At 49.3% G+C, this 286474-nt stretch overlaps 2 protein-coding genes across 9 annotated transcripts; both read right to left on the reverse strand.

Annotated features, from left to right (window-relative positions):
• Positions 1-8542: 8542 nt before the first annotated feature.
• Positions 8543-172253, reverse strand: PTPRS (protein tyrosine phosphatase receptor type S). 8 transcript variants are annotated; one of them, XM_049807601.1, is made up of 34 exons: positions 172139-172253; positions 108001-108168; positions 88813-88958; positions 87716-87857; positions 79499-79687; positions 69685-69795; positions 56534-56803; positions 53773-54354; positions 52710-52843; positions 52395-52539; positions 46054-46359; positions 44413-44606; positions 43946-43972; positions 42012-42129; positions 37844-38434; positions 37083-37180; positions 36367-36620; positions 35842-35935; positions 35396-35611; positions 33443-33600; positions 30525-30637; positions 28116-28163; positions 23801-23898; positions 20911-21034; positions 17940-18115; positions 17241-17360; positions 16953-17107; positions 14650-14935; positions 13945-14123; positions 12885-13011; positions 12680-12805; positions 11495-11649; positions 10643-10778; positions 8543-10083 (listed from the first exon to the last, which is right to left on the reverse strand). In XM_049807601.1, exons 2-34 carry the CDS (start codon positions 108086-108088, stop codon positions 10015-10017), a joined length of 5775 nt encoding a protein of 1924 aa, XP_049663558.1. In that variant the 5' UTR covers positions 108089-108168; positions 172139-172253; the 3' UTR covers positions 8543-10014. The 8 variants fall into 8 exon arrangements, with proteins under 8 accessions (XP_049663558.1, XP_049663561.1, XP_049663559.1 ...); XM_049807604.1 differs by lacking the exon at positions 172139-172253 and adding an exon at positions 168309-168327; XM_049807602.1 differs by lacking the exon at positions 172139-172253 and adding an exon at positions 145499-145607.
• Positions 172254-228591: 56338 nt separating this feature from the next.
• LOC126041951 (E3 ubiquitin-protein ligase RNF13-like) lies at positions 228592-235882 on the reverse strand. Its single transcript, XM_049808385.1, has 4 exons — positions 234900-235882; positions 230848-230984; positions 228934-228995; positions 228592-228789 (listed from the first exon to the last, which is right to left on the reverse strand). Exons 1-4 carry the CDS (start codon positions 235880-235882, stop codon positions 228592-228594), a joined length of 1380 nt encoding a protein of 459 aa, XP_049664342.1.
• Between the last annotated feature and the right edge of the window lie 50592 nt (positions 235883-286474).

Consider the following 286474-nt stretch of genomic DNA (forward strand, 5'->3'; position numbering starts at 1 on the left):
ATTTGCACCTCACCCCCAAGGCAAATGCTCCGCGAGCTTCATTTCATTGTAGTGTTTTGGAGGAAGTGAAGATGGATGCATATTATACTGAAATCTCACCATCTCTTCCTCCCCCACATTTTAGGAGAATATGTATGAATCTCTGCTGTGTCCTCTTCTGTCTGTTAAATGTAGCAGTACGGAAAATGTTATTTCAGTTTTATCTATTTAAAAGTGATTGTATGGTTTAACAAACCAAGCAGAAGGTCTCTGCTGCTGTTTAACTTGGTGTCACTGTGTCCTTTTGGAAGACTCGTGGCTGCAGGTCACTGGCGAGCACTCAAGTGCTTTGCTTATATTTCTGCTTCCCTAGATGTTGACAGTAATGCTGGAGGTGCCAGTCGTGTCCTGTTTGAAATAACAGCTTGGTGGCGTTTGGAACGTAGTGGAGATGCCTTCAAAAAAGTCTGGCCTTGTTGAAGCGTCTTGATAAGATTGTGCCGTGGTGAGTTGTGTTAGAAAGCCATGGTCAAGTTTTATTAAGAAAAGCCCCTTCGGTGTCTGGCAGAAATGAATTAGGTTGCTGTAAGGGACTGAATTAAAAATAGGAACCTCAAATGCACTTTTCCACGGGATTGCTTTTGTCTGTCCCTTGTTGTTGCCTGGGTTTGGCCAAGGAAAGTGAAGGAAGTTTCTCTGGTCTAGTCCTGGTGTTGTCATGAGGGTGAGGAACAAAACCAGGAGCTCGTCAGCAAAACCAAACCCAAAGCATTTGAGAGGGGTTAAATAAACTGCGCAGTAAAGGTCTCACAATTCCCCTTTACTCACCCCTGCCTTTAAAAGCTGGACATCTACTTATTTTAATGGTGAATCCTGGAAATGCAGGACCTCAAGTGGAGCCTGGGGGCTCTGCGGTCCCCAGGCTGCGCAGCTGGGAGCCGTCAGCGTTGATCCCCTCGCAGCTGCCTCCTCCAGGCACCTCCGCAGACCAGGGGAAGGCACCAGAACCCCCCCCGCCCTCCTCCTCCTGAGGCTTAGCACGTAGGTAGACACCTTCTGAGCCTTAAGCGGAGCATTTATTGCCCTGAAAAGAAATATATATAAATATACATATCTATAGAATGAGTCTGGGTTGTTTGTTGTTCACAGAAATACCAGTGTGCTGTCCCCATCCATGCCGTGGGGCTGTTGGTTATTTTGCTGGGAATTGTTTAGCTCTCCCAGCCAGAAAGAGATGGGAGGAAGGTCCAGTGGAAGCGGAACCTGAATTAGTAATGTTTGGCCATTTCCTGAACAACACCTTACATGCAGCTCAGGCAGAATGTTATGTATTTAAAGAAAAGAGATTTTTTTTTTTTTTAATCATTTGGACACAATATTTTTTTTTAGAGGGGTTTATTATCCTCAGTAAGCCTGGGATAAAACCCTTGTGTAACCTATTAATCTAGGATGGCCATCTGCATGTATGTGTGTGCTTGTATGTATGCATCGCCGTATACATACACAGATGGATGGAGCCCCACACTCTCTTAATCGGGCATCTTTCTCTTTAATGACTGGAAGGGAATTGTGCGTGTCGGTCTTCCGAGAGATAAAGGCATGATGAGATAGCAACATCAGGGGTTGATCTCTGTACAAATTGCAAAGGGATCTAGAGTTATCGCTCTAGCGTATAGATGGATGGATAGATAAGTAGACAATAGAAAAATAGGCAGATTAAAGATGGACTGGGATGAATATGTTAAATGGCTGGAAAGAGCGCACTGTTAATAAATAGAAATATAGCGCTGCTGTTCAGGCTTCAGCCATCTTACTTGGTTTGAAACAATCTAGGAATTTGATTTTATTGTAAATAGTTAATGCAAGTGCAAGAAGCAGACACAGCGCCATGCATGGTGAGGTTTAAAGCAATCACCTTCTTGTTTGTGGCTGTGTGGTTATGCCCTGCTTAGTCACCAGGACGGTGTTTTCTTCAACTTCTTCATAATTCTCTATTCTTTATCTGCTGTATCCGAAATGTGGCTTTAAAATATACACTCCCCCTTCCACCCTAGAGATGTTTCAAAGAACGGTAAAAGCAGAGGGGCTGTGTCTTACCCCTCCTCCCTGGCCTTTCTCACGCGCTGATCAGGAGGTGAAGCTGTCTCCTTTCCGAGGCTGTTTAATGCCTCCTGTATCATCTCGAATGAGAAATCACAGGTCAAGCAAAAGCAACTCTTGGGATTCAAACTTAGATTTGTCTTTTGGATCTCAGCTGCTGGCAGAGCTGAGTCCCAGTCCTGCCGTTAGCCGAGAGGTCAGTGTGTGCAGACTGAGCCAAACGTTACCGTCTCTGCTTCCCTGGGATAGATGGATTTGGTGATGGGGACATGGGGATGTGCAGTGGCTCCATCCCTACTGAACTCAGCCCGATTCAGCCAGCACAGCACTATCGATGCCTGTCAGCCCAAGAGGGGAACGCCCAGGGCATCTCACTTCTGCACCCTTGGGGTGGCAAGCCAGGGTCCCAGGACCATCCGTGGAGTCAAAGGTGTCGGGGTCGTGCTTTCAGCGTGCCGATATAAAGGTTTTCACCAGTGAACAAGGCTTCGCTCGAGGCTGGTGGGGTGTTTGGCTTTATAGGAGGAGCAACAGCTGCCACGTGGATCTGGGATGGCTCTGGTTGTGCCGAGAGTTGGTGTTGGACGAGCTGAGGCTGGTGCCGAGAGCGGGAGGGTGGTGAGCAGTTGGTGGCAAGAAAGCGGTAGCCAGGGGTGGGCTTTTCCTTCAGCCCCTGCAGAAGTGACTGAAGCTCGGATGCGAGGAGGGAAAGCTCTGACGGTTCTTGGCCTGCAGCTTCTGTCGTGCTCCGACATGGGATTTGCTCCTGAAAGGGGAGAGAGGGTTTCTGTGCAGCTGTGGGCGCAGGGAGGGAGCGCTGGCATGTCTGTTCAGGTGCCTGTTGTGACACTGCAATAAAAGTGACTGAACTTGTTGTGGTTTCCTTCTTAGGAAATTTGGGAGCAGTCTCCCTGTATCCCTTTCCCAGTGGATGAACTTGTTGAGATAGTAAGACGATTTTCTCCGTGCCTGTGAGGGTATTTACTTTTTCCATTTCAGTTCTACATCTGTTCAGTTACTGACTTGGAATTTGCAACCATCTTATTTAGGAGAAAGAATTGATTTCTCATTCTCTTACTGCTTCTCTTGGTATAATTAAAGCATATTGCAACATGAAGAATTTCTCCTGGCCTGGGAACTGGTTTGCCACTTGGGTAATTCTGTAAACCAAGAAAGGCTTTTCCTTTTCCTCTGGAATGTAAATTACAGTTACATCTACTTTAAAGTCTTTGTTCTGCTGCAGGGGACTGAAGGGGCTCTTGGTTTAGGTTTCTGCAGAGGCGTAGGGGCTTTTGCAAATCAATCCCTTAGTGATTTGGCATCCAGGCCATTGCAAATTAAGACTGATGCGTGAGCTGGTTTTGCCCAGCGTGGCGTAGATGAGAACTGGGACGAGCCTGCTCCCTCCGAGCCCCCGAGAAGGGCTCTCTTCTGCCGAGCACCGTTTCTGCCGCTCTGAGCTGACCCGCCGGCCCGTCGCAACGGGGAGCTCCAGCTTCTTGTGGCAGCACCAGGGTGGCCGTGGGGGTCCGGGTGCCCCTCACGGCCCTGGCAGGACGTCCCACGGCAGACGGAGGGACAGACGTGCAGGGTCTGTGCTGCCTGGGGCTGGGGCTGGACCGAGCAGGTTGGGGTTGCCACGTGCCCGTGGTCTGGGGTCTGCAGGTGGCCCTGGCAAGGGGGGCTCAGGGCTTGGTGGCCTTGCAGCAGCTGCGCTTGAGGAGAGAAAGAGTAATTCGGGACTGACCTTTGGATCTAGCATAAATAGTTATGGTAGAGGGAGAGGAGGGCTTGAGGAGACATTCCTTAAGCTGTGAAAAGAGTCGGTTCAGGGTTTACATGTAAATGATGTCAGAAATGCCTTGAGATCCATTGCTGCTGGCGAGGGCAGCGCAGGGCTGGGTGCTGGCTGCAAGGTTACAGCGAGGGGCTGGTGGGGAGCGGGGGGAGCATCGTCTCAGGCAAATTGGGCGTTTGCCCTGGGGGGTGACAGGACCCGCTTTGGCCAGGGCCGGGGTCGGCTCTGAATCCTGCCGGGGCTGCTCCTGGCTGAATCTCCTGCTGTGGGATACCGTTCCTCGGAGCAAACTCTGAGCTATGCCCTGGACGCTCTCTCCATGATGAAAATCTGCGCTGTAGCCTGTTCTGGAGGGGTGGATTAGGCTCTGTTCTCAATGTTTATCTCACCTTTAATAAGAGAGGGCTCTGCAGCTGAGATTCCCTTGTAAAACCACCATCTGTGCTTTAACCCTGATCCTCTGTAAGGAATCGTATTGGTGTAGATCCAGAGCCCTGCTGACAGTCCTTTTCTGTAAAAATATTACCTGCAATGATTTACTCCTTCCACCATGTGCTAGCATCACTAATAAACTTGCTGTCAAAGCTGTCTGTTGCAGCTCATGTTAAAGAAAGAGTGTGACAGATTAAAAAAAGACCCTTGGATCAATAAGAAACAAGAGCCTTCCCTATTTCCTTGCTGAAAATGGGCATTAATGGACCATCACTTAGTGTGCAATTAAAATAAAAGGAAAGTCAGCTGTGTGCCAGGTTTCAGGCTGGTGCTATCTGGCAGAGCAAGCCCTGAAAGACCGAGCTTGTAGCAAGAACTCCGATTTCATTTGCTCTTTGCAGGGAGGACTGGCACCGTGGCACAGGCAAGGTGTACCACGCTCATCCTGGAGCCCGGAATCATTTATGCTTAATCACACCACTAGCAATCGGTCTATCGCATTCAGAAACCGCAAGTTAGAATGTAATTTCAGCAGTTTATGAGCATCAGTGAAAGGCTGCGTCAATGGGACTATTACGTGCAGGTTTTTTCAATGTCTTCGTGGTGCCTCTGCTGAGGCTGAGGGTGTCCTGGTCTAAAGCAGAGATGGAGAGCATAAAAACCTGCTGGTTATCTTCTGTCATAAAACGAATCTGTGAAAAGCTTTGCAGTACGAATTATACTGAGCCAAGTCAAAGTAGCAAGTGTTCCAGCTAGGAGGTTTTTGTGGAGCCGAGATCAGGTCTCTGCAGGTCCTCTGTTATCCCTCTTTGTCCTTAGGAGCTTGTACGTGGTACCTGCTCTTTGCTTATGGTCCTTTATGGCTTTTCTGCCATGATCTTTACGTATCTAAAAGCGCAGTTTGGCTCCGATGGTCTGAGTCAGCCCTTGCCTGGCCCTGAGCAATGTGGTGTTTTCCTCCCAGGCCACCGAGCATCTTGTTTTAGTTACCTGTGATATATCTAAACCAGATGTCCCCGACCTGTTCTGGCTGCAGGGAACCACAGAGGTATTTATTGGCCGTGGACATCTTGGCTCTCTTCCTTGTCAGCGGGGGTTTCTCTGGATGGCCAAATCAGGACGCCTCCGATGGGTTTTTCTGTGCCAGAATCATTGTCCGGAGCATCCCGCTGTGTCCATCGGCTAAGGAGGGAGGGCTCTGCTGCCTCTTCCCCCCACGTGCTCTTCCTGATCTTGTGGTATGAGGAGCAGGAAGGAGCCGAGTTTGTTACTGCTGCTACAGACTTGGCTTAAATATCTTCTAAGTTTTGTGTGGAGTGATGCAATGGAAATCAGAAGGCAAAGATGGTAATGGGGTTTTCCTAGCAATGCTGCTTGTGTTTCTTGACCTTCCACTAGGAGCTGTTGTAGGACCATCACGACTGCTGTAGTGTGAAGGCGGACTCAGTGTCATTGTAAGTCTTTGCAGTTTTTGTAAGCTTTAATCTCATGCCGCGAAGACTTCATTTTGTGTTTGCTTCTCTAACTGGCTTCCTACTGTATTGGTTGGGGTTTTTTTTTTGAAAGATTTACTTAGTTCCCAGCTGTTGTTCCAATTCTCTTTGTCACTCACCTTCCTGTAGTCCATGTGGAATTTATTTCTGTTCTGTAAGGGTTTTGCATCTCAACATGGGGGCTGGTCACACCAGCTCAAAAAAGAATAGAACAAAAATAAGAGAGCGGAGAGCGGCGATGAGAGTGATTAGCATCACAGAGAGAGACGGGAATAGCATTGCTGAGAATGCAGGAGACCAGGTGGGCACAGGGTGGAGGTAGGGAGGAGGCTGATCAACAGAGCTTAGAAGAAAAATCAGTTTTTCCTTTCTAATCTTCAATGATAAAATAAAGGGATCATCAAAATCAACACATTGATTGATGCAAGGTTGATGAAAAGTGTCTGTCCTGTGTTGTACTGCTGATCTGTAGAGTTCAGTACTACAAATTATGAATCCAGGAGATTATGAAAGTCAAAAGTCATTACTATTCATGTAACTGCCTGGAGGTACTCACATACATAATTATAAACCAGGAGATTTTTTTTCCTTCTCCTTTTTCCTGTGCCATCAGGGTTGTTGCTGTTCGATGTTTGTTTGGCTCCCTACCTGCTCCATCATGTGGAGTAGCAACATTTTGAAGGTGATGTAACTCCCTGGGTTTGTAGCTCACCTGATGTTTGATCACAGTTCTATGCTAACTTGCTCATTTTTTATCCCCCCCTCCCCGCCTTAAGCTTAAGCCACAAAGCTGGTGGTGGCACAGCCCATCTGTAAGTCGGAGGGAAAAAATACCTGATACAGAATATTCCCATCATCCTCCTGCTGCTGCTTCCAAAAACCTGCGTCCTCACTAGCCTTTCCCTGCTCAGCTCTTGTTTGTCTTAATGCGGATGGAGTGGGAACCTCAGTCTGGATTGAACCTACCTGTGAGTAGGAGCCACTGTTAGCACAGACCTGCTGAAGAAAGACTACGGTTTGGCTTATTAGGCTCTGGTTCAAAGTGGGTAAGATTTTTAAGCAGCTTATGTTGGCATTGAGAAGGCAGCTAAGTTTTCTGCTTTCAGCATCGCCACCCCATTGCGCCATAGGTTATGGCAGCACGAGGCACGGGCTTTTCCAGGCAGCGGAGGAGCTGAGCTGCCCTCTTTTCCTGGACTATTCCCCTCAACGCAGACGTGGGAACCTCCGGCAGCGTAACAAGGCAGCCCTCCATCTGCCGTGGCCATGAGCTTCAAATGGGACTTTTGGCTTTAGCTGCCTTCTGCTTTAAGTCTGTTTCTTCACTGAGTTTGTTGTTTTTTTGTTTTTTTTTTTTACTGCTTGCCTGCAGACTTGGAGCTGTCATCCAGAGCCAGGACAGCACCTGGACTCCAGACTGAGCAGGGAAGGGGATGAGATCTGCTCCTTTCAAAGCTACTGCCCCACATACGGGAAACACAGACAAATCAGCAGAAATGGAGGTCGCCAAAGGTTTTAAACCTCAAGGTAGGCATAACCCACACACCCGTGGCTTCTTGGTTGAGCCATGGTCCTGGCTACGCTCGTGCCAAAGTCCACACTGCTCTAGCTGAAGTAGAGGCAGCAAGTTTATGCCTGTGTCAGCTGCAGCTATTTGGCCAAAAGCTCTCCAAATGAGCTTGTTTCTTTGCAACCACATGTTTGGCTTGTAAAGGTGGCCTATTTTTAGAAGGAGCATAAGCACGGCAGAGGGAGAGCAACCTGCTACCTGGCCCTGGGCACCAGCGAAAAAGGTTTTTGCAGTCGCTGTGTTACACAGAGCAACTGCTTCGGTCGTTGCCCGCTCCTACCAACAAACAGGTTTGCAGTCAGGCCTTTCAGACAATCTTCCTTTAATACAAAGTCAATATATCTACATACACAGTGGTATGAAAACCACTTACTGTTTCAGTTTGAAATAACAGTGTGAAAGCAACAGCACTTTGCTCTCATACAAAGAAAAAAACCTCCCCCCTCCCCCCAACTTGTCCAGTAAGATTTTGCTGCAACATACTTAGAAATTTGGGCAACTTTCACACAAATAAGAAGTAAAATCTCGAAGAAGCCTTTTGTTTCTTTGTTGGTTTTTTTTTTTTTTTTTTCAGTTAAAGACAGGAAATAGATTGTTGTGGGGGTCTTCTGGGTAGCACTTGATGGCCATGATTACCCCTTCTAGAAAAATAAAAAAAGGAAAAGTCACAGGCAAGCAGTGTTCAGGGCAGTGCGTCTTTTCCAAGACATGCTGTCCTCTGTGCACTTCTGCAAGAAAACTCCTTGTCACGTACACTTGCAAGAGCGTTATATCTACAACCCAGCACATGGACAGACTTGGGCCGTTACCTACAATACACCTTTGATGTTAGAAAACCTGTGCACGTGCTGATGTGCGTCATGGCTCCAAAATCTGCTGTCTTTCTGTCTTCAATCATCGTAAGACACTGGTATTGTTTAATCTCCCAGTTCACCCCTGGCCCTGTTAAGACTGGGCAACATGGCCACAGCTGAAGGGGAGTGGGTTGGCACTGCCACCGTGTCTAGGCCTGCCTGCAAATCTCACACCCTTCCAGAGACATGTGATATGTCTGCGATTTAAAACAAAAGAACCCAAAAAAAAAAAAAAAAAAAATCCAGAAAGGACATTTTGTTCTTACATGAGCAAGTTAAACCTTTTAAATGGTAGAAAAGCAATATGTAGAAGTAGCAATTTGCACTGCATTTTTATATATCACAGCCATTACACGTAACATTTCTACAGTGAAAAAATAGACTGTCTTTGAACATAATATGAACAAATAAGCAAATTTTTCTTTTAAATTCATTGACTGATATTCTTTGTCTTTTTTTTTTAAAAAAAGGAAAAAATACACTATTTAAAAAAAAGGTAATGTCACTTGTTACAGTTACATCGATACTTTAAAGAAAGCCACTCACAGTATATGCCATTGAATGCATCTTACTTGATCTTTCCCCGTTATTTATACAGCTAGGGCATGTTCATAGCTGTGCCAACGAGCTTCGTGGAACGTGGTACCGGGGCAGTCCTGAGAGTATCTCTGCATCGCTCCCGGAGAGCCGCTGTGTTCAGAGGTGAGGGGTTGGCAGCAAGAAGCAGTTGGCTATTGGAAATAAATTTCTTAAGGGTGCTTCTCGGGCTCCTTTCAGAGAGATGCTCCTGGCCTTCTGCGGCAGGAACTGGTGGGGCGGCACCCCACCAGTTGCAGCAGAAGTGGGGTTGTGTGAATGTGCAAAGAGAATGGGAAAGGGACTGCCTTTTTTTTTTTTTTTTTTTTTTTTGAGGGTGTCCCACCATTGCTCAAATTAATGCCTTTGTGTTAGCTGGATGTGCTGAAAAGGCGGAACAGAACCAGCAGTCAGCAAACCCAGCCCACGGGAGCTGCCACCTCTGCCTGTCCCACTGGTGTGCGAGGGGAGGGGGCCACACCGCCCAGCCAGGTCTGGGTTTTGTATCTCTCTTTCTCTATAACTTTAAATATCCTAAAAAATAAAATTTTGGAATTAGAAGAAATGAGGAATGTTCCAAGTATTCAAAGTGTGAGCTATAAAACCTCTCGCGTGGCAGGGGCATTCAGTGAATGCTGTTTGCAAGGTGCCTGTAAGCCCAGAATCATCCCAATGTTGATACTGAGGTTATTAAGACTCCAGCTAGAAGAACTCCTGACCCTAAGTTTGCCTAAGTGTTGAGATTTAGTTCCTTTTCTTATCTTTTACAGAACACCTTCAATTCTGCAAGTGACTTCCTTTAAAGACTGCCAACTATATTAGTAAATAAACTGAACTCTAATGATGTAACCAAAGTCGGTTTCCTTCCCTTCTCCAGCAGTAACATTTCGCAAGGTGTGTTTTTAGCTTTTGGATCTGTTTCATGATGTCCATACATCCTCCACAGCGAACACCACTTGAGGTAACAAGAGCAGTTCACCACTTAAAGCAGTCCTTCAGCAATCTCCTGAGCTGCCTCTTCACGGTCCAGGTTACAACACGGAGTTCCTGAAGGGGTGTTCCTTTCAATCCTTCCCCCTGCTCCCCAATGCATTGTCCAGATGAAAAGGTACTTCTTCTGATTCAGTTTTGTAAGTTCAAGCACTCCTCCTGGGTCAAAAGAGGCCTTCCAGGACTTAAGTGGTTGGTAGAGTCTGCACAACGGATGGCTTTTTATGTTGCATAGTGATCAAAACTTCCCAGATACTCCAGAGCTGCCTGGTAACAGAACTGGTATTCATCCTGCAAACAGTAAAGAGAACCAGCTTCAGAGGTTTGAAATAGCTCTTCAGGAGCCCTGCCCTGCTTTCCAGCTAGCACGTACTTGGGCAGGAACCATGCGCAGACTCTTTTATTCTCAAAGAGCTGCAAACTACTGAGAAAGGAAATCCCCTTCCCTTTATTGTTTGTGCATCTCATTGATACCAGTCATCCCACCACTAACTCTTCTGGGTCTGCAGCCAGCCTGTTTAGAGGCAGGTGAGCGAGTCCCCCTTACCTCAGACAACAATGAGATAAGAATCGAGGCTAACAGACCAGGATGAAATCTTTAAGCGACTTTATAACAATGTTTTTGTTCAGGTTTGTTTTGGTTTTTTTTTTTAAATGACTGACTTAGGTAAAATCAGCAGTGAATCCTGGGCTTGCTGAGTAATCTGCAGGTAAGGTTTTGCTAGTGGTTAGAAAGGCAAAAAGCATGCTGCGCTCAGCCAGGGCAGCTGAGGGATTGGTTGTAGCCGTGGTGCTTTGCTACTCAGCCCTCTAAACTGTGACAGAAGATGGGTTCCCCGTTCCACCTTACCTCTGTTTGCACCATAGCAGGTCGTTGCGTTCGCAGCATCTTTACTGTCTGGAAAATATCTACAACACCCTCATAACGCATTCTTTCCAGGACGATACTCAATGTGATAAACACTCCAGTCCTGCCCACGCCAGCACTGCAGGAATGGGAGAAAAAAAAGGAAATTGTATGTTACAATGTTCAAATGCTTCTCTAAATGCTTGAGGTTAAGGTATGGTAGAGCTATGTGTTATGAACACGTTACAACTGGAGAACTTCTGTCAGTCCTGCAGGAGGTAGGGAAACAGTAAAACTGTCAGAGTGTGTGACCTAAACAAATATCTGAACAAGTGAAAAAAAAAAAAAAAAAAAAAAGGCTTTGGGTAGTGGTAAACAGCATTCAGTGTGAAAATTATTACCAATATGCAACATTAGGTGCTTTTAAAACTAAATCATTTTAAGAACACATTATCCTCTCCTGCCCAGGGTTAGGGAGGTACAATTCTTACTACCAGCAAACACAAACCAGCAGTGTTTGAGGTGTGGAACTGGGCTAAGACTGGTAAAAAATACTCCTAATTCTGCAGGTCAAATATTAACACTGTGGTTCCCATCTCCTTCAGAGTAGCAGCATTTCGTACCTCTCCCCTAGATATAAAGGGTCAGGGGCCTCGTGGGCAGCACCCAGGGCTGAAGGGAGGTAAGTGTCATTGGCAGAAGCAACGGTGTTTAGCAAACCCCCCCTCCAGACACCCCCAAGAAATCTGCCTGCAAAGAAAGGGTGGGAAGGAGGGAGATAGCTGTAGGATTTTAATTCCTTCTGCTCTTTTGCATCCTCAGCTGAATTAGGTGTTTCCATTTGCACGTGCCTACCTGCAGTGGACAGAGATGGGGCCATCCTGGCCAAACTGTTCCTTGGTCTTATGTACCTGTCCAATGAAATCGATAAACCCTTCTCCTGATTTTGGCACACCTTGTTCTGGCCAGTCAGTGAACTGGAACTGACGAACAGTTCGTGACTGACCATCCTGGGGGAGAAAATAAATAGTAATACTGAAAAAAACAGCCTGTATTTGTGGTACTGAATACAAAAGGCAACCCCCCCCCACCGCCCTTATTTTGTTGCTAGTTCATTAAGGAGCACAAAAAGTTGAACCAACTTGTTATAATCAAGTGAAAATAGGTATAATTTATATATATAATGATGAAGCTGCTCATGTTGCAGTTGACATTTCTGGAGTCAGCTTGTCAGTACCCATTTATACTCCTGGCAGGTGTGCTGAAAGCCCTGACCACTGCAAAGACTGCACAGATGGAGTCTTCAGCAAAGGAACACTGAAGGTGAGGTTATGGCCTCTCTATCAATCTTGAAAAAGAGTTGCTGTAGTGTCAGAATTACAGCTGACAGGAAGATAAATCTTGTTCTACCAGGACTGATGAGGCAATCCTCCTTCTCAACCTTGCAAATAGAATTACCAGGTTCTATAATACTGGCAACCTCAAAAGCAGGAGAGACTACTTTGAGAGTGAGGGTTACATTTGCTAAACAAATTTCAGAAGGTACTGAAATGTTCCTTCAGATGAGAAATCTGACACTGAATCTAGGATTATTTGAGTGAATGTGCCCCTTTGACTATGAGTAACAGTGGCTCCTCCTAAAGCCAGAGGAGAAGTGTACATTTTCTGTAGGGTGCAGAGTATCCTTTGCAAGACTGTATTTTTATTAGCTGTGGGGAAATACTATTTTCTCCTTTCATCTCAAATAAGCTGCAAGTAAAACCAAACAAAGTAACTCACTACTGTGATTAGGGAGCAGAAGTTAGAAAACTACTTTCAATTTGTAAGATATATTCAAGTACAATCTGTGTTTGTGTGTTCTGTTCCTCATCACAAGTAAGCTCTCCTCCACTGATGCTAATCCCAGACTTTGACAGAGAAAGTGTTTGTTTACACCTCAGTCTTTCTTAGGGAGCCAAAACACACCAAACTCCCTTGTTTTTGGTAAGCCACCCAGCTATAACCCTCGCAAGCACACACTGCACATTGTGCAGCACTTACCCTGGCATCGGTGACCTTGAATTCTCGCAGGATGTATTGAGGCATGTTGTATTCAGCCATGGGATCTACTACAAAGTACTGGTACCGGGCAGAGCGCTCTGCTGGCCAGTACTGATGGCACTTTTCCTGCCAAGGGGAAAGAAAGGTCTCTGTTAGCCCTTGTGCTGCAGCCTTCTCCTCATGCTTCTCCTTAGCACAGACTTACCCGACCCATCTCGCGAAGCTTAGTCAACATCACGACAATGGTGGAGTTGTTCTCCCATAGCATCCGCCAGAAATCTTCAGTGGTCTCTGCCAGTGGCCCTTGAGTAGCAATGTACGCCTTCTGTTGTCTGAAAGAGAACCCAAGTGCAAGGGGTGGGTCAAGGCGGGGTGGAGAATTCCTTGAGCAGAAGCTTTGGGAAATGCATACAAAGGCTAGAGCGTAGGAGAATGAACAGAAATGCTGGGGAAGAACTAGAACAGTACAAGGTCTAAAGGGGCAGGAGGTGACTTTGGTGCTAATGACAAAAAAACAAAAGCGCCACTGGTGAAGCTTTCTGTAAATACTGTTTCCAAGGGGCAAATCTAGGTTACTCTAGCATGATGCCCTATATGGAAAGGTGTAACATGCTGCATGCTGGATTCCTGGAACTAGAATCCATCTTTTCTGGGCCTGAGTAGCACCAAGAATTCAACTGCCAGATATGGAGACGCCCTAACCCCAGTGCCAGGACTGCTGCACACAGCTGGAGGTGAGGAAATGTGCACATGGGGTTGCTTTGTTCCCTCAGTTAGGGCTCAGATTTAGCTGGTGGGCTCAGAGCACACCAGTGGAGGGCTGCAACTCCTAGGGCTGGAGCACATGGCATGTATTGCCTGTGGGAAGCTGTCAGAATTGCAACATCCCCAAATCACAAAAGTAATAAAAAGGCTAATCTGTTTTTAGAAACCTCCCACCAGCAAAATCCACCCCTCACTGACACCCTATGTTTAGGACCTGCAGCTGGCTAAGGGTTTGGTTTGCTTTAGGGAATAAGTAATTTTAAGACCACAGAGAATAAAGCTTATCAGAAGGGCCATATTTGAGTCTATGTGGGTTGCTGGCCATCAGTAAGAGGGAATTTACCTCCAGCACTGCAGCACTGCGTGTGGGTATACCTAGGTGTTGGGACAGAACAAGACTACTCATGTTAAGACTTAGTCCAGCCCTTAGTACTTCTGCATCCTTAGGCTCATACACAGAAAACTCCCTGACCATGGCAGGACAGCAAGGTGCCATTTACCTGTAGCCATCAATAAAGCTGGCATTGATGTAGTCTGACCCTTCCACTCCTCTGATGGGCTGAAGGCAGACCCGCGTGGTCTCGTATGGCATGATGTTGACAAGGCGATTCTTGAATTTGTTGCATGGGAGGTTGGCGCTGATGAACCTGGAGGTGTGGGCTTTGGAGTTGGCGAGTCGCTGAAGGCAAAAGCAGAGTCACAACCATTTGTTCAGCTTTTTTTTTGTTTGGCTTTTTTTTGTTTGAGCCCTATGCCAGCCCACTTAACTTGCCCTCATGTGCCACTGTTCCACCACATTGTTCTGGCTGGTGAGCCCTCCTTTTTTTTTTTTTTTTTTTTTTTTTTTTTTTTTTTTTTTTTTTTTTTTGGGGTGGGGACAAGATCTGAGACCCTTCCCTAAGCAAAACTTTTTTGGGGGGGTGGGGGTGGAAGTGTTTAAAAACCCAATCTAAGGAGGGAGCAAATTCAATCTCTATTTGAAATGACCAGACAAGCCTCCTGCAGTGAAGGTAGGTCTCCCCTGGGAACGGCAGCAGCCTAAGTCAGAAAAGTAATTACTTCTCTAACATGGAACCAAAAAGTTCCCATCAGCCTTATAAAGGCTCTCTGTCTGCTATGCATGAGTGCCAGCAGAACAAAGCTCCTGTGAGGAATACAGAGCCTTCCCCAGTGACTACTGTCCCCATTCAAGCATCTAGCATTACCTTGAACTCCAGCTCCATGCCTGTAACGTGCTCTCCGACTTCAATCTGTGCCAGTTTCTGGATGTAGGTGTAGAGGTTCCTAGCTGGGACCTCCGTGTTGCCGCAAGCAACAGCCTCAAGCAAGGCATCGTGTATAAAGCTGTACTGGTCTTCTGTCTGTACCATGTAGTTGCGCTGTGACCTCATGAGGGTGACGTGCCCATAAATGTCCACTGTCTTCTCATGTTTTATCCTCTCTAGCATGGCGTCGATCACAATGAAGCAGCCGGTCCGTCCAACGCCCGCACTGGAAAGAAAAGGGAAAAAATGAAGCGATGGACTATTCTGCCACTGAAGAAAGACATTCCAGAAGGCCACCCACGAGTGAGGATCTTTCCACTGCCACAAACAGCAGTGAACACTAGGTAGAAACAGATGCACAAGGCAGAGAGAGAACAACAAATGCACTCAGGGAAGGAACCGTGGCCTTGTGAACACAGCTTTTGGACTGAGGCAAAGGAAACCCTGGCAAACCAGCCAAATGTGTGGGTCCAGCCGTTCCATGAATTTTGTTGTATTAAAGGAACTTGCCTAATGGAACTGGTGCTGGTGATTGCTACTGCCCACTCACCTCAGTGTGTTGCTCTTGACATAGTTTAAGAATACTGTGTTGGAGGGTTTGGACAGTTGTACAGCATGTAGTGGAGGACAGCGGTGACACCAAAGTCACAGCTGCTCCGAGTCACTCTAGTGCACAAGCACAGTGCTGCACTGGGGCCATTAAAGCCTGCACCGGAACCTAAAAAAAACCTGTTTATCTGAACCCCACCTGGGCCAGTGCTGCCGCAACAGCAGGGAAAGGCTGCCAGATCAGAGCCAGCAGAGGGAAAGGTCCTCTCACCTTTTGTGCCGGTCCGTACAGGGAAGTACTCAGGCTTAGCCCCAAAGAGTTTCCAACGTGCAGAGGTTTGCTTTGTTCAGCTCAGTTTAACAAAAACTTCCCAAACACAAGTTTGGTCTTTTGTCGCCTGAGGACAGCATGGAAGATGAAAACTTGCCTCTGGTGACGTGCCTATTGCCCCTCCATACCGATCTGCCCCATTTCTCCTGCCTCTTCATCTGTGACGTCCCCAGGACGGGAGCTCTCCTGGCAGACACGCAATTATGACTATTGTAGGTAGGGGGGTCTAGGCTTGAACAAAAGGCTGGCACGATCTAAGGGCTTAAAAAGCATGTTTAATCGCTCAGATCTTTCAGCAGCTGAGAAACTACTGATGTTGTAATGAGTAACATGCGTCACCTCTTTTCCTAAATGTTTTTGTGCGTTGAGGTAACATCAAACTTGTGTGTAATGGCATTTGTGAATCAGCAGGGCTCTGTGGATCTATGCATTTGCCACTGCTAATAAAGGTTTCCTTTTACTATTCCAATGTAGCCCCTTTTTTCATAAAGCCCCCTTGATCTCTGCTAATTAGACTGCCTAACACCTGAACCAAGCAGGTGACTGGAGCTTTGGCAAGAATTGAGCAGCTGATCTGGGAGCCAGTTCCTGCACATTGTGAGCTGACAGCTCTCTTTATTCATTTTCTGAGAGGTGCACAACAATTGCCATCTGCAAGGTTAGCGATAAGTTGCCTGCTTACAAAGACTGTTTAAATGGCATCCTCTACGAGAGGCAGGAGTAGCTTCCCCCAGCAGCCTGTAAAATTCAGATTCTTTCCTCAGTGCCGAGTAACCTGCAGGCTCCTCCACTCCCTCCTGAGGAACACAGGGATTTACCCAAGTTGAGGCTGTGAGCGTTCCTCCTTGGGTTGTAAATTGAATTAGGGAACACTACCTGCCTATAGGGGCCTTCAGTTTGTCATTATCAGAATGGCTGCAGCACTCAAAAAAACCCTCCCCTTTCAATCACTGTCAGCTCTCCCTTTGACAGCTGAGGCAGCTCTGCCTCCCAAACACCCGATGCAGCAACACCAAGCGGCTTCCTAGGTCGCACTCGATCTTCCTCCTTTCCCACTGTGACAAGAAACAACCTCTACACACAGAACCAGACACCAGTACAGCACGGGGCACTTCCCGTCACTAACAAGATCTGAGTGATTTGGAGCAAACTAAACCACTCGCCTCAGGAAATTCTGCGCTTAATGAAAACCCCAAGTATCCTCCTCAGATGCTGTCTGGGAATCCACTTCACAGGACAGCTTTCCCCTGCTACGTACTCGCTAGGGGACTGTACATGTCTCCTAGGTGCAAATCAACATCCTTCTGAACTTCTGCCTCCCTTACAGATGGCCCCATGCAAGTTAGGTGAAGCAGACCAGTACCTGCAGTGCACCACAATCGGACCAGCATCAGGGGGGTTGCAGGTTTTCACCCTTCTCAGAAAAGCCAGGAATGGGGTGGGGTACTCGGGTACACCGTGGTCAGGCCACGCTGTGAACTGGAACTGGCGGACCTCTCGCTTCTCACTGGAGCCATTCTGCAAAGACAAAAGAGCACCAAGAGTAATAATGTAAGGTACCAGCACACCGCCGTACCCTGACGGTGCTGTGTACGGAGACTGTGCCGTAGCCCATCTCCGGGAGAAAAACAGGAGTGGGAAAAAAGCTTACCTTATGAAGGGAGAACGTTCGAACGCAGAATGTGGCCAATTCAATTGTATCGAGTAATGTCACTTGAATCATTCCATAGGTGTCTGTACCGCGACCTGGCCAGTACTGGTCACACTTTATCTAGAAGACAGGAGGTATTGCTCAATGCTGGAACAAGCCCTACGCTGCAGGGGAAGCTCATTCCAGAACTGCCGTGATGTTGTTACAGGTGAAGCTGGCCAGGTCGCAAAGGGGAGGGAAAGTGCAAGAAACATCCTTCCAGAGCACCACAACAGGGATGGACCGGCCTGAAAAGCTCCTACTGACTAAGCACAGGCTTTGATGCACTGCATCAATCATGTAGACAATAGACTGGAATGATCCTGAAGATTAGAGTGAATGTACTGGGGCTTGTTAAACAAGAGAACTGAATGTGAAACTTGCCACATGATTAACTCTGAGACAGACCTACAAAGCATGGAATGGGATTGAGTGTCCTCTTCTCTTGGAGCTGCAAAGGAGGCTCCAGCTTTCCAGGGTGAGTGGTTTGTTTTTTTAAAAGCAATGAATCACTGAACTTTCAGGGTGCTGGCAAAGCAGGCAGAAATCCCCCACTGACATAAATGTGGGCTGCAGATCAAAGGGATTTGCTGTTCCCCAACCCTACCCTCCAATCCCCCAGGATTATGACTAACTAGTCATCCTTCTCATGCATCTTACCCGTGATTTCTCCTCCAGCTTAGTCATCATAACAATAGTAGCTGAACGCTGCTCCCACACCATCCTCCAAAAGTCTCCAAAGGTCTCTGGCAGAGGCCCCTGCGTGGCAATGTAAGCATTCTGCTTCCGATAGCCATCAATGTAGTTGGCATTAATGTAATCACTGCCCACAATTCCTGTATTAAATCAGCAAAAGCAAGTTAGTGAATTGTGCAGGACTTTATATAGTTGGAAGCATGAGGACATCTTTGCAGGAATGATGTTAGAAATAATTCCCCTGAAAAACACCAGAGCCTTCATGTCTTGGTGGGTTAGAATCACAGCTGGGAGTAACAGGCTCTTTGCAAGTTTTTCCCAGCTGAAGTTCCTGCCTTGAAGGTCTGCATTGCAGGGAGACAAATGACTTCTTGCAAAAGATATTAAAGAGACCGAATATCAAGCCTTGAAACTATGGTCTTTCTACTGGTGTTGGTACCAGAAGCAAAAGTCCTGGCCTAGGGTTCTTGCTTTGCTGGTCTCAAATAGGACAAAACCAAGTCCTTGTCCCGGAACACCCAGAGTCTGGGCAGCAAATGCACCTGGTCGATGCACTGCACAGTCCATAGTCTAATCCCAGGCAGTGAGCTACAGCTGGACAAAGTAAGGAATAAAACCAGGCTCAATTCAGCCAGTAAAGGCTTTGAAATTACAGGCTTTGACTTGCTTTAAATTGTCCGCTGTCATTTTTAGGAGTGGGTTTTTTTTCTGTTCGCATGAGTTACAGGCTATTGAGTTACAGCTGCTCGCCTGTATCTTTGCTTGAGGGGTTTCGTATGAGTGGCAGGACGTACTGCCAGATAGAAGAGGGTGACTGGGACATGGCAGGAGAAAACTGCTCTGAAGTTAAAATGGACATTGGCAAGCACTGATGTTCAGGTTCAGCTTTAGAGAGCCTCAGATTGGCACGGAGGATCCGCACTGTTTGGCGATTTGGCCCTTTCCTAATTACAGCAGAGCGGCTGGCAAGGTTGGCAGGTTTCTGCTAACCTATGATTAACTCTGTACAGAACGCTTAACTCCTGTCTCGAGGGGGAGCCAAGGGTGGGGAGAAGTACCAATATGAAATTGGGTTGCTAGTCCTCATCCTGCTGTAGCAATAGACATTGCTTCTTCTGTTGGCGAGGTGCAATCCACGCTGAATTGCCTGCCAGTCCTCAAGGGTACTTGGTAATTTCAGCTGCTGGTAGAAATGCCTTTTGATTAAATTTCTGGAGGGTTCCCTGCCCCCATTCCTTCCCAATCTGAAATTTCAGGAGGGAAGGCGGCTGTGCAGCAGCAGCAGGAACATGATCAAGGCTGAGCTTCCGGAATTAATCTCCTCTCCAGCCCCCTCGGGTCCACTCTGTAATTTAAAATGGTGGCCATGAGCTCCTGCAATGTTTCGCTGTGTGACAGGCCCAGTTACAGAGAAGTCACGGAATTAAAGCCACTACTTCTTCCTGACCAAGCAGACGATGACAATTTGCAGCCTTGACAAATCCAGATTTAAAACAAAGAGAAAGCAACAACTAATTCCTCCAACTCCTTTCATCTTCCAGCCCTCAGCATAAAATACAGCCTGGTAAGAAGGAACACGCCAGCCAAGACATGTCAGAACCTCTTGGGTGCTTGAAAATTAAACCTCTGCCTGTCGTACTTACACCATCGGTCCCTCACGATGCCACCCGGGCAGAGTTAGGACTGCTGCCGGCATCCAGCCCCGTGATTCTGTTTTCCTGAAAGCCGAGACCAACCCAAAGTGTCCTGCATTTCTACACTTGTGCTCTGCTCTTTTCCCTTGAATGACAAAGCAACTTCTTAAAGACTTTGCTTTCCTTGGCTCATACAATATTAATCCCAGAAGAAAAACAAGCCAGGACACAGTCATCTTTACAATGAGAAATGTTTAAAATCCTCTAATGGCAGACAAGACCAATCCAGATTTGTGCAGCTTTTGGCAAATCACCGTGATCTGTTGTTACCTCAGGAACAGCTCTTCCACTTCCCCATGTCCCTCAGAGTTACCTCAGCAGAGGGAGATTATTCTAGCAATTGCCCTGTCACGAGGGCTTCTGAGGTAACCTTTACGTTCACCTGCGGGTTACCAGGACATCCCGTATCCTCTCTGTCCAGATGAACAGTTCTTGGCAATGCAAGAACTGGCCTTAAATGCTTTATCCATACAGCACGGCCACACACAACCCGAGACAACAAAACTCGAGTATTATCTCGGCAGCAGCAACCGAAGCAAGTGCCCTGCTAAACTCCATCTCCTCTCCACTAAAAGCTTCTCTTATCCTAGCGTGCACCAGAGCAACTCTGTCAAGAGCCCCGAGTTGTGAAATTTAATGTAAATTTTCTGACTGTACCATCACTCACGTAAGAAGCTCAGGGAACAATTTATGACCTACCAGGCTAACACTAACCCCTTCTCATTCTTAGCCTTTTAGGGGCCAGGACTGCAGCAGGAGCTGCATATCAAGTGATCTTTACATCTGTACAACTCGGCAGCCACATCTTTGCTATGTGGCTGACACTCACATTTGTACAATTAGCCCCATGCTTACTTCTCATTCATCTGCCGTACAGATATACTCCACATCCACTGCCACCCACTGCCCCGTTCCTGATCTCTCTAAAGCACTATGTGGTCTGAATTCTTCCTGTTAGTCAAAAACATATCAAGTAGGGATCTCCAAGTAAAGGGAAGACAGTTTCTCGATAAACCAGCCCTTGAAATGAGAGATTGCAGCTCCAGGGAATATGTCAGTCACCAGAATTTAACAAATGCCTGGTTTACAGAGGTATCTCCTGCTTGCTAAACTCCCAGGGAGAAGCTAAGAGAAGAACGTAAATAGAGGGTGACAGGGAAGGGAGAAGAGCATGTGCAACATGTTTCCCTGCAGCAACTTCAGCCTAGCACTAATGTGTAGGAGTAGAGATGCTACAGTACCTTCAATGGGCAGCAGGATGACACGCGAGTGGTCATAGGCAATCACGTTCGCGTAACGGTTTTTGGGCTTGTTCACTTCGAGGTTGGAGTGCTCCCAGGTGAACTGCTGGCCAGGGTCAATGGACTGGAGGAATTGGCAAAGAAAATGGAAGAGTCAGAGAGGAGAAAACCAGCAAATCAAGATCTGAATACCTTGTTCCGTGTGGGACAGATCATGGCTCTGAAGATCTAGCTGAGGAACGCAGCATTCACCGTTTGCTTCCCTCAAGAACTGATCTTTGCTGTGGAATAGCCCCAGCCCGGTGGCACAGCGTGCTCACGTCCCACCTCCCGTGGCCCCAAGCACACCCAGAGCGATACCTGAGATAATTCCCCCTCTGGCATGATGCAGTGCAACCCGGTGGCAAAAGCATCAGTGCAATTTCAGGCTGCAATACAGAGGCCTTGGATCGTACTTCTGCCGAGGCTGCACTGGATTAGTTACAGCCCTGCGTTACCGACACTGATAAATGGCCGGCAATTGGGAGAGAACAACAGGAACAATCACATCAGGATGTATTTATGAAATGATGAAGAGGCTAAATCTGTGCATGCTTAAACTAAACAACAAATAAGAGGGCATAAATATACCAGTGTCTTGGTGAGTACTAATACCTGGGGAAGAAGATATTTAAGCTAGGACAAGGTTTATAGCCACGTGTGCAAGCAGGATATGAAACATCAGGGAAAAAACTTGCTGTCGTGGGCAGCGGAAAGGGATAGAGCTGCTTTATATAGAGCAGAGACAGCATTACTTGGGACCACAAAGACCGAGTGCCGAAGGTCTCCCAGGTGCAGAGAGGGGAGAAAGCACCACGGGAGTCTGGCAGGGGCAGGTACCTGCCTGCTCAGCGGGGTGGAAGGAGTGCATCTCCCCAGACAGAGAAGGGGTAAGGACCCTGGCCCTAAGAACCTGAATCAACATGGCTTTTTCCTAGAAGGGATGAAGGCGTAAACAATGCAATGCACTGGAGAGAAAAATTCTCTCTGCCTGTCCCGGTGATTTATGCCAGGTTTGGTGGTTGTTTTTTTTTCTGAAGTCCAGCTGTCCCAGATATGGAAATTAGGTTAATTACGTTTACCTCTAAATCCTCAGCCAGAGAATTAAATAAAACAAGGGCTTAATTCCTTCATCATTTTGCAGAGCCCTAGGGGTTTGCCTCAATTGGAGGCTTGGCAGGAGCGTGCCGAGTCATGTTTCCTGCTGTTCGCTTTCCCTCTCCCTGCCTGCCATTCCCGGCTGGTGGGGACAGGGTCCCGCACACACCTGCCTGGATTCGTCCCTTTGAGCTCCCAGAGGTCGGTCCTTGCCAGGCACCCACTCCCGCTGCCCTCCCCTGCCTGTGCCGACCCCAGAGCCCCCCAGGCACAGCTCGGGCTCCAGTGGTTGTGGCAACGTTGGTGCAAAACCACCCAACACAAACATCCTCTTGCACTCTCGCTGCGGAGCATTTCTAACTAATGGGTATTTATACTGTTGTAATGTGTCTGTTTGCTCTCTCTCCCTCTAATCTCGCCTCACATTCATTTCATTAGCGATGTTTGTTTAGCTCTGGCTCTCCCACTAGAGGAGGTTGTGCTGGAACAAAGCCAGGGCACTTGGGATATTGCATTATGCAAATCAGCCTTTGAAATCTGGATAGAGCATATTAACAGGCTGCTGCTCCCCCTGCACCCCAATGTGGGGTGCAAGACCCCAGCAGAGCAAACGTGCCTTCTCCAACGCACAACCCCCTCCGCGGGTGTGGAGCTGCGAGTACAGAGCTGCTTCACGCATGCCGATGTTTGCAAGCCAGACCAGGGAGAAAGCATCCCAGAACCAGTCCTTTGTTCAGAAAATATCCCTTCGCTCTCTCCCTGCAAACAGAACTAGGCAGTCTAGACTAGTTATTAGTCTAAAAATATCGGGGAGTTTTAAGTCTTTGAACAACGACAAAAAAAATTCAGTCATATGTTCAATGTGCAATGAAAGCAACCCGCATACCGATGGCCCCGACAGCGCCGGGCATTCGCACTGGGATTTAACCAGTGCTGATGCAGCCACAATACCGCGAGCAGACGGGAGCAGGTTTGTGCAAGCACACAGCCCTTCTACGTCTGGCGACAAGGGTGCCGTGCTAATGTAGTGGCAGTGGTAACGTGGGGGCTACGACGCTCTTCGCCTCCCCCCCCTCAGTCTGCCTTGGGACTGGCTCGACCCATCAGCCCCGGCAAGGTGGGAATTTTACAGCCCAGGATAGTCATTTGAAATGCAAGTCCAGCAGCAACTGCTCTGCCTGGCTGGTTGCCTGCAGGAGCCCATCTGAGTAACCAAACATTAGCAGGAAGGAGAAGAAAGAGCACAAAACCCCCAGACAAGATGAGAGAGGCACAAATCACCCTGTTTTCTCAGCTTTAGCTCTGTGGCTGCTGATCATGCCAGCTGCGGAGGACTCACTGTTCATTTCATCTAACATCAGCTATCTAAAACTGGGTATCAAGATTCCTTGGCTTGGTCCTCTTCATGTTCAGCAGCAAGAAACAGGGACCCCCAAAGACAACTCCCCATCCCATCTGTCTGGCAGTCATCTTCCAGAAATGCATTCCCTTTCATGAAGGGAGCTCAGACCCTGCCCAAGATGCCCACTCTTTGGACAGAAATGGCTCACGAACCAAGCCTCTATTTTATGATCTGGAACTGAACCTAGCAGAGCACTGAGCAAGTACTTAATTTTCAATACATAAGTAGCTTTTTTATTTCAACTAACCAGATCCTTAAAATGAAGCTATGTTTATTTGGATGAGGGCCTGTCCGAATTTCCTAATTCCCTGGCTCTGCAAACCCATGCACAGCACTCACTCTTGCTCATACCTCATACTCTTGGGACAATTTCAGGTTATCATTAGCTTTGAGATGCTCTGTGTGTTCAGCCAGCTCGGAAACGGGGATTGGTGGGTGGCTGAGCATACCTAAAAGACAAGACAGCAGGAAAAGAATCTCATTTAATAATAACTAAAATTTACAACTGTTGCAACATTTTATAAGAAAGAAGAAACAAGGAAAGAAAAAAAATTACAATGTAAGATCTGCAATGAAAGTAGGGAGGTTAGAAGAGAAGAATTCAGGGCTCGAAATTGTGTCCTTGGAAGTAAAAAATAAAAATCAAGGAAATAAAAAAAAAAAAACCAGTAAAATGAGAGTGTTTCCATGATGGCCCCATTTTCAATGTATAAATCAGAGCAAAACCAAAAGGAAAATCCAAAGAGCAGATGCATGTTAGCGATTCCAATAGTGGACTTAAAATGAGCAAAATGCTGCCAGAGGAACCTACGCAGCAAACGTTACAGCACCCGCAATGATCATAAACAAACTCCAACACAAAAGAAGGGAAGGGGCAGGGATCCAGCCAACCATGGTGATGTGGGGCAGGGGGAGGGAATGCAGATGGGGGGAAGCAGGGGAGGCTTTTCAGGAATTGTCCTTTGCACAACACTGGCTCTGTAAGCTTCTTGGTGAGCTCATGGACGCAGCGGTCTAGCCTTCACCGCTCCAAGAGTGCAACCAGGTATGGAAACATCAAGCACTGGCTCCTCGTCCTGCTCATGGCTGGTGGATGACGTTCCTTCTACAGCACAGCCCGCACACGGCCAGCGCTGCTCGGTCCTCGTCCTCCCTTTCCCACCTATGGGGCAGGCTGTACCGACCTCGTCGCAGTCTCTGCTGGGGAGGTCATTACCTCTTGTGATGGAGAGGCGAAAGATCCTCTTGCACCCTCTCAGTCTGGGGAACGGGAAACAATTTGCTGAGGAGACCGATGCCTCATGACCCTGGTTTACCTGCCGCCCGTGCAATTCTCACCAACACTTAGTTGTGCTCATATTAAGGCAGACAGAACTGCTAGGGAACAGACTCGATCTTCTCCGAGATGTACTGGTAGCGGGAGGGCCATGTTGCATCAGACTGAAGGCACATCTCAGCCACGAACGGGGCTGAGCAGTGAAGGCAGACTGGGTTTTCAGTCTGAAGTGCGATTTGCACATCCTGCTCCGATAGGGGCAGCTGGAGCTCTGGAAAAAGCAGGGATCCCTCCTGTCCCATCATCTCAAATAGCTAGGCTACAAATCAAGGTGGAAAAGCGCTCCGTGCTTTGCTCATCTGCATTGGATCATGTTTTTCCAAAGGCTTCCCATGCTGTCTGCCAGCCAATCCCGCTACGAATGACAGCGGAGAGGCAAGGACAGCAGCATGCTGAGAAGCCCTGGGCAGTGCCCCCAATGAGGATAGGAGTGGAGAAGAGATGGAAGCCAGGGAGAATTTCGAGCCCCGTGGGTGTTGGTGTGTGACAAAGCAGCGGCGGTGGCAGCAGCATGGTCAGATACTCTGAAAACTCAGCACAGAGATGGCAAAGCAAGCATGACATCCTCAGTTTTACAGTGACTTCTGGAGAGATGCTGCCTCCCCCAGGCCTGGGGACGGGACGAGTCTGCCACAGAGTGGGGACTTGAGCCACCACTCAAACAGGTTTCTCCTAAACTAACTAGACATCTATTTTCAGCACAAGTAAGTGTGGCTGAAAATAGAAGTGGGGGTGCGAATAGACCAGAATAGATCACAAAAATAACCCCCAAGTATTCTGGAGGCTGCGCTGGCTCCATTCTACTCCGTGAAGTATCAGGGCAGAAAGTCTCTCCCAGCTTATGGAGGAGAAGCTCCTACTTAATCTTTTGCTGTCCTGTAGCCCATTGCACCTGAAGAAGGATTTTTCCTTTGCTTCCCACCCTGGACTGGGAGGCAGCTGCTGTCCACCCCAGTACCACAACAACAAATGCAGACTGGGGGCATTTGGAGGAACTAGTCCCCTCTGCCCGCTTGGAATGGGAAGGCCACACTGGCTGAGATGCCATAGATCAGAGACCAAACCAAGTTAATATTATAAACACTCTTCTCAGTGTCTGTCCTTCTGCCTCTGAAAGTAAGGGCTGAAGAGAGCAGCAAACATACCTTGAGCTGCAGCATTAGAGCAAAGCCAAACCCTACTCAGAACAACTTCTGGCAACTCAATAAACCATCTCCAGATCTCTGTAGGTCACCTCCTCACTGACTTCTTCCCCCCTGGGCTGGGAGGCAGCCGGGCAGCTTTCAGCCCAGCTGCCACCACCTGACTCTGCTGCAAAAAACTAGAGATTATTTACTGAAGCGTGCTTAGAAACACAGTGCCGTAAATGAAATCCCAAATGATGAACACATAGGTTAAAAGGGGGAAAAAAAAGCCACAATCAGAAACCCTGGTAATAATGAGCAAGCAAGAAAAAAAACCCAAAAAAAACAGATTCTCTTTGGCTTAGAAGTCACAGAGCACTACGTGTCATTCCCTCTGAGCAAGTGGGCTGCGTGGGAAAGGCCCACTGTGCCAATCTGGAATGAGAAGTCACATTCCCCTTGAAGGCATTTCACAAGTTTCCTTCACAAAAGCTCCGAGAAAAAATCCTCAGTGTGACTGCCTCCTGAAAACCAGCTCTGTCTCTTTGCTGGGGAACATCCTGCCCCCACCTCCAACCCACTGTAAACAGACACTGGCTGAGAGCACATGGGAACTTGCCTTGTTTTGCTGCTGTTAAAGACAGGAATCTCCTTGTCGGATCAATTTCTAGGGCTCTTTATAATAAAAGAAGACCGGAAACCTCTGCAGCGATAAACACTTTCCTGGTCAAAATGCCAAGTGCATCAGGGTTCCCATTAAGATCCAGGAGGAGTTTGATATTAAACGAGCCAGGAGCAGTACTTCCCGGCGGTACCAGCCAGCACTGCTGCGTCAGCTGCAGCAGCTTCTCTTTCGTCTGCTTTAATTCAATAACTTATTTAGACACGAAGGGAAAAGGCTCGCAGGTTCCTCTGCTCAGCGGCCTCCTGGCTACCTGCGGGGCTGCCACCAGGGAGACCTCCCGCAGCGGTGAGGGTGGCAGAGGGAGCGCTGCCACGAGCTGAGGTTCAGCCAGGGATCAGTGTGACTTGGAAAAACACACAAAACCCCTCTGTTACAATAAGGGGGGGTGAGGGAAGGTGGCAGGTGGACTGGGACAGTATTGACACGAGTATTCAATACCAAAGAGACCAATATTTGGATTAAACTATTCAGAAAAACGTCCCAGCCCTCACATATCTGAGCACAAGCAGCATCTGTGATTTTCCACATCAGCTGAAACCTCACATCTACTTCCCTGCCCAGCCTTTTTAAAAAAAAAAAGAAAAAAAAAATAAAAAAAAAAATCAAACCCACCCAGCAAAGCTGGGATCTTGGCTTCTAATGGGGATGAAGTCTTTTAGAGCCAGTCTCATCTAACATTTCAATCACTTGAATCTCTCTAATCTTATCACAAAAGACTTGATTCTCTGTGCACCAGCCAACTCGCCAGAAACGTCACCCTAACATCTGTTACATGGGCCAGAGCCCATTTATCCTTGCAAAATCACCACGGCTGGATGGCACTCTGCATGAAACGCAGGGGGTGTGGAGGACCGTGGAGAGGCCTCTGGTCTTTGTGCTTCTGGAACAAGTTGATGCCAAGGAACAGACACCTGCCACAGATGGGAAACGGCCCTTTTCCTCGTCTGACATGAAAAGGTGCCTGTGCAGCTCTTTCCAAAGAGAGGGGATCGTCAGCTGCAGCTCCGGTTTTCTCTTCCCCCACGTTACGAAGCAATGAACACAAAAACACAGGCACGCACACATACAATGCTCACACACCGGTGCACAAAAGATTGCTTTCTGCCCACGAATAAGTATGAGGGACACATAGCCAAGCTTCAGAAATGAAACATCTTCGACAATGGGGAGAAAAAGAAGCCTTGAAACCCAGGTCTTTCTCCTGGGACAGCAAAAGAGACACAGAAGGACGGACAGTGTCCCACGCTGCTACCAGGGGCTCTATTCTGCTGCTGCTACTACCCTCGTCTTGCAAAAGGCCTGTTATTTGATACTGTAAAACTGGAAGCGCAGTTCAGACAAACAGATGGCACAGAAAAGGGATGAGATGGGCAAACACCGCAGGAATACAGAGAATTCGGCAAAAAGAAATAATAATAACAGGAACGAAACAGAATTGGAAAGGAAAGCGACAGAAGAGAAAAAAATTATAATGGGGGGGAAAAATGAAACCAACAGGAACAAAAACACACAGGAACTAACTTTCAAAGTCAAACTCAGGGTCACTGAGAGGGCTGCTCAGACCAGAATCTGCAGAAAACAGTAAAAAATAAATAAATAAAATATACACTTTTTTAAAAATTTCATGCTAATAAAAAAACCAAAAACCAACAAAAATCTAAAGAGGAAAAGAAAGTTATTTTTGTGCTGATTAGGCTAGGACAGGATATCTAAGATGTGCTATGCTTTCCCCTCTCCGAGCTGCACAGATGCTCACGTACTCCCATTCCCACATCCTCCCTCGGTTTTGCTGCTGGGGACAGGACAGAGACTCTCTGCTTGCTAGACCCCAGGTCATCTGGCTGGAGAAGAGCCTACAGGCCCCCTTCTAAACCACAATATATTTAATTCAAATGGCTTTAATTCAGACAACACCTATGGAGTCTTCCCCTGCAAATTGCACCACAATCTCTCCATCATCACCAACACACTCCAAGCTCTGATTTTCCATCCATTTCCATTTTCACCCAACTGTCTGCAAAATTCTGTGGGAGGCAGGTGACCGACTCTCCCAAATCCTTTAAAACCTTTTACTGCTCTACAAACTACAGAGAATAAAGTAGCTAGCTAAACACTTTGGCTAGATAAACTTAAAAAGAAAAGGTGACAGCATTTTTCTAGACCGGACAAAGCCAGGCAGTCTTTTGAGATCTGCAGACCTTTGCCTAGTAGAGCCTTAATGGCAGGTTTGCATGTCTTAGCTACCTTTTACAAGCTTCTTAGACCAAGAATTCAGAGGTACAGCATGACCAGAACAGCAGCGTTATCAGAAGACAGACTCACTCATCTATTGATCACGTTAACTGAAGCTCAGAAGTGCCCTTAGCTGACTCTGCTGTCCTGTGGGGACAGGGAGAAATACCCAGTAAGGGAACCACATGAAACAGAGCTTCCAGCTGCTTCTTAGCACCCAGGCTAAGCTGGATGGCCACAACCTTTTATCTTTATTTTTATCTCAGCATAGGTTTCACATGGGGGAGTGCAACTCTTTCTCTTGGGTCTCACACCACCACGTGGACCACCCAGAAGCCAACCTGAACACTCCCAAAGGGAGCTCCTGTTTGCAGCCAGTATATAACACTGAGCCCAGACAAATGCAAAGTGCTGCTGAGCTGCAGCTGGGGACACTCAAAAGATCTCAAACACCTTCAGACTCTCCTGCAAGAGCACCACTAAGAGCTGATTTAGGGACCCAACTGCTGCTGAACTGCTCTACATTCAGTCCCTGCATGCTGGATTGAACCCACTGCCATTCCTCAGCTGAGGCTCAAATGTTCCTAAGCGTGAGCTGATACTAACAGGTTGTTCCTAACTCTTTTTGACATGAAACCCTCAGCTAAATGCTGCCTTTGTGCTTCCCCAAAGATCCCTGCCCTCTGGGTACCTACTGACTTGCCAACCTCACCCTAAGAAAACTCAGACAACGCTAAGGACAGGACTGGGATGGGAAGGGGAAACAGGAGCTGCAGAAACATTACTAACAAGCACAAAACAGCAAAAAAATACAAACAAACTGAAAACAACAGCCAGCCCCCCAAAAGCACAATAAATTCCCTTCCAAATCCTCAAGCACCAGGAACTCGGAGGCAGAGGTGCCTACCAGTGCGCAGGCACTGTTCAGCATCGCCAAGTGTCTGTCTGTGTGAGGACATGCCTGAGCCGGGCCGTGTCAGTGGTGGCTTGCAGAGGTGCCATGCAGGCAGCTTAGACATGCATGTGCATGGGGACACACGTGTACAGAAAAGAGGGTGCATCGAGCCTCTCTGCCCAGGAGTTAAGTGCAGTTACACGCTAGCTCAGTGGCTGTTTGCAGCGATGGCGTCTGCACTAAGCGAGGAGACGCTGCCTCGTCTGCACGAAGCAACCAGCTGCCTTTCTCTCTCCGCACAACCCACGGGGCAGGCCTGGCTCCTAACTGGAGTGTTTTGGCATGTACGCAGAAAATGCCAGCTACAGATGTGGCTAGAGCACCGCGTGCTGGGAAGCCTGCCACGCTTCATCTCCACCGCCCCGGGGATCTCCCAGCGCGAGGCATGGTGCTGCGCAGCAGCACTGGTGGTCTGGCAAGCTCAGCATGGCCATGGCACTTGCAGCTGTGTACTTAGCCCAGAATGCACCAATTTAGCTGGGTATCCAGGAAAGCCATTCTTCCTGCCTTGCTAGCGCTGGGTAGAGCCTGTGCAAGGTCCTTGAGGTTTCCCAACAAAGGTTTCTTTCAGCAGTCTTGCTTAGCATAGACAAGGCTTGAGGTTCCTTGCTGCATCCTAGGTTAGCACTCGGTCTCAAAGGCAGCACTGCAGCAGCCTTCACGCAGGCAGGAAGGGGCTAAGGGAAGGGCAGTTGCTCCACTCCTGCCTTCCCAGTGAGAAAGGCTGGTTAGCAGCCGGTTACCTGGAGTCTGGAAGTTGATGCGCCTCATTTCCACAGGGTCCTTAGGGTGGTGAGGGGTGATTTCAGCATTGTTCAGGAGGCATTTTGTCCGTGGCTCTGAATCTTTCCGTTTGCTTTAAAAAAAAAACAAAACAAAAAACCAAAAAGACAAAGCAGCTTAACTTATAGGCCTTTTAGTCTTTTCATCTACTCAGGCCACGTTCAGATCAGAACATAGCTACCACCAAAATCAGGGTCAGATGCAGCCAAGGATGTAAGTTACATAAAATGCACTGGAAAAGGGATGAGGTTTAGAAGGTTTTGTCAGTGCTATATTTGATAGGTTTACAACAGCCCAGCAGCTGGAAGTTCCCCCGTTGCACAGCAGAAGTACAGACAGGCAGCAAGGAGCAGCTGAGGTGCTGTGAACTTACACCTCAGCCTCCCTGCACAGACAAGCCTCCCCTGAACTCTGCAGAGCTCTGTAAGCAGAAACCTTCCAATTCTGGCCAAGCCATTTCAGCCTGAAAAAACCAGAGCCAACATAATCATTTGGAAAAGTACAGAATCTCTTGGCCGTGACCTTGGATGTAAAGTACTGATATTGTTCTGTTGGCTTGTTTAGGAGCTCTCAGTGCCTTGCTGCAGACAGGGAAGTCAGAGCAATGGTTTTCAACCTTTTTTGAACTGCAGAACCCTAAAAATCTGGGTTCAAAAAACAGCGTAGACACATCCTCTCCCATCACAGCTGTGCCTGCTGAGATCTGTCTCACCTTCTTGCCAGAAGCCGAAGCCCGCTCCAACCTGCCAGCTGAGCTGCACATGTAAGTGCTTCCTAATATACTTTGCTCAAAATGGGTTAGGTTAGCTGAGGCAGTTGAAAAGTCTTTGCTGACCTGGCTCATTCTCATTGAAAAGAATTTGGAAGCAAAGCCCAGTGCTGATCTGAAGATGTGATAACCTCTGGCGAGGGAACAGTGACAAGCTGGTGGGAGCAGAACTTCTCCAGCAGGCAGAGAACATGTACCCACACCCTGAGGCTTGCAAATATTGCCCTAGCCCTTCTAGCAAGATGGCAGTAGAACTCCTCACCTCTCCTGCTTGGGTTGCACAGAAGCCTCCACTAATATGCTTGCAGCAATAATGGCAATTACTTAGGCAGAGAGGAGGTTATTCAGTACATTTTTAGCTGTCTCTTAATGTCATTAATAGCTAGAAGAAGTGGCATGAGCCCTGCCAGCACCGCATGGGGCAATATTTTGGAATTACACCACTTTGCAATTTGGGAGTAGTTTATTTTTGCTGCAGTTCTGAAACTGCTGTTAATAGTTCATTGCCTAAACCCATCAGTTACTTCCAGTGAAAGCTCTCCCAGCCTTGGAAATGGCTTGAAATAAGTCTGATTTTTGCAGTCATAAACAAACTCTGTTAGAAGTCCCTGGCTGATGGGGCAAGAACAGCTTTTGCAATGGGGCGAGGACAGCTCAGCTGGTGAGATTCTGCTTCCAGTATGCCAGTGGCTCAGGGACAGCCTGTATGGAGCAGTCAGACATGGAGAAAACCCGCTTTTACCTCTGACTGCAACACAAATGGGTGTTTCTCTGCTCCATTAACCCAACATTTTATGAGCCGTTTACTGTCACTGCTGCTCAGCTTGAGAAAGGGCCATTATATTTAGGAATGGACAATCAGGAGAAAGCTGGGCTTTCTTTGCTTCTTCTACCCCAGCTCAAACATGGTCCCATGCTAATCTGACACAGGGTTTCCGTTAGGACAGATCTAACGGTAGGAACTGTACCAACAAAGCCCCATCACCACAGACAGTAAACACTGCCTAACACACAGCAAGAAAGAACCTAAGTAAATGGCAAATCTGGTGCTCTTACCTGTCTGGCTTGCTGTCCCGGAAAGCAGTAAGTGGAGAGAAGACAAGACAAATGTCCAGGTTAGAAAGGACTTGCAGAGAAAAGGGGAAGCATTTGCTCAGCTCTAACCCTGGTAACACAGGTGGGAGGTAGGACCAGCAAAGATTACCCATTTAGATCAGTACTAATGAAGACCAACAAGGACCACCTGAGTCCCTGACCCCAGAGCACCTGTGTGTCTAGCAGCTTCGCACATGCTGGGATGCAACAGACATGCCCATGTGCATAAGCAAACACACCTGTGCAGATGAAAGATGGAGCAGGGTTAAGAGAGCTCCCTCCATCCTGGGTACTAGATGTCCCAGCTAAGGACACCCCTGTGCTGAGCCATAGTTGCCATCCTGCCCCTTTTCTTGATCTATTTTGCTCAGCATCTGCTTCCCCTCCCGTCCTCTTTCACTGCACAGTGTGGCCTGTGTGTGCTTAAAGGGCCCCCATTCCCATGCATGTGCCATGAGCTGCTCAGAAAGCCAAGTAAAAGGGAGAGATTTCCAGGGGTTGTTCCCTCCTCTCTCCTGCAGACTCACATTACACCCTTACTGCTGCTGCTCTTGTGCCCCAACTCCAGCTGAAAACTAGTTTGGGATCTCTGCTGATCCACAGCACAAAGGTGCTTTCTCTCCATCACCCCTGCTGTGCACAGACACACACACAGAGAACACAGGAAGGCGAGCCCAAGGCTGCGAGCAGCTCTTCTGGGGGAGACAAGCAAGAGACCTGACAAACTCATTGCACACATGCCACAACAGACTGTCTACAGACAAGCACAGCTTTACTGAGAGTGCTATGGGGTAGACTCGGAAGCAGCAAGTCCCTGCAACCCACTGCTAATCTCTCCTGTGCCAGTCAGACCCTTCCACTTCAGCATTTGTGCCTTGGGGCTCCTCTCTGTGGTGCTGGTGAAAGGATTTGCCCTTAGCTGACAACTATAGGACCAAGGAGGAAATTCCCTTTAGGGGCTAGAGCTGGGGTCATTCAGAATGGTCACAGATCTGGGCAAGAAGCATCTCTTACTTTTTGTAGAGTAGAATGGCAATGACAATGCAGATGATGAACACCACGGCCAGGACGGGACCGATGACCCAGATCAGCCCTTCCTCTCCATCAATGATAGGCTGTGGATCAGGGTTGTCCAGCTGGATGGGGTCGGAGAACGGGCTAGCAGCAAAAGTCTGGAAGACATGAAAGATTGTGGAACACAGTTCAGAGATGGAACGGGGACTGAAAACAATGGGCAAGCACACAGTATTCCACAAGAGAAATTGCTAGAGACAATGTGAGCTCTCCGCAGCACAAACCAAACAGTAACAGAGAAAATGCCGTCTTCAACCTATAAAAAAATTCTTGTCTGTGAGCATCCACGTGACAGGTATCTTCGTCCTCCCATGCTCCAGGCAAGACAGACCATTGAAAGATCACATTCACATGAAGTTGTAGACTGCCTTGTGCCTATGGTTCACCTAATCTTGGAGCCAGGAAGGTGCTTTTAGAAAACCAGTTGACTATGCCTCTGTTCCACCACATCCCTCAGCCCTCTCCACTGCCACAAACACACTAACACTTTCCAAGCTCTCATATAAGTATCTGGATTTTGACAGTCAGATGGGATTACAGAGAAAGAGGGAAGGGATTGAAACAAGAATTAACGCTTAGAAACAGTCTGGTCTGGTGACTGAAAAAACCCAACCCTTACAATTAAATATAAATTAATAAAATGCAGTATGTCTCCTATGCTCCCTCTGCAGTGAGCTGGGCTCTTGAGGAGAATCAGAAGCACATTCAAACCCATCAGAGTCCTAACTAATGGGCTTTGCCTGCTTGTTCTCATGAGTGCTACAACCTACCCACCCCAGGAAGGATGCATTCCCATCTTATGCAGAAACAACAGAAACTAAAATACACAGAGGAGAACTGGCGTGCCATGGTTCGAGTGAAAAGTCTGGGACAGAACAAGAACAGGAGATCCGGGCTCTGGTCCTTGAACTCTACCAGCTCTCAGCAAGACTGAAATACCGCTACATACTTGGGAGCTGCTGTGAATCCAGGCTGTTGTGAGCGAGTATGCAGTACCTTGTTCTAAAGCAGAAATTACCCCAAGCTGCAGTAATCCGATTGAGAAACCCATTCAGAAGCGTGTCAGCCTAATCCTTTAATATCAAATACACAACTAAATATTTATTTGGGAAAAAAACCTCTGAAAACCCTTAATTTCAAATAGCTCCCTGCTACAACTCCATAGGGGGATTTAAAAACAACAAAGTATTAGACTGCTTCCTATTGTGCATGAGGGAGGAGGCAGGTAAATATTAAAACAGTTGTTTTCATAAAGCCAAACACAGCACCACTGAAATCAGCAGAGGTGCTGAAGTGGTAGAAAGCACATGTAGTCTTCCATAAAAATATGCTCCCCTCTCTGCTTGATGGGGAACTTAGTAATGACCAGGGTGTGTGACATGCTGCTCTCAAAGCAGGATGTCTAGGGTCATTGCTCTAAGAAATAAAAGGACAGCCTTTACAAGAAATTACTCTTTGTAAAGGGGTTTGACCTAAGGAACTCTGAACTCGAGTGTAGTCCTGAGCGGATAGTTCAGTACTCCCTATTCTAGACTCAAATCTGGAGCCACAAGTGTATCAAGTCCTGCCTAGGAAGACTAGCAAAATGCAGAAGCAGCGCACAAATGCTTGCGTCATTAGCCTGTCTGCTTGGAAGAGCACATTTGCTGCATGCAGACACAAGCACAAACAGCTCCAATAGCCACATGCAAAAGTTCCACAGCTGGACTGGAAGGTCTTTACAAATTAAAAACCTCAAGCTCTGGCATCTGGTGGGAGAGAGTTACGGAGAATGCCAGGAGGGCACCAGGACTGCTGGCAGCTCACGAAGGAGCGGTTGCTGTCTCTGGTCTGTAATGGGGACAGAGGGGCACAAGCATCTGAAGAAGGCAAGAGAAAGCAGGCAGCACTTACAGCCTCGGGTTCCTGGAGCACTGCCAGGATGAAGATGACGTATTTCTGCCCTGGCTCTAGGGCTCTGTTCTCGAAGTTGTCGTAGTGCTTCATGTCCCCCAAGATGAAGTGGGAGGGGAGGGAGCGAAAACGGGCAGCAATGTAGGGCTTGGGGAAATCCAGCTGTCGAGAGTGACGCAGACTTCGGCGTCGGAGCCTGGCAATGTCCTGAACGAGCTGGAGGAAGCAAAGGAACACTTTGGAGCCCTGATGCCTTCAGCACCATCAAGGAAGCAGGAAGGAAGGAGAGCCAAACCATTCCACTCAGACTGGCCACACCTTAGCTACTCAGAACGTGGAGCACAGATATCCCAAACCCACCCTTCCCAGGCTCTCACATCACCGTCCCATCCATTACAGCTGTTTGCTCTCTCCCTACAGCTGGCTTCAGTTTCACCCAGACTCACCTCCTCCAGGTCCATCTCCTCGGGGCTGCCCAAGGGGTTGAGGAACTGTCCTCCTCGGGACTTCCTCAGAGGCACCACCACAATGTAGTAAGCCCTAAGAGTTGGGAATAATCAGAATAAATAGAAGGAATTAATCTCCTTCTACAAGCCTGTCCTGGTTTCAGCTGGGATAGAGAGTGCACAAACTGATGCAGAAGGCTAGGTTTGCCCAAACAGCCCCACTGGCCCAACCCAGCAAACCCCTTACTTTTAATTTAGCACAGTGTTATTGCTGCTCCTGGAGCAAGCTTGGATTCAGTGGCAACCCCGTATGACATGTTTCTTTATTTACTCCTTTTGCACTTTGGCATCCCCTGTTAGCTCTGGGAAGTGGCTCCAAAAGACAACAGTCAGCAAGACTGAAAATGCAGGGAACACACCCCCTGCCACTGCCCCTGCAGGTTTCTACTGTGGACTCCAGCCATCAGGGCTGACCCCTGCAACATAAACTGAGCACCCCACATCTGCAGTTTAACAGAAACCTACTGGACAGGCACAGAGCTCTTCACATCTGGGAGAATCACCACCACGTTGCCATCAGCATCAGGCTTATGGGTCACCTCTGGCTTCTTTGATAACATGTCAGCAGCGGTCCAGGCAGCGACGTTCTGCTGCAAGCCACCCATGCTATTGCCCCGGTTCATAAGAACAAAATTGTAGAACGTGCGGGGCTTCAGGTTGGTGATGAGTTTCTTGGTGGTGCGGCCGTCCACATCGACATTCAGCCCGTTGTACTGGATCTGTGGGAGGCGAAGAGGCAGCAAAGTTGGAGAGAACACGGGGCACTCAGCTCTGCCATGCTCCGCCCAGCTCTGCCAGAGCTGGAGCAAACACAGGAATAGGAGGCTTTTGAGTGGGAAGCTGTCTGTATCCCGTGCTCACTGCACAAGAGGGTTCCCGAGCATAAGGCAAATGCAAGACAAAGCCTTGAGACTTCTCTGGGAAGAGAAATTTTTATCTGTAAATGGGAAAACTGTAGTAACTTGCCTAGGGAGGCAGTGATTTGGTAACAGAGGTGGGAATGCAACCGAACAGCCCTGATTTTCAGCCCACCTCCTTGATGTAGTGATTAATCATTAGCTGCCCGTATCTGAGGAAAGAATCCAGAATTCCTGCCTCTTACAACCTCTTATTCAAACCAACAGACAAGACTCCCAGGAAACCAGGAAGAAACACAGTTCTGACTCCTCCATTCCACTTGCCTTGTATGGGGTGGGAGAGTTGTAATTCTCAGGAAACTCCCAGCTCAAAAGGACAGATGTCTTTGTCACCATCTTCACCTTGAAGTTTTTGGGTAAAACTGCTGAGAGAAAAGCGAGGAGGAAGGGGAGAAAGGAGAAGAAAAGGCAGCAGAGGGAAGGAAGAGCAAGAAAGAGAAGGAAGAGAACGTCAGGCACTGGGAAAAGGGCCTGCCAGTCTGGGTCTGGCTGCCGCTGCAGGAATGTTCCCTCCTCCACACTTTGCTTGAGTTTTGCCAAGGTCCATCTCCCAGTGCTCCCTGTCCCCAAGCCTAACCCCAGGAAGGGGTGAAGGAGGGTGCGTGGCTTTGCCCACACACTTATGGGTCTGGGTGGCTGCTGCAGGAACGAGGTGCTGGCTTTCTGAGCATGCTCAGGTGAGGAAACCCATCCCAGGTCACGTTTTGAGGTTTTTTTCATTTTTCTGTTTTCTTTTGGCTGTTTGCAAAAGCTGAAGAAAATGCTCTTCCCACCTGTATAGCGACTGGCCCCCCACTTCAGGTGCCAGTGAAAGAAGGGTGTCCGGACTTAACTTAGAAGAAAGTGGTAAAAGGGACTTACCTGGCACAAGGCAGAGAGGAGCTGAGGGACTGAGTGTGAAACCAGAGTGCTTTGCATTTACTCACGAGCCTGGCTGAGCCTGGCTTGACCTCTCCAGCTCTCTGCCTCCTGGCACCAGCCCCGGTTACAAGGAGAGAGAGGGAGGAGAAACCGGTAAGTCCTACCTTGATCCAGCTGGAACGTCCGATACTGGACGGTTGGGCTGTACGGCCCGGGGCCTTTACTGGTGTGAGCACGGATTTTAACATCATAGGCGGTGTTGGGTTTGAGGCCGTTGAGGGTGTAAGAGTTCTCTGGGGAGGGGGGCAGGTCTTTTTCCAGTGGGTTGCCGGGAGAACCGGCTTCCCGGTAGGCCACGGTGTATTTGACGATGGCTCCATTCCTCTCAGCCAGCACGGGGGGGAGCCAGCCAAACTGGACCGACATGGAAGTGATGTTGCTCGCCTCGAGGATTTGGGGGTAACCCTTGGGGATGTCTTCAGGGGTGGTGAGTTCCTGCACAGCTTCCTCCCCAAAGCCAGCCCGGCTTTTCACGGCCAGCTTGAAAACATACGTGGCGCCCTTGTGGATGCTGGGAGCGGTGTACTTATCCTCCAGGGCCGTGAACTCCAAGGTAGCCAGGGGGTCGACATCCTTGCGGCCAAACTGGAGCCGGTAGCCCATCACCTGGCCTTCCGCATCCAATGGAGGCTCCCATTTCACCAGAAGAGTGTTCTCCTCTGTCTGGTGCACAGACAGGATGGGCTTCCCTGGGACTGGGAGAGAAGACAGACACCTTCAGTCAAATGTAGGACAGGGTGGCTGGTGAGGAGATGCAGAGACTCTAAAGCTGCAACAACAGGTTCCTCAAAGCAGCGGCAAGGTTTCAGCTCAACTCTGTGTACTTTAGCGTATCCCCTTGTAAACCAAGCTGCTGCTACCCACCCGCAGTGCAAGTGGATGGTCTCTATCAAGTTTAGGAAATGAAGTGCATTGCCAACATGCCAGCTGCGAGGTACTGACACGTTTCTGGATTTCTTTTTTTCCCTTTCCTCAGGATGGAAAGGTGTGCACAGCTCCTCCCTTATCACTGGACCACAAACCCTCCCACAGCTGGGAAGAACAAACTCAGGAGTCCTGACTCCCAGCCTCCTGTCCTAATCACCTGAGCAGACTGCTTCCCAGGGCAGGGAAGAACAAATGCTGGAGTCCCCCAAACTCCCGTCCCCTCTCTCTCTCCATTACACAGCACAACTCATGCAGAAAGAGACTGGAACAGATTGGCTCAGGCTGGGAAGTCCAGAGCAGCTGAGGGTGAAGTAATGAAGGATGGGAAAGGAAGCCTGGGCAGCCCGAGGTCCTGAGCAGCAGGCACAAGGCCAGCTAAGCGAGTCTGGCAGGCATCTGATCACCCAGTTGGGTACAGAAAGAAGGAAGCACACAGAGAGTGGAAACAGAGCCCAAAATCTGTGCGAGGCAGAGGGTAGGGAGAATTGCTGCTTACTCTGTGCAGTTTCTCTCCTCTGGAGGAAGGGAAAAGACAGCTGAATGTCGGTGTGTTTCCAGTTAGCTCCTTCCTTAACACGTCAGTTAGTTCCTCCACATTTGGGGGGATATTGCAGAAGCTCAGCAATGCTGTGCCTCTGTCTAATGAGCCCTGGCACTGCCCGACTGCTAAGCAAGCCCACAGCCACAGTTAAATGACACATGTAGGCCCAGAGGTTCCTGAAGCTGAAGAAACCAGAGCATTAATTCCAGCAGCTCACGCGTCATTTACACTCAACTCCACTATTACAGATCTAATTTCCTTCTCTCCGCCTTGGTATTTCTTCTGGTTGAACAGGAGGAGGAGAGAGAATGGAGTTCAGAGAGATCCTGGCCCACTCTCGCAGCATGAGTCTGACCAAGGGTCGGCAAGTTGGAAAGCTGTAGCGCAGCTAACGAAGCGAGCAGGAGGGAGCCTGCAAGGAAGGATGCTGCCTGTGTCAGGGACCCTGGCAGAGCCAAATTGGGGAAACCACTCTGCCTGCTGCATCGACTGACATCTGAACATGGGGATGAGGGGCTGTCTCTGAAACAAATGCTTTATTCATCTCAAACTGCCAAAGAATTGCTAGGGAACATTGCTGGGAAAGCCTCCCTTGGAAATGCCTAAGAAACACATTAAAGACAAAAACAATGCCATTACCTTTATGTTTTGTTTTTTGTCACAAATGTTGCTATAATCAGCTGAGCTTGAAAATATTACATTTGCACAACAAATATTGTTTAGAAGAAAGGTGAGAAGAAAGTGTGGGGTGGGGGGAAGTGTTTTATTTTGCAATTGGTTTGGACAGTAAAGGAGAAAATTGGATGTATTACCGTATTTAAATTCAGCCCCTAGCCCTGAATGATAAAGAAAGAAATCTCTCCTCTCAGAAGGTATATTGACTCAACACTGCAAGGAAGATAAGAATGTTACAGAGCCATTTGAAAGATTTTTTTTTTAAAAATAGCTATTTCAAGTTGGGAGAAATTGAGTTTTGGGTAATAGCTGCTGTGCTGGAGAAAACATCCCTCTGTGACTGATCACCTGCACTGCAAATCCTAATGGGGAGAGATGAGGGAGGGTGACAAGAGAGAGTGACAAGGGAGGGAGGCAGAGAGAAAGGCTCCAGGAGAGAGAAATCAAAAGGGTAGAGAGCCTCGGGAAGAAGGAAATGAGAGGAGAGAACCAGGGAGCTAGTGAGAAGAAACATGGGCAAAGCCGGAGGGTGAAGGAGAAGAGGGCGAGTGAAGGAAAAGGCTTCTGACAGCTCACTGACACTACAAGGTGTGAGGACAGCAGCCTGGATGCTGACATCCAAATGTACCCTGCTGTAACATCTGCAAGAGTTGATGTCCTGGAAAGCAACCTTGTTCTCTTGTGTACCATTCTCTTAACTAGGCAGGAGAAGCAAGAGAGGAGAGAAAGGCTCAAATCCCATTCACTTGTCTGAACACAAGAACATAAAATGAGATGAAGATGTGAGTTAGGGCAGGGAAAAGGCAAGGGCATGGAGGTCAGCTGCAGCTCCAGCCCTATGTGTTCCAGGCCAGGGCTCCTGAGCCCTCTCTGTCCTGTACACTCAGTTGAGTGTCTGTGCTGCCTCCAGAGCCCGAGCAGAGGTTTCCAGGTTAATTACGCAGTGCTGACCGAAGGCCTTCGATCCCTGCAGAAGCAGAGAGCAATGTCCTTCCAGAAACAAGGGATGATGTCAGTTTATGCAGCTGCTACAAGCAGAGTGAAGATGACTGCCTCAAAACTAAGAAGAAAATAAACAGCCAGGGTTGGGAGGTTAGTAGACAAAGAAAAGAAATGAAAAGGGGAGAAAGCCATCATCTGACAGCAGGAACAAAAGAAAGAGCATGAGCAAAATGGGGTGAGAGAAGGTAATCACAGTCCAACAAGAGATGGGCTGGATGAGGGACAACTCCAGGTCTAGGCACCGTAGTCTCCCCCCACTGCACAAACCCCTTCCCATACTGCACAGCAGAGGTTTAGCCGTGAGAGCAGAAACCACAGGAATGCACATGCTGAGAGGACAGGTGGAGTGTGTACCTCTCCTTTCTGCCTGCAGCACAACTGTTTGGAGGAGCAAAGGATACCCTGTTGCCCTTTGTCATCCCCCTGTTTAGGCCCTGCCATCCTAGCTTGGCACCACATCCTCTGTTCTGAGGCTGACAGATACTTTGCCATAAAGAATAGGTCAAAGGGAGGAATGAATCTGGGTGGTGTGTGCAGACAGAGCCCAGGTCCCAGAAATGTTAGCGAGGAAAGGTCAATACTGTCAGTACTTTTCCCTCTGCTACTCCTAAGCAAAGAGGGGTCGTACATTCAGAGACGATACTGGAAGAAGAGTAGGCAGTACAAGCCACCAGTCTTCCTGCTGCTTTTCAGAACTTTGCAAGTCAACACCATGACAGCAGACCTCTGGCTCTCCCATTCCCAAGGGTACCTGTGTGCGCCAACCACCAAAGCTACACAGTCTCTCCAGAGTGTCAGACCAGGCAGAGATTCTCTTTACTTCTGGTGCACTGCAGTTTATAGCACAAGAGATTACAAGCAGTGAACTCATCCTCTGTTGCATTTCTGGGTGTGTCTGGGCTTTCTGCAGCACTGGACAGAAAAATATGTCATTCAGTGAGAGGTACACGTGAGGAATGAAGGGGTTTCTGCCTCCCTAGAAATAATTTTGTCTTCAGGGCAGCATGGTATTTGTTGCGAGTCTGTCCTTCATGAAGGGAGTGGGATGAAAGAAGCTGCATCTGGAGAAAACGCTTCTTGGCTTTAGGAAACTGGTGAATCCCAACAGTTCAGGAGAAGACTCTTACCTGCACCCTTCGTGGTGACCACTTTCGGTTTGCTGCGAGCACCATCTCCCTTCATGGTGTAGGCGGCTACGGTAATAGAATATGCAGTCTCAGGCTGGAGCCCAGCAATGATCATTTCCTGTTTGCGAGATTCCAAAGGAAAATCATGTAAGTATTCAGGTACATATACACGGGTAGATCTCTCCTCCTTGCAGGAGTCTCAGCCCTTTTCTAGCATGCAGGAACATTCACTGAATCTGAAATCACAAGACATTCTGGGGCAACTGGGTAGATGTGGCAATTGGCAGGAGGATGAGAGCCACGTTCCCTTAGCGAGACGCACGCACACTCCAGCTACAAACAGTCTCTCTGTAAACATACCATGTCTCTGCAGGGCCCTGGTTCAGTGCATTCTCTTCCAGATCTACCTCTCACACATTCCCTATCTCAACACAAACTGCTTCAGCTATCAAAATGCTGTTGCGCTCTTCAAAGTGTTCCTCTTCACTATGCAGTCTCAGAGGAGGTCTCAGCGGTTTCAGGGAGATTACATTTTTTTCACCGTTACCCCCCTTCCTTCTCTCCTCAGAGATATTTTTTAATGCCTTCATAATATTAAAGGGATTGCTTTAACGCAAAGTGCAAGACGACATTTTCTGCTTGCACGCTAAAGCTCTCTGCTAAATCCCCAACACCTTCCTTCCTCCATCCTCTATCAGCCTCACCACACCTGGCTCCCAAGAGCTTTTGTTAGAAGACTGGCCTCAAGGATAGCCCTTCCCCATGAAGTATTCAGCCCTTCGGAGGGCTGTGTTGTAAAAGGAATACCCGTGCTAAATCAAAAAGGATGAGAGCATATGCAGCAGGGTTTTCTCCAAGGCCCTGAAAAGGAGGGAGATGTGAATGTTGTGCATGTTTTATGGCCTTCCTTTCCCCTCACCCCCACTGCCCTTTTGTGCTTTCAATATTAAATCTCAGGGCAGCACTTGGGAAGAATTTGCTGGTCCTGAAAACACCTGTATTGCCCCCAGAGCCGAGCAGGGAGTGGAACAGCCGAACTTCAAAACAGTGGGATTTTGATCAACAAGTTTGGAAGCCACTAGCTACAGAGACAGGTCTGTCTTCTAGAAGTCAAAAAACCTGTTCTGCTTTCACACTTGCCACTGAGTTTTATTAAGATTTTAGGCAAGAGACTTTACCTTTTACGTGACTCAGTTTCTCCATCTGTAAAAGAGAGGCCCCTCACTTTTGTAGGGCACTTGGCAATCTCTAGGAGACATGAATACATTCAATTTAGTAGTGCATTATCTTGGGACCCTGCCATTCCAAGAAGGAAATGTTTTCTCCTACTGCTTTGTAGCAGTAAGATCATGGAAAACATTTAGCATTTTAGCAGAAGTAGCAAATGCGAAACAGCCAAGCTGATTTTAAGGTCTACTTAAAAGGTAAAAGCGCCAGTAGCGATTCAGTGCTTTGTATCAACGAGTATCTAAGGATCTTGGCCCTTTAAGGGCACAAAGCATTTGTTCATGTGCTGATAGCTTAGGAGTTATGGGGCTTTGATTACCCAATGCTTTTCAGCCTAACCATGTTTTTCAGACACAAGCCAGAGGTGCTTGCAGACCAGCCCATCTTTAAGCATATGTTCAAGGTAGTCCCAAATTCAACGTCCCATCTGCTTCCCCATGGAGGAGCAGCAGACTCATCCTTCCTTCAAAGCCGAGGGAAAAACCCTGCAGCGTTGCTGCGTGCTGACAAGCTACACAATCACACAGGGTTGCAGAGCAAAGTGAACAGGGTGGGGACAGTGCATGGGAACACCAACAACAGGCTTTAGAACAGGCACACTGGCACTGCAAAAAAATAAAGGAAAAGGAAAGTATCACACCACAACAGGAAGTGGGAGAAGGGAAGGGACAGAACCAGGATGGGAGGATTTTTACTTTTTTACTTACGTATTCAGCAGTGTCATCTGTTTCCCACTGGGCAGAGAACAAGAGAGGTTTTGCACGTGAGAATACAAGAGGGGAAAGAAGGGAAAGACAGAGACACAGCATGAGGAAGGAGTCCCTGAGCAAGCAGCCACACAAGGTCAGAAGTTACCAGGCCAGCATGAAGGAAGAAGTAGAGTGGGAGAAATTAGTAGATTCCACTGTGGCCTTTGCCTGTCTTAAAAGACTTCCCAGACACAGGGAGGATGGATGGTATTTAGTTCAGTGCTGGGACAGCAGTTCATACTCTTCCACAATAGCTACTGTCTGGGAGTGCAAATGAACTGCAGAAAGACAACATATACCTTGTCATAGAGATACTCATCTACTTTCTCCAGCATTATGTTGCTTGGGATGAGACAAGGAGGCTGGAGCACCCACCCCCCAAAACCTTCCACAAGAGGAGACTGGAGCAGGAGGTGAGTCCTTACCTGGGCATCAGCCAGCATGATATCCTTGATCTGGGGCAGCCCCCTGGCCTCTCCGTTCTCCATGCGTACATAGTGGACCTGGTAGCCGCGAATCTGGCCATGCTGGCGGTTCTGGACTGGAGAGCGCCAGAACACTTGGATTGCAGTGGAGTTCAGGACCTCCACCTCCACTTTCCGAGGCGGAGCACTGGGCACTGCGAGGAAGGGAAAAAAGGCATTAAGAGTCACTTGGGAATTTCTGTCTGGAGCCTGTCCACCTATGGGATATACTCACTTCACCTATGGGACATACGTACACTGAATCTACAGCCCTGAAAGGTAGCGGAGACTTAACAGTCAAACTAGACATCCCATCATCTGCCATTGCTCTTACTCAGTGAAGCAGGGAAGCAGTTCTGGGGCATCTAATCTGCACGGCTCAGAGATATGCATGGAAATAGGTCCATCTCATAGCCCAGCCAATATTCCATAGGCTCCTTTGTCCCCAGTTAGCTCAGATGGAAGAAACCATAGAGTTCTCCATCACATTCTGAGGGCAATGCCAATTTCTAATGAGCCAGAAAAGCTCTGGTCCTGCCTGCGGGGTGTTAGGGTGAAGAGGATACGGAGGGGGACTTTCCCTTAGAGTTCCCTTGTCTCTCAGGCAGGGCAGGTGGGTTGGTGGTTACCGCCGCTGCATAATCTCAGGGCAGGAAACAAGAGATGTCTTGGAATCTGGGCTGAATTTTTGGAAATAATAATAACAACAACAACAATAATGCAGTGCATGACAGCTTCATCTGCAAGAAAACCATACTTTCTCTGAGCAAGGTATTCCATCCATTTGGATGTGGGCAGATACTCAGGGAAACAGAACCCACACTGGGGACAAACCTGTTGCTTTTTTAAAAATGCTTTTTATTTGGGATGGCGGAAGAAAGTCTGAGAAGTTTGGAATTTATGTATATTATTTACTTGACCTATATAATTTGTGGGTCTTACCCTCACAGTGAGGGTGCTCTCCCTTCATGCACACATGCACATTTTTTCCCGGTTTTATTTTACTGTAGAGATACCAGGGAAGTTCAGGTCTCGTTATCTGTGTTTGTGCTAAAAGTCTCTGAGCTGGGCCACTGAACTGGAGTTTAAACTGCTCACTGCTGAAGGTTTTTTCTTCCTTTCTACCACTAACCAAAACTTTGACTTAGAGAGGAGCTAGTAACAAGTAACGTGTGGGAAGAACCCTTAATATTTTAAAACAGTTTCTGGCAGCAATCGTCTCCTCTCCTCTGATTTCATTTCCTTGCTGCCTCGGCTGCTTCCCTGCTCAGTAAGAGCATCTCTTCAGGAAAAGCGGTGCAGTCAGGGCTCAGAGACTTGATATTAAAAAACCCCCAGAAATCAAAAAAACCCCCGATGCTAAAGCAGGGAAGGACAACCCTACAAACTCCAATTCTCAAGAGGGGCTTGGGGAGATGGCAGCAAAGGACGCTGCACGTCTCGGACCAGAGGCTGTGTTGAGGCCCCATTCAGGCTTTGGTCTTGCACCACACAAGCCATAAGAAGGGACACGACGTGTCCTCCCCCGTGGGGGAAAAAGCCCACTCCAGGGACACGTATTCATCAGGGGACTCGGGAGAAAACCAGAAAAAGTGCAATTACCATCTTCATCTGTCCGGACGATAACCGGCGAGCTCTCCGGGCCCGGCCCCACCTCCGTATGAGCCACGACAGTGATGCGATACTCTGTCCACTTCTCCAGGGACTCCAGTAGGATCTGACTGGTGGTTGGGGGGATATCATTCACCTCCTTAAGCTCCGTGTCCTCAGAGTCCAGCGCTCGATAGTAGACGCTGTATCCAGCCAGGACGCCATTTTGGCTTTCAGCCGGAGGCGGCCGCCAACTTACCAGAATGGCGGTGGATCTGGTGCTGACGCATTTTACGTCTTGAGGGGGGGCAGACGGTTCTACGAGGGGGGAAAATTCAGGAGGGAAAGGGAAGAAGGGGGAAAAAACAAAAGATGGGAAAGATAAAAGAAAAAAAAAAGGAAAATGATAACAAAAAAATCTAAAATAAAACGTACAAAAATTTGGTTTAGGAAGATAAAATTAAAAAAGAAGAGAGCTTTTTGTTGTTGTCTTTTTTTTTTTTTTTAAATGAAAAGAAAAAAAAGCCAACGGAAATGACATGGGGCATTGAAACTGAAATGTTATAAAGCAAAGGACTAAAACAGCAAGCGGGCTAGCCAAGTGGGGTCCTGCTGCCTCTACTAAGTGTGGCTGGCACAAAACTAAGCACCCAGCTTTACCCTACAGAAGTCCTTTCCTTTAGCTCCCTGTTTTACGGCAGTCTGGCAAACCCTGCCCTGGCTGGTAAGGCACTTGTTTCCAAACTGCAGTCTCTGGGATCTTTAATTTCTTTGAAGGGATCTGTGAAAAGTAAGAAAAGCAACTCTTTTGCCAGGAGGTTTAAATTTAAGTCTGTACCTCCAGATGGGAGTTATTAGCTGTCCACAGACTGAAGGAGGTGAAAAACCATGGGGGTCATGCCCAGGATATTCCCAAGCAATCAGCCCACAATATATGTTTAGATAGGAGGGTTTTAGAGAAAAAAGCCTTGCAAAGGAGCGAGGCAGCATGTTTGACAAGGTATTCAGGTACCCAGTGTGGCTTTCAGAAGTGGCAGCTCATCTAAGTCCCATTGCACTCTCTGCCTAAACTACATCAAGGTATTTCTGGAAGTCCCAGGAGGAAACCTTTGGAAGTGAGGTGCTACACAGCCACATGTGCTCACGGTAGCAGCAGTCAACTGTCTCAGGGCTGATTTTCAGGAGATGAGGAAGGTGTAAACCACAGCCTTCTAGTGCAGGCCTGCTCACTTTGGTGTTTACTGAACTGCAGTAGGTAATTTTTAGCATGGTCTGCTCAGTAGGAAGCAAGACGCTGACACCAGCTCTGTCAGACACTACGTGCCGCGGTGCATGGTGCTATGCCACAGCCGTGCCTTGAGATACACAGAAAACTGCAAGAAATACAGGTTTGCTGAGGGAGGTGCCATGGGTCTGAGACCTTGGCGAAGTCCGGACAAAGAGTCTGCCACTTCTGTATCCCAACTGTAACCTGGTCACTTTGGGAAATCTTAGACCAGACTTCTTTCAATCACTAATTACAATCAATCAGACCAGGTAAGCAGAGAGAGTGATACATTTTCAAGGCAACTCTGCAAATCTAATCTCACCAGATACAGTCAAAGTGCAATAAATAGCTCTTAAGTCTCTACAGCCACTGCCAGAAACTGGGCTGTCCTTATAAGCCCCCAAAGCATCACCTGCAAGAAGCACAGGAGTAGATAAATGCTGGTCACCATTTCTCATTTCTCTGTTGCTTTTTAATCAACAAAAAGCTCTTTTACCGAGGAATGATTTTTTCAAACCTCTTACTCCCATCCCTGAGTCACAAACAGATGTTTAGGCCCAGCTTGCCTTGAGGACTCTGCTAAATCAAGTCACGCTTTGCCTAGTTTGCACTGGAGTGAAAGCCACATGTTTTGCATGTGCCTCCATTAAACAGAAGTAAGTGGGTTTTGCAGAAAGGGTAAAGATAGTCCTTATGCTGCAGTGCTGAGCACTCTGTCCAGTAGGACATTTTGGGTGTTGTCCTCCTACTTTCAAGCCTTACTGCTACAATTTGGCTGTATTTAAAATGGCAGAATGAAACCCTTATCCTCAGAAATCCCACTGCAGAGGGTGACGATCCCTGGCCATGGCTAGCCACGCAAAACAATACAAAATATGTCAAACAAACAAAACCAAAAGGAACAAACTGGAAAATAAAACATAAATCAAGCCAGTAATTTGAAACAAAAAAACATCAGAAAGGAAATCATAATAATAAAATAATACTGATATAAAAAGTGACTCCTTCCAGAACATTCCCAGTCTGTTTACCTACCTTCCACGCTTCAACTGCTAACTTATAAGACTTTCTTACGAGAGAACAAGAGAATCTGAGCTACGAGGCCAGACCAAGCTCCTGGTGGGTTTCTGCACATGACTGGCTTTTAAAATGCCACCCTGCCCCACTGCTAGCTCCCCCCGACTGAGTTACTCCCCCCGCTGCCAGCAGAACCCTAGCTATGGGAGTAATGGCAATTTTGGAGCCCAATCTATTCTCTTTTGCTAAGCTACCTGTACAGAGACCAGAGAGCAGGGCGGCAGATTCCCGCTGATGGATTTCCTTCCCCCTATAGCTCTCTCCATCTGCCGTGATTGACGCAGCACCAACATCTCCAGAATGGAGGTGCACTGCTCCTTCCCACACCCCAGAAGCAACTCAAGTCCCTTTCAGGGTACGGAGGAAAAGACTCGACCCTTTTCCAGTGCCTGCCATGATGCTGTTTGCTTCTTTTGTTCTCCCTATCAGGGGCCGGTAGTATTAAAAGCCACCTTGCCTGCTTAGCAGTCCAGCCAAAGCCACCACGGCTGAGAAACCCACTGCAGAGAGGGTCTGACCTGACCTACCCTTTCCATCCTGAAACTCATTATGAAAGCCCCAGTAAGCAGAGCGGGAGCTCCAGCTGGCACTTGGGTTCACTGTTTGCACTGGCAGCTGCTGCGCGTGGTCACACTCGCTTGCTCACTCACCCTCTACGCTCCAGCACAGGGACCTACCGAGAGGCCCTGGAGCGAGGCCTCCTTTTGGGATGGTTTGCGCTTTCTCTGGTCAAAAAGGCTGGGTGGGTGGGTGATGGGGGAGAAGGCCCAGATCCCACCCAGACCCCCTCCCCGTCACTCTCATCGACTACAGCACCTGGATGAAAACAGCCACCAAGTGCTGGCTGGCCATACTGGAGACGCATCTGGGGAGTTCATGGCACTGTGAGTTTCCTTCACAATCCAGCCCAACCTGTGTGACCCTGGAGACGTGCATGCGTGCGTGGGGACAGCATCGAGAAGGCGGGAGCTGCGTGCGGGAGGCAAAGGACCGCAGCCCAAACCGGAGGCTGCGAGCTCACCTCTGCAACAAGCCCCTTTGCTGGAAAGGGAGCCACGGCACAGGCAAGAGCCCTCCAGCCAAGAGATCGTCACCTTTTGTCTGCTGGCCTCTGGTTTTACCAGGCAGACAGCTCTTTGGGAACCCCTCCCCGCCCTCCCATGGGCTCCAGGACATACAGGAGTGTGTGCAGATCCACACACGGGTGTGTGAGCCTGCGGCGACAGGGTGGACTGTATTTGTGAATCCGCTTGAGACCAGCCAGTACTCACCTGAACTGCATCTTTTACATGCTTTAAAGTTGACTGTCCAAGCCACAAGAATGACCCTTACTGACCTTGTACAATACAATGTTTTTTAACCCTTTAGGTACCATAGACTTTGTGTAAGTTTCGTTCACTTCATATACTGTGAGGAAGGGGGAAGGGAAGGAGAGCAGAGCTAATGGGTGGGGGAAACATCCTTTCTTAGGAAGGAACAGAGGGTAAGAAAGCCCCATCGTTCCTCTACACCTGCACATGCAGCCTCACAGCACCCACCCTGCCACCCCTGTCTGTTGACGTATGCTTTGCGCTCTGAAATTTCTGAGTAGGAGAGTTGCCAAGGAGCCCTGGGAAGGTCATGGCTAGTTAGAAAGGGCAAACCAGCTTCCTCCAACCACGAGATTCTGTTATTTTTACCATCTACGTCTCTGGTACTTGAAGAGTTAAAACCCAGCTACTTCAAGAAGAAAAAGATACTTTACCTTTAGTTTAATGGATTTTACTTTGGTTATGATGCTCAGGAGGAGCCACCCTGACAGGGAGGTGGAGGGTGTTGTGCAGAAAGGTGTGCAATGCAGGGAGGGCTGCGGCATGCAGGCACATGCTTGCCAGCTGAGCTAGGAGGGGAAGAGCACCGAACGCCTCGGCAGGCTGCGGGAGGACGAAGGAGGCTTTGCCGTTGCAGAGACAAGATGCCATCGTGGTGTGAAACCGCCCAGCGAGAGACAGACAGACAGAGAGCAGGGAGCTGGTTTCATCAGGCTGCTAGAGCATGCAGGCAGGCAAGCAGACAGCAGAAGAGAAAAGAAAGAAGAGCCATGGAGCGGGCCAAGGAGGAGCTGAACGGAAAAGGAGCTGCAGAGGGAAGACACAAAAGCCTGTCCCGAGCCAGAAGGTCTGTGAGCCGAAGGATGTCACCCGGACCAGGGAGAATTGACTCGTTCCTCCAACAGCCAGCCAGGAAAAAATGTTTCACCGTGTTACAGGACACTGACAGTTCCCAGCTGATGTTCTTAAGAGTGTTAAATTAATGAAACTATCCCTATGAAAGCTGAGCTACACAGAAATAAACCAGGCCTCATTCTGGGCAGGTGCCAAGTTAGAAAAAGCCCCAAAGCCTTCCCCTTTCCCAGATCCCCTTCTCTTCACCCTTTAGGGAAAAATTTTCAGCATCGCTAAGCCCTACTGCCGTCAGCTCCCACGCCCCTCTTTCAGCCTGTTTTTATTGAACCAGAAAGCACAAATCCCAGACCCTCTTTTCCTCCCATCCCCATGAATCTCAAGGAGGGAAACCCCTTGGAAAACAGAAGCAGAGTGTGAGTAAGTTTGACACTTATTTTTCAGTTCCTTTCAGTTCATTTTCCCCCACCCCACAGTGATGCTCCCTCTGACAGTACCATACTGGGATCAGAACCAGCAGATTTGCAGCAGAGTCAGGAAAGGATTTTCTTTCGATACATGGAGAGAATAAGAAAAAAAATACAAGGAAAAAAAGGGAAAAACATTTGAAGGAAAGAAGAAAACAAAATATCTTTGAACAGACTGGAGGCCTGAGAAAGCCCCAGTAAGGAATTCTGCCTATGCAGAAAGAGACTCCCCTTTTCTCCCACTCCTGGGGGGGGAGAGAAAGAGAAGGAGAGAGACAGGAGAAGAGACAGAGAGACAGCAGGATGTGACAATTAAAACGAAAAGATGGGGCAGGTGCCCAGCCGAGAGCCCACTGCTCTCCCTTGTTAAGGACTCTGAGAGATGGGAGCAGGCGCTCTCTCTCCTCACACTGGTGACCAGAGCCATTTCTGAGTTAGTTCTGCTCCCAGCTACTCCAAACTGCAGCGGAGTGATTTAGTAGAGATGAGAGGAGACAGAAAACACAAAGAACAGCTGCCACAGCCACTCATGCAGTGAAAAAACACCTCATTTAAAAGCAAAGATCTGTGAAAAGCCCAGGTTGAAATATTGCCATCCAGGGTTATTGTCCCCAGGGCAACAGCGAAGGGAGACAATCCATTAAACTAAAACCAGCACATTTTGGTTGCGTACGCTCCATCCTGGTGTCATTAATATCCCCCCCACAGCCTCCACATGACTCCTCTCTCTCCCGCTCTGCCGGAGCCCAAACGGGACTCTTCCCAGCGCTCGCTGGGCCAGCAAGCCTTCCTCCCCGAGGCTACGAAGTCGCTCATGGAAAAGAGCATGAGGACCGCTTTCCCAAAGGCTGGTGAAAACGTTGGACTTTTGATTAATCACCTTCCCTTCTCCTCTTCCTCCCAATTCCCCCACTGTCTCCCTGCTCCATTGCTTGTGCCCCCCTTCCGGACAGCTGCCGCTCAGTTTCTGCTGGTGGACAGGCGAGCTGCTGCACGACGGTGGGGTGCTGTCCTCCCTGAGCATGCTCAGCACCAAGGGCCAGCGTGGCCCATCAACAAGCTCTTCACTGTTCCCCACCCCATCAAGTGGATGGTGCTAACTGGCCTCCCATCACCGCCGCTGCCCCCCCAACTCCAAAAGCATGCACCAGACCCACTCTTCGTTCACGTCTCAGCTATCTGGGGCAGCAAAGGGAGAAGGCAGCAGGTCCCAGAGGTGCCCCCCGCCACCGCCCACCTCCCTGGAGAGGAACCCCGGATGTGAGATAAGCCGCAGCACCGAGAACGTCCGCCCCACAGCTCCATACCCCTGTGCCCACCATCTCTGGCTCCCTGACTGTCTTCCCCTCAGAGAAGGGTGGGAAAAGGAGAGACACCTACTAGACTGCAAGGTGCGCTCTCTGACCTCCGGGGTGAAGGCCCCCAGGCCCAGAGCCGAGCGGGCAGCCAGTCGGAAGACATACTCAGTGTTGGGCTTCAGGCCTTCCACAGTGAAGGAGGTCGTTGGCTCGAAGTTCTTCGGCACCTGAGATAGGCGAGGGGGGAAGAAAAAAATAAAAACAAACAAAAAGGAGCAGAGGCGAGCCCTGCCTGGAGACACCTGCCCTACACCCCTCTCTCAGCCACCTCGGGGACCGGAAGGCCGGGATGCTCCTCAGGGCCCCAACCCTTTGTGCTGCTCCTCTCCGGACTCACCTCCCTGCCGTGGTCTCCTTCCTTATAGAGGAGCTCATACTTCACTATGATCTCCTGGCGGGGAGGGCTCCACGACAAAACGATGCTCGTCTCTGTCTTGGCTTCTGCTCGGAAGTTCATCGGCTGCCCAGGAACTGACACAGACAAGGAGCCGACGGGGCAGAGAAGGCAAGATGAGAGACAGGAGAAACCACATTAAGTTGGCTAATTGGAAGACTCCTATCCTGTTTTCTTCAAAGCCTGTGTGTGAAGAGCATGTCAGCAGCAAAACGCCATGCTGTAGACTGGGCAGGCCCTTCTTCTAAAGCGGGGCAGGGTTAAATCCCACTGCAGAACTCAAGCATGTCCAGAGCTGCTGGAGACGGAAGAGTCCTACTGGATCACATGCCTCTTTCTTAGTGCAGGATACAGCCCTGCCCACTAATCCCCAGTATTAAAGGATTCTGGAAGTGGGAAGCCCATGAACAGCCCATTGAGGATGCAGAGTTTCCTCACCAGCACCCCATGCCATAAGCAGAGCATCCAAAAGCATGCTGGGTGACAACCTGTGATAAAACATCTTTTGTTCTCAGCTCAACACATCTGCTGTGACAATTAAGGCTTTGGTTTTTTCCCCTTTTAGAAAAAGGCAAAATAAGGCTCATTCCCCACACATCTCTGAGAAGGTAGTTTCTGGGTCCTTTAAGAAGAGTTAAGCTTCACCATTGCCTGGGCAGTGAGTGCTTTTAGGTCTATTATAGACATTTAGAAACTGGAAGCAATAAGATACCTCACTTTGAAACAGGGCACAGCAGAAATGGATTCTCTTTGCATAATTGCTTGCCACACCCATTTAAGCAACCACCTTCCAGAGAAAAAAACAGATCAGGAATCATGCACCAGGCTCCCTTGCTCCAGTCACTGGACCGAGCTTCCTCACAGAAGATTTCTATTTTAACCAAACTGAACCAATAAAGAAATAAATGCTCTGGTGACATGGCAGCCACAGCTGGATAATTCTATAAACCAACACCTCTCCCTCCTGCAGCCCAGTGCATCCAAGGTTAGTAACACAGGTGCTCACCTCCTTGCTGCGTCTTAACCTGGATGGGGTCGGAAAGAGGCCCGTCTCCCACGGAGGTGAAGGCCAGGACCCGGACTGTATAGGTTTCGTCCTCGAGAAGGCTGCCCACCGTGGTCAGGAGGCTGTCGTCCACGTTGTGCTTCTGCCAGTTGCTGACAGGTTGATCAGGCTCCATGGTATAATATACACGATAGCCACGGATCTGCCCGTTGGGCTCCACCGGTTCCTCCCACTGGATGATCATGGTGGTGCTGCTCAGCATTCGTCCCTGCACATTACGGGGGGCACTGGCAGGAGCTTGTTCCCCCGTGCGAGTGACCACAGACTCACTGGGAGGCCCCTGCCCGATGCTGTTGACTGCAGAGACCCAGATCTCGTACTCAGAGTTGGGGCTGAGCCCCCCAATACTGTAGCGTGTGGTGGTGATGTCCTCTTTGATCTGATAGGGTCCATCCTGGCTTTTAGACTTGTATTCAATGACATAGTAGGACACAGGGTCTGGATTTCCAGAGTCCCAGGTGATGGTGATACTTGTCGCTGTCGTCTCTGTCACCACTGGCGTCCCAGGAGCCTTGGGGAGTGCTGAGAATCAGGAAGAACAGACATTAAAAAAAAACCCATATGCTGAAATGGTGCCTAATTGGGCTAGTTAGGGCTATAGGAGCCAGAGGCACAGTACCAATCACAGTGCGGCAGTTCAGTAAAGTGCTGCTGAAATATTATGAACCTAGTTATGCACTCTATTATCCTCCTTAAACTGCTCCATCAAAAGGAAAGCGTTCAGCTAAACATCTGGAATCATTAGCACAGACTTCAGCTGCACATCCGCCGGCTCACATGGCAGTAAGGAAAAGCAGTTTCGCAGGAGCTCCTTCCGAGCATGTAATCAGATCTTCCGAAACAGCGCTGGCAGCCCGGCTCTGGCACTGCTGAATCTCTCCATGTTTAGTGTGCAGGTAACAGTATAGTGTGGGCTGCACTCTCCAGAACTAGAAAACTATAAAAACTTGGAGTGCTTCCTCTCGAGCCACAAACATGTGTTAATACTCATCTCCCCTGTCCCTCATCCAGAAGACTACCTTTGGAGCTTGCTAGACACTGCACGCTAAATGTCAGACACCTTTAACAGCAAGCTTTACGTGTTTTCCTCACTACATGCTTTAGACTCTTTCCAACCTCATCTTCTCTAGACTTGAGCACCTCAAAGCTCTAACTTCTCCTTTCATCTTCGGACTGGCAAAGACTGCAGATGCTTACACGCAGGAACATAAAGGGGAACAGAATACAAGTGAAATGACAAAAGGCAGAAGGTACCAGCAGGGCAAGATTCCCCATCTGAGGAGACAGGATAGATGGAAGCAGAAGCAATGTTATCTTACACAGCAGCTTTTCAAATTGATAGTGTAAGACAGGGAAAGAGGGGAAGGAAGAAAATACTCAGGAAAATAAAGAGCACCTCAGTCCAGCCCCAGGCATCCTTCTGCTAGCACGAGCCCACTCCCTGTGCAAAAGCTCAGGATGAGTGTCATGTCAAGATTCACTAGTCCCTACTCATTTCTACTGTCAGACCTTCCTTAGTCAGATGCGCTGATACAACAGGCTTGTTTTTCTTTAGCCGTCCCCTTCTCCAAAGTATTTTTCCTCCTCTCCCCCACCCGCCCGCATTCTTTCCCACCCATTCTCTCCCCAGATCCCTCATGGGCAATGCCATCACTCAGAGCAGACACCAGCTCATACAAAGAGCTCTACACTCACCCAACCGCAGGGGCATCCCGCTTGGGTTTTAATACACCCCTGCCGAGGACAAAATAGATTGAAGATTGCACCCGTGCTCCTCTTGGGAATTGCTAGCTGGAAGCTGGGGTTATTCCCCCTCTTGCTGAGGCAACAAAGGCCACTAAGATGCTGGAACTAGGCTCTACTGCAAGGGCATACATGCCAGAGATCCTCAGGGCCTTGGCTGAATCTCTAACCTTGGAACAGGATGGCATGCAGGCTTCAAGCCATCCAAGGCTCCTTGCAAACAGCCCAGCCAGCCTCATACCCCAGGACAGAAACAAGCATGCAGGGGTTTGAATCACAGTTTTCTTCATAACAAACAGCTCAGTTGTCCTAAAGCAAGGAAAGATCTCAAGCCACCAGCATCCCCTTCGCTGTGGATTTCTTTGTGTGCGGGATCCCCAAAGATGCATGCATGGATCGCGGCACATGGCACTCGTGGTGCACGAGTTTGTCTTCCTGCTCATGCTCAAATACCTACGCAGGTACCTACAGGCTTGTAACAACACGGACTTACACACATGCGGTCAGGCGCCCACATGCCCATACAGCCACGTTGCTCCTTCTCCCGTGCACACACGCTCACACTCATGCACAACTACCTTTTTACATGCATAATTGTGTCCCCACACTCCTCATGTACAGATCAGGCAGTCACAGGCTCACCCCATGCAGACAGACAAAGACACAAGCAGAACAGGGTACCCACACAGTCACACAGTGACATTCCCACTCATGCACCGGTGAAGGCTGACAGGCACGACCACGTATCTACAAATGCTCACATGCATGAACGTGACACGTGCCCACATTTGCTTTGCACACATGCTCAGACACTCTGTTACGACCGTGAACCCAACACGTGCCTTGCACATATATACACCCATGCAGCAGCTTGCACGCTTGTGCATGCACGCTCCTACAAACATGCAGTCAGGGAACCCACGCACTCGCTCACGCAGGCGTGCTCACACTCTCTTACATTTCACCGTGATCTGAGCAACGGCTTCTATGACTCCCAGACTGGACATGGCCACACACGTGTAGTTGGCTGAGTCCTTGACATCCGTGAGCTCCAAGACATTACGGCCCACAGGCATGTCATCTTCGGGCGTCAGGTCCTCTGCTCCCTGCATCCACTTGACGTATGGCATGGGCGAACCCACGGCCACGCAGGTGATGTTGACGTTGCCACCGGGCATGATTTCATGGCTGACGGGTAAGATGGAGAAGCGAGGGGCCACACGGCGAACTGTGGATGAGACGCACAGAGGTAACAAAAAACAAAACAAAACAAAACAAAAAAAAAAACCAAACAAAAAAAGAAAGAAAGAAAAGAAAAAGAAGAAAAGGGAGAAAAAGAAAAAAGAGCAAAAGATAATTTAAATATAGATGGGGTTTGTCATCATTTATTTTCTTCCTTCATTAAAAACAAAACAAAAAACAAATAAATTAAAAAATCAAAAACCAAAAACCAAAAAAATTAAACTTCAAATAAATTTTTACTTCACAAACAATATATAGAATATAGACATAAAAGCGGTATTTCATAGCAACAGGGTTCCATTGATCAAGATTAGACCCATCACAGCACAGATAAATACACAAAAATTTATTAGTAATTTCTCATCTTTACTGGCAAGAGCTGGCATGGCGAGCGTCGAAAAATCTCCTCCACAGCCGCTGGGGCCCCCAGCTCCCCGCTCCGCACCCCGGGAAACCTGCTCCTCCCCTTTTCCAGTGGAGTCTGACTCCCATATCACCTTCTCCCACATCAAAACAAAACAACCCCTCCACCACCACGGCCTGAACTGGTCCAGGTGCCTCCTCCATCTCTGGAGAGGGGCCCTCTCCCACCGGTCGCTCCGTGCCCGAAGGATGCTGCAGAGGTGGGCTGGTGGCAAGGAGAAGGCTGGGATGGAGATGGAAACTTCTCAAGATTTTGCCTTGTTGGACCCAGAGAATTCAACAAAGAGAGAAGTATCACATCCCCAAATGCCAGAGAGACACCACTTGAAAAGTAAAGAGGCAAAAATATAAAAACTGGGAGGAGAGGGAGTCCCCGGAGCGGGACAGAATTTAGTTAGTGTCTGTGTGTGAGAACCGTCCAGGGGGAGGCAGTCCCTCTGGAGCGAGAAAGAGTGTGGAAAAGATGAGAAACTCTAATGAAATTTTTGTGGTTTTCGGGTATAGAAACCCTAACGAAGCCTCTTTAAGATCTGACACGGTTCCATCGATAGATGCAGCTCTCAGAGTCACAAACATCATGCAAAATAGGTAAAAAAGAGAGAGAGAAAAAGATAGAAAGAGAAAGAGAGAGGAAATGCAGAGAAATATAATTTATGGGCGGCTAGCAAATGCCCACATGGATACTGAATAGAAAGTGAGCGACAGAGAAAGAAAGGAAGACAAGGAGAAGGAGAACAAGGAAGGGAAGGGAGAAAGAAGAGAGAGAAAGAGAGGGAGGGGAGGGGGAAACCCACTTTAATGCTGCATACTTTTTCTAGCTGATGTGACCCAATGTGGTGGCTCACATTGTCACATCTCAGCCCTGGCGGAATAATAAATAGAATAGAATTAATAAGAAAAACAAGGTAATGAAACTTTAACGTTGAGAAAACAGTGACATGTTCTGTGCATCTCCTTAGCAGAGAGGTGGATGCAGCTTCCAGACCTTACACAATAAGAACATGGACGCAAAGGGGAGGGTGCGGTTTCCTTGGCTCCATTTTCTGAACTAACTGGGCTGGCTGGGTGGCCGAGGTGGGTGCTCTTCCTTAGGGGTGAAAGCAGGAGAACAGACAAAGGAGAAACGTTAAGTGGATCAGGGGGGCCTTAGGGAGAGAGCTGAGGGCAAGGTCCCATCCCGCAAGCAAAGACAAAAGGATACAGACCCCGAGAAGATGCAGGCACAGCAGCAGACTAAGGAGAAAAGGAGTGCAGGATTCCTCCAGCTTCAGAGACAGCCATGCAGTCAAGTCCCCTCAGGTAGGGTGAGCGAGGGGGCAGGAGAGTTAGGAGTGCTGGGGGCCTGAAAAATATCTGTCCCTGCTGTCCTATTCCCAGATAACCCCTCTGAACAACCTCTCTAACAAATCAGTGGCAACCGCATCCATGCAAAAGCAATGCAAAGGACATCAGAGCTTAGCCTGCCATTGCTCTTCCCAAGTCCTAGTGCCTTCAGGTGTCCCCTGGAACTGAGGTCTTGGGTTTTTCCAGTATTTATCTTCCAGCCCACTTCCCTGGCTGCTGCTCAACATTATGATCTTTTCAGATGGGAAGGGCGCTGCCAGGAGAGGTAGTAGCTGTTTTCCATTTAGTGGGGCTTTGTTAAACAAAAGCCAAATATAGCCCCTGCCTCTTCCTGCAAGCTGGCAAGGAGGTGTCTTCATAGAAGGGTGTGCTCTTCCCATCGTGCTATCAGATCCTTTCCTGCACGGTTACCAGAACCCAGGAACCAGTACTGAGAGGCAAGGAAGAGAAGACTTCCAGATTTGCGGCATTAGGAGCTCAGAGATGTCAAAGGAGAATTCCTGCATGCATGGATTTGCAAAGAGAATGGATAGCATGCTCTCACCTCCAATGTAGCTGGGGAGGGGACTGGACTGGGGAGGGAGAGACTGCAAACTCACCTGGACACTAAGACTAGAAGATGACTTTCTGCTTAGAGAAAGGTGTAAGGAGAGTACCATGGTATTCGCACAACCTCAGACACCAGCACTGGCTCAAGAGACCAAGCAACATGCTCCTTTCTCCCTCCTGTCACACTGCTATGGAAGACTTTTAGTCCTAGACATGAGGGTACGTCCCTGTTGCCTGCTCCATCTTTCTGTCCACTGTCTGCTTCAGGAGGTACCGCATTTCAGAAAATGGAGCCATGTGAAGACCACACCAGTCACAATCTGAGACAACATGGAGAGAACTCGAAAAGAAACAAGTGGGGTCAACATGCAGACAGATCTGGGGTGGGGATGACTCTTTTGAGGAGGGGCTGATATGTAACCTTCTGGAGAGGGGAGGCAAGGTGGGAAGAGGTGAGGAGAAATGGGGAGACATATGCCGGACAAGATCCGGTCAGCAAACAGCATCAACAGCAACAAACAACGGCAGGTGGGATGCAAACACTGAGTTGTCATGGAAACAGAACAAGACAATTAATTCAAACCGAGGCTAATCACAAAGAAATAAAACCGAACTAAAAGAGAAAGTAAAAAAAAAAAAAAAAAAAAAAAAAAAGAGAAAGGAAGAACAAACCAGAATTTAATAACTGAAAAGCATCATTTGATGTATGTGGAGTGCTGAGAATCGGAGTCTGAAGGGAACAGACTGCTGCTGTCTGTGTGGTTTTGGGCAGGGAAGGGAAGAGATCCACTCACAAAACACAAGCTCAGGGCCAGGGAGCCGGAGCCGTGCAGAGCACGCTCATGAACAACTGTGAAGCAATTCTCCCCACCCTCCTTGCAGTACCCCGGGGTTTAGGTCAGCTTTGTGGGGTCTCAGGGCAGCATTACTTTTTGGCTCTTTTAACGGCATTTGTCACACTTAACTAATGGGAAGCAATCAGCATATCTGGATGCCAGCCCAAAACAATGCACATTCTGCGAAGAGGGAGAATTTGGATCAGGGTTAGCAGCAGGCTAATGCAAGACCAAAACAGGCAGTAGCACTTCTGTTGTGCATCCTGGTTTAAAAAAAGCTACACACTCCTGTGTGCACAAATATACAAACATCCACACACCAGTCTAGGATGTGAAAATAACTCCAACGTTAAATGGTGGAGACCTCAGAGAGTCCCTAGATACATCCCTGCTATGGCTCAGGGCTGTGACAACCTCATTTACTGTAACAGGAAATACTTATAGGGCTCATCTCTGGATACCAAGAACCATCATGCTGCTGTTCATTTTAATTGCAGTACCACTCTGATTTGGCTCTTGACATGAGATTTGTCAAGCTGAGAATCTCTGGGTCAGCGTTTAGGTCAGGGCCTAGGAGGAGGAAAGCGGTGGTGGGAAGAAAGCTTGAAGTGCCGCTAGAGATTGAATCAAGAACAATTTCACCTCTGGATCCAGCTGGGTTTCACACACAGCAGCTGTAAGAGTGAAATTTTACATGTAAAAAATGCAGTGAAGAGATTCCTTCCATTTTGCTATCCAGCACATTCAAAGGACCAGAAAGAAAAGAACCACAACCCTCTCTGGAAAGGAAAAGCTGGGATGGGGCAGTCAGAGCTCTACTTTAGACACTTATCTAATACTTTTGCCAATTTCTGGTTTCAAGAAGCACCCTCCCTGAGCTTCAGGGATGTTTGGTTTCCATGACAGCTTTGTCAGACCTGTTTTACGAAGCCAACCTTGCATGCATACACATATGTGCATGCTCCATGTGCATGTGCAACATCTCCCAATATACACACACAAGCAGGCACACACAAACACACATTTTCAATGGCCAAAAAATTCTCAGGAGCTTTTTTTCAAACAAGGATACAGCTTGTTACTGATAGAACCAGATTTTAGAACTGGAGCTGGACATTTGTGATGCAAGTCAAACTATTTCAATGCAGAGAAGCCATTTCTGAGACACAGAAAGATTTCTTAAGTGCAGTTAGTTATGAGTCTGTTTAATATTGTCTGTTGGATAAGTATTTCACACAGGCAAACCTGCACCCCAAATTCTGCATAACATAACCTTCATTAGAAACAGAACAGATCCGTAACTTTTCACACCCTTGTAAAGCCAATTGGTTTTGTTGCTGCTCACGGATGCAGAGAGGTTAACCCAGTTTGTGTTCTGTGAGTGGCGTTTTTGGTGCATTATTCTTTCCAACAAGAAGGTACCAATCAACATCGCTAAGGTTCCCCACCACCACCACTCAGATAAAAAGAGAGCTGGGGTCCACAAGGTGAGAGATGTTTTTGAAAGGGACAGATTTACAGACCTGATCGGAAGAGACACTGGGAGATCCAGGGTTGACTTTTGCAACACCAGAATCCATCCTTAAAATGAGTTCCCAGGACGCTGCTAGTGAGAAAAATCTGAGGACCAACCAACCAGTTTGTGCTGAGGAAACCCACCGGTTCCACTTTTTAAACCCCTTCCAGATTAGCTCAGGGAGAAAAACGTTGGAGGAGGAGCGAGGTGGGGAAAGGAGAACGTACTGGACAAGAACCCGTCACTTCAAACCCCGATTCACATTAAACCAACTAAAAGATAAACAGATTTTATATTTTAAAGAAGAAATTAATTGAAAAAGGAAACAAAAGAAAGTGAAGTGACTGGTTGAAAGCACCAAACAAAACCAAATGGTATTAAACATTTTGACACTCAGCAAGCTGCTGCTCCAAATGAGGTGAGAAGGCGGACATTATTGGCCATTTTGGTGAGACAGGAGTCATTCCGTCTTGCTCCAAAATGAGGAGGGGGTAGGGGAAAGGGTGCCAAAATAATGTGCAGCCTCTACATTATTAGTGAAGCTTAGATTACACCTGTCCTCCCCTCCCAAAAGGTGGTCCGTCCCTGCCCCTGTGCTGTCCGTGCAGCCGCCTCTGCCTTCTCCCTCTCCCATTCCAATTGCAAGTTCATTCCGCTGGGGCGAGACGCTGTTCGGGTTTGGATTTCCGACCTCCGTCCCTCCAGAGGACGAGATACTTCCCTCCTCATGCCCATCTCCTTCCTAATTTCCTTCACGGTAAATAAAAATAAATAAGTAAATAGGTAGGTAAATAAAGAATGAGACCAAGGCTTGGATTTGGTCTGGAGGAAATCCATTACTTTCCCAATCATCGTTACTTTTCCACTTAAAAAAACACATTAGTTGAGTGACAGGCTGGCTGAACATCTCTGGTCTTTTGTAATTCTTTTTTTTTTTTTCTGTTGCTTTTTACAGGATTGAGTATAAAATAATCTGAACCCAATTGTTTTTCAAGCAGCTCTAACATTAAACACAGACTTTACTATTTTATTTTTGTTATTTTAATTTGACAAGGTGTAATCTAATTTTTTCCCCTAAAACAAAGAGAACAGCGATGCAAAAGGTGTAAGAGACACAGGCAGGCAGAGATTTCGAGATCAGTACAGCACAGTGTTCCTGCAAAGTGCCCTCTATAGAGAGATATCCATATATATCCATATATATACAGTTTTGATTTTTTCGTTTTGGTTTTTTTTTTTTTTTGGGGGGGTGGCTTTTTGTATCCATTTCCATTTCCTGATACCCTTGAGAAATCCTTCTGCAGAAACACAGCAAAGTTGTTTGTTTGCTTTGTTTGCTTTTGAACTAGAATTTCAGAGCTGAGGACACCCCAAACACGGACAGGGCGCTCCCCCACCCATGGAGAAGTGCTAACATAATGCTTAAAAATTGTCACAGAACTCTCCCTCCCTAAACTCCAGCGCCTGGAATATGGCACTACAGGGGCAGCTGTACAAAGTAGCGGTAGTTCTGCCTCCCTCCTTTTCCATTAAAGAATTTACCAATGCTCGTCTAAAAAGTTATTAAAATCCCTATATTTTAAAATATCATTGTTTTGACCTCGTGGCTATTTGTTAAATCTACAGTGCAAATGAAATTATTTGCTTCTAACCTCTAAACAGCATTGACAGTGAAAAGCTTACAACCATTCCACTTGTCTATTGAAGGACGGGCTGAGCAACGAGCAGCTCTGGTTTGATGGTCAAATTACATATGAGCCAAACTTAATCCAGGCTAAATTATTTGTTAAATTAGTCACATTTTAGTATATTTTGAAGCTTTATTTCCTGAGGTCCTAGGCACACTATTTCTGCATTTTCTAAGGTTTTTATTTTAATGGATTTCAACTAGTTTTGCTATTACACGTTTAGCCCTGGCCTGTTTTCATCTGCGGTCTCTCAATGAGTTGAGGTTTTCCAGGGAGCCTTGAAAAATATTTGAAATGTTCTCAGCAGGACCTGGGCTGCAGAACCTGATTCTGGGTGACTAAGCACTGTACTTGACTCCCGCAGCAGAAGAGGCAAGGCCTAAGCAGGCACAGCGAGCGCACTGTGCTGTTTTAAATGCCTGCTGAACCATTTAAAACTCCCTGGGCTTGAAAAGAGCAGAGCAACAAGAAGCTCAAGCGAAGGGGAAAAAGGATTATCCCTGCAGCACCACAACTGCTGCCTTTTGTAACTCCTGACAGGGCACCACTGTGTGAAAGAGGGGAAAATTTTTAATTCTGGTAAATTCAACCATGACAATTTGTCCTGTACCAACAGCAGCAGCTCTGCATACTCAGAAGTTGCTAAAGCACAGCCCACACAGCTCTACGGTGCATTGTTCATTCTTCCTTTCCCTTTGTAATATGGAAGAGCACGCAGAGACGCTCCGTCCTTACATACAGGGCTCTACCTTGAGCCAGGCAGCTGGCTATTTGGATCAAAACAGAGCAATCGAGGTGGAAGTCTGAAACTTTCAAAATTAGGAGGAGGGCTACAAACTGCTCCGTTTCAAGGGGGTGAAACAGCTGTGGCTGTAGATCCTGGACAAGCAGACGTATGCCCTCTCTGGGGCAAAGCCTGGACCCTGCACGTGTTGACTCACTGATGCTTGGGGAGAAAAATACCATCAGGTATGAACGATTCAACCTGTTTTTATCCACCAAAGTGGAGTAAGCATCTCAGCCCTTTTGGGCAAGATTCAAAGCCTCTTAAAAAGGCCAAAAATGTTTCCCTTCCATCCCAGCTGAAAGGCGGCCATGCAGCTCTCTGCATGGAAGCTACACACAGACATTTGCCTTCTGATTAGCTATGAGAACTGCCAGGCTCTCAAACCAGCCTCCCCTGTGCTACGCAAGTCCCTGTCGCTGTGCAAGGAGAGGCGTGAAGCTCTCAAACGCCAGCAGTGAGACAGCCATCTCTTGATATACAGGACTTTGAATCTGTCCTTTCCTGCAATGAATACGGGCCAGAAGTGTGATAGCATTTGTGGCCCTAGGGACACAGAGAAGCATCCAGTGAGACTTTTGAAAGCCAGGTGAGTTGTATAGCTCCCATAAACATCAGCATCCCCGTCTTAAGGTGTGCTGACTTGCCCGCTAGAACAGTGTCTTTCTTTTCACTGACTATAGGTGAAATCTGGACAACTGGCTCAGACTAGAAACTTTCATACACCCTAGGCTGGTGGCACAATTCATCTTGCCTACTTTTGATTTGCTTTTGTGGGTCTCCACAAAGATGCTTCTGCATTTGACCTTGGAAATTCCCTGTTAGCAGACTCTTTGTTATTTTGGACCATGGCATGATCTGATCTGTAATAATACACAAGGCAAACCCTTAACCAATAATTTCAAGACCATGCCCAGAACTTCTAACAAACCATACGAGCTCTTTCAGCCAGGTATCAAGTCTCTGTTTCCTCGCCCAGTGTCATTCCAGTCTATCATGACTATATCCAATTTAGCTTTAGTTTATTGTTGTTGATGTTATTATTATTTTTATTGGCTCTTAAGGAAGAATTTAATCTTAAAACCTTCTCAGATCACAAGAGATTCTAGCAGCAGCAGCGCAGTTTGGACATGTTAGAAATACTTTATAAAAGATAAAAGAAACAAATAAAAAACAATGGTGTATAAATCCCTTTTTAATTGCACCTAAATCCTGAAACTCAAACTCCTATTCATGAAGGAAAATCCTGTAATTAGTAGTGATTATCACCTTTTAGTCCCTAGGCAGGAGGGAGGTGGGATGGGAACACCTCATTTCAAATACTATTCCTTCTCTCTTGCTCTTTTTAAATAGAACAAGCCTTTTTTTCTTCTTGTTTTGTTTGTTTGTTTTTTTCTTCCCTCTTTTTCTTTCAATAGAGCATTGGGGCTGGGGGATATCTTTTGGCTATTGTCGGCATCAAAGTAAGAAGAGCCACAGCTGGCCACTTCAGAAAGACATTATCAACAGTGCAGCATTTCGGAGTGGTACCCTTGTATCTAAGGGGAGAGGGGGAGAGACTTGAAAGGGGGAGGGGAGAATACCAGCACTGAGGGTCCGAGCACTGAAATCTCAGCATTTTAAGAAAAAGAGAAGGACAGACAGAGAGAAAGAGAGAGATAGAGAAAGAGAGAGACAGATACTGTGTCAATACTGCACTGGATTTCTCAAAAATCACACAGCTTTAATACCTGTACACTAGGAAAGCCACTCCTTTGGTAGATTATTGAGTAGTGAGGACTGATGGGCAGAGGGAAATGCATAAACAGGGAAAGGAAGGGCATTCAATTCTGCAAAGGGCAAAAGCACCAAGCATCAATGGTACAACTAACACACTGCAAAAAACCCACCTGTTTACTGTCCCATGTGGCTCACCCACTCAGGATGCACACATGGGAAGCAACAGAAGCTTAATGGGGATAAACAGGGAGATGAGAAGAGGGAAAAGAGGCATTTTCAGCTAGAATGTAACTTGTCAGATTTCTTGTTGCTGTTTACAATAGAGATGCAGCTGCCAGATGCGTCCCGGCAGCCTCTTTGTATCTACCACTGCTGCATTTCTCTTCCCAGGCTCCTTGAGAAAGGAGGGCTCTACCTTCTCTGGACCTGGCTGGTTTTCAAGGTGCCTGTAGCCAGGCAACAATGGTTAAATGGCAGGGAAGAAAGAAGGTAAATGGGGAGAGGCAGAGCCAGGAGATCCAGCTACCCTTCCGCAGAAGGCGGCTGGCTGGCTGCCCTTCGTTTCCAACACTGCAAGGACGAGGCATCACCCTCCTACAAGGGAATCTGCCAAGCTCTGCTGGTGAGACAAGGCGCTGCCTGACGATGGGGCTCTCCACGCACACGTGGGTGCTAAAGGAAGGACAACTGCGTGTGATGGAGTAACACAGCAGGAAGCTTTCTGTCTCTACCCATCCAGGGCTGACAGCAAATGAGCTCCCGTCCGCAGTGTCTTAGGTCTTACTGGAGGGAAATGGCCAGTTCTGCATCGCTGGGGTAGCCCTTCAGAGCAGGGATCAGGGTTTTTCTTTGTGTGCAGGATGTGGAACAAGAGCCACACCTCCAAGAAATATGTAAGTAATAACGTGACCCAGGGTCTGCTCTAACTCTTGGAACGACACCCTGGCTTCTTACCATCTTTTCCGCTTCCCAGATCCCTCCCTCCCCCCAAAACAAAGGCTCGTCCCAAACAGCAGGGCTTCCATGGACAGGCGTTAGAGCTGTGTGACTCCTTTCCTCCTGGAGGGATTGAGGAGTTCAGTTACCACCGGGTGGGCAGGAACACTGGCTTCTCACAATGCGTTTGGAATAAACTACAGCACAGCATAACCAATCAAAACTGAAACAGGAAATCAAGAGAAAGCAAAAAACCCAACAGAACAAAAAATTTAGAAAGGAAGAGTAAATCCACTTCAAATAAACCAGAATTGTAAAAAAAAAACTATACATATTTATATATAGAAAAAATAATTCATAATTAATTTAAAAAGTGGCATGCAAAGAAGATTGTTACATTCTCCTATCATGCATCAGGCCCAATGTCCAAACGGCAAGGTAACCATGACGACAAAAAAGTGCAAGAACTCAGCAACATTACCAAAGGATGCATAGAGAGGCCCACAATGCAACTCAACTCATCTCTGCGAGACCCGGGAACGGGCGGGTCTCGCTCATCTTAAAGATTTCTTGCTTTTTCTCTTTTTTTTTTTTTTTTATTTTATTTTTTTATTTTTTTCTCTTAAGAATGTAAAAATGTGGGTAAAGAAAGTAAAAAAGAAAAAAACCACACCAACCTTCTCGTAGCTCTGAGGGATGTTAAGGGGGTTTGATGCGGAACACAATGACATGAGGAGAAGAGAAAAATAGGGGAAACACAGAGAGAGTAAAAAAAGGCCTTCTCAAGGCTGTCAGCTGCAAATTGATTGTTTTTTTCTCTTAACCAAAATAAAAAGAAAGGAAAAAAAATGAAGATAGTAACGACCCTCTTTCCTGCCTTCCTAACTTTCCCCCTCCCATCCAGCTAGGCACCTTCTGTTTAAGAACCACCAAGCTCTGTACAGAGGTCAGACTGTGAGCAATCCTAATTCAGAATCAGCACCCGGCAGAGGTGCCAACCCCAGAAAGGAGTTCTCAGTTCTTTAAGTCCGTCTGCTCTTTAGCGAAGGGGGAGCGGAACCTGTACCAGGCAGAGAAGACCCGGTACAAAGGAGATCCCAAGCTGGAAATCCGCTCCCCCAGCCCGTGCTCCCACCAGCCCCCACACCCGGCCCTGCTTGCACTAACTCCACAATGGGACTGAATAAGGAAAAAGAAATAATTAGAAGAAGAAAAGAAAAGCAAAACAAAACCAAAACATTTCCTTGCAATGTTAAAACTTACAACTCCTATCCCAGGTGTTCTATAGAGACAAGCATGTTATGGGAGAAACAAGTCAATTGGAAACACAAGAGTGTTCAAGACTCTTTTAAAACAAAAAACGGGAAGAAAAATGTGCATGAACTTTCCCTCCCACCAAAGCAAATCCATTTCAGAAATTTGTTACCTTTCCACGATATTAACACACAAGAAACAAGGAATTAAACAGCATGAAAAACACCCAAACCACAGGCCGAGCTTGCTTACACGGTGTTTTCTGCACTCTCTCGGCCGGCTAATGCTGGCTTTGTTTTTCAGGCAGGCCTCAGGTACACACAGGCTAACTTGGATAGAAAGAGGGCTATCCACCTGGAGCAGACTCTTATCCAGGTGCGGAGACAAGCAACTCCATGGTTACAACCTTTGTCTCCTGGGTAGTTTCCGAGTGGCCAGAAAGATAGCAGATATTTATAAATAAAAGAATAGTGAAAAATCCCCACATTTTTTCCTGTTGTTTTGTTTTTTGTTTTTTGGTTTTTTTTAAAAAAAAGAACCCAAAACATTCCAGCTAAGCTGTCTGCAAAGGCTTTAGCCCTGAATTAGTGCCAGATCCAGATTTACACTCCCAAAAGAAGAATTTTGGGGCCCAGGCAACAGGGCAAATTTCAAACGCAATTTTCCAGCTGGCCACAAAAGGCTATTTAAAAATTTAGCTTGGAAACATTAAATTATTAAAAGCCTTCTCTCCATGTGCATGTGATTTAGTGAGCGTGAGACACGAGAGAGAGAGAAAGAGAGAGAGAAAGGAGTGCACACAGGAGCATGGCTCTGCATTTGACTGCAGAGTTAACGTGAGTGTAGGTGGGAGGCGCTTCCTCTGTCGATGGGATGGAAATGGGAACAGTTTGCTGGGATGTAACTTTTCTTTTTCCTCCCAATGGTATTTTTCTTTTTTTAAAAAAGTGAGAAGGACCAGCCCTGCTCTCTCATTACCAAAAGGGTTTTGCTGTGGAAAGATATTAAACCAAAGCTACACACAAAATATTACAGGTCAGAGATTAAAATAAAATAACAAAGAAAGGCAGAAAGGCTATTGCCCCGCTGGGTGTGAGAACATCGAGGGGGCATCAAGCAGAAGCCAATCCCCCTGTCATCTGTTCCCCATGCTACATGGGTGAAGGAATCTGTCACTGCAGCAGAGACGTCTGCTGGCCGTCTCCAGCTTTCTGTGAGTCTGTGCCCATGGCCAGCGTTTGTGCCCGAGGAACCAGTGACAAATTACTGCTAGTGAAGGGAAAACCAGCTGGGACTTAGGTGAGAAGTGAGAATGCACCCTCCTGTTGCAATCTGGTGAGATCTGGGGAACAGAGAGCTCAATGGAGGGGGCTGAGAGGGTCCTCCCCTCCTCTCATACCCACACCAGTAGAACTGAAACCTTCCCACTGCCAGAGAGCAGGGATCCTTTGGGAGAAAAGGGCATTATGGCCTCTTTGCAGCCAAAGCTGTTCACTTCCCTTCTGGGCTCTGCAGGCTGATGCTGGCAGATTCCTGGGCACACTATTTTGAGTCACACTTGACTTCGCTGTGGGTAACACAGCCTTGTATTGCTGCTCTGCAACTCTGCCGTGGTAGCTGGAGCCACCAGCAATGGTGAGGAAGTCGGGGTGCACCAGGATCCCCCTGCAAGCTGAGCAGTGCACGGTAAGGATCCAACCGATTAACACCAGTGCTTCCCCTGTGCTCAGGGACAGGATCGAATCAAACAGCTGGGGACAAAAGAAGGCCACGGGGAGGGAGATATTTGCCAGTGTTGTGAGCCGATGCGCTCCCTACCTCTCACGTAAAGGTTAGCAGGGGAGGAGTAGCGCACTCCGGCGCTGTTGCTGGCGACGCATTCATACTTCCCCTGGTCTGTCTCCTCGCTGCTTTCAATCTGCAGGCCACCTGGGAGGAGAGAAGAAGACCGCAGCAAAGACACGATCATCACCATTTTGTTTTGTTTTTAAGAGAGAGCAATAGCGTCAATGTTGTGCTTTTTCCTCCCCTTGAGCTAGCAGATACTGGGACACTGCCTCGGGGGGCTTGGGCGAAGAGCTCTGGGAGCACCGAGCCCTCTGCCGACATCAGCTAACGCCTGTGCTCAGCGTTACGGCTTGACACGTACGCAAGACATACCCAAGAGAAAATTTAATACCCCCCTCTATACTAAGCGTTACTCTCTGTACTGAAATGATCAGCAAAAGTACCAACTTTTGTGGCTTCTGCAATGCAGGCATTCTGCACCAGAACTCATGAAATCAACTTCAATAATCCATATTACTGTCATCCCCAGAAATCTATCAGAAGGCAGTTGACTTTCCTTTGCTTGATTTGAAGCAGTGACCATAAAAGCGAAAGGCTTTGTCACCCACTGCCTAGGATCCCTGGAGCATTTTTATCACTGCTGCCTTTGTTTTGTACCTAAATGCCCGATTCACAGGAAGCCTACAGGAGATAAGAGTCAGTATGAAAAGCACCTTACTGATAGTGAATATTCCCAAGGGAAAACCCTGTAAATACTGCATTGGAACTTCAAAATTGTCTGTGTGGTTTACACCAACTGGGTCAAAAGGATTAAGGGTTTTTTTTTAAACCTGTACATTATTGCAGCCTACAAGAATATACCCAGAGCCCATACTAAACACTCCTGTAAGCAAACATGCAGAGATATGCAGCATGTAACTACATGGAAGAAAACTGCCTCATTTACCTCAGAAGGCTTCATCCCTGCAAAACTCCAGTTAAAATACATACTACATAAATAATTCAACAGGCTATCAAATGTTTTATGTATTAGGAGTACATGATTATACTACAGATATGGACAGAGCTCACATGTGATAAGACTCTTAACTCCCATCTCTGGAAAAAAACCTAAATATGAAAACCAAACAATTCCAGCTCAGCATAACATTACTGATAAAATCTTAAGTAAGAAAAGTGCAAATGATATCATTGTTAGTTGCAGATACAGCCTCTTCAGGAAGGAAAAACCAATGTGTTCAAATGAGAAGGACACGGAGCTCATGTTCCTCTGTGTGTGCATGGGTGAAAAAGGATGCTGCGTGGGAAGACGTGAGGCTGTGAGAGTATTTATGACAGGGATGGGGTGTGATAGTGTGACTCCCGCCAGCATCCACTGTGCCTGGTAGCTCCCAAAGGCAGAACAGATAGGATTAAAAAAACAAAAACCCCCACCCAAACCACTAAACCAAAGTAAATGCATTTCAAAAGAATCTGTAGGTATTTCAGCATAACAGGAGTTAGAAACCAAACAGACTGAAGCTTCACACTGAGACACCAGCTGAGCATATTTCATACTGAATTACAGCTTGAGCATGCTCTGTTATCGGAAAGTTCCACTTTGGTGGAGAGCTGGTCAGTGAGTTTTCCTTGAAATTTCTGTTAATTTGGACAAATCTGTGGGTTGCTTCCACTGGTTCCAGACAATTTTTTTGTGTGGCTCATAAGCGTTGCTTGTCTGAGCGTACACAAGGGGAGACGAAGCCACATTGCAGAGCAGGAACAGAACCATGAACTGCAGGCAGGCAGCTTCGTCAGGGGAATACGGACTCACCCCTTTCATCTTGACCACTGCAGCTTTGCTGGTGAATGCAGTGGTGGAAATTATGCTGAGAGAGGTCAGTCAGTTTTCAGCACTTGTCAGGAGCCAATAGAGATGATGTGTGAAAAAGTAAATCTCACCTACGGCACCTCCTGTTGCTTTTACCAGCAGAGAATTATGGACTTTTAAATTTGCCAGCGTAGATAAAACCAAAGCAGGGTCTTCCAAGGGTTGCACACCCAATTCCTGCTGACTTTCTATGACAGCTTGAGGTCTAGTATCTTTTTGGCTCCATTAAAGAGACAGTGCAGAAGCTACTTACCACTGGTATCTTTCCCAGAGAAACCTAAAGGTAAGAGAGTGAGGAGGAAGGGGAAAGAAGGCTCTGAAGCCAAACAAATGAGTATGCTGAGATGGTAAGTGCTGAAGTTCTGACTGAGCAAGGATTGGAAAACTTTCACCACCATCAGTGGCTCAGAAGCACTTTGCACCAATCAAGAGAAGGTCCTAAGTATTTACCAAGCTTTGATAGCATTTAATGCTCAAGATAAACTTCAGTCCTTCACAGTCCTGGAGAGATTAGCTCTTAAAACTCCACCATAAATCTGAGGCAGTGCAGCCTTATTAGAGTAACAGTATCAGTATTACTAAGTGCACCCAGCAAACAAAAAAGGACATTGTAACCATACATAAAATAAAGACAGGTATAAAAAAGAAATATCCAGAGGTAAAGCAGGACAAGAAAACATAACAACAACAACAATCTGTATTGAGCACAGGTCAATGAAACAGGAACTGAGTGAAGAGAAGTGTTTGGAGAGTGGGTGAGTGAGTGAGTTGGGGGTGTCTTACCTCGGATCGGTGTACCTTCTGCAAAGAAAACAAAGAAAATAAGTGAAAAGACTGTAAAACCCCAAACACCTGGACTGCCCGTGGGAAAAGGACCTGAGTCAAGGAAGACAGTTCCCAGTAGGAAACTTCTTGTTCTACCTCATCTTAAATTATAGGGACAGACTGAAGATGGCTCGGGGTACTTAAGGTGGGGATGCCCTTTTTAAAGCAGTCCAATTCAGCTGGCTGTTTACAGAGCCTCCGTGGCACTTGGCTTGAAAAGTCTTGAGACTGGCTCCATTTTGTTGCTAAGAATGCCAAGAAAATCTTCAAGCTCTCAGCTAACATTACTGTTTGCTACCTGCAGAACATATGATGAACCTGCATTTATCTTCATCATTCCTGGGGAAAAGGGTTGGCATTATGGCCGTGTTAGCCAAGGACATCCTGGTACCCTGCGTCACATTAAGTTGCAGGTTTGAGCCCACCTTTGCTAGCAAATTCCTAGTTCCAAACTTTAGTTATTAGCACAGACGTGCAAGGAATTCAATGCATGTCCTTATCAGGACCTTCAGTTATCCTTCAGTGGCCCTGCACAGAGACTGAAGCCAGATGCTCCGCGCTAAAGAAGGCCATGCTACTGTACAAGTGAAAGGGCTACCTCATGCAACTGCTCTGGAAACCTCGCTAATGCCAGCGCAAGAGGGAGTTGTATGGAGAGAGAAGAGTCCTGCTACACTTGCCTGTTGACTGCATCTCCCTTGAGTTATTTTTACTCAACCCCCCTCCAGTTGTCCCTAAGTGCCTAACGTAAGCCTTCTGCCTAGGCAGGTCTCACAGACGAGAGGAAGGGACATTGTGGCTGGTGAACCATGCCACTGGCAATGGTAAAATCACTGTCCCCCCGTCTGACCTCCTGAGGTTGCAACCATCTTCCTTTGAAAACACGGCAGGTCCTTTTGCTCACAGAGGCATTCAAACTTGTCACACAGCTTATCAAAGAAGGGGTTTTAGTTGGTTGGTTTTTACCCCAATCCTGAGAACAGGGCAGATTCCGCAATTACAAGTATTGCCTCTTACTAGGGAGAAATGCAAGAGCTTCTCTGCAATGGTAACAATGCTGTCATTCTGCAGCACCTCCCAGCCAGGGCTCGTATAGCACGCTGCATGATAAGTAGCAGCCTTACACTCTCTCCTCTCCCCCAGTGAGGTACAGCAGCATTATCACCCCCGCTTTACAGATGGGGAAACCGAGGTAGAGGTGAAGCAACTTGCCCAAGGTCACAGAGGGAAGACTGTGGCAGAGGCAAGAACAGGAGTCAAAGCCTCCTGTGTGCCAATCTTCTGCCTTAACCACCAGAAAAACCCCTTCCCTCCTTATCCTTCAGCCCTGCTCATTCTTGTGCTGCGGTTCAATCCTCCATTTTCAGGATAGAAGGTAAAAATATATAGATACTGATTACAGGTCACCTTTATTTTTCAAAGGAGATGAGGGAAGAGAGGTATTATAGTGTTAGGATATTAGATTCTAGTTATACTCAGCTTCTAGTTAAAAGGTTAGGTTATTTGCTAGAGAAAAGTTAGCATCTAGTTAGGGTTAGGAACTAGCTAAGGTTAATAAAGCAGGTGGTTAGCTATCAGGACAAAGGTTGGAGAGACAGCACTTGAAAGAGAAAGAGGTGGGGGGAGCGTGTACTTGGGCAGATCTCCACACAGGAGACAGCAGGAAGGGTTTAAAAAGCGAGCGAGAGAGAGAGACTAAGCAGCAGAGGGTTATAGTTCAATTCAGTGGAAATAAAAACAGCCTCTGATACATCCTTCTGTCTCGAAAGTGGAGTGAAAATCTGCCATCTGTGGCACAAATCTGGAACAAGGCTAATGGGAAGAGGGTAGAGGAGGGGAAGAGACCCCAACATCACCCACTGCTATAAAGCTTCTTTGGCCTTGGCTAAGCCTGGCAATTTCCTGCAAAGGTTCCCTCTAATTGACAGGAGAAACATGCTGGAAGTTAGAGCTATGTAAGTATACATCCAACAGCAGACGCTACCTTCTTGGGCCACTGTAGGTTAGTTATTCCCCGTTCCCTCTAAGCATCAGCGCTGCCCCTGGAAATAGGTTGTCAGCAGCTCTCGGAGACAGACTGTCTTGGAGGCAGTGCTCTTGGAGAGCAAGATAAGCCAAGCAATGCCACCTTCGTCTTTCCAGTTCTAACTGTGGCACACAGAACACAGAGGTGAAGAGCAAAACATGTTTTGCAAGATGCCCCACACCAGGGATGGAGGGGGCAGAATTTGAATCAGAATGAGATCAGGTAACTTGCGAGGACAGAACAGCAGTCTGAATGGCGGCAGAGACACAGATGGTAGATTTTCACTATTGGAGTTTCACATCTAACCAGCTTCATATTCAATACGGGGGCAGCAGGATGGTGCTAGAAGAGGATATGAAATAGATTAATTATTCTGAAGCACTCTGACAGGTCCTGTAAGATTTGATATAGGGTCGTGGTGGTGGAAGGGAGGCACCTGTGTTCAATAGCTGGCTTGCCTGGTGTCCTACACAGTGCATGAACAAGTGCACAAGGCTAACAGCTGCTCAGGGCAGAATAAGGGCACCAGCTCTGCAGGAAAACTAAAGGAGGAAGAACTCACACTGGATGCTGACTTTCTGAGTGAAAAGCTGGTTTGGAGATGCCACGTGCAGACTATTCATATGGCCTTCCACAGCCTCCTAGGATCTGGAGATCTGCCTATTTAGGGCAAATTTTGAGGCTGCATGAGCCCAGATGGCCAGCCTAGTGTTTAGTAGCAGAGGCAAAAGGCAGCTTAAAGGACTTGCCTCTGGATTAGAAAGGACCAAGATGGTGCCAGGCAGAATACCACGTGCGGGTGTCCCCCTCTGTCACAGGGGATGGGATCTGCTCTTCCACCACCCCTTCCTCTGACTTCCCACATACCAAAGCTGCCTACGGATTCTCCAAGCCTTGAAAACAGGGAGAGGAGGACAGTCACCATTGCCATAGTAATGACAGAAAACACATCCCCACCTTCTGTCAGGCCACGTGTAAGAACATGTGTGTGCTATGCTCTTCTCCCGAGGGCTGGAGGGAGCTTTCTATTCTAAACAAGCAAGCAATCATCAAGGGTCTTCTGCAATTTTAAAATGCCGGATCCTGGCTGACAGCTGCAATTGCTACATCTCTATAACAAAAGGGGACTTGGCACACGGAGGAAATGTGACGTGAGTTCTGCAGACAGGCTCCTGGCTTCTCAAGGGACAGAGATGATCTGGAGCAGGGGGAGGGCTTTTCCTTTGCTCAACCCTTTCCCATAGCTGATGACCTGTGATTTACAGCTTCAATTTGAAAATGCTGCACCCCCACCTCTCCCTTCTGAAAATGCCAATAACCCTGTTAGATGTGAAACTCCAAGACCTCCTGCAGGTGTGAACACAATTATCACAGTTCCAGGGTACAAGCTATTGTGTAATTGGGGAATTCCAGGACAACTGTTGCTAAGATACAAAAATCTATCCAATGGTAGGAGGTTAATATTTAGGTGTTATCTTTTTATACAGATATATTAATTATTATTATTATTATTATTCTTTTTGTAGCCTGCAATACCCCTGCAGAAATTTATTAAGAGGGCAGAATATCCCTACTTGAAAGAGTTAGTAGAAGAAATGCATAGCATGCCTCTTAAGAAGCTGTTACAAAGGAATTAGTTTAAAGGGCAAGGGTTACAGTCTGGACATTAGCAGGTTTGGGATTTTTTGGTTTGATTTTTTTTTTTTTTTAAATTGAACAAACTTACCAAAGGTCTCTGAATGTTAAAAAAAGTGGGAAAAAAAAGAAAAAAGAAGTTTGTTATAGCCAGTTATTTACAAAACAAAAGACACACACAAGACACAAAAGGTTTTAGAGTTTCTATGATGTAAGAAGGTGGCTGCAGGCTGCCTCCCGTTATCCCCCCTAGGTGGCACGGCTGAGCAAAGGACATTGGCTTCTTCTTTAAATGTCCTGAGACTGTTTGCATCGGGGTTAAGCAGAAATATCTGTTTCTTTTCCACCACCAAGACCACTTAAACTCTTAGACAACCTGGGTCTCTAAGGCTGAGATGTTCATGTATGCCTAAGGGAAGCAGGAGCCTAGACAGAGGTTCTTCCCATTTGCTTTTGACTGACAATTCAGCTTTTCATTCAGTCAAAACCCCCAAGCATTATAAGATTTCCAATGGCTTGGAAAGTTTATCTGGAGATGGAAAGGGGAAGAAGAAATACTGGATAGAGAAAAGCCACTATGGTTAATGACATATCACCTGTTTCTCAATTATATTGAAGACCCGTAACATAAATCAGTCCCCGGGATCATGTGAATATAATGACCGTGGTCTCGGAGGTCCATTTATATTGCCAGCAAAACATTCAGTTTTAATATAAATGAGAACCAAATCTGGACAGGGCTACCCAGTTTTGCAAAGCTCTGTGTATGACATTTCACTTGTACCTTTTAATGAGCTAATTTGCATGTTTGCCACTAACTCATCCATTCATATAAATTCAGTTCTTAACAGCCTCTGTAATAAAGCAGCACGGCTGACATCCTGACACCTTCGCCTCCAGGGCAGAATCTGGGCGACTGTCCTGTCCTGCTGCTCTCCCAGCCTCTCCCATTCTCCATCAGGGAGCAACGCACAGATAAATCTTCAGAGGCAACACAGTCTCCGGCTTCTGCGCTAAACCTGTTAGCACAATGCGCAGCAATGAAGCTGTGACTTACTACCAGGGTCACTCCTCCTCCCTGCACTCCTATTCACAGAGGGCTTGTCAAACACCCGTTAGTTGGGTGTAACTGTTAATCCCCAAGAAGCTGGGCTGGAGTCATACTGATGACCTGTGGGTGAAAGACACTGAAGCTCATCAGCAGTGTCCTGAAGCATCCAATGCCCTAATGTGTGCTAGTGCCGCACTTCTGGCAGCAAAGTTTGTTTTCTGGAAAGCTAAATGTATTAAATTAAGTTCTGACTTTAGCAGCACTCACATCGTCAGCGCTCAAACAGGCATTGCCTTGCACATCACACTCAGGTTACAAATACAGGCTTGAATCTGCTCTGCCTTGGTCTTAAAACAACTCCTTTCCATTGACCAAAATATTAACACAGTACAGACGACCCTAGTGTTAGTATGTTTTGCACTTTCACAGGCCTTTGCATCACAGAACATGCAAGTTTTGAAAGGCCATAAAAGTAGATGAAATAGGAGAACTCGGACGTCCTGACAGTCCAGGATTCTGCACTCCCTTTCACACAACCTACAGGTTTCTGCCCCTAAGGACAACAGGGATGCTTCAGGGTTTCACCAGCTTACTAATTCAAAGCAGCTGTAAATGAGATTAATTCTCAGCAGGTATCCTCTGATTTATCAGAAAGGCCAAGGGTTCACTCTGAGGCTAACCAATTCACTGGAATAAAAATGAAGCACTCAGGTGGTTTTAAGGAAAACACCAGATCAAACTCAGTTAAAGAGTGTAAAGGCATTCTAGCAAGATGATAAATGTATTAAAAATAATCTGCCTGTGCATTACTCACACTTCAGATCATGGTCACAGAGCATGATATAATTCTAGTTTACCTCTCATTATTTATGCTGAGTGATTTTTTTCATTTGCATTTGCCTCAGCTGTTATGATAAAACAGGGAGGTCAATCTCATCTGTGTTTGTGGGATTCAACAATCCATTCTAATTCAGCAAAGCAGTTTAAGTATCTGCTTGTAAGTTTGCTTCACTGAATAAGGATGCATTTATGGAGGTGTAGAAAAACTACACTGAGTTGGAACTATATGGAATCTTTTCCACTGGTGGCCCACAGAACTAAAAATCTTTATGTAGAATCTTTACCGAACAGGGCAAGAGGAAAAACATTCTCTGATGTTCAGATCCAGCATTACAGTAGTCAGAACTGATTCTTCAGAGCCAGCAGAGGTCTGGGCAGAAGTAGGCAGGTATCACTTGACTGGCTGACTTGTAAAACATCTAATACGAACACAGCAACCTCACTTGCTTCACTGAAGCTTCTGCTTTTCCTTTACCTACAACAATGCCATTCTTTTGCCAAAAAAGACTCTTCAAAATGCTCCATCTCGCTTGGCCAGAGGAACGTTCTGAGTAGCTGAAGTGACACTAGTGCTTGCTAGGTCCAACCACACAGATATCTTTTCTCTAGGCTGGGTCAAAGCAGTCAGTCCAAGAAAAAGATTATTTCTCAGGTTAGTTTTTGTCAAAAGGTAAAACTTCCAAAACTTATTTCATTTTTGCAGCTATCAATGGAAGTGCTTTATCAGTAGCATTCAAAAATAAATACACCTGTGCCCTCCTTGTGCACATACACACATTCTCACGCAGTGAACTGGCAGATTTAACAAGTATAAAAACAGCTCCTGAAATGTGAATATTAAGAGATGTCACCTTAACACACACACAAAACAACAAACATAAAAGAAACAAAAGAGACAGATGGACAAGCAGATGGGGAAAGACAGAAAACTGACAAGAGCCACAGAGCTGGGGTACATCTGTTCATGGAGATCCACTCCATGGGCAGTGCCACTGAGCACCAAGGGGTCACTCCAGAATGCTCACAACTGCTCTCCAGCGATGACTGCAGGGACTTCATGCCAGAGAGATCCTGCAAGAGCTGTTCTTCAACGCCAGCTTTCAGAGGCTCCATTTACACAAACACGATCATGTTTCGACAGTAAGAGGTTGCCTGAGCTGTGGACCCTATACCAGGTGTGTGTGGCCTAAAAAGCCATGTCTGCTGTAGCGTTTTTTTCTTCTTTACCCAGTTCTTGGTCTGAGGAGGAAACCCTCAGCTCCCATCCAGTCCCCAGTTTCCCCTCAGCCACAAGAGCACTGTTATCCAGTGAACTAGTTGCAGTGTCCCCTGGACGGGAACCACCTTCCCTGCTGGGATTCCCTTTATGTCAACTAGGCAGTAAGGAAGGCCAGGAGGATGGGTTGGAGAGGAAAATACTCCAACCACTCCCTGGTTAAGAACTTCAAGTCCCAAAACCAAAGAAAAGCTAATGCCCCAATCCACACCAGCAGTGCCCATGTCTATCAGCTCTCTCTTCTGCTTCAGAAACCCCTGAGCAGTCTCTTCACGTCTCTATCTAGGTGTCAATTCCTCTAGTCTCACACAGAGACCTTACCTGATCTCAGTTGTTTTATCCTCCCATTGCTTGCGCTGGGGTCGACAGGCAGGAAATCTTTAAACCAAGTGATCTCTGGGTCTGGGTTCCCACTGGCTGCACAGAGCATTGTGGCTGTTCGTGTCCGCTCCACCACTTTCAGCTGGGGCCCCATATCAATATTTGGGAAGCCAGGAGGTAATTGGTCCTCTGGTGGTAGAGAACAAAGGAAGAGTGGTTAAACACGTATGAGGAACCGGGGCAGCTGGTGGAGCTGTTCAATGGAATACACCAAAGAAAGCATCAGGCAGACTTGCTGCCCAGTACTCTGTGTAATGCAATTTAAAACAAGGCTATGGTAAATGGTCCAATAGATGGTTTGTGAAAACACATTATACAGTAAAATTTACCAGCTTGTCCACTTCATGTGACTATTCTTATGTCCCACAAGAAGATTCTACATTTAAATGCAATCTATTAAAACCCTTTGGGGCATGGGAGTAGTAATTTCAAAATTTCTCCAGGTCTTGCACCGAATCCCTCTGTCAGGTAAGTGACTCGCACTTATTTGTTTTTACAGCAGAAGCTGTGCACACATATGGCAAAGATCCCTGCACTGCCGAGTACAGTCTATACACTCACATTTAAAAGGAGCGGTTCATCTTCCCCCTCCAAACCCCACAGTATGAAACAAACTGCACAAGAGAAATAATGAAAGCGACTATGTGAAAAGGCCTGTCAAAGACACAGTGGAAACTAGGAGAGAAAGGAGAGGGAAATATCATCCAGCTGTAGTTACCAGAGGGGACATACATAACAACAGTAAGCCAAGTGCTGTCAGACAGGGTGTGATTTTTAGATTTATTAATTCAGAGTGCTGCTGCCCTAGAAGAAGAGGGACGTGGCACCAGCACCTAAAAGACAGGCTCAGCTGAGCTTCCTGCTTCCTCTCAATCTTGCCTTTGCTTTCACTAATGAGGGTGAGGAGGAGGGCAATCCTAACCAATGCTGACTAATTTGCGATAACTAATACAAAACCCCAGTGCTTCCCCCATAATCTTTGTCACGACCTCCTAACTCATGTGGAAGAGAGCTGTCTTGTGCTGGCTGATACAGCTCAGGAACATGCCATTTTTCCCCCTGTGAGAATCAGTCTCTGGGGGAGGGCAGCCTGGAAGGAGGATGCAGGCACCAGGGTGAGACTTCATAGGGATTCTCCATCATTTCAAATTAGGCATGTTGAGGAATCACAGCCTCGGGAATCTATGGCATTGAATCCATCCCAAAAGCAGGTGAGGGAACAGAAGGAAAATAACAAAGGATTTTAGAAAGGTGGGATTTTTAAAAAAGTAATATACATCACAATCAGCCCCCCACTGAAACCAATGGGAGCTCCCACAGCAGCAGCAGAGATGGGCTGGAAACCCTCGCCTTGGTTGGGAAACATTCCTGCCAACTGCAAACACAACAAGAGCTCATTTCCTACTGCTGGCACATTATGTACCAGAAGGAATGGAGCCAAACTACGTATGGCTGAACCCAGAGACGGTGGAACAAGAGAGAAACCCAGTGGCCTTGCTATGGTGGGTGCCTTTTCCTGTACGAGCAAAGCAGAATTGCCAGATCCCAGTACTGCTCTACACAAGCTCCAAACACACGCGATTTGGGTAAGAGCTATTCCACACTGCTGTGCCTCACACTCTATGAAATCTATGAAATCATGAAGGCAGAGCTAAAGGTTTGTGCAATGCTCTGATACCCAAGGCCAAGAAACTTGTCTAATACTGTCATTAGCAGTGCACAGCTACTGCAGAGAAGAAAAGGGTTTAAATGCCTCAATTGCGTGTTTAAAAATGCATTGTTTCCTTCCTCTGACCATTGTTGGAGAGTTATAAAGGATCTATTGTGACTCACTGGAGAGTGAAAAGTATTAACCACACCTCTCCTCACATATCAAAGGAATGTGACCACAAACAAAAACACATACCATTTTATAACTGCTGAAGTAATACAGATCTCCTAGTATGGACAAACTTACAGTTGTATAAAGGCGTAGTCATTTCGGTGCACCTGAAGCACCTCTAAACCAGGATATTGCCTTCTAAATTAGAAACATAAACATCTTTAACTAGGGACTGAACCAAACCTTGGAGTTCTCGGTTCACCCGGCTGTGCTTGGGCATTGTAGGAGTCTCCAAACAGTGTGCACTCTTGCAGATCACATGTGCTGCAAAACCCCAGCCCCCCAAGAGTGAGCTCAGGACAGAGGGGCCCTGGGAATTGCTTCGCCTTTGCACAGCTTTCAGCCAGGCTTTTACTGTCTTCTCTTCCCTTCTGCTATTTAACCAGGCGGTGGTGTGTTGTTAAGGAGCCGCCGAGCTGCTGCCGCATTGGCTGCAGATGACATCATTATTGATTACTGCTTTTATCCTGCTCCCTGGTGATGCTACTCCACCTGGCTCAAACCCGTGTCCGTTAATTTCATGAGCCAATTCATCCACAGAGATAATAACCCTCTTGACTGGCAGGGGGGGTATGTGAGTGTGTGTGCGTTTGCACGTGTGTGTGTGTGTGTGTGTGTTGGGGGAGGCCCGGTACAACTATTATTACTGAGTGTTTCTAATTAAACAAAAATGTTAATCTTGCAGCACAATGTGCAGAATTCCTCTGAGTTTAATTAAAACAACTGCGACTAGAGGCGTGATCAGATTTGAGGATCAGATCAGCGGAGGAAGCATCTCTGAACATCACATATTGCACCGATTCAAGTGCTCAGATTTCCTTCCTGCCAGGAGAATGAAACTGCCTTCATCCCCTAACAATTGGATTCCCTGTAATAATGCAATTACAACCTCAACTCAATCCCCACAAGACATGCACACACCCTCCCCATCAATCCCCAAACATCACTCCAAACCTGTTACCAAATAAATAAAAAAGGAATGGTTTGGATTGTGAATTCTCTTTCTAAAAGCAGCCCAGGCAACTGCAAGAACAAAAGAACCAAGACGCAAGCTGAAGATGCTTCAAGGGCACATCTGGGCAGCTGCCTGCTGCTGGAAATCATACCAGCTTACGTAGGCAAATGTTTTCACGTGTTGCACTTGCCACATTAACAGAGCATCCCGAACACCTTGTTCATACTTGCTCTTAGACTGAGTTGTTTAAAGGCCCCCTGATGAAAATCTGGTGAATTATCTCAAGACCACTGAACAAAGTAGGGTGAGAAAGAATAGGGGAGGAGGGACAGAGGGAGGCAGGGAGAGAAGAGCACTTCAATGTTCATTTATAATAAATCCGACCAGAGGACTTGCTCTATGCTGGGGGACATGCCTTGAACCAACCTGGGCGCATGCGCCGACACACACACACGGTCATACTGAAAAAGCAAGGGTCACCAGCTACAGCGAAGGGAGACACCGGTGCTCACTGTCTCCTTGTCGCACTAGAAGGTGGCAGCTCTCTGTTTAGATAATTAGCTGTGCTGGAAATGAAGATGATAAAGAAAGATAAAGCGGGTGTTGCTGCTGCTCTTTTCCCCGCAGGGTGTGCACAGTTGTTTAATAATTTAGAGGAGAAGGAGGGTGTGAGCATGTACAGACGCGCTATGGATTGAATGCAGAAAGCCACAAGGAGGATGCTGCTGAAGTGAAGAAGAGGAGTAATTTTTCACTCTTCTCTGGAGATATGTGGCTCAGCTCAAGGATGCTGGCTGGTCTCTAAGCAGTCAACCATCCTCACTTCAGGGTGGAAGAACCAAGAACACAGAGATGAAGCAGCTTGAGTGACACCAGTTTTAAGCAGAATCAGGATCAAAATCCAGCACTCCTGAAACTTATCCCTGTTCTTTTCATCAAGTTTATGAACACTTACAGCTGTCCCCTCCCCAACAGGTATCCTGGCATTATTCCCCTTGTGAAATTACATCAAGTTATTTCCATCAATGTGTATGGACCTGTGTCTTAGTTAACTGTTATTTCACAGCCAAAGACAATTTTAATACATGGAGGAGTCTCAGTAACATGCTCTGTCTGTTGCTTCCATTTATTTTGATCTGAAAGCTTTACTATGAAAATAGGAATAGCCTAACAATGTTACTAAAAATTTGCAGGCTTATAGACAATAAATACACACCTAGATATGTGTGTTGGACCCTGTAACAGTGCAGATAATAATGCTGTCTTCCCTACACTAATGTATCCTTATGTACCCTCCTCATAAAGGCATCTGAGTTAAAATCTCTCTGACATTGTTCACAAGCTACAGAACTAATCTGTTTTCAATGTTGCCTGATTTTCAGGTCACTACAAGAAAAGCAAAACAAGTCGAGTTTGAAGAAAGACTGCCAAGAAGTTTTCAAGTGGCAAGGTTAACATTTCAGAGGGGCCAGCTTCTCTTTAAGATATGCTCCTGGGGGACTCAATGCTGAGCATCTAGAACTGATTTTTGTTTACCTTTTGCTGATCGAAAGCCAACAATTACAAAAAACAACAAAACAGCAGGGATCTTGCTAGAACTTTACACATGCCCACACCAGATGTCCTCTTGGAGTAGGAAATGTGTGAGGAAAATTTCAGGCCAGAATTGTTCGAAAAACGTATGAACACTTCATAAAAAGAAATCAACAGGGAATCACCACAAAAAGAATTTCTAAAAGTCTGTCCATATCAGCCTGAATCATACTCTGATAGTAAGTACCACAGACCTTACATGTCTAATAGCCAGTTCTCCTCAATTTTCCAGAGTGCAGTAATCATCAGGAAAAGATAGCATTGGCCACTATGCAGCGAGCAATGTATCAGGGCACCGTAAATTCTGTTCCATTACATTTAACTGGACCAAGCACTGTTTTTTATGGGATCATGTTGCATTTACTAACAACTCACAAAGGGTAACCTCCACAGAACTCTATCAGCTTCAACAGAGCAAAGAACTACACCAGACTGGCCCCTGCTTGAAATCCAGCTTGTGCCTCCCAGCAGCAGACAGCACGCAGCTGCGGACAATCCTTCGCAGCATGAGAATCTCTGTCTCAGGCTGTTGAAGAAGTGGAGGGAAAGTATAACCTGTATACAAGAAGCAATAATAATAATAATAAAAATAAAAAAATATGTTTATCTTTCCTGGGATTGTGGAGTTTAGAGAAACTATACCAACTGGGAGCTGGGGTGCCTGTACGAACTAGCTTCCTTTCTGCCTAAGTTATAATGAAAAATGACAGCAGCTGGAGTCAACAATAACTGGAAAATGCTTCCCAAACCCACTTTTTCCTTTTCTTCAGGCTCTGCAGGAATCAGGTTTGCAGGCAGTATGTCTAGCCAGCTGTGGAAAGAACAACAAATCTCCACAGCCCTATCAAAACTCACATCCCTTGAGAAGAAGAGCAGGAAGGACAAACAAGCCAGCAGAGCTGGTGTTAAGAGACTTGTGTAAGTTGAATGGTGTCCATCACAAGCTCTGCTTCTCAGAAGCTCCCGAACGCTTCCTCTCCTGCAGCTTCCTGTTTTTAAGTGAATGCATGTGGATTTCTATCAGGATCTGATCCAGGAGTAGTCATGTGCATAAGCAAAAAGGGGTTTACTCTCAATCCCTTCAGCAGCTGCATCTAGTAGGGAAGAATGTATTTTTTTTCCCCTTCTGTTCATGAGACCGTCTGCACTGCTGTTGAGGAAATCCTGTAACTGTTCATGCATGTGTATAGCATGAAGGTACACACATATATGTCTCACTGTGATTACAACAGCAGAGCCAACAGGCTGCAGAATGACTACAAAGCCCATCCTGCAGAGTTTGTAACAGCTGGGGCCCAGGTTTCCACACTCCACAGTATGCCAAGGTAACAGCTTCTGCAAATGACAGCTCACATTCATCTCCAAGCTGTGGAACAGCCTCCATCTTTATGCTAAGCATTAGTTCTGAAAGTGAGAGAAGAAGATGGAAAGGAGGAGGAGGAGGCCTTGCAAGGAAAGATAGAGAAAAGACGAAGAGGAGAGTGGGTGAATGCAGAAGCAGGGAGGAAAAAGAGACAAATAGATGTCAGCATGCTAACTTTGTCACTGTGGAGATTAGTGGATTTGTACTTGGTCCTTTTAACTTTCCCAGCACTTAAAAATGCGGATAAAGAGGAGACAATCTTTGCTGCATGAAACCTAAGGAAAGATTAAGGATGGAATAACTCCAACTGAGCAGGGAAGGGGAGGGTATGCTATCAAAACTGCTTCCTTGATGCTCTTCAACAATGTCTTGGCCCAGGCCTGCAGCTAATCACTGCTCCCCCAAATTTCATGAACTGAGTACCCCAGCTGCTCTTGCATAGTCAGTTAACAAAGCTACTGAACAAGGTCCTATTAGGCAAACAGAATAGGAGCGCTTGTGAAAGCAGCACAACACAGGAGCAAAGCACACAGTAATAATGTTCTGGTGGGATCAGCAAAGTGCGTAATTAGTCAGGCAGCGGGGAGATGTAGCTCCTGCTCTGTCATCTGTCTCTCTAGCGGACGTGTATGATGTCGATACTGGAAGGAAGAGCTGCAAAAAGACATGTACAAAGAACTTTGGTCCCTAAGGACAGTCACTGAGCTCAGCTTGTCATTTCCCATACACTGCAGCTTTCTTTTGGTGAAGAGTGCCTTAAAAATGCTGTGAGAATCCAGGGGATTTGTGAGGGCAGCAGCTGGAGGACAGCCTTCTCTCTTGCCACTGCTTGTAGCTAAATTCAAGGGGTAGAAACTTTGAATATGATTGCAAGGGCAATCTCCTGACAGGTGCATCCCACCACGTACCACTAACATAAGGTTAAATGCCATGCCAGGCAAAGGAGCTACACAAAGATTTAAGTGCACCTAAACAAATCTGTCAGGCGTGACTGGACCATGGGCCTGCATGCTCCAAGGCAGCCAGCATCTTGACAAGACAGAGCTGCCAGGTGGGAAGCAGAAGGGATATTCCCTGCTACAAGGGGCGGTCAAGGGCTTTGCCATGTGCCCTTTATCTGGTTTTTATTTACTGCTTTATGTTGGGGATTTGCACACAAATTTCACTCTGCACTATTCAGGATGCACTCACTGTCTGTTTAAACAACAGGGTTTAAGATGCTCTTGGAAAGAACACTGAAGTTGCTGAAGAAAAAGCAACGGGCATACAGGCAGAGCTACCACTTGGCCTTACGAAGATCACACACTGCCTGGAGCACCTAAAACTGTTAGCCATGCTCACTGCAGAAATAATGGCTCTCACTGCAAGTATCCCTATTCAAAAGCCCATGGCTTTCCTATAGCACCTCCTGCAGATGGCTTCATCAATAGCCAATGTTCCCAAGCTGAACTCCCTTCAGGAGCTCTCAGGCAGCTATCCACCATACCCTTTCTGCCAGGATCACTTGCATTGCCCTGTGGTTTGAACAGAGAACACCATGTATCTTTTCCCATAAAATCGGTCAGTATTAGTGAGCCGCCTAGCTTAGTGTTTCGCACAGTGATTTTACAGATCTCCAGGGCAGTAACAGTAACCATCCAGAGGCACCCATAGCAATGGCATATTGGTCCCTCCCCCACACCAAGTTTACGGAGCATATTTCAAACAGATGACATGAAGGAGGCATCCATGTAAACATCCTCTACAGGAGGGACAAATGAAAAAAAGAACAAGAACAAAATGGAGAGGGGAACTGTTTTCTAGGAGAGTGCATGGAGCAAAGGACCTCTGGAAAGAGGGAAGATGCCCAGAAGGGCAAAATAGATATCTTGCACAAGGTAAGAGACTCGCATTGCTGCCAACTGTGTGAAAGCCAATGCAGATGCATAATCATCTTAACCTCAGTCCCTTAAGTGATTCCTCAATGAAGAAGGTTTTCTTGGGTGTCTGGATGAATGGTGCTACATTTCTGAGAAGAATGATGAGTTTCTGGTGCTGCTCATAAACCTGGGGAAGGAATTTTTATTGGAGGGGAGGGAAGATTATAGAGTCATAGGATAATTCAGGTTGGAAGGAACCTCAGCACATTATCCCATCAAACTTCCTAAAGTGGTCCAGTTTTAGCCTTGTTTCTTCTTACATCACAATTTTGTGACTCTCTGGGGTAGTAACAGAGGAGCAAACAGATCTGACAGGTCAGAACAAACCAAAAAAAGGAGGACTTTGTGCCTTGGCTATGCATTTTTTAACAGCCTTCCCACTCATCTGAAGGAAGGGAGAAGCTGAAGGGTCCCTTCTCCCCTTAGACACTGGCATGCTCTTTACCTCGGAGGACAGTGAGCTTGGCATGGACGGTGACCTCCCCATGAGGGTTTTGAGCAACACACTCGTAAATGTTCTCATCCCGGGGAGTCCGGAGGGGCTGGATCCTCAAAACAGCGCCTGCACTTTCATCAAATTCAATTGTCTGGGGGATAAAGGAAAAGAGAGACACATACACATAGTAAGCCTCCTTGGGTTGCAAGAAGAAGGTTCATTCCTGCTTCTAAAGGAGGCACCAGCATGTATACAAGCACGCACACTCACAAACACACTTCAGCAGCTGCCCTACAATCCCCTACACATAACCGACATGGTCAACTTGTGTCTCCACTGACCTCAAGGTGACAGAACTGTTGCATGCCAAACCCCGTCTCTGACCACTGACCCACCAAAATTGCGAAGTACACCTCAAACGCTCTGAAAGAATGAGCCATGGTGACGGGTGTGGGGTGGGTTCGGAGTACAACTGTGATGAAGGAGGAGGAAATAGACCAAGTGAAAACAAAATAAAAATGAACCCCTGCCTTGTTCCTCCATCTGCATGGGCAGCTGACACCACAAAGCTCCTCTCAGCACGCAGCTGCCTGGCAGGGCTGAGTCCCACAGCAAATTCCACAGGATGACCTCCTAGTCCTTGTTCCTCCACTCTCATTTCTATCTAAACAATGCCAATTGTTTGGGTCTGGTTGCCAGCAACTGTAATGTTTACTCCAGGCTGTCTCAGGGTTAAAATAATGAGCCATGGATGGGTATGAAAGGTGCATTTACAGAGCTGAAGAAGTACCAGCTTAGTTGGGGTTTCTTAGCGAAGGAAGAAGGCAGCTTTATATTATATCCCAGGAGGGGGAAAAAACCAACAGAACAAAAGAAACAACTCCAATAACCTAAGCGAGCCAAGTTCTCTCTTGCTTTGGAACAAACCCAGCTGTTGACATGGCCAAGAGCTTGCATTTCACTCCTTCTGCTGTTAAAACTCCTCCCCTTCCAAACCTCCCTTTATTACTGGGTCTAAGAATGGCCAAAGAAGAGCACTAGCTGCTTTGTGTCAGTCTCTCTCTCTTTATACATACACAGACACAGATTTCAAGGACATCTCTTACCTCAAACCTCTGAGAGTTCACTTTCTTCCCTTTCTTGTTCCAGGTGACCCGTGGCTTTGGGTCTCCAGTTGCTTGGCATACGAAGGAGGCCACCCCTCCCGACACACCAATTTGGTCCACAGGTTTTTTAATGAACACAGGGGGACCTTTAAGAAAAAAAGAAATATCATCATTGGCACACAGAAAGACAAACTCTAACAAACACTGCTTGTAATTAATGGTAGCATTATCACTGCTATTCTCTAATGATCCCAGATGACATTAAACCTCTTGGCCTCTTAGGAACAAACAGTCTTTACCTTCATTTTACATATGGAGAAGCTACAGCACAAAATGATTAAGAGCCTGATCCTACAAAGAGATTGCAATGCGATGATGTTGCAAGGCCTCTTTTACTTTTGAAAAGAGGACTTTTAAACTGTTTTGCACAGGGAAAATTGCCCTTGCAAAGTCCATCTAATTACCAAAAGCTGGTAGAGCTGAAAACAACATCTAGAAACCCTGAACTGCACTCCCTAGATCCTAGCAGATGATCACCAAGGAATGCGGGAGATTTATAGGAACATACCCAAGGCAGGGATAAAAGGTGGGAGACGGACCCTGAAACAAATGGAGCAGGAACTTGGCACACAAGAGATCTTGAGGATGATGGTGTGAAACAGGCTGATGCCAGTGGCTTTAGGATGTGAAACCTCCTCGGCTTGTAGTACCTCTGTTTTCATCTGCGAATCTTTCCTCTGGCCCTCACTGGTACATTTACACAGCACCAGGCATGCCATCCTTTAGAACAGGCAAGTTGATAGGATACAGCCCAACAAACTAAAGTTGTGATCATTTCAAAACAACCCAGTTGTCAAGACCAAGAACATGGCCAGCCAAGTCTGCAGTCTGCTCCTGCAGCTCCCCTTCTCCTCTTCTCCCCCTTCTCATCATGAGACATCTGAGAAAACCAAGGAATTCACACTGCTGAAGGAAGAAGCCAAAAGCTCCTCAAACTCCTCTCATAACCAGATGCTCAAAGGTGCAGTGATGCCTGAACAAACACACTCACAGAGCCTGCGGCTGCATTTTAGCCTGACTGGACCTGAAGGAACAACGCTTGAGGTCGCAGCACCTCTCCCTCACCCCTGTCACTGATTTCCATCCATGTCTGACTGCCTTCAAGAGCACCTCTGCAAGGAGGGGAGAGGATGCTGGGATGGGCTTTCTGACCAAAGAAGGTGTCAAGGGCCTTCTTATGAGAGGAAGACGAGGCCAGGAGTGTTCGTGCAAAGCCCATATTGCCTCTACCCTCAGGGAATCCTCCTTCGTGCTCTAACCTGTTTTCCCTGCACAGTTTCCTTTCATCTAGTTAGTTTAAAATTTATTGAAATATTTAAATCACAAGGCCACAGCTGTGTTCAAATAAAATCACTCAGATCATAAAGTTCCCGTCTGTTATTCTTGAGAAAAGCAGACCACATGACTCTGAAATGTGTATATTTATATGTACATACTCAGAGTCTATAAAATAAGATGTAAACAGCCTACCAAAGAGCTTAAGAAGAGGGCAAATGGTAGCTAGAGAGAAGTCTCCAGGGTCTTTTAGGGGTCGAAAGACAAAAGGAAGCATTCTCCCCTTCCCTGCCTGGTGTGGCCAGCAGTATATAAATAAAAGCCACTCAGCAAGCTCATGTGATGCAATCAAGCATTTGTTTCCATGCTGGAGGTAAATACAATTTGCTGGAGCTGTTTACGTCCCACCGAATGCTGTGTGTACAAAGCATCGGATTTATAAATATCCAAATCTATATTTAGAGGTCAGAGTCGTCTTTGCAATGTTACAGCTAAAGGTTATCAAGCAAGTGCCACTGGAGGTACTGGCACTGGGGAATCTTTCTTCCATCTGAGAAAGGCAAAACCAAAACTTTGCTTCAGGCTAAAATATACATGCTCACTCTGCCCGCAACCTGACTTCCTTCCTCTCTTCTCCTCAGTTCAATATCTGAAGAGTTTGCAGAAGTCAATTCAGAAGGTACAGCCAAAACCATCCAGGGCTTTTAAGAACACCGTATTGATGCAAGTTCATTTCCTAAAATAAAACCCCCTAATAATCCTTAATGTCACATATACATTTAAATGGGCACAAGCAGTACAGTGAGAGCACAGATGAGGAGAAAAATAAGGTTCTATTTCTGTCCTGAAGAAAGGGACGGTGCTCCAAAAAATAGTGAACTTGGAGTGATAGCTCAGCATCCCTTTTTGGGGACCTCTGTTGACTCAGTGTGTGGTATTGTGTGGTAATAGGGAAGCTGAGCTGCTTTGTGAATGCTGCTTTCCTGAGCTCACTGCAATGCTTAACTGCCTACGATAAACTCACTCGTAGACAGCGAGAGACAAAAGAAAAGAAACCAAACTAAAATCCCTATCAAACAATCTATTGGATTTTGCTACTCACTTGGAAAATCGGTGAAAATCAAAGCTAAATTGTTGATTTAAAAATTGCCCGGGCCTCTGAGCTCCAGACTTTGATTCTTCCCCCCCTGCCAGATCACCCATTGTGCTCTCCACCTATGCACCCCTAGTCACTGCAGCACTTGTCACTTCAGCCCACGCCAATCACAGAACAACCCTCTCCCCTCTGGGAAAGAGAAAGCCAGCACTATCGCAGGCAAGGTGGTGATGACACAAAGCTGAAACAAATTCCTACGTGCTGCGTAGGACTGCCACAGCTCTGCCGTGCCAGGTCTAGCTTGCAGTGAAACATGCAGTTAGAATTCAGTTTTCAGCTCTGCAAATTGCTTTGAAAGCCTCCAAAAGCAGGAACAAGGTGCCATGTGAAAGTGAAACACTGTCAGCCCACTCAGAGGGGCTTATGTGTTTCCCCTCATTTGCCAAGATTTCAGGACCTCCGTTTTAAAGAAATAAATAAAAAACAGAGACAGGCATTTTCCAGATGACATACTTGCAATCCAGGAGATTTTATATCTCTTCACCAATGTTCCCTCACGGAGAGTTGAGAACAAGTTTTGGAAAGACAGTTTGAGTTCCCCCTAGGTCCAGTGGTTTCTTTTTCCCCTTTCTCTGCTTGCAAAATAGCAGAACCTGGTTTTTTGCAGTATCAAAACTGGAATGGAAAAACCTGGAGCTTAAAAGAATTTTCCTACTATGAGAGGCTTCCTGCGGAGTCTGGGTCTCTGGAGAGAAGGTTGAAAAGACCGGATGGCTGCTGTGTACCTGTGATTCTTCTCTACAGCTTAATGGAAAGCCATCAAGTCAAACTGAACCCTTCACTCCTGCCCACCACCTACGCACTTCCCAAAAGCAACAGCCAGGGCAAGTGACACGCTGGATAGTTGCCACAGACTGCAAGGAAGAGACACATATTCACCATCCATCCCGTGCTCTGTAATTGCATCCGCAAAGACGATCAGCACGCACATTGTGTGCCCTCCGACCTAACCTCTGCCACCCCTTCCAGATAGCTCTGCTCCTGCCCTGCGTCCCTGATTGCTGTCGAGGGCAGCTGATGGGACCAACGTGCTCAGCCTCCCCGTCACCCCTATGCAGACAACCTCCAGTTGGCTTCACTTTCCAAAGCACAGGCCTAGAGAAACATAGGCGGTGCCGGCATCTGTTCAGAAGGGACATGACGCACATTTGCTGCTAGGATTTTGTGAATTCTAACGCAGACTTTGAGAAGAAGCTGCGAGGTGATAAGGGTGGGGTCTCCTACTCATCCCCGAGGCACACGCACTAGAGGAGCACAGTACGACATCAACCCACGTACAAGGGCTGCACACCAAGGCAGCTTTCCTCATCGAAGAGGAAAATGCTGCTGCCTCACCTCTCCTTCCTTCCTTCTTTCACATGACACCAAAGCAGAAAAAGTTCTTCAAATGCAGTCATGTAAAAAAAACACCCCAATGTCTCCCTGTTAATGATACACAGATGACAAAACAGCCTGAGAAGCTTTACAGCAAGGAAGCTTGAAAGATGTAGGAGTGGGGAAAAGGAAGGGACATCTCACCCTTTAAACCCAAATGTCCCTCAGGAACTGCTGCCACGGTGAATAGTGGGTGATGGACAAGAAGCGAGGGAGACAGGCTGGCCACCATATGCCTGTCTGAAACATCAAAAGCCAAAGACAGAGAAAGGGATGGAGAACCCAGAGGTGGTTTGAGGGGTGGGAGAGGCAGGAGCACAAATGGGCTTAACATATCTGAGCTGACAGCTGGAGGGGAGCAGAACGCAGGAGGGGGGTGAAAAAAAAAAAGCACAGTTATGAACTTGCACAACAGATCCTTCTCCCTTGCCTCGTCTCCAGACTAAGCTGGCTGCCCCTCCTGCCAGCACTGCAGGTGGGTTTATGGAGGGACAAGGAGGTCGGGGATGCATTTAGCCTCGCAGACCACACCACATGGTGGAAGCAGCTTTCTCCACACTACCCCAGTATGCTCCAGCCACAAAATGGGAGAGGCAGCTGAAAAGCTGAGGGGAAAACTCCCACAGGCTCAGCTAAGGCAGTCGAATGAAACCCTGGTGATGCAGAGGGCTGTGTAAAACCAGTATGGCAGCTGCCAGCCCATTTCCCAGCTCTCTCAGTAGTTTCAGGGCAGGCCAACCAGAGTTAGCCTGAACCGGGGGAAGGAGAGAGGCAGCTCCCAGTGGGGAAATACTGACTTCCCTGGGCCTTTCTGAGACAAAATGGATTCTCAAAACGTTTTTTTGTGCCAGCCTGCCAGACCAGTACCCTGACATCCTCCCAGCTATGCTCAGCCAAAATGGCTTAGTGCTGGCTTGGGAATACAGGACAATTTGAGAAATGTGGGGTTGGCCAACAGGAGCAGACTGAAGACAGTCCGTTGCCCCTCCAGCCTGGGCTGCACGAGCGCACGCATATGGCCAGAACCTGCCCTACACCGTGAAGCTCTTGAGGAAAAAACCCTCAGTCCCGACAGGCACGGGACCAGCCGACGGCACACTGCCCTACACCTCTCAGCCATGGGGGAAGAGAAGACCCCACACACTTTGCTGCCAAAATGGCCGGGAGACCCAATGGTGACCTGAATTGCTCCTCCCTCCTGAGCTACAGCCCACCACCAGCTGTAGGGCAGGTCTGAGGCAGAAAGCTGCTCCCACGGGGTGAGAGACAACATGTCCACCATGTCCCCTTCCACCCGCTCCCCACAGGGGAGGCCTGGAGGCACCACCGCCATAGTAACAGGCCTGTCTCACCCCACAGGCACCAAGGAAAAGGCCAGAGGATGGTCCCTGACCGCATTACTGTATTATTTGCCCTTGCTCTGGGAGGGAACGGGCAGTGTGTGTGTAAGCTGTCCCTCTGCCCAGCAGGCTCTCCCTGAGGGGGTTGCAGAGAGTCATCTCCACATCTCCCCCAGCCCTCTCCCCTCATCTCCAGCCCCACAGCAGGGACCTGGTGCTGGTTTTAGATGGCAAAATTCACCTCCGTGCTTAAGATCCCTCCCTTCCGCAGCCCCCTCCCGCCACCCCCAGGAAAGCACCTTGACAATGGACCACAAATAAAGACAAACCACTTATTCTTTCATCTGGCCCCAGCACAGAGAGCAGCATGAGCGTGGCTGAAAGGGCCCCTCGCCCACAGCGGCAGCAATCCATGGAGACAAAAGAAAGCCAGTGACAAAATGCATATTTTAAAAGGTTTTGCTTCCATTTTTGGTGGCCCTGGTCCCCGCTGTCAGTGCTCTGGTGGAGGCCCACACACTGGTCCCACTGACCCACGGTACCGACACACGAAGCGCTGGCTTTCAGCTCCTCCTTCTCTGGTGAATAAACACTCATTATCTCCAGCCTGGGAAATGGAGAGGGCTCACTGCTGTACCCGAGACCCACCACAGAAACTAAAGTAAAAGAAAGAGCACAGCAGGCAGGCCATTTTCTTGCCATTCGGCTGGCTTATCATAGCCTTCCTAAACGCTTACAGCAGCCATCCTTTTGCCCACCATTCCCAGTCGACCTTCAACAAACAGCCCTGTGGTGCTGAGCCACACATTTCCCTGCGGAATTGCCCACCGTGAGAGCGTGCCCACGCTACAAGAGAGATTCAGGGCACGTTAGCCAATGACAACCTTTATCCTACCTCAAAAAATACCGAACAGATCAAAATTCACCCTTTTTTATGCATATATATACACCTCTACCTTTCAAGAACAAAGGTAATAAGACCATTAAGCCATTCATGGTCAATGTTATTTTGTTGTTAGCGTTAGCACACCCCAGTCTGCTCTTCCAGGCTCCAGATGATTCCCATAATCGGGATTCGGATCTCTGGCTCTGACGCAAATTCGGCTGACCTTGGGCACTCACCCTTCCCCGTACCTCAGTCTGCCACACGTAGCGCAGAGGTGACAATCCTCATTTCTCACACCTGCCTGCCTGCCTGCCTTGGTCTAGACACTACAAGTAATTTGGAGCAAAGGATGGTCTCCAAACAGATCTGTTCAGCACTCAACACCCTAGGTGGTATTGCACACAGCTACAGCCTCTAAATACTGTAATACAAAGGAAAATGACCACCGGAAAAAATCACTAGAGACAGAACTCAGAGACCTTCTTCCACATGTACTTCTTGGTGGGAGAAGAAGATAAAAAACAAAAGCCAGACAAAAGCTTTGCAATCTCCCAACAACCAGGTCATGTTAGCTCGAACAGGGACAGGGACATCTCCCTTATTTCTCACCCCTTGCTAACTTTGAGAGCAACCAGGAAGGAATTCAAAGGCGTTCTCACTGGCATGCAAAGGGTTAAACCCCCCTCTTCTCCTCTTCCTCCTCCCCCTTCCCTTTGGTTATTGGGCTGAAACTTTCTGCTGATCTAGTGAAACCCCATCTCCGTCTTCCACAACTGCTGACGGGCTCACAATTGGAAAAGGAGCACAAGGTACTCCCCCAACTACAGCCCTGAGCAGTAGCGCTTTCACGTCCCCTCCTAAAAACCTCTCCAGGAACGTGAGATCTGGGTCCAGCCATGCATCGAGTGTTTGTTTGCTGGTTTATTTAGGAAACGTGTTTTACACATGCATGCTGCTGCAGTCTGCTTGCATGCAGCAGATGCATGCCCTGCATTTGAGGGATCGGGATGGGAGTGCTGAGCAGCTGGGGACAGCCTGGGAGGGATGGCCAGAGGAGCAAAGGAACAGCTTCATCACACCAACAAACGGGGTAGCTAAAGAGGGGAGCAAAGGGTAGAAAGGGTAGGAAAATCAGGGGCGATATGGAGAGATGAACAGGGAAAATGCAAGAGAACTGGAGCAAGATGGAGAGGAGGGAGGTGAGGTGTTCAGAGCCAGAGCAAGGAAGTGAAGATTAGATAGAGGAGACAAACCACGGAGCAGATGAAAACAGGAGAGAGCAGCCAAATTTGAGACAGATGGAGAGTGGGGAGCAAGAATGCGATGTTTGGAATGGGTACGTATTTCAAAGCAGCAGCATTAGGGAGCGGGGGAGCTTGCAAGAGGGGTAGAGGCAAGAAAGATGGCTCCATAATTTACATTTTTCTTCATGAGAGGAGCAAGAGCTGCAAACTGGGAGCAGGACTGATGCAGGCTGTGGGGAGGGTCTCTGTGGAGACACTCAATAAGGTTGAAAACACCCCTTGGAGAGGTCCTGCAGAGACTCTGGTCCCCTTGAAATCCAGGGGTTTACTGACAGATTTTGCACTTTTTTTCCCAAGGGCTGTTTCTCAGTGCCTTACAAATAAAATTAAAATGAGGGTTTTCTGACAGAACAAACAAACAGGGAGTGAATTATATTCCATTTCCCCGTCAATAACTTCTCCCCAACCCAGTCGTCTTATCATCATAAAAAGTCCATTAAGCAGTAATTGGGGAGGCAGTAGAACGCAGGGCTGGTCCATGAAACAGAAGCACGCTCGCTCCCCAACTGGCCTTTTCTGGGAAGGCAGACAGGATAATTATAGGCTTCAGACAGAGACTTCCTCTTACTGTCAGCAGCTCTTGGCTCCCTTCAGGGAGATGGGACTGGCAAGGTTGGGGAAAGGAGGGTAAAAAAAGATCCGAGGACGTTTTCTTAGAAGTGAAATACTTCCACCTTGCTACTCCCCTGCTGCTGATCTACCAAAGCCCTTACCTGACTCAGAAAAGCTGGGCTATACACAGGTGCACGCAGGCTTTTCCCCTGTTGGACACTGGGGAATATCACTTGAAAGATTACCCCCTCTCCTTTCTTGCAAGGCTCCAGAGAAGGAAGGACAGCAGTGAAGGACAAGACCCAGCACAGGATTCAACATAAGCAGAAAATGGCTGAGAAGGATCAAGAATTCATTTCGTACACCTTTACTACACTGGCTGTCCAACAACCCCAACACCCGCTCCTTTCTGAACGCCTGCCTGTGCTGCCAGCTCCCACCTTTCCCTTCAGCCAGGATGAGGCAGCAGACCCTTCATAGCTAGCACCATGCAAAGCTGTTCTTGCCATGAGGCTTGTAATTTTGGGGATCTGGCACATCCATACAGCCTTCAGGCTCCTATTTGCAATACACTCAGATACAGACCCTTTGGAAGAGGAGGTACGAGCTTGCAGCAGTGGAGGCAGGATGAGACTGAGGCTACCAAAGATCTATTCCTAGTTCTGACACCCAAGGTGAGAAAAACCACATTATCCTGCCTGCTGGAGGGGAAGCATAATCCTTCCTTCTGGTCTATTTAAACTGCTAGTTTTCAGGGATGGGATGGAGCCTTATCACATGGGAACAGCAGCTAGTATGAAGTCATCCAGTTTCAGTAGGACTTCTCCAGGCTACCATCGTACATCTGTATGTATGGAAAGGATCCACCTCTCTCCATAGCACAAAGGATATTTGTCACTGTCACAGATCAGTCCCAGCCCCAGTGACTGGCACCCTAATACAGCCAAGGAAAACATTCTTCTAACTGTGACTTATGAAAGTGTATAGGGCACACTGCAGTGATACAGGATGCAAACTGCTCTACAGGACAGGACAGAGAGCTGTCCCTGTTCTACAGGGAGTGGGATGGTATTCTAGACCTTCTTCTTCCCTCCCTCTCCCTCCCTCCCACTGGAAAACTGGTATCTGATACCTCATACCACGTAGCCTGCACACACTCGAGATTACCCATCCTGTGAGAGCTGTGGCATGGTGGAAGCCTGGAGCACCATGTGGGTTTCAGTTTTATGAATGAGAAATAGAGGATTAACACTGGGGGTGAAGAGATCTGTATTTGGCAGTAAAGGACAGCAAACGTGTCAGGCAGCTGGTGCCCAGCATCAGAACAGGACTCTGTACATAACGCAAGAAAGGATGGAAAAGAGGCAGCACTTAGCAGCATATGGAGTATGCGCATGAGGGAACGTGTCTAGAAGATACAAGACTGAGTTTGCTTTTCAACGCATTCTGTGGCCTCACCGCACAAATATCCTCCCCCCGTGCTTCAGTTTCCCAATCTCCCTTCTGTAACCAATTCAGATGGAGAGCGCTTCAGGTATACTAACCGCTTCTCTCTCCACTTACTGCCTGCACCCAACACAGGGTGCTTCCACCCTCCCGCCCTGGTACTAATCAAACTGAGGGGCAAAGGAACAAGAAGGTGGTAATGCAGATGGACCTCTGGCCAGGATTCTCATTCACCTTTTGGCACTACAGCACGCTGCCAGAAAGGAAGTTCCTCCTTATGACCAGCAAGAGCTGAAGCAGACAAGCAATGCTGTCGTGTAAGATGGCAGCCCTGGGATCAGTCACTGAAGGGCCAGCAAGCACAGGAGCACATGCAGCCTCAGCAACATGGCAGGCCAGGACCCTGGGGGTACACAAGTGCTTTCAATCAACTGTAACAACATCTCATTCCGTATTTGTCCACGAGTCCTGTAACAAGGCATAATAACCCAGAGCAGAGCGAGAGCAAGAAACCCAAGGAGCTATCCTGGCAACTTAATGAGGGCCCCTTGTCCATCAATGTCATGACAGCAATCCCAGACTGTTTGCAATCAGAGGCTTAAGGCAGGGAGCTCTCCCTTCCCTAGCCATGTTGCTAGGACAGCTTCTACTCCAGCCATGTCATTGATATTGGCATCCTGGAGAAGCTCGATTCACCCCCTACCTAGAAAAGACACAGCTAGAAAGGACTTGGCTCTTTACTCAACTTCCGCTGCTCTGTTTGAGTCACTAAAGAATCAGAGTCTGTGGGGGATAGCAGAATATGAAAAACCACTCCTATGGGACAAGCCTGAAAGAAGAAAAAGCTTAATGAGCAAGGAACCTAACTCCCAGGGGGCCATGCCATCTTAATATAGCCCAGCAGAGGTCCTGAGCCACTGAAAAGTGACAGTAGAGTCAGCAGCAATGGGGAAAACAAACTGCTACAAGCTTCTGCATCTCATGGCCTTTCAGAGAAAGCACAGTGCTAGAGGCCCCAAGGATGTGATCAGGGAGATCAGTTCTGATCCTTGGTTTAGTGATACGACAAAGACTTTTGCAAAATATAAACGCGTAGCTAGGTCCCCTGCCTTGCACTGCCAGCTCAGAAGGGGCTGCAGCGCTACAGTAGATGAATGATCCCAATCAAGATTTGCTAGCTAATACATGCATGTAGGGATCATTTGGGGATGAAAGGCACACCAGATAAATAAAATATTGTCTGATAAAACTCTGCTCTTTTACTCCTGTAAATAAAAGCTCTATTACTTCCACTTACTAGCTATTGTCTATTTCTTTCCTTCAGGCAAGAAAGGAAGTCTCCTGGTCTACAGGAAAAGAGCAAGGTAGAATTCCTAGCGCATAGAATTTTGGGTATTTTCAAAAGCTTGTAACATCATTCCTATCTGACCTCTGGTAAAGAGACTTCAGCCCACATTTTCCATGGAACAAAAGGAGATTCTGGTTGTAAAAGCTTGCAACGTCTTACCCTGAGTCTTAACAATATATTGTGAGCTTGTAGTGCTTAACAGTATTGGGACTGGGATGTCAAGAGAGATCAGGATGGGAGATTTTGAAAACAAGAAACCAAAACCTAATAAAGCCATGACTAGTGCATGAACGTAACCTTTAACAATCATGAACTTCGACTCCTATCACACAAGTCATTACAATTTCTGTCTCTGAACCACAATACTCATCATTCAGATCTGCAGTGGGCACATCAACATAAAAGAAGAAAAAAAGGGAGAATCCAACAACTGTGCTGAGAACTGACAGCAGTGGGAACCTAACAAATTCAGCTTTGGGGTAACTAGAAATTCAGTGAGGCAGAAAAACGGTGCAACACATGGGCGAGAGAGAAACGGAAACATGGAAAAGCAGCAGCAAGGACCCCTTAAGTTCTTCTATCAAAGACAGTAATTAAGGAAGGTGAGCTTTTTTTTTTAGTAGGACAGGTTTCTCTTCGTGTTTGACTCCTGCCAAGAGATGCAAGGGATAGCTTCTTATTAGAAGGCTGTAATGGAGGCCCTCCAGGCACCAGGGCAGAAGATGCCTTCCCCTTTCAGGTGAAGGCAGTCCCTCAAGTGGCAGCTACTGGAATTAACCACAATTAGCAGATGTTATAAGGAAAGGAGAGTATCATAGCATTCATAAAGAAAAAAACCCACCCTACACATAGAAAGCCCTCAAAGCCAAACAGATCCTACTCGCGCAGAGAGTCATAGAAAAATGAGAGCTGAAGGATCTTCCTGGCTCACCGGGTGATCACATGAGAGCCAGTCTCACGGTGATCTCTAATAGCTGAACTGAAAAAAACATACATCATCTTTTCAGAAATTCATTCAAACAAATCAAAGTCCAGGCTAAAGATTTGTAAGTGTCGGCACTCTTAACAGCAAGCTCAGACTAATTTATGAATAAATCCACGAATTCTAACGGAGGTGAGAGAGGAAGAGGACATAGCCAGATTAATTTGACTTTATTAATTAAAAAAACCACCAAGTTTCATCACCCCACCACTCTTCAGAGGTTGTGTGAGAGTGGGGGGGAGTTATGCTCATTAATTATGCAGAAAATGCAAAACTATCATCCTCTGAATGAGTTTAAAATAAGGAGAAACCCTTTCAGAATGGGGAGAAATTACTCCCCAAGGCAGCTGAAATTTCTCTTGCAACTTCAAAGGACAATAAATTATTCAAATCGCTCGCGCCACTCTGCACACTCTCTCCCCTTCTCAATTTTATGCTCCTGAGTCAATTAGAGGTTTGGAGGACTCAGAGAAACTTTGTAGAATGCTAAACCAGTTGCAGCTCCTTCTATTTATTTTTTTCTTTTTTAAAGCTTTGTTTTTCCTCTTGGCCTCAAAAGGAAACAGAAATGATTCTGCGCATTACAGATGAAACTAGCAGCATTGGTTTTAACCAAGCTCATATGAAACAGCAGTGTTTCATGTCTGCAACAAGCAAGATGGGGCACGCTAACTCTATGCAACGATACTGTGAAAACAGGTCAATCCATATTCCTTCATGTCAACTGTTTAAATCATTCATTGCAATATCCCCTTTCAAAGTCTTAGCAGTAGACATCCAAATTATATTTATAATGCTCTCTCCTGGCAATCTTCAGGCCTAGGTTAGCTGTGATCTCTTCCATAGTCACGCTGTTATCTGCTGTGCCCTTGGACGGAACAGGCAGCTCCTCTGCCAAACCCTAACATGACTATTTAGTGTTTGCCGTATGAGAACCCCAAACCAGGACTGAGACTAATTACACCGGACAACAACATGGCAAGAGAAGTCCTTGCTCAAAAAAGCAAATCTAGACAAGCAAAAGGAGGGAAGGAGGGTTGAGAAGGTGCAGTCACAGAGCCAGGATGCTCCTGACTCCTGTTTCAGGACCCAGCCCACAGCCCATACAATGGTTAACTCCACCACATGCAGCAGATGGCATAAAACGTGACTATTTTCATGAACTTTAACAATCCCCCAAAATTAAAGGCAGCTGCAGTGCATGGAACATCACAGCTTTCTAAGGTGGGAACTGGGACCAATTATGTTGCAAGAGAACATCCTTGACTGGAGGGGAAGAGTGGCACAGAGTAAATAAAACTGTTTCTTCAGAGACTGTGTCTCACAGGCCAATTTAAGCCCAGATTCCATCCCACGCACACTGAAGAACGACATTCCTCTGGTCAGGCGTCCTTGAAAACCACTCTGCTTGCCTTCTAAGAATAATATTGGGCTTGCCAGGCCACAAAACGGGTGGGAATACCCTCACAGATTCCCTTCAGTAATCCAGGAGATTCATATCTAGTTGGTCTTGAAAAGACACAACCACATAGACCTTGCCAGACAGATGAAAAGCTGATGAAAAGCTATCTCACCAGGGTCTTGGTAAGATATCAGGAGGATCCTATCCTGTCCTTCCTGGCAGCATGTGCGAGAACTGTCTGGGTGAAAAGGACACCCAAAGGGGAAAGTCACAAAGAAGTAAGTACTGGCTTTCTGGTAAAGTCTGACAATATAAAAGCCCTAGTCTTGGCATCCAGGTATGGTGAGGACATGCATTTTCTCTATCACAAATACTGTGTAGATGACATTTTCACACAAGTCGCTTGTTTACACAACAAACAGATGCTCTTTTCCCCTAACTTAGCCATCTAATGAAGCTGAGCAGCAAGAACCTCTGGCTGGGAAAAGATCCTTTACCAGGAGACACCCATGACTGGGTCCCAAACACCCATGGCTGCTGCTGTCCCCAGGTGCTCCTCAGCAGAGATTAATCTAATAAGCATTCCCAGTATGGGGCACAGCTGAGACCTGAGAGGTGACAGCCCACCCTGCCCCCAAGGAAGTCCCTTCAAAAGATGATTTATTTCATCTCCAGTCCTACAGAAGACAAAAACTTTCCAATCTGAGTTATCTTTAAAAAAAAAAAAAAAAAAGAGAGAGAGAGAAAAAGAAAAAAACCACAGAGATACATCACTTGATCCAGGCAGGCAAGGTTTAATTTAATCAGGCACTTAAACAAGGTGACACAGAAGCTTAATTCGGTGTCCTTGAGCGAGACAACAACTAGTCCAGAACCCTCAGCAACCACAGGCTGGATCACAGCTGGCAAACAGAGAAGGCAGTAAAGGAAAGGACAATTCAGAAACAAGGACAGCAAGGTGTCTCCTTGCCCACAAAGGCAACTGGTGCATGGGAAACACAAGCAGCAAGTGGATCTGGGGGAGGGAAGCAGGGATCTCTGCCTCCTGGGAGGATGCAATTCAGATCCTGCCTCCTCTTGCACAGTTAGACTCTACTCACTGAAGGAACAATGTGCAACACCAAGTAGAAACTCCACCACCCACCAACCGACCAACCAACCTCCTCTACGTCCCCACCTTTAACATCTGCTACCCCTCCAGCCCACAACCACCAAGGGGAAAAAGCCTTTCTCCAGCACCCCCCCGGCTCCTCAGCCCCCAGCAGGTACACTGTCATGTACCTGAATTGCTTGTGGGGGAATTCAGCCTCACCACATTTCAACATCTACCTTCTCTCAGGACAGCGTTGTTGCACTGTCACAAATAAGTCTCAAACACTTATAAATGGAGCAGCTTTCTCCCACAGTGGAGAAAGATTCACTTCCCACTGATGTCGTCTTAACATGTCTATCAAGTCCTAAGATGGAGCCTCCTTGATTTTTACTACCATCTTATCTGACAACTGCTGTCTTGGCCAACAACAGATCAAAGCTAGGACCTCCAGAGCTAAAAGCTGTAAGCTCTGCTGCAGAGGCTAATCCTCCGTGGATAACAGCACAGGAGGGACCATTCCAAGGAGAGGAGTCAGATACACCTGTAAGTCGCTGTGATCTGGATCTCGGTGAGACAAGCTGGGCAGCCAGCCACCAGCTCCTACATCTCGCAGCATGGAGCCCACAAATTCCACACCCCTTTTTTCATTGCGCTAGCTCCTGAAACGCAGGGCCGCCTTGTCAGCCTGAACTTGGACCTACACGAGCTCCTCTCCCAGCCCACATCTTTTCCATTCTCTCCACAAGCCCTGCACGCCTGGTGCAACTCTTGCTGCCATCTGCTGCCAGCCTCCACGGATGCACCGCAGCTCACGGAGTGTGAGAGCCCCCCGCACGCATGCACCCAGCATGAATTACTGTGTTCTGCAAATTAACGATGGAGCAAGGGCAATTAAAAGGGAAGAAAGCCAGGATAATGCATCATAAAAGGGGCTTTATTCTTTTATTTTGTCAATTGCAATTTAGATTTAATTATTTATGGTAATACTTCAGAGTGTGCTAGTAAGCATTCCATAACGTGATTTATAGAAGGAAGGAAACCTAAGTAATAAGTAATGTTCGCTATTGCATCTGCTATTAAATCTTTGCTGGGGCGGAGAGCGCCACACACCAGCCTTCTGTGTATGCAAAGTACCAATTAGCAAAGCACTATTGTAAAACGCAAAGGTTTAATCAATGGGAAAAATCCACTTGAAAACAGTGAGCATGCTGATTTCAGTTATAAAAATTACCACATTTCTATACAGTAAATGGCTTTTTATCTGCAACTGAGGAGCACTTAAAAGTGGGCACGTTGTTCCTTCGGGTAGCACAGGAGGGCAGGAGTACCTGACCACTGCCCTAAGCCCCAGTCAAACAAAGCTGCACTCTGCACAGCGCGGGCAGGAAAACATCCTGTCCGGCTACTGCCAGCGAGACGAGACTGATTTTGCGTATGCACAAAATGAAATGGTTTAAGGTGCTTGCTGCAGAGGTTTTATGACTCGGGCTCGGTGCACGACCAGGAAACAGCAAGGCTTGGTTCTGTGCCCAGGTTCGTCAGCAATTTGGGAAACTATTCCCCTCCCCGGACCCATATCCAGCCCTCATCTGTCTGCGCTGTCTGGTTTTCTATGAGCTTTAAGAGGCACGAGACCTGCCTCTTTGGCTGTGCAACCCAACAGGGCACAGCCCTTGGGGAAGGCCTCCCCTAACTCACTGCAGTAATGCCAATTAATGTTACTCATACAACCAGCTATATCCTTAACAAAATGGTAATACGTTCCATTTAATGACACGCCATTGAAAATAATCATGGAGTTAGCAATTTCCAGTTCTATGGCTGCCCTTGACCATACAGAAGAAACAAAGAAAGTGTCCATACACAACCAAAGAAAAAGAGAAGAAACAGGTCTGCTTTATACCTTTCAATTATTATCCTCTTCAGCTTCACAAGGAAGAACAGCAGGCAGAAAGCAGTGTGGTGCTTTGGTGTTTTAATTTAAATAGCAGTTTCCTTTAAATAGAACGTTCCTGCCATAGAAAGATTTAAATCACTGACTAAGATCAATTAGCCTAGGAAACAAGGGAAGTATTTTAATGGTCCTTTGATTGCAGAGGCCGCAGCTCCTCCAGCGCTGCACTGGAAGAGGAGGCAAGTTCAAGCTTTCAGCCCCACGCTTTGCTGCAAGGGGAGCCATTGCCCCGCGACGCTGGGAAGGTGGTGCCTCCAAGAGCCGTCATCGTCATCCCAGGGGTTTCCTACCTGCGATGTGGGCTTCCCACCCCAGCATAGCCTGGCATCGCTCGCCCTGGGGGCTGCAAGGCCTTGGCAGCCCCTCTGGTGAATTAGGGCAGGAAATCGGGTCAGCGTCGTGGCAAGCGCCAGCCAAATGGAAGCCGGCCAAGGGATTACGCGAGAGGCAGTGTGACAGAGCCCAGGGCCATCTGATGGGAGAGGACATTGTCAGAACAGAGTGACAGCTCCTCACACAGTCTCTGCAGTTGTGACAGACAAAGCTGTTTGCTGTTTGCATGCCTCAGCAGGGAGCACTGTGGACCAGCTGGGATGCTACTGACTGGCCTGGCATGGGCCAGGCCTCTCCAGGCAGAATTCAGCAGCCCCTCCAAAAGCAGGAGCTATCCACTCATCATCACCAGGCAGACAGGAACAGCCGCAGAGCGATTCAAACAACTGGCATGTAACAGGGAGCGTCCCCAAGGGCAGACAGGTCGGGGAGATGCCGGCATGCTCTACAGGTTAGGAGAAGAGACAACACCTGGCCCAACTTCATCTGTACATCGAGCAGGTAAGAGCAGCCGTGGCCCGGACACCGAGTCCTGCAACCTGCTAAGTTCCCGTATGTGCATTTGCGAGCAGCAAGAGGAAAAAAAGCACAAAACCTCACAGTTCAGGATCCAAGGACATTGCAGAACTACAGGAGAGAGAAACTTGGCTGCTAGCAGCAAGGTGTCTGCTGAGCAGTGACAGATTTCAGCAGGGCTTGGGCCACACAACTGGTGCCTTCTGTGTCTCATCAGCATCAGCCCTTCCTGAGGGCACATTTCCACCAGAAGTGCTTTGTAGCAGTCAGACGCATGGGGGATCTCCCAGCTCTGCTGGAATCTCTGAGCAAATCTTGCCCCACAGAAGACAGGGACAGACAAGATGCTCGTTCCTTCCCAGGAAAACCAAAACCACTGGAAAACTCAAGTCACACAGCCATGATTTTGAGAAGCCTTGGTTCTGCAGAGTGCCCACTCCCAGCAGTGAGCACACAGGGTTTGGTGTACACTTAAAAGAAAAAAGGACCCCAGTTTTCACAGGCACTCAGACATCACAGTAGATGAATCAGGGCTCTACTTATACAGAGAAGCACTTGCACACACATGAATTCTCCATCTGCACCTGCAAAGCTGAATTGCTGTCTTTGAAAAGAAGAGGACAAAGTCATTTGGCCAGGAGTGTTACAGCAAACCAGTGGCAAGAAAGGGACCATGGAGCCCTGACACTGGATTTTCCACTGTAAACATCCCCTCCCCTCCTGACTCTACTGCAAAAAGAGCCAGGAATGGAGATTTCTGCTTGCAGTCTCCTGCTTTCGCAGGAGCCAATGCAGGGGGCAGCTCACCTACCACCAGTGCCCACTTTCACAAGCCAACAAGGCCACCCTGAGCCCAGGTGGAACACAGCAGCTAGCTTTAACCATCCATCCTGGGTGCTCATAAAGAACCTACAAGAGCATTGGCTGCAACATCCAAGTGGGACCCTGGATAAATACTTGGGCAAAAGGCTCGTGCCAGGTTCCTTGCTACCAAACACCTCACTGTTGCTGCTACTCAAGACAGGCAGCTCAAACTGAAGTTTGGGGTATGTCTTTATGAATACTAGTGGCACTGTCTGAGGCACAGACTGACCCACAGCTACACACCAAAAAAGTGGCCCTGTAGTGAACCTCCAGCTCACTTCCCGGGCTTATTAAATGAAAAAGAACAAAATGAAACATCACCTTTCTGCACATGAACGTTTCTCCCTGCAAAGAGGGGCTAAATATGAACTGAACAAAACGTAGGAGTGAGACAAGGGCAAATATATCCCCACTTGCCTACTGCAGAGAAGAGAGAAAGCACTGTTCAAAAAAAATCTCCCAGCAACAAAAGGTCGAGGATCCATTCAATCCCCTGTGACCACATCATCTTAATAAACCCTGATAACGAAGTGATTACGTTAAAAGCTGTCAAGGGCTACGCTGACCAGAGCAGCCCTCTCACCAGCTTCAAGCAGCTTTGCTGGGGAGGAAAAAAAAAAAAGTCATAATTCAATAAGCTTGGAAGACTCTATTCCCCACTGATCCGAAGTGATCAGCCTTCATGTCGAAGGAACATTACATTCAAGTCGCTGAAGATTTTCACTTTTTTTTTTCCTTCCCCTTTTCATTTTTTAGAGCAGAAATTGAAAGGCAGCAAAGATAAAAACTCTGTTAAACTGGAACTGGTTCACTCAGGGGAAGAAGAAACATAATACTCTTTCTTCGGATGCTGTTTTGAATCCAGCCCCGGCAAGTAACATGACAATGGTCACTAGTGTCTGACAGATGCCTGAAAGGCAAGAGCAGGAGAGGACAATATGGGCAAACTGGGTGGAGATGGGGCCAGGAGAAGGGGGAGGAAGGCTCCGGCAAGAGCTGTCAGGCAGTTCCCTCCCCCTCTCTCCAGCTCTTTGGCAGTCTTAAGGGCAATCTGAGATTCAAAGCAGGCTGCGAGGACCTACCTGCCTTATGTCCCTCTAAAGTGGGACTGGGAACAACAGGAAGGCACTGGTGGAATGCTAAAGATGTTGGAAAATAAGGTACTGAGCACTTCTTTAATGCTAGAAAGGAGAGGGGGATACTTTGCTGGCTCTAAGCACTAAAGCCTGCTCCTGCTGGCCTTCTCCAGGGGAGGTGAAGCACGGGTGGAAAAAAGGAGCAGGGGAACAGCAGAGTCACTTACTTTCAGCTACGCAGCCTATCAGCAGCACAGAGAGGAGGTTCACGAGGGAGACCAGCGAAGACATCCCAGGGCTGGGAAGGATCCTCATCCTCTGCAATGGCCTTCAGCCCCAGCCAGGAAGGCTCCGGGTCAGCAGGACTCACAGCGTCTCCCCAGCGTTGTCAGCACCTGTGGACGCACAAAGGTAAAGGGGAGAGCACTTAGAGAGAGGAAGGAGGGCAGCCAACATTGCAGAGGGAGGGGGGCAGCCGAACAGAGTCCGGAGAGGCAGCGGAGTCCCAAGAAAGCAATTACTGCGCACGGTCCCTGCGGGGAGGCCAGGCAGCCCTTCGCCTTGATGCCACAAAAGACTGGGCCAGCTCCATCGCCAAGCAGACTGGTGGGGGCAAGAGGCCAGCCTGCTCCAGTCTCGGCAAGTAATGGCAAATTTTCGTGCACGCACTCACGCAAAGGGAGGGAACAGTGCAAGAAAGAGAAGCGCGATCGGGAGGTACCAACTGCACAGAGCCCATGTTTAAAGTTTAACACCCGTCGGCTTCTCTCCCTCCCCAACACTGGAGAAAGGCAGCACTGGCCGAGCAGCACACGAGCAATGAGGTGTGAAGGGATCTGACCAGACAGGGCCCAGGGACCCTCTTAAAGGGCAATTTTTCCACAAAAGCACAGGACAGGCAAAGAAAAAATGAAACGTCACACATGAAAAACCTGGGAAGGAAGAAAAAAATACCCCACGAGGGAAGATGAAGCAGGAGATGTCTCCTCTGTGTCTCCTTTTGTTTGCTGAGGATCCATGCAATCAGGGGAGGGATTTCTTTCCTGCCCAGGCAGGCTCTCTGCTGTGCAGAACTCACCCCAACACCGCAAGCCTGAACCTCAGCACTGGAATCAGCATAGGTGTCCCAGAGCCCCTCTTGCAAGGCAAATGCACACGGGTGAGTCTCCCAGGCTTCTTACCATGGCTGGGATTACAGCAGCTATTCTGCACGTCTGAGAGTCCCTACCCTGCTCGGTGCCTCAGTTTCCCCACCTGCAACACACAGAGGAACCGCGTTACTGAGCTAACACAAAACTGAAGAAACAAAACCTGGAGCAGGGGGTACCACAGTCGATCCTGACAGACCAAAAGGCACAGCAAGCAAACACAACCTCCAAAGGATGCGGGAGAGATTTTCTCTTGACCGCTTCTTCCCTGGATGTGGCAGAATGTGGCTGCAGGACAGCACCAGCATGTTAGCATGGCTGCAACAGGGGAGAGCAAGCCCAGCACCAGTCTGCTGCCCTTGCCCTGCCGGCACATTTCCATGGAGACAACTCCTGGCTCCAAATGGAGCTGCCTGCTTACAGCTTTATCCTGATCCCTTTTTGCAAAGCTGGAATGGCATTAAGGGAGCTGTATTCTTAGCAACTACCCCAGTCCTATGTGTCAACACTGGTAAATGCTTCCTTCAGTGACAGAGGCAAGCTTTGCCCCAGAAGGGCTGAAAATAGAGTGAAAACTGCAGCCACAACCTCCTTGTAAGGTCAGCAGCTAAGAGGTTCCTCCATCAGACAGACTCTGAGCACCAGAATAATGGGCCAGAGTTGTGTGAAGGATGTTCTCAGATCTGTACAGATTCCTTCCCGCTATCAGTTACCCCAATTAAAAATCAAAACCCGGGTTTATCACCTTTTGGAGAAAAGCCAGGTAGGAGATACTGTACAGTGATCAAAGGCTTTAAAAGGACTAAGGGGATAGTGAGGTTGCTTAAGCCTTCTGATACACATCAGGGTATGAGACCATCAGGACAGGCAGTGTGAAGGGGCATTTTAATCTTTTTCTGTCCCATTAACTCTCCAAGGCTGAACTGTACAATTAAAAGAAAAGCCAGGATAAACAAGAAGTCCCCATATGTACTCAGTCCTAAAGAGCAACTTTTCAGAGAGAAGCTTTGGACTTGCACTTTGAGGATTACAAAGCCTCTGCTGTGTGCTCTGTGCTAGTCTAGATCCATGGCACTTCAGTGCTGGCTTGTGAAAACCAAGCATAAATACCGATCCTCTCACAAAAAAAGAGAAAAAATCTGGATTATACCACTGGGAATCTCTTCAAATGTTTGTTCTAGACACACTTAGAGAAACACACAGAGGCTCCAGCCAGACTTAACGCGGGGTTCACAGGATTCCAGGGTGCAGAACAACGCGTTGGGGTTTCTTTTGTTGTTGTCAGAGGCGAGCAGAGACCGGGAACATTATGAATAGCTGCGATAGTAACTGTTAATTAAACTGGGGATGCGGTATCAATGCCAGCACAACAAATGGAACCGAGTTGCTGTTCGCTGGCTCTCCCTTCTCCCTGCTTCAGTCATGCAGCTCCTAGTTCCCACCAGCGAGGCTGGAGGGGGAGAGGGCAGGAGTCAGAGAGAGCAAGCATCCTCCCAACCATTTTAGTTCTCTGCATTAAAAAAAAAACCACCAGGGCTAGCTCAGCCAGCATTTTAGAAACCCTTGTTTTTCTTCATCAGAGCAATATCCCCCCACCGCAGTCCCAGTAAATGCCACCAAACATCTCCTTGAGCCTCGTCTGCTCTCCAGATGTGGCACCAGTGACCTTCCACAGCTCAGAGCAGTCAAGAGGCTCCCCGATGATGGAGCTGAATGCAGGCATGTCAGGGAAATGTTCCACCTCCTCCGAAGAGGAGCCTGGCAGCTCCACTCTCCCACATCTAGCACGGCTTTCCATGCCACATAATGAGCTCTGATAGAGAAGGTCTTGTCCCACATCTAGCGTGGCTTTTCATGCCATATAATGGGCTCCGATAGAGAAGATCTGGTAAAGGGGATATAGCAACAGCTCCAAGATTAGAGAAGGAGATGCCAGAGGGTGACACTTCCGCTCCAGTGCTAATGTGCTTCCCGAGCCCTTGACGGAGACAGAAAGTGCTGGCAGAGATATTAGGACATGTCAACTTCAATCCAGCAACTCATCCTTCAGAGCAGGTACGTCACTGGCTGTCTCCCCCTGGATACGGGATTTTCAGGACAGCAAGATGTGCACCCACCTGGTTCCCCTGCGGATATCAAGGAGGGACTGGGACAGGAGTTTGCTCTGCTTTCTTGATAGCACCCTGGCAATAGGGAGACTGGAAACAAACTCTTATCCACTGCACGATTCCTGCCTACAATGCAGAACACGCAACATTTGGAAACCCAGCTACCATGCAACAAGGCGCTCCTGCCCTCCCAGCGGTGCTGAATTCAAGTGGGAATTGCTTTGATGAATGCTCAAATCACAAGGGTTTCATCACCCATCCTCTCCCCTTCTCTGCACGTGCACAGCTTACCTTGTCTACGCTCTTTGAAGCAGGTTTTGCATCACTCCTCCTGCCTGTCTGCTGAGCACCCAGCCAAGCTCCTGGCACCATAAAAGTAAACATAATGGCAGCTTTCCTGCACTGCTCCACGGACCTGCAAACCCTCACTAAATTCTCTGGCACAGCATCTCCTGCAGCACAAGTAAACCACCTAATAGACCTCAATCCTTGCTAAAGAATGCAATTAAGTGAAGCCATGGCCCCCAATGGGGTCACATTTGTGCTAGATACGGTCACATTTCAGGAATAAGATTAATTCTTACAGTAAAAGAGCTCCTGTAAGGCATTCATTCTTGTGCACTGCCTGATCTCTAGCTCTAAGTATGTACATGTGTGCATCTTGTAAGCACTGAACACAGGATCTTGAAGAGTATTATAAAAAAGAATAAAACTGAGAAGCGTTTCCAAGAAGCAGCTTCCCATTGTGGCTCCTCCAGCTAGTACCAAGAGCAAGGGATCTCCAGGGACCCAAGGGTGCTAGGCACAAAGGGTAAAATGCTCAGAAGCACCTACATTTCTTAAGAGCTTAAGTTCCATTGAGAGTCAAAGGGACTTAACCTAAGCCGCTAAGATGCTTTTGAAGATTTTCCTCCCAGCAACTCCCATTTCAGAGGGTGCTGGACACCTAACTCCCTTAAGCTACTTTGGGTATCAGAGGGGATATAGGAGGAGGGGGCTTTATCTACAGACCAGTTGGCTATCTTGGTCCCCGCTGCTTAAAGAGGGAGCCTGTGGGAAATGCTGCTAAAAACAAGTGTCTGCACAGTTACAGACATTGGGATGGGTCAGAGCTACTCAGGTATTTTGCCTTATGTTACTTTTTCTTAGCCCCCACGGAGCCAGTGATGGAAAAGTTTGCTCTGCATTTAAAAAAAAGTCCAAGAGGGAGGGATCATGCCTTCATTTCAGATTCATTAGAATGTAACAACTTGGAAAAAACTTCACAAAAAAGCATTTGGGCTTCTCTTCTGTGCTTTCACCTGCATGTGAAAAGGAGAAGGGCAATTTTAAAGAAATTCTCTGCAAAAAGTTCCACACAGATCGAGCGGATGATTAAACATCTTCATTTTCAGTAGCTGCTGCGGGAGAATTACTCCCATTAGACGTATCAATCGAAGCAAACACCTTGCAGGCAGAGGGCTGCACTGAGGTCTCTTTTCCTTCCAGCAGCACCGGCTTAGTTTGTGCTGCATATTAACAAAGGTCAGTGGGTCACTTCATTTCCTCCCAGCAACCTCTTTAAAGAAAGAAAGAAGAGCTTTTAGCACAACCACTAGCTCATTTGTCACCTCCCCTGGGGAGGGGAGAGATGAAATTTAAATTCGCCACCCCACATTTCTATCTTGCTCCTATCCAACACCCTGCCCTCGGCAAACTCAATCCCACCAGAGCTGGGACAGGGATACCAGCGCTGGTGGCTCGTGCAATGCGGGCAGCTGCCTGCTTGGACCTGGCCCAGGACCCCACCGTGGGACCTTCCCCGTGGGTGCTGGGGAGCAAGGAGATGCCAACGTGCAATGCTGTCCCTGGAAGCTCGCATGGCCCATGCCTCCATACTCAGGTTGCTTTGGTGGCAAGTATTAGCCTCTTTTTCTGAGGAAACAGAGCATGAAGACATGAGCTTCAAAGTATGAGTTTCTGACACTCGTTTCCCCCTCCCCACCCACTAACGTGCTGACCAGCTAGGCCCTATTTAATAGGGAGGGAGAGACCGCAGCCATCATAGTTCCCTATCAGGCACTTGAAAGCCAGCATTGGGGCAGAAAGGGAGATGCTGCCGATGCCTCTGCTCAAAAAGCAGCCACTTGACCTCAAATCTTGGTTAGACAGGAGAGCCCCCAAAAAAGCTCACCCAGACAGCCAGGTCTGCATGTAACAGCATTGTTGCTGCTGCTCACAGGGCTAGCTCAGGGGAGAGAAAAAACAAAACAAATCTGCCAGCCACAAAAGCAAAATGCTGTAAGTCCCAGTGAGACCCAGTGCCAGAACTGTGCACATCCTTCCCCCACAACAGGGAGACTCCTCACGCTCTGCAGACCTCCCTGCTGAATCACGCTCATTAGGCCAGCAAAGCCCCCAGAATGACTTTGCCTTCTGAGCCACTTCATCTCAGCAAAGACGCCCTGGAGATGTGGGATCCTATTGCTGCTCAGAGGACCAGTTTCTGCTGGAGCACGGGGGACTGCCGTACTCCCGTCTCCCACAGGACTCGCTTTCCCCACAGTGCTTCAATACACCTTAATAACACAAATACAACCCCTGTGCACCAGCAAAACTCACCTCAAGACTAACTGGTGGCTTTAGGTGCCCAGCTCCAAGGGCTGTGCAGAAAGGACTGATCTCAAAAGACTATGATCCTGCCCAAAAAATGAGATGTCAGAGTATTTCCAGGTCAGCCCCTTCCCGACTGAAGCTGCCGGACACAGTTCCTCTTCTACACTCGAATGCAGCTCCCCAGCCCACTTCAAAACGCAGGCCGTGGTCTTGGCAAACACAATTAGAGCAGCCAGTAGAGATCCTTCAGAGCTAAGCATGACTGTTTATCTATCAGGGAGTTACTTAGATCTTGTAAAAAATATTTACAAGAAAGAGGCAGAGTATTATCTTCCATGGGGAAACAAACACAGATGGAGAAAAAAGAGCTTTGATCAGGACTGTCTTGGTCCTATACACTGCTTTTCATCCCCAGATCTCCAAGTGCTTTGATATGACAGTATTATCCTTTTTTACAACGTGGGAAACCAGAAGAAACTGCACACTAAGACAGCACTCTGAGCATGAAGTCATACTGCCTCTTGCTGCGTTTGCACGCATACACACACACACACACACACTCTTTTTCTTTCTTCCTGCGGCATTTCTGGTCCTTCCATGCGTGCAAAGTGCCCAGCACAGTCCTCAAGCAATAGGCACGAGGGGCCTTTTGGGGTGCAGCAGTGCAAGCGTCGCAAGAAATACTAGTCCCAGCCCGGGGGCACGATGGCATGGCAAGGGTTAAGCTGTGGTCACTGCAGGAGAAATGAGACAGGAGAGCTCCGAGTTGGGTTCGAATCGTCAGGAGAAATTAATTTCCCCCCACCGTGTTCCTCGCAGCGACAGCTCTGACAAGCGGTGATGTATCTGCGGCGGCCAGGGAGCGTTCGGCAGGTGCAGTGCAGCACGGACAGGGGCACAGGGGACATCGTCGCAGCCAGAGGCAACCAGCAGCGAGGGGACAAGGAGGAGGAGGAGGAGGAGGAGGAGGAGGAAGCAGCATAGCTCCCCTGGCCGGGCTGCACTCCAGTTAAGCCCAAGCCCACCTTCGCTGTGGGGTGCTGCGACCGCAGCGCAGGGAGGACCCCGAAGGACCACCCTGCTGCAGCGAAGGCAGAGCAAAAAGCCTGTGCCGGTGGCAGCACCAGGGCATTGCCAATGAGAGGGAGGCAATGCTGGAGCAACCAGAAATCCCAGGAGCATCCTCCTGGGCCCAGTGCAGAGCTGGGCTGAAGACATGCCTTCTCCTCTGCTTCTGTGGATGCAGGACAGGAGCTAGGCTCTCCTCCGGGATGCACAAAGGCATGAGGCAGGGAAGAATCTGACCCAGGATCACGTTCCCCCTGCCCCATCCCCTTCCTCTCGCTCACGGGCAAACACCCACCATCCTTCAGCATTTACCAACAAACCATTGCAGATCTCCACGGAGAGCCTGACAGCATCATGTCGACAACTACATTTCCTTGTGGTTCAGGGTAATACTTTGCATTTCTTTTTTCAGGCCTTCGAGCTTTATTTATTTATTTAGGAAGTCATTCATCATTAGCCCCAGCTTAGCTGCCTGACAGACTGGGAGTTCCTTGGGGCACAGACCGCATCTCGTCTCTGCGCTCGGCACGCGCACGCCGACAGCGCTGGGTAAATAATCGTCCGTCAGCCTCATCTCACAGCATCCTCAGCACAGCCAGCCTCCGCATGGGGAATAAACATGATCTTCTGCGAGAAAATAATGCTAAAGAGAAAATCACCCGCATCCCCTTCCCAAGGCACCTGCACCCCAAGCCTGGGAGCCAGGCAGATGGGTGACACTGGATTATCACAATGTGCTCAAGACTGGTGGGGAAACAGAGGGCAGCAAAGGAGCACTCACCCAGTACCAAACAACTCTGGCCTTTGGGACACTAGGCACGTTGCCAACTAAGATGATAATGATACATGATTCAAAAAAATATCAAAATCTTCTTTTTCTTTGGCCCAAATGTTTTCAGCGGTTAGGGATTCCCCAACAAGTCCGAAGAAAAGGAATATATGCCCACTTCTGACCTACAGCAAAAGGCACCAGGCTGCAGTTCCTTCATACACACACCATCCCTTGCAAGAGACTTGACATCATTTATAGTCATATTGGTCACTAGCAACCTGCAGGTCTGCATCCCATTACACAAGTCATCACTCTGAAATTCTTGCGCTGGCAGGAGCCCTAACACCTCTCCCCATCACAGCCATCCCTTCTCTGACCTGGGCAACACAACCATAATCATCATTGGACCTTTTCCAAATCAAGAGATATCAAGCACCACTCAAACCAAGCAGAGGAAAAAAGAAAAAAAAAAACCAAACCAAACCTCAACAACAGCCCACCACCAGCAAAACTGTAACAGCTTTTCTCATATCTGGAGTCCAAAGCTGTTTTCCACCGCAGATCAAATGAAGGTTCAGATCAGTGCTCCACCTTCCCGGGGAGGACAGACTTCCTGGACTCCCATCCGTGTACATCAAGCTAAGAACATATGAGAAAAACCATGAACAATGAGGAATCAGTGCTTTTCTGACTTGCAGCATGGCATGAAGATGACCTGTACTGGGAAGAGCCCATCCAGATGGCATCTGTCCCTCTGAGCAGGCTAATCCCTCCCGCTTTGGCTTACTGCTCCCTTTCACATAGCAACGTGGATGCTGCCACACCTCGCAACCTTCTCTCCAAATCCCTCGCTCCCTCCGTCAGGTCTGCATGGGGACTCCCTTTGCCATTAGCAGAAGGAGGGACTGATGGCCCCCTCCTTCACCCCAAAACCCCTGTGCAAGCAGGGAGGGTTAAACCTCATTCCTGGGGCTGACAATACTGCTCCTCGCTGATGGCAGCTCGGCTGCTGATAGAAACCTGCCTGGCCTTCCTCCAGCTCCTGCACGGTTTTCTGCTACTCTCTGAGGGCAACTTGAGCCGCTTTCTCACAGAGTAGGTAGTTGTTACTGAAAAGTCTTGTGCAAACCCTCCCCTGAGGATAACCGGTGGGTTCCCAGCCCCACAGCTGGGCCAGAAGCACGGGAGACCAGTCACTGCCCTACAGAGGTAACCATCACTCCGGGGCAGGACTGCGGCCAAGTGATGCAACCTGCCCACCCGTTGCTGCTGTGAGTTTGTGTCCAAGCAAAGCATCTTTCACCAGCCTTCAGCCCAAGCAGAAGACAGAAAAGAGATGAAAAATTGAAGGGAGAAAAAAAATTAAAGAAAGAAAGTTAATTAGGAACATGGGGGTACTTTATCAGTTCCAGCTCAGAGTGCTGGACCGGCGTAGGGTGTCACCAGCCCTCTCAAAAGAATGAGCTTCTCATTACAGGCAATTGCTGATCGATTGCCTCCATTCGTTATCTTCATCAGGGCTCAGGCTCCTTGGGGCTCTCCATCGAACCTGACACCGAGCACCTAGCCAGCTTGATGGGCCCCGTGGGAGGGTCGTGGTAGGACCCTCTAGTGCTCCCACGGGAGCTCACCACCCGGTGTAGGCACCCCTCTGCCACCAGCATTGCCCCAAGGAGGGGAGCACCAACACCCCCAGCTTCATACAGATTTTGCATGACTCCTTTTTTTCCCCAGGTAGACACAGTCCCAAATAATATTATCTACGATAAAAATAACCCCCAAAATCCCCAAACCACACACACGCACACCTCAGGCCAAAACCAAAAACCAAAACTCTCCAAACACAACACCCTGGAGAATTTCAGCTAACCACTACAGACCCAGGCAAGGACTCTGCTCCCTCACACCCCAGTGAACCCAGAGAGGCTCCTGTTGAGTAACACAAACTTGGTCTGGATTTACATTAAGACAGAGGAAAACTTAAACTCCCCGCTTATCATTTTTAGTGTCCCCCATGACCAAGAGATGCAGGGGAACTGCCCTTAATTTCTCATTCTGGAACAGGCAATTAAACCCAGAGGCTGGAACAGCTCAGACCCACATACAGGCAAGCCAAAAGCCTTGGGAAACAAAAGAGGAAAGAAATACATTTCCTTCTATGGCCTGTATGTGGCATGGCCACTCTTGTCTGCACACCCCTGGGTAGCCAGGCTGGGAGATGACACGGGAGTGCTGTGGTCCCTGTGCAAGAACAGACCCGCCTGCACACACTCTGCTTATCAGCAAAAAACAAATGACAGGACATAAAAGTAGTGAAGCAAACACGCAAAGTTTAGCATAATTACTATTTGGTGGTAAATGAAAATCATTGTGGCAACAGTGCAGCTGATGATCTGTTTGCTTCCTCATACCCCACAAAAAAGGTACAGTTGTGCTTCAACTGGGAAAGGTTAGAAGCAGCAGTGGGAATAGGAGGGCAAGTTTAGCTGCCCTGTGCCCTGCACAGCACAACCGTACCAGCAAATCCCCCAGCAAGTGATGACGGGGATCCTGAGCCACAGTAAGAAGGATAGAGAGGCTCATCTTTCTTGGTCCATACCATAGGGCTGGCTTTGCCGCCACGGCTTGCATCTCGCCGATTAGCCACCAGCAAGTAAAGCTAATCAAGGTTATTATTAAGTGCTGTCTTCCCTGGGTTTTGCGGCAGCCTGCTCAGGAGTCCTGCATGCGAGGACGTTCGCCCAACCTCTGCGCACTGGGGATGCTTCACCCTGCCACCAGGACCCACCACCAGCCAGCACGCAAGGCAATGTGGCTCCCACAGCCGCAGGCCCATCAACGCCTCCGTACATGTTTTTTCCACCCCAGGATCAAGCGTGCTGCAGTCATGACCAACACAAAGGCAGAGTGCACCCCTTGGGCAACAAGGGCACAGGGATGACATTCCGGGTCCTCCCCTCTCTCTAGTTCAACCCGTCTTTTCCTTCAGTACCTCTCCCCCCACCACTTCCCTGCCAGGCGCCGCATCCCTCCCAGCCAACACAGGGGGTTAAACTCCATAAAGAGGATTTGGTTTTGAGCTTGCAAGACAGAAGATGAGCAAATCCCTTCCCTTGCTCTGGCAGGAATCCTGTGTCTCAGACCCACCAGCCAGGGGAGATTAAGAAAGGAGAAGAGAAAGAAAAAAACCCATCCATTACTCGCTGCCATGATCTCATCTGAATTTAAGAGCTAAGCTGGGAGGATGCTAGGTCACTGCTTGGGCTGGTAGAGCCCTGCAGACCAGCAGACACCAGAGCAGACTGGACAGAGTCTTAGGCTGCACTGCTCAAGGTCAGCAACAGGGCTGGGAAGCTGCATCCATGCTCCTTGCTTGCTTTCCCTCTGGTTTAATTCTGGCCTGTCTGTCTCGGGAAGCCTCTGGCTCTTGTCACATCCTTGCAGAGAGCCCCAGCTCTAGCGGGTGTCTTCACGAGTTACCTTAAAGCATTGAATGAAGCCCCACAAAACACACCAGCATGCAGCAACGCCCAAGTGGTGCAAGCCAGGAACGCTTCTGAGCTGAGCAGCTCGGCCAGGCAGGGCTTTGCTGCAATTTTCATCTTCCATACGAGATGCAAAATTAAGAGGCTGCTAAATAAGCAGAAATTGGGAGTAACATCATCCTCGCGATACTCCAGCTCCTGCCTGACAGCCTGATCTCGCCCTGCTGGCTTACTTCTATTAAATATGATTTTCCTCCCTTTACTGCTCTGAGCAGCTGTAGCAGCGTGGTCCTGCCGGGCTAACAGACATCCCACTCCAGAGGTAGCTGCATTTCATTGGTTAAGATAAAGCAACCCATACGCAGCCTGTCCGCACCAGGGATGCATCAGAGGCAGCTTAAAACATTTATAAGCGTTCAGAGATTGATAATATCCCTCCTACAGCAGGCTGTAGGAAAGGAGCTCGCAAGAGGACCCTGGGAGAACCTTCCCATTACCCAGGATTCAAAAAGACTCCACCTGGTAGGCACGTCATTTTTTATTTTACTTTAAACCAACAAAAGGGGTTTTTTGACAAGCTGGTGAGATCATCTAGGTGTCTTTGTTACCAGTCAATCATCACAAAGATCAGGCAAAGAGATTTTTCTGAGTAGGCTGGCTGAGTATTCACGACAATGTTTTTGTAATACCAAAGAGCACATATGCACACGCACGCACACCCCCCGTGAGAAGTGGGCAATGAATTAAACATGCAATAATATTTACTTGGCAGGTGAAGACAATCAGCATGCAACGGGCTAAGCCTGGCCAGGGAGAACGATGCTTTTATCCTCCATTTTCAGCAGGGCAAGGAAGAGCACTGCCTCATAAAAGCAGATTCTTTCACTCTTGATGAGTGCGGCTACAGGAAGCTTTCCAGAGCCCATGACCCCTCTGCCCGCGCAGCCAGCGCGAGCACTCGGTAATGACTTGTCCATCTTTGGAGGCACTGAGCCAAACAGGAACATGTCCAACAACAAATCTCTCCTTCGGACGCGCAGAAGCCACCATATTGCAGAAAATGCTTTTATTCACACTGCACCATCTGGAGTCGCCAGGAAATGCAACTTTTTTGTCCCCATCAATTACGGAAGAGAGAAATCTACGGTCCCCTGAAAGGCAAAACTTTCTGCTTTCTCCCCACGCAATGGGAGCAGAGATGGGTGAAACAGAGCTAAGCCCCCTCTGTAACACACCGGGGTTTTATAACCCCCCAAGCCCCACAATCTCTGCTTTTGGGAGCTGACCCACAGCCTCCCCCATCCCAGCTCCAACCTGTCTGCACCACTCAGGGGTTCCACCTTGCTGGAAAACGGAGTTTCTTGTGCTTAAATTTCTTAAAACAAGAGGAGGTGAGAATCCCCCATCCTCTCTCTTTCAAAAGAAGCAGGGGACAGTGTGTGGCCGGTCCAGAGGGGCGACGTGGAGTATTTCCCAAGGGGAGGACATCGCCGGTGCCCTGCAGGAGAGGCTGTGTGGGGCTGAGCCGGCAGCAGGACCACAGCCAGGCAGCCCAGGCAGACAGGGAGCACAGCCTAGGGACGGGAACACCATCACTGCAGGTTTTTAAGAAGGCCAGGCATGCACCTGCGCAAACGACTTCCAAACGCGCGATGCTGCCTTGGGCCAGCGAGAGGGACTAATTGACCTTCCAACCTCCCTTCTGTCGTTACTTTCTATGATTTTACAACCTCTCTAAATGGTTCATTTATTCTGAGCGAATCCCTGCTGCATTCTGCTCATCAGCCAGTTGTGCAGCACCTTACTCTGCCTGTGCAGTGCGAGGGCAAACCCGCTGCAGGTGCGTGGACAAACCCAGCATGGGGCAGCCCACAGGGAAGAAAGTGGTGAGGGAACCCCAAACACCTCTTGCTGAAATAAAAGTGTTAAGAAGCATCTTAAATCCCTCAACTTCAGGCCCGTTTCATTGGCCTGAATTAAAGCCGAGACCCTGAAGGAGATATGTCATGGCCAGAGTGGCTCTTGCCTTGGAGGGGTCAATGTTTCCAGCAACAAGGACACCAATTAAAGCTTGTAACGATGCAAGCCCAGGACCCTGCTAAGCCGTGAGCAGCCTTCGCCCAATGCTCTCTCTGCTAATAACCCGGTGCTGCGGCCAAATGATGGGTGCTGGGCTGCCTTAAATATTTATGACAACCGTAGATTGCTTCTTTCTTCTCCATAATGATTCCTCTGCACACACAACCCCCCGCGAGTCTGTTAGCGCCTGTCACTGCTCAGGCAGAAAGGACTGGTCTCCTCCCAGCACACCTCCAAGAGCATCGGCACGTCTCTGGAGCAGCAAGGCAGGGTGCCAGGGCGGGATTTTATTTTGGTTTTAAAGCCTCCCCCCAACCCTTTCCCACTACAGCCTCAGCTCCAGTTCTCTCGTTAATCTAATTGTTCTCCTAATGAAGATCTGCAATTCCTCAAACATTAATTACCAACGGCAGCAGCAGCAGCAGCTGTGGAACAAGAGCTCCCTGTTCCTAATAATATGCTTCACACTTTTGCCTGCCACAGCTCAATTTAGCTTTGCGTGATTTGGCTAGAGGGAGATAAATAATATTCCAGCTACGGGGCTCTGCAGACAACCCCAGGAGGAAGCAATGCTCTCCCCATGTCCAAGGCGCTCTGGAGCACTGTGGGTCCTCAGGTGGCTGCTAAAAAACCCCTTTTTTATCCCACCTGCAGCTCCAGCCCCCAGCCTGGGGCTGTGCCTGATCACGGCACCATCTCCATCTCACGCAGCTTTCAGCAGGTGTAAAGAGCTCTGCAAACAGCTGGACCCACGCCAGCTGGATGCAAAAGAGAGGTGCTACATCCACGGTCCCCGTCCGTACGCTAAGCACTACAGTAGTGCAAATAAACCAGCAAGAAAGTGAGAGCGTCGGTTGCGAGGAAAACAAACACGAGTAGGATGAGCTCAGGCGGTCGGGAATGAGTCAGGGGATGGAGGCAGAGAGAAGGGGGAGAGCGGTTGGAGGGAGGGTGAAGCTCAAGCCATTATTTGTTTCACTCACAGTAAAATGGAAAAATAAATGAATGGGAAGGTTAGTGGTGACGGTGAAACTGGAGTACGACTGCAGGCCTGGAGGGGAAGCTTGCGCACGCACTGTCGCCCGGTCCCCGGCAGGCTGCCAGGGCAGGCGCAGCGGGAGGGATGGCTCAGGGGTTGCGGCACAGCACGCTGCGATCAAGGCAGCCCCTGCAACTGGTGGGCTCGCACGGAAGCAGGGGGTGTCCTGCACCCCCCCAGGACCCAGAGCACGCTCCCATCGTGCCCATAAACTGGCAATGGCTTTAGCTATGGCTATGGAGATGAAGGAAAACCAAACGCATAGGTCCAGAGCCAGCACCAATGCTGTCACTGCCTTTTGGGGGGCAGCTGATCTCTTCCACACCCCTCATCCACCGTGATCCATAACGCAGTCATGGAAAAACGCCGTCCACACTCACGAAGGTCAACCCCTTCCAATCCCAGCACCATTGTTGCCTCCAGCCCAGGGGCGTGCAGGGAGAAAGATGTGCCTAGCCAGAGGAGAGCTGCCAGCTGAGTCCCTCCTTACAAAAGAGGCTCAAAACCATGGGTTAGGAGAAGCAGCTGGAATGACTGGAGCCAGCAAAAGCTGTAGCAACCCCTCTCGCCAGCACTGCGCAGCCAAAAATACACAAGGGGAACAAAACAACACACACACAAAAAAACAACCCACAAGAGTTTTCAGTGACAAAAGCAAACAAATAGATTTGTGAATAAATATTGATTTGACAGGAAGTCAGACAAACCCTTCCAAAAACACACACTGGCACCGGGTCCCTCTCCCAGCAAGACGAGCAGCCGTCATCACTTTATGGGTGCCTTTGCGTGGTCGGCAGTTTGAGCTGCTTTGCAGGGTTTCAGTTTCCAGGAATATCGGTCTCTCCTGTGCCAGGCACTCATGCACTAGCATTGTCTTGAGAGATTTCAAGAAAGAAATGCATGGGTTGGATGGCCAAGGAGCCTGCACTGGGCAAAGCGTGCAGCACAACAAGCAAAAGACCCACTGTTTGCCCTAATCTCTCTTGGGGAGGGGAGAAGTGGCCAGCTAATGCTCTCCAGCCCTACAGGCTCAGTTTGGTCTAAAGGAGTTAAATCTTTCTTCAGCCGAAACGCGGGGCTGAGTCAGAGACCCGGAGTCAGGGGGGTGATGGGATGCTGCTTCACACTCACTTTTTCCTGACCGCAAACGCATCTGCACATACCCTGATCCTTCACGGACACACACACAAAGGCCTTTCATCCTGGGAAAACCCCCACAGCACTGTTGCTTTGCAAAAATTAATTAATGTGCCCATAAGGGGAATTTCAAGATTTGCTTTCCACTACAAAGCAGGCGTCTCTGGGGGAGAGATGGGCACCATTTCATTGATGGCAGCATTAGGATCGCGGGATAAAGTCCAGACCCAGCACACAGCACGGACCTGCCCTTCCCCTGCCTCACACAATCCTTCATGCATTGGGTTAGTGAACCCCTTGCTGAACCCCACTTTGCCTCTCGCAGCCCCCCAAGAGCCTCAGCGGTGCAGCAGAAAGCACCAAGCTCCAGCATCCCTTGTCTTTGCTGGTTTCCCACTCAACTTCCAGCCTTGCTCTGCTCATGGCATCCAACGGAGGGATCAAGGTGGCAGATTTCATCCGATTCACCCCCAGAATCATCATGCTAGGGGGAAAGAAAACCCACCACTTTCAGGGGTTTTCAGGTCATTGCAAACTGGCTGGATGTCAGCAGAAACACCCCAGATAAGGTCTAGGTGCTGCATCCCAGAGCTCATCAGGCAGCAATCGTGGCCAGCACTCGGCAGACACGTGATTTCGGGGTGAGCATCTTGGCATGGTTCCTACACGCCTCCAAAAAAAGGTTTCTTTTGTTCAGCTTCCTCCCAGCACAGCAAAGAAATCCCAGCCCCATGAGCGCCATGAGGGGCTGGTGACGCTGATCACAGCTTTCCTGCTCATTTCTTTTTCAATGAGTGAATTAGCAGGCAGCCAGCTGACTTGAACATCCCCTTATCTCTGCACCAAGCTCGCTGCTGAGGATTTGCATAATTTTAATCTTTCCCACCAATGAGCATGAAAAAATTAGTTTTCCACTATTTTATCTTCTATTTGTGTTCAATAAACAGAGCTGGCGGCTTTGCTCTACGTATTTATACTGGGAACCATGAGGAAGAAGGGCGGGGAGGAAAAATCCCACATCTCCAGCGCTTGGCCAGGTGGAGGGTTAAACTGGAGGAGGGAGGCTGGGGAAAGGTTCTGCAAAACTGCTTCACAAACTGCAGCTGGAGACGGATTTGAGATTGAAGCCCAAATTTCCTTATCCAATCCCAGTTGTTTTCTCCAGAGTCCCTTTCCTATCTCCCAGCACCAGCAGCCAGGCTTCCTCCCATCATAAAGACCTCTGATTTTCCTCTCAAGCAAAGAGTTTGCTGGACTCGCCTCAAATACAGGCTCTAGATCCCAAAAACATCAGGACTTTAGGGGTTGGGAGGGAGGTGCCTAGCCAATGAGGTCCACCTTGGAGAAACCTCCTTATCTCTATTAGCAGGGAATCGTGTAAACGCAGGGACAGGGTTACCACAGGTCCCTGCTCACGTTTCTACACCTAACGAAGGTTTCGGCTCTCGTCGCTGCAGCTACTCAGCTCTGCAAGACCAGTCACGCTCAGCAGCACCCGGCAGATTCAAAGCGCTGCCCTTCGCTGTTCTCCTGGGAGCACGCAGCAGCAGCCCAAGCTCACACCCTTCTCTTTGTTTGCAGGATCCTCCGTCCAAATTGCTCACACTTTGTGGAAGGAGGGAAGGGAGAGGGAACCATGCAGAAAATCACTGCCGCCAACGCAGAGCTTTGGGTGGTTTTAAATTTAATGCTTTCTTTAAAAGAAAAGGATGCACCAAATATTAAGCTTGTCCACATAAAAAGCAGCACTTAAAAGAGCGAGCTCCTGCTTTTGCCCTTTCTGAGGCAGAATGAGAGCATCATTTTTGGCAGCACGCAGCGGCGAGGGATGCACGCTGAGCCCCATACCCCACACCCATGCGCTTCTGGATTACACATCTGAAATCAGGGCTGCTCTGAAGAAAAAGAAAATGCAGAGAAAATTGAGGCTCTCCTTGGATGTACCCCACTCCTGAGCAAGGTAGAAGGCTCCAGGATGAAAACACGTTTTAAATTTCTTTCCTCCCTGTGGAGCCAAACGCTGGTCAGGGCACCCACCAGACAGAGGCGAGGGGCAGATTTACACCATCTCCAGTAAACCTGGCATAGCCTCTGTGCCCAGGGAGGTCCCAACGCGGTAATCCCAGAGGCAGGTTTGAAGTAAACTGCCCCCAAAATGCAGGGACTAATGGCAGTGGGATGGCTCACGGGACTGGTCCTCACCTTTATGGGGTCGGGGGCCCCCCCAGACACTTGTTGCAGGGTCCCCCATAAGGACTGTGGGGAGGATGGGGGTGCAAGGAGCCCGGGGCAAGGCAGGGTGCAGTCGCCCCGCAACAGGGCAATGCCTGGCAGCCCCCAGAAGCCGGCATCTCCCTCTCCCTCCGCCCAGCTCTTCCCTCTGATCCCGGCCTCCACATAGCCTCTCCCTGCTACCAGTTAATCTGCACCCGGAGGTGCAATTACCTTCCATACGTTCTCTATTTACGCTCTAGGAACCATATAATTTTCTAGACCAAAAACATAATTAAAGAGTCGGAGCTCCCTGGAACGGAGCCCTCTCTCCTGCCATTGCTCTTATCTTCTCTAAAAATACCCCAGCACGGCAGCCCTGTGCCAAGGGTCAGCTCGCAGCCGGGCTAAGCCACGGAAAGAGGAGCAGCCCTGCTGTGATGGGTGTCCTGCGAGGGGAATGCACCCAAAAGCACCCACTTTGGCCCCAGAAAGGGCCTGCCCTAATGGGAAGCCTGTGCTCTCTCTTGCTGCAGTCGGGGCTCCAAGGGGTTGCCTATGCAAGGAAAGGTTAATTCAGATTTAACTTTTAATGTGGTTTATCTAACCAATTTTAAAGCCTTGGGCAGACAGACTAATTTGAGAATTAAAGGGACTTTGATGATCATTGCTCTTCCAGCAGAACCAATCTGGGGTTGCATCCAGTTTATTCCAGAATAAATCCAGCCTTCCAGATGAGATGCAAAGGCACATCTGCACAGGGGAATATCAGCCCCCAAAGACACTGGCTTTTGCCTGGACAACAACAAATCAAGCCGTGGCTGCGGTCCAGCCCCAAGAGGAGCACAGCATTGAGGACCTTTTCCAGCCAGGGAGCTTCCCAGGTGCAGGAGGAGGTGCCGACCCCGCAGGTCTTGGGCACGGCTTGCTGCCTCTCCAGCCACCACCACCACCAGCCAACTGGGCTCAAAGCACAGCTCTCGAGGTGAAAGAAACCTAGGGCGAGAGACGTGGCTGGGGAACGGGAGGAACCCCAGCTCCACAAATGCACTCGGCAGCTCTGCACACCCACACACGCCTCCGACCTCCCCACACATTGCTGAGTGCACCTGGCTGGCAACAACACCCAAGCAGCTTTGATATTTGTCTGGAGAGGGCTCAGTTAGGCTGGCGATTAAATAAAGTGGGCAAAAGGCAGCAAGCACAGCAAGGTGCTCTCAGCCACCCATTTCAGCCTAATCAAGCTTCCCTGGAGAAGCAAAGCGCTTGCCATTTCTTTTGGCATTTTCCTCTGTCTGCAGTCAGGGTGTTGCTGCAGCCTGAGCCTGACCCCCCTGAGAAGCCAGCGGCAGAGAGCAGCCCTTGGCCACCCAGCCCCACATCTGCACCACAGGGACTCGCACGCTTATCCCTCACTATCTTTAGACGTGGGATAATATCCTGCTCTGTAATGGAGCATCACAAAGCTCAATTCACATTCATAAAGCCCAGGACAGACCATGCTGTGGAGGCAGAAGTACCGCCAACTCTCTCCATGCTCCTGCTCACATGCTTATTTTGGTTGAAAACATGCTCAGGTGGGTTAATGACAGTCACCCCAAAAGAAAACCCCTTCAGACAGAGGATGTGCACCCACAAAGTGCCTGTGCACCCCAGGGAAGTGCCATACAGACACGTGCCAGAGGTGGCCGCGTGGGTAGGAGCCAGCACCTGCGGGGCAGCTGGGGGACCAGGGTGCCACGGGTGAACGGCAGGGTCCACACCACGCCCTAACTTCTCCATGGAATAGTGATTTCACATCATATACGCAGCTGAGCACGACCAAGGTCACGCAGCAGGGAAGCAGCAGAGCCATACATCCACCTCTAAGTTTCCCCAGCCCTCTCAGATCCTGCTGGCAGGAGCAGCAAAGGCGACTGAGATGCTCACACTTTCTCCCACCCGTGAAAACGGTCAGTGCTTCTTTCCACCCCAAAAAAAAGCAAGCAGCATTGCAGCAGGGTGCAGGATGCCCACAGCAGCTGTGTATAACCAGCCCCACGCCTGCTCAGAGCAGGAAGACAAGGACACGCCGTGAGACCCGCTGTTCCGTGGGCATGCCCTGCCCTCGCGCTCCCAAGGGAGAGCCCGAGACACTGAGGATGCACAAACCGACAGACGCCGAGGCAGCACGGCCTCCGCAGGAGTTACGCATTTTCCAAGAGGCGAGAGGCAACAAAAAAAAAAAGAAACAAAAAAAAAGAAACCCTCTCTGCTCACGAAACGCAGCACAAACGAGCAAAGCGAGAGCTTGCCAAGCCCCGCCAGCGGCACGCACCCAGCGTGCCCACCCCGCTGAGCCATGCCACGGGCAAGGAGAGCTCGGAGATGCTTCCCGGGTGGGCAGCGCTCCATCTGCCCGCCGGTCCTGCCCTGCTCAAGTCTGCACAGACACACGGACTGAAAGCTGGACCCAGATTTCCCGGCCAGAGCAGCTGTGCTGGGTCCCATCCAGCCGTTCCCCTGCAATGGCTTGGGGTCGGTTGGCGGCAAGACCCCGCTGGCTGCTGCTCCTTTCCAGCTCCGATTTGCTTCAGCTGCTTTCTGCATGCAAGGGCCATATCCCTCCCCCCAGCAAAACCGGACTGCTCCCAACCGGGGCTCTGGGGGAAGGAGTGGGGTCCAACAGCTGCTGCGGCATCGCACGTGTGTGGGGAGGTGCAGGAATAAGGGCAATAACATGGGGGGGGGGGGGGGGATGGGGCAGGGGGGAAAGAAAAAAAAAAAGAGAAGTAAAAACCGAGTATGAAACAGCCCTGGGGGAGAATCGCTCGCCCGGACTTGCTGTAATTACACTCCTAGTGCCGAATACAAAGCTCTTGGCTCGGCCCTCTCATAAAACTGGGAGAAGGAAGGTGAAAGAAATTTTTTTTTTTTAAATATCCTGAAGGGTCAAAACAACCTTTTAACTTGTCAACTAACAAGTTCAAACAGGACTGCAAGTACTGCTTTCCATAGCTTCCAGGGAGAGACATGCAGACCAGTCATCTGAACTCAAGTCCTCCAGGCCTTTTCGGGTTTTTTGACAGCCAGAAAAATCAAGGTAAAGGTATTGGCAATCTACACCAAAACCACTTCCCTGCAGAAGCACCAGCCTGGACACAGCACTCCAGCACACGAAACAGAGCTGCTGAGCTCCAACCCCAGCTCCATCACCCCATGTCCTTGGGCAAATTGTGTTGCCTTTCAGCGCACTGGTTTCCACATCCTTCCCTGTAATTATGCCCTTCATCGCCCGCTCTTGTTCTCTGCCTGCGTGTGCCGCATGGAATACCCTGCCAGCACAAAGCCACATGGCCCCGGCCAGGGAGCAAAGCTCTGCCATCCCCTCTCCCCTGTTCACATGCACCTTTGCGAATGGTTCAGCCAAACGAATGCAAACTCCCAATAAAAACACTTACTTTGATTTAAGAAACCTGCTCCTTGCAAAGTCAGGGCTGGCACAGTTTTAGCGTGAGCTTGTTAGAGCATCGCCCAGAAGCCAAAGTACATATAGAGTTCCCAGGAGCTAGGCGGTGATTGAAAAGCCAAGCGACCCCACAAGTTTTGCCTTCACTTGTTAATTTGCATGAAAATATAAGTCTCCTCTGATATAACCCTCTCCTGAGATTGCTCAGCCTTTACACAGCCTCCAAGTAACTAGTAAACCACCTGAAGGAGAAAAAAGCAGCATCCACAGAGCCTTTGGTGCTAACTTCAGTAAAAACAGTTTCCTCAGTTCCCCTTGGCTTTGTGTGCCAGGTCTGTACATCACTCATGCCACCCTAGTGCTGCTGCTGCCGCCGAAACCAGCAGCAGAAAACCTTCTGAAAACTCACTTTTATTGCTTGAAGTGCTGGCAGCCCTCTCTCTGCTGGAGCAGTCCTCATAGCCATCCTTGGAGATGCCCTGATGGGGTCCAACACAGGGAGGGGATGTTTGAAAGTTCCTCCAGCACAGGGGAGGCTGATGGATGCTCCTCTTCCTTCAAATTCAGGGTTATTTTAGATGCCCTTGAATACACCAAAGTAATCCTTCCCAGTCAGAGACTGGATGGGTCCACCAGAAGGAGGACCGAAGCTCCTGGAAGCAGGACCCTCAGGCTGATGAGTCTGAAGGTGCCTCCCTTGAGAGCCCCGGCGGTGCTGAGCATCCCTGCTCCGGCAGACCAGACCTTTAAAGGAGTCCCTAAGCTGGCTTAAAGGTAGGTCCGAGCAATGGGGTTTACAGGTCTATCCTTGGTGCGTTTGCAAAACTGTGAGAATACATTTATGACACATCCAACAACAAATCTGATTTTCAGGTTCTGAAGTGATTAGAGGAGGGGTCTGATGAGGACTCTTCTGTGTTTGTTTTCTGTGTTTTTCATTTTGGCCTCTTACACAATATTTACAAGGGAAAAAAGGTGTCTGAAGAAGCAGCTTAAAAACACATGCATTTTTGTAAATCCTCCCACTTCCAAGATTGTATCAACAAAAGAAAGGAGGAGGAAGAAAAAACATAAATAGGAATTTCACATTGACAGGGTCCCTTTGAACAATTTTCAAAGAGCTCCACTACCAGTTCTCCTATTTGATTTTGTTTTTTTCGGAATATCTACAGCGTGTTCTTCCATGAACCAAATGACTCCACCAGTTTAGGTCCCTTTTCTGAACTGTTCCTTGAAGAAAGCACCCCTGGGTCAGGAGCTGCCACAACAACTGCTTCAGATGTCTGCCCAGGACCGTGGCTGTGCTGGGATGTATTTCAAGGTTTGTTCAACGCAAGAGGGATCGCGCATTGATGCTGAAGATCCAGGAGCTATTCCCAGCTCAGCCGCAGATCTGCAGTAGCTGTTTCTCTTCAAGGCAGAGGTTGTCTTCCACCAAGGATATCCACAATGAAGAAGAGCCGAGCCTTTCTTTTGGGTGGGATCATTACGAGTGAAAGCAAGTAGAAATCTTGAGTATATATCAAACTTTGGCAATTAAAGACATTGAATGCATCAGAGCCTTTTGCTGGGTGCCATAACCTTATTTTTAAATTATCATTCCCAGGTACTGACCTGCTACACTCAAGTGCTTGTAAGGACAGGTAAAGCAAGAAGAGTCCCCAAACCCCATCACAAGCAGATTGCAGAGACCAGGGAGGAATCACTCCTTAAAATCAGTCATCCACTCGTGAACCAAACAATTTGTGCTCCATCAAAGGCAGGAAATCCTTCATTTATTAACCCAACTCTAAAGCCAAGAATTTTACACACAATCTTTGTGGTGCAGGGGGGGGGAGTCTGCTCCACGTTAACAGCTTCATCCCACTGACAGCAACCTGGAAGCTGCAGCCTCACCCGACCCAGCCAGATGCAGTTCAAGACCATTTGGAAAAGAGCTGCTGTAGCACACATGCCCCTGTTCTAAGCAATGCTTGGTCAATACCACCATCCTCCCTCTTTGCAGGAAGCAAGCAGCCCATAATTCTAGCTACTATGCAGCACAGACAGCTCTGTGCAGGGGTAATTGCAGGACAAAAGCATCTGCTGTCTGATGTGAAGGACCCAGGTTGCCCTGGAGGTTCTGTCTCCCATCCTTTGCTCGGCTATGTTTCTCCACCTCCAACAGAAAACTAAGTCTGAAAAGGGGAAGGAAAAAGAAGGTTTGTCAAGCCCAGGATTTGAGACTCTGCGGAAAATAAAAGAGGCTGGGGCAAATCACCCAGCAGCCAGACCAAGGAAAGCAAGGAAGAAAAGGGTTTGTTTTCAGGGAAGCTCGCTCCCAGCATGACTGCACCAGAAGCTCCACACCCCTCTCTCTCCTCCTGAAGCAAATTTCAAGACCAAGGTTCATGTTATGCCTCCAGATCTTTCTCTCCATCATCAGAAAAATAAAATAATAAAAAAAAATTTAAAAAAATATCAACCTGCATGAGAGGCAGCCCTGGGACCTGCACAGACGACGTTGCAAGTGACAGAAAAGTCCAAGGGACAATCAAGTTTTGGATTATGACAGGAAAGAAGAACCGCATATACATGAGCACAAACCGTAAATAAACGGGAAATAAATCCCATGGATATGGTGACAGCAGCCCCCAGACAGATCTTTACAAATTGCCTTTTACAAGTAAATAACATTATATCAGGGTTTATGGGCTTCCCCGAGATGGGCACGGGCAGCGCTGTAAATACTGCAAAGGCATCCATTAGGCAAAAGGCAAACCCCTAAGGATTTTCTTGGTGCCCACAACGCAGCACTGCTCTACAACAGCAGGATGAGATTGGGAAGAGGAAAGAAATACAGTCCAGCATCCCCAGGCAGTGGGAAGTGCTGCTGGACAAGGACATTTTCCATCAAACATCATGCCAAAGGGTCACAGAAACCCACATGAATCAGAACGCCACTTTACCCTTCCCATGGTGAATGCACTGGCCAAATCATTCTGCCTCAGTTTCCCCCCTGCGCTACATGAATAGAGAATGCTGAAGAGGTATTTAACAATACCAAGTATCTAATTCACTGAAGATGTTTAAGTACCTTGAGATTTCTGAAGGAGCTGCTATAGGGAAGGCATTAATTTAAATATCTAGTGGCATAGAACATAATGCCAGGCAGATTTTCTTCCATTCTTTTATAATAGCTTAATAATCCTCAAAATAGTTTCATTGTTAATACTCCTGTTGTGTATTTTATTAGGGCCTTTTAGATTGTAAAGTAAGGTAAACACTCCACATTTCTCTAGCACTTACCAAAGCGCTTCTCAGAAATAATTACTTAAGCTTCACAAACACCCACGTGGGGGGACCCTTCCTATTTAGATATGAGTGCATCATCCCCCTTTTCATCCAAAGCCACCCAAGATACTCTGAGGCTGAACAGCAGCAAAATGCACTCTCCTCCCTCCTCCCCCAGATTTTCATTACTAGTTATTGTCTCTTCTCTTTAAAGTTCCACCTATTATTACAGACAAAAGGAGCAGCTTCCCCAGCCCTCATCCAGCCACCCTTCCATCAGCCCACGACTCTGCAGATACGTCGGCTCCAGCACTCAGGGCAGGGGCTGCCTCTCGCCCGACTCCTGACCCCCTCGCAGACGGCTGCAGAGGAACCGGCCACAGGCAGACAGCGATACATCTTCTGTCAGGACAGGAAGGAGACGGCAATTTATTATTTTTTTTTAAACTATGAAAATTCTGTGTCTATTAAAGACTGTCCAGACCCAAAGGGAGCACAGTTCGCATCCCCTTTTTCTTCTTCTCCCTGCAACTATAAGGCTACCGATGCCCCTGTGGCTTTCCACCTATGCATCCCCGGTACACATCTACTGCTGCATTTATTGCAGAGCTCCACAACGTTTTGTGCATCTTCCATCGCACCTGTTATCCCCACCCCAATGATGCAGAATAGAAGGACCAGAGAAGGCAGCAGCTTGTCCGCTTGTCCAAGCTCATGGAGGACCCCTGTGGCATAAGGGAGAGACTGAGGCTCAAGTGCAAACCTGAGTTTAACACACTATTATCCTCCTTTTGGGTCAAGTTTTAGCTGTTCGTACTCGCAAGGTGGGAGACCCTGTGGCGAATACACCATAGCCGAGATGGTGGGATCTTCCAGGGCAGAGACAAGCTGAACTGGTAAGGACAAAATAAAAGCTAAAGTACCATCAATTAGCAAACCATCCTGAAAAGCATAGCGACACTAATGCTATAGCAGGAGAGAAATGAGAGGTGTTCAATCTGTAGGTAAATCTCAGCCTGAGATATAAGAAAAACTAAAAAAAGAAAAATGAAAAAAAGAGTAAAGTCTTCTAAGGTCCACAGTGAAAACCACCCTCCCTCCAAGAAAATATACAGAAAGAAAAATGCAAGATCAGCCAGAGTTACTGATGGAGAGGCTCCAGGGTATAGTCAGTTATTGAAGTTTTGCAATATAAAGCTTAATTTTTTTATTTTTTTTTTTCTAGAAAAAGAGGGGAACAAAGCATCTCCTTCCTCAAAAGTTAACAACTGTGCGACATCATCTCTGCATTGTCTCCCTGTTTTATCGCCACAGTACAGCGCTGAGCAGATTCCACCCCAGGGCAGACACAAAACCACAGGGCCACAGTTTCTAATTATATCCTCTATTCTCAGGGAAATGGTTTATTTATTAGCTCTTTGAGCTTCCCTTTCATTCATTCTCAGTCCCAGTCCCGGCAGCGAGGGGCTCTCGACAAGAGGAAATTTATTAGGTTTTCTCTATTCTCCACCTTCCCTGCTCTGCGCTCTCCCACCCAGCCTCTCCCTCCTCTCCCCATTCAGCATTACAGGCAGTCTCATCACTTTTAATTCAATAACTTGCAGTATAATTACTCCGTAATAACACTATTATCTTAACATTTACTCAGCAGCTGTGATCCCCTTACAGCAAGGCAAGGAGGGAGAGGAGAAGGGATTCTCCGGGGAGAAGCAATGGGGAGAGACGCCTTTCTGCGGGAGAAAGACCCAAAAATAAACCCCAGCCGGAGATGGAGATGCTGCGGCAAGGAGTAAGAGAGCAGGGTGAGCGACGAGGCACTGTGCCTGCAGCCCTGCCTGAGTCCGTCCATTTTATCTCCCTTTCATCAGAATCTGGCAGGTTTTGCACGCGGAGGACGGAGACTGAAGGGACGCTGCGTGCGCGCAGCCCCGGGTCTACAATACCATGGAAGCCATTTAAGCAAACCCTGTGCTTCGTAACCTCCCTAAAAAAGCCCTGCCATCAGGTAAACACTAAAACACGGGGGAAGGCAATAGTGAAAGGCCCACTGAAGGATACAACTGTGCTCTATGCTATAGAAGCAGGATAATCTCCTGCAAAACTCATCTATTTAAATACAAATATTAACCATTTATACATTATCCTAGCTATCACTCGCTACAAAGACTGGTTTTAATTTTTACTCCAGCAATCCCTCAGAAAAAGCGTTTCCACATTTCACAACAGCACATTTGGTAAATAGGGTAAGAAATTCCTCTAAAGCCATAGACTAAAACTCAAATAACTTGTGCAGCAAATGAGGCGGGGAACAGCCTATTAAATATCAGATGCAACCAACTCCAAGCTTGCCTAGAAAGGCAGAATTTCAACCTACAAGCCTTACCTAGCCCTTACAAAGAGCTCGGGTGTTGGCACCTTTTGCCTCCTTGCTGCGGTTTTATTTTCTATGATATTTAAACAAACAAGCCCACTGCATATTTAGGCAGAAATGTTCCTACATGCACCATAGAAAGAGCAAGTTACTACAGCCCCTGCTTAAGCCAGCACGATTTGAAGCCTACAAGGTGAGGTCAGGTTCATGCAGATATCAGATCCTGAAATCACACCCGAAACTCAGTATGATTACCAGCGTTAAAGAATAATTCACACTATAACGTATCTGTTTCATACACATGCTGCAGCAAAGGGGTAAACACAGTTTATTTTGATTGATTATCCATCGTGTAACGCAGAGCTATAATTCCATCAAGCCATCAAAGCGATTCGGCAATTATATAAATCATAGGAGGAACGTGCAAAAGGTTTGTCGTTAGAAACTCAAAATGGAATTTCCTCATATTATATTGCTGCATATTGGCTTGTTTTTTAATAAAACACAGTCAGATTATTTTGGTTTCAAATTTGTTTACATGCCTCTCTCATACACCAATTCACTGGTTACTGTCGATGACAGATCACATCAACATTAATAAGACATTTTATGCCGTCTTCCACTCTACCGGAAACTTCCAAAGCAAACTAAGACTGAAATGCAGGCGGTGTGATGAAAATCACACCCCATGCCATATAACCCAACCCCTTAGAAATGGCTGAAGCTCAATAATCCCAACTGTGTGTAATTCACACGGAAAAGGGGCCTTCCCACTTTCAGCTGGGATATGATGAAGGATGCTACAGGGAGCCCTTGATACAGCTCAGGTTTCATTATTTATAACGTTATATAAACCCTTTACTACTGAATAGATCTTGCACGTGGACATAATTAGATGTATATGCATTATCATAATTAAATCTACAATAAAGTAAATAAGACAGTTTATGATGCATTATCCAGACCTTGTTATCGAGTTTTTACACCTATTTAGTTCAAATTTAGTAGAAATGACAACCTCAAGCTCTAGGGCATTCTGGATGGAAGCAGCTGCTTTTGGAGGTTTAAGTCCCTCGTATATTCCTTCCCCCTTTCTCTCCTATGCGACTGCGATCCCAAGCACTGGGGCAGAGGAGAGCCCTTGCTGAGTTCCCTGAAATTCACCCCCTTCCAGTCCAGAGAAGGAGCAAATCCCAGAATCTGGGCAAAAGGCACCAAACTTGCAGCCTTACTGATGCTGGTTGTCAGTGGGCTCTGGCTTGACCATATCTGCTAATCTCAGCTGCAGAAATCATCCCTGTCTGAGACGCAGCCCAGCTCCTGCGTTAAAAGACAAATCATTACAGATTTGTAAGAGTTGATGGCAAAACCCTCCTTGCCTTCAATGACAGCAGATTTCATCTCACTGCTCTGCTCTCCCAGCCCAGCAGGGAACTGCACAGGGAGAACACCACTGAAGTCACTGTGATTATTTGCCTTTGGGGTTTTTTTTCTTTAAAGATAAAAATAAATCCAACCACTCTGCTTGAATTGTGGGCCCTATATCAGTATTCATAATCGGTCTTTTAGAGTTTGGGGGGGAGGAGGGGGGAAGGAAAGAAAAAGCCATGCTGAGCTGCGCATTGAAAGCCACCCAAGATAAACTGAACAAGCACTAAACATTGTGCCATTAAGTGAGAAAAGACTACAACTTTGATGTGACACTTGGCTGTTTGCTGGCACTATAAACTATTGCACACTAAAAAAGTTTGTTAAATGCTCCATAAACTTTAACACATTACTGAAACACTTCGAACCAAGAATTTTATTCGGCTATCCACAAAACCGCACTTCGTAACAGGCAAACAACAGTCTGTATTTTTCTCTAGAATATACAGGCATGTTTTAACTTCTAGGGTTCAAAACAGTGAAATTAATACAGGTAGATTTAAGAATTCCCTGAGAAGAAAGCACCCATACCAGGTCTTTTTTAGGAGTACAGCTGAAGCCTTAAACAGTGATCGACTCTTTGGGGTTCATCCTTCCTCCAATACCTCTGACCTTTGTGTTTTGAGAAACAACTGACTCCTGGACATCAGGCAGCACCAGGAGAGCAGTAAAGCACTAAAAGAGCTCTGCAAATCACGAGGAAAACGACAGAGTGGAGTCCATGCTTCGTCTTTTCTATGCATTTGCCTAGACTTGCATTTCCAAAGCTATTCCTGGAGATCTAAACCAGGGTACCAGCCAAGAAGCAAAGCTAATCTTTAAAAAAAATCCCCAAATGTTTAAATATTAATGTTCATTCCTCGCCACAAAGAAAACCGTGTCTTTCTCACGATTTTGCCATTTTTCCCAAAAAGCAGGAGGGAAGACAGTCAACTCCCAAAAGGGCAACGAGGTGTGAAGCACCACATGAGCCATCCACAACTCCCATCAACTTGATGTCCACCAAAATTTCACAGTGGACCTGAGACACTTTCCAAAGGTAGTATTTGTCCAATGAAACTTGCTGAAAACCCTAAAATCCACCAGCTGGCTTAAACATCATTGGCTTTGCATAAAACCTAAAGCCACTTTTAACATGTCACTCATCTTCCCTATTAAGCCTCACGGAAACCATGTGTCGCACAGCTCCCTGCTTAGGGACAGACACAGATTTGAACGTGTCGCCCAGAGGCAGAGAGGGACCGATATCAAACCTACACCCCGCATCCCTGCGCTTGCACATCGAGACCACGGATGCAGGGGACAGAGGAGGGTACAGCCACACATCCTCCCAGCCCAGCCCCGTACAACCTCCCCAGCACACGGGCTGTTGCAATTTTCTACTGGTTTATAGCAAGCAGTTACTCCAGTGCTGGCGCAAGGGAGAAGCAGGGACAGAAATTCATTTTGAATCACAACTATACCTGGGGCTAAATCATTTGGATGGTGCGATTTACACATTCCCACCTCTCTGGGCAGTGCATAAAGCACAGCGCGGGCCCATCATTCATTTCAGGATATTGCTCTGGAACGCGCTGTCAAGCGAGTGTTTCATGGCACACGAGCGAGGCTTGCTGCGAGGAACCGGGTGCACTCAGCAAGTAGCACTCGGTGCTTCATGCAACGCTCCACCTTCGGTAAGAGAAATGGACTCCTGGTAATGGACTACAATTCCTTCCCCTCCAGGAAGGCAGCGCTGCAACCATCAAACACGTCAGGCTGGAGGCAACGGTGATTCATCTAGTCCAGCACACCATCGCCAGCAGCACCCAGAAGCAGATGCTTCAGAGGAATTACCTGTCTGGGTGAACTTTTTTCCTAGCTCCAAGCCACCACCGCTTGGCAGAGGACCCAAAGGAGGCCTGGATCAGTGCGGTGGGGCAGGGACCACAGGGGAGCGCTTGCCTATGGCGTCCTGCAGCATCCAAGACACCAAATCTATTAATGCTGGAGAAATGGCAGCAAACAACCAAGTTTCACTCCTCAACACGTACTGAATGCATTAGGTACAAGGTGTGGATGGCGTGAAAGCACTCCAAGGAGAATGGGACCAATACAATGCTGCAGTACAGGGGTTGGGGAGACCGGAGCCTTCCTGGCTACGGGGGCCCATCTCCAACGGGAGTTAACCCACCTGGGAAGCCTGGAGCAGCCTTAACTTCTGCAAGCTCTCCTCCTGCCTGCACGCTTGGGGCTGCAGCCTTCAGCCCCAGTGCAAACACCAGGTCTTGGTTAGTGAAATAATCCTTTGAATTTGAGCAGCTCCCATTTCACAGAACAACACAGCTGTTCACTTCCCTGCGCGCATTTTTACAGTGAGTTCTTCCCTCCTCTCCCCCTCCCCCAGATTTTTCTGCCTTTTGCTCCTAAAGTTCAAATAAATGCATTTTCAGGATGGTAGTTGTAACTTTATCCCTTAGTTTTCCTTTTCCTTTTTTCAGACCAGTGTTTTAAGGCTTTCCAACTTTAGAAACCTTGCAGACACAAGACTTGCTGCATTGCTATGGCCCTTAGCCACCACTTTGTTTAACACAGAGAAGAAATAAAAATTCAAAAGGCAGTTCAACAGGCTTGATATTATGGCTACAGCAACACAAGGAAAGACAAAAGATCCCCCAATCCAAACCCTCCAACACCCCTTGGGTCTCTCTCATGTTTTGCAGTACCTCCCTCATCTCAGTCCCAAAGTTTCCTTCATTACACATGAATTTCCTGCTCCTCCTCACCTCCAATTGTCTCGATTTCTGCTGGAAAGGGGGGGAAAAAAATCACCCGTGAGGGCTTATTTTACAACACAAGCACGGATCTCCTTGCCTGGCTGGGACTGCATCTCTGCTGCACATGGCTCACGTCTGGCAGGCGGGAAGGAGCTGCGTGCGGGGCGGCTGTACATCCCTCCCCACACGAAACAAATCCAATCCTGAACAAAACCGATGTTTACAACACACGCGTGTGCACGTGTAGCCCCAAAACATGAATCAAAGGCCCGAACATGCCTCCTGGAGAGCTGACCTCCCTGCAGCAGTGTTTCCAGGAGGCAAAGCCAGCAGACATTAAATCTTCCAGGCAGTTTTTACACGTGGATTTGATCCTCAAACATGGCGCTTGTCAGAGATTGGATTTCACTGTGACTATTCCTCGAGGTCCCCATTTCGGCCAGTTCCCAGTGGCCCTCGCCGCTATGCAAACCCTCCTGCTCTCACTGGCAGACAAGGGACAGGGTATTTCCACCTGTGCACGGACACTGGCTGGCACAGAGAGCTCTGGAAAAGGACTGTGTGATGCATCCTGGCGATATCCCTGGGGAGGCCAGTCCTACCCCAAGAAAAATAGCAATTTTCCCCTTTCCAGGCCAGAGAGTATTGAAATATCTGCCCTTAGGGGAGGCTTTTAAAAATCAGGATTTTCTTTCCTACTCCTTCACTCAAGGAGATCAGGGGCAGAAGATACCCCACATCCCCATCCTCCTGCTCCAGAGGCTCAAAAGCTGCCGATTCCCAGCACAGCCCATTTGGCGACCACAGGGAATGACGGATGGATGGGGACATGCAAACTACCCAGATCCTGTAACAGAGCATAAGGAGAGGCTGCCTCTTGCTTCCTTAAGTAAAGTTTTAATTTAAGCTGATCTCTGGGGAGAGAAGGAGGTTATTGAATCCATAGGAAGCAGCAGGGAATGAACCAAGTGACCCTGAGGCCAGGCACAACCAACCGGGATTCCCAAGGGTTACAAAGCTGTGGGGACAGACCGGCACCAGATTTGCTGTGGATTTTTTTCATCCCCTGCTCTGGACGCATACACATTTCCCTTGTGCTGCCTTACAGAGCAAACAAATGTCATTTCTTTGGGAAAACTGGAAAGACTATTTTCTTGCCAACCCTTCCCCCTCTCCGAATCTTCCCCCCCTTTGCAGCTTGCAGAAAAGTGCCCCTAATCTCCAAATTCTCTACCTGCAGCAAGAGCTGAAACCCTACCCGTCCCCTCCCCCAGCCCTCCAACCGCACTAATCCATCAAATTCCCTGGCCTTGCAGCCCACCCCCAGCCCCCGACAGCAGCAATCCTGGCACCAGATGTCCACTGACAAAGGCAGCGCCAAGCATCAAAAAGCAATCGCCCCATCACCCCTGTCCCGATGGGGCCCCTGGGCAAAAAGCGAGTTCAAAGCACAACAACCCAGCATCCTTCTGCAACCGAGCATCCTTCTGCTGCTGTACGCCCTGGGCACCAGCGCACCGGAGAGGGGACACGGTGACAAAACTCAAACTACAGCTGAGCCCACCGAAAGGTTACAATTCCCCCTCTTGGATCAGGGATTTAAAACAGGGGTCACTGATAGAAAATAAAAGGGATTTTATTTAAAAAAAAAAAAAAAAATCAAAACCCAAGCAAGACATCTGTGCTCTGTCCACACGACGGCTGAAGCAGCATTAGCAACGACTTTGTTTAAATATGACTGTTGCAAACCTCTTCCCAGCATCCTCCTCACGGCCTGCCAGAAGGATTTTGCTAGCCAAACCACGCTCCAGATTAGCCATCTGGACTATCTGTATCTGCTAAACCTGACCGCAAAACCGGCCTTTAAGACAACACACCCATTTCCAGGGATTTTTTCATAGAAAGAAAAGCAGAGGGGGGGATATCTTCACTCTACATCCTCAGTAACTTTTCAAATGCACTGATTTCTCACCCTTTCTTCCCTTTTTCTTCTGTTTGGGGGGGTTTGGTACTATTGCTTCCGGTATTAGGGCATGCTACTTACATCAGCCTCCTCTGTCAAGTCCCGCTGGGCAGTTTACAGTCTCAACCCCCATCCTTATTTCACAAATGCAATTTCAAGCTTTCCCACATTTCCCGCAGAGAAACGGGAGAAGCAACGTGCCAGCAGGCACAGACTGTCCCAACACCACACAGGAGGGACAGGCTGTGCATGCAAAAGCCCCGCCTGAAACCCGTCCCGAAAAAGACTGTGTTAATGGAGCCAGCCCAAGAGCAAAACCCAGCTCCCTGCCGAATGAGAGCAACGCCCCATTTCTAGAAATAATTAATTGCAACAATCTCTCTGGTCGGCTTTTGAAACGGCTCCAGCTAATCGTTTCCCTGATTTGTACGGGCGCTGCACGATGAGCATCTCTCCTCCCTCCCACACCACGAGCATCCTTGCGCCATGGGGACAGCCCCTGCCCTCCCCAGTCACCCACGCTCCCACCTCCTCCGCAGGCAGGGACCTTACGCGAGAAATCCTCGCAAGGCTCGAGGTGCCGAGGCTTGGGGGAAATTTGAATTGTCATTTTCCCTGTTACACCCGGGTTTAGTGCTGCTGTTACAGCATCATTTTATTTATGGCATTACTTCTGTCATTATAACGATCCTACATAAATTCCACATACCGATTCCATAACAATACTTGCTGCTATTATAATAATGATCCCATCTGAATGGCACAGGTGCCATTATCAGAAAATCTGTTTGTAATAGAGAATCAACTGTAAAAAGAGGCATTACGCCCAAATGAACTATTTAAGAATTACCATAAACAGGGGGGTAGCCTCAATTCCCTTGGCTGCAACGCTCTGCTTCCTGCCTTATCATAAATAGAGAGCAAGTCAAAATTAGCAGGTATGTCATCCTGCGACTTGGGAGCTGATGCTGAAACCAAGCACTGTGTGGCTTCCTCACATGAATAAAACCTACCTCCACACAGATTTTAATAAAGAATTTTTGCAACGCACTTGCTAAGTGCTAATGAGAGCACTAATCAGCACATGGAGAAATTGAAACACACCCTTACAAATCCATAAAGGAGAGTTATCTGTAAATAGAAAGGAAGGGCAGAACAGCTTCTTTAAAAACCCAAACTCACCCAAGCACGCATGAGCTCACACAAAATTAAGGCGGCAGTCACATCAGAAATGACTGAAGATGCACAGGAAAAATAAAGGTGTTGTAGGGTTCAGTTTGGTAGATCTCCATCCCTGCATCAGCCCATGCACGTTCACAGCTCCCAGGTGCCTCCTGATTCAGAAGGTTTCACCTACCGCAACAGTTATTACTCCTACAAAATAGTTCTGGAAGGGCAGCTACTCCTTCAAAGAGAGCTTCTAACAGATGTTTTCCCACCGTCAGCATTTGAACAAACACAGTGTCTCACACCTTCCACGGTCCCTAATTTTACCAGTTCATTCATCACACCTGCAAACGCAGCATGAAATAAATTCAAATGTAACAAGATTACACTTCCCCAGTGCCACAGGACGCGCTGCAATCTCTGCCGAGTCCAACAGCAAAGCCTTGCATGGGAACAAAACATACCTGGGGTTCAAAATCTCTTCAAACAGAGGGCAGAGGATGGCTTGGGGGGAGTGGTAATGGGATTGAGTGCCTTTCATCTCCAGGTGACTGGTTAAAAATTCAGCCCAGGTGAGCAGCATCTACAAAGTCGTTACTACACAAGGGCTGCACAGAAGCCAACATGAAATGAGTAGTGGCTTCAATCCAGCTCTTTGCGGACCGGTGTCAGACAACTTGTCACTCCTACACCTGGCACCACAGGGCAGCCCCCGAAAAGGCGCCAAGGACGGGATCATGCAACCTCGATCCTCTTCTTTACACGTAGCCGGGTGACACCGGCACTGCTGCTCTTTTTTGGCCTGCACCCACACGCAGCAGACAGGGACACTCGAGCAGAAATCAGAGATACTGGGTCTATTCCTGGCATCACTGCTGACCTGCTGCGGGAGCCTGGGCAAGCCTCGCTACTGCTTCTGCCTCATCTCTTTTTGGCTGAACAACTCAACCCGTGGCACTTCAGCCCTTTTCACTGGTCGACCCTAAAACACTTTACGGAAAGGAGTTACGCATCGCTATTCCCATTTTACAGACAAGGAAGCTAGCAGAGTGCCATTTCCCCAAGGCTGTTTTTCTGGCACGCTCCTTAGAGATTAAATCTAGTGAAATAGCTTTGCCGTACAAGAATCTGTACCCACAGGCCAGATTCAACAGTGAGGGTAAAGAGGGTGTTTGAAACTTGCTGTGATCAAGGTTAAGAAACATAATAAAACACCATACCCTGCTTTTCCAGCTCTGCAGGGTAATGAGGGATTTCCTCATATACCTGCTGCAACTGTCACCTTTGCAGGAATTTAGTACCTGGTACTAAATTCACTCTCTGTCTGCACACAGAACCTTTAGACGGTTTATTTTGGTACCTCCACCTCCCAAAAAAATGATATGCATTTCTTCCAAGTCAAAGGCGTAATTGGGCCTTGTCTGGTTCCAACGCCTTTGAAAAATCACTGCTTTGCCTTTTGGCTGCAGGAGGAGGTTGCAGAGCAGCAGGACCACAAAGCAGGAGTCCTGACACTCCCCCACTTCCACTCTGACTGGCAGAAAGATTTGGAACTAGTGTCCGCACTTCTCCTGGAGGTGATGTATCTCCTTCTGCACCAGGTATCAATGACATGCTCCCAAGATGACAAAAGATACTGATACCTTCTCTTCTACTTGGCAGGTTCTGGGAGCAAGAACATGAAAGGATGGCGAGTGTTATGGTTTTTACTCCAGGGTGGAAAAGTGAAAGAGGAAAGCGCAGCTCCAGAGCTGGCGTTCTCTGCGGACCCCCTCCTCCAGCTCTGTCCCAGGTGCAGGACCACCTCATTTAGCTGGAGCTGCCATCTGAGCGAGCCTTACTCACCGTCTTCGAGCCCACATCCCAACACACTCCTCCACAAGAAGTGAGAGGGCGGTCTGAAAGGCACCAATCAACTCCAGACGCTCATTACGTTAGAGAAAACGCAAATCACGAAGAAACTGTTAAAATAGCTCAATTAGCTCAAATGCAGATTTTTCACTTCCTCCTTTTTGGTGAAAAAAAAACCCCAAACCCCAACCAACAGTGTAAATCTGTAAACAAATATTAGCCTTGTAAAATACCAGGGCTGACAAACACCTCTGCAGGCAGAAACAGACCAGTGGTCGATTACAGACATGCACCCAACGAACACTGAGCCAGTTAGGAGAGAAGAAAAATTTCTCAGTGCAGGTGCCTTGTTATTCTCAGAAAGTCTCTTTTCAGCAGATGTTCCTCTGTTCTGTGTGTGGCGATCCCAGTGCACTTGAATTTGTGATTTCTCCTCCGCTAAGTGATGTTTTCAGGAAAAGGGAAATGAAAGGATAGCGAGATGCAGCTATACAAAGCACAGGCTAGAGAATCCTCTTTTTTTTTAAGAAAGGAACCATAATGTTAATGTTTGAAACTGCTTTTCATATATAGTAATGATCAGCTTAATCTTTACATTTTTTTCCTTAACTGCAGGAGAGTTCTCCGCCAACGAACAATATAAATTTAAATTTAATTTCAAGTGTTCCTTTAACTGCCTCGAGTCAGACCAGCTGCTGCGAATTCAAAGTTAGAGCCTTGACGTAAAAGTTACCTGCAACATAAAAGTATTTTGTCTTTGCCAGAGCGAGAGACAAATCATAAAGGGATAAAATATGGCCATTTCTCAGGAAAGTTCCAGCTACACAGTTCCCGTAACAAAACGGAGCATTTTTTTCCCCCCTTTTATGTTTCTAAAATTACACATTTTAGACAAATCTGCATCTCGAGCTTGAGCGGTAGTATAATGGCTAGCAAGCGAGTCATATAAAACCGAGAAAGCGAGTTGCATTTTAATCCTGGGAACCGAGCGCAGAAGTTGTGCAATGTTCACAGTGAATAAATTTTGTACGTTACTCAAACGCCCAAAGCCCGTGTCCTGCCCCGAGCTGCAGAGAGCATCGCGCAGGCGACTGCTGCGGACCTGGGCTGCCTTTTACTCATTAAAAAATAAAAGGCGCATCCAGTACGGAAAAAAACCAATGTAGTAAAAGGGGTAATTTGGAGAAAAGGGTGAGCTGGAGAGCCGGCCCTTTGTAACGCAGGCGAGCGCTCCCAGCACGACTGGGGGGGGGGGCGGGGGGGGGGCTGGATGCAGGTTTTTACACTTTTGTCTTGTTTTGCAGCAAAACGCTTCCTTTAAGCTGGAGAAAAAGGGAGAGAAGGAGGTGTGTGGGGGATGCCCCCTTCCCAACTTCCAAACGCCGCCGCCCCAGCCAGCGCTCCCCCTCCATCTCAGCAACGCTCCCCAGATAAAGCCCAGCCACGAAAAGCTGTGATAAAACGGGTATTTTAACGCTGACCCGTCAGCGGGAGCCAAACCGGCGGCAGGCAGCCCCCCCCAATCACCCCGAGACCCCCACGGCCCCGGTTCCTCCGATCCGGGGGCCCGTCCCACACACGACGCCGGGAAGGCTCCCCTGAGGAAAGTGCTACCGGTGGAGGGGGAGGGGGGGGGGGGGGGGGGGGGGGGGGGGGGGGGAAATATTGTTTCTCCTTCTTAAAAAGAGGTTTAAAAAAAAAAAAAAAGTTTTTAAATCAAACCGTCTCGAGTCTCATCTCGGTGCCTGAGGGAGCTGCGGCGAGGAGAACCCCCTCGGCGCCCCCGGGGACGAGGGGGCTTGTCGGGGCGCGGGCAAGGCACTTACCGGGAGGGGAACCGGCCGTCCCACCCGCGCCGCCCTCGGCACGGCGGCCCGCGGCGCCTACGGGGCCCACGGGCGCCGCGACCCCGCTGAGGAGCCCGCCGCGGCCCGGGCGGAGGGAGGCGGAGCCGGGGCGGGGCCGGGCCGGGCCGCGGGGCTCAACCCGATCGGGGGAGCGGGAGGCTTGAGGCGGCGGGAGGCCCCGGGCGGGGGAAGTGCCGCGGCCAGCCAGGCCTCGCCTGCGCCCACCCTTCCCCCCCCCTCAGGGCGCCCGGCCGCGGGGGTCCCTCACAGCCCGGTCCCGGATTCCTCCTGTCGCGGTGGCCCTGGAGCGGAGGCTTTGGGGTGGCCCCCCCGGCCCTGGGATCAGCCCAGCCTGGTCATTCAGGGTCCCCACCGGTCCCCTCACACGCAGCCCTCTCCCCACAACTCGCACGGTACTCCCCAAAAGAAAAAGCCCCCCTCGCCCACCCATGCCAAGGGGAGCACCGCTGCCCCCCCCCCCCCAGCCCATCCGGCCACGAACTCGTCCCCCATAGGGTGGCTGCTTGCTGGCAGCGCTTGCCCAAAGGGGGAAACTGAGGCACAGCAGCTGGAGCGCGCCCCCTGTCCCCTCCAGCCAGCAGCCCCTGGGGTCTTCCCTCAGCAGATCCCACCCGAGCGGGAAACGGGGCTCCTCTCGAGACACCCCCCCCCAAATCCCAGCCAGAACGGGGAAAACCCTGGACGTGGGGCAGCTTTGAGTGGTCCCATGCCAGCCCCGGCACAGAGAGCTGAAGGGGTGCAGCTGGGATAACCCCCACCTTGACATTTTTGGTGATGCAAAGCCCAATGGTACACTCATCGGGTCCTTGCTATGATCAGATAAACCCTCTCCTCCAAATACTTTAAATAAAAATTAAAAAAAAAGGAAAGAAAACCCAACGACAAAAGCCACAACCTTCTTCATTTATTTTTCATGGAGCTCCACAGACGTGCAAAGCTCTTGCAGCCATCTGTAAAGAGAGAAGGTAATTCCTAGCCTGAGGACTTTATAGTTGAAATAAGACATAAACGCAGCAAGAGAGGACAGCGGAGAGAAAGGCGAGAGGGGGTGTGCAACAAAAGGGTTTCTTCAGAGAGAGATTAGGGTATTACGATTGCTACATATACATCTTTGCATTGACTCTATATAGGATTTCAGAGTAGCTCTCTTATCTCTGGACAGGAACAAAACACTCTGTACTTGCTCTTTTCCAAATCATACCAAGAAACTGGAACCAAACAAACCCCCCCAAACAAAATCACAACAACAAAATTCCTTCTCTCCCCTCCCCTCTCGATTTTGCCTATTTATTTTTTTTCACACAGAGAGATATTTTGCCTTTTTTTTTTTTTTTTTTTTGAAAGCTCGGGGTTGAAAAATCCTAGGTCATTTGGGAATTCTCTGAGCCAGCGACCGTAGCGGGGCTGAGCGCAGAGAGGCTCTTGGCAGGCCCCAGCGCGGAGAGGGCTGCGCTGGAGCATGTGCCTGGGAGAAGGGGGGGATGCGGGGGGCAAAGGAGGCCACATACATTTTTAGAAGAAAAAAATAAAAAAAATAAAAAAAGAGAAGGGGGAAAAAAAAAAAAAGCCTCACCGAGGCCTGCCTGGCGTGCACGCCAGCTCTGGGGGCTGGGAGCGGGGGAGCACAGGGAGGAGAAAGGCTGGGTGGATGGAAGTGAGGATCCAGATTGAAAACAGATGGGATTTTTCTTGCCAACCTGACATCCGAGACCGCGGGAGGCGGGGTAAAACTTCCCCTTCAGAGAGGCTGGCAGCCAAGAGATATGGGGGGGGGGGGGGTAACCCGAAAAATCCCAGTTTGGTTTAAAATCCCTTCTCGTTCCCTCTCGCTGGGGCTCCCTGGACGGCAGAGATGAGCCCACTGGAGCTGGGTTGTTTTTAATACTTTGAGAGGTTTGATTTTACCATTAAGTGTCTGATTCATCTGTTCCTGCCTGCTGGAGCTAAGCCCAGCCTGGCAGTTAATGCTTGCCCTAGGAGACATTTTAGGGGCATTTTGCACCCACACGGATCCCTCTGCATATGCACACGAGGGAAACCCGCGTACGTGCACAGAAATAACCCCGTGCACACCTTCGCCTTCCCGCACGGCACGCTGCGGCCAGCGTCAACCTGCAGCTAAATACCGTCCACAACCTCCACCCAGGGACGAGCTGGGATGCGACAAACCCGTGCTCAAGTGCGGCTGCAAAAATCCACGTTTCCACGTAAAGGAGGCACGTAAACCATTAGAGGACCTCACATCTCTCCGCCCTGGGTACCCGAGCTGGTAACCTCCAGCAGCCCAAGCTGCCCAGGTTTGAAGAAGCTGCAAACAAATGATGCAACAGCCCTGAAGTGACTTAGCGGTGATTCACCCAGGAGTCAATTTGTGGCTGGTTTGGGGCAGGGCTGAAGCGGTTCCCACTCTGGGTTACACCTCCCGCTTTACCCCTCCATCCACACACCCCACGCTTTGATGCCAGAGGGACCAACTGGCGCAAATCCCACTCGGTCTGCAACAGAGGTGGCAGAGGGGTCCCCCAGTGACATGGGGACGCAGGGGCCACACGAGTCCCCGTGCCGAGTGCTGCATTTTGGGATAAAGATTGCCACAGGACAGCAAAAGGCTCCGGGTGTGCACAAGCCGCTACCCAACGTGCATCAAGCGATTGGCAAAGCCGCCCCTCCAGCAGAGCACGGGCATCCTCCCCAGCCTGGCAGGGATGTGGGGTCCATGACACCCTTCTCCCCCCGCCTCCCCACCACCACCTCGGGATTTCACAGCTACTTTACAAACCAGAAACAAAAAGTTAATGGTGCGAGCTTGACCACATATTTTCCAGGGGCTCTGGGAGACCGGCTCTCCGCAAGGCAGCTAACACACACTCTTTTCATTCAGAGCTTTAAATACCCAATTGTGTCTGTTTTCAGCACGCTCATTTTTAGCATTTTAATGATATGGTCCCCAGCTCTCGCCCTCCTTGGATTGGTCACAGCGTGGGGGTTTTTTTCCTTTTTTTCTCCCCCCCCCCCCCCCCTTCTTTTTAAGATCTTGCAGAGCGAAAGGGGAAGGGGGTTAGCAAGAGGTCACACATTTCTCCTAACCCAAGTGTTTTTCCAGCAGGCAGGGGGTCCTGCCAGGGACAAAGACAAACCAGCCCCTTCGGCTGCCTGTTGGCTGCGACCGCTGCACCTTCCGCTGCGGGTCCTCAGCGCAGGCGTGGGACGGGCGCGCTGCCCTGGCCGGAGCGTTCCGGGAAGGTGCATGACCCGGGCACGCTTCCCACGAGAGGCGGCGGGCAGCAGCACCGGTCCCCACACCCTGGCACAGCCAAAACCTTGCTCACCATGACCAGCCCTAGAAGAAAGGGTTTGGGATTTCCCATTGCAATCGCTTTCCCTTCTTCCCCTGTAGTCAGAGCCTTCCTCAGGCCCCATGGATGGGATTTTGCTTGGCTGTTCTTCTGGGCAGAAGACCCCATCCGCAAGCAGGACCTGGCACGGAGCGTGGATCGCAGCACAGGCACAGTGCCTGCTCCCAACCCGGCTCCCCGGGTCGCACTCAGGCACCCTGGGTGCCTGCACCCGCCTCACGTCCCCCGATTCGTGCCCTTGGCCTGTTGAGCAGCTCTGCTTTTTCCACTGGAAAGCTCCCAAAGAGGCTTCAGGCATGTTAGAGCACAGCTCAAAGCCTCCACTGGGAACTACAGGGAGCCCTGAGGCTCAAAAGGCAGCGTGGGACCCCCAAAGCCCCGCACCCAGACATGGCAGAGCCACCCTGGATGTAGCACTGCACCGTGCCACCTCCCTGACGCAAAGCAGACATAAACCAATGTGGCAGCTGCCACTTTCAAATATCCAGCTGCAAAAAAGCCCAGCTTTGGCCACTGCCTCCAGAGCCACTAGCTACACTGCCCGGAGAGTCCGTGGAGGGATGCTGGCTTGGCTCCGGGTGCATAAGGGTCAGTTTGGCTCTGCATCACGGGCAGCCGTCATGGCACTGACACAGCAAAGCTGCTTCAGGTCCAGCTTCAGCATCTTCACCCGGCTCTGCCCCTAAATCAGCTGGAGAGCTCTGTGCAGGCCCTGGTTACGCAAACTGCCGATAGAGCCGAGGAGGCAGCAGAAGACTCACATCTGCACCAGAGAGGAACCAAAGGTGCAGGTCCTGCACCGTGTTAGCACCATCCCTTAGCAAACATCCACATTTCCCCCCTTCCCCAAGCACACTCAGCCCTACTTGCTTTTGCACGTGCTGCTGCGACCAGACTTTTGGCCCAGAGCAACCCCGAGGGATGTCCTTTCCTCCTGTCTCCCCACCCCACATCAATATTCAGCATTTTCCTCATTCCCTTTCCCCCAGCTCTCCAAACACATCACATCCCTATTAACCATCCTTCACAGGGCACTTCAACATCAGACGCTCAGTGGATATTATTTTTTTTTCCGCCAAGTAATATCGAAATGATATTTATTAAATTTGCTCTCTAAGTCCCTCAATCTGCTCCATAATACAGTGAATCTGTGAGGTGGTTTCACTGATCCCGCCTCAATGAGACCAGATTAACGCAGATGATCCCGGCTTTGCGGCTCCCTCGTCCCAGGGAGGGTCAGAGGTTGTGCAGAAAGGCAAAACCCACTGGCAGTGCCGGTGTGGCCGAGCCCGAGGAAATCACGTGGCCTCTAAAAATGATTTCCGAGGTTAATTCCAGGTGGGAAGGAGGGAGCACTCAGCATGGACACGCAGCAACTTTTAAGTCTTCGGAAAACCCGTTTGGCTGTTTATTTCAGCTTCTCTTGCTCTTATCTCCCTCCTTAAGCGCATTGATTGCACCTGCCCCCACCCCGCTCCCCAGCAAGAAGCCCATTAAATCTAAAGTTAGCTCCAGAAAGGTTCATCAGATCCATTATCTCTGCATTCAGCTAAATTATGAAAATCATTAAGATAAGGAGGCATGGAGCCTATTAGTTTCCTGAAGAGGATGCTTTACAATTTTTTTCCTTCTGCTTCCACATTTAATTACCTTAAGTTTCACAGTATTTAATTCCATTTATTAAACCTTTAATACGTAGAAACAAAACAACAACAACAAAACCACTGCTGGTCGCCTTTAGGAAGGGTGCAGAGTCAGGGTACGGAGCAGCATCTGCTTTCCCCATCCCCTTCCCGACTCGGGATGCAGAGAGGCCCGATCCTGTGGCCGTGCGTGGACACTTGCAGCTGAGCTGGAGCTGCACTCATGCGGGATGCATCCATTAATTAAAAAATTAAGGATGTGGCCTGGGGTCCATGCAAAAGGAAAGGGAGCAGCGTCAGCCTGGGGTCCTCCCGCAGGCTCCCCCAAGCCAGGCTCGTCCCCGAGCCAACTGCCAGGAGCTTTGCTACAACCTGGGGGGATGACACAAAAAGCAGTAGGATTGTGGGAACTCTATTTTTATTTTATATTTTTTTTCTAAAATTGCAGAAGCACAGTTTAATCCACAATGCCACCACACCTGCAAAGCCCCAGCACTCCCACAGGCATGTACACAGGGATCCTTGCTCAGTTATTGGTGTTATTTGTTGGACAGATGCTATTTTAGGAAACTGATAGCAAGCCTATGGAAACAGCAAAACCCCCACACGCTTCAAGCAAGGTCAATCTGAAGCATTAGCGTCTCTCTGGCTGCATTTTGCCTTCCCAGAGATGCTATTTAGCAATCTTGGTTACTATTAGAGCAGCATCTAAACCTCCCTTATCCTGTAATGCTGAACAAGCCGTAACCCTCACGCCAGGCCATCTCTTTGCCATGTAAACAGGACAGAGACCAAAGAGTAAAAACAAAACCAGAGGCACAGCCGGGGAAGAGCTGCGTGCAGGGTCACCCACCATGCCACACGTGTGTAGGGGAAGATGCAAGCCCAACTCACCGAGACCACGGCACAAGGGCTGCAGATCCACATCCCTGTGAGCACATAGACAATTACGTTCCCACGTACAGCATCTCCAAACACCTCCTTGCAGGAGATTTCAGCATTTGACAATTCATGGACCACTAAAACTTTTCCCGAGAAGCTGTGGACATTCAAGGATGCCCTTATGAGCCGTTCACAGACCCTTTTCTCCAGCGCTTGCAAGGCATGGTTTGCAAACTCCGCTGCCTTCAAGGCCTGTCTCATCACGTATCCAAACAGGGCCCCACAGCTCCAAGCGGTGCAGTTTCTTCCCATCGACATCTTTTACAGGATTAAACCTCAAACTTGGCCTGCACTTTGCATTTGGTTTTTAAATCAGGAATGATTCTGGAAAAGTAGCACCAGGAAGAAAAAACAACTTGCTAAAGTGTTCCCCAGCAGCATATCCACATACTTTAATATAAAAAAGCTGCTGCTAATTTAAAAAACAAATGTTTAAGCAATCAAGCATGTTTATTTAATTTGTCCTTTCTGTGCCAGAGAAGGCCCAAGCCACTCGCAGTGGCTGCCATGCAGCGTTATCAAGAGCATTCATGGTGAGGACCCTGCACATTGGGATGGGAGCAGCTTGGAGCCCCAATGCAACCCACCCCTTGAAAGGGAGGTCAGCTCCTGCTGACACTCAAGAGAAGGTCCCTCGGGACAGTCCAGCCTCAGACCCACCACCCCGAGATGAAAACAGACACCTACAGCCTAAGGACAGGACTTAGGATTCAACCCATTCCTTGTATCCAGCATGAACCAGATCATCTCTCTTTTCCTCCAAGAGCAGTGAAATTAGTTCATTTGCCATCACTGCAGACTAGTGGTTTTTCACTAAAAAGACCATGTATTGCTCTGCTTGCAAAGAGGGTGCAGGATGCACAGAGACAGGTACAGGGGAATCTGGAGCCCCAAAATGAACCCAGCTGGAAAGGGGCAGCTGCTGCCTTGCCATGGTGAGATGCCACTGACCATCGGTCCTTGCCATCCATGGGCTCCCAGAAGCTCAACACCAGCATCTTAAAAATACAACCTGCACTCTATTTCTTTAAATGCTCTGAACACAGGCCAACTCTTGGTTTAAATATTCATCGGTGCTGTGATGGGACCCGTGAGCCATCCAGTAAGTGGGTTGGGAGCTTCATCCACTGCCATGGAGCACACCTTCAGCTCGAGGGCCACTTTGTACCACCTTACAGCCACGTTCCCCAATTAACGCCAGCCACAGAGCCTGCATCTCTTACAGCAACAGTAAACTCAAAAGGGACTTTCCCCCGCTTTCTCCCAAAGCCTCGCCAGCAGTGAGCTAAATCCAGATCTGCTCTTCACACCCACCCACGAGCTGGGGCAACCAGCAAAGATTCATTAGCAGGAGGAGCCGCGTTCCTCTTGCTTTGAACATGAAAGCAGCCTGAAGGGGGGTATTTTGTGGGGGAGGATAATATTCATCACAAAAAAACCCCAAAACATGGAGCAGCAAACACTGCCTTCAGCCTCTCTGGTGCCAAAAGGGCTCTTGTGGACAACATTAAGGATTGGGCATTAGTCAAACGCGGGGGGGGGGGGGGGGGGGGGGGGGGGGAAGGTTTTTCTTCTCAAGTCATCTCTCAAGAGACCTCTGTCCACTCTAGCTGCAGGATATCAGTGTTCACCTGCTCAGCTTTCCCTCTGGCCTCCACACTGGCATATTTGGGGCTGGCTCTTACCCTCATGGACATTTAACCTGTTTACAGAGTTAATATTCCAATGAGGCAATGCAAGACACACACAGCGCTAAACCAGTAAACAAACAGCCCCATTTCCCAGCTGGACAAACCCTCCATCTCTTTGACACGAGATCCTGCACTGTTACCACCTTTGGCATGAAATATTCCTGAAATAAGTTGGCCAGGAGGAAAGTTCTCGGGAGACCCAATGGCAGCAGCTGGATAGCAGCGCCCAAAAACTGCAACAAGCTGCGGGAGGTCCCTTCTGCAAGGCTGCAGGAGGAACATTTTGGATGCCACTGAACACAGGGGCTGGGGAGGGGAGATAACACATTGGGTGTCCACGGGGGTTTGCTCTGCATTCCCGGAGGCGGGAATGCTCCTTCAGCATTCCTACACCATTAACTCTTCTATCAGGAGATGCTGGATGCTCCCATGATGCAGTGTTTTATTCTCAATGTCAGAAGCCAAGTGTTCTTTTGGTGTACCTTTGAAGGGCAAACATAGTAGCCAATGCCCTAAGGAGCCGGGTAGCGCTGGCTGCTTCTTTGAGCAAGCTATCAGTAGCCCAAGGAAAGCTTGGTTTTCTCAAGTTCATGGTTGTCATGTGAAAACCTCATGGATTCACAATGAGCTGAGTCCTGGGCTCCCGATGAAGGATAGCTCTACATGTGCCCATTTCACAGATGAGAATGTTCAGGAATGAACTGGAAAAACAACATTCTCATGGTCTGCAGCGAAGCTGGGAATGGAGCCTGCTTCCGATCATCCTTCCTCCAACAGTCACCACCACATGTAGCTGTTTCCACCAGGCACACACCTGGAGCAGTTTCTCCTGAAAAGCTTCTAAAGGCTCAAATTCGCCAAGAAATGAGCAATAACCACAGGACAGCGACTCCATGGATAATCCAGATTTCTGGTGGATCCCAAAACACCTAAAAGGACCCAATTCTCAGAGCAAAAGCAAGTCTCCAGAGAGGTTGGAGAGCCCCATGCTGCTCTTCCCAACACTGGAAAAGCTCAGACCTGGACTGCAGATCGGTATCTCCTTTCCCACCACGGCAATGTCAGGAACAGCGATGCCTCAGAGAGGGAGCGGGAGCGCAGGAGTGTAAGTGAACCCGTCGTAAGCAGGAACTCAATTTTGCCCATCATTATTGTTGGCTTTAGCAAATAGCTTCTGGGGATGGCAGGTACTTTATTAATTTTTCCCCTGTGCAGCATGCAGGATGATTGAAGAAATCACTGGCCTGTTGATTTGTTTGCCTCCCTGGCCCAAAATAACTAGCTATTTATTTTTAAACAGCAGGATGCATCAAATCCTCAAATCAAGGCAATGGAGATGGGAGGACGGGCCACACGCATCCATGGCACCGGCGCCTGGGCAGAAGGTTTCAGCCCCTTTCTCCACACTGGGAAAAAGCCAGCTCCAAGTCTCCCACTTGCACTTCAGACACAGGAAAACTGAGTAAAGGGATTTTCCACCCAATTGGGTTTCTTCTGTCAGCCACGTTCCTGGTGACCCCACTGGACTTGTTGCCCACCGTGCCTGAGCTTTGGTCTGTGTGAAGACTAGGGAGCATCTGGGCACCTCAGTCTCAAATACAGTTCCTGGCCTTGGACTTTGCTGTGCATCCCTGATGTGTGAGGTGGTGGGGATATTCTGGGTGATGTTAGGACAGAGAAAACTGCAACGTGCACATTGGGAACCAAATAATCTTGGAAGGTGCTTCTCTCTCTAACAGTTCTCCTGCAAAAGCACAGCCACAGGAGATACCAGGCACAGGCTCATGGTGCTGCAGCACCTTGCCGAATCCTCCAACACCTAAGCAAGACATCTGCCATGTCCCTGAGCCCTCCTGGAGCCCTCTGAAGCTGGCAGCCAAGCTGTAGCCAGCTCGGGCACCCATGTCCCCAGTGGAGCTAGAGCTACTGTCTTGTCCCAGCAGCCGCAGTTGCTCATGCAGGAGGATTCAGGATTCGTGTTTTGTCCTCCCATGGGATTACTCCGGGAGTGTAGGAAATGCCCAAAGCAACAGCTGATGCACAAGGACTAATGCGACCAAAAAACCAGGGTTAATCAGCCCTCCTGAGGAAACACCACTAGGGCTGTTAACTGGGTGTTTTGGCGGTGATCTCCCAGCAGGGCTGGGCGGGCGGGAGGGAGCATCCAGTCCAATGACATCTGCGGGACAGGACATCTCCTGCACAGCTCTGCTTTGTAAAGACATCCCTCGGGAAGGAGTTTCTCAAGTCACACAACCCCAGCAGAAATTGTGCAAGGCAGCTTCGATATCCCCATCCTGTAGGCCCCTACAGATGACCTTTTTGTGTGTGTTTTTTTAAGCACCATCTCCATTCTTTGTGGTTACTGAGAGTGTTTTCCATATGAGCAGCACTGGAGAGTTCCAGAGCCTGCAGCCATCCCACACCAGAGCCTGCTGAGCAGCCAAGTGAGACCTGCAAAACCCCAACGCAGGCTGCAAGCTGCCACGAGGACCACGTGGGCAGTAATGGATCTACCAAGGACTTACGACAAAACCACTGCCGGGGAAAGGCAAGGCTTAAAAAAGGGAGCTGCAGCAGCAACGTGCCACGGCCAAGGGGATGGAGGGACAGAGAGTGAGAGCAGCCGGCTCCAGCGCTGCCAGCATCGCCAGGCTGCTGCAGGGTCCCCAAAGACCCAAGGCAGTGACGGCTGCTGCCTGCAACGGTTCAGCAGGGAGCTGGCTCTCCCCACGCGCGCTCGCCCGCCTGCTTCACGGAGAGAGCCTTTTTTATTTGTTTTCTTTCTTTTTTCTTAATTTAGAAAAAAGGAAAAGGGGAGGGAAGCAACTTTGCAATTCTCCAGGGACCCAGGACTCCTCATGCCCATCCCCAAAGCAAGGTTAAACTGCACGAAGTCTGAACAGAGCCCTCCAACAGAGCCCAAAAGCAGAAGAAATGACCTCCCCCTGCACACACGCTTCCTCCCGCTCCCCAGGGACAGCAGAAGGGACCTGGGGGTGCATCTGCTACCTGCCACACACAAGCACCATAAATAACGTGATATGCAGCACGTTATTATAAAAGCGGGTCCTGTGCAACTGTCCACCACACGTCCAGTCATGCCAGGCAGCGGCACGGGCAGGTGCCTGCCTCCCCCTCGGCAAACGAAGCCTCTGCTCTGTGCAAACACAACGGGCTCGTGCTCAGGGCCGCGCACGTCGAGTTTGGCAGCTACGCGCGGCCACAAAGACGGTGCTGCCCTGTCCAAACACGCCCGGGCGTGGGCTGCGGTTTGTGCAGCAGAGTCATTTGCATTGATTTTGCTTTGCCACTGTAGCGTGCTGGGGTAAATCAGCATACGGTAATATCACCTAATTGATGGAGGTAGGTAAAGACTCTGCTTTCCTGGCTTGGGAGAGAGAAACAACAACTGCAACTTCGACCAGGCTAGGTTGCAGCACCGGTAGCTCAGCTGTCCCATGTCTGATGCAAAGACCCATCTCTTCCAAAAAGACCTCCACAAACGCACTGCTGAAAATATAGCAAATATTACACGCTGCTACATAACACCACTCCCTCCTCCTCCTTGCCTCCCCGCGTCCCAGCCACGGTTTGCCTCCCCTTCCCACCCTGTCCCATCAGCCGCCAGCCACAGAGGGGGCCTGCCAGCTGACAGGTGAACCTTCAGGTTAACAAATCCAATTTGTCGGACACAAAAAGCCAAAGCATTTCATTTCTGCTGGCTTTTGCTTTATGAAATTGCTCAGACATTCAAGACGTGAAATGTCACCGTGTCACTCGGTGGCAGCTGAGGGCATGGAGCTGGAAAGGTCGGGAGAAGCTCTCCGAAAGCTACCCCTGCTCAGCTTGAAGGGAAAGGGGAGAGGGCAGATGGGGCCACCATCATCGCTGGGGACAAGGGGGCCATCAGCCCACACCTCCCCCCAGCTGCAAGCCCAGCGTTCCCAGTCCCACAAGGTCTCAGCAGAGCGCAGAGGGACATTAACAACCAGTGCTAGAGCACGAGCACCCACTCGTGACTGCAAACAAGCCCCTTTTGTTCTCCTTGGCCACAAATCCTCCACCACAGTCGCCTCGACTCAGGGGCCAGCTGGATCCATCACATTTCCCTGAGCTTCCTCAGCTCTCTCTGACCACCCCAGGGAACGGAGGGCTTGCTCTGCTCTTGTGCTGACCCAAGACAAAAAAAAACACAGCCACAATGCTTAGCCAAGTCCTTGCATCCAAAACCCACGTATAATCAACATGCTTGACGGCAGATCGGCCCCAACAGCCGAGAAAGAGCAGTGCTGCCAGCTACCCCACAACAGGGTGGAAAATCCACTGTAAATCCCTGCCCAGAAAAGGGCAGGAGTTTGCACCCCTAAAGGGTTTGGCTGTGGGACAGCATTTGCTCAGAGCCTGCCAGCAACACCCCAAGCAGCTCCCTCTGCCCCGGCAGAGACAGAGACCAGTTCTCGGGTGCCTCACAGCCCCCCGGACACCGCTCCATTTTACTGCAAACGGTAAAAGCAACAACAAACAAAGCCGAAGGGATTTTTGTAGAGCCATTTGGGCAGGACACAGTGCCGGAAGCACCACAGAGCCCAATTGTACCCCACCAGGAGCAGGAAAATCTCTGGCCAGTGCCGGTGAACGACACAACGGCGCTTTGCCACAACCTCTACCTCCCCTGAGCTGGGATGTCCAGAAGGGTTTCTGCTGCGTTATCCCACAAGCGGTGCTCAGGGCACCCTGCCTCCAAACCAGAGGGACCCAAAAGCTGCGTCAGCATAGCAGGAGCCGGTCACAGAGGCCATGGGCAGAGACAGGGCTGCGTTCCCCGCCGGGTCACACTGCAGGGCAGGGAGCAAGTGCTACAGCTCCCGGGCACCCCTCCAGCCGGGAGGGAACCCGAGACCTCCCCTCACGGGTGAATTTACTGCTGGGAACATACAGTTACAGATCGGCCAATGCCGGAGGCGAAGCAGAACAGGACACCCTGCGGCACAAATCCCAGCTATGTAAGTTATGAAAGCGCCTGAAAACGAAAATGGTTGGTGTCCATTTGTCCCCAGGGCCAGAGCTTTGCTGCAGACACCGCTCCATTTGCGTGTTTAATTGCAAGAGTCTGGGGGAGAAGATGAGCTGCTGCAGGCTTCTGTGCGTCAGCTCCAGCCTTATCTCAGGGCTGGAGCCTCCCTGTACGTTGCAAGGCTGATGCTGGCCCAAAATGCATCCCTGCCCATATGCACCCATGGGGGGTCAACAGCCAAGGTCAACTGCAGCATCTCCCATCCCTCCCCACCAGTCTGCACGGAGGAGGTTACAGGGATGTCAGTCACACTGTTGGTCCAAATCTCAGGCTCTGTGCAATGTCCAAAGCACAACAACGCGATGCAACGCGGGAGCCTGCGCTGAGATTTCACAGTCCTGCCCCGAAATACCAAACCCCCATCCCAGAGCAGCAGGTACCAGGTGGGAGAGCAAAACCTGCTTCCCACACCAACCTGTCACATTCCCTGGATGATTCCTGGTCCCAGCAGCAGGAAGGGCTGCTGGCTTCTCTGACCAAGAAGAAGCAGAGCAGGGATGCTGCTCCAGTTTGCTTCTGGAGAACAGCGAAAAACAGAAACCGAGAGAAGGACTGCCAGAAGGGCCTGATCCAGGCAGCAGTGGGCACTGCCAGACCCCAGGAGTGGAGAACAGGGAGACACTACTTTGGTCAACCTCTGCTGAGCCGCGGCTGCCTGCTCTCTGCCTGTTGCTGCAGCACCCGTGGGAGACGCGCCACGAGCATCCGCAGAGGTGAGATGGAGCCTGGCCTCTCCCGCGGCAGCAGGGAGCTCCCACTCCCATGTCACGGGGCTCCGCCACAGCTTTTGTGCATCCTCCTGGGAGGGGGCGGCCGCAGTGCGGAGCCCCACCGGGAAGAGCGGCGCAGCCGGAGAGGGGGCAGCTGGCACCGAGCTGAGCAGCAGGGCTGCGCACCCCCTCCGCCGCCGAGCCGCATGGGCTGTTCCCGCAGCCGGTGTCCCTTCCACCGCCTCCTTCCCGGCGGCATCCCCCACGCTCCCGTCTGCTGCCGCCCGCTCCGTCTGCCCCCGCGCCAAGTGCTCCTGGCTCATCCCATCCCGCCTGCCCCAGAGCCTTCTCCAAGAGCAGGAAAACCTTCCCCGGAGCGGTGCTGCTTGGCAGTGACATGGGTTTTCCCAGCTCTTGCCCATTTGTGCCAAAGCACACTTCGAGAGACTCAACGGCAAGCAAGCGCGTGCTCACGGCATCAGCCGACTGCAAGCACGAGCGTGCCAAAGGGTCCCTCTGTCCCATGCTCTCCTGCTCCCGCTATCCACATCCAGAGGCTGCAACTGTATGAGAAGCCAAGAGATGCAGGTACAGACAGAAAGGGATGGACAGACAGGACTCCGTTTGATGCCACTGCTTTCAGCGCTACCTTGACAGAGGGCACTGAGAAAGCAGTACAGCCATCTTGTGACTTAAAAAAGCCCAAGCCTGGCAATTTTTTACATAGGGAAGATTTCAGGATATAGGGGGTTTTTCCCCTCTCCTAAAAGAATAATCAGAAAAAAAGTGGTTTTAAAATAAAGCGACTTCCAAAGAAAAATCCAAGTTGAAAGTCTTGCTTTAATTTTATTCTGAAGAATAAAGTATGTCGCAGATTGTTCTGCGGGCCCAATATGAGTCTGGCGTCACAAGCTCCTCTGACATTTCCTAGGAAAACCTGCAATCGAGTCACCTGTAAAGACTCCTCATGAGAAGGTTTAGAGGGCTGGGAGGAGAGCAAGGCTCTCCAGGGCAAGCACCACCTGAGACACTGCCAGACAGCCCCTGCCTCGAGAGCATCTGTTCTGCATGAGTCAGGATGGAGGATGAAAAATTGAGGCACCAATAAGGGATACAACTCACTCAAAGACATTGGAAAAAGTCAAGGGTAAGCCAAGAACAAAGCATCAGACTAGGAGATCCAGTTACGAGACAACACAGCCTAATTACAGTCTGGCTCTGGGTGGTTTTTAAGAGTGAAATACAAGCCTATGTGTTCTACGGGCTCCAGCGGCCAGGCCAGCGCTGGAGACGGTGGCTCCAGGGCACAGACCCCTTTGGGGACAGCCTTCTGCAAAGTGTTTTGCAAAAAGGCTCTGGGCAAGACCTGAAGCTCTTCTCCCCTGGCTTCCCATCTCATCGCTTGGCACAGGCTACGCTGGCAACACGAAGCGTTCAACAAGCTCACCCCTTCGAGGAGGCACCCAAAGACAGCGCAGACGTGACCTGCCTGCATCCCCCGCTTCACCAGTCCTGTCCCCCAGCTCCCCCAGACACAGAGCAGAGACCCAAACCACGTCACCCATCCTTGATAAGGGGGGATAGCCCGGTAACTAAAGCACAGGATGAGGTAGGATGTTGGGGACGATGTCCTAGGTGGGTCCTCACGCACAGCTCCGTGCACACACCTAGACCAGGAAGACCCCTGCCAGCCACAAACACAACTCCAAGCATGAAAAATATATCTCCTCTCTTCATCCCCTTATTACTGCTCCTCACCCAGCCCAAAATCCAGCCCCTTGCCAGGCCAGGCACAAGCCAGAGGCCCACAGCACCCATCTGGGCACCCACCTGAGCCCCCACAACCCACACAGCACATTCCCCAAGGCAGCCAGGATGAGAAGCCTTAGCTGCAAGGGCTATTCAATATTTTATGCCCTTCCTCTCTTACTTCTAAGAAACACTTTAGTTCCTCCACACCTCCCTACTTTTCCTCTTTTCAAAGCAGCCTTACACCTATTTTTAGGTCAGCACATCTTGGGTCTGCTGGATGGGTTCTGTCCGCCGCACCACCTCCAATGGGAGCAGAAGCAAAGGGATGCTCATGCCCTCCGCACCGCTGGGGCAGCTGCTCAGCCCAGGGATATTCAAGCTGCTCTGCAGAGGGAGAGATGGATGAACAAAGCATTGAAGCTATAGTCCTGCTGTCTGCAGCTTGGGAGCAGATGCAGAGGTCCGTGGTCGCTCTCAAAACCCAGACGGCCTCACCAGGATCTCCTTACAGTCACCAACAGCAAAGCCTTTAGGGCATGCAGTCTGTGAGCAGCCTCGGGGGCCAGAAACGTCACCGGTGCTCCCACCCCACAGCACCAGACAAGCTTCTGCAGGTCAGGCTACTAAAATTGAGGCGCTGAAAGGTGATAGGGGCTGCCGGCAGCCAGAGCTTCCTCCTCGTCCTTCCCTGAGGAAGCGGGATAATGTTGGAAGGACAGGCAGCGATGGTGACTCGTCCTCAGACCTCACCACCATCTGCCCTGCACCCAGCTTCACTCGGGTTCATCATTATCCTCAGCCGTCGGAGGTGTCAAGTTGTGTTTTGGGCTCCTGGAAAAAAGGAATCTTCTTATCAGCATAGTGCAACAAGTCCTTCCAGGAAGGAGTCAGCAGGGAACATCCTCAACTGTCCTCTTGGATCTCTGCACGGGTCTCAAAGCAGGGCCAGGGTTCGCACAGCAGTCGGGCAGTATCCAGCAACTCCAAATTCAGGGGGACTTTTCTCCTCCTGACAAGTTTTGCAACAGGAGAGAAACAGGCTGTGAGCTTCAGGGCCTAGATGTCAGAGAGGAACAGAGGTGACAGGAAATCCCAAACCAGAGGAAAATTCAGCTTGTTCTGGGTCAAATGCAGAGGAGGAAGCAGAGGCACAAGCGGAGGTGCAGGGAAAGGAAAGCCCTTTCCAGAAGAGCAGCCCAAGAGGTCAAGTCTGTACAAGGCTTCTGGGGACTCGCAACACTTCAATTCTGATGCTGAATGTCAAAACCCCAGAGATGATCAGGAGCCGGTTCCCAAAACCTCCGGGATCCTTCCCAAAAGGGGCTCAGAGGATGATCAGCCAACGACTCTCTGAAGTGGAGCAGTCCCAATGGCACACGGGACCAGGAGCCACCATCTCCCACTGCTGCACAGATGACCAAAAAAAGAAAAATCCATCCCAGGCACAGCGGACATTACCTTCGCTTTGGAGCAGGTGGCTGAGGCCGGCAGCCAAGCCGGGGCACACCGATCCACCCAGCCGTGCCCGATGGGGAGAGCAGACGCCAAGCTCCTGCAAGTCAGAGCTCCTCCATGAAACAGCCGCCCTTCCTCAGCAGTAAAACCAATTAAGAGAGGAAAGAGATGAGCAGCGCTTTGATGGATGCTCCCCAGCTGCCGGCAACGTGGGGATGCAGAGGCCACCGTGCCAGGCGGGGAGCTGGGGCCATCGTGGCTGTGCTGCGTGCCAGGGGACCGGGAAGGAGGTGAGCCGTGCTGCTTGGCCCCCGAGCTCACCAAATCAGCCCGCTCTCCCCGGCGTCGTGCTCAGCCTGCTGATGGTTGAACCGCCCCCAGGACTGGCGCTGGATCCTGCACGCTCCCGTACTTGTTCTGGACACCCCAGGGAGAAGAGTAAAAACAGCTCATCTGAACCGTACACGGCACGTGCCTCGCCGCATGCAGGGCCATCGCTGCCCCGGCATCCTGTGAGGAGAGCCAGCGTAAAGCTGCATCTCCTCCTGCTGAAATCCAGCCTGGATAGTGGCAGGGATTTACCCCTCATGGGGTGGAAGAGGCAGCCTGGCTGCCCAGCATGGTGGGGGTTAAGCTGCATTGGGGTGCTGCCCTAAACCCCTAGCCGCAGGACAGGGGCTGCGTTCAAGGGTCCCTTCAGAAATCCCTGGGCAAGAAAACAGGGACACCAGGTTACATCTGAACCGCCACCATTTTAGAGCCCTGAACAGGAACAGCCATATACAAATACTACCAATATACCTGGGAAAAACAGATTTGCTTCTTGCTTTATTTATCAGCCAGGCGAGCGATTCTACGCACACAGACAGAGGTGGGAGAGCAGGAACACATCCCCGAGACACCCTCTCCTGGCTCCAAAAATGTATTCGTTATCCCCAGGCGGTTTCTGGCAGGGTGGAGAGATCGCTCTCCGATTAGAGATGTTTATCAGTAAGCTATAATGAAGGTGGGACACTGACACTGTGATGAATATTATATTTCAGGAAAATTTAAATGAAATGATCCATCATGCCCAGCAGAAGATCAGCAACACCTTCTGCCGAGCACCCGCACCAAGCGGAGCAGCTCCTCGACCGAGGCTCCGCTGTGGAGACCTGCAGTCACCTTGGCTCGCTGCTCCGAAGGAAAAACAGCAGCAACAGATAAAAGAAAAGCACTACATATTTCCAAGGGCACATAGAGAAGCAGCAACACTAACTGGCTCGCTTGCAAAAGAGCCACAGCCTTCTCCAGCACGGCAGCAAGATATCCCCCTTGCATAGGCTCCGCTGAGCATCGGGACAACCCATGTTTCATTTACTCGAGCGAGTTCGGGTCCTGGCATTCAGCACACCCAGAAATAGAGTGCTCTCGGAAACAGGACGTCGTTCGTGCAGGATGCGGAGGGGAAGGGTTACGGAGCGGCTTTTCCCTTAAGTGAAATATTGCCGCCGGCTCAATGGAAGCAGGAGGTTCGTCCCTCCTGGGAGGAAGCTATCAGAAACCACTCTCCCTCCAAGCGTGGCTAGCCCACGTTTTGCTACCTGTTGCATTTCACAATCAGGCAAAACGCTGGAAGAACACAAGACAACGTTAAAAAGCAAGAGCGGGTGCAGCGGCGCGCAGGGCAGGACACCAGAAACACTACAGGCTGCTGCAATCCAGACACGAAGCATTACACATGCATCTGAATTTTAAATACAGAGCATTATGACTGGCATCCTCACAACTGCCACAGCAGCCTCGCCACTACAGCTTTTATGGTAATTCACAGGGAGTTACCCACAAGGCACTGCAGAGATTTTCTTGGCAGCCATCCTAAACTAATTTTTATAGGTTAGTGTACGGTTATACATAAACGTTTAAGAAAAATAAAATGGCGACTCAGAGGGAAGGAGCCGACCGGGAGGTTTTTGCGCCACCCTGCAAATGATGGTCCAGCACAAAATGCCACGGGGCCGAGGTCCGTGCCGCTGCTGCCAGCCACCCCATGCTGGGGACTGGGGGAGAGAAATGCCAGTTGGTTCACAAACTGGTTTACACTGGGCAAACCCCATGCAGCGGCCACCATGATGCCTAACCCTCTGCATCGCTCCCTCTAGGTTTCCAGAGCATCCCTCTGCCCTTTCAAGGTGTTCAGCTCAACCAGGTCCTGCCTGGCCAGGAGATGACACTGCCACCATCCTGCCCGCTCCATCGGGTGCCTGCCTGCAGGTATGGGTGCTGGGCTGCGGTGCTCAGCCCCCATCTTCCCCTTCTCCCAGGTTACCCAGGGAGGTTGGGTGCATCAGCCAGCTGGCTGGAGAGGAGAGGAGCAATCCCAGGGGACAACAATTTGTTGGTGGAAACCACGGCATCCTGACAAACACCTTTGATGTGCTTTGACGCCAAATCCTCCCTGTCACCGTCCCTGCCTGCCAAGGGCCACCCCTCCACCCCCGGCACGTCCCCTCCTGCAGGGAGGAAAAAGGCTGAATTGGTCCCCACCTGCCTACTCCACCTCGGAGCTGCCAGCGGGACACGGCTCTGCCCATCACCTTTGCTTTCCACACATACTGAGCCGTGCCGGTCGAGGGTGACACGGAAACTTCACGTGGCGACTGGAAACTGCTGCTCAGCTTCCGACTACCCTTCGCAGCCGATGGAGGGAAAGAGTCGAAGCCGCTGCCAGCAAGCGACAGCAACACAGTAAACAAAGGGAAGAAGCAGCGGGAGGGAAACCTTGATCAGTGCAAGCCAGAAGCAGCACCCATCTGCCCTTCACGGGAACCAGAGCAAACACTTGATAACAGAGCTGAAGATTAGTTAAAAAAAAATAAATCCCCAATTCCTGCAGATTTTGCATGCGTGCACACACATGTGCATCTGCAGCACAGCAAGCAGGTACTCTGTCCATCGCTGCTGTCTTCACAAAAGCAAAATGGAGGGAAGCATGATCAAGACTTTTAAGGAAAGAACCTTTCAGATTTAAATCATCTGTGGAATTACTAGCAACACTGATACGGATATAGGGACACCAAGAAGAAGGAAACAATTAAGCAACAGCTCAGAGGGAGAGATGGTGAGATACAACTCGAGCACCACAAAGAGACAATGTGCTGAATTTCAGACAAGGCTGCTACTTTTCCTGAGATAGGATTATTGCATTTTGAGAAGCCATGCAGAAACCAGCACACCATGCCCTCCCTCTCCTTCCCTCTATTTGCAATCCTGGCTCAGTGGTTGCAAGCAAGAGAGATCGAGAGCGCTTTGCCTCCAGCCTTGTGCCTTCTGCACCGAGAGCACGTGGTTACCCCATGTAACTCTGCATCGCATCATGTGTCAATTGCCCACAAGCAGAAGTGAAAGGGGGGGAAAAAAATCCTGAAAACAGCATTATGTAAAAAGTTAGGGCAGTTCCAAAGTTAGGATCTGGTGTATCTCAACTCACCCCTCAATCGGGCGTGTAAATCCACCACCTCCCAGGAACACAGCAGCAAGCGCTGAAGAGAACGAATCATTCCTAAAGTCTGAGCAGACCAGCTTACCTGTTGCACTCTTAAACTGGCTAACTAGAAGAAACTCAATGCTCAAAAGCAGGACACCAGATGCATTCCCACCTTCACGCCCCTGCGTGCCATGTCCGAGATGCCCTAAGACCGAAGCGGAGACATGGCAGCCGGAGAGGCAGAGCCCTGCAGGCGCCGTGCTCCCCGCGTACAGACTCACACGCGAATATTTTGCTACTCAAACCCCAACAGGATTAAAATCCCCCCGGAGAGAGACAGAGACCCTTCTTGCAAACCACTTGCAGGACCCACCATGCATTGCAAATCATGGCTGCAGCCGAACCAGCCGTGATCCAAATCTCCTACCTGCAGCCACGCTGCCCACGTGCTGCCGTCCACCCTCCCAAATCGCACCATTAAAAGCCACTCAGCCTTCAGGTTTCTTCCTCCATTAGCACATCCCCGTGAAGGTGGGGGCACCCCGGTTGCTTGTGAGGTCCCAGCCAAACGGCAACCCTCTGGTCTGATGTAAACCAGCACCGTATAGGGCAATAACCTATGAAACGAGGCTGTAAACAAGTGATTCAGCTGCTAGCTTTGTGAAAACAGCCCCAACATCGTGGTGGGAGTGCAGACCTCCAGGAGCTGGGCAGAAACAGCCACAGGCTTCCTAACCTAAACCATCCCACAGCCCCGATTTAATCTGATTCATGCAAATGTTAAACCAATTTAGGTGTGCATATTGTACAAGTCACCTGGCCCAGTTTAATTTGATAGGTTTTTAAACCTGTTTAGACAAACTAAGATCTGCTTTCTAATCTAGAGCAGCTCTTAATAGTGCAAATGTTGCCAGGGAACTGGAGCACGGACATTATGACATATCCTATTTGTATGACAACACTCAAACCGCAATGGCCTGAGCTATAATAACGTATGGAAGAGGGCAACGCTAAAAATCACACCTCTCTCTGGGCTGGCCACGTCCACGCAGCAGGGCTCCAAAACCCCGCTCTGCTACACCACGAGCTGTGCAGAGGTCACCTCCAAAGCTTTCCAAACCCGAGATGCACAAGCCCAGGTGAGTCCCAAATAGCCCAGGGCCACATCAGGGCGGCTGGATTGGGATATGGCAAAGCCTTGCTTTTTCCAGGGCAGGGCACAGAAGTCCCTGATGGGGCCAGCAAGTCCCAGGAGTAGGGAGAAATCCCAGTATTGGGTCCTGGTACATCCCCCATCCCCATGAGCTGGGCTGTCATCACCCTCATCATCACTGCTTTGTCTCCAGAGCAGAGCATCCCTAAGTGCCTCTGAAGATCTGCAACCCTTTCAAAAAGCTCAGGTGTGCGCGTACAGCCCATGCCGCCCTCCTCGCATCCGCACGTGCTCCCTCCTCACACCTGGACATCCCAGGGGACACACACGTACCCATCCCCTTCCTCTGCCATGGCAGCACCTCCACCTCCTCCCTCAACGGCTGCACCCAGAGTGTGCTGCTTGCCACGTGTGCGTGGGAGCCATGTGCTGGCCCTCGGGAGCTGGTGGGAGGACAGGAGCCAAAAGGCTTCATGGATTAAAAAAAAATAATAATAAAAAAAAAAGTTTGAAGAAACTCATGCCTCCCAACCAGCTCCTTATCAAGTGATGTCAAGAGGGCAACACGGGCTGAAAATTATTGTTTTCAATGATGCTGGGGCCACGCTAGGACATAGCCATCTGCGAAGGGTTCTGTGCGCAGGACACGCAACTCTGCAAGGGCTTATTCGGCCAAACAGCAAATAATCCGACAGCACAGGCAGCTATTGCAATGGGAATGCCAACCTCGATAAATTACTAAACTAAGACAATGATACCGAAGCTAGAAAAAAAACAAGTCCAAGAGAATTATGTTAGAAGTCTGGAGGGTTTACCAGTTGAAGGATGGAGGGGGGGGGGGGGGGGGGGAGATAAAAAAAGACAATTTCCAGTTTGCTAGGCTGATGTCAAAGAAAACAAAAAAAATCAGGCAAGTTATAAAGCAAACAATCAGAAAGAGAGGACAAGAGGGAAAAAAAGAGCGTAACAAACAGAGCCCTTAGATTGTTCCAGCTTATTGTGTAATAAACTTTGCAGAAAGGAAGCTGGCCTGAGCTTTACTACTTCAGGGCTCACAAGTTTAAAATCGACAGCAATTTAAAAAAAAATAATACTGTTCACAGCCTGCCCAGCCTGGCTATTTTCTTCAGTTTGCAAATAAAAAAAATAATAAAATAAAATAAAAAAGTTCTGTGGATCCTGCCTAGAGTCACCAGCTTGGAGCAAAGCCCAGGACTCCCGACCCCACTCCCACCGACCTCTGCACTAGCGGCAGGAAGCAAAGAGCTTCATGGATGGAGGGAGCTGGGCCAAGGGAAAGGATTATTTGAAGTGGAAAGTTAGGCACTTTTTTCACGCTGTTGAAGCAATGATATTTAACTGAAGTCATTTGCAGATTTTCCTTTTTTGAGGAGAGAGTTATGAATAATATGCATGTTCTTATCAATTCATATAAGAAGAATTTAAAGCTCAAAGTTCAGCAACTGTGGATTAAACTACTCAGCAGCACCTTTTCAATGCAACTGAATAACCTCTCTCCTTACCATACGCTCGCACTGCCCACACTGACTCGGGTTAGATCTGGCTTCACTTTATCTCGGTATCCTATACTCGCAATTTTGTTATCTCTGCAATGCAAAAGAAAAACTGTTTTAGTTGGGAACAGAGTGGGTTCAAATAAAATCCATACGTGGTGGCAGGCCACAGGCAACACGTCGCATCCATCACAGCGACTCGCCACCCACGCAACCTCATACGCCACGTGGAAAAGCGGATAAACAGTTCAACATGCACTAACTACCTCGAGTTATTCTGCAACAAGGCGAGCAACTGGATGGGAACTTCACCCTGCTCCACGCCGGGTTCGAGCCTATTGAACCACGGAGGGCACAGCCACGCCGGGCACCGCAGAGGGCATCCATCCTGACCCAGTGCCAGCCCAGCTGACCCGCCGCTGGGCTGCGTTTTGAGACCTCAAAGCAGCATCAGGTGGGACAACCTCCCACCTCAAAGCCAGCTTTGAGGTCCCCAAATACGGCCCAAGCCCTTTGGGCAAGCGTGGCAGGCAGGAGCTGGTCCTGCACTATGAAGAACCACAACCACCACCACCAGCCCTCTGGCCTCAGTTTCCCCAGCATGTGGCCACATCATCTCCTTGGACATCCCACCTGGCTGGACCTCGGGTGTCTCTTCCCCCTCATTCCCACCTCTCCCCTCAAAGCAGCAGCAGAATTAAGGGTATAACAAGAACCCACCCCCCGGGAGAAAGAGCAAAGGCACATTTTTCCTCTTCTCCTTAGGCAATGTGTCACACCAGTTATTCTTTAGCATCCAGACAAAAGGCAGAGCAAACCTGCTCCCCTTGGGGTGAGACGGAGGAGACACCCCAGGAAGACACTGCATTTACCAAATTCACATTGATAAAACCCAGTGAGCCCCAGGGACCAGAGACCCAGGGAGGCACAAAGGACCTGATCCCATCCTGCCAGCAAGGCTGATACCAGAAGACAACTACACGAGGACTCGAGGACCCCCTGCCCCCCATCACCTCCATCGCCCCACGCCCAAGAGTACAAATGGCTCTGCCGTGGGGGACCCCTCTCCCCCCGCGGGCAGCCCCCCACATTACTCGGTGGCACGGCTTCAGCTGGAAGCTCCTCTCGCATTACTCAAAGTATTTATGACTTTTTCCCATTTGAAATATGGGCCCTTACCACGCACAGGAAGGAGGAGGAGAGTGCCAGCAAACTCGTTAATTTATAAGTCAATCTGGCAGGGAACAATTAACAGCTTTCCCACCATCAGGTTGGCAGGAGGAGGGGTACCTTCCCCCCGGGGAGGACAGGAGGGTCCCTGCATCGGCCCGCACTCTGCTCTGCCAAACCCAACCAGCTTCACGCTCAGGAACCAAATGTGACATCCCCCCACCCCCATCAGGGGCTCCCCCAGCCCGAAGGGACGAGCAGCCTCGTCCCCCCACAGCAGGACCCCCATCAGGTCATGCCACCAGCTCCCCCAGCCTGGCGCACGTACGCGACCCCCAAAACATGCTGGGGGGCGGAGGAAATAAAATACATAAATCCATATTTTACTGCTCAGGACACAGGTCCCTGCCCGAGCAGAGCTGCGAGGCGGCGCTGACAGCCCGGGAGCTGCGGGCAGGAGCAGAAGTGCAAGTGTCTATGGAGTACGTCCCCTCCAAATTTAGTGGGGGGTTTGTCCGGGGAGGGGACAGGGGGACACTCCAGACGCAGAGCCCCTCGCTCCTGCGGGGTCTCTCAGCTCGGAGGAAGGGCTAGGAACGCCGCCCCAACCAACCAAAACCACTTTTTCCTCCCAATTACAAGGAGCACTTTCACAAAAGCAAAACCTCCCAGGGACTTGGAGAGGGCAAATGCCCAAAGAGCAGAGCCGTCCCCAGCCTGGGGAGGGTGCAGCACCCACCGGGAGGGGCCACGCGTCCCCGCAGAGCCCAAACACCCTTCCACGGGTGTCACCTCTTCACCAGCATTCCCCCCCCCCCCCCCTTATCCCGCATTTGCACCATTTGCTTCCCCAGGAAGGACTGGAACGGGATCCTCCCTCCCGCTGCAACACAAACACTATTAATCATTACTATTTTTTTGGGGGGGGGGGAAGGTGTTTGCCCTCCATGTGACAAGTTTTGGCTTGGGGACACTGGGGAGAGTTCTCACCCGCCGCAGGATGGCCCCAGGGCTCGGGATTTCAGCTGAAATCCCGGAGGACGGATGGAAAAGGGCCGCTCGCTGCCAACCCCAGGGGTGTCCCTTGGTCCGCGGAGCCAGCTGCACCTTGCAGAAGAAGCAGATTTGGTGCAGCCGCCCCAGCACAGGGGAGGGGACCCCCACACACACATTCCAACACGGGGTCTTGGGGAGTTTTGGGGTGACCCAGGTCCTTTCCTTGCTGCTGTCACCGTCCCCAGACCACTACACAGCTGGAGGGAACAGGGTGAAACCCACTTCCCAAGGGACTCCGGAGCTGGGGGAGAGGACAAGGCACCCGTGGGGCCACTGGTGTTTGGGGTGGGGCGAGGGGAGCACCCCGGGGGGGTGTGGGGGGAACACGACATACAACCGTATCCCCAGGCTGCGGCATCGCCCTGCCAGCATCATGGGGAACGCTCCGGCGTCTTCTCCTCCGACACCTGCATCCCGGCGATGCCGCTCCGGGAGCGACATCGGCTTCGGCACCGGAGCATCCCCAGCGCACGCAAATGCCAGGAGGTCGGAGAACCCACCCATCCCACCCAAAGGGGACGTGGGCCACCTCCCACCGACACGGGTGGTCCCACAGTGCTGCTCCATGGGAGCGCAGCCCTTCGCACGGGGGTGACACCAAAACATCCCAAATCCCATCTCGTGGGTCAGCACCCCAAACCGAGCACCCGCTCGCCTGGTTGGACCCCCAGTTGAGAATTGACCGGAGGGGGGGACGGGGGACATAGGGACGGGGTAGGGAGAGCACGGCGGGGAAACGGGGGTCCCTAAAGGCGGTGGGGGGCGAAGAGGGTGAACCGGTACCGGGGCGTGGGACCGGGCACGGAGCACAGCGTGGGGACGGGGGCCGTGGGAGGGAGCTGGGCTCACCCCAGGGACCAGCACCGGGCCGTGGGACGGAATGCACCCCAGGACCCCCTCCCCAGGGCGGGCTGCCCCCCCCCACCCCCCAGTCCCGGTCCCCCCCCAACCCGTCTCTCCCCTCACATCCCCCCCCCTACTAGTGCCAGTGGTCCAGCACGCCCCCTCCCTATACCCCCCCCCCCCGCTATAGCGCGGTCCCTTCCTTCCCAATGCAGCCCCCCCCTCTTTATAACACGCCCCCCCGGCTCTCCGGTGCCCCCCACCGGCAACCTCTACGCACCCCCACCCCGCTACAACGCGACCCCCTCAACGCCAGCCGGCCGCACCCCCCCACCCCCCCAACAAGACCCCAGGGCAGCCTGCCCACACCCCTCCCAAGCGCCCCCCCCCCCCCCGGTAGATACCCGCACCCCTCTCCCACCCATTGCCGCGACACCCCTTACCACCCACCCCCCTCGCTATAACGCGACCCCTCCCCAGCGCAGCCCACCTGCCTCTCCCCTCCCCCCCATTACAACACCACCTCCCACCGGCGTTCTCCACACACACACACACCCCCTTTACAACGCGGCCCCTCAGCGAAACACCCCCCCCCCCTCCTCCTCCTCCTCCTCCTCCCCGCGCCCCTCACTCCACCGCGACCCACCGGCGCCCCCCCGCTACAGCGCGCGCTCGCTGCACCCGCCACAAAACGCCCCCCCCCCCCCCCCCCCCCGCTATAGCGCGCCCACCACTCCCCCTCCCCTCACCCTTCCCCTCACCCGCTGTACCTGACGGCGCGGCCGCCCGCTCCCATGCTGGCCGGCGGAGGGGCGCGGAAGGGCCGCGGCCGCCCTCCTCCTCCTCCTCCTCCTCCTCCTCCTCCTCCTCCTCCTCGCCGCCTTCCTCCTCCTCCTCCCTCCGCCTCCGCCCGGCGGCTGCGCTGGGGCCGCGGCGCGGGGACACTGCGGCGCGAGCTCCCTCCCGCCCGCCGCCGGCCACTCGCACAGGTGATGTCATTCCCCGAGCCGCCGCCGCCTGACGTCACCGCGGGGCGGGTCCCCCTCCTCCATTCCCTCCCTTCCCCCCCCCCCCCCCCTCTCCTTTTTCCTCCACTATTCCTAGAGGGGAGGGGGGTGGGGGCGGCGCGACGTCACCGCGGAGGGCGAGGGGCGTGGCCGCGCCTTAAAGGCCCCGCGCGCCCGCGCGCCTTGCGCACGTGGGCGCGGAGCCGCGAGGGACGCGGAGGGGCGGGGCCGGGGCGGCCCCTTGGTGGCCCTTCCCGCCCCCCCCCCCCCCCCGCGACTGATTTCAATCGATTTCCCGTTTTCATTCTATTTCCCATTTGGGGCGCGTTTGCGATATTCCATTTATTTGCTGTCGTCATTCGATGTATTGCCCTTAAGATATTGTCAATGTCGCCTCCGTTTTTCCACGATATTCCCGGAATTCACCAAATTCTTCATCGCGAATATAGTGTTCAGTCTCCCTCTCCCGTCTGCTCTATTCGCCGTATTTAACGTATTGCCAATATTCCATATATTACCTATAGTCAATATATTTCCTATACTGAATACGTACTCACATGCAACATATTTCTCATATTTTAAATTTCTCACCTTCAGTATATTCCTCATATTTAATATTCCCCATATTCAACTTATTCCCCATATTTAATACAGTTTCATACTCAATACATACCCCATATTCAATGTATTTCCCACATTTAATAAATTCCCTATATTTCCCATCTTCAATCCCGTTTCCATACTTCCCCTTCGCTATTTCCCACCCCCGTGGGGACCGTTTGGCCCCACCGCCGCCGCTCTTTCCACTTCTAAACCTGCGACGCCGTGTGATGCCCCCAGCCTCAGGTGAGCAAAAGCAAAAAATAGCAAAAAAATCACCAAAAAAAATCGGAAAGAAAAGGGTGAGTTTTGGGAGAGCGGGACCGACGGCCGGTAGTTCATCGATCATGGGAGGGTTTGGCATCCGAAGCCGGAGGAGTGATGCTGGGAAAATGCTCTAAGCACCTTTCAAACAGGCAAAAAAAAAAAAAAAAAAAAAAGGGAAAAAAAAAGGAGAAAAAAAAAAAGTAGTGAATTTTTATTATTTTCAATCCATCTCGCCGGTGAAGCAGGCGGGCACTCTCGCTCCGAGGGCAAACACCCGCTGCCCCATCTGCTGCTCCATGAACTTTCCTTGATCCCCTCGCGCGCTTCCTAATACTGACCAAATGTCAGCCGAACGCCGAGTTTTAACCATTCTGGGGAAATCCGGCAGAAAAATGTTATCATTTCTCTTCCAGGGGCCGAGAGGAGCTGCTCCGCCGCGCAGCCTCGGGGCGCAGGCGTCGGTACGGGGTTTCGCCCGTTTTTCTGCGTGACAAGAACCGCTTGTCGTTGAGCGCAGAGGTTGCCGTTGCTACGGCCTTGGAAATAAATTGTGGGCGTCAAACCTCCGCCGTTTTCCCGGATAACCCAGGAAAACGCCATCGGGTCCCGGCACCGGCGTCAACGCGCGAGCCCGGTGGGCGTGAGGCAGCACGAGGAACCTTCACGTTGATTTTTAAATTAATTTTCCTCTGCGAGAAAGGGCTGTTTCCAATGATAGGAGCCTATAGAGACCCATAGAGGTCTATAGGAGCCCGGCGAGACCTGCAGGGGTCCATAGGAGCACATAAAGATCTGTAGAGGTCCATCCCCACCCATGAGGACCCGCATGACCCATAGCATCCCACAGGAGCCTGTAGGGTCCCATAGCGGTCTATAGGAGCCCATAGAGACCTGTAGGGCTCTATAGGCGTCCATACAGACCTGTAGGACTCCATAGGAGCCCATACAGATGCATTTGGGTTCATAACAGCCCATAAGGGTCCATAGGAGCACATAAAGATCTGTAGAGGTCCATCCCCACCCACAGGGACCTGCATGACCCATAGCATCCCACAGGAGCCTGTAGAGTCCCATAGTGGTCTATAGGAGCCCAGAGAGACCTGTAGGGCTCTATAGGGCTCCATACAGACCCGTAGGAGTCTATAGAAGCCAATACAGATGCATTGGGGTCCATAGCAGCCCATAGGGGTCCATAGGAGCAAATAGAGACCTGTAGAGGTCCATCACAACCCATGGGGTCTCTGTAGGTCTATAGGGTTCTGTAGCAGCCCAGAGGGACCCATGGGGTCCATAGGAGCTCATGGGGACCCACAGAGACCTATAGGAGTCCGCAGGAGCCCGTAAGGACCCATAGGACCAGCTACAAGGTGCCCCCCATGTCGCTGCGGGGTCCAGCCCCACCTTCCCATCTCCTGGAAGAGTCCCTGGCTCCAGCCCAGCCACCCCTTCCCGTCCTTTCCTGCAGCATCGCCTATAAAACGGGGATCGATCACTGATTTTCTTCCACATCCGGAAAAGATCAGCTTGCACCATCAGCCCAATTCCTTTTTGAACGACTGCGGAGCCCAGTGGCAAACACCGTATCACCACGGCTCCGGCGTCCTATCTGCCGCATCTACGTTCTTAATGGATGTATAATACTTTACAGTAATTTCCTCATTTGTCATGCAATCAAATCCTTTGATCAGACATGGGAGAAATGTAAATATCAATTATTAACCATCCCATTCTGGTCTTGCTTGACTGGATTTTTTTTTTATTATTTTTTTAGGAAGGAATTGATTTATTTGCAATTCAACTCTCCAACATATTTTTAATTAGGATGCTTACATTTCTGGATAGGCTGTATTTTTGAAGGGAGAGAGTTTTGATCACTAGAGCAATCGATGCATCCATGTATATTTTATAGCTGAGAGACAGTTGTGAAGGAAAGTGTAAAATAAGTGAGGGGGGGTTAAATCCTGCGCGTAGTGGGCTGCTATACCGCGGTTTAAAATCTCAGTGGCCAAATTTGCTGCCGTACCGTCATTTATAGCCCCTCAAAGTGTGCGAAGCGTTGGCATGAAACAGAGAGGTGGCCAGGAAATTTCTGACAGAATATTTTTCCATCTGCAAATAGTTCTTTTGGGTTTTTTTTTGAGTGAGGCATTCTGTATAAACATGTTGCCTTCGGCAAAAATGGCTTTGGAAATGAAAATAATAACTGGGAAAAAAAAAAAGAAATTAGAAGAAGGCTGAAACTCAGCTGCTTTCTTTTCGGCTTTCCATTTGGAAATGGTTTTCCACTCAAAGTTTTAGAAGTTTCTGGGGTGTACACAGGCTGAAAAGTCAGGCTGGGGCTGCGACACACATTTGTCTTTGCATTTCTGTATCCACGCTCTCATGACATTTTCGCTGGTGCCAGTTTTGCACGAGGTAATCCCTATCCTTCTCCCTCAGAATCCCAAATCTGGCTTAAAATTCAGGAAACTGGGAGCATTCTCCTCTCAGCCAGGCTGTTTATTTGCTGTCTGGAGTTTTATTGAAGCTCTGAGAGTTGCATTTTGCAAGCTGTCTTCCTCCTGAAAGCGAGCAAGCTGCGCTTCTTCCTTAATCATCTGCTTTTGTTTGCTTGAAGGAAAATACCAAATATCTCATGACTCGCCATAAAGCCGTGAATGACTGCAAGGATGCGCAATTGCTGGGTGTCCTCATGACTAATGGGTGAGTTTTCAGGTGCACGTGGAGCCTGCGGAGATGCGTCCCCAAATCCTGCTTGATCCTTTTTTATCGATCGAGCTGCTAAAGCATGTGGCATCTTCTCCCGAGCCCAGCGGTGGCCGGTGCGGAGAAGCTTCTGCGGTGTGAAATAGTCACATCTTAATGCCCTCTTATCATCATGTTGTACCGAGACAATATGATCCCACCACGCAGACGCATTTTGTGGGTCCGCTGAAGTGCGGCAAGGCTTTTTAAAGGTGGGAGCATCCTTTATCCCGTAAACCCAACACCCACATCCAAAGGCATCACCCAAGGGAATCAAAGGTTTGGGCTTGACCTTGACACTTGGGGTTTGTGCTGGAGCCGGCTTTGCTCCCAACTTCTTTTCCAACCCATTTTTGTTTCCGCTGGGTTTTAATTCCTCTAAAAGCCGGGTGGAAAGTGAGTCTGCTCCAGCAGCTGTAGCTGCCGTCCCCAGACATGGTCACCGGTGGGTTGTGAAAAAAGCTATTGATCTCCCCCTTGATGGCATTTGAATTCAGTTCTTAAATTAAAGCTGGTAAAACAACAAGTTGAAGAACAAGCACGGCACGCGATCAATGCCGGCTTGTCGCTGGTTGAAAGGGCAGGTGCCGATCCATAAACCCATCCGCCGGGAGAGGAGCCTGTGCCGCGACCCCGAGCCGAGGGCCGGAGTCGCCGCTGCCGCTCCTGGCAGATACCGAATGCGTACGTACCTGCCACCGGGGGTAGACATGCTAGGGGATAACCGAGTCTGCAATTCCATCCGATTTTCTATTTAATTTCCATTTTCTTCCGACCAGAGCAGGTCAGCGGGTTTACTGGTCACCGGGAGGATTTGGGCAGGTCAGCCGCGGGGAGCGAGCAACCCCCCGATTTCCAGAACCTGCCTGGAAATATATCCTCCTGGGGAAGGTCTCATCAGCAGCTGAGAAATCGCTCCAAAATACTCATCCTGGGGTCTTCCTGAGGCAGAAACTCATCTCCTGATCTAACTTAAAGAGTGGTCCTCCATTGCTGTCGTCCCACCAGAACGCGGCTCCCGCACAGCAGCAGTGCTGGGACGGCCGGGCTGATGGAGCAGCTGGAAGAGGTAAAACCGAGCTCACCGATGCCGTCTGGAGGTTTTGCTCCAGCTTTGTGCTCTTTCCTTCCTCCCAAGTCCTTACCATGTTGTTTTCCAGAGAAAAGCGGTGAGGAATAAATTCCTCTATAATCACAGCGATGGGGGGAGCTCATGTAAACCCGACCTGTGCAGGGCTGCACGCCAGCCTCAGCCTCGGCCCCCAAATGGAACGGAGCTGCCAAGGTTGATAAAGAAAAATGAAAAAGCTCGCCCTTGTTAAGCAAACAGAGCCCCCCGCCGAGACTCGAGCAAAGCTGCCCCTGTTCAGAGGCTCCCCAAAAAAACCAGTGTCCATGAGACACATGAAGAAGCTCCCTGGGCCGCAGGAGGACGTTTGAGGGACAATTTGTGATCTGGGGTAATTTGCAACGGAGGCAAATGCCTTCCAATGAGGTTTTTCTGGGGGGTGATGGTGCCTGGGGGCTGTGGGGCGGCAGCTCAGTCTGGAGCGGTGCAGCAATGCACCCAGTGCCGTCCCCAAACTGGTTTCCAGCAGCACTGCTGGTGCCTGGGGACCTCATTCGAGGTTAGAAGACGGGCACGCGTCAAACACGTAAGACACGCTTTGGCATCGTCTGCTCCTGCAGAACAATAGTTACTCTTCATGTTAGTTCAGTTACAGATCAAATAATCTGAAAAATTCACAAGTGGCTGCGGATACAAATTAACTTAACAAAACATTTTGAAAACGTCGCAGTACTGGGGAGAATTCAAATGCGGCACACACTGGCGGGAGAGAAAAGCCAAGTGTCTGTACCGGAGTCCTCCCCATCAACATTTTCCCCGCGTCAGATAACACAGAAAGCAGCTAAAGCTGGATGAAATATAATAATAACGCGGTCCAAGATGGAGCGATGCCATATGGAAGCCCAGGGAAGTTTTCACTGCTCTTTGCTCCGCTGATGTTTTTCAGCTGTGTCATTGGTACTTTGCTTTATCAAGAACATTACGGGCTGAATTCTGTCTTTGCAGTGAAAAATGGCAGGCTGAGTTTTGCTCTCTATTGCACCAAAGTCATCGGTGTTGCAGGAAGGTAAAGGACAGAGGTATTTGGCTTGTGGTCACCGTTTCATAACTGCAGAGCAAAAGCTATAAAATCTTGATGAATCTTGTTAGCTTCCAAGCCTAAAAATGGCTCTTTGTGCTCCAGCCTGGCTGGGTGCAAATGCGGATGCTTTGGATCAAGGCAGCAGCATCCTTGTGCCCGGTGCTGACAGCAACTTGTTACACGCAGAAAGCAATCTGTTAGGGAAATAAGCCATCAGTTACTTTCCCTCCGGTTTCATTTCCAGGAGGGACGTTTCCAGCTCGGCTGCTCGGTGGGGCTGGGGTTCACCCTCTGCTCTGCGGTGCCTAAATCGAGATGGGTTTTGGTGTGGGGAGAGGAGCCCGTGGGATAAATATGGAACAGGCTATACAAGGAAAAGCTGCGTGGGATGCTGCGAACAGCCTCGCTGCGAATGTAACCCACTCTGTATGTAAGGTCCAAACTCCCACCCACGCTGGGGTTTGGCTTTCCCCACCACCAGCCAAAGCTGACGTGAAACCGTGCCGCGGCGGGTGCCCTCCCAGGGCGACTTCCCAAACACCGGCTGGTCCCCACGGGAGCGATGAGGGAGGAAGGGAGAAGCAATGGCAGGAATTTCCCCTCCTTGCTGCAAGCAAATTTTCCCTTTTGCAGTGGAAAAGGTGGGAGGGTGCTGGCACAGGGGCTGCCACGAGGTGGGCATGCACGCACCCTGGGCACCGTCACTGTTAGCCAGACTTTCTCGAAGGCAAAGCAATTGCACATCACGGCACGGACGCAGAGATTGCGTTGCAGGGTGTGCCTCGGGGTGTCTTCTGGGCTGGGTTTCCCTCTATTAGTTATCTCCTCTTCTTCTTCCACCTCCAGCTACCAAACCAGGCTTTATCCTCACCTTCTTGCTTCCCTTGGGTTTGCTCCCGTGCCAGACGCACCTCCTCCAGCCCAGCACCGAAGGATCCTTGCAGCCAGGGCTGAGCCCCGATCGGCCCTGCATCCCTTTCCTCGCTGCACCCCAAAGTCCTGCTCAGCGCCGGCCGCCCCCGTCCCACCTCCCCTGTGCTTGAGGTCACCCCACGGAGCTGCCAACAAAAATAAAAACTCTTTGGGCAGCACAGCGTGAGCAGGAACCACCCGCGTTACTGCTATTGCCTTTATTAAAATCACTCCTCCCCGGCTGGAGCAGGCAGCTGAAGCTTTTTGTGGGAATGAAATGAGAAGCAAACTGGTTGGAATAGTGCGGTGAGATTAGTCATTAGTCATTTCACCTTCTTCAGGAGTCGCTGCTAATTGAAACGCTTGAGCATTGCTGTTTACCTGGAAGCTGACTCACTCCGGCCCCGGCGCTCGGACCCCCCTGTGCCAGCGGGACCGTATTTATGGGTGTCACTCAGTCCGTCTCTGCTTTCGGTTTTGTCCTCCTGGGCCCTGGAAGCTAAAAGAGGGGGAAGGCAGAAGAGACAAATGGGCTCATAAATTCCAATGGGCCATGGCAGAATATCGCGGTGCGGCAAGACGCAACCCTGGGCTGCCGAGCCGGGGGAACGCGCGGGGAGGAGAGGGAATCCCTCACTGTTCTCCTCCTTGGTGCAGCTAAGGATCCGGCCCTGAGGGCTGTCGTTAACCCGCCGCCCTGCTTTCCTTGGCCGGGGAATTATAGCTGATTGATGCCTGGTATTTCTACAGCCCTCATTACCATAGCAGCCTGTATCCCAGGAGGAGGGAGATGCCGTCACACTGGGTGCCTGCTTCATCCTGGCTGCTTTGCCCAGGGGGGACCTGCAGGCTAACGTTGCCGTAGCGGGGGACCGGAGCGAGCTCAGGAGTTGTGGCAAGAGGCATCAGGAGGAAAAGCTCGTGCTCAATGCCACGCTCAGGCGCCGAGGCCAGAGCTGTGTCACCTCCCGAGAGGTGGCAGGCGGGTGAAACCGTCTATGGGAGCGAGCGAGTGATGCTTCACCGTCACCATCTCCAGTGCCCCTGGTCCAGCAAAAGCTCCTTCATGAAGCCGGTGCCTCTTTATGGAAAAGTCCATCAGAAGGAAATGGAAAATGATGGCAATTCTGTAGTCTGGACTATGTGTGTGTGTATGTGTGCGCGCACATATGTCCTGTAGGATCTAACAGGGGACTGACCCCGCAGCATGATCCTGTGGGTAAAAAAATCTGGATCTGTCCCCCAGGATGGCTCTTTGCAGGTCTGTGCCCCACTGGAGTGTGCGAGTGTGTTGGGGAATTGCTGTGCTTAGGGCAGGGAGAGGAGCTTTTGTTTGGAGTGGATTAAATTATCCAGAATATAAAATAGGAAACAGTCTGCTAAGGCTGAATGAAATGTGCGTATGGGACTCCGGTGATCCCTGTGCTGAACAAATGAGGTCTTAACGCTCTGCCTGCCCTTGAGGAGGAAGAGGAAGATTTATATTCCTATATTCCTTCCTTCCTTCCTTCCTTCCTTCCTTCCTCCCTCCCTCCCTCCCTCCTTCCCTCCCTTCCTCCATCCCTTTTCCTGTTGTCCTCTCTCAAATGAGAGGCTGGTAGGAAACTGCAGGAGATCTGGCTCCATGGCAGCCAGAGGAGCCCCCAGAGACCCGGCTGCTGCCAGCACAAGCCCCGGAAACAGGCACCGCACGTTCACACCGTGCAGCAAAGCGAAGGTTTCCCCATCCTGGAGGAAGCTCCCGCATCCCAGGGACCTGCAGGATGGGAGACTGGACCAACCTCTTTGCAAACAGCTCTTTTTCTAATTGAATTTCTCCTCTGCGCGGGTCCCCGAAGCTTCATTCGTGCACAGGGGAAGTGGAGTTTAAATAGGAATTTCTGGCTTTTATTTGCCTGCCAGCACGAGTGGGTGGGCAGGCGAGGCGGTTTAGAAGGATGTTTTCCTTTCGTTTTGCAGTCTCGTTGGGCAGCTATATTTAGGCCAGTTTCTAATTTTCTGGGCTTAATTAATGAGCTGAAGTTTTCACTCACAGGCACTCGAACAGCTTGGGAAGTTCAGCCTGGTCACTGGGCAAGAAAAAAAACGTTTTTCTTCTCTGCAAGCACTGGGAAGTGACCTGCAGATAACCTCAGGGAAAGCATCTCCACGGGCTCACCGGGACACGCCGGCCCCGACCCTCGGGTACCCTGCGCACGACATGGGCTTGCACACGCGATGCCACACAGCGACACGCCACAGCGACACGCACGGCACCTACCTACCCACCGACGCGGGGATGCGTTGCCTGTGTTTGTGTCATCCATTCGGGTACCAGTCGCACCCATACACGGCTATGTCATCTTAGGCATGTATGATGCTTTCACTGGCATAGAGGAGCCTACAGGCACCTATAGAAGTTTTACGCTATTTTTTTCTCTCTCCCAAATGGGGCTTGGATGCGTCGTGTCTGCACACACCCCGAGCTGGGTACAAGCAGTCCCGCTTCACCCTGACACGTGGCCCGTGGTCATCGCTCTAATCATGTAAAAGGATTTTCAGAGGGTGGATGGCTGTAAATCTTTCAAGTTTAAAGCCCCTTTCCAGCTTCGGGTTGCCACCTGGCTGCTTGCCAAATGGCTTGGCTGATTTTCCTACGGACGTGCCAGACGCTCTTGAAGCAACTCCGAAGGCGTGTTGGCCTTTTATCCCTATTACCTGGGCGGCTTTTTAGTGTTTAACGAGGCTGCTATTATAACCCACCGCCAAATGCATAGGGTGACCAGGGAGATGGGTGCACATCCCAGCTCATCTCCAGTGTCACCCAGCCAGACTGGGGCCGGGGAGCTGGACCAGAGCTCTCCCTGCCGTGTGCCCTGGGATTTGCTTATTTTTTTCCCAGCTGAGCTTTGCCTCGCAGCACCTGCAGGGTTAATGCTGCAGAGCCCCTGCCTGCTCCCTGCCTGATGAGCTTTGTCAGACGCATGCTCATCTGTCCAGATGTGTTAGGGCTGAGTGGACCCACGTCTGCCAGATGTGTCCCTGCACCCCTCTATCCCCCTCCCCGTCTCACCAGCTGTGGAGGGGAGACGCGGGTGCTGCGCCTCGCACCCTGCGTCGCCCACCCACCCCTGGGATAGTCTTAATGTCCTGGTGTAAATCTCAGGACCAGCAAACGGGAGGGAAGGGGCAGCCACAGAACTGCTGGAGCGTAGGGTTTGGGGGGGGCTGGAGAGTGACCCGCACAAAGGAAACGTCATTCCTCCAGGGGAAAATTGAGCTAAGAAAGAAGGAAATAAGATCTGGAAGGTTTTTGGTTTGGGTTTGGTATTGTTTTCTTTTCAGTAGCCTCCTTCGCTGATGTTAACTAATAATAAACACTGCATTTTCAGCTTGCTTTTCTTCTAGCCCCTACCAGGATCACATTCTTCCCTGGCACCTACGTGGTCATTTACACCAGCATAAAACAGGCGCAGAGAGAGCTGCAGCTCCGCGCTGAGCCCTCCCTTGCTCAGCACCGGCTGCCCCGCAGGTCTCCCCCAGTAATGACCCTCACACTGGTCCCAGTTTGCTCATGGGGACATAGCAGGGAGAGCTCTCGGCCATGTTTCCTACACCAATAAAGGCACCGGGTGCAGGGCTTCAGGGTTAAAAAATACAGGAGAGAGGAAAAGCGGCTGGAAACAAGGGGGTTTCAGCGTGACAAGGCTTAATGCCACAGATCTCCCCGGCTCCTCATGTAAACACGCTTACCCCGCTTCAGTTCCCTCAGGACCAGCACCATCTTAAAATAGATCTAGCTTAAAATAACACCTTGCTTAACCCCAGGCAGATGTGTAGGTTTTCTTTTCCAGCGACAAGAAGGTTTTTTAGTTTCCAGTGAGAACATACTCAGCTAGAAAGAAGGACCAAAGAGAGAGGGGTGATGGTACCGGAGCTACAAAACTGCACCCCAAAGCCGGCGGTTGGGTGGTCCCTGGGGGCTGCAGCCACCCGGCCTCTTTTGGGCTGAAATCAGGCAGATTTGTGGGCAAGGAGGGCATTTCTGGCATGGGAGGTGCTATAGCAACCAGAAGAAGGTGCTTGGAAGCAGCTGAGAAGAGAAATAAATAAAATAAAAGCATCGGTGGAAAGCAGATCGAAAAGGAGGAGAGGACCCGGTGCTCCCCGGGTGTGGGGTGGGGAACCCGGTGCCGAAGCATCTGGGGGCTGTTTCTCTCCCTCAGCTTTTAAATTTAATTCCCAAAGAGCAGCTACGGTACACGGGGGAGAAGAAGCAGGGCCAGATCCTCTGTATGCTCCCAGATTCCCATATAATCCAGCACACATCCCAGCTCCACATACCTGTGGGGTCTTTCTCGTCCCCCTTTCCCTCCCGTGGCAGCGGGTGCAGTCACCCCCTCATCCCCCAGCACCACCCAGCCTTGCACAGCACCCATATTTTGGGGGCTGTCCCTCCTCCCAGCCCAATTTTCAATTCTAAAAAGAAGCTGAAATTGCTTTCTTGGTGGTTAAAGCTTTGAATTTGCCGGTGCTGGTGCATCCCTGCCTCACGGGTGCCGTGATGTGCCGGGCAGCACCGGGACCCCATCCTGGGCACCCTCCTCAGCTGGTGGGAGAAATCCTGCACCCTGGGAGCTGCGGCAGAGATCAAGTACCTGCGCCCTGAAACAGAGCCACCGGACTCCCTGGCCATAGGAAAAAACACCTTTTTATTAGAACTTTCTCCATATTACATTTGATTTTATTTTTCCCTTTCCCGTCTCCCACCCCCCTTCCCTCACTGCCACGTTTTGGCAGGATTAATTTGAGATAAAGTTACCCTGAGTGACGGCCTTTGCTTTTGTGTTCTCCTTGTCTATTTTCCGCCTCGCTAAACCTAGAAAAACTCCAGAGAAATGCTCTGGCTTCCAGCCTTGCCAGGGGGCCCCGGCTCAGCCGACACTCATCTGCCGTCTCCACGTTCAACCGCGGGAAAAAAAAAACCCACCTTCTGACAAGGGTTATTTTTATTTCTAATGAAAAGCGAAGCCTGCTGTGCACAGGTGGAGTGGGACGGATGACAGGCACCGAGGTGCACACATCAAAATGATTGAGGGCTCACATTTCCCAGGGGAGCCTTTTTTTTGGGGGGGTTGGGGGGGAGACCCCCCTCAAGCCCCTGGCATTCGATGGCTTTGCAGCCTGATCGGTGAGAAAATATCACCTTTGTGTTTAGAAGAGGTGAGAGGTGGAGGGATCATGGCAGGCGGCATCGCTCCGATGGAGCAAGCCGAGCCTCTGGTTTGTGCTTTGCTGATCCCCTGGGTGCGGGATCAGTTCATGCCATGGTGATTGCATGGGCATAAATACGGGAATCAAGATAAAAAACATGCGACGTGCATGAGAACGACCCAAGAGCCAGGGCTTGGTGCCTCCTGCCAGATGCAGGACCTGGCGGTCACCCCGACAGGGTCCACACTGTGTTTTCCTCCTTGATGCAAAGATATATCAGACTTGGCCCCGGTGGGGTTTAGGCAGGGGACGGTGGCACGGGACTGAACCGGAGCTGCCGCCGGCACGCTCACCGGGCTGCCATCCCACGAGTTCAGCCCTTTGTTGAGCTCCATTATTACTTTTTTAACATTTGCTTCTGGACTTGCAGTAATTATTTCTCCAGCAGGGTGGAGGTTATTAGAATAACTGCTCCCGTTGTTAGTTTAGATTAGTTTGGGATGGAGAAAGGCAGAGAGAAGCTGTTGCTTGGAAGGCGGCGTGGTTCTGAGCTGGAAAGGGCGGCTGGGGGAGAAGGGAAGGAAAAGTCCTGCAGCTTCCCGAGGCTGCCTGGGGCTGCCGGAGGGGACGGTGCCGCTCCTTCCCGGGAAGGTGGGCTTACGGGGAGTCGGTGTCCTTATGCAGAAACACAGACACGGAGAGCAAAACCCCCCGTTTGCAAGGCTGCGGTGCTCACCCGTTCCCTGAGTTCAGCCATACCAGCACGCAAAGCTTCTCGCTGCGACACCTTGACCCCACCGAGCCATGCTCCGGCTTTCTTTCGCACCCCAGGAAGGCTTTTCCAGCTCACTCCAAATTTACACCGCTGTGCTGCGGAGCAGCCCCGGCGTGGGAGTCGGAGCACGTCTGTTGACACTCTCCCACCTCCAAACTGCATTATGCAGCTCTGGTAAATGCCCTTTCCATCTTGCTCTGATCATTAGCTGAGAGTATTCCGCTCCAGAGCTTTGCTATAATGAAAGGCACTGAACTTCGGGATCTCAATTAACTATAGCAAACGCTCTAGATCCTAGGAAAATACTTTGCTCAAATTATATTGCAATAATAATATGTACGTCCATTTACTCCTCTGGAACGGAGCGGGCATGCGCCATGTATCTCAATTTTGCTTCTCTCTCATGTCATTAGCTTGATCTGTACATCTTTTTCCCACTCAATGCACAGAGTCATCCCTAATTCCTGGGCTCCTCTGCCACCTCACAGAACAAAATCGAACCCTAATGCCGCATGGCACTCCACCTCTGCCTGATAAATAAATTCCAGCTCTTAATGAACAATACCAAGTCATTATAATTACTAAACAGATGCGGGTGCCTGGTCCTATGGCTGCTAACTCCCTTATTTCCAAAGCTGTCACCCCAGCAGTTGAGATCTTCGCAGCTGGAAGGTCACGCTCCAGGTTTGGGGGGTAATTTGGGGAAGGGGGAGAAGAAGCGGGATCTGCAGCCTTTAAGTAAGCAAATATTTCTTGTTGCGTGGCAAGGAGGGAGGCAGCGATGGGGAAGGGTTTGGGCACCTGCACGGTGCCCACCGTCACCCCATCAGCCCGTGGCAAGGGGTGCTGCGGGGGCAGGACCGGGCGATGAGTTTATTTCGCCCGTATCTGTGTAAAGGCGGGTGGGTGGGGGATTACGCCTGCGTGGGACGTGATGCTGCCTGCGTGAACGGGGCCGGCAGAGACGTGCTGGTGCTCTTATCCAGCCGAACATTGCTGCCTTCCCAATCTCGCCCAGCCTGCAGGAGTCTAATAAAACAAGTCCACACGTTACAAAATCAATTTCCTCTCTATTAATTTGGGTCTCTTAAGATTTATCATCATCTTTCATCACCAGATTAAAAGCAATTGGCAAAGTCTCAAATAACCTTTTAATTCTGAGCCGGGAGCCAAGATCCAGATACACAGAGCCGTGTCCTCCGGCAGGGCACTGCCCGAACGGGATGGGGTCCGGCACCCCAATTCCAGCCCGGGGCACGGGCGCATCCATACCTGTCCTCCCCACGGTGAGTCTCAGCCCGGCTCTTCGTTGAAGCGGGGCAGCGGTTCGTGATGGAATTAATTACAGTTCTTCCTCTGCTTTCAATTGAAGCCCGCACTTTGATATTTATGTTCCCAGTTGTGGGTTGCGGCCTTGATTCATTAAGATTTGCATAGTAATTGTTTTCTTCTAACGATCTGGGAGGATGGCACCGTGGGGAGACGTGTCCCGCACACGCGGGCGGGCGGGCGGGCTGGAGCATATTGCTGAGCAGCATCGACACCCCCTGAGCATCACGTCCCTGACCGGGGCCAAAATGGGCCCAAAATGGGGCCAAAATGGGACCGAAGGTTTCTGCATCCCCATCCCACCCTTCTGTGCCCTGCCCAGGGCAGAGGATCAGGTCCACCCACATCTGCCACAAGTGCCGGGAGGGAGCAGACATTCCTGGCATCACTGTGGAAGGGACTTTCAGCTTTTTTTTTTTCCTTTGCAGAAGTGTTTTTCATGTTAAAACTCAAATTTTCCGCTGGACAGACCTGATTTCCACATGTTTCCTGAATTGTGCATTTGGTTTTGATGGACAAAACTAGCCTGAAATGATCAAAACTTCCTTTCTGGTGCTTAGAAAGAAAAACTCCCCTGCTCTTCCAGCTCGAGTTGAGAACAGATTCACATGCAAAGCGGTATAAAAGACAGGAACCATTTCAAAATGACGGAAATATCTGATTTTACTGAAATCCTCGGCCAGCACTGCCCTTTTCCCTCTGCCTGCCTCCCAAACCTTTGCAAAACCTTCACTTCCCATTAGCTCATATTAAATGTTTGGCTCTGGATTGGGATGGGAGATCTGGGAGAAGAAAATTCCCTTGCTGGGGGGAGTAAAAAAAATAATCAAGAAGAAGAAAATCTGGTTTCCTTACTCAAAAGCAAACTCGGAGTCTTTGTGCCCATCGTAAGAGCTCGGGGAGCTGCCGCTGCCTCCCAGGAGCAGCGCGGGGCCGATGCGAAGCGCCTGGCTCCCGTCCCAGATTTGATGGCTTTGGTCCCCCCCCCTTTCTCCCACTCCTCATTATATTTGTATATTTGATGATCATTTAACATTCATGCGGCGGCTGGGTCTCAGCGGAGAGCAGCGCCTCGGCAGCGTGGAGCTCTGCAGCTCGATCACCAAACGCCTGATTTCTGCCCCAAAACGTGATGGGCTTCTCCTGACCGTGGCAAAGGCGATTTGGGCCAGCCCGGCTACGTCTCTTCAATCGTCCGTGAAGATCTCATTGCTCTCAGCTCTCCGGAGCGAGATTTGATACGTGCTGCTTACCCGCTATCTGATCTCGGCTGAGTTCTTCTTGTCTAGTTTTTATACATTTTCTTCTTTTATTTATTTTTTTTTTTTTTTAAATAGGAGGGTTAAGTCTCACTGGAAGCCTGACAGAGTGACTCTTGGGCTGCAATTTATCCATCGCTACCAATCCCCGCTCCGGCCCCACCACATCACTCCAGCCCTATCTGTTTCCAAGTCAGGAAACACAGAGAGAAAAACTTCGCAAAAAACAAAAGCAGAGAAAGCCGCCGACAGCCCTCCGGGCTGGTGACAGCGGAGGATGTGATGCACATCCCCACGCGCTCTGTGCAAACACATGGACCCGGGCACCGCAGGAGCCAAATGCTCCTGGAATTTGTAATTTTTATTCTTTTGCTTTGCTGGGTGCTGAGCAAGGTGCAGAGCGGATGCGGCTGGGGCTGCGGGTGCATTTTTCTGCCTGCACCTCATGTGCAAAGCATCAGAGAAGCAAATTCCCCTTTTGCATTGGAAAAGTCACTTATTTTTGTTTTTTAATTATTTTTTGTATGCTTGATCCAGGCAGCCCACAGTGATGCGACCACAGGGAGGGGAGTGGAGACCATGAACCAAAGAGATCTCCCAAGATTTGATCAAGGAAGGAGCTGCTGTTATAAATGCACCTGGGGCTCGTATCTCATGTCCACACACCCCCTAAAAATTACCACTTTTTTACCCCTAAATTCCCAGGAAAAGGGCTGGCCATGCTCATGATGCTCCTGCAGCTCCTCAGATGTGGAGGGGAGAAAACTCCAATAAATTACTGAACCAAAAGCTATCAGCCCCGAAGAGTCCGCAGCATCGGGATCCCCAGCCCTGCCACCCCCCCCCCCCCCCCCACCAGGGCTTTGGGAAACACAAACCAGTGCCGGGGAGTGATTTATGGGGAGAAGCAGCCGATATCTGTATCGAGCCGCCCTCCCCATCAATGCCTCTCCTCAGCGCTGCCGCCTCTGTAATTAAAAGAGTTGCACGGCTGGAGAGGGGAGAAACTGGGGCTGCCGGGAGAAACACAGCAAATTGGAAATGTGGAAATTTGTTGTTTCCACTGCTTGGTTTGTTCTCTGGAGCCTGCGGTAACAAGGACAAATTAAGATAAAAGCAAGGGGGAAAAGGGGTACCTGGGGCTGCACTGAGTGTCTGATTTTTACATGTCGTAGGAGAGGGAAAGGCGAGTTTGGGTGGAGGAGGAGGTGGCCTGAGCATCCCTCGTCGTGCTGCAGACATCCATGAGAGCAGCCCACGCGCGTAGAGCAAGCTGGAGGAGCTCCCGTCTTTTTGAAAGTGGCAGCACGGTCAGGATTGCTGGGAAGAGGTTTGCTGCCATCCATGTTGGTGGATATAGAATCATAGAATCATCGAATAGTTTGGGTTGGAAGGGACTTTTCGAGGTCATCTAGCCCAACCGCCCTGCCATGAGCAGGGACATCTTCCACTAGAGCGGGTTACTCGGTTTTGACCCAGTGCTGCGGCAGAGCTGGTTTTCCAGGGTGGATGTGCTGGTTCTGCCAGGGGTATCCTCCTTGGAGATGGAGAGGACAGAAGTGGGACAGAGACACGTGCATCTGCTGGGCGCACGTGTGCGTGGGCATGGGCGAGCTCCGGGTTGTGCTGAGACCAAGCGAAACGCTGCCCGAAACCTGGAGGATGGAAGGAGCCTGCGAGCAAGGAGGCTGGAAGTAAACCACTGCGCAGCTCTGAACTGACAAGAAGAGACCATTTAAATCCAAAGCAAAGGTTAATGATATCCTGACAGTGCCAGAGGATTCGCAGCTTCTCCTTCTCGCAGATCCAGAGTGGGAAATTGCAGCTGAGTGACAGCCCCGAGAGCTGGAGATAGCAGGGACGGGGTTGGGCTGGGACATAAAATATACTGGGGACAGCAGCAGTATTTCAGCTGACAAACCAAAAGGTTATGTGCGGATGACAGATGTTTATTTGTATACTTTTATGATTGAAGGGAAGTAATTGTGTTGGCTTGGCGCGTTGAATGGCAGTCGTTTTCGAGGTGTGTGCGTTCTCCTTTGGGGCAGGGTATGTAGAAAGGGTCAGAGTCCAGCTCTGCTTCAGATAAGTAGCTGCAGAAGAAAGATGATGATGATGATGACGATGATGATAATAATAATATTAATAACAATAATAATAAAGGTAGGGTTTTTTCCTCATCTCTGTACAGAGATTTCCTAATGGGAGGAAAATCCAACGGGACAGTGAAGAATTCCCGGGTAGCAGCTCACCCGTGGTAGCTTGCGAGGTGGGTGCTTTTCCTTCTCTGCCAATGCAGAGGGGTCTGTCCTCCTTTTGCTGACACTGGAAGCGGCTCGCAAATTGCCCGGGAGCACGGCACACCGCCAGTGCCATCGGGACCGAGTTTTGGGGTCCACGCCGCGACAGCCGCCAGCTTTAAACCAAAGCAATGGCCCAGCGAGGCTGAGCGGGGAGGGGGCACAACGATGCTCCCCTTGCAGGTGTCACTAGACCTCAGCTCACATCTTACGGGTGATCAAAGCTTCTGGTTCAACATTAAAAGAAGCCGCTCTGGCTTCCTCAGCACAAGCCCTTTCCAGACCCCTGCCCGCTTTTTCCCCAGGCAGGCTCCTGCTCTCCTTCCACCCTCATTAGAGACACGCACCGAGCGCTTTGCAGCTTCTTAAGCTATTCCTAACCAGCATCTCCCGGGGCCCAAAGCAGAAATGCCTCTTCTTTGAAGGGCCCACACCAAAGCCTGTATCCAAGCTTTGAATGTACCGCGTGTCATCGCCTGGAATAATTCATGTTAAACATTTGCTTGTAGCGGTGCAGGGACCAGAGCTCCCCTTGCTCCTGGGCTGTGCTGGAGAACGGGGAAGGGGGTGAGAGCATCGCCGGTGTGTTTGTGGGATTCCCGTAAATCTGCAGAGCCCCTGGAGAACAGCACTGCTCATGGGGTTAATCGGATGGGGGCACGGGGTAGGTCCTGAGTCCCTGGGAAAGGGCTGCATGGGACCCATCCTGCACACGGGAAGCAGCAGGCTGGGATCAGCCGCCGTCCCTGCTGTCAACAGTATCGTGCGCTTCGTTTCACGTGTGTGTGTGTATTTATGATCACAAAATTGATGCTTAAAGAAGTTGAGTGCAAATTTAGAGGGAAAACAAAACTATGGCTTTGAGCAAACACTTCATCCATGCTTTATGTTCCTTGGGAGCAAAGGAGCCCATTATTTCTCCTCCTCCTTCCTCTTCAGAAATAAAAGCAAATAGGGAGCGAAGGCAATGGGATTTCGGACGTGATTTAGGGACGGGCTGGTCCCACCTTGCAGGGAAGGAGGAGGAAGGTGGAGATGGGGACAGAGCTCCGCAAGCAAAGGTGAAAGATGGACATTTATTGAGGCAGAAATCACGTCCCGCTTCGGCATTGAAGAACCGGCTGGCTGAAGAGTCCGAAAATGATGCAGGATGGAGAGACCTGCCCCGTGCAAGCAAGTCACCACTCCCCACCACCACCACCCTGGCTGGGATTGGCACCCAAGGGTGCTGCAGGAGCCCAGCCTTCATCCCACTCGCTGTGAAGGCACAAAAGAAGCTCAGAAAGTCCAAAGTGAGGGACGAGGCTTGCATCTGCATGGAGCATTCCTCCTAAAACAGTCATTTGGGCAGATAAAAATACACTGGCAAAGCTGTACCGAGTGCCTTCTGCAAGTCGTTGGGGCTGGGGGGAAAAAAAATAAAAAAGCAGCAGAAGCAGAGGAAGAAGAATTCAATATTTCTATTTGTTCTTATCCAAATAAATTGAGATGTATTTGTGGAAGTGTCAGAGAAGCCCGCAGGAATGAAACTATAAAATAACACAGCTGCTTCATGAGTCTATGACAGACAGCATAGATTAATGTACCGGCGTTTTTATGGTCTGTTAACAACTGATATGGGTTTTAAATATATTATCTCCCATTGTATTGTCTGTCATTTTAAAAACTGCTCATGTCTATTGTGTTTGCTTTTAAGAGGTGCTTATGGAACTATCAGCCAGTCGCTTCCCGATCTCTCCTCTTCTCTCCTTCCTAGATATATCACTGTCTCACCCTCTTTCTCTCTTCTTTTCCCTAGATAGGTTTTCCCCAGCACTTTCATGGGCAATTTATTCCAAAACCTATCGAAGCCCCCTCAGGTTCCTTAATTCCAGGAGCTTTAAAAAGCTTTTCCACCTTCAGACCTGGTTATCTTTGAAATGTGGATGAGCTGGGGAGAGGCGTCAGGCTGAAGCGGTGACGGGGGCAGAGCAGCCGGAGGGGTGCGGAGGTGGGAGATGGGCTCTTCTGCTACCCCAGGCTGCGACGTGGCCGTATCCAGGCCTCCAGGTATCTGCTCGGCCAAGTGTAGGGGAGAGAAAAGGAGCCGAAGGTGAGGTCTGGGCTGGGGGAACCAGAGGATGGGTTTTAGTGAATGCACTTAGGAAGTCCTATAGGGTTTTGAGGTGTGGTGAAAACCCTGCGTTGGCTCTCAGTGTTTGATGGCTGAGCAAAATCTGGGGTTTCTTCTTGGCTGGGACTAAGGGAGAGCAGGACCCTGAGGGATGGGGCTCCTGGCTGCCCCAGCAAGGAGGATTTCAAGCCAGACCCCCCCTCAAACCTCTCCAGCGAGCCCCTTCGCCCGGGAAATGCTCCCAGCCAGAAGTCGCCCCTGACTTTGCTTTCCCCATCTCCTCTCGGCCGCTCACCCCGTCCACGTCATGTCTTGCAATGGAAGATCTGTGACCTCCTCCGCCGTGCCCGGCCAGATTCCCATCAACAGCAGCATCGTCCGTCACTGCCAACGACTCCCCCAGCCCACCCCGGACTTTGCACCGCTCCTTGCGTGGGAGATGCAATGAGATCAATGACTGCAGATGGCTCTGCCACAGATGGAGCCAGGAGGAAACATCTGGACCATCTCGCTGGCATCTGGCACGGAGCAGCGCTTCCAGCCGAGCGTGGGCACATCAGCGGAGGAAAACATCGTCCAGTGCCAGCTCCTGACTGGTCCCACTGCCCCCACCCCAAGGCCCTGGGGCCATCCTCACACCCATGGGACGGCATCAGGACCAGAGATGCTCAAGACCTATACTGGCTCATCCCCATCCTCTGTCTTCAGCCCACATGGCCCTAAAAATATCCTTTTCCTCCACTTTCCACCCCTTAAAACCAGGCGGCCCCAAAAAAGCCATGGGGTTCCCATGGGAGTGTTGCGGGAGAAAGAGGGGGGGATGAGGGGTGCTAATGGATGTGTGTTTGCGTCCATAATTTTCTCAAAAGGCTTGAACTGCTATATTCGAAATTACATTGGATTGCAAGAACAAAGATGCCCTTTTGATGCTCTGTAGCAGCACTGGAGATAATGAAAGGAGAGGGATCTTGATAAGGATGAAAGATAGTTTCCTTCGGCTACCCCTTGTTGATAAAGTGCTGCCCAGATGAAGAGAATTTAGAATAAAAAACACCACAAAAGTAAAACAAAGTAAACACGGGCCGGCGTTGCTTTAACAAGATAAAATTACACTGTGGAGAGGAGACAAACAGGACAATAAAGAGAAGCACTCAAGGTAACGGGGAAAAGGACAGCACGGATTTGAGATGGGAACGGAGATGCTGGGAGCAACTGTGAGGGAAACAGCAGCCGGGAAACGTGCTAAAGCTGTAAAGTTTGGGCTCCCACATCCCTCGCTGCCGTGCCCCTTTGCATGGGCAGCAACAGGATCGGCCCCTTAACGCCACCGCGAAGAGGAGATCGAGGAGAAGGCGATGCCGGGGTCACCTCCTTGGCGTGTGTCAGCCCAGGGTGGGAAGGGGAAGGTGCCGATTTTCTATAGCTGCTGCCATTAATTGAGTTTAAAAGTGCTGTGTCGGGCTGCGGGGCTGGAAGGGGATTTGCAGAGGAGGCAGCTGGGTCCTGCGGAAAGCGGTGGCCAAAGTGCTCCTGGGCAGGGGACGGCGCGCGTCCCTCTTTGCAGGCAGGGTCCGAGCCCTGCGCCACGTCCCCAGGCTTGCTCCTTGCTCTGCTCTGAGGCTCGCTGCAGGTTTTGGGGTTGCCTTTGACACCCTGTTTGGGTCTCAGCTGTGCCTGGCCGTTGCCGGTCCCGCTCAAGGCGGTGCTGAGCCGGGGCGGCTCTGCAGCGTGCAGCCTGCTCTGCGCTGCCATGGCAACTGGGGATGCAAAACTGTTGCTTAAAACCCAAAGCAAACAAATCTTCCACGCCACGAAACCCAAAGCATCCTTCTCGCCTTATTCTCCCCAACTTGGATTTTTTTCTCTTGGGACCTGATCAGGAGGTGGTGCTGCCTGGTGGCACCCTCCGCACCAGAGGTGTAAATACCTGCGGCATCCCGCGTTCCCCCGTGGGTCCGTCTTCCCAGGCCATATCTCAAGCAGGCACTGTTATGAGTATATTTATCAAAATAGTTAACGTTTTCCTCCATGTTTTGCACCTTCCTCAGTGCAGAGGTGGTAACCGTCTTGGCCACTGAGCCACTATGATTTGTGGTGTGCTCCCTGCCTCAGTAGCTCAAGGGGGAAAAAATAAGCCCAAGGAAGGTGTGAAATGGTCACATCCACCAAGCCTGAGCCATTTCTGTCCGTGTTCCCATTGCAGCTGTAGCAGCAGGGTACGATATTCCACTCCTGAGCCTTTCTTGAGGGCTTCAGGCTGCCCTCGAGTGTCCAGATGAATGACGTACCCAAATGTCTGTGCACGCCTGCAGGATCCTCCGACCCTGCACACAAGGAGGAATTCGTGGCAGGGATGCACCTGGGGACATCATGCAGCATGTGACAGTTATATCCCATAGGTTTTGGATGTTTGCTGGTCCTCGCTGAGGGTCCGGCCCAAATCCAATGTTTATATGTATTGTGACTTCTTGGTTGCCTGAAAATTGGGATTTATTTTCCATCAAGGGAAATATTTGCCTTTTCACCCCCATCAATACTCACTGGCTGGGTCAAAGCGCCCAGCTCAGCCAAAGCCAGACTGTGTGGCTGCTGTCGTCTCACCGCACCCAGCCAGGATTAGACCCCCCCCAGCAAAACCTGATGGTACGAGGCTCCAGGGCTGCACTGGGAGCTGAAGCAAGAGCAATTAAACTAATAGAAGTTAGTCTTTTGGGAATCACAGCAAGTACCTATGAAAGAAATCCTAAGAGACACTGGTAATATTTAATGGGGATAAAAAACCCAATGGGTGTCCACAGAAATGACACTGTAGGGAACCACAGCACATCTCTTATAGGAAATGCATGTGCAGAAATGCTGGAGGATCTGTAAGATTTAATTACGTGTATCTGAGTACCTTAAAACCTGGTTCAGTGAAGTGAATATGGAGAGCTTGCATTTAATTGAGTGCATCTTTGGAAATGAAGGCGGCACAGCAACAAAGTGAGCACAGGAGCCAGAGCATCCATCAGCCTGGAAGGGGGATGCTTTGTGACTGAAGGACTTTGCAGATTTGGGGCAGATTTAGGGAAAGGTCTCCATGAGGCTACCTGGATTCCTCCCATCACCATTTTGACAGTGGGAGGATGATTTCTCCAACCCAGATACCTCCTTTGGGGCAAGACAGGCTGCTCCAGAGCATCCTCTGACAGCAAAGGAGCCGAGATCTCATTTTGGGGCAAATGGGGCAGCGTTGGGCTAGCACTTTGTTGTCTTGGTTTGAAGTTCTTGCTCTAGTGCTGGCCTCTTTGATGGCATTGAGCAGGTCTCCTTGGGGTGGGAGGGCATCAGGGTCGCTGCAGGGATAGCGATGCTGCAGAAGGGAAGCGTGATAAATATTTTCAAAGGCAACTTAGAAGAAAAGTTCTGAGGAGATTATCGTTTAATCATTTGATCTCTCAGGTAAATATTAACACTGGAAAGCCATTTGTTTTATTTTCTCCAAATACCTGCAGTGTTTCCAATCAGGCAGGATTTAAACCTGTCCTTATCCACCTCTGAAATCTGCTATCGGTCAGTTCCTGCTGGGATCAAAAGCAAATGGACGTGACGTTGGCTGGTAGCTCAGGGAGATCCCAAACCAGCCGTCAATCTCCGGCATTCACATGTGAACTGGTTGGGTTGAAGGACAGCAGATCAACCAAGGCCCATATTTGACTTCCAAGAGCTGCTTTCTGCTGAGTCTTCCTGTCTCACTGGTATCTCAGGGAGATCCCAAACCAGCCCTCAATCTCCAGTATCCACATGTGAACCAGTTGGATTGGGGGACAGTGAGTTGACCAAGGTCCATGTTGACTTCCAAGAGCTGCTTTCTGCTGGGTCTCCATGTCTCGGGAGTGCAGGAGAAGGGGAGGTTTTACTGCACCCCAAGATTCTCTGCATCAGGTGGGTTGCACCAAAGGACCGTCAGTGTCCTTGTTACTCCTGCTGATGCCACTGCCCCTACCCTAAATTTTGTACCAGGGAGAGGACAACACACAAGTCTCACCCAAGGGATCAGCATCACGTGGAAGCCCTCTCCCTCTTCCCTTCTGTCCAGGTTAAAAAACAAAAAACACACGAAGGTTACAAAGACCTTCACAAACCCCTACGAAGCCAAAGCAAAGGGATCAGCAAAGTGATGAGCAAGAGAGAGATGAATCCAAAAGAGAGGGACTGAAAACTGCTCCTGGATAGAAGCGATGCCTCCTCCCGTACCTGTCCCCTCCTCACCCAACCCCACGTTCCCATCGCTGCTAACGGGTTTCATCCCAGGCATCAAATAGGGAATGAAGTTATTGAAACATTTATGCAATGATTTTTTTTCAGACTTGTCTTTCTGAAGTCCCTGCATGCTGGAAAGCATGTAAAAATACAGAGGGAATAAACAGCAGAAACTGTCTAAACAAGCCCAAACAGATTGGGAACTCAAATCTCGCAAACTGTATGCAGCTTCACGCTTCAAATCACCTTAAGTATTTGCAGCGTGCACCAGGATTGCCTTTCTATCATAATTAAATATGTCTGTCTCTGAGCAAAGGGAGGAGAGCTTAGGGGAGTTGTCGCCATCCTTAATCTCAGCTGCCATTCCTCAGCAGCGCTGTCAGGGCAGCGGCAAAATGGGGTTTTGGGAGAAAAAAGTGCCTTCCAGGCTAGACTTTGAGAAATGTCCCACGTCTTTGCGTTCTGCTTTGTGAAAAGCAGGGTGGATCCAGCCTGGAGAAGAGCAAGGGGGTATTAGAGCAGGAAGGGTATTTTGCAAAGTTGGGTTCAACAGCTTGAGTTGGGCTTGTGGGGCATCTTTGAGTGCGAAAGAGGAGAAAAAGGGATGGGGACGTGTGAGAACGGGGTGCTGAGCCCGGTCTTTGCCCTCGTCTATAGACATCGTGTCTTATCTGGGGGAAAGAGCCGTCCTTACCTCCCCACTGGGGGATAGCAAGAGGACCTGGGGGCTGTGTTGGTGCTTGATCCGTCAAGGTCTTTGGTCAGAGGAGCTCCCTGAATCCTCACGGCTGCCTGGCCCCATCCTCGGGCAGGATGTCCCATCCCTGACCAAGCAGCCGTGACTTGACCATGTTAAAGCCTCCGTCTCTCCTCCGTGGGCGTAGATGGTCTCATCAGGGGAAGCCGCCTCTGCACGCGGTATTTTCATTGATAAAAATGGGGCTGCTTTTGTGTGAAAATGCCAGTGTGATTCTACCGAACGGGAAATCGATGGGAGTCCAATATTAATTAACCACGCCTGCAGTGGGGGCAACCATTTAAATAAAGCTGAATGAAGCTTTGCAGCGTGCAGCTGGGGCGGGATCCATCTCGGCGTCGGATGCCTCCATCTCTGTTTCCTTTCGCCATCTTCCTCCATCGATTCCTGCCTCTCGCAGCTCCCGTCTCCCCCCCCTCCATCCCTGCTCCCACCGGGAGATGCCGGTGAACCTTTCCGGAGGGAGAACCGGAGGGCCCCAGTACGAGCTGCTGAAGGTCAGACCGACTGCTGCTTTCCGACGGGGCGGCCTCCGGAGAGTAAACAATAATTAACCTTAAATTAAAACTGGTTGTAATCTTTGATTACCCGCCTGGTTCTGTGATGTGCCAAAGCCCATTTTGTTTCTGGTTTCCTTGGAGATACCACCCGGTCTCCCCACCCCCTTCCAGCTCTACTCTGGCTTTTTTTAAAGCAAGTTTAAAAACAGCTATTAGGAGAGCTTGTTAATCATCATCCCAGGCTGCTAATAGCACTCTGGCCACAGTTAATCATGGCAAGCTGCAAAGATGCTGCGAATGCTTTCAGTGGATGTAATTGCCCCCGGTTCGTTCCCTCCACTGCATCCCCCTTTCCTTTTGAGCAGGAGCTTCTTCTCTACCCACGTTGAGAAATTTGGATGCGCGCTGCTGCTTGCTTTTTTTTTATTTTGGCTTCGCTGGTGGTGACACCCTCACAGAGTCGGGGAAGGGCTGTGCTCCGCCGAGCCCAAATTTGCATTATAGCTCAACAGCAGCAGTGCTTGCACATCAGGTTGTGCGGCAGGAGAGGGGAATTTGGGAGCTTGGGGCCGTGTACCGGGAGACGAAGGGCTCGAGCCGGAGATAAGCCGTCTCGGGGGACTGGGATGCCGTTAATAGCAGGTTACGGCTGCAGCCGCCTCCTTTCTCTAACATCATGGGAACTTCTTTTTTATTTATCAGCGCCCCGTACTTCAGCTGTGCTCTCAGCTGCACTTTTAGCAACCTTCTCACCGAGAAAATAAGTAGATGGAGGGGAAGGTGGAGATAATGTACGTGTTCCTGGGCCGGCTTCATCGCTGGGACATCCTCCTCCTCCTCCCTGGAGCTCCTCCAGCTTCCTGCTGCTGTAGGTGGAGGCAAGTTTGGCCTCCAAGACCTCAAATTTGTAAATCAGTTCAGCACATTATTTTTTTCCAAGTTAAGAAGCCGCTTAAAGACTTTTCCTGTACAAGGCCAGAGCGTCAGGCTGGGGCTGTAGTAAATAGGTCCAGCAAGATGGGAAGGTTGCGCTGGTGCCTTGTGCGTGGCTGGCTTGAATCAGGAGTGGGAGCAGTGGGGATGGACCCCCAAAAATCCCTGTCCCCCAGCACCTCTGGCCGGCGGCAGGCACTGCTCTGCCCTCGTCGATCCCATTTAGCGGGGTTTGAACTGGGCGACCCACCTAAGCGGGTGTTAATTGTGGCTCTGGCTGTTCCTGCTGAAATGACAGATAGGGGACAATTCTGCCGGTTGACAATAATTGTTCTCCTAATTACAGCAATGACATTTACTGGAAAGCCACTGCAATCCCATTACCTTCTTATGCTAAATTCTGCGACTTTAAAATTACATTCCCTGTCTCCTTCCCCTGGTATGAAGCCCTCTGGTTACAGGCTTGTTTACTACATCTGCAACCATGCCGCGTAATGGATAGTCCTGGGGTGCCCTGCAAGAGCCGCTATTCATTTGAGTTTGGGTAGGGGTTTTGTGGGTATTGATATTTTTTTACATTTCTTATCCTGCATTTCTTAGCCCTTCACCTGGATGGGGGCTGCTGGAGGATACAGCCCCCTGCGGAGGTGACAACATCCAGGCACTGCCACCCCAGAATTAACCCATCGCGTTAATCCGTTGCCCCCCACCTCCAAAATAAAAGGGGACACCAGCTAACATGCAGAGGGAGTTTTGCAACAATATTTCTCTTTCTGTATTGCGGGTTGCCCATTTGAGCCTGTGCATCCTCATTCTCCCCCCATAAACAAGCGGAAGGTGCCTGTGAATAATTAATTTTTAAGACCCTTAATATTTTATAAATGGTTGTAATGAGCCGATGTTCTGTTTTGTTTAGCTGTTTATGTGTTGTTAAGTCGGGAGGCTGTGAACAAGATACTTTAATTTAATGTGTTGCCCTCAGAAATACCTTTTAATAAATAAAGCACTATAGCTCTTCTCTGGAGAGCCAGAGTTTGGTTAAGCTGGATAAATGAAGATGATGATGTCTTTCAATAGCTTCTTCTTTACCCCCCTCCTCTTTACACACTTCACACTGAACCGGCTCAAGTTAATTATTTAAAAGGGAGAAACCCCTCATTTTCAGGATTGGGTAATCTAACGTAGGGTCACGTACAATATCAGAGCTGTGCCCCAAAGCTGGACTTTCTTCCCAGGCCATTACCTACCACCGCGGTCACGTCCGAGATGGAGTAAGGGAAGGGCTGAAATTCAGGCACAAAACCACTGCAGAGAAGCAGGTCCCTTCCCTCTGCAATTTGGAGAAGTCAAAGAGGTTGGCCCACCTCCAAGGCAGAGAGGAGCAGAAGCACCATCTCCTCTTTGAATTATAGTCCTCCTTTTTTTTAAAAAAAAAAAAGGGAAAAAAAGCATCTTTCTCTCTGCAGGACGACTGCTGGGAGGTGATCATTTGTCTTTGAGAAACTGAGGCTCCCTTGTAAAACTTATGGAGAAATAAGGTCATTTGTCAATTCAAGTCATTCTCTTCCATACATAAAAAACATGGCAAGTACAGCTTTTGTAAAATCTAAATTGAAAGTAAATAGCAAGCGGGCAGTTCTTGGTGATAAAACCTCCCATTCTGTAGATTTCTGGTACAATATTTATTTTATCCTCTTTATAACTACAAGGGCTGTCTCTGTGTGTTATTAAAGTAATGCATTTGCTTAACCTGCACTTAAATTCCCTCCCAACCTTCCCTGATTGTACATCTCACTGCTACATGTTCCCAGCCTGCTGGTCTCAGCTGGACAATTATATTAACTGCTTCTATTTGCAATTACTATGAATCATAAAGCAAGTCTGAATGGATTGTTTTTCTTTATTGAAAATGTTTAAACTTAATGCATCGCAAATGTCACAGCCATGGGGCTGCTCCTTGGCTCTTTGGGAAGCGCCTGGCTGCCTTCAGCTGCTGCTGATGGAGCGTTACGGACAAAGTTTGTCCTTCCTCCCCTCTGGCCATCTTTTCCCCCAAAATACAGTGCACAAAAAATCTGGCACCAGCAATTCACTTGATATTTCTACAAGACCAGGCGCTGGGAGGTGATCAAGGCACCTGGCCCCTTCCCCAAAATGCCCACAGATGCTGGCGATGAGCTGAATTGCAGAGGAGATTTGAGCCTGAGCTCGTCCTGCGTCTTTTCCCTCAGGCTGCCTGTGAGGTGCAATATTGTGCTGCAGAGATGTTCTCCAGGGAAGTTTGGAGAATGCCTGGGACAAGCACAAGGATCCGGGCTGCAGCTGTGGGGAGCAGTCCTGCTGCTTCCCATCGGTATTTTGGGATGCTCCTCAGCTCTACCGATTTCATTTGGGATTTCCCCTCCCTGTCCCCCCTGAGGTGCTCTACCCTGAGTTGGTAGGACAAAGTTTTGGAGGTCTCTGAAGTTCTTGGCTATCTTTGGTGTCTCTTGGCGCAGAGGCAGGTGAGTACCGAGGGGATGATGGATTTTGTCCAGCAGGAATTGGATGATGTCCCACAAAGCACTCTCATTCCCGCAACTCATCTTGCAGCCTTCAGCTGTACTTTGCTTTTTTTTTTTTTTTTTTTTTTTTTTTTTTTTTAAGTCCAGCCAGGACAAATTCTCCTTGTGCTGTGGGTCTGGGGTGGTTGATGTCCCTGGATTGCAGTGGTCTGACTGGTGTAAGAAAATGAAGGAGACCTAAAACCATGGAAAATTGGTGGGGGAAAAAAAGGAAAGGCATTTTTGGTTAGGGCAGGGCATGGAGAACTGCAGGGCTGGAGAGCTGTGCTTGGAGACAGGCAGGTTGTGCCCATCCCTGTGATTGACAAGGAGCTGTGCTTGGAGAACAGGCTAAATTAGATGACTATATTTTGATTTCTTAATTAATATGTTTTAAATGTCACCGCAGGGTGCTTTGTGCCAGTTAGCTGAGAGAGACGATGAACTGAGTACAGATGGGCCTGACCCAAATCCTGGCATCCCATAGCTCCGGGATGGTTTGGATTTGGCTGGGACCCGTGTCTAACTTGCTCTGTCACCGCTGTCTTTTTGATTTGTGGAGCCCAAAACGCAAGGCTGATGATCCGGCTGTGGAAAAAAGCTTTGCTCGCTTGGGATGGCTGCTCTTGGGCACAGGGCTGGGATGCGCGTAGGACGTGGTCCCCTCCATCCCGCATCCCCTGGGTGCTTTCATTTCAGGTCTTCCTACGTGCTTTTCCCTGAAGAGTTTTGCAAACCCTTCGCAGCCTGGAGAAGGCTTTGAGGTTTGGTGGTTTTTTTTTCTGCGTTGAGGATCTGCATTTCTGACACCGTGCAAGACTTGCAAGCCCGCGGTGGACCCGCGCCAGCTCTGAGCGTTGCCAGCGCGGTGGGCAGAGCCGCTCGCTCTGAGCTCACTCTTGCTTATGCCATCAACTGGGAGTAACTCCAAGGACGTGGGAGAGGTTGGACAGTGGAGAGCCGGTTCAGGATGAAGCAAGGCTGGCTGAAAGCCAGAGCAAATCCAATTTTCCTTCCACCCCTGAGAAAGAAATTTGCGGAGTTAAGTTCAGATTCGGCTCCGTGTTTTGGTTCAGCTCAAGCTGCTCCCTCCGTTTTAGTCTCGGTATCATCAAAGTCTCCTTAATAAGATTTGTATCTCCGACACAATCATTTTCAGCACGTTGTTAATGCATCCAAAATGGCAACGTCCTACATCCCATAATAGTTGCATTTTTAAAGAATTATATGCGCTTTTTTGTTGTTTTTAAATGACTTTTCAGGTTCAGGCAGAGCAAGATAACAGTATAGATGAAATCAATAGCACGCAGAACTGATAGAAAATTACCCAGGCTTAATAAACTTCACGCATGGCTTCCTATTGCAGCTGTATATCAAAAAGAAAACAAATATAGATGCTGTTCTGGCGAGCCAGCGAGGAGAAGTCGGTGCTGTTTGAAATAAGATGGTTATTAAAACAGTTACAGATGATGCAGCTTTTATCTTTTTCAGGTGGTTTTGTTTCCTCCTCTGCTCTTATTACATTCCCGATGGTTGCGGTTTGTATCTAGATCTCTCCTTTCCCCAGAAAGTCCTGCGAGAAATAGTTGCATTTCTAGTAACTGTTTCCTCCCCTCATGGCTGGGCTCTGCTCGGATGCACGGTCCCTGTGCCCAGCCCTGCTGGTGGGTATTAAAGACAATTTTGTGGAGATTAATGCTAATATTCACCCAAAAAGTTGAGCGGCCGTCTCCTTTTGGCAGCCTCAGCACAGGCGACGGCTGCAGAATTGGGTCCCTCACCCCCTTCCCTGGGCAGATGTGGGAGAGATCAACATACCAAAGCAATTAAAAAATAATAATCACAGACCAGCAGCAAAGGAAAAAGCATAAAAAGTGGGACTAATTTTATGACAAGAAATGAGGCTGTAAAACCAGGAGCAATTAGACCACAAAGGCAATTACAGCGTTTTCAAAAGGCTCAGTGAAATTTATTTACTTCTTCCTTTTTTTTCTGGGAGGCTTTTGGGGAAAGGGGATTTTTTTTATTTTTATTTCCCCCCCCCCCCCCCCCAGTGCTGACAGGGACCTGGCACCAGGATTTTCTTTTTTACCTCCAGATCTTAACTCTGTGTTTCTGGAGCTTGATTTTTTTTTTTGGGGGGGGGGGGGGGGAAGGAGGCAGGTACTTCTCCCTGCAGTGGAGCAGCACGAGCTGTCCCTTATGGCACAGACCAGCTTGTGAAGGTTTCGGTCTCCTGTTCCTCCCAACATCTCCCCAGGCAGAGATTTTTTGGTGGTTCTCCTCTTTGCAAGGAGGGATCAGGGAAAAAAATGCATCCAGAGGGAAGTATGATCAGGGGGGAAAACCCTCGGTGGCTCCCCAGATCATGGGTTTATATCACGTTCTTTTGCACCGTGTGGGTTTCGGAGGCGAGGTGGTGGGCTGAAGCTGAGGACATCTGGGTTTAAAACCTGGTGCTGCCCCAAGATTTCTATGGGCATCAGGAAAATCCTTCGATGCAGCCAGGAAGGGAGGCTTTCCGTGTGGAGGTCTCTGCATCGACCGCACCTGGAAACCGTGTCCTTGAGCATCCCATTGCCTATTTTAGGCATCATTTTGCCCAAGCTACAGCACCTAAAGTGCATCTCTGGATCTCACCCTAAATCCTGGAAAACTCAATAAGTGTTCACATGTTATGATGATGAGTTGCCTATAACTCTCTCTAAATACGTATCTATATATATCTCCACATTCACTTAAAGGATGAAGCCAGCTGACTTGAATATTTATTGCTATATTATTTATGCTGTGTGTTCCCGTAGCCCTGTGGGGGAGCAGGATCCTGAGCCCAGCCGTGGGGTTTCATGGTCATAAGGGGAACGAGAAGTCCTCCGTTTTCTTCCACAGCCTGTGACTGACTTGTGGGAGCCTCCAAATGACTTAGTCTGGCCCCAGATTTCCCTCTTCAGCTCTGTTAAGTGGAGCCACTTAAATGCATCTTGCAGACAAGTGGATGGAGTGTCCCGGCTCCCAGTGAGGTCAGTAAGGGAAATTGGGGAAAACCAGATTTCCATGTGTTTTAGTACCTCGGTGAGATTTATTTTTTTTTTTTAGGATTTTAACTCCATTCAACTTGCAAAATACCTTGAAAAACTTGAAAATAGCCTCTGCTTTGCTTTCAACCTCTGCAAAATGGGTTGAGCCCCATGGAGGAGGAAGACCTGGCTGGTAACATCTACAGGACCCCCAAGTCTCTCCTTTATTACCCTGATAACATCCACTTCTATCTCGCTCAGCAAATTGCAGTGACTCTTAATGGCAAAGAGGCAATGTAAAATCACCTTATTGCTTTTAAAACCTGCCCTCTGCAGCACAAACCTGATGTACTGACTTTGGCAGTTGTCCTGCCCAGTACCTCTCCCTGCTAATAAAGATGATGAGGTTGAAATTGAAACTCCAATTAAGAAAGCTGGTGATGCTGTAGAGATGTTCCCCTCGGTGGGCACACACGGGTGGGTGCCCCTATTTCAGATTAATCAATGATAAATGCTGAGATATTTTGCAAAGGAAAAATTCCCCCAAATTTGCGGTTGAGAGCTGAGGCTCAAACTCTTGCTCACAGCCAGCAAAAAGCCTGCTCTGCTTCTTGATGCCCAACCTAAATTTGTCTGAATCTCTTCTGATTTCTCTGGATGATTTCCTGGTGCATAACTAGAAGGAAATTAGGTTTTGAAGAGCCCATAGCCTGGGATTTATTCTGTTCCTGTTCCCTTTGAATGGGGAACCATCAATAGTCATGGTGTGTCACAGGGTATCTAAATTACAACACACCATTTCAGCTCCCTAATTGGATGAATGAATTTTAGAGAAAATTAATGAATGGTGAAGAGCTTCTCCCCCCCGCCCCTATCCCCGTGCAAATTTCTGGCGATGTAAATCAATTGTCTGTGCTTGAAATTCATCAAGCGTTGAGGGGATCCCCACAGCTTTCCCAGCTCCCTCGTGGCTGCCTTGGGAGCTGATGGATAAATACAGCCAGCCAAAAATGTTGATTTGCTGGAATAGTTTTACAAACGGTTCTTTGGGGTGTTTTCCCTGCTCTGTTTCCAGCCGAGAGAAGGAGGGTCTGTCACCTCTCCCCGGACCCTGCATCGGCCTGAGGATGGGAGCGATGGTGGGGTGCATCGAGCTCTTGTGCTTAGCTAATCGCTTTGGGCTTTGACTTGGTATAAAGTAAGAGACCAAGCATATAAAGTAAGATGTATAATATATGTGAGATATATAATACAAAAAATAACATACCAAGTATATAAAGTAATACAAGATAAAGTATATATATAAATAAATATATATAAAAATAAATAAATATATATATATAAAGCAGCTATGGGCTTTTAGGAAGAGTTAATGGCTCATAGCTTTAGGGTTGCTGACCTGCCCTGAGACTTATTTAGCTGCTGAGGGAGAGCAGGGGGGCTCTGGCCGATGCTCAGTGCCGCTGCGGGGGCAGGCCCTGGATTATTTTTGGAGTTTTCTTCTGGGCACGTTTTCTCCTTCATTTATTTTATCCTCTCTCCTGGAGAGAGGGAGATGGTCTGGAGGGAAGGAGAAAATGGGATGGGAATGGGGAAAAGAGGGCACAGACGGACGGTGGCAGGGAGAGGGGTGCGGGAAGCTGACCTATTTCTCTAGTCATATATGTATTTATACACAGGGCCAGGTGTGCTTATTTCCTCTTGGATTTAACGAAGGAAAGTAAAACAGGACCCAGATAACTGACCTGGTTTAAACCACTTTGCAGGATTTAACAAAAAAAAAAAGTCCCTCTGGATTTAAGAAACTTCAGCTGAAGTTTTACCACTTGCAGCACATTTGAACCTCACCAGGTAACTTCATTTGGTTTCCTTAATGAAGGCTGCGCAGCGGGGTTAATTCTGCTTTCTATGTAAAAAGATTAAGTAGTAGTTGGGTAAAACACTTCATCACTGAAGTGATTTTCAGGATGTACTCACTCCGAAGGCACAGATGTAATACCTGCTTTTAAATTCAATTAGCTCTGACTCAGTTGTGTTGCCTGAATACATTACCACAGCTTGAGACAGTCAGTGTTATTCTTTAAAGCTAAAAAAAAAAAGAGGAGACAAAAAAAAAAAAGAAAAAAACTATTTGGAGATTTCCCTAAATGTGTTTTAATTCCCTCAATATGTCATGCGCCTTAACAGCTCCTGACACTCCCAGCCTGGGTTTCTCCCTTCCCCGGCAGTGATTCCCCGTACTGGCACGCAGCCATGGGGGACATGGGGGGCTCTGGGGTTCCAAAGCGGGAACAGATGCGGAGATGGTCAGATCTCTATTTCACAGCTTTTTTTCCTCTTTTTTTGACACGCTCATACCTTGCAAGCTCTGGTGTTTGGGGGTTTTCCCTCCGTGTTTGCTGCTGACCTGCCACGTGCCCCAGAGCAGGTCCCTGCCTCTCCCACTACCTGTTTATTAAATTTTTATACGACATCAGAGGGAAAGGCTATTGGAAAGCTAAATTAATTAACGCTTGTAAACCACTTTGAGATCCAAGGATGAAAGGCGTAATAGAAATGCAATTTATTTTATAATTATTGAGACAACCCTGAAAGACAACGAGGCTCCTGTTGGCATGTGATATTTTATTTTAATTAAATCTGGGGCTGTGACGGTCCATTTTTACGTGGCGATGGGCAGGAACCTCCTGGACATGATGTCCATCCAGCAAAGCATTACACTGGTGGTTGGCAATGGAGCTTGGGGCTGCTAAACTGGGAGGACTGGGCCATGCCAGCCTGGAGGTGTGCGTGGGGAAGGGATTTTTGCAGTGGGTGGAAAATGAGGGCTGAACCCCAATTTTTTTCTGTAAAGCAAGGAGGAGATAGTGGGGAAGCCCACTCCTGCTGGAATAGGCAGAGCCATCACGCTTCAGGATTGCTGGAAATGGAGGAAAGAAACCCAATTCATAGCAATTTATGAATTAAAAAAAAAAAAAAAGTATATTTTAAGGTTATTCAAGCAATCCTGAACATCTGGCTTTTGTTGGCTTTTTCCAACACATCCATTCATTGTTTGCCTGTTTCTCTGTGCTATAAACCATCTGTTTTATTTTTGAAGTGAACGCGCTCATGCTTGGGCTGCCGTGCGCTCTAGGGCTCCGCTCCCAAATGTTTCTCTGGGGAAGTGAATGGCTTTCAGGGACCCCTCACCCTCCTCCTCCTCCTTCCATTTGCCCACAGTCACCATGGATGGGTTGTTCTGTGCGTGGTGGTTTTGGCTCTGGTGGGCAGAAGGTTAATACTTGTCCTAATAAAACAAGATCTCAGCCTGCTCTGGCAAATTCATTACCCTCTGCCAGAGAGTAGTTAAAAAATTTAACTTTTTAAATTGAATTGAAAAAATGCCCCTGAAATGCCCCATTCCCTGGGGGCCATGGAGCCCTGCTGTGCTTCACCGTGGGGTGCTTGTCAGTGGCTCTGATCTCAATTTACACTCATTTTTGAGTTCCTGCAGGGTTGGGGAAGCCTGAAGAGCACAAAAATCTTCCGTGCTGCTGTTGAGGACTTGCACCACCTCCTCTGGACAGGCCGTTTCTCCCACTGCCCCCACCGGTCTTGGTCCCGCTTTACGGCAATGACCCTACAAGACCCTGGAGAATCCACATGGGACACAGGTGAGACGTTAAAAAAAATTATTAAAAAAATCACCAAGGCTGCAAAAATGCTCCACATTGGGCTTGCAGCTTCTCACATCCAAGTCAATCCACTGTGAACCCAGACCAGTCTCCGTTGCTCAGTGGACACATCCCTGTGGTGCTGCTGGAAGAGGGCTGAGTTTGAGCTGTCCTAATATTTTGGGCAGTGATGGGGGGGTGGCTTCCTGGAGATGTCACAGGTCTGATTTTTCTCAAAATGGGTAGATATGCAGGCCATAATAAGCAAAACTGGATTTGGGGCAAAAAAACCCAGCCAGACCTTTGTTCTCCAGCGAGAGATCACCAGTGGCCAAGCTTTGGTCAAGGATTCATCCCCAAATCAATCGGTTGGAGGCTGATCTTGCCAAAAGTACCTTTGCACAGGGGTGACCCCAAAAAGCCAAGCCTGTTGCCTCGTTGTGTGCAAAGCTGTCGCCACATATTAGCCAAAATGAGGCTTTTCAAGCACCCACTGCTCTTGGACGCTGATTCCCGAGATGGGTCCTGGTCCTGTTGAGTTCCCCAGGTGCCAAAGGGGAGCTGGAATCATGAAATGTAAGGATTGCTCCTTAAAATGCTGCCTCCAGGATTCATTTCTGAAGGCCTCCTGCCAGCTCCTTGCCTGTGGTCCTGCCCGTGCGGAGAGGTGATTTCTCCTGCTTGTTTTTTCACTCTAATGCTAAAGCTGAGATCAGAGTGCTGCTCTCCTCACACCCTGAGACGACCTCGACTCCAAAAGGGGATGTGGTGTAGGAAGAAAGAGAAGCAAAAACTTAGTTGATTGCTGGGGAACTCGAGGCACGGAGAAATTACGTGACCTGCCCAAGATCATAGAGAAAACCTTTAGCAGAAACAGGAACTGCGCTTGGATCTTCATCGCTTAATCTAAATTTGTTCTTACGGTCAGGCTGGGTTTCTCCTTCTGGGTCCAAACCTCATGAAAAACTCCAGGTCCATCTTGACGGAGCGAGATACTGTCGGGCTTTTTGAAATCACTTCCTCCCATCATCACTTAATTTCTCCGAGCTCCTTTCTGCCAGAGACAGCAGGATCTCTGGCTGCTGTCTTGGCTGGAGGAATTCTGATTAAAACTATTTTAATAGCATGTTATTTTTGAAAGCCTTATGGGCTCCGCATGCTGCATACCAGATCAGAGCAAGGGCAGGGCTTCCTGCAGCGAAAAAGGGGCGCGCGGAGGCTGGAGAGAACCTCTCGGTAAATCCAGCCAGAAGTGCCGCTTCTCCTAATGAGTCTCCCTGGGTTTTCTGGCTCTGAGAATCCTACAGCACTAAAGACGGAGCGAGAGACCCTGGTAGCTGTGCTTATCTTAGCAGCAGGCACATTGGCTCATTGATTTAATGTAGTTTTGCTCCATAGATTTTTTTATTTGTAGCTGGCGCCGGCCAATCAGGGGAAGGACGAGGCAGCAAAGCCATCCTGGTTGGGAGACGTTGGTCGGAGACGTGGCTAAACCCGGGGCAGTGATGGAGGGGGCCGACGACGTCCAGGAGCCACGAGGATGAGGACTGGATGCACCGTCAACCCCACACGTGACAGTAAATCCCAGCTGCGGGGACACATCAGTGGGACTCGGCCGCTTCCACGTCTCTGCCCACGGGGACCCCTCTGCTCATCTGAGGGGTCACATCTGCCCCGGGAGCAGTTTCGGGCCCTGGCTGCAATTAGGAGCTACTGCTTGGAGCTGCGTGAAGGATTCAAAGACAACCACGGTGCCTTTTTGTGCCTGAGCCCATAGCCGGGGGGATGCAGGGGATGGTTTTAGCTCTGGGTTTTTATTCCCCATCGTTTCCAGTTGCTTTCTTGCTCCTCAGGGATCCCCCGGAGCTGCCTGGCTTGGTGCTTAGAAGATGCTCCTATTGCAGCACCTGCCTGTCCATCTCCCCGTGGATTTTGGCTGAGCCAGGCTTGGTGAGGACACGAGGACATGACCTGGGTTGTGGTCACCCAAGGAAAGACCTGCCCCTCCCAAACTGGTGTAACTGGGGGAGTGGATTGACTTATTGTCTGCTGCGGGGGGCATTTGTGGGGAAGCAGCATCTTTCTCCGCTGTGGAGAATCCAATTAAGCTCTTATTAAATTCATTTGCGTTATTTTTATTTTTTTTTCTGTCCCCAACTTGCTTTTAGAGCCTTGGGCTGGAATTTTCCTAAAGGAGCCTCTAATGGTGGCTGCTTTGGTCCTGGCAGAGGCACCCGTTGGCTTCAGTGCTTAAGGAGGGATGTGCGTGCTCAGTTCTGGGTACAGCGATGCGATGGGCTTGGCCGCCCCATCTTCAGCAGACATGGGAGAAAAGCAAATGTCTGGAGTCTGCTGCTGCAAATGCAGGGGATGGTGATCCTCCAAACAGGGGTGCTGGGTCAGAAAAGTCCCCGGTCCCACTCTGGCGTAGCAGGGGTGTTTGCTCCCTGCCTGCTGTCCAATGCACGCTGGAGTTTTTCTTCCATACTCTCCACTTTTGGCCATTTTGGACCTGGGAAATGAGCTGGGGGCAGTTTTCCAGGAAGAATTAACCCCCCCCCCCAAAGCAGTCTGTAAGAAAACCTCTCCACCGGCTGCAGGTTTAAGCCCAAGAAGCACGTCAGGGCCTCCCAGGAGGAGGTGCGAAGGCTGGAGAAGGCTCTTGTACCGTCAGGGTGATGGATGAGGGACGGCTATCGCGGCAGACAGAAAGGCGAGGTGGGCTGAGAGGGGCTGCCTGGGGTTACAGAGTCCTCCTGACTTTGTTCCTGCAGTGATTTCCTGCACTTGGCTCTTTTTTTGATTTTTGTTTTTCATCTGAGCACCTCAAAAACCAATTATGATTATTAACAGCAGCAGATGTATTTTAGAAAGGAGGAAAAAGAGGCAGAGAGTGACAAATTAAGTTGGTTGGACCCTCCCCAGCAAGACCATGAGCTCTATGCCCCAGGTGCCCATGCAGAAGGCTGGGGGGGGGGCTCTGGGCTCCCCCCACCTGCAGACCCCCCTCTGTTTCACATTGCCTGCTCCCACCGCCGCTGCAGCAAAGGTCACTTTGAAAGGGGGACAGCCCTGTCCCCAGCTCACCCATCCCGAGGGCTGACTTGAGCCCCCCCCACTTTTCCCTCTACTAACTCAATTGGGAGGGGAAGATTTGGGTCTGAGCCCGGCCAGCCGGGACAGGGTGTCCCCAAATCCTAATGAAAGCGTTCAAAGGCTGGCTGGAGCTTCGCGGGGAGAAATATTTGATTTATGATATGAGTCAATGATGTTTCTCTGCCAAAATGCATAAAAGGTACAGGCTGATGAGTCAAAGGCAGCTCCATTTACATAATGGATTTGTTGCCTGGAAGGGGGAGGCAGGGATGTCTCTATTAACCTCCCCAGACCCCGCAAGGATGGGACAGCAGGGAAGGCCTGGGAGAGAGATTCTATATACATACACGCACACAAAAATATATTTAACCCAGCATTTGAAGTGACAACGCAAAACCACAGCTTTTCAGCTATAAGCACAAGCCCTTGGATTTACCCCCCAATAATCCCCGTGGACCCTGTTGCTGCTGCTCTGACATACAGCGTGGGAGTGTGGGACGTGTATCAAAGGGTGCGATTTAATCTCCATTTTTAAAAATGTAGTGATTTTGCATCAGTTTCGTGATTCCTGGGTCCTGCCTAATGATTTATTACTTTTTTTTAACCAGCAGCACTGTGATGGACCTGCCAGCTTTTCTGTTGTATAAAGATTTCTTCTTTAAATGACAGGAAACGTGATTTCCCCCAATATTTATATTAATTCTATGCCATTATTTCTTTATTTCTGGGCTCCAAAAGCATGAAGATTTGTGTTTCATAATCCATGCAGGAAGGCTGAGTTGATATATTGGTTGCAAATGAAGAAAAGCACGTGTGGCTCTTCTCTAGTAGGTTTAATTTTATCCATCTGGCTCAATCATGGTAGCGGATTAAGTAAAAAATTTCAGTGGAGTTGTGTTGGCATAACTTGGCTTTTATTTTTTCTCAAATATGGAGGTAGGTCCTGGTCTGGGGAGGAATCTGACTCTATTTCTTGCCTTTTCTTTTTTCTGCCCGTCCCATGGGTCCCAGCTGGGCATCCTTGCCTGGCAGCTGTATTCATAACCTTGCTTAAAACCAAATCTTGCATCAAACCAAGTTTCTTTTAATCCAAACCCCTCGGATCTGCAAACCTGGGACTTGGTCCAGCATCGGGCTGTAGGAGGAATAACTCCACGCCTTTTACTGGCACTGCTGATGCCATCGAGCTGCTCATTTCACCGCTGCAGCACAGAGAAACACTGGAAATGGTGAAGCATGCCGAAAAAATGCCCTGGGCCATCCTGGCCCTTGTCTGTCTGTCCCCAGTTTGTCCTTCTGTCCCCTGGGTTTCACAGAAATGGCTAAAAATTGCAATATGCTTTATGAATATTTTTGTCATTGAGTACTACTGGAGCATGTAGCTGGAATTTTGGGATTTCCCTCCAGGATCTGCACAATTGTTTTCCCCAAATGGTTAAAGCACGTTGTTTGGACGAGCGCTGTGGATTATAATATCAAGCCTGTTATGCATATTAAATTAAAGTATTTATTTTAGCATCAGCAGCCAAACCTGAATCACTTAGTAGAGTGGAAATAAAATGACTCCACGCTACCAAAGTCGAGGGGAAGCATGAGGGGAGCACATCAACCTTCTTCTTGACTATTGCACTAAAACTCGGGATACTTTCAGCTTTTCTGGCGCTGTATTTGCTGCTGGTGGGGTCTCACCCTGCTCTCAGTGTTGCAGTGCATCAATAACCGGTGCTGGGTGCCCTTTGCGTCCCTCCTGGTTCAGCAGCCAGCGGTGGTCATGGCTCCACAGCAGTTTATTACCTTGCTGGGGGGCAGGAGGAATTTTTTTATTATTATTCCAACTTCCTTTCCTTTCTCATTTTTGCTGAAAGCACAAAAACTTGTAGTGATTTACCTCCTGGCACAGCGGGCTGATGTCTGCAGGCAGCCACAAATCAGCGGTGGGACAAGAGTCCACCTGGAGCCCGGCCACGGCCGCAGGACACTGCCGGCGGAGGGATGCTGTGCCCGCGCCTGCATCTCCCGTGGGATGACTGGGTGCTGTGGGGCGACCAGAGTGCCACAGGATCCCCAATGGCCCCTTTTTGGCAAGCTGTGATCATGTCCCTGCATCTATCTCAGTTGTACCCGGCGGGTAATTGCACCTGGGGACAGGGGCTGGTGATCAGGACGGAGTTATAATAATAAAAAATGTCTCAGGTTAGCGCCAGGATAAGTCTGACCAACCATCTCCTGCTGTCGCTGGGCCAAATATTCAAGGAGACTTTGGGGATGCCAGGAGGCAGCGAGGAGCGGCAACGTGCCGAGCTCCCGGCTCGCTCCGAGGACATCGCTGCACCTGGGCGATGTGGCAGGATCAGCTCTGCCGCGTCTGGGACCTAAAATGACCCCGGGCATCGCGATGCTGAGCTACCCCTGCTCGTAGGACCTCATGCACCAGGTGGAGTGAGAGGGTTGTGCCTGGGAGAGGTGCGTGGACTCTCCTTGGATTTATTCCCCTTTGTCTTTTTGGCTGGAAAAGCTCGATGGGAACACAAGCTGCCGGCAAGAGCCAGGCGGGATGGGCAACATTAATCAGTGCTGAGCACGGTCAGTTCTGGGAGGATGCTGGGGACCAGGGTCCCTGCGCCGGAGTGAGGAAACCCAGCCTGGGTGTTCTTATGGTTTTTTAACCTTCATTTCAGGAAACAAAAAATCCCCCAAGTAATGCATCTTCAAAACCTTGGGTGGACAGGCCAGGAGGGAGCCGGCTGGCCGCTGCGTTGGGGGACACATCCTGCTCAAATCAGGATGATTGACCTCAAATTCCTGCCTCTGTCCAGAGGTGCAGGAAGGAATGTTTCTCGGCACCACCCCGCAGGCAAGATATCAGGCCTGATGTTTGCTTGCCCAAGAGCACACACAGAGCCTGGCAAAGGGGATTTTTCTCTGCCTTTCCTCTGCCCGCTTCAGTTCTCTTGGCAGATTTGGCAATTTCTGTATTTAGCCGTGCAGCGCGCAGCTGCTGCTGCCCTCGGCCATCGAGAGCCACAAAGCCGGAGATGCCTGAGAGGCTCTGCAAACCTCCTGCCTTAGCACTGAAACCACAGAGGGTTTGAACTTCATTCTGGGTTGGGATCGCTCAGCTCCGAGGAGTCTCTTTCCTTGCATGAATCCTCGGGCATCCCCATCACCCTGTTTTCCCCAATTTTCCTGCCTGTACATCTCTCCCGGGCTCCCCTGACATCTTTCCCCAACCTATTTCCAATCTGGGCAGCCAGGAGGGAGAGTCAGAGGCTCTTTTAGAAGCTGCTATACGTTGGGAGTTAACATTTGTGCAGAGCCAAGAGCCGCAGGTGGGACCGGATCCACAGCCAGCACTCCCTAATTAAATCTTAACAAGTGGCACTGGAGTCATTAGTGCCCATCCATCCCCTCCAGCCAGGCACCGGGACCTGTGGGAAGGGGCAAGCGAGACAAAGCTGAGTCCACTGTTAACTCCCTGAATCCCCCAAATCCGCTCGAGGCATTTCTGACCCTGCCCTGGTTTCATTTTCCTCCTGGATGACGCGTTTCCACGCGTACACCTTGGGTCGGATCCTGCTGCGAGGAGCCCGGCTGGTCCATGGAGCTGGGAGGCTGCACAGACCTGGTTTGCCTTCTTTACACAAACCCTGCCTAATATGTTTTTAAGTAATATGAGGGGTTTCTACTGCATTTCTGGCTTCGTTTCGGTGCCCAGGTGGAGGAGCAGGGTCGCACTCTGCTCCACGTTACACCGCTGCTGCGGTCCTGCTGGTGAAGATGCGGTGAGGATGCCTGCGGCAGCTCAGCCCCTCATCCCAAGCTGGAGTGTTAGGAACCAGCCTAAGCCTTGAAGCTTGAGATTTAATGTGCATTGCAAAATGTTTGTTATAATTAATTATGATAACTCTGAAAACTCTTCACATAAATAGACAGGCCCTTTTCTTCCTAATCTCATTCAATTTAGCTGTCGTTCCATAAATTTCACAGTCGTTTTTGCAAAAAGCTGCAGACTTTCCAGTAGAGTTTTTTTTATTCTTATTATTTATTTATTTAGTAATCACATCTTTTTTTTTTTTTTTTTTTTTCTTTTCTTTCTTTTTTTAATCAGTGAACTAACTTGATTCTTAGGGCAAAAAGGAAACCAGATGATGAAACCTGAGCCAGAAACCAGGTAAGAATGCATAAATACAGGGGCACATGCATGGGTTTTGCCTTCATTATGCAGTGGCGGAGGAAGCTCTCACCCGCTAATCCACCCAAGTGTCTGAAACTGCAACTGAGAGCAGGATCTGGCCTCTCTGCTCAAGGCTGAATCCTCCCGGTGTGTTGCAGACATTATGCTTTCAAGCTGCCCTATCTGAAATGGAGACATTTTTCCTCCTTGAGAACCAAGGCATGAAATAAATAAAACCCCATGTCCTTTACTTTTTCACCCAATAAGTACTGCTCCCCCTCTTCCCTTTAAAATGGCTTATTAACCAGCCCTGAGCTGGGACGGAGCGAAGATGCTCCCTGGTCCTCGCCTCACTGTCCTCATGCCTCGTTGCTCGTAATAAATCACCGGCAGCCACAGGAAAGTGGGGGTTAACAACGCGTGACTCTGTCCTCCATCTCCCTGTCCGAGGGCCTGAGGAGTGAGGAATGGCTGTGCTTTGGCTGGGAAAAGAAGGGGAAAAAAAGGGAAACGAAAGAGGTGGGTGTTTGGGGATCCGGCAACCGGGATGCTCAAAGGCCGTGGTTTGTCTCATCGATGCTCTTTGCTGGCCCCTTTGGAAAGATGATCTAAGAAGTAGGGGGAAAAAAAAGCAGAGATTGAACAAATATCTCAGTGACTGAGTTACCTGGAAAAGAGGCTAAAACAACAAGAGACAATTATAGAAGAAAAACAGGGACGTGATTTTCCTAATGTAATTTCAGTCACTTAGAACAGTCCTCCTGGCCTGATAAGCGAATCTTTTACTTCTGTTTCAAGCTGCCTTTAGCCACAAAGATCAGATATCTGTTTCTGCTGCTTTTATTATCAAAAGAAGTCCATATTAGTTCAGTTTTCACTTGGAATTCAAGAAGAAAATGTTTCCTTCCCGACAATTTTATATATTTATCCCTTTGGCTAAAGCCTTTGATTCTGAAAAGTGCAATTAGCAAGTGGCGGGTGTGCAGTTTGACTTCTAACCGGAGAAACTCCCAGTGCAAATGAAAAGAAGGGCTTTAATGAAACGCAACATTTCCTTTTGCTGTCTCTCTGTAATTTATTCCGACCGATAGACACCTGAGCCAGTGTGCAGGCACGCACATGCAGGAGTATATAATAATAATAGTGTCCTTGTCATCCACAGCCCTCCAAGCACAATATAAAGCAAAAGCAAATAGTGCAGAGCAGAGGCTCATGAAATTGCAGCCCGGTTTAAGGAGACATATCTTGAACTTCAGAGCTGCAGATGGGCAGATTTCTACTTGCCTTGAGCTCCAGTTTTGTGTTGCTTCATTTACCAGGTCCTCAACCTGCCTGATGTCCTGTATTGCTCATCAATAAAGTTAATGCATGAATAATACAGCTCGGAGAATGTATTTGTTGTCCCTGATTAAAGGATGGAGAAGCTGAGGAGCAAGTAGCGTAGCAGGTCCCGCACAGCGTGTCAGTGGCAGGGCTGGGAGTAGGACCAGCGTCTCCATCCTCAGCACTGGATGGTGCGAGACCTCGCAGACAGACAGCCCTCTGTCCGTGTGTCCTTTACGGCATCTGCCACTGCATGTCGGGAAATGCAGAGGAGCGTTTTAGGACAGCAAAACCTGGGCTCGGTGTGGCAACACCCAGGCCTGAGACTTTATAAGGACTTATTGTCTTTTTATTCTGGCTCCCAAATAGCCAAGCTCTGCCTTTCTATCCTCTCGCTGTGGATTCAAAGCAACTCTGTTCTTTTTGCTAAATTCCTGGAGGATCACCATGGCGGCGCTGGAATGAGGACAGGTCCTGTGCCCAGGCAGGATTCCCAGTTGTACCATGCAGCTACTGGGGTCTGAGCATCCCATTTGCTTTGGAAAGGCTGTTCAGTTACCCCCAGTTATTCACCTGAAAGACGAATCCATCCATCCCTTCAAGTGCTGACATGGGCCTGATTCTTCTCTTAATCTGATGTCAGTCGGGGTGAGCCCATGGAGCAGGCTGGCAGAGCCTCTGCGAGCAGGACCAGACCTCCGTCTGCCCCAGGATTTGTCCCTTTGCTCCTGGCTTGTGTGACCACAAGAAGCAGTGGGGCAGAAACCTGCCTGCTGTAATTCAGTGGAAATTGTCAAGTCACCCCCAGGATGCCCATCTCGGTCGCTCACCATAGCCACGTTTAGGGGGATGTGCTCGGTTTAGACCTTTGCTTCCCGGATGGGTAATTCGGAGGGTGAGATCTCCCTGCACCCACGCGGAGCCAGGCTCATCCCCAAAACCAGGGCTGGCACACAGCGAAGGGACCGTGAGGAGAAAAACCCTGGCAGTGAGCAATGTGAAAAGCTCCCTGCTGAGATTACAACACAGCATTACCTTCAGGGAGAATGAGGGGCCTTTGATTTAGTGAGAGACGTGTGAACAGGAGTTGACTCAGGCAGGGAGATGCATTTCGGGTGGGTGGGCGGTGGAGCAGAGCAGTGAGTTCCCGTCCGCGGCACCGCCGGGTACCGCTCCAAAACAGCTCTAATAACCCTCATCTCTGCGATTCCCAGTGCAAGAGCGGGGGGGAACTGCGATGGACAAGGTCAGCCATGATGATTGAATGATCTCTCGCGGTCTTAAATCCAGGAATTTATTGAACAACTTCAGAGCAGCCAATGCCTGTAGCTCCGGTGGGGTCTCCCTGCAGGTGATGTCCTCGAGCTGTTCCCTGTCAACGCCGTCAACTTTATTTGCGACGTCTACAAATCGTCCGGGGCTGTATCCCTCCATTTCACGATGCTTGGTGACAGCTGACACCTTGTACCTGGGCGCGGGAGATCTGTGTGTGGGTTTTGTTTGGGCTTTCCTCCAGGAAAACTCCCTTTACCATCGGAAAGTGGGCGCGCGCTGCAGCCGGGCAGCCGAGCCCTCAAATCTCGGGCAAGTGAGATGCAAACGGTGATTCACCGCAGCCACCGGAGGAGGAAACGCGCACCCACCCCTAACCAACACCCACAGTGCCCACAGTCCTTCCTCCCCACACCCCCCACATACCAGCCCTCTCATTAACCCCGCTCAGACCTTTCCGCAGAGCTGCGTTTCATCTCGCCCCGGTTGAGCATTACAGCGCAGCGTGGAAAATGCGGAGGAGCATCCCGCAAGCGGGGCACTGCTGGGTGTTTGCTGGGGCGGCCGGGCAGGCACAGCTCCGCAGCTGGATACAACACATCCTTGACCAAACACCCACTCCTTTCCTGCTATGAAAACCACCTTTTTTTAACCTTAAACCACCCTGGCAGAGGCAGCCGGCAAAGCGACTCCCCAGTGCCAGCGCTGCCATAGAGGTGGGGATAATGCACATGCATATGTGCATGCACACACATGCATGCACGTGTGCACACACACATGCACACCCATGTGCACACACAGCTGCATGTGTCGCTGCAGCCCGGGAGCCTGCAGGCTGCGAGACGAAGCCGTGTTCCCGGGGGCTGCGTCAGCTGGGTACCACGACGCTGCCGTCACTTGAAGGGAAAGACAGAACAGCAGCACGAGAAAGAGCCGGAGATAAAAGGATGGCGGCAATGAGGAAAACATGTTGTTCCTTAATTGAACTGGAGGAGGTGGGGGAAGGCAGCCGATACCTCCTGCAGCTCCCGATGTTGTAATGCTGGGACTGAGCTCTCTGCCTCCCACCGCTCAGGCAGGTTTTTGGGGGCTGTTTCTGGTTGACTTTCAGGCAGGCATTTTTTGGCAGGGGGAAGAAGCAAACTCAGAACCCTGCATCGCATGCACGGTGCTCTCCCATCCACCACTTCTCGAGTGTGCCCTGATTTCTTTTTAAAAAATGAATCCCATCCTTTTCACTTAGAGGAGCAAGAAGCAGGTGTACATCCTTGGTCCAGCATGAGAGAAGCTTGGGTGAATCTCCGAGCCACGACTGAGCTCTTGCGGGTGCTGTTGGCCGCAGGGTGAGGTGCAGAGCCTGGTCTGTGCGCTGGATTTTGGCCACTGCTGTGCTCGGCAGCTCTGTCCCCTTCCTCCAGCCCTGAGGTGGGACAGGATCCGTGCAGCCGTTCTCTCAGCCCAGGGGAGCTCCACGGCCAAACGCGATGCTGCATGCAAAGCTCTGCACGTCCCAGCCTTGCTGCAGAAGCAAAGCGGAGGCCGCTAAATGGTTCCCATGAGGTTTGCAATGGGCTGAATCACTCCTGGACCAGGGACAAGGCAGCCGCAGGCTGGGCAAACTCTCACACACAGCCAAGGCTGGAGTAAGGGCTTGGGGGCATTCCTGCTTTTTGGGTTGGGGTCCCTCTTGCCACCAGGCTGAGGAGCTCAGCGATACAGAAAGGACAAATATTTTGGCCAGGGCTCACATCAGCGCCCATCTTCAGCCTTTTCATCACTACCTTAGTAACACACAGACCTTAGCAATACACAGCTTGGACCCCTTTGGTCTATGCTGGGGACTCCAGGTATTGCTGTACTATGACTGTTTTGTTCTGCTTTGGGGGGGGGGCGGGGGAAGCACTCCCGAAGTGTAAAATACCAATGACTTTGGTGCTTTGTACAAGGCCACTGTAGCTTAGGTGGGAACAAAGGAGCCGGATTGTTTGCCTCCAGGATGGGAGAGCAGATCTTGCAGCGGCAGTGACTCAGAAAAGGATTTAGGGGTCATGGGTGTATAACTCCCTCATCATGAGCTCCCAGCGCAGAGCTTCGGGGAAAAAGAGAAGTTGATGTGATCCTTGATTGAGCTTGAAAAAAAAAAGGAAAAGGAAAGAAAAGCCGAGAAGTGCTCTTGAGTCTGCACAGTGTGAGGGGAATATGGCTGAGCTAATCTGCCTGGCTGTTGGGGCCAGCCCTGCTCACCGTGCCGTCCAGCCCGAAAGGGTAAAGGGGATTTGGTGGTGGGAGGCGAGCGGTGGGGTGTGAAGCTTGGTCTCCCTGAGGAGAGGTTGGAGAGTGCTGGTGAAGAGGAATTGAACTCCTCTGCGTGTATTGGGCTGGAAACAAAGCCTACAGCCTGTCAAGCAAAATGCTGGAGAAGCCCTAATTGCTGGAAGCTGAAGGCAACCTTGGAGGAGGACACGCTGCAGGGCAGCGAGGGCTGATGGAGAGCAAGGGACCAGGGATTTACTGTTGCTCAGAGCCTCCAAAATGAGATTTGGTATTGCTACAAACCAGAGGCTTTAATTCAGCTGCTGGAGGAGAAAAATAGCTACGGCGTATGTGTTTGGGAGGAGCAGGGGAGAGAGTCACAGTGGCCCTTCCTGACCTTAATTCATAAATCCCTCCTGCTCCTGCCCTCGGAGAGAAGGCCGTCCCGTTCTGCCCTCAAGATGTTCGTAACACTTGGAGCTCTGTGGCAAGGCCATGACTATAACTTACGCTGAGCCTCATCCTGTTGTCTGCAGGAGTTGAGGAGAAATGGTTTCTCAGGCGCACATCTGGCCAGCTGTGCTCCCAGGTGTTCCGAATAGCAGCAGGGTGGGAGGCGGGATGCTGGATGGGCAGCAAGCGCGGTGATGGGGGTGTAGGGACACCTTCCCAAGGCACGCTCGCCCGCCAAGTCTCCCTGAAGTGCTTGATCTGATTAGCAGATCTGGGATCAGGAAGGAATTTTCCACAAGTCAGTCTGGCAGGAACCACGGAGATTTTTGCTTTCCTCTGTATCATGGAGTGGAAAACATCTGGGCATATCAATCACCCATGATTGCAAGAGACACGAACATCAGTAACGCCTTGGGCTGCCTGAGACGGATCCCCAGGGGACACATCCAGCCCCTGAGCTGACTTTGGGGCCCATCGCCCCAGTCCCACGTGGGGCTGGGGTGGCAATGCACCATCCCCAGCACCTGAACAGGGTTGCAGGTGGCTCACAGAACTGGAAAGTGGGGAAATAACCCCGAGGACTGAAGTCATTAGGTCTAACTGGGGTTACTGGGCTTTTGCTTAAGGCTGTGGTTTGACTTCATGGATCCTGAGTGCACTAATAGGCTTTAATTGCCCTGAGCAGCCTCACCTTGGACCCCCACCCACTCACCCAGGAGTGCTATTTAAGCCCAGGACAGGCTGGGGTGGGACTGTTTTCCATTTCAGCTCTGCTTTCTTCATGGATTCTCTGTTGCCTCGTTTCCAGCCTCATCTCCTGCCTGCCCAGACCCCGGAGCTTCTCCTAGAGATGGCTATCACCATGTTCAGGTACCCCACAACGTGTCCTGTATGTTTGTGTGCAAAGAGGGGCATGTTTGAAAACCTCTACCAGTCACCATCAATATATCTGATGCTAAGACATTTGTTGCCTGTTTCCCCAATTTGATTTCCAGCCAAAGCCTGTGCTAATTTGGGATAAATTAGCTTTAATATTCCCATTTCCCCCCAGCCCAAGGGAGTGTTTGCCTGCTTGGTCATGGTACTCTTGTGTTAGTCATCTCATAGCTCCATGAGCACTGGCAAACATGCAAAGCAAGGAATGAGCTAAAATTTCCAAAGCATCACTTGGAATAAAATGCGACTTGTTGGAAAATGTCAACATGGCTGTTTTGACAGACTTCTTTCTTTTAAGAAGAAGACTTGTCAAAACCGGCCCTTTCCCTGCAAATACATCTTGTTTTCTGCTTTTCTGAATAGAAGGGCTTCATTGCAACAACTCCTGACCCAACTTTCTCCTTGCCCTGCTAAGGTCCTACCACCTCTTCTTGGGCCTCTTGAGCTCAAACTTTCTCCTTCCAAGAGCCAAAAATTCAGCTTCAGACTAAAACTGTGACTCATGGGGAGGAACCTCCTTTGTATGTTGGTGGGGATAAAAGCCAAGGCGAGCCCCTGGGGTCCCCCAGACCAAAGGAGAGGAGCTGCTCATGCAGGGTGGGGATCTCCAGCTGCTTCCCAGCCTGCAGCTTTGGCTATTCCCTCCCCTGCCACCCACCCCCTTGCATGCCAGCCTCCTGCTTTTAATTACGTTGTAGAAAAGTCTCACAACTCAGCGATTCAAGGTGGCATTTGAGAGAAATGATTCCCTTTAGCATAGCTGACAGCTAATTTGTGTAAAGTTTAATTACAGCTAGCATTAATTAACTGGCAGTGTGTTGCGATACTAAAGCACGACCATCTGTTCTTTAAGCCGCCTCCCCCAAATTTCAGCCCTAATAATTTTGGTGCCGAGGAGGTTGCTCCGGTGGACCTGGTGTAACCACAGCCGTTGTGGGAGGGTGTCACCCGCTGTTGGTGACGGAGCACCAAACCCTCAGGGTGAATTGCAGCTTCAAGTGTTGCTACTACATAGGGATCAGCTTTGCAGAATGTGATTTTGGAGCCCATGTGCTTTCCCGTGATGTTGCCTCCTGTATTACATTTAAGTGGAGGGTCAGCTCTTACCTTCCTGCAGTGTTGCTGCAGAGAGGGGTTCAGTCATTTGGGCTGGCCCAGCAGCACGTGCCAGTGCGTCGTTCTGTGGGAGCATTTTGCTTTGTGTAGGGGAATGTGTGGCCACATGAGATATGAGGGCTGGGAGAAAGGCTCCAAAGCAGCCGTTTGCTGCCCTGCTGTGGGACAGGTCTGTGCCAGCGCTACTGAAGTTGCACCAACATCCTTGCTTTGGTAAAAGCAAAGCTGGTAACCTCTCCAACCTGAAAGGAGGACTTCAGTGTCTGCATACAAGCGCCCGGGTCCTCTGGTTGTGTCCCCTAAGGTGGGTTTGCAGTCCTTCTTGGCTTCAGTGTGTCCATCCCCTGTGCAGAGATGTGAATAGCCTTAGCATGTAGCCAGCAAAAAATAAGCGCTGGGAGCTTGTTGTGGCATATTCTGCCAGAGGCTGGTGTCTGGAGGCATATTTCATGCCAGGAGGCGAGTGGCACTGAGCGCTGGGTGCACACAGGTTGCAGTGGGCTGCAGCAAATCAGCCCAGTTCATCCTTCAAACAGCCTGGAAACCGCCCCCCCCCGGGTGAAATGAAGATGGGGCAAAACTATCCAACCAAATGCCCCAGAGCTCTGCCTTCAGTAAATCCCATCTAACCTCAGTGCAGCTGCTTTGATCTCGTCATGTAAATCTAGATGAAAACAAATACATATCCAGTGAGAGACAAGCTTGTCCTCCAGGCTCTCAGCCAAGTCTTCGGCTTGAGGGCTTTGAACAGGGCTCGGCAGCTGCTGGTGGGAGGAATTTCTTTGGTCAAACTGCAGCTCCCAGCTCGTCTCAGCTACTGGTTTCAGGGTCGAATGGAGCTTTTCCTCTCAGTCCCCCAAATGCGGAGGTAACTTAGTCCCTGAGGTCAACGCTGTGGCTTGGATTCAGTCTTTTCTCTCCTGAGCTCTTGAGTTCTGCCTTTGTGCTGGCTCACGGATTGAACGGGGCTTGCTTGGTGCTGGGGATGGAGCCTCTCTGGTGGCCTCTCGCAAGGATGTTCAAAGCTGGTGAGCGGGTTTTGGCGGAAAGCTGATGTGCCGGAGGAGGCCTGTGTGTTGTGGATAGGGAGATGGCCTGGGATACAGCAGGAGCCTGGGATTTGGGCAATTCAGGCTTTCAACCCTGCTCTGACGTGAGCTGCCTGTCTGAGCCTGCTCGAATGGAACCCATGGGGGATGCTGGGACTGAGGATCTGCTGCCAACCCAAGTGAAATCCCAGCTTCTTCATCTCTGCTACTTCCACCAAATTCCTTGGGCACAGTTTGTTTTCAATGACGGGATACACGTGGTGTGTAACATGCTGACAGATGTGGACAGACAGGGTTGCCACCCGCACTGTACCAACCGCAAGGAGGGATGAGCTAACCCTAGGGATGGGAAAGGGTAAAACCTTGACTTTGCTGATGTCGGTGGGAATTCTCGGTAGACTCCCAGGTGGCAGTGAGGGTGAAATCCCACCTCCTAGAAGCTGTCTACAGCTCTACCTCCACCCTCTTGTCATAAGAGCTTAAATCATTGTTACATGCAGTCACTTTAGCCCAGGATGGGCAGGTACAGTGCCTGACTGCCTGCAAGCTCCCTGCCTGCTGTGGATGCAGGGTAAAATATTAGCTTAACCTCACACAATAGTCATTACACTAATTCATTTCACCATACAAGCATGCTGGGGATTCCTGCAGCTCAGCTGACTACAGACAACTCGGAGCTCTGCTTTTTGTACTGCTTTCCCCCAAAAAAGTCCCCATTTTGCCAGGTCTGCTGCAATCCAGACCTCACTAACATGCAGCCAAGCCGTTTTGCATTGATGCCTGTTGCCAGCATCCCATGGGCACTCCTTGCGAGCCTCGGATATGCTCCCCTTGAGCAATACAATTGCACAGACTCGTTAGGCTGACAAGCCTGGATACAGAGCAGCACTGGGGAGGTTGTAGAGAGTACAGCGCAGGGTGATTCCCCAGGGTGAAGGGGATGGTGCATCCCCGGCTTTGCTCTGAAGGACTCCCCTGCTTACAGGGGTCAGAACTGGATTGCGGTGGGGAAAATCTCTCTCCCTGCACAGCGATGGGGGTTGTGGGCAGACCTCCGGCAAGCAAGAGTGTTAATTAAACAAATGTTCGCTAGTGTATAAGGTGTCTTTATGCAAAACAGCATTGCAGAAGGTTGTGGTTCTACACGGAGTGCATCTTGTTATTGCTGTAATAAGCTGCAGGTGGGGAGGAGGAGGCAGAAGCTGGCAGAGTGTGGGGCAGAGCTCGGTGCAGGGACTGTGGCTTGGTAAGACACAGGATGGGTGGCTCAGTAGTTTTGCAGGGTCCCAGATCAAGGGGAAAATCAGCAAGGCTGGCTGAAAGGCAGCCAAAACTCAAATGCTTTGGAGCAGTCCATCCTGACCATGCCACCATGTCTTGAATGCTCAGGCTGCCTGTGCATCCACTCACCTCCCAGTGAAATGAGGAGGGAGGGAAGGGATAAATCCAGCCCTGGAGGAGTGTGGGCAGTGAATCTCACCTTGGCTGCTCTCAATTAGTTTAATGAACTGGTTCGTGTAATATTGTTGCCCTCTATTGGACCCAGCCTGAACGGCTTGGTCGGTGCTGATGTGTCCATGTTAGGTGGGGAAGGATCTGGGGCTTTTCCCCAGCTTTGAGATGGGAGTGATGCTTCTCCAGTTAATTGCGTTGAGGCTCCTTGGAGAGGGAGTTCTTGCCCGGAGCTATCGTGAGCAAAGAGCCAGAGCTAATGCCAGATGGAGGTAATGAGCCTTGCCGTGGACTTCAGTGGAATTTGGATCAGACCATTTGCAGTCTCTGGGGATGAGTTGGTTCTGCGTCGTCTTAGTGATGGGCTGGAAACGTGCCCAAATTATTTGCAGAGAGGCTTGTAACTTGAATGGACTCATCTTAACTCCCCTCTGCTGCTCTTTTTCAAAGCAGGAGAGGTGTTTTGGGGTGGCAATGTCTAATGTAAGGTGCTCCTTTGTGCATCCCACACCTGCTGGTGGGGGCTGCAGCAAAGCCAGGAGTCCTGGCCAGGTTTCCCAGGCTGTACAGACCCACCAGGATTGCTGCAGGGGCTCAGAAGGATGGGAAATGTGCAGGCACCGCTTTCATTTCTTCATTGACCTGCTTTGGGCTGGGTTCTTGCTCCCTGCCACAGATGCTGGGAGCGAGCACAGGGTAGGTCTGGCTTAAACCTGGGGATGGTGGAGCTGTTTCTGGGGGGACTGAGGCACCAACGGAAGCTCAGGTTGGATGTCACCTGCAGGCTGTGACATTGATGAAGTCATTCAGCAGAGCGGGTTCCCCTCCGCTTGTGCCATGGCTCCTGGATGCTGCAGTATCCCTGGGCTGGCCGAGGATATTTTTTCTCAAGCCCATGGCAGCCCACTCCAGTGAGGTGTCTGTGGGCTGGCCCTGAGGGAATGCCAGCCCAATGGAGATAAAAGCCTTTTTAGCAGATTGATTCTATATTGGTTTTGAATTCCTTCCCAGTGTGGGGAAGTGGTGGCTCACTTGTCAATGACAGGGCCCCACATGTGAAGCGTGGCAGGGCTAAATGGCTGCCAGATGGGATATGCAAGGTGCAGGCAGGGCCAACCTGGTACCTAAAGAATTTTTCTTCTCTCTCTCTTTCTCCCCTTGCTGGCTGCTCCTGCACTCTCACACTGGTGGGTTGCTGAGGGGTTACAGCACAACTTGGCAGCACTGCTCTGGAAGAGAAATGCCCCATGGAGCTGGGGAAGCTGTGTTACCCTGAGAGCAAAGGCACCAAAATAAACAGTGTCTCCCTGAACGCTAAATATACAGAACTAGAAATGGCTTGCTTTTCTTTTTCTTTTAAGTGAGTACAAGTAGGGAGAGTTGGAATAGCTGAGAGTGTTATAAATGATGACATGCCTTTGAACTAGCAGCTGGGTGAATGTCTCATCCCACGCTGTCTATGTTCATGCTCCCCTGTCATCTGCTTGCGAGGGCTAATAGAGATAAAACAATCCGAGGATGGATTTCCAGGCAGAACGGTTCTGCCAGGTGTCTCCTCATGCTGTAGCAAGGGACTTTAAAAAAAGAAAAGAGAGAGGCCACAGTGCCCAAATCTATCTGGTGAAGTTGAGGGAGTTACACCCAGGGTAAATCTGAGGCCTTGGGAAGGAGGAAATGGTTGGCTTGACCTTGTGCTGGAAAGGAACATGCTGTCATCAAAGCCTCACAAATCCTGCCCCGAAGAGGCATGGAAAATGTATGGCTTGTGTCAGAGGGTGAGCTCAGGCGCTGACGGATGGCTTTGCAGTGCTGCAGTCCGACCTGGCTGGAAGGACCATCAGTGGCTACAGAAACACCATTTGCTTTGCCTCTCGCAAAGGTCTCTTTAAAGACTTGAATAAATATTTGCACAATGATGCTCCTTGGGCACAATGTGCCTGCTCTAATTAGATGTAATTTGTTTTGTGGAGCTCTTACTCCTGCAGTGGGAATCCCCACTGTGGGTGCAGACACCGGACCCCACCAAATCTGTCTGGTTCTGCCTTTGCACTACTGGCTCAACCCCAAGTGCTCCCAGGACAGTGCCCTAAATAAGCCTTTGGGCTGCACCACAAAGGACTTTTGGGAGGTTCAGTAAAACACTTTGGCTGTAAACCTCTGACCAGAGGAGTCAAGTCTGAATGAACAGCTTGGGTTTGTTACTGTCCACAGCTAAAGAAATATTGGGGCAGCAGGAAGAGCAGATCTGCCTCCATCAGTCTCTAGGTCCCGTGTCCTGGCACCCTGCTCATCACCAGGCAGTGAATTTGCCAGGGGAAAATTACTGATTTCACTAGGACCTGAGGATGCTCAGCTGCTGGCAGGGCTGTTGGATGACACAAGTTGCACTGCCTCTAAGGGGGAAGGTGGTTTGTTCACGCCTAGGAAAAGCAGTGTGAAGATGTCAGGGGGTAAATGGGTGGAGAAAACGGTGCAAAGCAAGACATAGCTCAGAGTTGGGCTGTGCACAGGGAAAGCCAAAGCAGGGAGGCTTTGGTGGTGCAGGGGTGCTGCTCTGGGCTTGCTGGAGTGGCAGGGGAGTGCCCAGCTGTCACAGCAGCGTTGGGCAGTGCTATTTAGACCAGAGCTTTCCTGGAAAGGTCAGGTTAAGATGAAGATTTTCATATATATTTCATTGACCAAAGCAAATGCATCTCCTATACCAATTAAATGCATGTCACTCAGCCACTGCTATTGCTAGGGTTAGTTTTCTTGCTCCAGTGACAAATATGGTCAATTAAATCAACAGTATCTCTTTTCTTGCATTCATTTTCTTTCTCCATCACATGCTTGAATGAGAGCAAAACCAAGCTGACAGCGGAAAGGGTTTTCAAATCCAATGGGCAAAATGCTCGGAGTCTTTCCTTTTGGACTGCAGGGCTCTGGTGGGGCTCTTGGTGCCAGAGATGGATGCTGCTCTGCATGTGTGTTCTTCCTCCTTTCTCCTCTTAATCAAAATCTCCATCTTAAGCCTTGTGTTAGCCTGCCTCTAATCTCCCTATTTGATTTCTGCCTACTGATCTTCAATTTAGCTCCGTGCTGACCTGTGGTGCATCTCCTTACAGTGATGTACAGGAGCTGCATACCTGGTTCTGTAACATAGAGGAGCTGAGAGCATCTGGCCCCTGTAATCCTGGGTGCTGTCACTTGTTCTGATGGAGTCAGGGCTTCCCACAGCCCCAAACTTGAAGTTTAACAAGGTTGAGCCCTGGGGGATAATCTTTGCTGTCCATCTGAAGAGGGTGAATGATTTTCCTTAGAAGGTCTTAAAATGTCAGGAGGGAGAATGGGAAAGATTATGAGGTTTCATCATATGAAAAGGTGTATAAAAGATGCTGTTGCTCTCAGACCAGCTCTGTGCTGCTTGGGGTGGTCTGGATTGATGCACTGCTGCTCTGCTTATCTGGGTATATGCTGTGCTGATGAATGAGGCTAGAGCTACTTATCAAAATCAATCAGGACTCCAGTTAATTAGGGCAGTCTGGGCCAAGTCAGTTTTTTCCCCTCTTCCCCCCAGCTTTGTGGCAGAGGGGCACAAAGGTCAGAAGAAAAAAATTGGCTCAGATCTCCATCCTTAGACTACTACAGTAGTTTACACTTAGTCAATAAACAGGAGTAGTAAGGAGATACTTTGTGGAATGGGTAAATAGGGAGCCTCAGATGTGCCCCCATTCTCCAAGCACCTCCGTTAACTACCTATAAAGTGGTGATTTCTCATCCACATTCCCCTGCTTTCTCTCTCAGGAGACTTTGGGGTTTCATTCACATAGAAATGAGATGTATCAGACACATTTTTCCAAGCTCCTGGTCTTTTTCTTCCCTCCTTGTATTGGCCAAGCTCAGTGTTGGCAGTGGGGTAGCTGCCCTCTTTGGGCATGGGAGGGCAGGGGAGTTTTCCTGCGGACAGGGCATGGGCGGCAAAAGCACAGAATAGTCTTCCAAGAGGTACTGTTGCTGCTGCTTCTCTGCAGAGGCTTTTCAAAGCCTGCTTCAGTCTCCCTGGCTGTTTCTCAGTTCCTTCCTCCAGACTTCTCTACAGAGCCATTCACACCCCCTGATTTCTGGGAGGTAAAAAGACACTTGTCTGAGTCAGCAGGAGACAACTCTTTTTTTTTTTTTTTTCTTTTTTTTTTCTTTAGGATCACTGTCACATACTGGTCTTGGCTCTTCAGGCAGGAGATGCTTCTATGGAGGATGCTTCCCAACACCTACAATGCCAGGCCAGGGATACCTATGATCCCTCTTTCCCAGTGCTACTGTGGCTAGTGGGATCTGGCACTGGGGAGACTTTTTACCCTGTTGATATACCATTTCTTAAATTTCTGGAGTAGCATCTCTGCTGATTTCAAGAGAGGGGAGAGATTTGTGGAGAAATAGTGGGTTTGGGTCAGGGAAGGAGTTTTGTACCTGATCACGCCTCATCTCTTTAAGGGAGGTGTGGAATCAATCTTTGTGATTAAGCATGAGAGCAAGTAGCTTGAAGCCTCTGAGACTTTGCAGTCTGCTCAGGTCTTGGTGCAGATGCAATGGGAAGAGCTGGGTCTTTATTTTCCGAGTACATTTGAAAGGGAAAAGTACCAAAGAGCAGAACTGTTCTGGTGCAAAAACAGACACAGAGCGAAAGTGTGATCTTTTCTGATAACAAGAAAGGAATAGGAGCAACACAGCAGAGCTGTATCTTGCTCCTTGCTACCTCAGCGTGGGACTGTCATGTATTGCCATCAGGGTAAGGTGTTGGTGTTGCCAATATGGGCTTGACTGTTGTCAGGCTGGCTGTTCAGGCCTGGTGTTGCCAGCTGTAAGCATCTGTGCTGCAGCATTAGCGTGTGCAATCAAAGGCTGTGCGTGAGCGCAGAGCTGCTATAGTAGAAGCGGATTTGGTGAGTCAAGCTACTTTTTTTTTCAAAGCGCTGATCCCATTTCCTTATATTCTTAAGTAGCTTCAATCCATCTTACTGCATTACAGAAACGGTGTTGATTGTTCTACTGTAGTGACTAATAACCAGGCATACTCTGCAGATTACCCCCGAGAGCTGGATTCCTGGCTTTAGCTGTACCAGGCTTCCTGCATGCAAAGATACCTCGGTGTAACCTGATTTAAGGCACACACAAAGCTTTCCATGAGCAGGAGAGAAAGGGGAGCATCATGGTGTGGGCATAAGGAGATGGGTTGGTGGGAGGGAAGACTGGGCATCAGAACCTGAGGTGGGAAAACCTGACCTGGAAAAGGAGGAGGCTGAGAAATAGACTGGATGAAGGAAGGAACACTTACGTCCTAAGAGCTATAAGGGGCCAACCGTATGTCCCCATGTGCTCAAGATGTTTGGGCAAGAACAGGGAGTTGGGAAGCAAAGCTGCTTGTGCCTAAAGCTCCCTGAAACCTGCTGCTCCTGCATGAGCCCTGAGAGTGAGATGGAGCACAGCTGCCAGAGCCAGCCCCCACCCCTGCTGCGAGGGGTACAGGCAGCCCATCCACCGGGCTTGAAGTGCTGGTGGGCATGGACAGCTATAAGGAAGGTCCTTTTGGTGAAATGGAGGCACTGAGTAATGCCTACCTTGCAAGGAAAAAAAATAAAACGCTCCTGCAATATGATGGTGTGGGAGGTAGGCAGTATGGCCCAAGGAAGGAATGTTTCTGTGGGTCTTGCAGCCTTTGGGTAGCAGAGACTCCTGGCCCTGTGGGCAGGCACGTTCTGTCCTTCATCTCCATCCCAGATGGATTTGGAGATCAAACGTAAGGCTCTTTGCTGTTGTAATGCTACTGATGTCAGTCGGGTTGTGCCACAGGGAAGTTGGCTCTCTTAATTACAGTAAGTATTAAACTTGAGCGTTCAAGGTTGAAATTCCTACCTTTGGCCTGCGCAGGATCTATAGATCACTCAAATCTCACTTAAACCCTCAAAGTAGTTCTTTAAAGGTTATTGCCAAGGCTTAATGCTGGCTTTCTGTGTGGGGAAAATGTCTCCACTGGACAGTTGCCCATAGGCTGTACATGGGGTAATCAGCCACCCTAATTACTCCTGGTGATCTGTAGCACTGACATGCGGGTGATGAAGTCAATAGTGCCTGGTGCTGGATCATCAGCTGCTTCCCTCTGGGTCACAGTCTGGTGACTCTCCCACCAATATACTGAACCACATTTGTGCAGAAAAAGCCTGCAATAAAATGTGCAAGAAATGGGAAAGAACCCCCTGACAAATGAGATCTGTAAGTCATTTTTTGAGGCCGTGCCGGAACCTGGTTATGGCTTAATAGAGTATGTGCAGCAGAGCTCAGTTTATGGGGCAGGAGCATGCTAGAAGGAGGAGGGCTCCTGGCACCTCATTTAAGCAACTATTTGGCTGCTCCCCCAAGGCAGAGTTATCAGTGGAGGTTCCACGTGGGTTATACTGGTGCTTCCAGCCAGCACCAGTGCTCTGATCAAAAATGTACATGTTGGATCGTCCTTGGCTCTTCCCTCATTAGGGCTTTCTGATGGGTTCATTAGGGCTTTGGCTGGTCTTCCAAGCTGTTCTGGCTGGACCTGTAAGACTGCATTTGCCTTCCCCCTCACCCCTAGTTAATCTTTTTCTGCACAGCATTTGTCTGAAATATTTCTAGTTATCCTTTTTCTGGCATGAGTTTGAAACTCTGCAGATACCATTTCCCTTCTGCTTGAGCTCTGGGACCTAGAGAAATGGGGGGTTCTTTCCCAGTAGCTGCTGTCTTCTCATCTCTTGCATCCTCTGTGTGGTTTGGTGACAACTAAATTCGCTGCCATTTCAGCACCACCTCCCAGCACGGCCTTTTCCAGACCTCATTTCCCTCAACTTCTCTCCTGGTTCACAACCAAACTGCAGTGCTGTTGAACTGGAACAGCCACATCCCTGAGCTGCTGTAGGATATACAGCTCCATCGCTGTCCCCAGAGTCAACAGATCTGCCCCAGCAGGACCCAGACCCCTTGCTCTCCTTTTCCCTCTTGTGTATTGTCTGTTGTAGTTTATTTTAAATGCTGGGATAGTGCTACCACCAGGGAAGTTAATAATCCTCATTCAGGCTATGAGGGCTGCGTGTCCCATCCTGGCAATAAGCTAACCTCGCTATGTTAGAAGTGCCATTAATGCTGATGGAGGGCAGTGGATCTGACAGCTGTAGGGCTGGAGGTCAGGTTCGCTGTGGTACACATTTCAGATTTTCAGTGCAATAGGCTTTCATAATATTAAATGGAGTGAAGAGCTTCTCTCTTACCCAGATTCTGTTCCTTTTTTCTTCTCCTTTTTAAATTAAGGCAACGCAGCATTGCGTTGTAAGAAGGATCTATTTTTCTACTGACCCATTTCAGTAAAAATTCAGCCCATCTAGAGCATGTGCTGCTTTTGAAGATGGAAAAAAATCATAGATATTAAGGGCACTATGATCAGCTCATCTCACCTCATGCATAATACAGCCTGGAGAATTCCCCCTGGGACTCTCCTCTCAAGCCCAGCACTCTGCAGCTGGATGACACTGTGGCTTTTGGTGTGATTATTGAGAACCATCTCAAGGTCTGGCTCAGGGGTCTTATTCAATCACTTCTCCTTCATCAGTAGGATGCAAGACACTTGCTGTGGGAGACAGCAGCCTGTTTTGGCCCATTGTGCCATCAGCATGCAGAAAATACTGGCTCTTCAGCGTGCTCCCTGCACATTCGCAGCATCTGTGCTTTTTCAGACCTTGGTTGAGGGAGAATGAGGGCAGCGAGAATGTGCTGAGAATACTGGGAGTGCTACCAACACCCTTCCTTTTATTCCTTCCCTTTGAGGACCTGGGGTCTCGCGTCTCAGTGGGGGCTATGGACCCAGGGGAGCTTTCAGGCCAGCTCTAGATGCTCAGCAGTGGATGAAGAAGACTACATTTGTGCAGCTTAGGTAAGCCAGTCCTGTCTCCTTCCAAGCTGCTGACAGGAGAGTTACCTCCAGAAGGCAATTAAAGGCACCTAAATGAACTTCCTGCTGCTAATCATCATCTGAAGGACCTGTCTCCTTCCTCAGGTGGAGACAACTGCCTTTGCCTTCTCAGGCACCCTGAGGGGCCTTGTTCTGCAGTGGAAGTGATTTATGGCTCCCAGGAGACTGCACACCCTGCAGAGGAGGGCAGTTTTCTTGTGAACTGACTTTAAAATCATTTTTCCCCATTTGTTCCACAAATGAAACAGCTCAGTTTGAGGACTTGCAGAAAGACTTGTTTCCATCAAGTCCTTGGAAATGCTGTCATGTTTCATTCCAGGCAAAATTGGTTTGAAACTTCTCCACTGCCAAAAAAAATTCTGAAACTGCAGTTTCCTGTCTTCCTCCCACCTGAAGCTGTCTGGTTTTCCCTGGGGCAGGACTTATGGATTAGGTCCACCTTGTCAATGGCTATCGCATGTATTCATGTATCTTTTCTCAGCCCTTTCTAAGATACGGATATCTTAAAGATATCCAAGTAATCTAGGCGCTGTTATTTTCAAAAGTCACCGAGGTTTCTGTGTTGCAGAGATCATGCTTCTCAGTTCAGCAGCATGATGTTTTCAGACAACGTTTTTCTAAACTCCTGGCCTCTTGAGTCTTTATGTAACCACTCAAAAAGAAAACACTCCAAGGCACTAGTCTTATTTGCTGGCCATAGTTGTGTCGTCTAGTTGCATGGTCCTAATAGTGATGTGATGACAGTCCACTTCTTGGATACTGCCCATAAGAAATGGAGTGTTTTATGTTTAGAGGAGAGCCTTTGATTTGGGAGTTTAGCCTTTGTACAGCTGTGCAGGTTTGATGTCTTTGGTCACAGTATGTTAGAGCTGTTCACTTCCTAAATTTTTGGCATTTACTAAAGAGGTTTTATGCCTTTCTTTTATATGAGATTAAATGCTAATAGTGGTTTTGTGAGTGTTTCCAGCTCTGTATCCCCATATGCAGTTTGGGACTTGGCTAGCTGCCCCATCCACAGTGGGTGTTAGAGCCACCCGTACCAGCCTGGGGAGCTAGTGCTGATTTCTGCTCGTGCTCTCACTTTAAGCAGGATTGGAAATATATTCAGAGGCTGCCCAAATAATATGTCTATACCTGGTGTATCTAGAGAAGAGATGAAGATCTGTTTGCATCATGTTAGTACATAAATCCAGCTCCCCTTAAGGTGCTTAGGCACATTTGGATAATGACCTGGAACAACCTAGGTAGCAGGAGGTTACATGTACCTGTCACGTCAGCCCCTGTGAGCGTGCGAGATTGTCAGCCAGCAGGCAAAAGCAGCCAATTACGCCACACTCAGAAGCATTTCATTCTTTTTTTTCCATCTACCCAGCTCCACAAAGCGAATCCTGCTGTAAAGACCTCTACCTCCTGCTGGCATCACCTCCTGTCTGAGGAGATAGTGTTTAAAGTGCCCTCAATATTTCCAGCTCAGTTTTTCTGCTGGTGTAGTTAAAGGCCAATGCTGTCCTCTGCAGTGGATAGCACTGAGCTACCCTGATGCCTGGGGTCAGTGTGTGTCAGTGCACTGGGTGATGAGGGGGTGCTGGGTGCTCTGTTTTCACTGTCGATGAGGGGGGGAGTTGCTTCATTTTTACCCTTTAGTACCCCCCCCCTTTTTTTTTCCCCCCCATCTCTACTTGTCAGGCTGCAGAATAGTTCCTGCTAGCTGCAATACATGGGACAGTTCTAACCTGGGATTTCTGGGCACTCCCCTTAAGTAACACTGAAAAGCAAAATTCAGTGTGTTTGTGTGTGCCTGTGTGTCCATGCACATGTATGTTTGGGAGGGAACTGAGGAAACATCCTAACAGGTGTAAACCAGCTCCCATACCAAATGTTCTAAAATCCCTGCTTCCCTCCTTTTTGCTTCTCCCTTGTTGTTCTGGCTCAAGGAGTTTTTAATATTTCCAGATGAGATTTCATGCCTTTTTTTAAATTGTGGGGACCAGGAGAGGGGAGTGAAAGCTGCAATGTTAATTGCTTCCCAATAAAACTATCCTGGAGCAAGAGCTGAAGGAAAGTACAGGGGAGATTTCCCTTGGTTTAATAATAGCTTATCCCAGTCACAGCTCAAATGATGCTGTTCTCCAATGCATTAAACCCTTCCTCTTCCACTGTGCTTGCATCATCTTTCTTGTCTTCAACATATTCATCTTCATGCCCTTCTCTGAATGCATTGTCTTCGTTGTCCTGTTCCTCCTCGTTCACATCTTCACCAGCCTGCTCTAGCAGGAGGTCATCTCGCCCATAGGTGGTCACCACGTGCTTGCAGAGGGGACATGTCTTCTTGCCGGGCTGGGTGTGGAACCAGGTGTCAATGCAGGCCCTGTGGTAAGCGTGGGAACAGGACAGGATCTTCAGGCTGTCCCCTTCCTGGTACTCTGCCATGCAGATGCCGCACATCTCGTATTTGTCACCCTGCTTGTATGTGTGCAGTTTTGGGTTGCAAGCCCTCTTGTACCAGCTTAAGCCAACCATGATTGAGATCGTGGCAATAATGACATAGAACATGTTGCTGAAATCCTGCATGATGGAAGTTTCCTGCAGCATTTTAGCATTGTCTTGACAAGGACCCAAATAGTGTTTGGGTGGTAGAAGTCTGATGTATGCTCTTTTCTCACATTGTGAAGTCCTTTGCAAGTGGAGGGAGACTGATTGTCCAGTAAAGAGTGATGGTATCTTAATCAGCTGCTGGATTTCCTTGTCATCAGCTGTCATGGTAATCACTTGCTCTGAGTCCACATTATGCACGACAGCGGTTTGGTACCCAGCCTGCTGGGCGTGAAGGACCTTCTTGACATAAGAGCAGTCGTACCCCTGTATGAGTGCAATATACGTCTCGGAGGCATTCCTTGGTGCTGGAGGATTCTCTATTGCGTGGCAAGCATTTGGTGGTATCACCCTCACCAAATACCCTGTCAGCCCTTCTGCTGGGAGTCGTGGCCCGAAGCATGCAGGCAGGGCTTTATAAGCAACGCACTTGGAGCTGTCATTGTAAGCCACGTAACCAAAGGCTTCTGCAAGAGCGGTGTCGTAGAAGGCAGTGGCAAGGACAAAGTGAAAAAGCTGGAGCTGAAGATTCATACTGAATGCAGTTGGTTAGCTCTGAATACAGATTTCCAGGCTAGTCCCAAAGGAAAGGTGTAGGACGCAATCACAGAGGCAGTGTCCCACCTGGGTTTTACTACCATGGAGCCACAATGGAGAGGATAGAGATCAAACCTGTTTCTGCCCTAGAGGTTTCTGCAGGTTTTCTGTAGGTTCAGAGGCTCCCAGGATAGAACTTGCCTCTCTTGTCTCCAGCTGCTAAGCAACACCCTTACATCATCTCTGCAGATCTGTGATGTCACCCAGTGACTGTTTTGCAAGGCTAGATCATGTAACGTTCCTGCCAACCTGCTTAAACTTCTCTCCTTTCCTTTTTGGTCTGTTCCATGCACGTAGCTTCTAGTTTTATCTCCCTCTAGGTACCAGTAGGATGCCAGTTTCATTTTGCTGATGAAGTGCAGGCAGGATAAATAAGTCTCCCCATCAGCTACGCACCCACTGCAGACCGGAATGCTTCATGCTGGTGGCCAAAGCAATTCCTGGAAAATGTGGCAGAATGGGAATGAGCTGTTAACCTCTGCTGCTGGGGGGTTGTGTGGCAGCTTGGACTGGTCTGGTGAACATGCACTTTTTCCTTAAAGTTGTGATCTTTGAACTGATACCAAGTCAAATAAATTACTTGGGGTAGATGGGAGTTTCTGTCATTTGAAATAAGTCAATCAGTAACTGTCAGTCAAAATGGCAGCTAGCAGAATTTGAAAGTCTCTTTTTGCTTGTGGGGCTTCACTCTGCCATTTTCTAAACTTCCAAGAGAGCAGATCCACCTTCAAGGCCCCCGAGTGAGCAGCTAGATTTGCTGAAGGGGCTGATACACTGGGGTCTTGCTGTGGCTGAGCTTGTTGGATTCCTGTCCTACCACAGGGAGAGTGGGTGGTGGATGAGCTTGGGAGGGCTACCACCAACTTTTGTATTGGGGCTTTTCACCTTATTTACTTTAAAACCTCAGCTGCTGGAAATCAAATGGCTGAAAAAAGACTTTAGCTTCTAGCTATAAAAACTGCTTTAAAAATCCTGGTTATGGTGAAAAAGCTGAAAAAGGAGTGCAAAGCATAAGGCACAAGTGTTGTCCCTCCACCCCAGAGTGTTTGACAGCAGAAGCCCCCATTTTTCAGGCAATTCCCAACTTATATGGTAACTGCTCAGTGCCCGGAGGAACGCCATCCTGATGGGATTGCAATAGCTCTCCTGGTTGTCAGAACAAACTAGGTCTGAATATGCAATGAACCCAGGTCAGTTCGGAACCACAAATCCCTAAAAACCTGTACCTTTTAACAAACAGCCCTTTTTGTTTAATGATTCACTTGAGAGTAGCCCCGTGGTTTCCAGTGCAGTTATGTTGGACCTGTAGTTAAAAAAAATCACTCATGTACTAGGCAACTGATTTGTTACTAGCCCCCTTGGGCTCTGGTTGAGACAGATTTCACTGGGAAAAGAGCTACAGAAAATGTCAGCAGACAGTGTGTGTGTGTGCGCCAGAGACTCCCAGCAGCTGTGATTTCAAATCGATTTTATTTTCCCCTCATCTAAAGAGTTTTACACTTGCAGGGAGACATTTTGATGCATTTAAAAACAAAACAAGGAAAAGGTTTTGTGAGGGGGGAGAAGCCAAATGCTTTCTAGTAGAGTGAGAAGTAAAGAAGAAAATGGAGGTACGCTGGGAGACCTTTTTGAGGGTGGATTTTTGGCTTGGTCTTGTTCTTTTTGTGATGACATCCATCATCCTAGTGTTCTTTAAAATCTTTGCCTCTTTACTTGCACTCAATGCTCTATTTCTGGCTCCAGATCAAAGCTTTATGTATTGACACTGACCTGCTGCTTGCATAAGGGGTACGTCTGTCTTTGTGGCTGGTCAAGGAGCCATGTGTCTGTGTGAGGCGTGACAGATGTGGGACCAAGGAATGATCCCCTCTGTATTTGGTGTGCTATTATCTCCTGGCTGCTCCAGCACCACCTCTTATGTCCTAGAATCAGCAAGGCAGGAAGGAGCAGCCATCCTGGCTTGCTCACCAAACCCCTTGGATAAAAGGAGAAATTGGGTGTTTGCAGCCTCCAACCTGGATCTCAGTAACTCTTAGCAGTAACCAGAGACGTGGGCAAAAGGACAAATTCTCTTCAAGAGAGGTTGGAGGACAAGGAAGAGGGGAATATGGGGTACAGAGAAGGCTCTGGGGAGTGAGGAAAGAGAAAAACTGAAGTCTGGATGGGGAGCAGGATACCCATATCCTACCCACAGGCAGTGTGAGATAGGAAAACCTAGCCCTTAGCCTCCTTTGAAATCCCTGAATGCTTCTGCAGAAGGAAGGAGAGGAGGGCTGAAGGAGGACTTTGGCCAAGATGGTCTTCACTCAATGAGCCAAAGTGGTACCCTCTCTGCTCTGGTTCCTTCCATGCTTTCCATTTGCATCACTGCTGTCTGCCTCCTCCATCATCAGTGCCCTGGAGACTTTGGCTCCTGCTGGCTGATGTTGAGCCAAGCATCCCACCATGGTATGGGGCTGTGCCAGGCTGTCTCCAGCCCCATGCTGCATTCATTATAGCCAGCACCGTACTCCCCTTCTCATCCTCCCCTACCCCTGTTATATTCATGTGTTAAATACATTGCAGATGCTCCTGGACATATTTTTGACCCATTTTCTCTGGAGTCCCTGCAATCTACTTTGTCGGAATAATTGCAATTTATTTAAATGTCAACAAGCCACACGTGGGAGACGGCAGTTGTGTGCAAGAGCAGAGCAATTACAGGAACGGGTCCCATTTTACCACTTGAACAAAGATCCAAGCTAGAAGAAAGGAAGAGGCCATTTACCCGTATTAACTGATCACTTACCCCACTGCTCCCAAAGTCCCTGTGTTCCTTTATACCTTTTCTTTGGGGCTACCACTTAGTGAAGGAGCTGGGATATAAAACCAGCTCTTCCTTTTGCTTTTATTCCACAGAAGTGTCTGCTCAATCCAGAGGAATTTAATGCTGATTTAGACCCACATAACTGCTAGCACAATCCAACTCTGGTCCTGCCCAAACAGCTTAAACTGTAACAGACACGCAGAGGAGACTGACTTATATGGACATCATTACAACTCCAACAAAACACATATTACAGGCTCCATAACCAGCATTGATTTAACCTGGGGAATAAGTCTAGATGACTTTTTCCCCTCTGAGGTTTTTGCAGCATGAAAAGAACAGCCTGGCAGTGGGATGATGCGAGTTTGTACATAATCAGACTTCTTGTCCTTTATCTTTATTAGGTCGGTGTCTCAGGTCCACAGGCAGTGGCATTGCACAGGCACGCAACAGGCTCTCCCTGCTCTCAACAGCCACAGGCCAGGAGCAGAAAAAGTCTTCGGGGGGGGTTAAGTGCTTTGCTCAAGACATCTTGGCAGGTACCCCTGGTTCTAGCTTAGTGCCTTTCTTATCAGGGCATGCTGCTCCTTTGGTTTCATGCTATAGGATTAGTGAAGACCAGGCTCCTGGAGCTGAAATACTAGTGATTTGCTGTGAAGGAAGATTTGGGGCCATCTAGTGACCTTCCAGTGAAAACCTTTGTGTTTCCAGTGCTCCCAGTTGCTCTTAAAAGAAAGATATGTGGGACACACTTCCTCCCTCCTGCTGAGTGAGCAAGTCCCCAGCTCCACAGCGAGCCAGCTGGAAGGCAGACCTGCACCCTGTTAATGACTTTTTTTTTCTTTTGCTAGGAGCTGATTTAGAAACTGGTGCATGTAACCACCTCCTTTCATCTAGGATGAAAGGAAAGGATGACCCATGTCTTTACAGAATAGATAGCTGAAACAGAGTCACCACCCAAAGTGTGAGCTGGGTAGATGAGAAATGGAGTTGTGTGTGCAGAAAGGTTTTGTGCCTCCTTATTTGCCACTGTGGCAGAGCAGGTATGCAGGAGCTCTGCAGCCCTGCTGTGTGCACCATCCCCTACATGTGTCTCAGCACCTGTGCTCTACCAGGTGCCTCTGCTGAATTTCCCAGGGGTCCAGGTAATCTCTCCTCTGTTATTACAAAGTACAAGCATGATAATCTGGGCCCTAATGCATACAGAAGATTATAAAGCAGTGCTTTATGGACCTGCTACAAAAGTACCCATAATCTGCTAATGCCCACAATTAAAAAAAAGGCAGTTGAGAAAATCTGGGCTGTTGCAACTTAGTATACATGTCTGGAAAGGGATTCGAGTTCCAGCTGTTTGCCTTGTGATGGAGGGAGACATCTTCTTTATTAGATATTGGTGCTGGAAATAATATCTTGCCTCTTCTAGTTTTGGCAAAATGCCCTGAAAACCTTGGCCGTAAAACAAAACCATCTTGTCCATTTAGCAGGTTTTGTTCTTTTTAACTATCTGCATGCAAAAACAAAACGTAGAAAACTGCGCTTGTTTTGTCAACCTAGGTTTTGTGGTAAAAATTAGAGGGTAACTGGTAATTGGCCCTGTTGTTGGAATAAACCTGTCTGTGCAGGCTTTTGGGAGAGAGCTTAAGAAACAGAGTAAGAGGAGGAACCTCAGGATGAGCCATCCAGGGGCTTGGCAAGAGCTAGCTGCTGCTTCTGATCTGTGGTTGTGGCCCTCACAAATCCTCTAGTGTGAAGCAGACCTGTATGTGATCAGCTGCCCAAACTGGGCAGAGCCAAGGATAGGTCTCCAGTATTCCCTCTGTCCTTCCAATCTGTATTCCCTACTCCTACATTTCCACATGTTGGTTGGGTTATTTTAATCCTGTGCTGTGCTCATGCTTCCCAAGAGGCATTGACTGGGGCTTGAATTTGCAGGGAGAGTGGAAGACAGAGCTGGTGGGAGTGTGTATGAGGGCTCTTGATTTTCCAGGAGGGAGTTTGGGTGAGCCTTCCCAGGTTAGTCCTGCTTGCTGTTATGTGCACCAAGGGGGATCAACACCACCGCCGTCACGCTGCGCAGGCAGAGCGGGCAGGTCTTGCTCCCCGGCTGAGCACAGTGCCACTGGTCGATGCACTTGCCGTGGTAGGCATGGGAGCAGGAGAGCAACTTCAGCGTCTCACCGGGCTCATACGCCTGCAGGCAGATGGCACACTCAGGGTAGTCAGCAACCACCCAAACCATGCTGAGGGGAGACCTTGGCCACCATTCCTCACTCTGCTGTTTGCTCTCCCTCCAGCTCTGGTAACTCTTCACGCATCTTGCAAGAAGCTGGATGCCTGTTATTATGGTGACCAGGATGCCGGTGACCTTGCAGACTGGCAGAATCAGACCATAGTAAAGGAGGTCTCGATTGTGGGTGAGGCAGCTGCAGGCATGGTGGCTGAAGCTCCATACAATGTTGTTCCAGAAGCAGCAGTCATCCAGGAGAATGATGGTCCCTTGCTCAGCCTGACAGGTTTTCCTCCCAAGCCTCGTATTCACGTCCATGATGAAGGCCACCATGGGCCCTCCAGTGATCTCCCTGTTACCTGGTGCCACAACCCCAAAGCCGGGTGAGTTGGTGGTGATCTCATGTCTACCTGGCTGAACAGAAGAGGCCTTGACCCTGCGGCGCTGGGGGCTGAGGGCCAAGGAAGCTGTGTGGGCATGGCCGAGGGCGCGGCTGCCCGCCATTTTGCCCTCACTGAGGGGCAGCCCCGGGCATGCAGCAAGAGCTAGGCCACCTGGCCCAGTGCTGTTGGCATGGCTGCCGGCAGTCCGCTGGAGGCACAGGATCATGGTGGCCATGCAGAAAGGGGACAGGAGTGGGTGCCACATGCTGGTGACAGCGGCTACAGAGGGCTGGGGTGCCTCAGCCCCAAGGGGGAGGCTCTCAGCGGGGTCCTGAGGCAGCCCAGGCCAGCCGCCTCCTTCCAGAAGCTTCTCTGTCCTTCCACAAGGGCTGCCGCCTCACAGGGCGCCTCTGCCTTCCCCTCATGTCTCCCCATCTTCTCCCTGTCGTGTCCATTTCTTTCCCATCTTTATTTCTTTCCTCCTGTGGTCCATTGCGGTGGCAGCCCTGACAGGGTCTTGCAGGGAGCAACTGCTGCTCTGAGGGGGTTGTTTCACAGGAGATCGTGTTTTCTTCCCCTTGGAATGCCCTGGGGAATTTGGGTGGGCAAAAAAGGAGGAGATTTGGGCAAAAACTGCTTCTGCCCCCATGTCATGACTGAAAACACGCTTTGCCCTTCCTCCATGCCAGTGAAGCCCAGTCACAGAAGCTTTTCACCCTGCTCTCCATAATGGCACAAGTGTGTGCTCTTCCAGCTCTTTCTGATCTTCCCTGTCTCCTTTGTCCCAATTTTTTCATCATTTTCTCTCCCTAATACCCTCTCCCTGTCCACCATCCCATGATGTTCACCCCTCACAGGACTGGACACCTCAATTTCCCCACGGTCACCAGCCATATGCCGGCTCCCTTGGCTCTTCCACATCTTCTCATCCAAATTTCTGCTGTGTTTGCTCCTGCAGCCCCATCCCTCTCTCTGGGGGTGCTGTGGGCAGATGTGTGCCTGCCCTGTGGAGCCGGTGGTATGGCAGAGCCAGGAGCGTGGTTCCCTGGGGTAATCTGCAAAGTACAAGTTGTTATTACTCACTACAGCAGAACAATCAGTGCAGGCTGTGTAATGCAGTAAGATGGATTGAAGCTGCTTAAGACCAGAGGAAAATGGAATCGCTGCTTTACAACAAGGAGTTTAGCTCCCGCAATCCACTGCTGATGAGTGACGAGACCCAAGCAAAAGCCCAGATTTGAAAATTACTGGATTTGGGGAGCAAGATGGGGTTGTGCAGCGGGAGCCAAAATCAGACCTGGATCTCAGCTTGGCACGGTGGCATGCCAGATCCATCTTGTGAAGGCAACTAGTTATATGTCAGCTCTTTTCCTAGTAGTCGTGGAGAGGATCCTGACATCTTGCACTGCTCAGGTGTGATTAGTGCCAGCACAGTGCTTTGGAGACCCCCTTTTTTGTGACAGCTACACCATAGGGCATTGACAGCCTCCCGCAGTGATCCCACCAGGGCAAGTACAGAGTTTCCAGGCTGCTGGAGGAGCTGTGGATGGAACCTCTCACCACCTTTGGAGCTATGTGCCAGACCACAGCCGGTACATCCCTGTGTCAGGATTTAATAGTTAAGTGATGCAGAGCTCCTTTTGCAAGCACCACGCAGGTCTGTACTGCTAGAGTTGCCTTGCTCATCCTTGATGCTGGTTCGTCTTGGAAAAGGACTTGGAAAATCAGTGTAGGTTGGAAAAGCAGTAAGACAGCTCATTCAGACTCCAGGAGCCAGCAGAAATGCTGCAGGTATCGTGGGCTTCCTGCAGCCTAGCATGGGCTGATATTTTCTTTCCTCTTAAGATGGGAACAGCCTAAAGATGTCCCTTCTTGGACTGGAGAACTTGTTACTTTAGAAAAGAGTTAGAATTTTAAATGAGGATGTTATAAATGAGATGGTGCTAGGGTAAAAGGAAAGAGGATGCTAAGAGAGGAAGGGGTGCTAGTGATGCTCAGGTATCTGCACAGATATTGCTACCCAGAAAGAGTCGTCAAGGAATAATTTCTCTGAATTGTTCTCTGACAGTGCCAGTCACTGGTGTTGGTGTCCTCTGCTGACACGGTGAATTGGGAATCAATCCAGACCAATGCAGGCGCTCAGCTGAATGGGCTCCTCTGTTGTTTTTGATTCTGTGTTTGCTTGGTCTGGTGTGCCCATGCGTGTGTAGACAGAGAAAAGTTGCTTAGAAATAAAGAATTGCAGCTTTCCTTGTTACCAGGGAGAACAAGAGGATTAGAGCCGTGCTGTTTTTTTACAAATGGAGGTGCTGATCCTTTGTGCAGTGTCAGACTGCTTCACATTTCAGTCCCAGATATGGGCCTTCCAGCTGCAGAGGGAAATTGCAAAGAGGAAAAAGCAATGAACTTCCACCTGCTTTACAGTAGTGAAGACACTGATTTTTTTTTCTCACGTGCTTGTAGGGGATTTTAGGTTGTGCAATAGTAAGATCTAAGTTATTACATGTTTCTTATTTCTTCCAACTTTAGTGTGATTCTAGCTTTCCTCCTGCTTTGACTAAGATGAATAGCAGATCATCTACTGTTACATTAAGGCAGCTTTAAAAATATAATAAACTAGCTATGCAAACCTTTGTAGTCTAGGGCATAAAACAACCTCTAACTGCTTAGGATGAAGGAGATACTTGTCCTAAATCAGCCAGTTATTTTAAATACTTTTCTGTTAGCTGTCAGGTGTGTAGGCCTAGGAACATCTGGCAGGGAGGGAGCGAAGAGCATCTTGGGGCAGTGATCTCTTCTATTGGCACATCTGTATCTGGAAGAAAACATCTGTTTGACCTGGAGGTGTTATGATAAGCTGTGGTAGCTCTGTTTGTGGGCACCCATCTGTCCAAGAAAACTTCTCTGTTCTCCATTCATGTGCAAGGGTGCACACCATAACGAAGCAGCTCGTACCTTTCAGCCTTTAACTAGGTGTGAGCTATATTTTACCTGATTTAAATTTGAACAGCCCCTTCTTCAAATTCAGGCATGCCCAGGTCTAGTCATGTGTGTGATGGGTGAGAGTGCTCTCCCCTAGCTGGGTTGCTTGCAGGTTGTTTGTGGTCCGCACTGGGCTGCGAGCATGTGAATACACTGACCCATCACAAGTCAGACTGTCCTGATTTTGTTTCTATAGCTGTGAGCAGATGTTGCATCCTCTTGAGGCAAAGTAGCTCTGACCCAGTGATGGCATATGTAATCCCAAATAAATTGTGGACAGTTTCCTCATGCTTTCAGATGCCCTGACTGCTTGTTACCACACCAGGGGATTTGTGTTAGACTTCAGTGCCAGACTCTGCTCTGAGGCTGGGGCTCCCAGTTGTCTTGCCAGAAGCTCGCTTTGGCAAAGGGAGGTGAGTCTGGAGTGCAGAGCGAGAGGCAGGCTGCAAGAACTGGCCTGAGAGACCCTGGGACATCTCGGAGGGTTTTCAGGTTTGCCAAGAGAACACATGCTGACTGTCTTGCTCTTTCAGGGTAAAAGGAAAACCAGGGAGATTTAGCTGGTCATAAAAATGTAAGGTTAGAGAGGTGCAAACAGCCAGGTGCATGCATGTGGGTTTTTTTAAAAAAATATGGATTTTTCTTCAATGCTAAATTATCATGCTTTGCAATAAAATTTGTTGCAGTTTAATTTTGCTGGTCATGAGCTTGCAAGAGGATAGATACACTGTAAGCAACTGCAGTCCTTGTTGCGCCTGAGGGTCAAGGCAGAGGTTTTTAGCCGAGAAGGATCCTCAGCTCCAGGGTGAAGCTGGAGAGGGACCTGCCTGCAATTGGGAAGCAAAGGGAAAGGTTTCTGCTATTTTCTTTTCCCACAGCACTCCCTCATTTAAAGACACAAGGTGAAGCCAGTGGCAGGCAGGCTTAAACTGACACCAAAGCATCTGCGCGGAGGTGTGCACAGATTTAACTGTCTTGGTATTCAACTGATTTAACTGCTGCAACTTCAGACCGTTAATGAGGCCCTGGGGAGGGAGCCAGGGAGGCCCGGAGAGGCCATGATACCAGCCCTAATCTGGCCTCGACAGCTGAGCTCTCACCCGCTGTAACAGGCAGGGGCAAGGCTGAGCCTGCGCCCCTGCTCAGCTCCTTGTTTTTCTTTCTGCATCGGCTCGAACTGGCTGCTCTGTGCTGTGAAAACCAGAGTTTCCTTGGAGCCAGCGTGATTGCCAGCTCCATGCGCTTCTCGTGTCGCTGGCGCTGACCCTGCCGTTGCCTCCTTGCGTGCTGCGAGCAAGCATTTGCAATCTGAAAGCATCGCCTTCATTAGCAGAGGTCCATCTCCTCCCCTTTACCGTTTCACCCGCTGCTGTTGATTAAGTTTCTCTTTGCAGCTCTTCCAGGAAGCCAGGGGCCTGTTGTTTTGGAGATAGCCTTAATTTGTTTACTTGTGCATATGTTCTGTCTTGTACAATGATGCTTCGCAGCTGGTCTCGAGCAGCCTACGGCACAGGAGAAGCAGCAGGTTAAGTTTAAACCAAAGGAAGTCGCTGAAAGCTGGCTTGACATGCTAATCCAAGTGTAGGCACCCTGAGATTGATGTGGTAAAACACATTGCCATATTGGTTTAGATAGCATCTTTACATTTATTGCTGGTTTCCATCACAATATGGACACAATAACGGTTTGCTTGTGCGGAATATCAGTTAAGCTTTAAGATTTAAAGATAGAAAACTCCCTACCTCTGTTTTTACTTTGCAAATGCTCTGAGAAAGGCAGAGAGGCAGGGGTTAAGCTTGAGACTTGCCTGCTGGACAGGACTTGCAGTTGTGCTCTCAAGAACAAGACACCTGCAAAACCTCATGGTTTCTGAAGTGTTGTCTGCCCAGCATGTGCTCAGGAGCAGTACAAGCTACTGTCCCACAGAGATGCTTATCTTCCTATGAGGCTCAGACCCTGCTAATGCATCACTGGGGTACCTCTTCCATGCTTCCACTGTGTGTCAGGATCCTGCCCTGTACCACTACAGAGGCCAGCTGTGCTCTTGACTCACCAGGGAGACATCAAAATATTGGTACAGCAAAGGGACTTGGCCCCTGTGGTGGTCCTGGGGAGATGGAGAATGGCAGATCTCTCTGTGCTGCATTCCTGCCCCTATAACCTGCAGAATCTGGCTCTGTCAGGGGGGAGAAAAAAAAAAAAAAAAAAACACAACACCAAACATTTGGATGTTTTACTGCTACTGTAAAGCTGTTACTTCTTCCTCCCCACCTGCCCTTTAGGAAAAAAAAAGCCTTGTTTAATTTGCCAGCTTGCAAATGGCTCCTAAATAACACAGTTGTCTTTGGCTCAATCGATCAAAGGGCTCTGCCCATGAGAACAGTGACACTTTGCAGTCTCAGATTAGCTTTGTTTCACAGGAACTGGATGCTTTTTTGTTGTTGTTTTTAAACGATTCTCTTTCCAGGTTGAGGCTGAGCCAGATAACTGAATGCATAGAATCGATATTTTGCAGAACTGATAGAAAATTAGCCAGGTTTAATAAACTTCATGCATGGCTTCCTATTGTAGCTGTATATCAAAAGGAAAATAAATATATTGACTGGATCTGCTTACAATAGCATCTATAAGTCACTCTGTGAAATAAGCCAATTGCACAAATGGTTATGTGAGGCTGTGCTGATTAGGGTAGAAAGGGATCATGCTCGGGACACCTGGGTCCTGTTCTTGTTAATTTACTACATGACCTTGAAATTCAGGCCAGATTTTCAGGTACATCCATGAAGTTTGTTTTGCCTGCTGTCTCTTGGAGTTTTATTTGAGATGCTGAGGTAGATGCTTAGCAGCTCCATGGTCTGCCCTCCTCCTCCCATACCAGGTGAAGGTTGCTGGAACCTAGAGGTACTCCGTTCCTCTGAGACAGCCCCTAATGGTCTTCCCAAGTTCCTTTTTTCATCATGGCTTTATTTCTTGGTGGTTCCCCTGCAGTGTGGGAATGTCACTACTCATCTCCCATCTAGGACTGCTGGAGATAAAGGCTGGTAAGTGCTCTGAGATCCACTGCAATAAAGCAATAGAGAGATAGGTAGGACTAGGTAAGACAAATCTCAGGTGACTTCATTTTTGCTTCTGCAGCTAAATGCATTATTTTCTGGGATTTGGGTAGAAATTGTGACTGTTTGCCCCTTGCAAATTTTCCCTTGTGATTGTTTCCCATAATGCAGGCCTCCCTGCAGTAAATGAACAGAGGCATATGGAGCATCCAAACTCACTTTCATTCATCTTCATTTGCCCTGGCTGTAATGGACAGCGGCCACACAACTGTCCTTTGGAAATTACTAATGCGAGACCATAACTGCTGCTCCATTGCTACTCCATCTATTTGCAGTGGAGAAACAGTTGCACATAATTGTACATGGTTTGAACATGTTGCTCTTAATCCTGTGTGCAGCTGCCTACAAGGGCATCTGGCACGCAAAGGTCTGACGGCAGAGCATGTCGGGCACTGCTGCTGATGGAGCCAGACGGCATCATGAGGAAGGACGGATGGACCAGCCCTCCGTGCTGCTCTCCCCAGGGGATGCCGGGTGGGATGGAGGAGCCAGATGTATTGCCCTTTCAGATGCATCTAACCAAGGTGCAGCTGGGTGGAGGCTAATGTGAGGTGTGAGACTGGGTCAGCTCCTTGTCTCAGTGCTAAAATGAAAGCATCCAACTCTGGGCCCGAAAGGACATCTCCAGGACTGAAACTTGCTGTTTATACCTGGAATCACTGGGGAAAAGGGGTGACTGAGACCTCTGGGCTCAGTCCTCTTGATGTATGGTTAGAACTGGAGGGAGAATCAAGCCCTCTGAGTTTCTTTTCCTTTTCATGTGCAGTTTGCAGTGCACATGGGGATATTACTCTGCAACAATTCCCCTTTAGCAGCCCTGCCACTGTCCCTTATGTTTCTTACCTCATGCCTGAACCCACTACAGATATTTTCCTGATGGTTTGCATGATATGCTACAGAAAGTAGATCCATGGCTGGTGTAAATCAGCACAGCTCCCAAAACTTTGCTGGAGTAAAAAGAAGTTGTGCTGGTGGAGGAGCTGGCCCCTATTATTTTCATTATTGAGCCATAGCTGGTTTTGCAGCTTGTTGAATGGAGAAGGCCCCTCCTTCCCCGTAATGAGGTAAAAGCTGGAGCTGTCTTCAGGCCATGCATCTGCAAGGGGAAAATAAATGGGGAGGATGAGCGAGTCATGGGTGGGTGTTATTGCCAGGGATGTTAAGCATATAACATAATTTATCGCTTAAGTAACCTTGAAACAGTATTCATTGTGATGGAGCCACTACATTGGCACTGCGGTGGGCAGAGAGGCAAGAGGGCTCTGCTAGCGGGATGCAGTTAAGCATGCACCTGCCATCATTCATCATCCAGTTAACCCTGCAGCTAAACTTTGCTTCAAAAATACGTCTTTTCCTCTTCTTTCTCTCCCTCTCTGCACCTGCATGCCACCACCAGCCGTCAGCATCCCTGATTCCGGTGGCTGCTGCGTAAGCCACCCCGCTGGATGCAGGGAGGAGAGAGCGGTGCCGGTGAGCATCTGGGGTTTGCTCATGTGTGTGGTTGCCCACCGGTGATGTGCACACAGAAAGCGAAATCAGATGGATGAAGTGCAAGGAGCAGAAAGGTTTCTGTGTTGACGAACGCGAGGGGAAAGCACTGTAGCAGACAGCAGAGATGTGTTTGTGAACCACAGACGCGTACGTGTATGCGAGCGACGGCAGGGAGAGTGCAAGAGGGAGCAGACGGGTGCGTGGGCACGCACATGTGCGTCAGGGACGGTGCAATGCACGTCAAAAAATGTTTGCGCTGAGGCTCAGGCAGATCAAAGCGGGGATAAGAGTAATGTCCGGATGAGTAGGGCCTGATAAGTATAAAGTTCGAGGAGTGGGGGTGTTGGTGCATAAATAGGCATGGAGGGGGTGTCCCTCCACGTGCGCGCAGGCAGCGTGGTGCAGCAAGGGCAGGGATCAGGCACGCTGCCCGCTCCGCCACGAAGCACCACGTGGCCCTAGTGCAGCTGGCAGCCGCTGGGACAAATTTGACTCCCGTTGCCTTGCTGCGAACATAGCTTTTCACAGATCTGCGTTTGAGGCAAATCTTGTGTTTATACCACAAAAATGAGTGTGGGTTTTGATATTTTTTTTCCCCCTTTCCTTTTCTGTTGTTTTTTTCTGACTCTGCAATTCCCCACTGCAGGAATGCTGACGGGCAGATGAAAAGTTGACTGTTGGGAATTCTCCAGCTCAGCTTCACAGACCCAATGCGTGTCTGAGCTGCTGTGCCCTGTCTCCAAAACCCATCCTCTGTCTTGTCTTGTTAGATGCTTTCTCTAGTTGTTACTGTAGTACTCAAGATAATAACAAAGCCTCTGAAATGTTGGAATTTCCCTTCTCTCTTTAATGAAGATCAAGGAGAGAGTTATGTCCCTGCATGTAGGATAATAAGCAGCATAAGGTTGCTCGATGTCTGTACGCAGTGTGTGGAAGTTAGTTATCTTTGTTTTTCTGAAGGAAACGTGTGAGCCAATGCTGTCGAGAAAAGAGCGTTTGTCAAGGTGACGCTGTCTGCGAGAGCGGCTGGACCGGGTGCACAGCTTCTGATTTGGCCTTCAGCAGAAAATGTCCAATTTCATTTAACTGAGACTATTCACAAGACAAAGTCATCCTTTCATTTTCCCCAAAGTTTTCCTTTCCGTTTTCCCAAGTTGAAATCCTTTTAATTTGGGAGAAGAAGAAAACAGTTATAAGTTTCCATACTGACTTATTTCAAAATCTAAAGCATCTTTTTGGTCTAATATTTTGGCTAATGAAATAGTAAACCCTTTTGTCTTACACATTACAAAACATCAAGGTCTCTTTCAAATCCATTGGTATTTTTATTAGTCTCTGAAATTCTCATGGAATAGAAAAAAACGTTTCCCATCCAGCTCTGCTCTGTCACTTAATGTGTGAGCAATCACAGTGTGACATATTCACCAAGAAGCATATACAAATTGAATCTCTACGTGTGGTTGTCAGGAAACAAAACATGCTCTATCTGTTTCAAACACAATTTTGATTTTTAGCAAAGCTTTTGTGGAAAACTTAGCAACAAAGAAACAAAAATGACTCCTGCAATTTGGGAACAGGTAAACAAGATGTATAAAAATCCATGAAAATATGATACAGTCATCTCTAGGGATGATTTCTCATATACAAACTCATCCTTGGTAAAGGGAGGAATGAGACCAGATCCCACTCCCTGGGATCTCAAATCCCACTGAAGTCATTTGCAACTAGATCAGTCTGGGGGATCATCGCAGTCTCCAAATTTGATGTAGGCACCAGCCGAAGCTGCAGGGCTCAGCAGTTCAAGTAAGCATCTTTCATCTCCTGGGTGGTCTTCAAGTCAGAGCCCTCATCTCCCCTTTCCCCCTCCTTTCTCAAACTAGGCATTTGCTGATGCCATTGTTTAATCTAGCCAGGGATCTGCTCCATTTTCCATGCTCCAAGGTAATTTTGGCGAGGCTGCTCTGTTCTTGCATGCCAGTTAAAAACCACTCTCTCAGGCAGGTCTCCTTCCATGGGGCATTTGTAATCCTGTGAGGTTTGTGTGTAATAAATCTCCTCGCCTGTCTGGTTTTTAATCTGGGGGAGGCTCATGGTGTAAAATCGCAGCCCTTCCTCCGTGTGGAAGCAGCTGACAAACAGCTCTTCTGATAATTCCTTCCAGATGGGGCCAAGCCGGCGCTTTCCTGGCGCAGAGCTCTGCAAATGTAATGGGCCCTTCCTTGGCTCTCCGGTCCCCACAGCTTGATGGAAGAGGACCTACCACTGGTATTTCAGAGTACAGAGAAGGTTCTGGGCTCAGCAGACCCCAGCACATGCCATCGCTGTGAAGGTTATGTCTACATGGCAAACACCATCATGCAGTAAAGCAATCCCAGACACATCCAGGGTAACAAACCCTTTGGGCTTTTGGTGGTCTCCATTTCTCTACCTACTTGGTAGACACCCATAAGCAGTGTCGTGTCTCTCTACCCTGTCCCTTGCCAATTCTCTGCGTGTGACGAGATGACAAAAGGCAGGAGATGGTTGAAAATTGTCATTTTCCCCTGCGATGGGACAAGGAGTCACCTGGTGCCGTTCGCTCTGCAGCAGCGAAGGCGAGTGCCGCACAAGCCGGAGGAGCTGACAGTGTGTTGCTATAATGAGAACGTCACACCAGCTTAAGAGAGAATTAATACTCTGCCCTGTGGCTGTACCAGTGCTGGTGTGTAAGGCAGGACATGGCTGTGCTAATAAATAAAAAAGGGAATTCTTTACTCAGGCTGGAGGACACAAACAGATGCTGCTGTTAGATGATGCAGGACAGAAGGAACTGAGTCATCGAACGCAGCCCCTGTGGTCATGAGCTTCCGACCTCATAATCCTCTTTCAGAAACCACACTCCGTCCTACAGTACTTAAGATTTTGGTCCCATTTTACTCCCCTGGGGATCCTGGTCCAGAGCCTTAGCACCTGAACTGTGCTCTGAGGTGGGGATGCCTTTGCATTCCCAGCCTGCGTTCATTCACATCCAGGTAACACGTTTTACCACCCCCACCTCCTGCAGCGTTCACTGATGAACATGGACAGGGGGATCTGCTCTGGTCCCCGTGTTCATTTCCCCAGGCTGCATGGGCCACACGCTTTTCTGGGTTTCAAAAGTGCTCAGCACCCCCAGGGAACAGCCCTCAGCACCCTGCATCCAAAAATGTCCACCCTATATGACAGGTGCCTGAAGCAACAAGTGAAACCTGGCCCTGGAGCCTTGCAGGATGTCCCTGAGCATCTGCTTTCCTTGCTCTCACTTGTGTGCCATGGAAAACCTCTCCTTCGAAGAGGGGAGAAACAAGGATGCAGTCAGTGGTTGGCAGCCCCCCAAATATGCTGGTACATAAAACCTGCCCGGCTGCACACGTTCCCCAGCTGTTTGCCTGAAAACAGCACACAGCGGGGTCGAGCTGCCTGCTGTGGGTGGGCTGGGAGGAGGATCCAGCCTGCAAGACAAACAAAATTGGTAGCAGAATATGAAAAGCTTTTTGCCTTTTTTTTTTTTTTCCCCCCTTGCCCTGCACCCCCTCAGCACAGTGAGCTCTCACCCCTATCATCTCTCCACAGTCAAATAGTGCCAAGGCAGCTGCCAGCACGCTGCTGTGGGGACTGTCACCATGTGCTGGGTTTGCTACTAGCGTGGGTCTTTTCAGGTTGTGAGAAAAGCAGGTCAAGCACGCGAACACGCGGCTGCCTTTCAGGCAAGCTGTTTTGCGCAGTTCTCCAGCAAAGAGATTTTCCTTTATCATACGAAGTTACTAGAGTGGCCAGAGCTACAAAGCAAGGATTTGAAAGCATCTATGAGTGTTGGAACTGAGATTAAGTCCTTCTGCTTTAGGGCACATGCTAAACTCTAAAGGAGGGGACAAGATGGAAATTTTTCTTTGAGCAGATTATGCTCTAACTTTCAAAAAGGGAGTTGATTTGATAGGTGGGCTTTTGCATCTTTGCCTGCAACAGCTGATACCATAGGCTATCAGAGATGGACTGGCCAAGGGATGTCTCAAATATCTGCTTTCTGCTGCATACAAGAGATGTGTGTTGGGAGGAAAGGGGGTGCATCAGGGTCCAGCTGGGGATGTATTACATAGAGAAGGTCCTTTTGAGGATGGTTTTTACGAGATGGGGGACCCTCCCTTCCACTCCAACCAGCGCATCTCTCCTGCTCTCTAGCCCTGGGTGCCCAGCGCAGCTCCCAGAGCAGCCTGACTGCCCCCATCTGCCGCAGAGGCTCAGGGCAAGGGAAAAAGCGTTGTGCTGCATTGCAATAGCCCAAGATGCCCAGCCAGTGGGGAGGACGAGACTGCAACCTCACGGTCAGCATGGGAGACTTTCCCTTCTCTGACTCTGACTGTTCCTGCATCCCTGTGTGATAGCAGGACGTAAGATGGCACAATCTCAAGGCACTTTTCAAAGGCGCTTCAGTAATTCTCATTATCCTCAGTGCAAAGACCATCGGCCAGCTTTCAGCAGCACTTGGCTCCTTTTCAGGCCAAAATTTCAGTCTTCTGTTGATGCTTTCTTTCAGCTGAAGGAAGAAGGAGGTTGAGTTTTGCTTGGATTGTCCCTGGCAAAAAGAGAAAGCGCCCACGCGCTCCATGTGCTTTACAGGCTGATCCAAAGCCCAGTGGATACATTCCCTTTGACTTCAATGCAGTTTGAATTTCGGCCGACAGTACTAAATGATATCACCGCTACGCTGAATAGCTTGTGCTGCTGCTGGCTTGAAATTGCAATGACCTAATGGTACTGGTAGTTTCTGTGATCTGTCTCATTTGCTTCCATCCCCAGAAGATAGTGTGTCTGATGAGCTCTACCTACTACCTGGAGAAGAGGCAAACACAGAAAATAACCCCAACAGCATCCTCCTGAGCTGCAGAAATGCCTCCTGCCCAAGGATGAAGAGTAATACACTCACCCACACAAATTCTTGCCCTTTTAAAGTGTGCAGTTGTCTTCTGGCAACTTAAAAAGTAATTCCTTTTTTTTTTCCACCAGCTCAACTGTTGGAAATGTTTCCTTCCTTCTCCAAACCTAAGTCGTAACTTGGATGGTTTTGCTTCAGCAAATAACAAAATGAAGCAGCTGATTTGCAGCCAGGGTGTCCGCTTCTTGCAATGATGCTCCAAACGAGTCAATGACGTTCAATAACATAGGAAAGATTTTCTGAAGGGCAGCAGTAAGGACGGCAGCTGCGTTGGTGTTCTTGGCTTTGCCAGCTCAGTTCTCTACAGGTTTGTTGTTGCAGTTTTCTCCAGCAGTCCTCCAGGCACGTTGAATTCCTTCAGGCTGGATCTTTCTGCTTGAAGTGATGGGATTTTGGCAAAGTGTTCTCATTCGGAGCTGGAGCAAGGCTAGCTGGAGTTGGCAGATAGTACCATGTGTGCCACCCGTGCTGCGATTTCAACCGTGTGGGAGCGATGGTCATCACGGCCGGGGTTAGAGATGGGCCCTGCGATGTTTCCCTGTTCATGGCAAGCAGGCGTATATTGCCAGGCTGATTCTTGCCTTAAGCCAGCAAGTGTATTTGTTAGCTTTCAACAAAGTTATTCTTGGTCTATGCTGTTCTGAGGTGATGAAAAATAGGCCCTTCTGGGTATAAAAATGTTTTCATTTTAGAGTGTTTGGAAAGCAGTGCCAAGGATGACAAAAGCAGAGCGTTTCTTTGGCTGGGGGGGCTCTTTGTACGTGCATCTTCAGAGCATTTGAGACCCAGGCTGTGCTGAGAGGTGTGTGTTGGCATGAAACCATGGGGGAACATGGTCTGGAGGACCTGTGGGTACCAGAGCCGCTGAGCACAGCTTCATGGGTTGGGGTGCGTCCCGTTTAATATCATGCTGAGGCTAAATCTTGGTTATTTGGTAACCAGGGATGTGCAGTTGTTGGACCAAGTGATGCATTGGCTGTGACGTGTCTCTGCCTACAGGAGTTGCAAAGACAAGGCTTCTATAATACAGTTTTCCTGGCCTGTCATGCTGCCCCATGAATGTCCAAATGCCTGTAGACAGCTCATCAGTCTCCCCCTGCCTCAGTTTACCCTCCCCTCCTACAAATTAGATAAAAACTACCCCAACAAAGCATTCCTATTGACTTCACCAGGTTGTTTTGAGAATTAATTAACAGTCAGCAGACTGTACTGAGATCATCGGATGAAAGCGGCTATAGATATGCAAAGCAGCATCATTATGCAAAGATAAAATTTAGAACCTTTGTAAAATAAGTGTTAAAATGAATGTATCGCAGTGTGTGCCTGACTCTGCTCAGCTCTCAGGCCCACCCGTTTGATCACCTGATAATCCCAAGGGAAACAGGAAGAAAATGAGATTTATGGGAGAAGTGTGAAAATGCAGAGGCAAGGTCTTAAAATCAGATTAAGAATGGAAAAAAAAAGAGAAGCTTGGAAAGAAAAGAAAGAACTTTTCCTCCTTATCTCTTGGAGGTCTATAAACTCCTGTGTACACACTATAAGCTGCAACCTAAGGAAGAGCCAGAATCAGGTTTCAGATTACTCACACTTTATTTCCTTTATTTTTTTGCACAGCAAAAAAAAGTTTGTGGGAAAGAAAATGAATTCCAGGTATAATTCAAAAAGAAAGATGTCTGAGAAAGGACACACTCCATCAACTAATTAAACATGTAACAGAGGTGCAATATTCCCACTTAACTACAAAGGTGCGCTTCCACTTCTAATTGCTGACAGTTTCTTTTGGTGCCTATGTGCAGATTAATTGTCTTCAATAGGTAGCTGGTTAGCTTGATAATGTAATGTTTGAAGTGGAGGTAGTAATTACTTTGATTACTTTTTTTTTTTTTTTTTTTTTCCCAAATGGTAGTTGGAGGTTGGGCCTGGGGTTTGGAGTAGCAGCCAAAAAAAAAAAAGAGATGGAGGGAAAAAAGCAAAGTTTCTTTTAGTAGTTTAAACCCGGTGGGGCAAAACTCTCCTATGAAATAACTCCGTACCTTTGGTGGGGATTGCAACAGCCCAGAGAGGAACTGTGCCGGCGGTGAGCTTTGATTTGGGCACCGACCAGGGAAGCTGCTCAGGCTCCCCGTGCATCTCCTGCAGTGCTAAATGCCACCAGCCGTGCAGCATGACAGCCATCCTCTCCCACGCTGGGCTAGCAGGGCGCGTACCGCCCGTTAGCGACTTTGTTCCCACGTATTAGAGAGTGAGGGGATGTGCACACAGGCTGGGGTGACTATGTGGGGCTCACCTCCAAACAGAAGGGAACTCCGCCGGGACTGAAGCGAGGACCATGCCCCGGGCAGGCTGGAGGGGAGGGCAGGCAGAGGTGCAGAGGAGGCTCTGCAGCCGCTGCCCGCACCGGGCACTCGGCGTTGGGCCCCGACGCTGTCTCCGGCAGCAGCCGTGCGTGATGGATGGTGCGGTTCGGCAGCCGCAGATGTTCCCTCCGTCCACCTCCCCAGTGCCCCGCGGCCTCCTGGCAGCCGGCGAGGAGGGAGGCAGCAGGGCAGGCGTTGTTGTCGGCAGCCGGCTCCCTTCCCAGGCGTCCCGCCTGTCACTTGTGCCGCTCTTTTGATTATTTTTTTTCGCTGGCGTGGGAAAGACCAAGGGCAGGAGGCTGAGCTTGCAATTCAAACCCCAGCTTCCCATCTCCCTCTCAGCTTTTGGCAGCTGAGAGGTCTCCTCGCTGGAGCCGAGGGATTCCCAGGCTTTTATCCTCTGCTGGCTGTCAGCTCTCTGGTATGAGATGAAGTCACCTCCTTCCTTCCTCCTGGCCAGTTCTGCCACTCACAGCAGCCCACCACGGCCACCCTCTCCCAGGCTCTGTCCTGCCGGAGAGCATTCCCTCACCTTCCCTCCCTGCTGCTCTCTACCCCTCTATCTTTGCTTTCTCTTCTTCTTTCCAGCTTGGGGGCTGTTAGCAGAGCTGAGCCGGGTCCAGGAGGAGCATGTGTAGGAATTGGATAAGGAACAGGATCCACTGGCCTGCGAGAAAACTTGGCCAGCGCCTGTGCCAAAGCTGTCTTCGTTAGAGCGATGCTCCGGCATGTGCCAGCCAGAAGGGGGTAGCGGGACAGCACCTGGGTTCGGCCTCAGGAGCCTGCCAGCCCTCCGATCCTTCCAGCTGCAAAGCCTCATCCTCAGGCTCTGCACGCTCCCTCTTTTCTCTCCTTCCTCCTCTTCCCCATGGGTCTCTCCCGCTTTGCCCTCGGCTGGACCAGGGTAAGGGCAGCACGTGCGTGCAGAGGGCAGGTACCCAAACGAGCCGCGTGGCTTTTTCCTCAAGAGTTACATTGTCCTCTCATCATAATTAAATTGGGAGGCAGGAATCAATTTCCCTGGGGGCAGAGGATTTGACAGAACCTCTCTATTTGCAATAGTTTGTGAATGCCGCACGGTTGAGCAAGTCCGGCAATAGCCTGGCCGAGGCACCGCCTCTGACCCGTCAGCAGATGATGGAGATGGGGCGGGTAGGTTAATTTGCTGGAGAAAAACAGGGGTTAACAGCCATGCTGGCGAGGAAAGAGATTTACCCTGAGGTTTTTGAAGCTGAGGAGCAATGGGCTACTGTGCCAGCAGTCAATAAGGCCAGATGCTTCCCATTTTAATTCCTCAGCTGCCATCAGCCAGCAGTGATGGGGTCGCTTGTCGGCGCAGCTCTGGGCCCCTCTGGAAAAAGCTTGCAACAGCTTGCACCTCCCAGCAAGAAAGAGCTGCTCTTTGCTGCTTTTTAGATAATTAATGTAAATGGGGAAACTGAGCCACAGGCTCTTTACTCAGCGTTTGCACAAGAAGAACCTTCTCTGGTGCAATTTTTTCCCTGATTTTTCCTTTTTTCCACCTTGCTCTCCTGTCTTGGGCAGGAGGGGAGTGTGTCGGTGACTTCCAGGGATGCTTCTCTCTACGTGCCTTGACACAACCTTCCTGTCCTTCCTCCCAATCTGCCTGGTCTCACTGGACTCAGCCCTCTCAGATGGAGACTGTAACTTGCATCATAGGGCTCCAACTTAAGCACACCCTAATACAAAGGAGAGTGTTTTATGAAGCAAACACTAATAAAATCCTCTCTTTTAGCTATGCATCATCACATGGCTCTTTTAATGTCACAGTTAGGGGAGATGATTAGATTCTGTATTTGGTGGTGGTGCTCCTGTATTTTTCGACTCCCTCTGCCTGTGAAGCTGAGTTTCCGTGGTTACCGGGTCTGGGGCTCTGAGCGGTAGAAAAATTAGAATCATTAAAAAAGAAAAAAAGCCTGATCAAAATGATCTGAAATAGCTCATTTTGAAAATCAGGCACTCCCAGTTTTAAGGTCTTCAGAAAACCTATTGGCGAGGTGTTATCCCAGCTCACCTCGGGGCAGGGCTGAGGTTACAAGGAATTTTTTCCAGCACTAAACCTGTGATGATGTTGCCAGCTCAGGGTGAGTATTTGTGTTGCAGGGTTTCTGATCAAGGGGGGGTTTCAATCTCTCTTTTTTTTTTTATCGATCTACTTTTTCAGGGAAAGCTATTTTGTAGTAAATTTTGCAAAACTGAAACAAAAAGAAGGAAAGTATGTTTGGAGCATCTCCAGCCTGTCCAGACAAGCGATGGTCAGTGCAGTGGCATGTGGTACCTGATTACCACGGCTCAGGCTCCTGGAAGGGTCCCTGAAGTCCCAGGCATATCCAGATCCCTCCATCCCAGCTGTCTCCCTTGCTGAGCAGGATGCTGCTGCCTCTCCCCAGTCATTGCTTTAACCCTTCAAAGCTCAGTTGCCCTTGCAGGAGCATTTTTATCCTCCGAGGGAGTCCCTTGTACAGCGTGCTTCGCAAAATCCCCCGTCCCAACTTTCAAACTGCAGCAAACCCAAAATCTCCTCCCCGTGGGCCCCAATTCCATCATCTTGTGTCTGGTGGGGGGGATGCAGGTGGCTGCGTTTGGCCGTACTCCTCCTCGCCCTGCGTCTGCGTGGCACGAGGGAAGGAGGGAGGGCTCCTGCTCTCGAAAAGATGGGGTGCTGGTGGCAAACTGGAGCAGAGCCTGGGGTGCAGCGGGGTCGTGGCCGACACCGCTCGGCTCCTGCCAGGGAAGGGTCAAGGGGGTCCCCTCCATGGGGACCCCAATGGCCTGGCCACCACCTTGCCCTCTGGCAAAGGGGAGCACGGGGCCGAGGGCAGCATCCCCCTGCCCGCCCGAGGGTTTGGGGGGGAGATTTTGGGGTAAAGGCAAGCAACGTGGGCCAGGTTTAGACCCCGTGGCTTTGTTAAAGCACAGTCACTCGGATGAGAAGCTGGCTGGGTGTGGGGAAAAGCTGCCAGCCCCTTCGCTTCCAGAGATCGGCCCTTCTCCAAGGAGCCCTTGAAGGAGCTGCTGCTGCTTCTGCCAGGAGCAGCTCGGGGCTGCGTTAAGGGCAAAGCAGCTCTGCAGGGCCGAAACCTGGCAGAGATAAAAGAGCTTTACTTTTAGCAAGCAGGATGCAGGGACAGGCTGTCCTGTGGCCCTGGGCCCTGCCAAGGCAGCCTGGAGCGGGATGGGGGGGTACGAGGGTCAGCCCCGAGCCCTCTCCAACACGGGAGTGACATCTCCCGAGATCTCAGCAGCTTCTCAGCCATTGCCATGGTTTCCTGGAGCATCCTCTCGCCAGTATTAAATGCTGCTGCTCCAAGAGCCGGAGTAAGGGGATCTTCTTGCTACAGGAGCCCCTGTGGGTATTTTTCTCCTGTTCTGTTAGGTAGGAAAAAAAAAAAAAAAGGAAAAAAAGCCTTTTTTATTATTATTTTCTGCGACATCTGCAGTCATGAATTGGGCCTATAAAACACTGTGTAGGAGACTGTTCCTCCTTCACTTGATCTCCTTTCATTCCCAAGAACATTTTTCTCATCAAAGCTTGCAGATTTCAGACACGCCATAAGATATTTTTAATCATCTTCTGTCACGAAGTTTCCAAGTTAAAGGAGCCTGTGCCATGCAGAGAAAATTCTATTTATTCTCCCTTGTTTAAAATACCCTAGCAGTCATTTTAATTACAATACCTTTTCCCTACCCCTCTTGGGATGTGCAAGTGTATTTACACAATTTACAGTAGAAGTGATTTCCTTCCCCCGTCCCTTTACGCCTTCCCCATCGCCTCCCTCTTTCCCCAATACGTGTAACGTGCGCAGTTTCAAGTATCACAACTTGGCAAATAAATATTACAAGATTCAATAAGAGGTAGCTGCATTTGCAAGTCTGAGGCTAATTTAATAAATGATGGCAGGAGCTTTAAAACATGTCTCCTATTTAAAGAGCACAACACCGATCTCTGGAAGGAACTGTGAAGTGGGCTAAATCTTTAAAGGCTTTAAATTAATCCTTTTCATCTAAACCTTGGAAAATTAAAATCTTCCCAAGTTTGTTTTTGTTCAGCTTTGTCAGAGCAGACGTAAGCCAAACGTGCAAATGACACCAAGCGCACCGCAGGCTCTGGGCTCAACGTCGGACATGAGGTGACGTCTTCAGGTTCATCCTTTATAGGCGACAAGGAAGGGAAAAGGAAGTAAAATATGGGTGGAAGAAGATGTAAGCCCCCTTTATATTTATAGGAGAAAAAAGGTTGAAGGTTGCCTTGCTGCTCACGCAGAGCCTCGAGTGTATATGTTTGGCTGGTGGGACTGGTTTGGAGATGCTGCCACATGGCTGCGGTACTGGCTGCAGTCCGGCCACCATGGTGTTTGGTCCCAGTTTGTACTTATAACTGGTACCAGTTGCTGGGGGGAAGCACGGTAATGTCTGGTAGGACCCAATGCACGGGTCAGGGCTTGGCCAGGTCTCCCCATCTCCTCACCGTCTGCAAATCCCACAAATTGTCATCCACTCTGCCTTTATCTTCTGTCTCTGCTTGCTCTCACGCAACCCTTCCAGCCTGCAAGACCCTCAGCCACCTTCCCTCCCTCCCTCTCTCCACCCTTCCGTGCAGAAATGCAGCTTTAGAAGATTATAATGGACCTTCTGGCTTTGAAGTCTATTAAATCTATGCAAGTAGGAGATGGCTTTGGCAGGTTGGATTGGGTCGGATTACACCTTTTCGGATCTTTTGCTTGTGAGCTATTTCAAAGCTCACCTTTAACCAGAGCTTGCTTCCTCTGAAAGCCTGAGCTGGTCCGGTTAGGATCTTGGTTGGATTTAATCAGAGGTAACTAGATGTTAGCAGCAGAGAAATAAATAAAAATATTTAACGGACTCAGTATTTTTCCATCTCTCTTTGCTTCACAGCAGCAAGTTGTATTCCAGATGGGGAAATGGAAGCACAAAGCAGCAAGATGCCTTGCAAGGAGTCCCTCGGGGTTAATCGGAGAGCAAGGAGGGCAGCGCAGGGTCTTCTGCCAGCTCCCAGCCTGCCGGATGCCGTGCCAGCACTTGGTACAGGTGGGCATGCATTGGATGTAGCCCGTAAAACTCAGCGTCACCAGATCATACAGTGCTGGGCCTGGGAGGATTAACCTCTCCCTGTTGACATCCCTGCTGGGGAGCAGCTTGCTCTGGTCTGGAAATGATTTGTCAGATTATTCCCACCCGCTGTGCAGCCAGGGTCTTCCCCAGCAGTGTTACGGCAAAGACCATAATCTTTTGGGGCAGATTCATGCGGAGAAGGGACAAGAGAAGGGGCAGCACCACCATGAGAGTGCAGGAAGCCAACTGCGTTTTGAGGCTGAAAGCTCAGCTTTAGCAATTAATCCTTCTGGGGCTTTGGGAGGAGTTAATCGTGTGCCTCGGTTTCCCCATCTTGGTTTCACAGTAGCTGTGAGGTTTCCACCCTTTCCTGGAAGGCATCAAAGGGCTCAGCCACACACCCCGAGCCCTGCCTTTGCCCACTGACGGGGAGCAATGTGCTGTACCACTGGTGGAGGTGCAGCAAAGTCTTATACCACTATGATGATGAAGAGTTGAGTGACTTCAACTGCCAGATGGGAAGTTGTACCTGGTGTTGTATTTGTTCCCCAAGTATATTATATATATTTATATATTTTATGCATATATATTTATTTTATGCATATATGCTTCTTAATGTTTATACAGTACTCAGTAAGGGATGGGGCTGGAGCAAACCCTGAAGGTCAGCTATGGTGGTTCACAATCCACCATACGTGGTCCTCCAAGCTGAAGGCTGAAGTTTCCCTGATGTGATGTCCTGATGTCCCCACTCAGGACCCCAATATCTGTGGGAGATGCTGAAGCCCAGGCTGGGCCAGGTCCCTCCAAACAGGGGAAAGCAAAGCATCTCCCAGTAACTGAGAGGACACAGAGGACTCTGAATGTTCAACCAGAAACCAAATTCCCCTTATTAGGGTGATTTGGTGAAAAGCCTCATGGGCCTCGACAGTTCTCCACCACTGTAGTGTGCCCAAAGGAGCACCAAAGGCCGCTGCTTCACTCTCTCTTCCTCCTGTGAAGTCGGGTTACCCCCCTTTCCTCTCTTAATGCTGGCAGAGTCCCCAAACACGTCCCTTCGTGCTTGATTTCTAAACCAGACTCTTTGCTTGGGAGTGTGTAATTAAGTCAAAGCTCTGGTTTGAGCAGTTGGAGCTTGTAGGGGGTAGCGGGGTGAAAGAGAACAGAAAAGATACATAAATTCTTCTTCTGTGTGCTCTTATCCACAGTGACAGCCGCAAAAAAGCACTTTATGGCTCCAGTCACATCACATCTCAGCATGATGTGTGCCACAACAGGGAGACCCATCACGCGATGATTTGGAAATGGCAGCTCCTCTTAAAATTTTCAGGGTGACGAGCAAAAAGGAAAGGGGAAGAAGACTCAGAAAAGACCCAAAAGGCTGATGTCATTCCCTTGAAGAGAGAGAGCATCAGGGAGATGACAATGGCCCATCTTGGATGGTGGTCGGGACACCGAGGAGCTCAGTAACAAGCGCGCAGCTCCATCCCAAGGCAGCCGTGTTCCCCCTTGGCCATTGCCACAAACCAAATTTCACATCTGGAGGGAAAAAAGCCACAAATCTTTTCTTTTCCCCCTCCTTCTGCAAGTTCATACCCTGGGAGACCTCCTACACAAGGTGAGAGACGGGGGAAAGGTCTCTAATGAAGCAAAGTTGCTTCATTATGGTGCACCTGAGTTGTTGATGCTGATTAATAACATCTGCTCAGTGGCTATAACTTCCCCAGGACTGGGAAAATTTTGCAGGTATTGGTTGAGTGGGTGTTTGTTAAGAAGCTGAAGAAACCCCCCTGGGATGGCTCCTGACCAGAGGTGAGGAATGAGCTGTTTCTTTGCTTGAGTTTGAAAATTAGAATGACACCACTGGTAAAGAAAATAATAGTTGAGAGAGCTTGCAAGGAAAAGCAAATCAAAGTACATTAAGTATCTGTCAGTAAAGAAGGCCTGGCATGCTGTATTTTAAAATCTATTTCTTATTTTGAATTATACTTAGTATTTTTCAGTATATAAAATAAGGAATAGGAGCCTCGGCAACACGTGGTCTGGCTGGATGTCTAAGATGTTAACTGAATATTTTCTTGCCCTAAGGGTCAGGCAGGAACTGAGACTTCAGCTGTTACCTCCAGTGTTTCCTAGGTATTTGAATAAAATTAATGTTACTCAAAAGGATTGTAACAGCTTGTACAAAAATCCAGTTTCCTCGCAGGGCTGTGCTGATTTTGGTGGTATTATTGGTGTGAGTGGCCTGTAGTGGTAGTGAGGAGGGTGCAGTCTGCTCGTTAACCAGGAGTTTTGCAGCGTGGTTTAGTTAAGGGCTGCTCTGATAGGAAATTTATGGAAGAAAATTGGGATCTCTGTTTCTGTGCTCTACAAATGGGAAAGAAAATGATGTTCACCTTGTAACGGTGTCATGGATTGCTGTTCCCCTCTTCTGCAGCTGGTTGGGACCTTTCTGCCAATGTGGAAACTTTGTCAGATGTGGTTTTTTGCTGCAGCCAAGGGGTCTGTTTTGTGAAGATATTTTGGTTTTGACAGTGTTTGCTTTTGTGTTTTGGTGGCTCTTTTTTCACATCCTAACCAGGAGGCATGAAGTAGGGCGGGGGGGGGAAGAGCCCCCAGTGAAAAGCCTGAGGGGCTTGAGACCAAAATGGCTGTTTTAACACGATCCTATGTCATGCGAGCTTTTAAAAGGGTTTGGTTTTGGTCTGCAGAAGGAAACAAATATTGCAATGGCGAGACGTTCTGGGAACCAACCTCATTCCCTTGAGCTGCTCCGACAGTCGAGGGCCAAAGGCAGATGCCGCATTTGTGCGGTTCTTGGGTTAAATTTCCGCGGAGGCTCTTTCCCACGGTGTCGTTTTCTGTGCCCTCCCCAGAAAGCAAAATGCCACTTTCTGCTCAGCAAAGCCCAGCAATAAAACAACCCTGTCTTTGCTGTTGAGGCTTGCGCAGCCGGCACCAAACGTCTTGGAGAGCTGAGCTCCCTCCTCTGCTCCCGCCAGTTCTCCTGCTGTACTGCCAGAGCAGAAATCGGAGCAGCCTTAGCTCCATTCCTGGTTTCTCGCTTGATCCTGGCTAAGGCAAAGCTTGTATTGTGGACCCCATCTGCAGGAAACCTGCTGCTTAAATAATCATTTCCCCTTCAAGTCAAAGAGATGAGGCTGGAACAATTTCCAGTTGCTCACAGTTTGTGCCATGCCGGCACTGAGCAGGGGAGGTGAGAGGTGCAGGGTGGGCTCTCGCCAGGCTCCCGTGGGAGCTGGCTGTGGAGCAGGGAAGGCTGCTGGATGCTCCGCCACCAACGTGCAATGGTGGATCCCAAAGGAAAGGATTTGCCTGCAGTATTGGAAATCTGCTTCTGAGCCCTGTTCCTGCTCTGCAGGAGGGCTCGATGGAGCTGGCAGGGAAGAGAGTCCCTTTGGAAAACAACATCCAGCCACGGCTGGAGGAGGATGCTTTACAAAGAGATTTGAAGAAACGTTCCTCCCTGCATTCAAGCCCCTGCTGTTATCACATTCCTGCTCCAGTCTGGTGGCCTCCTCCGTTTGCTGTACCTGCCGCTCCGGCTTTTTTCACATCTCTAATCTGATTTAGATAATAACCCCACTCGGTGAAATCAGTGCAGATGAGCCGCTGTGCCTCGCGCGTTGATTTGCCTGCTCCAGATCTGCTCTCCGATAGCAGGCAGGACTCGGCTCAGCTGCTGGCGGAAAGGGCCAGATCCTCCTTTCCCACATGTACTGAGGCAGGCGAGGTCAGCTCCGAGCCTCTTCAAGGTGTTATTTCAATGCTCTGTGCAGTAAAAGAGAGATCAGGGCTGGCAGGAGGACTGGTGATAGCAACAGACTGTTAATGATCCCTGAACACATCCGTAAATACATGTTATTTTGTATGGGCAAAAGCACCCTCCACTTACTGCTGCTCCAAGGGCTGGTGGCACCATCCAAATCCTGGTTGCTCTGTGCCTTTGCTAGGGTGTATCTCAGCTTTCTTGAATAGGTTGTCTTGTCCCCCCAGCCATAAGCTTTGTCAGGGAAGAGCATGGGGACCTCGCCTGTCTGTGGGATTTCTCCCCGGGGCGTCAGACTCACTGTACAACCACAGTGGGACTCACCTCCACAGACCATCTGCTTTCCAGGCTTGATGTGTTGTGTTTGGTGCTACATGTTTCCCTGACGGGAATGTCTCGGCCAGAAATAGAACAGCCTTTCCTCGAGGCTCCCTGCTCATGGGGCCGTCTCATCGATACGGAGAGCGTCAATGCCTGTGTGTTGGGAGGATCCCGGCAGAAATTCAGTCTTTTTTTTCCCCTTCTGTTCTTTCACTCCTTTTTGTTAAGCCCATCGGTGCAGGGTTTGTGGGATACCAGTGTGCGTGGGAGCAAAACTGAGACCTGCCGAACTCATTGCATGTGTGAGCAGTACAGTTCCGATTTCTCATGCTGGGAGGAGAGTTGTGTGGGATGCAGCTGTGGTCCATGTGCTGCCGGAGCTGCTGTGGGAGCTCTCAGTCCCCCAGCCATGTCATGGGGAAGGGATGGGACTGGAGAAGCCCAGTGGGAAGAGGGCAGCTTCTGGGGCAGGCAGCCCCTGCCCACACGCCCACCCCAGCCCTACCAGCATTGAAGAAAAGTGCAGATTCGGCCCTGGGGACCCGTGTGTCAAGCAGAGAGATTAAAAGCCCAATCAGTGTCTTTTCATCTACTCCTGAATAACTGCCGCGATGCTGTGACCTGGCTGGTCGGCGCTGTGTCTCCTCCCAGCCCTCGCCCCTCCACCTCTTCCCAATGCCCTACGTGGGCTGTTGATATATTTTTATTGATCTCTTTTATGTAAAGCTCATCCCTGCCATTCACTCCTGAGTAATAACCAGGGCTCTTTGTTCCCCTGCACAATAGAGTGTCCCTAGACAGCCCCAGGGAGACCAGGAGATGCTTTAAAAGGTTAATGTCTCTGTTAGATGACAAATCGCTCCAAAGCGGTCTCCTGTCACTCGCAGGAGGTCGGAAATAATCACCTGGATCCTTTAACTATTAACTGAGCCTGAACGAGACACGTTTTCAGCGATGGGAAGATGCTGTGTCGGTGCTGCTACCTCTGGCTATCGAGGGAATGATCGTTTGACTCGCCCAAGCATCTGAGCGATGCAGGTTTTGCTGTGCTAAATTTCCCAGCGCTGCTCCTCTCATTTGGAGACGGGGCATCGAGGCTGAGACCCTTGCAGGGAATGGGGCGCTTACACCAAGATTTACAGAGGGACTCGAGGGCTCTTCAGGTTGTTGTGTCACCCCTGAAGGCTCTGCCCATGCTCTCCAGCCTCCCATCGTTGTGTGGGGACGAGGTGTGCGCTGCATGTCGGACACGCGGTGTGTCTGATGCGCTGCGTGTCTGCTGTGTGAATCGCTGGCACAGCCACGTATCGTGGCCGTGGGTGCTGGGTTCGGTTGCGCACCCTGCATGTGGTTAAGGGAGGGAATTGCAGGTCAGGGAATTAACTCTCAGGGCCAGGAGCAGAGGACACCCAACTCTTAGCATCACCACTTCTCTGGCAATTGAGATCCTAGCTGTTAATCTGAAAAATCATTGTTGTGAGAACTGAAACACAAAATATCAAACTAGACATGGCTTATGACTTTGGCTTGTTTGGGGAAACAGCTGGACTGTGCTCTAACTTGACAACGAGAAACAAATCTGCTGCTTTGCCTCCTTTTACCTCTTTCCCTGAGCCCCCCGGTCCAGCGGCTCCCAGGCCCGGCATGGTGGGAGCAGCCCTGTTAGCGTTTCATGCGGTCACATATTTTTTGTGTGTGTGTGTTGTGCTCTTGGTTGAGTCGAATCCTAATTTGTCTGTCTTCGGGGGATGGCAGACAGCTGCTTTAATGAGTTAACAGTAGGGTTTAAAATAACCAGCATCTGTTCTTTGTGTGAGCAGGGGCTCTCCTACCACAGCTCTGCCTTCCAAAAACAACCTTGCAGGGGAGGCGCGTGCTCGGGGCCCACTCTTGATGGATGCCTCATCCCTTGCAGCTTTGCTGCCTGGATGGGATGAGTTTCCCTTGGCAGCACCTTCCGCAAGCATTGCTTGGAGAAGTCCTTAGCCAGAGGCAAACATCTCTTGGCAGCGAGGGTCTTTGCAGGAGGTAGGGATTATCCTGGACTTTGCTGGTGCAGCTTCGATCGCCTTGAGAGCACCTTGCTAGAAACATACCTGGGGCTTCTTTTCCACCTGCAGTTTTGACCCCTCTGCTTGTGAGCCTCCAGAGATCCACAGGAGACCTCTCTTACCTCCCCAGCCCTGGTGTGCATGTACTTTTATTTGGGGGTATAGGATGGAGGGTATCAATCAATGCCCATCTGCCCACCCAGCGATTGCATGAGTCAATAGAGAGGATTTCCATACACAGCACAACCACCCTTGGTGCTCATGAAGCCCAAGGCACCCCCAGATCCCTCAAGTCCTGCAGCCACACTGAGTCCCATGGACCGTTTTGTGAGCCCAGTCTGGCACTGCCAAGGTGGCCAGTCGGTACCCGACTCTCTGTCCATCAGTTGGTCTTTGAGGCACTTTTCCTGGCTGACACCGGCATCCTCCGCCCTGGGAAAGGATGCAGGGAGCAAACTGGAGGTGACCTCTGTGTGTGACTTGGATCTGTTCACTCATAGATGAAAGCAAATTGGTGTCAGGGCGAACCAAGCTGGGTCCAGCATTGCAAGGAGATGGCCAAATCCTGACAAGAAGCTTCCCGCTGGGAGTGGGACCCCGTGTCCAGGTTGCCGAGCCTCGGAGCGAACTGCCAGCCTGGCTGCCTCCCCCTCTCACATTTATTGGGTGTGGGAGTTGGTGGATTTTTTTTTTTTTTTTTTTTCACGGATGTACCCAGCGCAGCGGTCTCTGCACGACACCAAATTAATTAATGTTGGGCAGGCGGAATGCAATTAACTACCCTGGAGCCCGGCCAAGGCAGGGGGAGCATTCCTTGCTCCTGCAAGAAACAACCCGAGAGTTTTCCCGGGCAGGACCTTGCTTTAGCTGCACAGTTCAAGGGCAAGAGGCTTTGATGGGGGCATGTCCTTCTGGAAATGCCTCCTCCGGGCCCCTTTGCTGCCCTGCATGTGCACTTGGATCCCATTCCACACGTGATCCCGTCACTGCCTCTTCCCTCTCATCCAGCCTGGGGAGGTGGCAGGCAGAGGGAGGCAGCATCTGCAGGAGGTTGCAGCACAGTTGGCAAAATCCTGGGCAGAAGTAATCAAGCCATGGTAGTGTTTCAAGGACCAACTGGCTGGATTTTATTTATTGCTGCCACTCACTGAGAAAATGGACTCAGGAGGAGATTCCTGGGCTGCGGCTGCTGTGCGAGACGGGCAGCTTCTGTTAAATAGAGCATCGCCTGACAGAGCTGTGATTTAGCTGTGGCTATTTAAAGGGGTTTAGAGGCAGCCAATGCAGAGCATCTGCAGGCAAAATGGGCAGCTTTGGCAGTTTGGCTACTTTGAAAGTCAACTAAATTTAATAAATAATAAAAAAAAAAAAGTTGTGCAGAAATACATGGCAGTTGAGGAAGTGCCTGCAGAAGGGAACTGGTGGATTTGGGGGTCCAGCTGAACCCCACTCCCCAGCTTCATGCAACCCATCCAGAAACATGTCCCTCCCCTGCAGTCCATGTGCTGGGCCATGTTATGCATCACTTCTTCCTTTAGCCTTTCTGTTTTTCTTGCCATCCATCTGTACCTCTGGATGTGCGTAACATCTTTGCATCTGAGACGTGTGTGCTGTTACCTGAACTCTTCTTCCTCCATGCAGGAGGAAGGTTAAAGCCCAGATGGCTTTGAATAATAAACAGAGCTATAAATCCACATAGTGCTTGTGGTATATACAAACTCAAAGCAATGCTTGGCTGGACACCTCACCAACATGCCATTAAAGGGACCACCCTCCCCTTCCATGGTGTCCCACCAGCCGAGCAGGGTTTGGGAGTGACCACCAGAGATGGATCTTGGTGGATCTTAATTCCCAGCCTGGATAAACACCCTGTTCCCCCCAAGGAGGAAAACCAAGATGCCCAGTTACTTCTGCTCAGCTCTGTCCCTGGGCCAGGTCTTCCATCATCCCGGTGTCTCCGTTGGGTGATCCAAATCCCAGAGCTGTACAAGGTCTGTGGCACTCAGCTTCATCAGGATGTTTGTGTTTCATGGGCCAGTGCTTCCCTAGAAGCAGCCCTGTACTTCACATGTTATTTCCTCCTCCAAAGGGCAATTTAGAAGTGTAAGGATCAAGATTAAAATGTCAAATACATTCTTCTTTGTTACTCAAGTTAAATGCCTTACCCTGCTGAGGCCAACCTATATCTCATCTTGGGCTTCGATTGCAAACTCTTCTATACCCAGCCCCAGTGTGATGGGCCAGGTTCTCCTGTGCTTTTATGATAAAACAATTTGAGTTACCAGAAATGTTGGATCTGCACCCATTTTGGCCAAGGCTGATCTGTCATCGCGCAGCAAGCGGTACCTTGGCCAGCAGCTGTCTGGTTTTTTCCCCCCATGGCTGGTTATTCTCCCTCTGTGGCACGGGGAGCTGCAGGAAGACGTTATCTCTTGCATCTTGGCCAAAATTTCATCTTTGAGAAGCTGTAGATAGCAAGGGCTGGACCTGATCTTAAAGGATCATATTTCTGGGAATATTCCCATCATCAAATAAGTTATTGGGCAAGGTAAGCTGGGCCAGAAGTCTCTGATCAGTGACAATTTATATGTGTTCAGACTCCTGTGCTAGCCAGAGTCCTCCAGACGATTGCAGTGAACGTGCAGGGAGCTTTTTCTTAAAATCCTTGTGATTTTAGACATTAAAAAGAGCATGTATCTTGTGGGGTTAGCTTTCCCCCAGAGAGAGACACGCATGCAGCCCCAGTCCCAGCTGAGTTGTACCGACGCATAGGCGGGTGAGGCACAGCCCTGAGGAGCAGAGCCGATGTAAATCACGGTGTCACCCCTTGTTCGATACACCCACAGCTACAAAGCTGCTAGAAATGGTCTGAGCATCCACGTCGCAAAGGCAACATGATATAAATGGGTATGTGGCTTAGCCCCCCTCCCCCCACCCCCATGTCCCCATCAGGCTCTCCTGGCAGAGCAGGGACCCCACAAAGCACGTGCATGGGTGCCCTCGGGAGCATGGACACACCGCAGGTTTGCCTTGGGAAGCCCAAGCTCCTGTCTGATGCCAGAGTAATTTTTTTATGTTCTGTTCTCCCCCAACACGACACAAGATTAATTGCAGCCATAAAAACATTAGGAGCTTTCTAAATATTTTATGTGAATAAGCACACACAATATGAAGGTTTTACTTGTTACGTTTTCGTAGAGGACATTTTGTTTGTAATAACTAGGAAACCTGACAGGTGATTTTATTTTTAGTGCTTCTGTCTGCTCTGAAGGACTTCAAACCATGCTCAGAGTCCCAGGGAGGAGATTAAAAGAAGGCAGCCACAAATTTCAACCCAAAACCCAATCTCGGTTGCCCTTGGGAAACCACCTCCCTTTCCTTGCTCCAGAGGAGATCTGGCCCTTGTTTAGCTTCAGCTGGGAGCACCAGTGGGGTGGGAAGCAGCTCACAGGCAGGGGATGCTCAACAGCTGCCGATTGGAATGCAGAGATTGCAACCACGGTTGGAGCAGGGTCTCCCCAGCACCACGTGCCGGTTTGTGCCGAGGATGCATTGCACCTGCTCGCCACTCCCAGCTATTGTGTGAGCTGTAACTAGCGGAGGCTACGCCAGCACCGGAGGGCAGATGTTTGGTCCCTGTTCAGCTCGTTGGAATTCAACAGGAATACTGTGGGTTGGTGATTTTACCATCCATCTTGGTGTCCGTCTGCTGCTGGAAACTAGAAATAAGAAGGCACTAGTCTGGTTTTTCCTGGGGTAAGTTAGCAGCTAAATCATCCTCTCAATAATGGAAAAACTTTGGGGGATGCTTGATGTTTCATCTGCTGCTCCCACCCTCGAAAGGGGCCCATGCTAAGCACTGCCAAGTGGGAGCATCCTGGTCCATGGTGTTGCAGCAGGAGATGTAGCAAAGCTGCCCACGATGGCTTTGTGCCAGTAGCAGATCCCCGGCGAGGCACTGAGGGGAAGCCTCAAAGCTTTCTTAAGCAGCCAGGGAGGGTTTGAGGATCTGGCTTGTCATCTTTGTGCTTGAAAGACTAGATCTTGCTCACCGTTATCCAGAGACAAAACTTTGCAAGGAGTTCCTAAAGCAGGATCTGGTCCACCCAGGTAGGGCTCATTTGCTCCTCGGGTTTCTCCAGAGTCAGCTTACATCTTCCTCCTTGTTTATGCCTGGCTGCAATCCCAGGCAGAGCAGGCTTGGACATCTAGCAATTACAACAGACAGCGCTTCTTTCCTCACCCTTCCTGACTATCTCGAGCGATCCCAGCAAGTCATCCAATTTCCTGGTGTTACTGTGGCCGTGCAAGGCAAGAAGCCATTAGCGATTGGGTCTTGATGTTTCTCATTCTCGGTTTAAATATTGAAGAGGCTTCGAAACACCTCTTCATCCTAGCAGTTGACCTGAAATGGTATCTGTTGCATCACACAGCTGTTATTTTTTTGTGAGCTGTCATGGTTTCTGATTGCAGAGCGAGGAGATGCGGCGCTCCTGAGCCCTGACACGCAGCAGGACTTGGAGTTTGTGCTGAATATTTCATGCAGACACATGCAGACAGAGGCACCAGTCTGTTTTCAATTCTGATTTTCTCTGCTTCTCGGGGTGCATAAATGATGCATATTGTTTAAGCTTCCTGGTTTCAGAGGGGGGAAGAGTGACAAATGCCTTTGCCATCAGCTGCCTGAGTTTTGGGTGAAGCAGACCTCGTGTCTTCAGCTGTCTGTACGATATTGTAAGCAAAGAAGTGTGCTGGCGGTTGAGCCCTGGGCAGCCCTCCTGCATCACCCTGTGGCAGTCGGTGACGGAGGGACGTGGGGACCAGGGTGGGCCAGCACAGAGGCAGGACTCAGCCCCTGTTCGACAGGATCTAATACCTGCTTAATACCTGTAATCCCCAGCTAATTAGGTGCCTGTTTCAGCCTTTCCGAGGCTTTATCTGATCAAAACCGGTGCTGTTTTCGTGGTGGTTAATCTTCACTGAGTGACTCTAAGCGAAACAGCAGTCTACACTTGTGGGGAAGGGACATGGAGATGCTATTGCCCAAAAAATCCAGCTGCCGCAAGGTGCCGGCCCCACTGTGGGGAAATTGTGGCCCACAGCCCTCCCGATTTCGCCCAAGGCGTTAACGCAGGAGCTGTCGCAATTGCTGGGTGCCTTTGGCGTTCAGGCTTGTCTCGTCCGCTTGAACAGGCGCAAAAGGGAGCCACGCTCGCAGGTCAGAGGGGTGACACTTGCTTTCGAATAGCAATCCCTGCCCGGAGCTGTGCTTAAACCCCGGAGCAGTGAGGAGCTTCGAAGGACAGCGACAGCGCAGGCGCTGTGGCAGACGATGAGGCTGCTTCTCCAATGGCCTCTGCTCATCGCCCTGCCTGGACATGGGGCCCCGTGGCTCCCATGCCTGTGCTTTTTGGAGGCAAAAAGAAGCTAATTAGAGCCAACCATAGAGTCAGTGGTAATTGTGAAATACGGCTGCCGGAGCGAGTGTGGAGCAGTTGTTTGGGAGTGGAGTTGGGGAACAAAGTTCATTTCATCTTTAGCACAAAGCACATTGAACAGCTTCACTTTGGGGTGAAAAGGGACTTTAAACCAGAGGGGTGATGTGTTATTAGTGCCTCAGTGTCTGTCTGGAGCCGAGCCAGTCCCCGGCAGAGGGACAATCAGCGTCTGCCCATCCTTTCCATGGATGAGATTTCTTTTCCACAGGACAAGCGAAGGCTCTGTGGTGGTGGTATATTGTCCAAATGCAAAAGAGGCACTAGCAGGCTTGGGCTGGGGGAGATGCCTGAGCAAGCACTGCAGCTCTGCAAGCCAAAATGGGGATCAAAATGGAATTTTTGCCTCTGTCCCACCTCTCAAAGCATCCCAACATGATTCCTCCAAGCTCTGTGCTCTCCCACATGTGACTCTCTACCTCTTTTCTCTTTTCCCACATTTTGTACTATTTCCCTGAGGCAGGAGCCTCCACATTCAACCATCTCCTGTTGCTGCATTCATCCCATCCATGGGGTCCATCCCGGCTGTGGTCTGGGGGACTCGGGCAGAATCGATTACTACCAATGTGCCGGGAAGCACCGTGCCAAAGCAGCAGCTTGCCATGGGTTTTCTCCCACCTCCTGATGACATACTGTCTACAGATCCTTAGAAAAGTTTCATCTCGATGAAAACCCTTTGTGGTGTTTTCAGCAGCTGGAAAAGAACGATTAGAGGAATTCCTGGTGTCATTATAGGCTTTTCTTTGTCAAGGCTCTCGTAGGGGGAGGCTGCCCACCTGATTTTCTCCTTAACAACTTACCTGTGATTGACAGTACAAAGCAAGCTGTCACAAAATGAGACAGAAATTGGTTGTCGATTAGAGCTTTTCTTTAAAGGTCAAACAAAAATTATAATGCAAACCCCAGAGATATATTTTGGAAGTGATCACTGAAAGCAAAATCTGCTACTTTGGCCACAGAGCTGCGAGCGAGGGACGGCTCTGCCCAGGGCCGTATCCTGCCCACAGGGAGGGGGCACAGTCCAGTCCTGAGCAATGATGAGCTGGCTTGACCATTGGGGATGTGCTGAGCCCAGGGCCACTTTGGAGATGGGAAGGGAATGGGCATGTTCCAGCCAAGCAGGGACCACAAGGGAATATTTTTATTTATTTTCTTGTTTCTGTGAGTAGTCATCTGTGCCTCCAACTATTACTTTAGGCAAATTAACAGAAAGCACCCATGCATCTTTTTATCTGGAAAGGGTTGGGATTCAATGACCTTGTATTACTAAGAATTTCTAGAAGTTCTGAGTTAATTAAGAAGAAAATTCTTAGTATTAATTACTAAGAATTAATTATTATTCTTTGTTAATTACTAAGAAATCCTGAGTTAATGCCAGCAAAGGCAGAGATCACAGAAGGCCCTTTAGAGCTGGGGAGACCAACATCTCTCACTGCAACACTTGTAAAGCCATTCCCATGTTGGGCTGATGGCTTCTTGGTATCTTAGCAGATCAATTTTTGCTTTAAATGATTGTTCAAGTTAATAAAAAAAAAAAAAAACTGTTGGAGTAAAAATGAAACATCTCGGCCAAGATTTGTCCAAATTGTTTTGAGGGCTTTGACCTTTTTTCTTTGTGCTCCCAATTCCAGGTTTGAAAAGGTTTGCAATATCTTGACATTTTGGGCAGGAGAAGTGGGGGGGGCAACCCAAATTTGCACCTAGATTTTTCCTGAAGCAATGAAGCAGTAAAAATGTAGGTTTAGTCACCTGGACAGGCTCTGCAGTTCAGCCTTACCTCCTTTTTTCCTTAGGCCATATCTACCACTACATTCTCCATAAATAATCTTCAGACTTCCTAGGGCCTTTAATGCTAATTAAGTCTTAAAGTAGGCAGAAAGGAGCTAAGGGAGACTTATATCACAGGTTCCTTGGTCAGCGTTGCAAGTACTTTGCTTCTTGCCTTCAAAGCATTTTCAAGGGAAGGCTTTGCGGCATTTTGTAAGGACCAGATTTGTTTAATGATGCTGGAGTTTGGAGTTGCTCATCCCTATAGCCTGTGTAATCCCTACTCGCTGGTCTGGGGGAACTTTATTGCTGTTTCTCCCCATTTTAAGCAATTGGGTGGGTTTTTTTCCTGTTTGTTGGGGGGGGTGGGGGGGGGGGGGGGGGGATTTTTATTAGACCCTGGAGGAGGGTTGGAGGGCAAAAACTTGTGAGTTAAAGTGCTCGAATGGCTCTGGCTCCGCTATCTGGTACTGGTGAGAGAGGGCAAAATGCTCTTCTAGGGGAAATCTGCCCCATGGCAGCGTTGAAGCACGTGCAGGGTCTCGAGGCTGGAAAACAACATTTCCAGCATGTAATTCTTCATCTCAAAATGACCCTTAATAGCAAATGCCTCGATGAGAGACGCCGTGTGTGTGTGTGTGTGACTGAATGGGGCAAAGGACCCTGAAACCTTTTTCTTTTCTTTCTTGCTGTGCTTTCAATACCTTCAATGCTAAAAGCCCTCATTAAAGTTTAATCCTCTACGCTAACTCTTTACATCCATGATGTTGTCAGTCTCCCAATAATCCCAGCGCCCATTTGGAGTTACAGAGCTGACGTCCTGCCTGCTTTATTGGATTTGCTTCAAGCCAAACACGGCAGCGACCACCTTCACAGCGGTGTTTTTCCTTCTTTCTCCAAACGGAGCCTGTTTTAATATGTCACAGCAAGTTTAGCTTCAGTGTTTGCAATTGCTTTCTGGAGAAGATAGTCTCTCTCTGTTGACTGAAGGGAAAAGTAGTGAAATAAGTAGTTAATTTAGAAATACCAAAGAGTCGGTGCTGGGAGAGGTTTAGACTAATGCCTGGGGAGAGAGGTGGTGGTGGCAGGTCTGGAGGGACAGGCTGAGCCTTCAGATCAGAGCCGGACCACGAAATAGATGCTGACATTCCCTAACGGATGCATAGGTTGCACCGGTGTGGAGGAAAATACCATTTAAAACTGACCTAAGTTTGGGGGTTTTTTTGCTGAGTTGGAGAAAAAAAAATTGTTCTCCATGTTTAAGAATTTCCATCACCTTTTGAAGCTACTTCATAATTAGATATGACTAATATCTAGATGAAACTTTTGATGTCCACACATTGGAAATGTTTGGTTTTGGAAATGTTGAGGAATAATTTTGACTCATGAAAGAACTTTTTAAATATTAAAATTATTTTTTAACCAAACTTGACTCTGGTTCACAAAGCTGGGATGTGCATTTTCTGGTCAATTGAATTCAGAAAAAAACCTCACCCAGACCAGTTAGAGGATAAACAACAGGTAACGGAGGTGAAGAGGGGAAGGGAAAATAACTGGCTGGCTTCATCCAAAATCCCGAGCAATCAATGCAAAGTCTCCAGTGGGCTTGAGGCCACGGCCCGGTGAGAGGGAGGAGATAAATAGGACAGGCAGATCAATTGTGGGCAAGAGGAAGGAGAACAAACGTCACAAATCCAATATTTTTAAAAAAGAACAATGCAGAGTTAAAAGCTTTGGCTTGACAGATTTGGCATTACAATATCAAAGCTTTTGTCAGCACTGGGAAATATTTCACCTCAAGTTGATGCTCTTTGGCAAAAATAAGAAAGGGAAAAAAAGATACATAAAAAAAAATCTGCATTTTTTTTCCCTGTGCAAAGGAAAAAAAAACACCTCAACAGAGAGATTGCTTCAATCAAAAAGCCATGTAGCATCTTGGCTGTTCCCAGAGAGACCGTGGAGAGCACAGCCCAGTCGGTAATTTGAACAGAGCAGCGGATAAATACACAGATCTTTTAAATTCCAGGCATGAAATGGGGAAAGCAGTGAGTAAGAGAGCTGGAACAGCTCTAGGTAAGGAAGACACTAAGACACAGGTACAGGCAGGGATACGTGTGCTGCCGTGGGCAGCAGCACCCACCTCCCACCCTGCTTCTCCCCCAGTCTCCATCCCCAGGATGAGCAAATCTGATTTTCACAATGGAAATGATTCAAAGATTTGCAAAGGATCCATTTGACGTGTACCTCGCCCAGCTATCTGCATAGCACGAGCTGGGAAGCTTTCCCCATCTTCCCCAGGTACAAGTGTCCTGCAGCCAGCAGATTTTGGGTATGAGTTTGCAGGAGGAGGCACAGCAGGGGAGGCAGGCGTGATGGCAAGCCTGGTTTTCTCTCGGTGCCGTGCGCTTTCCAAAGTGGCTGAGTTAAGCTCCGCGGTTGTTATTGATATTAATGAAGGGAGAAAGCTGGCCTCTGAAGGCTCAGCTAATTTCCGTGTCTGATGCTTGCGTTGTTTGAATATTTGAGGATCTTTATTAAATTCTTAAAAAAAAATAAATGGAGACATCAAGATGGTCTTAGCTCTCAGTCAAAAATTGCAGGCGGTAGCAGGACAAGGGGAAGGGGATTTCTTCTGGGCCAATCCTGCCTAGGAAAATAAACCAGCCATTCAAATAGGGCAGAGGACCTGTTTAAAAACACAAGTAGTTTTAATTTGAGGGGTTTGGAGAAGCTACCTGTTGGCCAAGAAAGCACTCGACAATGTGCCCTATTGGGGCTAGTGGATCCTGAGCAGGATTGATTAAAACAGCCCTGAAAGTTAGTCCCTTCCAAGCCCCCATGGCATGACTATCGCAGATAGGGCTTCAAACCAACCTAACCAAAGCTCTTGTCCCAAATGTCTGAAGGGACGGTGTGGGTATGAGCCTGACAGCTCTCCTAAAAGCAAGGTCTGCTCAGCGGTGCAGCCTGATGCCAATGCAGGGCATGGTTTTGGCTCAGTTTGGGGCCACAGGAATTAAGGAGGACAGGCAAGGAGTCTCTTGTTGGGATATTTTATTTATTCAACTGCGAAAGGATGGTTTTCTTGCCTGCTGCTGCTGTGAGATGGTGGAGGCTCTCCCAATTAGCTCCCAGCACTCCAGCACGCTCACACCTCTCCCGTGAGGCTTTTGGTCAGGTTATCTGGCGGAGATTTTCTCTTTTCCAGCTTGTTGGAGGTGAAAGGTGCTGGTTTTTCTCCCATATAATGAGCTGTTTTGTGCATGTCAGCACTGGCTCCGTATTGTGTCTTCATTCACGCCTTCATGGAGAATTTAAAAATGCGACATCTCGTTTCTGGTTCGGGCTTTCAAGCGTTTTTAATCCCTGCATGCAAACAATGCACAGCAACAGGAATCGCTTTTTAAATGGGGGGGGGAAGCAGTTTTTTCTTCTGAGAACTTATTTGCAAATGGCTTTCATCCCTTCTCACCACGCTGGGTCTGAACAGCAGCTTGAAAGGAGCAAAGTGTGCAGCATGGGAGGAAAAGACACACAAAGCCAAAGGATGTGAGGGAGCCTTGTTATACTGACTTTCCAAAGCCAGTGCCTCCAAGTCTTACATTTTAAAAAAAAAAAGAAAGAAAGAAAAAAAAAAAAGAAAAAGTTTTCTTAGTAGCTTTCCTTATTTCAGGGTTGGTGCAGTATACTCAGAGTTTGAAAGGACTTGAAGGGGAGATGTGGGAAGTCGATGGCAGAGCTGGGGATGTTCTCCAGACCCTGGGCTGCTTGTGAAGTTCAAGCTGTCTTCTGAACCGAGAAGATCATCTCCGATAGGATCTTGGAGTGAGTGAACGGTTCCTCCTATGGCAGCCAACACCGTTTCCCTCTAACTTTAGGGTAGGACTTGATGGCAGAAGGTTACAGAGCATGAATTCAGTGAAAAGAAGCAAAAATACAGCATGGCCAGGTACACCCCAGCTGCAGCTTGGGCTCATCCCTCCTTCTCCCTGCTTTAGCCAGGGCAGGGATGCCTGAAGCTGGGTAGAACGTGCTGGCCACGATGCTGCACATTCCTCTTGCTCACAGCTCTGGAGCTGTTCCCACTGCTTGGAAGCTGCTGCAGGCCAGGTCAAGGTTATTTAAACAGTGCAAGATTTCTCCAGTGGGTCCAGGAGATCTCAGCTGAACTCCCCAAGAACAGCAAGGACACCCATTTGCTGAGTGAGCCTCGCCGAGCACGGCCACTTCGGGGGCATCCCCCAGGGGCTGGCCAGGATCACTTCCATTTTTGGCAGCCATGCTCATTCAAGTGAACCATCTTCAATCTTAAACCTGCCATATTTAAACATGAGGAAGAAGGGACCGGGGAACAAGAGGGCCAGCTTTTCCCCTTCTTGATTTTCACCCATTTTGCCTGGTATAAATGACTCTATTGAATCTCAGGTAGGTGGCTGAGGAGTCCCTCACAGAGCCGGGAAGAACCTGGCTGTGTAGTCTCAGCTCTAATCACAAAGCACGCAGCCTCAGCCATTTTTCTTCTGAAGAGGTGGGTTTTGTGCTTGGAATTGAGCCTGAAATTAGCCTTTTCACTGGCAAGATGGTAGATGGTGGATGTGGATATTTCTCTGAGTCTGCGGGAAGTGGTCCAATCTCTCGGCTTACGGCAGCATCCCAGAATGCCTTTAAAAGCACAAAAAGTCAAACTTTGTGTTAGCAGCTCAGCTGCTTCAAATAACACAGAAGGAGATAGGGGAAGAAAATAAACAAACCCAGATTTTAACAAATATCTTCTGCTTCAAGCCCATTCTGTATTTGTTGGCAAGGTGAGTGCACTTTTGGAAAGCCTTTTAGGGTTTTTGAATGGTAAATTCAGATCTTGTGCTCACTTGAGGGGGAAATGACAGAAAGCAGGAATGGGGCAACAACCCCCCACCCCCCCATACACACATTTTGTGTAAATCTAATCATCAGCCTGAAAGTAGACATTAAAATTACAATATAGCTCTTGACTTTTGGTAATTAAAAGCATTTTGTGATGACTCGCTTGATTAAAACGAGATCATCCATTTAAAATGAAAATTCAGAATGAAAATTGCTTTTGTTGCACCGATTATTCTATTTTAAAACTCCTTGCTGTTATCACCCTAATAAAAAGCTGTCACTTCTTCTGTCAAGTAATTCACAACATGAGGCATTTGCATTTCTCCCCGACTTGTGTTTATTTCAGTAATTACAAATGGATTCTTCTTCTAACCCCCCCTCTCCCTCCATCCTTCCCTCCTGCACTTACCCTCCCCTCACTCACCAACACAGAGTGAGCTGCTGCCCTATGGAGAAATCCCACGCAGGGAATTTAGGGAAGGAGGGAAAAAAAAATTAACAGCAGGGTTGGTGGTTTCTGTGTATAAAAAGCAGCGGTGGGTTTAACCTGCTGTACACAGAAGGCTGGGAAGCCCCCAGCATTGCTGCTTTGCTGATAGGGGGGTGCTGGCAGAGGCTGCCCAGTGCTTGAATCAGCAACATGACAGCCACTTTTTTTTTTTTTTTTAAAAAAAAACACCTCTCTCTGTGCCGAATGGAAGGATAATTCCCTGCCATTAATTGAAATTTTGATTGACTAGATTGAACAAGTAATGATAAAAGCCAGTTTCACTTAAAGATCATGGGCTAGATTGTGGGGGTGTGTGAGAGAGCGAGCCAGGCTTGGGGAAGATGGGAAATAATTTAACTTCTGCTGTTAGCCTTTCCCTGTCGTGATTCAACTCCCAAAGCAGAAACAGAGCCAGAAGTCCTCCTCCTTCCCTTCCTCCCAACCCATCCAGCAGATGTGACCGTCCCCCAGAAGCTGGTCCTGTTGTCCCCATCCCCACCACGCTCACCTCCATTCTCTACCAAGGGGTGCTAAAGATGGCTTGGGGACTGTTGCTTGCTAAATGTGAAAGGAGGGAGGTAAAGGAGTTAATTGAAAAGGATAATTAATTAAATGGCAGTCAATGGAGGAGCAGGGTGTCCCTGCTTCAGGCAGCTGGGCCAGCTGGGGGTACTGGAGCGTGCTCACCCCCACGCATGGCTTGCTGCCATCCGGCTCGCTCCGGCGCTGCCGCTCAGCCTGCCCCGGGCTCCGTCTCCTCCTCCGCTTTTTTGCTGCTGCCACCAAGTTTGCAGAAGCAGCTGTGGCCACGGTCGTGCCGTGGCTGCTGCGTCCGTGTGGTCTGAGCTCGGTGCTGCGCTGCTCCGGCTGGTGCTCGGACACGTGCCGTAGGGAGGCACAAGCAGCTGAGGTTGTAGGATATTCCTAGCACTTGCGTCTGTGCATATATATATTTGTGTGCATGCCTATGTAATTGTATTTAGTATACGTGGAGCTGTGTGTGTGGGTGTATAATATATAAATAAATACATATGTTTCAAAGTTCTGCGTTTTCCTGTCTGAAAGCCCTCTCTGGCTTACAGCTCAAGACATAAAGGCACACCAGTCTCTCTCTCGGCTTTTCTCTCGGCTTTTTATCTCCTTTTTTCATAGGCAGCTGCTCCGTCTCTCCCTCTCTAACCTGACAGCGTTGCTACATGAGTCTGTATTCCAGGGCTAAGGGTTTTCAATTTATCTGCACAAAGCACTTGTGCTTAATCTGGAAAGCGCAGGGACATTAGCACGGCCTCGCCTGGGCTGCGCCTCGCAGCCAGCCAGCCTGAGCAGGGCAGCAGTGCGGGGCTCCTGGCTCTCGCTGCTTTTATTTCGCTTTTTCCCCCCACCCCCGTATTCCTTTTGGGTAAACTGGAGCCAAGAGCTTAAAGAAGAAACAAAAAATTTAGAAAAACAGCTAGCTTTCAAAGTGTGCTACTGGTCTTTTTTTTTTTTTTTTTCCTTCTTTCTTTCAGTGTATTTTGCTCTAATATTCCCAGTGCCCAGACACAGCGTAACCCTCTTCCTCCACCCATTCTTTCTTGCGATAGAAGCATCTTGCAAAGCTGCAAACTCTGGGAGAAAGCCAAAATAATTGAGAAGAGGGGAGAGCAATCCCCTCGTGCAGCCATGCCCTGGGAACGTCGCAGGTTGGCAGCAGGACAGTGGTGGGATGGAGATGCAGAGGCCACCCAGCCCTGTACTCGTCCCTGAGCTGCACTGATGGGACACCTGTGTCCCCTGGGGTGCAGGTTCATGGCCAGGGCTGTGCCCTCAGCCTGGCCTGCCCGCACGCAGCCTGGGGTTGATCTGAGCTACCTCTGAGCTGGGGACTGCCTGGCGTGGAGGGGAAATCCTTGCACTCTGTGCTTTCCAGGTGTCCAGAAAGCTCTCGTTCCTTCCAAGCTTCTCCCTACAGGAGCACCTCAAAGAATCTCAGTCCCTTAGCCAAGTACTGAGATTTCTTCCGGGGCACCACCGACAGTGTAAGTTCGGGATAAGCCAGATCCGAACATTGGAACATAAGTGAAACGTTCCGCAGGGCTCTTCGATGAGGGGTTTCCATTTCAACAGAGAAAAATTTGCTGAATTTGGAGAAAAGAATCTCTTTGGAGCCTTTTTTTTTTTTTTTTTTTTTTTTTTGCTTTCCTGGGTGCACAGCTCTCAGTGATGGAAATAAGAAATAGCAACAAAAATACGAGCTGACTCTTACATGTCCAGGTTAATAATCAGGTTGACGAAGCCAGATACAGCAAAGGCATTGTCGTGACTTGCGTTACGGGAAACAGGAACACATGGTGTCTTGTGTGTTTTCTTTCAAAGAACAAAATCAAGATGTGAGGAACCAGCGAGGAGGATGAAGGGGGCACTTAGCAGGCTATGATTAATCTGCAACCTGCTTAATCGGCCTCAGGATAACTGAGGGTTGTCTCTGGATAATTGAGATCAATGGAGTATCATTAGAGACTGCTTTAAAGAGCACCCGGCTTCAAACGCTGAGCGAAGCAGGAGGAATCAGGGGAGCGAGGACAGAGCCTGGGAGCAGAGGGAGGATGCCAAGCAGTGACAGGGAAACGGCCCTTGTACTATGCAGGGGATGCTCAGGAGGAGAAGGTGGTTTGTGGCAGTTTTGTTTAAGATCAGGACCTGTGACTTTCCAAGCACGTGAGGACTGCTGGGGGGGATATTTGGGAAAGATGCTGAACGTGTGCTAAGGTTGTAATTCATCCCCTTGCTGAGAGGCCAGTGCAATACAGATATGCTGACAAGTCTACGCTGCGTGTCCCACATTCATGGAGTGCACAAATCTTTTAATGCTTCCAGCTACAGAGATGCGTATGCTCAGCCCAAGGGGGAGCATGATCTGGGGCTCTGGGGGACACAGGTTCCTCCAGTCCTTCTGCAGCAAACCCAGAACCTCCTGCAAATAGGAGCAATTCAGTTGATACAGTCTTTCGTTGGTCTGATATGTCTCCAAAGCATCAGGTTTGTGGTATATCAGGTGAGTCCGTAGTTACCCCTGATGGAAACGTCCAGACTTCATCTCAGTTTTGCAGGTACAATATCTCCAGGTTTGGACTATGCCCCCTGAGAGAGGCTGGGTGAGGCATTCCCATGAAGAGCTTGGTTCTCTTCTGCTTAAACTGTGCAAAGAGAGAAAATGCTTCTAGTTTTTTGCCCCACTGTGCTGATGAGGTCAGGGAAAGAGGGTTGTTAATTCCAGAGTTTATAGGAGGAAGCTTTTAGCCATTGGTTTCTGTCCAAGCCCTGGCACAAGAATCAAATACCCAGAAAACAAGACCCCAGAAAGGGAGAAAAATGTCATTTCAGATCAGGGAAAATCCAAGTGCTGCTAGGCACAAACAAAAGGCGATTTGGCAGCCGTTGACCGGGCAGGCTTTTTCTTTCTTCTCTTCCCCAGTGGCTATGGAAACTGCCGTTGTTTGTCCGCCTTCCCGAGGAAGGTGGGCACGGCAGGCATGCGGAGCTCCCCAGGGAAAAGCTTTTGCAAAGCAAAATAAGCCACCACAGGACCTTTGCCTTTGGGGGCACGGGGCTGGGGGGGGCTGGGAGCTGCAAGGTGGCCAGGCAGGGGAGCAGGACAGAGACCCACGGCCACGCATGCCAATGCTCGGGGACAGTGGGTGGATGGGAACTGCTCCGTCTTCCTCCTGACTCTCTGGGTGACCACAAAAAAGGTGGTCCCAGCCCGAGTGCTCACAATGCCCGTGCTCCCCAGGCAGCTCATCTGCCTTTCCCATTTGATTCATTTTAGTGACTAAACTGGAGATTTTGTATCTGGATTTTTGCACACTGTTGTCAGCCTCATTTGTCTCTGGGTGGTTGGGTTTTTTTAAACCCAAAAGCCCTTTGCAAACTGCTTTTCACAATCTCGTCTAGTGAGGACTTTTTTTTAATATAAATCCCTTGACTCCAGAAGCTCTGGATTGAAAAAGGAAAAATAACTATCATGAGACTTGAGCTGCTAGGCTCAGTGAGAAGTTTGAGGTTTACAGATTAAATATCAGAGAAGCTGTCGTGGCTCCAGGGTGGTTTCAGATGAGTGTGTTCAAGATCAGTGGTGTTTACAGCAGGGACTCGGTGTGAGGAATTGCTCTCTGATTAGCAAAATAAGGAGCGGTTTGGGACTGTCCCTTCTCTTGCTCGGTGCACTGTAGGTTATGAGAGGGTCCTTCAAGCCCCTGCATAAGCCCTTGCTCCAAAGGAAGTCGTTTTTCAGCTCTTTTGAGTGGTTTGCAAAGGTTAATGAATAAGGAATCAATTAATGGTTTCCTAGCCTTGCACTTTCTCTTTTCATTTAAAGGGTTCCCTTTTTGAAGATTAGTTTAATGTTAAGAATAATCTGGTTTTGCTGAGAGCTAATTAAATGTGACACCATCTCTCCTTGCCCAGCTTTCCCTCCTTAAAGCAGGCTGGGGGTCCGGGAGCTGCTCTCCCTGGGCAACAGTGCGGAGCCGCCCTGCACCCTGCCTGCTGCCTGGGACAGCAGAGGGAGGCTTGAGCCCCCCACAACTTTGGTGTTGCAACAGGAATTGCCAAAGTGTTTTGGAGTATGTGGGGTTTAGACAGTTCCCTGCCCTCTTTCTCTGGCTCCAGTTGGCAACAGTTGTGGCTGCAGCCCAAGGCAAATGTCCCCACTGGTGCTCTCAGACACTTGCTGCTTGAGGAGGGGTTGGGGCACCAGGAATTGCACAAGGTTAAGCTCATGTGTGGGTGAAGGAGCCGGGAGCAGATTTCTTTCCTGTCTCAAAAAGAATCCAGGCTGAGCCACGCAAGAGTAACTGGGCATTTCCTCAAAAAAAGCCAAATACAGGCCACAAGCAGTATCACAGGGATGTGGGAGAAGCTCATGGCTGTAACTCCCATTTGGATCCCCCAGTCCTGATTTTGGTAGGGCAGAATTAGGGTTGATGCCATTCCAGTGCCCAACATGACTGCAGCAGTCACAGCTCGCTTGGGATTTCCTTGTACCAGCATGTTAAATTCCCACTTTCCCTTAATTTAGGCACTGCTTTACCAGAATATCTCGCCATCAAAGAGAGTCTGAAGTCCTCACGATCTTCTGTGGGCTATGTCCATTTACCCAAAATCACCAAATGCACAGGCAGCCACCCATTGAGTTCAGCACATTTTGGCTGAGTTTCTCCATTGATCTGGCCCGTTTTACAGGACCAACCTTGAAATAAAACCCTCGGCGCACATTAGCACTGGTAGCAGTACCAGCACCTGAAAACTCAGAGTTCAACCTGGTGGCAGTATTTAATCAAGAAAGTGCTTTTATCTCTTTTACCGCATTGAAAACCCATCACACCTGGTCAGAGAGCCTTTTGGTTCATGCTGCTTGGCTGAGATTTTTCTCTGATTTATTAAAGCAGCTTCCCCTATTACCAAAGCACTGGAACAGAAACACCCATCAAAGGTTTAAGAGCCTAAATGGGTGTTAATTAGCCCAGCAGGGAAGGCAGAGTTTCAATGAGGTTTATCTTTAAACTACTATTAAGTTTGACAATGTAAAGAGATAAATTTGGTACTTAATTCAAGCCTCGCCTAATCAAATAGATTATGGTTGTTACCCGTATCTAAAATGTAAATAATCTTTAACTTCGGGGGGTTTGTTTTATGGAACAGTATCATATTGATACTTGTGACAAAGCCCTGCTGTCCTCTCTCTCGCCCCCGCTGCACAGCATCCACCACCGAATCCTTCTTAAACCATTCTGCTTTAAAGGGATTAGGAACAGGGTGGGATGGAGCAGAGCTGAGGAGGAAGGCGAGGGCCAGCGTACATTTTGGGGCTGATTAGCTGCTCGCGGGGTGCAGCCAAAATGTCCGCTGAGCTGGGAAGGGCCCTTCGCCCCTGTGATGGCTGGGGCAGGTGAAGTCCCTTTGAGTACTGATGGGTTATTTTGTCCTGGGTGTTTTGTACCTGTCTGAGGTGCAGGGAGCGTTGTATCTTTTGCTAAGTATTGCATTGATCCTGATGTTTAAAACATGGGGGCTCAAGCTCAAATAGAGCTTTGAGAGAGGCAGAAAGCATCAGTTACCAGGGAAAATCACTTCCAAGTAGCCTGAGCCTGGTTAGAAGGGACATGCTAGACTTCCATGCTGCTCTGCAGGTTATTCAGGTAGGAAAGATCCTGGGCCACATCCCCACAGAGGATTTCGATTCCTGTTGTCCCTGGGCACAAGTGTCCTGAGCCCTGGTTTGCACCAAGCTCCAACCAAGCACCGTCTGCACTGGAAGCATGCATTACTTTGGCTACAGTGGGGCAGAACTTGGAGTATTTTTAAGGA

Source organism: Accipiter gentilis, chromosome 8 (assembly GCF_929443795.1).
Source record: "Accipiter gentilis chromosome 8, bAccGen1.1, whole genome shotgun sequence".
Lineage (NCBI taxonomy): Eukaryota > Metazoa > Chordata > Aves > Accipitriformes > Accipitridae > Astur > Astur gentilis.

Excerpts from the sequence above, each read along its gene's own strand:
- LOC126041951 (XM_049808385.1), bottom strand. The coding sequence starts at position 235,882 with ATGAATCTTCAGCTCCAGCTTTTTCACTTTGTCCTTGCCACTGCCTTC. Across the intron at positions 230,985-234,899 it reads AGCACAGTGGAAGAGGAAGG|GCTTTTTCTGCACAAATGTG; the intron begins GTTTAATGCATT and ends ATTTTATTGCAG. Across the intron at positions 228,996-230,847 it reads AGTGCTACAGATCACCAGGA|AGCCAAGACCAGTATGTGAC; the intron begins GTAATTAGGGTG and ends TCCTGCCTGAAG.
- PTPRS (XM_049807601.1), bottom strand. The coding sequence starts at position 108,088 with ATGAGGATCCTTCCCAGCCCTGGGATGTCTTCGCTGGTCTCCCTCGTG. Across the intron at positions 46,360-52,394 it reads AGAGCGCACCTTGCAGTCTA|AACCGTCTGCCCCCCCTCAA; the intron begins GTAGGTGTCTCT and ends CCCCCCTCGTAG. Across the intron at positions 18,116-20,910 it reads CATCCTGCTGCCCATTGAAG|GAATTGTGGGCAGTGATTAC; the intron begins GTACTGTAGCAT and ends GATTTAATACAG.